The following is a 288,358-nucleotide window of genomic DNA, read 5'->3' as shown; positions in this document are numbered from 1 at the left end:
AGACATTTTTCTACACACTCTAATGGTTCTTTCTCCCGAAACAGACTTAATTTTTTTTTCCAGCTAATTTCGCGATTGGACAACTGTGCATGGTAAACAGGCCCATTAAGTATCCTGCATTTTCAATTGGATTCTACTCGGAGGACGAGGATGAACAAGAACATCAACTTTTCGCAACTGGAGCCAATTCTTATTACGTAGCTACATCTTGATGGATGCGAATAGAAGCATAATTCACACACACAGTTGAAACTTGGCGATTTCCGCTTCCACTGTAAGCACTCAGTCAGTTTTCTAACAGTGTGATATAATTTATGAAGTCCGATTTCTAGTGAATGGAAAGATTACCTTTCTGACACCACTACGTACTGAGCCTCAATATGCTCACTAGCTCTCTATACCTTCGCGAGAAATGTTGAGTTAGTACCTCCCTTAAAAAAGCATTAAAATTAACAGGCATAGGTAGGTTGAAATATCATAAAAGTTTTTTTTGACATTATAAATTAGCTATAGAGAAAAACTCACTAGAGATCTCAGTCTGGGGGGGGGGGGAACCTTGCTCCAGGATAGTGGGGGGCACTATGAGCACCGAGATGCTCGCTGGGAAAGGAAAAATACTACTTCTACATAAAAATGTGGCCTCTAACTTTTGTTTTCTTTCAGATGGGATGGTGGGTACATTTTGTGTTTTACTTCACTTGACTTACTTCACTTACTGACTTGTTTCTCTGCGCACAGAATTTAGATATCTGTGCACAATGACAAAAATAACATGCCCTAATACAATGTAGAGAATTTTTTTTCTGTGCAGCAAAAAACTTAATGTAGATGGAAATATTCTCAGTCATTCTCAAACTCTAAACGTGTAATTTGTAAACTTATTACCACGAAAAAATGGTTTCTTAGTTACTTATGTTCATAACTAACAGATTGAGCGCAAACAAAATTTTATCAGCCAAAACATGTCTTAAACATGCATGTCCAAACATGTATACACAAAACACTATACAGGATGTGTTATATTCACAAACATCATTAAACAGTAGAACCTCTTCTGCCACCTATCGAATTAAAAGCACAATTGTTATGATTGGAATTGGTGACTGGTTTTTGATTAGTGTGCTGCATGAGAAAAACAATAATATTAGTAAACAATTTTTTCTTAACAATATTAATTGAATTATTAATTTTTCTGCAAAACTACAACAGTTGTTGTTTGTAGTAAGTTAACATTAGTAACACTTGCAAAATGCAACTCTAAATATATTTGATGAATGTTATAAATATTATTTTACTTATCACAAAAAATGAGTAACTTTACCTGGTTTTAATTTATACAAAAATTGCCACGTTTTTAAGACAAATAAATTTATTTGTCTTAAAAACGTGGCAATTTTTGTATATATTATTTTACTGTTTACAAACATCAATTTTTAGAATTTTGCAGCAAATTTAATAATTCAATTAATGTTATTAAGAAAAAATATTTATTAATATCATACTGCATTGCTTTTTTTATGAGGCAGACTAGTCAAAAACCAATCGCCAATTTCAATCATAACAGTTGTGTTTTTTATTCGATAGGTGTCAGAAGGGATTCTAGTTTAATGATGTTTTTCAATACAATGGATCCTGTATTGCAGGGTTGGCCAACTTCTCACTGTTCAAAGGGCAACATAATGGTCAGCTGCAGCGTCGCGGCCGCACCAGGGACAACACTTCGATGTATAAGCTGCACCAGTAAAATGACCCAGAAGATTCGCAGATCTGCCATAAGTACAGTCGAATCCCGTTATAACGAACTCGAAGAGACCAGAGAAATCATTTCGCTATAAAGGAATTTTAGGTTCTTGCATTGTTCTTATGTAAACTTATCTGTGGGATTAGATAAATGTTCGTTAAAACGAGGTTTTCGCTATAACGATATTCGTTAAAACGGGATTCGACTGTATAATGGTGAAAACCAAGGAATTTGTCATTAGAATTTAATCCTGTGGCTCCACTTCCTCATAAACTAATACATATCCATTGGATCCCAGCATCATCTGTGGATCCCCTATTCAGCTAGTAAATGCAATGCATAAAAAGTTACTGTTTGTTTTGCAAATTAGTCCATTCAATTGAACCCAAAAATAAAATCCAACCGTAAAAGCTCAAGAATTCCAACAAGCAACTATAATCTATAGCGATAGCCTTTCAAGTATATATGCAATACAGAACCCGATGACCATCCATGCAATGGCTAGGGATATTCGGCAGGTCCTCCACAAGAACCCACAAATTCGCATATCTTGGATCAAAGCGCACATGGGTGAGTGGTGGAACGAAGAAGCAGACGCAATAGCCAAAGCAGCGACAATCAATGGAACACATTCAATTAAAATATTATTACCATCATCTACAGCAAAACAAAAGGCAAGGAAAGAAATATTCTATGGTAAACCCGATGGAATGATGCCAAAACTGGAAGAAGTGTCCACAAAATAGTGCCAAAAGTTTCATACAACGCAAAAAATTGGAGCAGAGAAGTTGTATTTCTTACAACCAATCACGGACATTTTCCAAATTACCTTCACCGCTTCAAAAAACGAGGAACAGAGATCATTGCCTTTGTGGGGAAATCGGCACTCCCATCCATTACTTGACAACATGTGCATTAACTGCACATCTAAAGCACATGGCTGTGCCCGCTGCTAAAAATGCCACACTCTGGATCAGAGAGATTTTTGAAAACAAAAGTAGAATAAATAAAGTCAAGAAAATAATTATATGGATTGAGGACAAAGTGATCCCATAGACACCATATCAGCCAATAGCACAAGTACAAACTGCACCACCTCGCCGTTCACAAAGAAAAAAGAAAGCGATCAGCTATAAAGAAGACTGACTGATGGCATAAGAACAGTATAATGCCTTGGAAATCGAACGATTTAAATTGAAGATGAAATCGGTTATGAATTTTATCTGATATATTATTGACTAGCCATAATACCTCCGGCGCTTCCCGCGTTTTCTTCAATTACTGGGAGGATTGGAAAAGTGGCAAACCATTATAAAGGAATAAACTATTATAATGGCAGCATTAAAGATGTGACAAACCATTGTAAAGGCATATACACGTCTGAAACGTATTGTTGGGAACCAGGGTAGCCAAAGTAAACGTTCCGAAAGTGATTGTTGAGGCTCAAAATCATTGTTGCCCGACAGTTTTTTTGGACATTTCAGGCATCTGGCCAGCTCTGACGAACTTTTAAAGTAGCCTACGGTTCAATCCCGGTCCTGTTTGGTATATATATGTAAAATCTGGCGGCGATCGGTCTAAAACTGTAGATTTGTATAAAGAATATACATACATACATACTTTCACATTTATATATAAGACTAGCTGATACCCGGCGACGTTGCCCGCCCCGTAAAAATGTATATACGTATAGCTTATTAATTATTTCTTAGTCAAAAAAATTTCTGCATCAAGTAAGAAAAAATTACTTTTATTTTTAAATATTTTAATTAAAATCTTCAAGCAATCGCTTGTGAATACACAATATTTTTTTGTTTTTCCATCTTGTGTGTAGATGTACAAATTTTTGGGATTACCAACACGCGAACAGGCGACGAAAAGCTGTCCGTGAGAAATACTGGGCTCAAGTAGGTTGATACCTGCCACTGCTAACGACTGGCCTTGCGCTTTGTTGATTGTCATGGCAAAAGCTAAACGAATCGGTAACTGTAATAGCTTGAAAGTGAATGGCATTTCTTCAGTGATAATTGGGATACGTGGAATGAAGACGTCTTCTCCTCCGGCACATCCAGTTAGAATCGGTGCTTCAATGATGTAATTGTGCCATTTCTTCGCGCAGAGTCTGGTGCCATTGCAGAGTATCAGTGTCTCCAAATTTCTTAAAAGCATTATAGGTGCTCCGACTTTGAGGGTCAAATTGTGTGGTGGCACACCCGGAATATCCTAAGAGTTAAGAAATTCTGCAGAATACAGAACTGCCTGCTCTGTAGCTGTGACAGTGTCAACCGATTTGTAAGATGTGGAGTAATTTTTAGGATTTTCTCGTTGATCTTGTTCACATTGTCATTTTTCGGTGCCAGAATCGCTCTCTCACAAAGCCACTCATGGTTTCGGTGATTTTGTTGAATGTTTGGGAAGACTTTGCAAGTTCTTGAACTGAGTTTAAGAACTAGCAAAATCCATTTGGGAACGTAATCAGTCCAGTGCTTGGGTCTACGGGAATTCTTCCATTACCAAGTTTGATCAACTGATGTGAAAATGACCGCAGTATTGAGTCATTTTTCAGTTGAACTCGCATGTTGGTGGATAATGATAATTTTTTAACTTTGTGCCAGAGTGTTGATCATTTGAGGCAAGTATTGAGTTCATCAGCTGGCGTTGAACATTTTTATTCCCAGTTTTATTGTCGTAGTTGTTGTTCTCTGTTGTTAGTGTCGTCATACGTCTAGCTTGTGCAGCGAATATTATTCAAACGCCTTTAAGCATTTTTTAAATTCAAACTATACCTCTAAGATAGGCGGTTGATGAGATAAAGGCCGCATTATCACTTACAGGACACCCTGTATATAGGTTAGCAAAAATACCCGGCGCTTCCCGGGTATTTTACTGGGACGATTGGAAAAGCGACAAACCGTTATAAAGGAATAAACTGTTATATTATCAGAATTAAAGGTGTGACAAACCATTGTGTGTGTGTGTGCGTGCGTGTGCGCGTGTGTGTGTAAAGGCATATATTCACGTCTGAAACGCATTGTTGGAAACCACGGTAACCAAAGTAAACGTTCCGAAAGTGATTGTTGAGGCCCCAATACCATTGTTGCCCGACAGTTTTTCGCCCATTTCGGGCATTTTCCCAGCTCTGACGAAGTTTTAAAGTAGCCTACGGTTCAATCCCGGACCTGTTTGGTATATATGCAAAATCTGGCGACGATCGGTCTAAAACTGTAGATTTGTATAAAGAACATACATACTTTCACATTTATATATGTCACGAGTGCACCTTACACACACACTCTCCCCCTCTCGCCTTCTCATAGCGAAACCACACATCATACATACATCAATACATGGGATGCAACACGTGTGCTCTCCTTTCCCTCACCAGGTATTTCTAAGATGCACTTGAGCACCGAATAAGTACGTATTACATAACACAATCACAACTCTGCAGACAGACATTGTGCCTCTAGGCCAATGAAACCCCTTACAGAAATCAGGCGATTGCCTTCGACCAATAGCAGAGGTCTTCACCAACTTGGTTTGGGAACACACGAGGCTTTTTGCCAGAGAGAGTATTGCTGGAGGTTGGACGACCAACATGTCGCGCTTGAAGAGTCGTTAATTTTACTCTCTCTCTCCCCTAACCCCGGGTCGGGATCCATCAATGTAGGGGACGCAAGAAACCTTGCCCCGAGATGACGGTGAGTGATTCAAATTATGTATATAATTATTGTGTGTTTAATTTGGTGGAGTGAGAGTGTCCATGTTGAATGTAAATTGTATCGAGTTTAGTGTAATTCACCGTGCCGAAGTATTTTCAATGAATGAATAAAGTTAAATTGTAATTCGCTGATTGAAAAGGTTATTATTATTTTCGCAATGTCATGTTCATAGTTTCCCAGTAATATATAATATGTCGTGCTACGAAACTAGTTCGTTTACATCTCCGGCCGCGTCCGGCGAACCTCTTCAACATATATAAGATTTCAATATGCGATATAGGATTTTATATTTGAATTAAGATTGAATATTGAATATAGGATTATATTGATTGCTTGATTTCCGATTGTATACGTAGATTGTGATCTCGCAACTGATTTTATACGTAGATTGTGATCTCGCAACTGATTTTATACGTAGATTGTGATCTCGCAACTGATTTTATACGTAGATTGTGATCTCGCAACTGATTTTATACGTAGATTGTGATCTCGCAACTGATTTTATACGTAGATTATGATTTTATACTTAAATGGATTATGATTTTATACTTAAATGGATTATGATTTTATACTTAAATGGATTATGATTTTATACTTAAATGGATTATGATTTTATACTTAAATGGATTATGATTTTATACTTAAATGGATTATGATTTTATACTTAAATAGATTGTGATTTTATAGTTGTTATGATTGTAATGTATATTTTGTAAAGTATGTTTTTTTATGAATAAATTGCCAGAGGTATCCAGTCCGTGAGGACAATGAGCCGATATTGCCATATAGCGATGTGGCCTGGGTATCTTTCGGTTTGACGGTACTTCTGTATGTCCATGGGATTATACGGAACCAGATTTGCAATGCACGTAAGTTGAACATAGATTATACAAGTACAGATCAGCCGAAACATCGGTTAACCGAAAGCGTTCTAGTCGGCAAATTCACTGCCTTGGGACGGCTATGATGTGGTTAGAATAAGAAGAAGAACGTGATGCTGTCAAGAGATGTGTGTCGTGATGAGTTCAAGCTCTGAAGCAAAAGAAAATTTTGGACTTCTTTTTCCTAAACTGTAGGCCTACTTTAATGGTGATTTTAACTTGGCAAACTAGCCTAGTCAGTTCTCTGTTATTTGTAAGACGTGAGACTCGAAATGTATACAATTTTGTGTTTAATATCACTGTTTCTTTGTTTCAGGGCGCACAAAATCACAGCCAAGGACCGCACGTGACCCGCGGGCCAACTGTTGGCCAGCCCCTGCTGTATTGTATAGTATTTTCTAAAAGCCATGTTTTGGCTGATTAAAATTTTGTTTTCATCCGTTTGCTAGTTATGAAGAAAAGTAACTAAGAAATAATTTTCTCACTGTTAATAAGCTTACAAATTACACGTTTGGGGGGTATCAGAATGACTGAGAATGCTTCCGTGTACATGAGATTTTTGCTGCGTAGGAAAATATGTATGAGTTAGCATGATATTTTTTCAAACCGCACAGATAACGAAATCCTGTGCACAAAGCAGCAGCAGATATGTGCAGGTGAAATTGAAGAGAACGCGCCCACTATCTGGAAAATAAAGATATTTGGTACCACCGAAAAAAAAAATTGTTCAGCTGAGCAGGATGACGGCTTGAAAAGCCTCCAGGGGCTCCAATGTGTGGTGACACTATTTATTGTTCACGTAGTCTATATGCGAGAGAAAGCGGTTGGATCAGAGTTACAAGAATTTCCTAAATTTTGACATGAAGACGTATAAGCGCGCATCTTTGTCCAAGTTTCTTACATATGTTTGCAAGAGATGGCACCACTACACACACCAACAATTTAACAAAACAGAACCTCACCACCAGTACTTTTCACAACGGAGGGTATTTATTAATTATCGAGCACCGAGTGTTTTTTCACTCATTTTATTTGTCTCTGAATTGTAGAAGGACGATTTTGCTGATTCTTTAATAAACTACCCCAGGACTGTCTTAACGGTATGGGAGCGCCAACACGGCCGGAGGGCTTTCTCTGATGCATAGGGGCACTCCACGATAATGGGATCTATGATGTTATGATAAATCGCAGCTGCTGCTTGGGCAAAAATGCCTAATTTTTCCACGGAAAATTCGAACAATCGACAAGAACCACATAATTTTGTTTGTTTTTAATAATGTTTCGTAACTGTGTTTCTCAAAATTTTAAATAAAGGAAATATCTATCTCAACAAAAAAAAAATTAAGGCCCTCCAATGAAATATTTTTTGGGGCCCCTCTCCAGAGGTGGATTGTGGCCTGTGAACTATACAAATTTTGCCGCCATTCACCCATTTCTAGCCTAGTTTTCTTTTCCAAATTAGCCGCCCTTAGCTCTCCCCACTCCACACCCTAAATATCTAAGTCACTCTTTTGTGGTCGAGCTTTCATTTCACACCCTCTAGGTCACTGTTTTCGTCCCTCGCTCACCACGTCATTCTTTTGTTCACTCGTACAATGTTTTGGTCACTCAAATGCTTGCACACTCTCTAGGTTAGTCCTCCAAGCGATCTGGTTTTTTTTTTTAAACGTCAGTACCTCGTTAAAATTCAAAAGAAAAAACAGCCTGGCGAATATCAGTAACAAGAAAGTTTTCTTCTTTGAAAGCCCTCTCCGGAATTCGTTACTTTCAAGAGTTCCGTGGGGTTTGATCAAGCGGATCCCCCCCAAAAAAGCTGTCACAGAACACCAGTTGGAAACCCGTTGTCTATACACTATGCTGTAGGCATTGCTTTAAGACATCTTTATGCCGTTTCCATCATTAGCATGGGATGGTTTAAGATAATTTCCATCAACTACCTGACTGACCACACGTCCTCCGGGAGCTTTTTTGCGTACTGCTATGATGTCCACGTCAAATAGCAAAACAAAAAGTATTATCATGCCTGTCATTGAAGAGTAGACACCTACTTACATTCGCTTCATTCCATCAAGTCTGTGGGAGGTCTTCCATAGACATCCTGGAGCTGACGTCACGTTTTTGCTGCCCGTGTCCCGGCGCCCCCCGGGAGAATGACGACGACTGAAATTTGAATAAAAACGTAAATAAGACAATGAAGAATGAGAGATGATAATATAAATGATATAAAAGGCCCATAAAGCATACTGTAATTTGTAAACAGCACGGAGCATCTTGAACGACAAGAACACGTCCATAAAGATCGAATGTGACGTCTGCTTTCGTGAAAACGTCCCCGAACAGTCTCTTTTTACCTATCTTTTTTTTATCTTTTTATCTTTTTGAGGGAAAGTAATTTCACTTGATGTCCCTTCTTCAACCAATCTTGTTCGCAGATATTTCAAGAAAACGAAATCCCCAAATATGTTCGTATCATACAATTTCTCGTAGTTGCATAAAGTTGGATAATGGATGTGTTGTTGAGAGAGACAAAAAAGCGTATTCTTCGGCATGGCTCGCGTAATTATGTGTAATTCATCCAAGATACGAGCATCTCTTTATGATGTAAAGTGTCCTCTGCATTATATATGCGTTTGTCTGAAAATAAGTCTTGTTTACTTCCATTCATTTTTTGTACAGTTGTTATCGGAATGTGTATGATGTAAAGTTATAATCGTCCAATGGTAAAATGTCTAATTCTTGTTGTTGGGAGAAACTTTCCTGTGGAATCCCGTCATGAAGTACGTTGTACTGATTACTGTAGTGCAGGGTTGGCTAAGGGGTATTCTTCTCTGTAATCGAGGGCTAACGGTAATGGTAATCGTCAGCGTCGCGGGTCTCGTCAGCGGTGATGCTCCGGTGCATAAGCCGCACCAATGAAATGACCCGAAAAACTTACAGATTTGTCTACGTCGTAAATAACATGGTGAAACACAACAGGCAATTTAGTAGTTAAGCTTTTACCGTGGAATTTATATTCTTCCACTTCTTCATAAACTGATACATATTCATTGTTTATCTGGCTGTGTTCCCAGCTAGGTGAAATCCATCAAAAATTATAGAATTCGGTAATAATTACCGAAATGGGTAAACACATGATGGTACCAAGATAAGATGGACCAGCTTCGATCAGTAAGGCAGACTACATGCAGACGTGTGAGGATGCACGCGTGCATAGTTACCTGGTGCTCCTGTACGTCCATACGATTACATTGAAGTATATTTGCGATGCATGCATTCTTATTACATAAGCTACACTCTTTAACCAGAATATCGGTATTTCTGTTTGGAGAAGTGCCAGTCAGCTTCCACTTGGAATGTCACCAGCCTACCACATCGAAATTCAGATATGAATGCTTATATGTTTTCAGCACAAACGATCATCGTGTCTAAGTATGGAAAAACACCCTTGGTCAAGGGCATTGCATCAACCCCCCCCCCTCCCCCACTTTTAAATATGACACATTTCTGCCCTTTAGAATCATTAGGGAATGCGCATCCTAGTCGGTTGAAGTTTCGTCACAGTGAGCAGAACCCAAAATATACATTCAGCTAGAAATAGAGGCTACAACAGGTAATTTGCCCAACTAGGTGGCTGAAAAAATATTACAAAGAGTGCCCATAACAAAATTTAGGAGCAGTTTGAAAAGGCAATGTAGTGAGAACCGGGGCGAACGAAGGATCGACGTTTGGGAGGGGGCACAAAAATTTTCTTGAAATCAACAGCTCAAATATTCACTTAATTCACAGTATTTTTGCCTAGTCGGAGGACTACTTTTGGGGTTCGGCTTGCAATCGTGTATAGAAATTGCAAAACCGCAGAAACCAACTACAGCCGATCACCAATATGTCTCTAACGGGTTCGAACCTGGATCCTCAAGACGGGTGAGCGGCTGCATTCACAACTTTCTTTTTCTTTCAAACCGAGCACAACTCAGGTCTATCGCTATCCATGGCCGATTTACTACCTAGTGAGTTGTGCCAGTGTACCCAACAGTCTGAGTGCGTATGTACTGCTGTGTTTGATTTTTCAGTGCTGCCATCTATATTTCAGAAGGGAAGTGAAATGACTGAATACTTGTACTGTTTGTAGGCCTGTTACTCTCTGTGGCGAGACTTTTTAGCGGGGATATCTGCTCGCATTTGCACCTTGAAGTTGGGAACCACAAAAAACCAACTTTAGTAGTCAACCACCACTGTGGTGACGGTGGGGCTCGAACCCGGCGTCCGTCACCATGACCACTCGACCACCACAGCAGCTTAAATTCACGACTGAAAAGATAAAGGCGATTCAATGGTCATCTCTGGAACACCCTTCCTTTAGTCCGGATTTATTCTACTATTTTGGATCGCTCGAAGAGTCATTGGCAGGACCGTGATTCGACGCAGCAAACACATTCCCCCTTTTTTGTAAGAAGGGATTAGAAAACTGCGAATTGGTTTGCCAAAATCTGGAGATAAGGTGCAAAAGTAATGGGATATATTTTGGTTATTCCTTTGAAAAATTTTCATAAAATTATTCGAATTTATATTCGATTCATTCTCGTACAAAATATCGGTTTTTTAAATTAGTAGAAATCTTATAATGAAAAATAATCGACTTTGTGGACCACAGAGATCGATATCATTCACGGCTGATGAAATAATCGAGAAAGAATTTTGAAATAGATGAAAGACGTGTGTGTTCATTAAAGTATTACGTCGGCATCGATTGGGGAGGGGGGGGGGGTTTCAGATTTAATGATTTTTGATGGCAACAGGGAGGGGGAGGGGGGTTGAATGATGCTTACGTCATCACCCACCCTTTATAAAAATATGAGATATTCTTAATGACATCTTACTGGGTGTATCAAAACGAAAACCATCCGCTAGTTTGCATGCACCTGAATTAATATTCTTTCTATTGATAAGGGGCCGTTCAAGTATTACGTAAGCTAATTTTTAGCACCTTTTGAACCCCCCCCCCTCCCCCCTTGTCAGCAAAATTTCGTCATCAGCTCTGCCCCTCTGAATCCTAACGCATATTGGTGGGATCAGAGACGTACACGGGGGAGGATCCCACGATCAAAAATTTATTTTTTTAAATTGAAATTTCTGAAGAAAATACCTTTATATGTTATTATAATCAGTTTCGGTTAATTTCAATGCTATTTGAAGGCTAGGAACTCGAAATATATCTTTAATAAATTCATTGCGACCCACCCTCTGAGCCATATAATGATAAATCGCATAAAGGCCCTTGGCCCGCGGACCAAATATGGCCCCGGGGGTGATCTGATGCGGCCTGCCCTCCTCAAACCTAATTTTGGAAAAATGAACTAAGCGGCACATTTAGAGATCGCTTAAGTGTCCCGTGTTACAATTCCAGAACATTTAAGCGGACCATGGCACATTTTCAGACCACTTAAATGACCCGGGGGACAATTCCAGAACACTTAAGCGATCCGTGGCATATTTAGAGATCCCTTGTGTGACATGTGACGTAGTTTTAGAACACTTGAGTGGCCCTCTAGTGCGGTTCTACATCACAAGTTACCCGCGGCTAATTACGGATCACTTGAGTGATGCCCAGACCACTCAATCACTTGGATCCGCGAAAAATTTAGAGATCACTAAAGTGGCTCTGTAGGGTACTTATCAATAGTGAGGGGGGGGGGGAACGTTACTTCAAGTGCCCACGAACTATCGAAAGGTTTTTCTCGTTTTTGGCTCACCTAGTAATATGCCATTAAAAATATTTAATATTTTCATTAAGGTTGGTCGATGACGTAAGCATTACCCAACCACCCCCCCCCCTCCGCCCTTGTCATCAAAAGTCAGCAAATTGAAACCCCTTCCCATCGATGATGACGTAATACTTGAACGGCCCCTAAGTCCTCTATAGAATCACTTTGGTGATCTCTAAATGTCCCGCTGATCCTTCAAATGAGCAGGAAAGGTGCCGCGCGTCACTCAAATGAACTATAACTATGCCTTTGATCACTTAAATAATCTGGAATTGTCCTGCAGGTAACATGAGTGATGTATAACTTCACTGCGGGCCACTTAGGTGCTCCAAAACTGTGCCACATGTTGCTCAAGGGATCTCTAAATATGCCACAGACAGCTTAAGTGTTCTAGAACTGTCCCGTGGGCCACGGTTCCACGGTCATACTTGAGAGAGCTGAAAAATGTGTCACGGGCCGCTTAAATACTCTAGAATTGTGCCACGAGTCACACGCGATCTGTAAATGTGCCACTTAGTTCATTTTCACAAAATTAGGTTTGAGGTGGCGGGCTACATCATATAAACCCGTGGGCCACATTTGACGCATCGGCCATAAATTTAGCATTTGTGGCTTAGAGGGTGGGTCGCAATGAATTCCTTGAAGATAAATTTTGTGTTCTTAACCCCTTCAAATATATAGCATTGGAATTAACTGAAATTTATTGTAATAACGTATGAAGGTATTTGCTTCCGAAATTTTAATTTGTTTTTAAATACTTTTTGTATCAAGAAAAAATTATCGTGGGGGGGGGGCATAGCGCGGGGGCTCGTACAACCCCCCCCCCCATCCTCCCCCTGCGTGCGTCTCTGATCCCAATATGCGTTAGGCGGTGGGAACTGCTGACAAAGAGGAGGGGATTCCGAGTCTTTCTGACTTTTGCTGACGAGGAGGGGGTGGGGGTGTCAAAAATTGCTAAAAATCTGCTGACGTAATACTTGAACGTCCCTTATGCACATAGATATAGAGGAAAAGAATTCTGCTTTATTACCTGAAGACCAAGAAATTCGCCTTTTGTTAGTTAAAGGACAAAAAGGCTATACATCATCATTGCCGAGCGGAATCCTTTGAGAGCACCCTGAAGAAATATAAAAAAAAAAAGGAAAAAAAAAGACATTTTTTATTTCTTTTTTTTTCCTTATCCGTATACAATATTTTCTAGATCCACAAACACTGCTTTTTCATAGTAATTTTTTTTTTTTCCTGTGTTCGGGGCCCCCCCCCATCTCTTATATGTATGTCTACGAGAGAGAGAACAAACGTTTCTCCCATTCATTGAGTGCTCATTCCGTAATCGCGGCAATTTGTATACGCGATTTACCTTTGCTTTTTTTCTTTTACGCTCACAGCCATACCACACAATGAAAGACTCGAATTACTTATTCCGAGCGAAAGAGAAATGACCAGCTGTTTGGAAACGTTTTCTTGTTGCGCGTCTACAATGTTATTTGAATATAGTGACTATATTAGTCCCATCAATGTCATATATACGTAGCGTGGATGGATTCAATGCACTTTGTTTGATGTCTATTTCTAAGTTTCATGAGTTTTCTTCCCTTTCAAAATGAAATAAATTCCCTTTTTGTTCTGTAAACTAGTAAATTTGAAGCGAAATTTCCGAATTACATGTATTTTGTATCTTTTATTTACGGGTCCGAATACTCAACGTGGGAGTTCAGGGTCAGTTGGGCATGCCGCGAGATATTTCGTAGAAAACAAATTACGCTATAGTATGAAAATTACCCGTCTTTTAACGTGTGCCAGAATCTCTTTTTTGCCAAAAACTGAATCCCAAAAATAGGGGGGGGGGGTACTTATACATGTATAGATACCAACAAATTGGATCAAGATGGTATGAAGATTTGGAGCAAAAGACCTGGGAACCTTTCTAAGAAGCCACCTATGCTCGTGCTACTACTTCACCGCCCACCAACTTCGGTCATATCGCAGTACGCAATTTACTGCCGTTAACGAGTTGGGTTGGAAACGGAGGTGCCATCTATCGATGGTCGCCTCCAGCTCATTAAGTGAAAAGATATTTCTATATTTTTCTCCCGGATCGAATCTGGGACTTGACAGTAACCTTCACGGTTTTAGACCAGTATCTTACCACCACGCTACTCGTGTGCTCTCTACGCACGCTGTGCTAGTGCTAGATCAGTTCAGGATGGGCACACTTTATAGAGGAAACAAAGAAGTTATAGATGAAACAAAAAATCAGAAACCCAATTTACAGTTATCCCCTGGATCCCTGGTGGCCTTAAAACGCTAATTTCAACCTCGGACGTCAATATCAACAAACCTTTCAAAACACTAATGATGGAGGAACGAAGCAAATGGATGCAAGATCCATTGGTTGACTCCAACCCAACAATAACAGGAAAAGTCAGGAAGCCAATTAGTGAAGTTTATAGCTGAGTGAAGAAGTCGTGGAAAGGTGTGAAGAAAGAAATGATTGTAAAAAAAGGCCTCTAAAAATGCGGCCTAAGCAACAACATGGATGGTACTAAGAGAATGATGCAATTTTCGATGAGAGTGACGCTGACGATTATAACCAACTAGTTGATGTAGCTGTTTGTGACGTATGAAATGAGAGTAATGAGGAATTCAATGGTTTCAATGATGAATATATAAAACTGATTTTCTGTCTGTCTGTATGTATGTGTGTATATTCTCTATACAAATCTACAATTTTAGATCGATCGTCGCCAAATTTTGCATATATACCAAATGGGACCCGACTTGAACGATAGGCTACTTTAAAATTTCGTCAGAGCAGGGCAAATGCACCCAATGGGCAAAAAGAACTGTCGGGTAACAATGGTTTTTGACCTCAACAATCACTTTCCGAACGTTTACTTTGGTTACCGTGGTTCCCTAGCAATGCGTTTCAGACGTGTATATATATCTTTACAATGGTTTGTCACTTCTTCAACGGTGCCAGAATATGAATAATAGTTTGTGCCTTTATAATGGTTTGCCACATTTTCAATATTCTCGGTAATGAGACTTTTGAATAGACATCATAATCATCATCGCTTTGAGGGTCAGGTAAAGGGTGATCCTCACAGAAATCAGTGTTAAAATTGCCGATTTTAGCGTAGAAATGCGGAAATTTAGTGGGGTTTTCTGTCATATAAATAATTTTGAAAATTGTATTGAACTCTTGATTTTTGAAATACTGAGTTCGCTTAGAGACGTACAAAGCCCAAAAAATTAAATATGAAGTAATTAGCCGGACCTACTTTTGAGTTGGATATTCATACGAAATAACATTAATTTCAACTTTTTATTTATATCTTATCAAGCTCGAAAATGAAAATGTGTCTGTATTGTCTTTTAATATTCAACTGCATAAATTCATATAGTTTAGGATGTTTTTTAAAATTAATTATGGACCCGTAAAACACATCGAAGGAATTCCACAGCTTTAATTAAGCATTTCTGGAAGCTGTAATAGGTAGAGATGGATAACTTGAAGTTCATGGGAGGGAAGGTAATCGAAATACTTAGCGTCCTTAAAAAAATGAGAAAAAATATGTATTTCTACGTTTCTTTAAATCTAAATTAATTTCTTTCACGAATCGCGCTAGAAGTTGCCATATTGGTTAACTTTGACACGGTTTGCATGTCCGTCAAAGAAAAAGGGAGATATCGCATGATCCAAAAAGCCTCATTGAAGAAAACCCGGGCAACGCCGGGTATTATAGCTAGGGATGAATAAAAATTATATATTTTTTTATATGTTAAAATTAAAATTATCTTCGATGAAATCTTTTTTTCCAAATTTTAAACCCAAAAGATCGAGGGGGCAGTTCCTTATACACGTTAAAAAGTCGTAATTGAAGCAAGGCTGTTTATAGATACAGACCTCAACGGTTGCAAAAAATGTTAAATGGCATAAAAAAATTTTTTTAGCATTTTTTATTTTTTCCCCCACAGCAGATGATACTCGGACTCATCTCTGGTACTCTCGATGAGTTTATCAAAGTTCATAGAGATTTTGAAACCTAGGATTGTGTACTTCTGATACTTTTACATGGAAATTTTTAAATGAATGACTCTAGGCCACAATAAGAAATTAGACCAAAACAAACCCCATCGGATTAAACAAATTAATAATTCAAATAAAATTAAGTCTAGAATAGGGATGACCAAACTTTTTCTACTATACCAACTGTTGTAATTTTTATATAACTCGGCTATGTGTCTTGTCGTTTTTGCAAAAATGCTAATTTTGTCTCTTTTTGGGATAAAAAAAAAAAGTAAAACTAATGTTTGAGCTGTTAATCCGATTACATAATGCGAATCGTGTATGTGCATTAGTAAAGTTAACAACCCTATATCTTTTCCATCCCTCAAATATTATCTTCACATCGACCTCTGCTTGCATGTTTCCAACGTGGAAACGGAAATAACATATATAAAGTAAGAGTGTGTTTATGCACTCACACTGAATGGTTTGCTGAGGTTTCCTCTCATGTGTGTGTACGGCTTTCACGGAATATTTCATCGCAAGCGAAGCAACGTGCTCTAGACGAACGTCAAACTTGTGAGAACCCGCCGACTACGGGTTCATCAAAGAAGCTAACGTTGCGTCTTTTCGAGTGATATTTTCTAGATCTAGTGAAACATGTTTCATAAAAATGACCATGTAGCAATCCGAATGTTCTAATTCTTTGAAACAAAAGAGAAATAGTATTTGACATTTAAATACACCTTTATGTAAATTTTTCACTGTTGATATGCAAAGAAGAGCTACTCAGAACATGAAAATGCAAATTATAGCTGCACTGTAAACTTCAGTTTGCCGACTTGAGCATTTCACGTAATTCACTCGCAAGTTTCTGGGTGCTCTAATTTTTTAAAACACGTGTTGGCATGAGATAACTGAAAATAAAAGTTCACGTACTTTTCCCCATTTAATTAACATTAATAGCATTCAAAATACGAATCAGGACCACGTTCCCCAAATTGATATTTAGGGTGGTGCGCGAAATCTGAAATTTTAATCTCAGCCTTAAGGGTGCCGCAAACAATTAATATATAACATATAATAGATCACATATTTCTCTAAAATTTCAGAAAAATTCCATAACATGTAACTGAATAAGTTTGAGTCAGTAGAAATCATTTCTTAAGCTTATTCTAACAGTGAAAGATAATCGCTTTTGTAAATATGCTCTGATAACGTCAAATGAATATCTCTGAAGTCATCCAAATACGACGTCACAACTTGTAAGTAAGAACAAGGAAATTTTTATTTTCCTTTGCTACTGTCTTGAAAATTTTCTTTTCTCGAGCAGATAGAAACCGCAGTCACTGAAATATGGCACAATCGAGCCCCACTTGACCTGTCGAGATTTCATATTGACGTTGCTTTTTTTCCACATCTAAAGAAATTATGATAAAACTTGCAGGTAAATGTTACGCGACAAAAACAATGCTGTCGGGCGAATATCGATAAAGCTTCCTATTTTCTTGTTTTACGATTAAGGAATCTTATCTGTCTTTTTTGTAGGACATGAATACACGCATGTTTGTTTCGGAAGTGAAATGGAAATTATTGCTTTTTGAAATTTCATATGAAATGTGAGGAAAATCTTTTAAAGGACGTAATCAAGTCACGGATGTTGTTGCCATGAAAAATTCTGAAAAAATGGTCTAAAATTCGAAAAATGCCCTATAAATAAATTATAAATTTCCTAAAAATAAATAAAAATTTCCTAAAAATAAATAAAAATTGTTTAGAAATAAATTAAAAATATCTTCGAAATAAGTTAAGAATGTCTAAAACATAAATGAGAAAAATGCTTTAAAAATAATTTAAAAAGGCCCAAAAAATAAATGAAAAACGCACCAAAAATAAATTAAGAATGTGCCCTAAAAATAACAAAAAATGTTATTAAAGTAACAAAGCAAAGTTCTTGAAAACCAGATGAGTTCAAAAATCGAATGGAAACGTTATTAGTATCAAAATTTAATGTGAATTTTTTCTCATTGAATTTAATAAATAATTACCGATGTTCACCAATAATTACCATCCTTTTTTTTATTTTCCAAGAATTTTAAGCATTAGTTTTTCATAAGTGCTCAGAGCAATTATTAGCATTCACATAATTTTTTCAATCATCTTTATTTATAAAGTATTTAAAAAGGGGAAAATATGTCCCGAAAATTTGAAAAAAAATTTCAAAAACATTGAAGATAAATTCATAAAAATTGTAAAACAATGCAAATTTCATCAATCACCAACATTCGGGGTCTGGCCATAATATCGCAAAGTTTCACATTTGAAGCAACACATTCTCAGCATATTTATCTTAATCAATAATTGCAATTTCTATCTTTCACTAATACAAAATTAGAAACCACAGTAGGTACATTGCTCGAAAGGGTGGGGCTGGAAAGAAGAAAAAGGGGTAAATAAGAATATATTTTAAAAAAATAGTATTAGAAAAAATCCCTTGAAATTATGTTTGTCGTGGTCGAAATAAATACAGCTAACCCAAAAATTATAAGCCACAAAAAGTAACTAAACAACTAAAATATCTGCCCATAGAAATATGTTGTCATTCTTTAAATATGGATGTATTTTCGATAGTTCCCGCCTATCTCATCACATTTACTCTCAAAGTCTATCGTGGGGAAATTCACGACTTCAGAAGGTAAGTTATTCCAGGCATTTGCAACCAGGCCCGTCATTTAGGTGGGGCAGGGGGGCCGTTGCCACCCCCCCCCCTGTCTTTTGAAAATACACTAAAAATGGTATATATATACAAATATATATATATATACATTGATATATATATATATGTATATATGCACATGTATATATATATATATACATGTGCTTTGCCCCCCCCCCCTGGAAAAAGTTGAAATGACGGCCCTGTTTGCAATCCTGCTGTAGAAAAACTCCCTGCGCCACAAAAATCTAGAACTATTCCCAATTAATGGAAACTGGTGCCCCTGAGTCGAAGCATTTGAGAGACGGCGTAACAATATTTCATGATCGATCGCCTTGAAAATCTTAAATTCTTCAATCATACGAAGGTTTTTTAACAGCTGGCTAATGCGAAGATACATTTAGGAAAGAGAGAACATTCTACTGCCCTTGAGGGGATCGAACCCAAGTCCTCTCACTTGCCGGGTGAACTCCCTAGAGTCTAAGGCCTAGACCACTAGACTAAGTCTAAGATAGCGAAGTCACATCAATCGTATCTCCACGATGCTGTTCCAAAGAAAACATAGGCCTATTCATTAATTCAAGTCTATCTCCATAGCTTAAACCTTGCATACCCGCTAGTGCTCTAGTGGCTTTTTACGCCCCTTCAACCATCATCCATCTGTGATGATAGGATCTCGAAACCGTATGGCGTACACTAATTTGTTAGTCACTTTTTTTTCTGGACAAAATAAATGCTCCCTCTGAGTTGAGTGAACATACGTCCCGTATTTCCCGGGACAGTCCCGGAATTTTCTGTTTTATTGGCCGTCCCGACTTCTTAGCTAAAGTGTCCCGGTTTTCCCGTATTTTACACGAAGCCTACTTGAATATTTGTTCTGTATTGAAATCAAAGATTGAAATTATTTTTCACCTCATAAATTATGTTATAATAATTACAACTATAAATGAGAATATAAATCTCCCACATTTGTCTTGGTGAACTTTTTTTTTTCGTGGAATTCATTTTAATCCACTGCAATTTGCAGTAATGCTTCATTTTCCGCCATTGTGACTTTTCCATATTTGGCAACTTTGTTCGATATTGGCGTCATTTTTGGCGATAATTGGCGATGTCCCGTATTATCCCGTATTTGGAATCGCATTTTCCCGTATTTCTCTCGAGTAAATATGGTCAGCCTACCTCTGAGGAGCCCCGAATGATGAATTACATTTGCTTGGGTTAGTATCTCAGTCACCTGTATTTCCGTCAATTGTTTTCATCATATCGATTTCTAATTGATAAATATCAGTTTCGATGCATCATGAATATGTACAGGTCATCAACCTCATTATCTTTTCCGTTTCAAGCGCTAAAAACGGAGACGCATGTGAAACATGAAATGATAACAAGTACTCTCTTTTCGTTTTGAATCGAGTGGGGTTGGAGAAGACAAAAGAATATACGCAGGGCTTGTCCGTCCAGACATACAGCGCGTGGTGGGCAGTGCTTCATGGCGTAACGTTGCGCCAAAGCAACGACTGTCGGTGTCAACATCAAGTTTCAATGTCGTATCTTCGTGTACGTCCGTTGAAAGTACCCTTCTAATAAATCTTAAAATACAACAAACCAATGGATGCCTAGGAGATGAGAATGTTTGGCCATGCGAAATTACGGCGAGGAGATGGTCGTGAACCTTTTGTTTCCCGTGGATAATCATATTCAATTTTACATCGTTAAAAAAAAAAGTCCGGCTGGACGTCATCGTGCATGCATTTTCTGTGCCTTCTCCACTGACATTTTACCCTCCTCCTCCTATTTCTTTTAAGGTATATGATTTTCAATGGCAAACGCTTTTTTTGTCTTCACGTTGATTACCCTTTTATTGTCTCTCTTTTTTCTGCTTCTTCACACACAGACGTGTATTTTTTTTTTTTTAATATATATAAAAATATTCATTCTTAAAGGTGGTTTCTGTACTGTACAATTTCCACGACTAGATAGATATTCAGACAAATGTAGTCTTTCGCGAACCTTGACGTATCGTGACCGTCCAAAAGACTGCCCTGTACTATGCATTGGACCTTTTTCCTGGTGTCTTGACAGCTTCCGGTATTGTATCCGGTATGAGATGAACGCTTCGATCGATCTTTCTCACGTGTGTCATCTGGATACGATTGATATTTTATGGTGCATCATAATCATAAACTTTAGAATTCGTCCTACCATTATTTGGGGGATTGCGAATCAAAGTGGTCTAAATCACTGGAGTGCGCTGGAGTGGGTAGGAATATAGCGCCCACTGGTTTTTCTGATTCTGCGAGTCATCGCCGTTACGGATTGGTTGAAAAACCTGAAATTTAGGTTTGCAACCAATCAGCAGTAGTGCCGACTCTCACAATCGGAAAGCAGTGTACCTCTCTCTCTCTCTCTCTCTCTCTCTCTCTCTCTCTCTCTCTCTCTCTCTATGTTTGTATCCTTACATAACAAAAGTATTTTATCCCAAAAGCTCCTAAAAAAATACGTTTTCCCTGAAATGACTTTTTTGTTTGTTAGACACGTTAGACTGAAGTGTCTTATAAGTAGGTCTCGGATTTTGATGGCCTAAAGATGGAACGTCGTTGCTGATCGATTGAAAAAAATTGAAATTCAGGTTTTTTAACCTATCAGCCACGACGTTTCAATCTAACGTGTCTCAGAACCGAAAAAAAAAAGAATTCAAGGAAAACTGATTTTTTGGAAGCTTTCTGGAAAGAACGCTTCGTTATGGAAAATTGAACTCGGTGACTTGGACCACTGTGATTCTCCACACCTCGTTTATCGGAGTATCAACACTTATTACGACAAACATACTTGCATTCGACAGATCCAATCTTACTTCTCAAGGGAAACCCGAGTTGACATTCATTCGACAAAAATTTAGGCTTCAATTTCCGACCTGAATAGTCATCTCCTATTGCGAGATCAGAACAAAGGTGCCCAAACTGTTGAGCGCCGAACCTAACGATGATTACTATTACTACTAAACCACACATGCACCTCGTCCACATTCCTCTGCGGAATTTCTAACGAATTGGTACATGTTGGAATGTGCGTACAAGTGCTGTGAACCGGACGGAAGCTTGTTTCTGTGTAATTCTTGTTATGTGTAGTGCCGCCCCATCTGTCATCAGTTTTTTTCTAACTATGAGTGAAGTGTAATGATTGAATCATTGTGTACTGTTGCACTCAGTCGCGAAAATTCTTAACGGAGAGATCGACCCGCATTTGAACCTCGAAGTTGGAAACCACAGAAAACCAACTTCAGCCGACCACCACACCACTGTGGTGACGATAGGGTTCGAACCCAGGTCCACGCAACGCGAGTCCGTCACTATGACCACTCGACCACCACAGCGGCTACCTAAGCGACTAGGAGTGTGCCTGTTTTTGTTATACTTCATGAAGTAACCATGATGTTTTTATGCAGGGCTGGACAAATCTATTGCCCCACATGACCTGTGTAGGGTTCGTTTTCAATGAATAATTGCCACACACAATCATAAGCACTCTCTGCCACTTTTATACATAATATTTGGTTTAATCATACTTTTTCACAATAACCATTATACTATTAACACGTCCTCCTCGCTTACAGCGAGCCTTTGAAATTACCTCCTGAGTCCACAGGAGCCACTCTCTAACTAACCGAAAACACACCAAGCTTCTTTTCTCTTCGTCGAGGGCCTTTCTCCCCCACCCACGCTTTCTACTCCCATCATGCTCCTTCCCAATGGGGGAAAACCTTACATTACCCCCTTCCTAAGCGTGAAATATGCATAACATATTTTACAAGACAATCTGATTACATGGATTGATACTGATAATAGAAACTAGGATATGATCAAATAACACGATACTGATAGCAATAAATATTTACATAATTTGCAATAAAACGCAAGTAACCATTAATGTTCATTATTTCAGTTCACACAATTCATTCTGTTCGGAAACGTGACATCACGTCTGCGCTTACGTTGTCTGTCCCTGGAGTGTCCGCTTCCAGGTGTTGTGATGATGGTCGGACAGTATGAGTTTTTGTTCTGCCCCTACTGATGGAGTAATTGAAGCTCTGTCTGAGACTTCGTTCTTTCCTCTCAACTGGCAAGCCTCACATGCACACACAAAATTCCTTCGTATCCTTGACAATCCCCTCCCAATAAAATGAGTGCTAGATTCTGTCATTTGTTTCTTAGCACTCTTGTACATGTCCCTCAAAAGGAGTTTTACGCAAGGTTTCTAGAATATATAATTCTATAATATAATATTTCTAGGTTTTACGGGCCCTTCGCAAAAAAACTTTTTTTTTTCCTTTGGTAAAACCAACCCCCAACCCCTTTGTTGAAGGGCGCAGCCCGCCGTATCCTCACTTACCCTTCGCTGCTGACTCCCATTCAGCAACCAGTGGGTCGCTTCTTCGAAATTCTTCTTGTGGGGTGAGGGTGTGCTCTGTTTATGTTTTTTCCTCTCATCCACTCCATCTCTCCCACCCTGCTTTGCCGGCATTTCGTTGTTCGTTATATGATTCTTGTTCACAGCTGCGATCTTTTGGACCTTCACTTCCCCTTTGAGTAAGTTGATAATTTGTGGATGTAATATGGCCTCCTCACTTATGTGGGGTGTAATAGCGCACAAGATGGCTCTGTGGTGGACTACACTTGTTTTGTCCGTTACGGGAATGGCCAGATTGATGTGTCTCAAACCTGCCAAAATAGGCTTTCCGAATGCAGGTTTCAAATATGTCTTTGCTTTAGACTCTGTCTTGTGGCGAGGGACCAAATCTTCTCTTAAGACAGAAATTTGGCAACCTGAATCAATCAATGCATTCACAATTTTTCCCTCAATGCTAACTTTCATTCTCTTCAATGCGGTGATAGATTGGATATATCCGGAATCCTGTCTGATATCGTCACTGATACCGATTCCTGTTACTGAAAACGCTTCTGTATCTTGTGGTACACTTTCCGTTTCTATCTGGTTGACTCTAGTATCCAAATTACCTGCTCTTCTATTACTCATGCTGACTCTGTTCTTATTTTCAGGACAGTTTCTTTTTACATGGAATCTTGACGAACAAATGAAACAACCTTCCTCTCGAAGTGGCTTCTGATCAGAATATTTCTTTCCATGGTCATGCTCACGAAAATATCTATTCTGTTGGTTATCATAACATCCTATGTCAGAAAAATTTTCTGAATGTGAACCGCTATTATTTGTCGCACTCGTGTAATTATCTACTTCTTTCGCGAGTTTGACTGCATCTAACCAACCGTCTGTTTCTTTCAACTGTATATAGATTCTGATGTTTGGGGACAGGCTTTCTTTAATTTTATCAACGATGACCAATTGTTTCAAATCCTCAAATGTGCTAACTTCCCTCGACTTGAGGTATAAATCTACAGCTGTTTCCACCCTGACCGCATACTGACTACACGTTTCCTTCGTTTTCCTTTTCATTGTATCTAGATTCTTTTTATGTTCAATGGGAGTGATTTGAAATTCCTTCAAAATCATCTCTTTGATTCTGTTGTAATCATCAAAATCGGGTTCTGCCTGCCTCATACTTATGCATCCAGCCTTCCCCTTCAAAATGCATAGTATAATTTTCCCATGGTATTCCTCCGGGACCTCATACAACTTGAATATAGTCTCTGCTTGATGAAAGAAAAAAGGCCAATCCTCTATGTTGTCCGTCACCTCTGGTATTACACCTTTCATTAAATTCAAATACCCAATAAAATCATTATTTCCACGTGTTCCACGTCTTTCATTATGTTTTATTCTCTCTACCTCTAATTCGTGGTTTCTTGCTTCTCGCTCTGTTCTTTCATCGATAATACTATTTAGTAATTCTTTCACAAATTCTGGTTCATAATGAGGGCTTTTCATGATTAGCTCTTTCAAATCCACAACCTTTGCGGCTTTGGGGACTTCCACCCGTAACTCATCTGCTAAAATCAGCAGGTCCTCTTTTCGTCCCCTGGCAAAGACGGCCATTTTTAATATTTTTCTTCTATTTTTTTAAAAATCAATATCGAATGAAATTACTGTACGAAATAGTTCGGTTTCGCCTGATAACAAAAATGTGACCGCTCACCTCGGTATAGGCGAAAGTCTTGATGCTCGTTCGTTTCTGCCGACGGTCGAGCTTTCACATGAATATTCCGATGTCTTGAGACACTGGTGACCACCCAATGTGTGATCAGCTACGCCAAGTGATCAGTCCTGATCCTTCTATTTCGTCAATCGCTTAACGATGATTTATTCCTGCGATCACCTTCGCACAAAATAGTCAGTTTCCATTCAGTATAGTTCTACTGATCGCACTGCTGACACCACTATGTAGGGTTCGTTTTCAATGAATAATTGCCACACACAATCATAAGCACTCTCTGCCACTTTTATACATAATATTTGGTTTAATCATACTTTTTCACAATAACCATTATACTATTAACACGTCCTCCTCGCTTACAGCGAGCCTTTGAAATTACCTCCTGAGTCCACAGGAGCCACTCTCTAACTAACCGAAAACACACCAAGCTTCTTTTCTCTTCGTCGAGGGCCTTTCTCCCCCACCCACGCTTTCTACTCCCATCATGCTCCTTCCCAATGGGGGAAAACCTTACAACCTGGTCATGTGAAAATTTTGGCTGGGAATGCATCTTTTTCGACTACATGCCCAACGCGGACGTTTTTTTAGATTTTTCATTGATGATGATACAAGTGGGGTTCCTACACACCGTGGAATTTCACAGAAATGTGTCAACTATGATGCAGTTATGTAGTCAACGTATATAGCCCGTAGCAGCCCATGGGCTTTCATATACTGTAACTGGGCTGTTGCGTAAAACGGAAAATCTCACTTGCAGTGAAATAGTACATCCTAATAGTATTCACACGGAAGAAGAAAAAAACTTCTTAGTTTGCATACAAAAAATATAAAAAAAACATTTTTTTCAAGAGTATATAAAAAAGTGTCCGGAAGGAATAAAAATTCCACGATTGCAATTTACAATTTTAGATCCAATCGTGGAATTTTTATAACATATTTTTATAACGAAAAATATTTAGACCGCATTTCCTCTTCAATACATAAATATCGGGGAAAAAATATCAAAGAAATGGGTTTCTTGCTGCCATCTAACGAGAAAAAAACTAAACTATCAGTTATAATTCATCTAAAAAGAGTTAGTTTTTAGTTTGAAACCGGTATGCAGCATGAAAACAAACAAAATATTTGATAATTTTGTATATTATTTATTTTTATGCTGCCTTCCAGTAAAAAAGAAAAAAAAGTGTTCCCAATAAAAAAAAATGTAAGTGCCGTGATTTCAATATTGAAATGCATATTAGCAAACCTGAGTTTAACCTAGCGTTGAAACAGAAAGCAAAATTACCCTCTCAACGCTGCGAGTGTTTCTCGAACATTAGACTCAGGGATCACACTAAAGTACTCTACCGAAACTTTTTATGCAATCTTTGCTTGCTAGTGTGAGTTCTACATCAGTCTTCACTATATTAGCAAAAAACGTTAGGTGATGCTGTGCTTTTAATAAGCCCTATTTAGTAAATCAGTAGCTCTCTGGAACTGTATGTAACCTGAAAAGTTGGTGTGAGGGTTGGACTTCGAAATGTATGCACTACACTCCTTTCTCACGCTACGGATTCGTCCTTACGGAGGATCAGACATACGAAAAATCCTCCGAATGGAGATAATTGCAAATTATCTACGCTACAACGTAGTGGCAGCGGACTTCAGCACGACGGCTACTTATCCGTACGACGACTTGTCCGTATCGTGTGAAAGCTACCATCCAATTGCTCATGCCACTAATGGAATGTCTCCGTACGGACGAATCCGTAGCGTGTGAAAGGAGCGTTACTCACAAAATTGCACGCAAGCTGCTTTCCTTGCTCGCAGTGACGACAATGTACATACTGAACCTGACACAACAGATATTGACACTCTCATTGAAAATTTTAGAGGAACTCGAAAAGAAAAGGATGAAGATGAAATAAATATCGTCATTTCGGAAGAACTGTGTAGGTCGAAGTCTTATGTAGACGCTGTCAAAATCTTAAAAGGACTGCAACATTACAGCATAATGACTCCGGCATGTTTAGTATGATTTCTGAAGCAAAACTGTTTACTGAAATTCATGTAGCAAAAGATGTGAACTGCATGCGGAAAACTGTAATTCACTGCTGGAAAAAATAAAATTCATTTATTCCCAAAGTACTGTTATTAATTTTTTACTCCCTATTCGGCGATGCGAACAGTTAATTTATGTAATGTCTTGCATACACACTGTAATGTTAATGTTCGCATATTTGTTTTTGTAAATAATGTAATGATAAATTTTAGTAAACATAATTATAAAGTAAATAATGTACATAATATTATCTATTATATTAATGTTTAAATTATTTATTTTATTTTCAATTAATTAATTTCATTTCAATTACTAACGAGATCGTTATATAATTTTACACGTTATTTCAATGGAGGAGCATGCAAATTTTAAAATTTCATGAAGAGTGCGAGCAGAATTTCCAAGAAAAAGGAAACTGTTACAACAAAAATTTCAGGAACTCATAATTTCTTAACTTACATGAAAAAAAAAAAAAAACCCCACTAATCTTAGTAATTTGGAGAAAAAAAAATTCTCATATTTATTAGGACGAAATTACAAATTATTTCAAATCCACGATGCTCAGGAATAATGAATCCGTCCATTTCGACTCAGTGGCGTGAATGCCACGTTCCATTAACAAGAGAGAAATATCTTGGAGAGTTTTCTCGACAGGGAGTCGAAGGGGAGTAAGAAACCTGATGAAACACAGAAAATAAAAGTGCTTCGTAAGGTAGTAGAGAGTGTTGAACACGATGTGCATCAAGGTATATTCTTAATTGGCCTAATTCTTTCCGACTGTGCGGATGAGGTATTACACACGAGAAAACAAGGCCAGGTCATAAATTTGTACTTTGCATCCGACACTGAGTCCTGCCTTTTCGCCTTTCGATTTCTTTCCTTACCTTTTTCTTCCTATTCTTCGACATGTCCTTGATTCTTTATACTGTTATAATGAGAAAGGGGGAAAAAATAGTCACTTCCATATGAATACCTGTATTTTTAGATGTAATTTATTGATTCCTAATTTACTTGCTGATATGAGTATTACAAATTGTTATTTATTCAGTAATGATATTTTTGGGAAATAAATATATTTATTTATCTGAGAAAATGAGATTTCAACATTTTTAAATGATTTCGAAAAGAAGAAAAACAAGCTTCTCAAGGCTGAATTTGATTTTATTGGTAAATTGATATTTTGACTGATACTACACAGTTCGTTTGTATTAATGTGGTCACTGGCTAATAAACAGAATAACAGTATATTGCGCAGTCCGGGCAGAAACTACTTATCCTCAAAGCGGCATAACAATATTCTGCAAAGACTGTAACAGGTATCTGAGACTAAGCGGACTATTACTGCTGCTTTTGCGCATCCCTTAACGTATGCATAAAGTTATTTTGTGTTCGAGAAGTGCTGCCATCTGTCTTTCATGGGGGAAGTGAAAGTGGCAGATCCTTGAACATTTTCGCCTGTATGTAATATGTAAGTATCGTGTTGAAGGTTTGACTGCTTTCTCTCTCTCTCTCTCTCTGTCTGTCTTTCCCTCTGTCTGTCTGTCTGTCTCTCTCTCTCTCTCTGAATCATTACGTCACTGGCAAGAAAGATGGGACACTGAATGTACAGGGCGTAAGATTCACGAAATTCTACCCAATGTCAGTATACACCACTTGCCATGGCCCAGAAACACATCGCCATCTTTTTCACCGAACACGGGCCGTTCCCGGCCTACCTGGCAAGTTTCAAGATTCAAAATAGTAGCCTCTGCCTCTGCGAAAAAGAGGGGGAAACAATTTTCATTTCATCTCAGAGTGTCCCAAGACCAAAGAGTTCCATTTTAAATTACCAGACCGGGACAAGCTGACACTCTGGAAACGACGCATCATCAGAAGTCCGATGAATTCAAATCGCATAATAAAACTTGTGAAACATCTTGAAACATGCAAAACTGAATTCAGACGTCCAATTAACCGGACTGACGACTCCGAATGAACCAAGTTCCCGTTAGTTCCCGTGAACAAACCCGTTTCAGAACCAAGACCAAAAATTCCTAGCCAGTATCCCAATAATCACAAGATTCAGGAGTAAAGAAAGATCAATCCAGGCAGTCCTTCCTCCCTCGGAGATGCCCTCTACATCCCAATTACAGCATTCAGATGTGAATGTGCATGGTCGGTCAGTGTAAATTAGCGTGTGCTTAATATTTTTTCTTTGGTGTATATGTTTCATTTTATTTTTTCATTTTTCTCTCTTGTTAATCCTGATTGTATCGTGCTCAATGTTCTCTGATTTATTCTTTCCACAGAATGTATAAGATAGTTCATGGCAAATCTGTGTAAATAAGCTTTTTGTCTTTATTCTTTGGTACATAATTTCATTATTTCATTTTTCTTTTATGTTAATCTTGATTGAATCGTGCTCAATGTTTTCTTATGGATTGTTTCCATAGAATGTATATAATAGTGCATAGCTAATTTGTGCAAATTGGCGTGTATTTGATCTTTTTCGATGGGGTTTATATATTTTATTTCATTTTTCTCTTAGTTAATCCTGATTGTATGTATCCTCAATGTCTTCTGATGGGTTAATTCCATAGAATGTATATAATTGTTTCATTCGTTGAATAAATAGAAGATGCTCTCCGACACGACCCAGCCTCCTAAGAGGTGAAGAGAGGAAGTTGTCTTGTACAACAGCTCTGGGCGTGAGTGGTTATCAATAAATCAATCAATCTTTCTGTCTCTCTCTCTCTGAAGAAATTATTCATTATTTCAACGCATTTGCATCCTCCCTTTTTAAATTACAGTTAGCGCGAATACCACCTTCACAAGATCTGTTCGTTCACGACCGTGTCTTAATTGCTTCACAAAGAGTGTTCTGAAGTACTTCGATGAACTCATCAATAACTATGGATCTACCCATCGAGTAACTCCCCACCTTATAACTGATCGCGGAACCTGCTTCACATCAAAAGAATTTGGAGATTACGTACTGTAGCATGCATGGAAGCAGACATACTGTAGTCAAAGGCCACAAGCAAGTGGTCAAGAGAGTATAAACATAGTTCTTATACCTATGATAACCTCGTCTGTTAAAACTGAGTCGCATATGGATTGGGATCGAAATTTGCCTGAAGTGCAAAGATCAATAAATTGGGCACTCAGTAAGTCCTCAGGAAAATCTTTTGAACTTCTGCATGGATAAAAAAACCAAAAGACCCGGTTTCTACTGGAATTATTGCTAAAGTCTTCTGAATACGAGTCACCAAAGAAGTTGCGTGATCAAGCTCGAGAAAGTACTCTGGACTCAAAAGAGAAAATGAGAGTGATGTGCGATGTTCACCACAGCGTTGCTTTTAAATATTCTACTGGCGTTGTGATAGTCATACGACGTTTACCAGAGCAGACCACAAAAAGTACCAAAACACAAGCGATGTATAGAGGTCCAGTGGTGATTGCTGGAATACTGCCATCAGACTCATAAGATCAATGACTTTCGTCCCAGTGGTCAAGGGCCAGGAAGACGACAAAATTAAAAAGCAACAGCCCATGCATCTCAGATGAAACTATTCCCTCTTGTTGACAATGGAGATCAAGTTACTCACACCCACTCAGATCTCAACGACGATATTGATGGTGAGGTGCTGAAAATTTTACGTTGTTTTCAACGAAGATAATTGGAAACAACCATTCAACATGTAGTGAAAATCAAACAATTTCAATATATTTTTATTACATTGACGTATTGGCTTGAAAACTCACTGAATTTGATAGATGTACGTAATACGATATAATTTGAAAGTATATGATTGATATATGACTGCTGAGTTCAAAAAGTTACGACATTTATTTTATTACGGAAGAATGAATACAAGTAGAACTTGTTAATCTCAAAGTAACTACCCTGTGCAATTATACATTTTTGTCATTGTTCACACAATGATGTGAATGGGGGAATGCAAGCTCTTTTTGCCTCATCATCCAATGCCTTCGTCGCTGCACTTCTTTGGAACCTTAAAATCGTTGCCCCTTATACAAATTATTTATCTGAGGAATAAGAAAAAGTCACATATATTGGGCAAGATCAGGGGAATTAAACTGATTGTAAAAGTTGTATCGGAATGTGATGCTTTAACAGGTAATCTTGTGCGATTAAGATTATTTGTGCAATTATGAGACTTGGCCACTCTTGGTATCGTAATTTGTGAGTCTATCGTGATCTTTGACACCCAGGTTCGGAAGGGCAGAAAAGGGAAGCGTTAAGTGACTCCAAAAAAAACTCAAACAGAATGAGAGGTAGAAATGGATATTTAATTAGGTTTCTCTTTAACCTCGTTGCTGTTGAAAAAACAAAATTACATTCCTTAATTTCTTTAAATAAAACTTCACATAGAAATGACATTATTAACATCCTTTTTTTTTTTGATTATGAGATCTCAGTATTACACGGGCAGGTGCACCTAATTAAAACAACACAATTAAATTCTCGATTGTCATTATTAATTCTCGGAAGTGGGGAGGATTCCAACCAAAAGGAACATCAAAGAATTACTACTTATCTAGATACCGTCACCCTTATTTCTTGACTGTTGACCACGAATTTACATTCCCTGATCTTGCCCCCATGTGACCCTTTCCTTTTTTCCCTCGGACAAAGAATTTGCTTAAAGGGACAACGATTTTTAGGTTCCGAAGAAGTGCATCGATGAAGGCACTGGAAAAGATGAGGCAAGAAAAGACTTGCATTCCCCCCCCCCCCACATTTACATCTTTGTGTGAACAATGGCAAAAATGTATAATGGCGCAGGGTGGTTACTTCGAAGGAAACACCAAATAAACAAGTTCTATCTGTATTTATTCTTCCGTAATAAAATAAGTGTCGTAACATTTTGAACGCGGTAGTAATTATTTTTTTGCTAACAAAAAATGCCTTTAAATTTCTTTTTGGAAAAAACGTAGGTAATAAAATATATATCGTCTCTCTCTCTCATGCTAGAGGCATGAAGGTGAAAGTTTCCACTTTTTTTTTATCCGCTGGTTGGCAACTTTATTTTGCTATCAAAGTTTGCTAAAAGACGAACATGTGTCCCAATTAAAACCCATGTTACAAAACATTTTTAGGAAAATAACTTCCATAGAGTAACAAGGGTAGAGTAAGCATTCAAACTTCATCTTCCACGTTCTTTTTTTTTCCAAGTAAATATCACATTCGTGCTTGTAGCATGAGGCGGGGGGACGATATAATACTTTCACATAAAGTCGATATAGTGACAATAGATAGACATCACGTAGAGTGATTCTCGAATAAAGCAACAAAGTAGTTATTATAATAGATATTTTGTATCAGAACGCCGTGACAATCAAATTTTGTCATCACCGATCACGTTTTAATGGCCAACGCGCTTCCCACGTGACGGCAAATTGATATATATATATATATATATATATATCCACGTCCAGCCACCAACTACTGTTTTACGGACATTTTGTCGTTGCGTAATGATCACGGACAATTACGGAAAAATTCACGCGTTACACGAATCGTTTTATGGTTCTCACGCGTTTGTGCAAACTTCATCCGACGCGTTTAAACCGATTCTCGCAGAGTATATACGCTTATAAACGCATACAGAGTACCTCTCCCAAAAGGAAGTCACGGTAAAAGTTTTCGAAAATAGGCTTACCATGCGAAAAAAGAAAGAAAGAAAAAGAGCAGCGCTTCTCTCAAGTTCATGAATTGCCGGATGAAAAAGGCAAAGTAAGAATAATGGCGGCAAGTGAAAAAAAAGCTACGGCTATTCCTCATTCCTTTGTCTTTAGGAATTACTCTATTTCCTACTCTTTTTACTTCACCTTGGTTTTCCTTTCCGAAAAGACAAAAAAAAATGCAAATACATATACATATTACATTATTATCTATTGTGTCAGAGATATTGCCTACTGTATGTATACTTTTACGTATTACGTTTCAAGAAAAAAAAATATGTCTAGTTATTTTCCACGTGCAAGTCATCGCGGTTATAATTGAATATTGGTTATCAATTAGCAGAATCAACATTGTCATTACGTTCCCCTTGAACTATATGAACCTTGTATTGTCAAGAACGGTTTCTTTGAGAAGGTTAATGAAAACTGCTTGTCATATTCCGTGTACAGCTTATACAGTCAAACCTCGTTAATGAGTTACTCTTGGGAGAGCAAAAATATGACTTAGTAAGCGGAGTGACTCGTTAAACGGAGTAAGCCATAGCTTGCCAATTCCTGCCTGAGGACAATTGGGACTTCCAAAAAAGTGATCCGGTAAGCGGAGTGATGTGTTAACCGGGTGACGCACTAACGAGGTTCGACTGTATTCCTTTTTTTTAGCGTAGGTTGATAACACATGTATGAAGTGTTTTTTTTCAAAAAAGCATCCCTCTAAACTCTGAAATAACATAACTTAGGAACCAGTGATAGACACAGACAGATGTGAAACAAGCAGTGTTTTAAACGGGTAGTAATATAATTTTTTTTAAGTACACCGATTTTTTAAATTAGTTGCAGTTTTGGATGATGGATGGCACCAGTTTCCCGTTCTAGTTATCGGTAGGTCTGGAATTCTAAACACACCGGCTTGGGAAGTTGGTCGCAGATTTTTTTTAACAGATGGTGCCACAGTCTCAGTCCTTTTAGCCAAGGAGTCTTCAACCTTTCAGACATTGCGTGCCGAATTGAAACGTTTCACGAAGCCCGCGGAGCCATCAATTAATATTTAGAATTCTAAGATAGAAGTTAAATTAAACAGGCAATGTGTCTTATAACAGAATGGGATGACGGCCTTCCCCGCGTTTAACAGAGGCACCAAATTATTGAAGAGATCTTCACCAATTTTTAAAATTTATATAACTTCTACAATGATGTCTCTCACTATACAAAGGTTTTGAACAACTGGCTGATGCGAAAATATATTTTGGAAAGAGAGAGAATTCAACTGTCCCTGCGGGGAATCGAACCCACTTCCTTCCACTTTCCAGGTGAACGCACTAGACTACAGGCAACGAATGTCTCAATCTTTCCTTGGAGCTCGTGTGCACTGAAAGGGACCGTACATAGACTGTCGGACCTAACTCAGTCCAAAGCTCACAATTCCTGACAATGAAACCAGATGGCGAAATTTCTAAAGTTCTAAATTTCTACCAGCTGTTGAAAGCCTTTGTATGGATAGCGGCGAGTGACATCATCCTCGGATTTCTCTCACTAATTCAGAAATTTTTCGATTATTTCTTTTATTAATTCTGAAACTACTTTGAATGTTTTTCTTATTATTTTTGTTTTTCCGGTAATTCTGTAATTATTTTTCCATTCATTCTGATATTGTTCTCTTTTAGTTCCTGAAATGATTTCATTCATTATAATCCTAAAAAAAATTTCATTACGGCGTTTTTCAGAATTTTTCTGCAGGTTATATAACATACATCTACTATGTGTCCAAAAGTCCGTGTCATTTTTGGAGTTAGGACATTTTCTAGAGTTTATAGAAAACTACTAAGCAAATCGTTCGGAAATTTCGGTCACGTAAACCCTATGCTTTTACTCACGATTTCCAGTGAAAATTTAATCACTAGTGCATTTAGGGGCCGACAAAAAATTGAATAAGAAGAAACTATTTTTGAACTCAATCCTGTATTAAAAAACTTAAAATAATTTGTTACTTTCATAAAATATTGTACTACATTTGAGCAATACTTGTGTGTATTTTCGTGGACATAGCACGTATATTCACGACGATAACATGAAATAATCGTAATGCAGATTTGAGGAAAATCCCTTCATAATCTCTCAGAAAGTAAATTAAGTCACTAACGTTATCACTCACATCTTTCTGACTTTTACGACATCAAATTGGAATTTTCATGCATCATATATATCTGGCAACCATTGTGAAAAAATAAAATCGATATTTTAAGCGCTTTCGTAATTAAAAATCGTTTACTGAAAATACAAGTAATTGAATAATAGAGACTAATAAAGAATAGTAGAGACTAAATAATAGAATAATAAAGACTGTCGCTCTCTTGTTTTCTAAATTTCTACATATGGTAGCCTATGCGAAGTGTCTGATTTTCTGGGAAAATTGGGTGAGAAATCCGCATGTTGTGAACTAAAAACATGCGACGAAAATTGGAAGTTTACATAGAAAACTGATAACTCTGATCGTTTTTGTCGCACCACTGTCATTTTCTGCATACGAAGGATAATTAGACCGGGACCTGCAATTTATTACCGATTCCAAACGGCAGGCTTATTTTTTATACTCATCGAGAGGTTGTTGCACTAACCCCTCGATGGGGCAACTCCCTGCGGTAGCAATTTCTTGCTGTTGTCAAGTCGCCGTTTATTGTTGTACCCGTGTGTCAGGATAGTTTTTTTTTCTGATAAGGACGAACCGGGTATCGAACTCGCGACACCTCTAAACATTCTTTGGTACTTTAGGCGAGTATCTTATCGACCGGGCTACCGCGCCCCTACGTAGAAAGCATTTATATCTTCGTGAATTTACGTGTTATTTCAACGTTAATGCTCAAAAGTATTGCGCAAGGTTAGTATAATATTTTATGAAAATTACAAATCATTTATACAATTTCTTTAGCATACACAGTGGATCAGAAACCTTTTTTTTTCCTTATTTAATTTCTTGTCGGTCCCCTAAATGCACCCTAAACTAAAGTTTCACTGGGATTTTTAACTACAAGCATAGGGATTACGTAATGAAAATTTTTAGAACGATTTGCCGAGTATGTTTTTAAACATTCGAAAAAAATGTCTAAACTCCCCAAAGAAGGACACAAACTTGGAAATATAGTGTACACTCATTGCCATAAAAATTTGCGCACCAAGAAATAATTGTGGGATCGAAACGAAAGTTAGCCTGAAGGTACATGTCGGGCAGATATGCAAATGATTAGAAATGCAGCGTGATTGCGCATTGCGTAATGCTACTAGAGGGCGTTGAACTTCGTTCTCCTTGGAGTATAAAACAGGTAAGCAGAGCTTGCTGGAGTGTATTTAATCGTTTGCAAAGGAAATGCTGAGGTAGACCATATGAGCAGTTGTCAGAGTTCGATAGGGGAAGAGTCATCGGGAAGCTGGGTGGATAGCTCGTCAACTAGGCCGTTCTGATTTTGCTGTGAGGAGGTGTTGGGACCAGTGGACAGAAGAGACGTCATTTACACGGCGACCAGGTTCAGGACGCCATCGACAGACCAGTCGTCGAGAAGACCGTCACATCATCCGAAACGCACGCGTAGAGCCAACTGCCTCTATTGGCCGCTATCCAGACACAGGCAGCAGCTTCACTACGGGCCTCTGTGTCTTCCCGAACCATCGCAAGGCGCCTGGCTGAAGGACGTCTGCCCATTACGTGTGCTGCCAATGACACCCACCTACCAACGCCTCCGTTTGGAGTGGTGTCGAGCACGACGGGATTGGACTGCAACGGAATGGAACCAGGTCGTCTTCAGCGACGATCGAGATTCAACTTGAACAGTGATGACAATCGTGTTCGTGTGTGGAGGCCCCGTGGTGAACGCTTCAATCCTGCCTTCGCTTTACAGCGACACACCGCTCCCACAGCTGGTGTCATGGTATGGGGTGCCATTGCTTACGACACACGGTCACCCCTAATATTGATCCATGGCACAATGACAGCCCAGCGGTACGTCCATAACATCCTTCAGCCACATGTGTTGCCACTCATGGCAGGGCTCCCAGGAGCCATTTTTAAACAAGACAATGCTAGGCCACACACAGCAAGGATGTCACAAGACTGCCTCCGCCACATTACCGCCCTTCCCTGGCCTGCTCTATCCCCAGATTTGTCACCAATCGAGCATATCTGGGATCATTTGGGACGGCAAGTTGGATACCCTACGAGGTTGGTCGAACTAGAGGCGCATTTACAGCAACTGTGGAACGAGATGTCTCAGGACATCATACGGAACTTGTATGCCTCAATGCCCGCTCGTATCGCATCGTGCATTCGCGCTAGAGGGGGTCCAACAGAGTACTAAAGCTTCTGTTCATCTGTACTTTTTTCTGAAAAATAAATGATCATTTTCTTGGATTTTCTAATCACTTACTTATATCAACGTAGTACTTACATGTGTAAAATTTCGTTTCATTTTGACGACTTCTTCTGGGTGCGCAAATTTTTATGGAAATGAGCGTATATCGTCTGTTGTATCGTTATCTTTACACACAACGTATAATATCACGATCGCTATGGAATCCACACGGGAAAAAAATCTAAAAATATATAGACGTCTCTTTTTTTTCTCTCTCCTATCATACCTTTCTGGTACTTCTCGTACATTACTGGAATCTTACCTTCTATTTTTGCCTAATTTCTGCCCAGAGGAACATAAACTGTATTTCGGCGAAAGAAGTTACCTTTCTGAAAACAAGGACCAGTAAAATGTCTGAAAAAATTTGACGGACTACTCGTGTCCCGTATTACGGGACAAACCTGTAATTTTCGTTGTTCAGATTATATTTCTACATTAGCTCACACACACACAATCAGGGCCGTCTTAAGAGTATCATGGGCCCCGGGCCAAGTGGTTTTCCGGAAACCCAACCTGGTAAATCCTGGAAAATTTAAACCGGCTTTTTTCCGCAATTTTAATTAAGATCGGTAATTTTGCCTCCTGACAATGTTTTTTGATGGCAATTGGTAATGTTCCGTATATTTAGGATCTCAGCTTACCGTATTTTTCTCAGTGAAGTATGGTCATGAGATCATTTAATATTTTTCGTGAGATACTACACATTTTTGTTGATGATAAGATTTGTGATAACTGAGATTTGTACCAGCCCTTTATATCCACACCCTTCAGCAATTTTAGAAGTAATTTGCAAATTGCAGTTAAGTCAATGAACTGCACTCCTTTTGCAAAATTTAGTCATATCTAGTAATCAAGATCGCAATTTCATGTATTCTCCTCGGTGATGTATGGTGAACCTAAGTTTGAAGGAATAATTTTATTCGAACCCATATGGATATTACAAATAGATAGATAGATTTATTAATTGTATTAATACTTAGATATTACTAATATCAATTACAAAGGGTGAATAATTTTATCAACTCTGCCTGCGGACCATAGGCGGAGATAGACTTGGAAGTCTTGGGGGGGGGGGGGGCACGATGATGATAATGTCAATTCATATATGCATATATACATTAGATTAGTCGACTTCACCTTTGACGCTGGAGCCCCACGCCCCCCCCCCGTATCCTCGCCCATGCTGCGGACCAACTATGCCATCGTTAAGAACCCCCTCTGGTCCGTGGACCATAGGTTGAAAAACGCTAATTTATACCATTGCAGGGGGTTAAACAGTGCCCTAAATAGTCTTTTTTCAAACGCGAGTCCAAATCACATCCATGTATTCGAAATTGTCACCTTGCGTGGAAATGACACGACACCGCAAATAAATAAGTTTATACCCACACACGAATAAAATGTAAAACGAGTTTAATGCACAACACCCCCCACAATTTTCTATGACATACCACCACCGCAGTCATGATCGGAGATGTGGATCACACACAACATTGAAGAATCACGCAAAAGGTGAATAATCACCGTGAGAAATCAGATATATTCAGAATAGTCGTAAACAGTGCACTTTTTGTCCATCTAGAAAATTCATTGAAAATAATCTCTATCTTCATTGGTTTCTTTTACGTGGTTTTTTTTTTTTTTTTTGTTATTTTGGTGACGCGTATCCTTTACATTGAAAAACAAAGTACAGATGTGAATCGGTTATATTCAAGATAGGGATATAAACCGCAATGTTTCATCTTAGGATTTTTTTTTTTTTTTTGCGGCGGCTAAATCACAAGACAATTCACGGAATGTGAATAAATCGTAGGTTTTTCTCTTCTCTTGCATTTTTTTTTTATTATTATTTATTTTTACCTGTTGTCTTTTTTTTCTTCCAAGCCGGTTGCTGAGTGGAATAATGATGATGATGGTTATGATCATATTATAATCCACTGACAGCAGCTTTCTCTCTCTCTTTCTTTCTTTCATTGCTTTGAGACAGTGATTTCCATTCTTCGATTATCTTTCTTTGTCCTCTACGATATATTCACGTCTTCTCTAGTCAACAGTACACAGAGTGGAAATACATCGAAGGAAGAGCGTTTTTGACGTAGAGGAAAGCCTTTTAACTACATGTTTTGGTTCCAATCACGTTCAAAAAAATATCCATCTCGTCATTAGCTGTTATTAACCCATAGGCTTTTTTTTTTTTATACCGAGCACAACTCAGGTCTATCGCCATAGGCAATTTACTACCTCGCGAGTTGTGCCGGAATTGTAAGTGTATGTACCTAACAGTCTGAGTGAGTATCTAGTGTTGTGTATGATTTTTCAGTGCTGCCATCTATATCTCAGAAGTGAAGTGAATGATGTGTAGTGACTGTATATTTGTACTGTTTGTAGGCCTGTTGCTCTCTGTGGCGAGACTTTTTAACGGGGAGATCGACTCACCCATAGGCTGCGGGAATAGTCGGAGAAAACTTGCTCTCAAAACGGCAGCGTAAAAAAAAAAATTCTTTTTCTTGCTATCTTTTGTGACAGATAGATGGCACTCAAACTTATACAAATACAAATACAACGCCACAACAGGCAAAATGCCCAACGAGGTGGCTGATAAAAAGATGCCCATAAAAATATGGTTGTCATATGTTTCAAAAATACAGCAACCCAATTAAAAATGCAATTAACACAAATTACAAACAATATATACACATGATAAAATATTATACGATGCCCATAAAGATTACTTATGGTTGTCTTATTCTAAGAATGGATAGCTTCTCGATTTACCCCAACATGTTTATCGTATTTCTTTTTAAACGTGTCAATTGTGTTACAATTTACTACCTCCGGGGGTAAGCTATTCCATTTATTAACAACCCTATTGGAGAAAAATTCCCTGCGACACCATAACCTTGCATTGTCCCTCACCAATCGATACTGGTGTCCCCTTGTAAAAGCAGTCGATTGGCGGTGTACTAAAAGTTCATGGTCCATCCTATCCATCCCATTGAAAATTTTGAACACTTCGATCATATCTCCTCGACACCTGCGTTCATCCAATGTAAACATATTCAAAAAATGAAGTCTTTCTTCATAACTCAAGCCCTGTGTGCCAATAAGGACACGCGTAGCTCTTCTCTGCACCCCTTCAACCAAGTCTATGTCCCTCTGTAGGTATGGTCTCCAAAACCTTACAGCATACTCCAGTCCAGGACGAACTAAGCCTCGAAAAAGAGGAAGAATGACTTTAGGAGAACGCGAAGAGACCTTTTTGAAAATGAGACCAAGCATTCTATTCGATTTTTTGACAACCGCTGAACAATGTTCAGAAAACTTAAGTCGCTCGTCAATGAGAATTCCCAAATCGGTGACTCTAGTTGCATCCGGGATAGTGACGCCATTCAACTCGTAAGAGAACCGTTGGTTGTTCGAACCAAAATGAGCGACCATGCACTTATCTACGCTAAACGTCATGCTCCATTCATTTGCCCATGCTGCAATCTTGTTTAAGTTGGTCTGGAGCAACTCCCTATCGCTTTCATTCCCGATTACCCCCATTAGCTTCACATCATCTGCGAATTTGCTAGTAATTCCATCGATACCCTGATCGAGTTTATCGATAAAAAGTGAAAAAAGTATGGGGCCAAGGACACTTCCCTGAGGAACTCCACTTGTGACGTCTGTCCAACCAGAGAATTCCCCGTTCACCATAACTCGTTGCGACCTATCTCTTAACCACGATTCTATCCAATTCAGCAAGTTGCCCCCTATTCCAATCTCGTGTAAACGCTTCAAGAGTTTGCCATGTTGGACCCGATCGAATGCCTTCTGGAAATCAAGGTAAACAACGTCGACATTTTTGCTCTTACCCAAAGCCTTAGTCACGTAATCATAGAAGCAAAGGAGGTTAGTTACACATGACTTCCCCTTCCTGAACCCATGCTGATTATCCGACAATACATTATTCTCGTCTATCCACTTCACAAACTGCCTTTTGATGATAATTTCCAAAATTTTCGAGAGGGAGCTCGTCAAACTCACTGGACGATAATTAGACACCACTTCTCTACTACCCTTCTTAAATATCGGAACAACGTTAGCCAGTTTCCAATCTCTCGGGACGATACCCTCAGCAACACTACTCCTGTATATCTGTGCGACTGGCCCCAACAATTCATTAGCACCTTCCCTGAGAACCCTGGGATAGATATCATCTGGTCCTGGTGCTTTGCTTGCACATACATTTCTTAGAAGATTTAGGACCTCCACGTCTTCCACTTGAATATCGTTGAGCGTTTTATTACCCCATGCAACACCCGTATATCGAATATCATTATCTCCATTAAAAACCGACGCGAAAAAGTCATTGAAAGCACTACACATGCCTACATTGCTCTCTACTTTTGAGCCTCCTATCGAGAGGGGGCCAACTGTCCCCTTACATCCATTATTGACGTATCGAAAAAATGATTTTGGGTCAGAGCCAATGTTATCTGCCAACCTAGATTCAACTTGCTTTTTACTATCCCTTATCGCTTTCTTCAACAGTCTTCTTTTATCAGTAAACAATGATAGGTCACCTCGTCCACTTTTATACTCTCTGAATGCTCTTTTCTTTTCAAGATAAAGGTTCCGCACGCTATCCGTGAACCATAGAGGGTGTGATGTACAAACACGCTTTTTTCGAACAAAGGGTATGACGTCGTGCAAAACAGAGGACAGCTTCGTACTAAATTCTTCCCATTGACTTACCACCCCTACTGATTCCAACCGGTCTTTGAAAACTTCCGCTAACCTTCTTCGCAAAACATCAAAGTTAGTTCTCCGAAAACAAGGAACCAATCTTTTGTTATCAACCTTACCCGAGGAAAAGTTACAGTGAAATCTGACGATACGATGATCACTGGATCAATATACATTGATAAAGTGGTAGCTAATGAATATAATTCGTTCCGAAATCAATCATTCATTAGCCGAAAACTTAATAAGCAGAGGTTTCACTGCACAGTGACATTTAAGACTGACACTGTCTTCGACGGAATCAAAAATAGCCCCTTCATTGATTAAAGTTTTATATGAGTGTTTGAACCTTTATAAAATGGAAACCTCTCTATAAAATGGAATATTATTTTATCCTCTTGACGTTCTGTTTTGTACAGGTATCATTGAGTTTCATACTATCGATAAAAAGTTGTGATACACAGATTCTGGGTTCGAACCCACAATCAACAACAAAATAGTGATTTAGGGCAGGCAGGAGCTTCGTTACAATTCAACAATGTGCAATCATCCCACATAGTACAAGCAAACCTGTTAGAAGATATAAAAATAATAAGAAGAAAGAATAGGGGCCATTCAAGCATTACGTAAGCAAATATTCAGCCATTTTTTACCCCCTTCCCCTCCTGTCAGCAAAATTTCGTCAGCAGCTTAGAATATTTCACATCTTCAAAAAGGGGTGGTTGATGACGTAAGCAACCTTCAAACTCCCCTCCCCCCAACTTGTCATCAAAAGTCAGCAAATCTGAAACCCCCCGTATTGCTGACGTAATACTTGAATGACCCCATATACAGTCGAATCCCGTCATAACGAACTCCAAAAGACCGGAGAAATCACTTCGCTATAACGAAATTTCGTTATAAAGAAATTCCAGGTTTATGCATTGTCCCTATGTAAGCTTATCTGGGGGATTAGAAAAGTGTTCGCTAAAACTAGATTTTCGCCATATCGGTATTCGTTGAAAACGGGATTCGACTGTATATGCGTGTGTCATCTACACGTCATTTTGAGAATTTCATAAAAGAAAAAATTTCTTTAAAAAAAAAATCGAGATCATCTCAGGATGATTATTACGTCATTACAAGTATATTTTCCCATTAAAAAAAGACCGTTCTCAATCTAACTAAAACTATGCAAATTCATTTAAGGATAGCCGTACAAAAGTATGCTAAACTAATGGCCTAAAGATAATCCTTTAGCCCCCCCCCCCCCTTCCTTCAAATCCGAGCATTGATTTTTTTTTTTTAAATTTCAAAATATTTTTGCATTTTTGAAACTCAAAAAATGCATTAAAAACAAAAATGCCAGCAAATCTTAAATTTTTTCAAATTTTCAATTTTTTGTGTGAACAACTAATTTACTTCATCTAAATTTTTTTCAACCAAGATGATACAGTGCATATTCATCGTCACGTGCAATTTTTTTCCAGAATTTTATTACTATATTTTATGTAATAAATCGCACTTTTCCCAGAGGCACTTTCTCCTGAAAGGCATCGTAAACTCCTCCTCCGACCTATGTAGTGCCCGTTGTGGTGGACGTATTTCATTGAAACAATATACACGTCTTTCTTGGTCCATGGGAAAAAGATGACTGCGATAAAAAAAGCTCCACTTTTTCACCTGGTGGTTAAAAATTGAACTATTTTTTTTATCGAAGCTTTATTTTCTCTTTATTCCATATATACCCTTTTTACTTACCAAGTCTCATCATAATACCTCCACCAGAATGGGCGCTACATACGTCTGAACTTTGTCAGTTTACTTATAACCACCCTGTATTTTTATTGTTGATATATATTTTTTATTTTGCTGACTTTTAGGCCACCCAACATGTGACTAGTAATGTGAAAAAATACTATGTTCTTGAGCTTGAAACAAGACTTGATTCGACTTGCTGAGCATATAAATACGCTCGTCATGAGCGGAAAGATCTTCGTCGCCAGTTTGAGAAAAGACTTTGTTGTGTTGTGAAGGTATGCAAATCTTCATATATTTCATGCAATGCATTCCTTACTTTGAAAAAAAAAAACGCCAACGAAATATGAAAGAAAAAGGAAAAATTCACATAATAAATATGACGGATATAAGAATAACGGATCTAAGCGATTTGCATAAATTCGCGGTTGAAGAATTCCTCGTTGGCGAAGACAACGTGGCTCGACGCGTGAACGACATTAGCGCAAATACCACAGAGACAAAGGCGGATTTATGATATTGCCGCTTGTGGGCTTCACAAATTTTGCAGCTTTTTACTCATTCCAGTCTAATTTTCTTGAACACCCACATCAAAAACTCGCTACCGTGGGTCACTCAGCACCCCCCCCCCCCACACACACACACACACACTAATACTCATCTAAGTCTCTTTATCAGTCACTCACATGATTACACTTGCTCCAGGCCATTCTTTTGATCACTCATTGACCTGAATCACTCTCTAGGTGACTGTTTTGGTCATTCATATGGTTGGGCACTGTTTCGGTCACTGACAGGTTCTTTTTCCTGATGGATATTTATTTATGTATTTGGTTTTTTTGGTGTATTTGCTCGGGATATATTTCGCATTTTTTCGGTGTATTTGCCTTTTCGTTGGTCTTCATTTCGTGGATTATATCAGACAAAGGATCATACAGAATGATTCAATAACTTCCGACTCCTTTTACTGATGAGCAGTTGATCCAAGCCTCACTTCGCTCCTGACATACAAGCCCAGTTCACATGTGCAATAAAACATCCCGGGAAGTTTTTGGTAACGGGGATTTTTGCTACAAACCATTCACATGACGTTTAGTTTATGCCGGTAATCCCCCTCTTCTTTCCGGAAGTTGTCACTGGTTACGTGGGTTGAACGGAAGTGGTTGATTCAAGATGGCTGACGAAGGACCTTACAGTAGTTTTCGCGGTGCAAAGGATTATGGGAGAGAAGGTCGGTGTCGACCACCAATCCACCCCAAGAAAGACGGGCTTTTTTTATATATGAGCTTCTCTCCCACCTTTTTTTTTCCCTACGAGGGGAAAAAAGTTGCCATGCCGGTAATTATTTATTTGTCCCCAGTCAATTACGATAAAACTATACAAATTAGAGTTTGCAATTAAATTACATATTTACAATATTTGAAAGAAAATGCAAAGAGAGGGAAAGAAAAATTATATTTGAATGGACGCGGTATAGAACATTTAATTCATAATGTGATGGAGAAAGCTAGGAGAGGGAAGAGATCACTAGCTAAAATCTAGTAAAATCTTCTCGACCACTGCAGATGCTTCCATTTTTCAGAATGTCTTGCGAACTCCCAGCCCAATGACGTGACTCAAACTCTGGGAATCACTGGCCTACTGGATTGACCAAGATCAGTGAGCGTCGAGGCTCCTAGGGGCGTCACGACGAGCTGGAAATATTGATGTGTGTGGCTACAGTCGAATCCCGTTTTAACGAATACCGATACAGCGAAAATCTCGTTTTAACGAACACTTTTCTAATCCCCCAGGTAAGCTAACATAGGAACAATGCATAAAGTTGGAATCCCTTTATAACGAAATTTCGTTGTAGCGAAGTGATTTCTCGGGTCTCTTGGAGTTCGTTATAACGGGATTCGACTGTATTTATGCTTTGAAATGGTTCATTTATGAATGCGCAATATCTACGAAACTATTCTGGGGAGCCGCAGACGAACCTTGAATAGGGCTATCGAGCCGGGAGTGACGAAAGTTTAAGAACCACTGACCTATCTATTCTTATTCGTTTTTGTTTTCATGAGCTGCTGCCATCTGTATTAGAAATTAGAGGTTAAAAAGGAAAAATCAATTCATGACTTCATTTTTAACTTTTAGGTCTGCTTTCTTGGTTTTTTCTTTATATTTGACGTTATTTGTAGAAGTATCATCAGTTTAAAAATTAGAAAATGTGTCAGCACTATAATCAAATTTTCAAAGGAATTGAAAACTGTCGGGATTACACGAGGAAACGATAATCGTTGTATTTATTGGTTTACGGAAACTTTGTTTCCGACATTCCGTCCCTAGTAGGTTTCGTCCCCGGTAGCATACCTTGACCACATGAGTGACCACGTGAGTGATCAAATGAGTTGGACATTTTACCCTAACATTTCACATGCCCTGATCGTATCAGTGACCGTTTGAATGATCACATCAGTGACCAAGCGAGTGGCAGTATGTGTGGCCAGTGAGCGAATAAGTGAGCTGGATATTCAGCCCTGGATACATCACACCCGACATTTCTCCCCTTGTTCAAATATTATGTGAGTGGTGTCACTAACTCGGCCATTCACATGGTTATTTACTCAACCATACAGTCACTCACATACTCATACGGTCACTCACTTGGTCATTCATACTGTCACTCACTTACTCATACGGCCAATCATGCCGTCATTCACTTACTTACACAGTCAATCGCGCACTCATTTGGTCACTCACGGTCATTCACCACCAGACCAACCTTTCATTCACCCAATAATATGGTCACTCGCATAATCACTTGGTCAGTCATTCATGCGTTGAATGTAGGCGAAATGTCAGGTGCAGAATTTCCGGGGACGAAATGTCAGAGGAGAAATTTCCGGCTCCTGTATATTTTTGCTATATCAAGTGCATTTGATAAGTAATGTAATGTAATATCAAGTATTTGAAATTACTTTAAAAAATGTTTTTTTTGTATAATTTAAGATTTCGATAAAAGCAAAAATTTCAATCAGACCCAAAACTGATTATTCGGGATACTTATCTTTCAAAAATAAAACTGAAATAACAATTTTTACTATTATTCGAAAGTATTTTTCTGATCACCATGGAGCGAATCGAGATAACGTCACAAGTCACGCATTTGGCTAGTGACTCTTTCTACAAAAATAGATATTAAGGCTCTTGAATTAGATTTCTTCTGTTTCTTAACCTTGATAAGGAGAAGCTATTATTTTATTGAAGTATTTATTATTCTTCCGAGAAATTGTGCATCGCCTTTGATTTTATCAACACTTGTTTTTGTATATAAAGAAATCTTCCTTTCAAGATATAGATACTTCTAGGAATAGGTAAAAATGACATTTATCTGAAAGTATTTTGGCTTCCTTTGACATGAATACGTCTTATACAGGGTGGTTGTAATTAAAGTTCCCATACTCTGAGTAGTTGTTTTTTTTTAAACTACTCATCCGAACACAGCGAAATTTTCAGAATATCTCAATGAGACCATGGGAAAAAGATTTATGCAATAAAAATAGTTCAATTTTTGAACAATATTTCTACAATAAATAGGTCAATTTTTGACAATCAGGTGAAAAAGTGGCGCATTTTTATCGGATTTTTTTTAGTCCATATGGTGTATATACCAAGTTTCGATGGAATACCTCCATCAGAATGGGCGCTTCATTCATAGGTCTGAGCAGTGTCAGTATACTGAAACTTCTCAGGCCTATATAGTGCCCGTTCTGGTGAATGTATTCCATTGGAACTTGGTATATACGTTGTATGGATAATGGGACGAAGCAGAATGCAATAAAAAGCACCGCTTATTCACCTGGTGGTCAAAAATCGAACTATTTTAATTGCATAAATCTCTCTATCGTGACCTCATTCAGATACCTTGAAAATTTCGCTGTGTTCGGAGTTTTCCGAGTAAAACTACCCAGAGTGCAATAACTTTAATTAAATACCCTAGAAAACAGGGCGAACTTTAAATCAAAATAACTCCTAGACAACACGTGCGAAGACAGTGTTCAGTATCCCGTTGCAATAAGAAACATTTATTTTATCTAATAACAAGAGCTATATCAATATAACGTTATCGAATGACACAACGAAAACGTGACGTACTGAAATTGTTTTACCACATCGTAAAAATTATTATAGTTTGGGATCACGGCGTGCGCTATCACATTATGCGAGGAAGTGTTCGGTTCATCTTAGCGAACTCTACAAATAAATATATACTTACTTAAAAAGAGAAGAATATGAGTATTTGAGAAAATTACAGCGCAAAGAAGTGCGAAAATTATTATTCTTTCTCAAAAAAAAAGAAAAAAATATGGCTAATAAATTGTTACGCAACAAAACCTGTACGAAACGGAACGTCAAGAGACTAAAATAATATTCCATAAAAGACCAACTTCCGTTTTATAAAGGTGCAAATCAAACTACTAATCACTGAACAGACTATATTTTGATTCCATCTAAGACAGGTTTTCGTCTCATACAGTGCCCTTGTTAGACAGGTTTCACTGTAATAACATAGAAAACGCATTTGAGAGGAGAGGGTCATTTTTTCGGATTTTATAGACATTTATAATCTTTTGAGCAGCACTGACTTTATTTTTAAAGGAAACAATATCAACCTTCGTGCATCGCATTTGGAGGTTTTTTGAAAATTTTGTAGTTCGACTGTTTCTATTTGATCAATTCAAATTAATTTTTAGCTTTTTGTTTTGATTGCGATGATGATGACAACAACAAGAAAGAAGCGTGTTGTGTGCTTCTATAAGAGAGTTCTATAAGAAGCGTGTTGTGTGCTGTAAAGCTGAAAAACCACAGACTAAAGATATAATATTATTCTAACTCTGTGTAAAAAACGGAAATAAACCAAATAATGTTGCCCTGATTGTGGTGCTGGATTGTGGCCCGCTTCGGGTTTTGGAATCAACTGAATACTAGAGTAAGACTTGGGAATTTTTTTTTTATATTTTCTATCTTGTAATTAGTAACATTCAAGGAAAAAATATTCTATTTATATGCCATTTTAAATTTCAATACATCATTTTTAACATGAATTACCGAGAAATATTTCCCTGCATTCATTGCGAACTTGAACAACCCCTGCTGTCATTGCATTTAATCAAGAATTCAATATTTTTATTTAGAAAACTATAATTACTTTTATTATTAATTTTTATGGCGATTTTAAATGTGCAGCAAAGAACGTGATAAACTCAGTTTTAATGTTTCCATAAAAAATTCAATCAAAAAAATATTTTAATAGCTTCAAACTTCAAAGAAAAGGGAAAAAGTGCGCATCTTCGAAAAAAAATGGGGCACCGCGGGTAGCACTAGAAGAAATTAATTGGCTAGTTGACTGATTAATTAACTGCAACTAAAGAAGAATGTTTCGATTTCTTTTAGTTTGTCTTTTGATATATGCTGTTCTTTCCTTCATTTTCAATGATTTTTTTCCCCCCAATTGTGATTGATTTTTGAAGTCACTTACCTCTGCCAATATTGTACCTAGAAACACGAAATGTGTTTGTTGGGCTCAGAAGAGACAGGACTAAAACTTGCCATTTTCAGTTATATATTTGAGCTCTTTTTTCCCTCGAAGATTGCTGAAAACGAGGAAAATAACTGCATATGTTGAGGGACAAACTCGAAAGAGAATTCGAAACATTCTTTTTTCTGTGCATTTTTGATTATCAAAAATAAATTTTCTAAATTCTGAGATGTTCCATTAACTTAATATTTCATTTCGAAGCATTTTTCTTTTCTTTTACCATAAAGAGTTAGCGTGACAACTTTCTTCTTTGTTGTTAGGGTGGGGGGCACGTAAAAAATTAATTTTTTTGTGTCAGTAAATATGCAGCCTAGAGTAAAATAAATGGCATATCTGAAATGCACACGTTATTTTCATAAATTTTCTAATTTAAAATACGTTAACATCAACGGGGATTCAAAAGATGAAGGATGTGTGAAGATAAGATTTGATAGTGTGAGATATTGAATCATTAGATACACATGAATAAATATTGCACTATATGAATAACTTTTAAAGATCACGCAAGTAAACTATAATTTACATTCAAAAACGAAAAAAATGTGTTATATAGTGCTGATAGGGAGAACGCGCAATGTAACGTATTTTTAGCAATGAAAGTAAATATACACACTGTGTGTATTTCCCAAGATTGGCAAAAATCAAACTTTTATGAAATAATTTTTAAGTATATTTTTCACTTCAGAGTACGCGCGCAACTTATACGACAACAGAATTATGTAAAATTTATTTTTCAAAATTAATTAACATTTTGCTGTAAATGTAAGGTAGACATATAAAAGAAAAAGTGGTAATGATATGATATTTTTACCATGTTATGTTCTTGGACGCTCACGAGGCTGCTCGAAGAGATTCTTCTGATTCACTAACTTCTACAGTGATAAGATGGCCTATACCTTCCCGGAGGTATCGTGAAATTCACATAAAAATCATGTTTGTTACATGGCATAAGCCTGGTATATATATATATAAATTCTGAGTTATTACAGTTGGATGCGAATGCTATTTGTTCGTTCATAACAGATTATTTCCGGTTGAAGTATTGCATCTATGGGATTAGGCAATGTCCCACCCACTTGATGGTGATGTCTTACCCGTTATAAAACATGTTTGCGAATCAGAATAGACAAAAAAAAATTTCCTAGCTTAGAAATAAGTGAAAGTCTAAAATATAATATGGGGATCAAGTTTTATCATTGTTCAGTATCTCATTTTTTAACCTTAGAATAGGATTTTTCAACCGGTGTGCCGTGAGAGGATCGTATGTGTGCCACAAAATATTTCGGCGAAAATTATATAAATTATTTTCTAACAAGAAAGCTCTAAGTTGAGTGTACAAACAGAAGTTGAGACCGAGTAATATGATGTAATGATAATAATGGAAATGAATTGAAGAATGTTTTTACACACAGTTTTCTACAAACTGAAAAACAAGTTTAATAGTCCTAGACTATTAAATTTGTTTGAGAGGAAGGGTTATACAATAGAAAATACACAGAAACGTTCGAATTACAGCATTGTAAAGTTATGAGATTGCTTATTGAATAAGATTTTTTTGTTTCAAAAGTTCGATTTATTAAAATTTTGGAGCCCACAAGAACTTACAAACCTCCACAGAGCCCTTGGGAATCCATGACCAACAAAATGAAGTAAATCAGTAAACTTAGTGATTAAATAGAAAAAGATGCCGAAGGGGGCTTCAACATAAAGTTTTATTTTTGAGAAAGATTGCTCGAGTCAAAAAGTCAGAGAACCGCTAGTTGGACGTCGGCGAGCGTCAGCGAATTGAAAAATTACAGAAAAAGCCAAAAAAAAAAAAGGTTACAGGAAAACATAAAATGTGCGAGAAATGACAGAGAATCGCATTTTAACCATCAAAAAATAAATATTAATTTGGTAAATATAGTGCATTTAAATTTGGGAACCGATTAATGGCACATTTTGAAATGTTACAAAAATTTAAAACAATAATTCTGTTCATAACATCACATGAAAAACCAGTTTTTCTGTAAGGGGCCATTCAAGTATTACGTAAGCAGATTTTCAGCCATTTTTGACCCTCCTCCCCCCCCCTTGTCAGCAAAAGTTAGCAAAACACTGACCCACCTCCCCCCTTGTCAGTAAAGTTTAGTCAGCAGCTTAGAATATTCCATATCTTCAAAAAGGGGTCGTTGATGACGTAAGCAACCTTCGAACCCCCACCCCTCCCCACCCCCGTCAGCAAAAGTCAGCAAATCCGAAACCCCCCCCCCCCTCCCCCGATGCTGATGTAATACTTGAATGACCCTTAATAAACATTATTAAAAATAAAAACCGATCGTAGAATCTTTGGAAGAAGCTCCTACCTTTAAGTAGGGTCTCCTACCTTTCAACATGGTAGAAAACTTTTTTATGCACACAAATATTATGAAAATAATATTTACACCAAAACTCAAGTATTTATCCATTGATTTTACCACATATATTTGATTGTCGATGCCAGCGGTTCTCAGCCTTTTTTGACTCGCGGAGCCCTTTCTGGTATATAATTTCTATGACGGAGCCCCAATGCTCTATTTTTTATTTATTCATCAGAGTTTCTGATTTATTTTTGTTATTTAAAAATATTTATAATTATTTTTTCCTTCAAATTAACTTTCTTTTTATTTTCCTCGAGCGGCAGCGGAGCCCCTGGGAAGTGTACACGTAGCCCCAAGGGCTCCGCGGAGCACCGGTTGAGAATCGCTTGTCTATGCTATACTATGTTCGTACGAAATTTTACATACATATTCTTCAATATTTAATTGTTCACAAACTTTAAAATCAAAGTGCATTAAAAACAGCTTGCGTGCATGATAAAATTACATGAAATCAATGTAACTGAATAAAAAAATGATTCAAGATAAAGGAAACTGTTCAGATCATAAAATGATGAAGATTGGCATTTTATCGGCTCAATCTTATTCAAAATTAAATTTTAAGTTTAAATTTTTTTTTAACTCAAGTATTTTTATAGGAAAAGGGATCTCAAATCTTTTCCGTCATTTTATGAACTGAACAGTTTCTTTTGTTTTGAATCAATTTTTATTCAATTTCATTAATGTCATGTTATTTTTTCATGCGTACACTCATTTTAATGCGTTTTTTTTTAATTTATAAAAAAATTAAGTATCAGAGATATGTAAAATTTTGTACTGACATAGAAATACCATGTACAGTCAAATACATGTGGTAAAAATTTGAAATAAATCAATAGGTAAATAATATTTTCAATACACTATTTCAACATAGTTTTTTATCATGTTAAAAGGTAGGAGATCCCTGAATGAAGAGTATTGCTGTAAAAAAAAAAAGAGAAAAGGTATAGTATACTACAAGTTTGTCAAGCTCAGGTATCTAAATAAGTTTCATTTGAGAAATTTCAATTAATATTCATTTAAAATAGCAATAAATAATTGTCTCTCTCGTCATTGTACATGCATTGATATTCAAAATTGAATACTGTGTTCGGAATGTTTCATTTAATCATTTATATGTATACAATATATCTACTCTTACAATACCCAATAGTTTCAGAGAAAATTTCAAATCAATAATATGTTTCAAATATTATCGGCATCTCTTATACGGGAATCGTAAATCAAAAAAAATTATTTCTTCAAAAGTTACAAAATTTTACATTTTCTTTTGTCTCTGATTCCTCAAGTCATATTTAGTAATAAAAAATCATGCACTGACACGTGAAACAGAAGAGAAAAAGAGTCCATAGTTTTGCTACCAAAACTGGCTGAGTTATAGCGAATTAGAGCTGAAGCACTTTATTGCTAATTTCTGCATTTCTGCACACCCTCTCCTCCGTAGTCAGTTTAGGTTTTCCAGCGTAGCCTGATCAAAACCGGTGAAAGATTTGTTGCTATAGCCACTACTAAAATGACATTTATTGATTACGAGGAGTTAATTTGCATAATTGAATATAGAAATTGCTTTCTCAATGGTTACCAGAAGTCCTCAGTCCTGTATACGCATGCATTTTAAAATTCCCCCCTTTGTCCTAATTTTTCAAGTTTTCGGAGAAAAAAATGCTACCAAAGAGTAGATATCTGTCCATATACGTGTGTGTATATATATATATATTTTTTATATATATGATATATTTTTTCTTTAATGCATACTTCATGCTTACGCTCAAGAGAACAAAAATAGAACCGACGTTGCCTTCACGCAAGGCATACAGATGCCATTATAGTCACGGCCGCACCTGCTACAGGCTGGTATATAAAAATACGCGGAGTCCAAAAAGCAATCCTGAAAGAAGGAAGCCTTAGCATCCGTTTGTGTGTGGAAGATACCATTCTTCACTCCACTGTCAACACCTTCTAAAGCAGAAGAAGCTTCTGCTTCAGAAGGTGTTGCCACTGCACAGTGTATCACTTTCAGATAGCACGAGATGTAAATTTAGAATTTAGTTCTTTGGAAAAATATGGATTTTGACCACATTCTTATTTTTATGATTAACAATTTCAACACTTGAGAGAGATCATAAGCGTACGCAGAATTTTCTCGAGGGGGGGTTTCAGAAATTTTTTCCTTCTCTGAGGGGGGGGGGGGGTTATACCTTCTTTTACTGCAAAATAACACTATAATCTGGGCTCGAGGGGGTGGATTAGAACCCCAACCCTCCATTGTGTACACCAATAAGAGAGATAGATGGCTTTTTCTGAACGAGATATCAAGGAAACATATCTTCTGGATATAATGTAGAAGTGAACTTGAGGAAAGAAAAGTCATCTAGTCGTTGCCGGGACTCGAACCCAGGCGTTATCGTAAACCGGGTCAACGTGCTACCATCTACACTACTGAACACACGACCCATTAAGAGAAGGCTTTTAATGCCTCTACTTCAGCGCCTCTCGTCACTGCGTAAAAATTAGAAAAGCAAGATCTTGTCTCCACGCACAGAGGTGTAGATGGTAGCATATGTGGCCGGTTTGCAGGAGGACCTAGGTTCCAGTCCCGGTGGAGACCAGATTACTTTTCTTCCAGAGTTCACCTCGGCATAATCTCCCGAAAATATATTCTCGGCATAATCGCGAGGTGTTTTGGTTGGAAACTAATCATTGTGCTCTGTCAGCACAGAAGCACCATCTGTTGGAAAAATATGTAAGCAAAGTTGTAATGAGTGCACTTTGTGGCCTCATTTCTAAGTTCCGGAAACTGGCTACCCTTGTTAACGCTAACAAAAATAGAAAATTTGAAAACTTTTAAGATTTTATTATGTATAAGTGGCGCCATCTGTTGTCAACAGAGATAAGTAAGTCGTTGCTACGGGGGCGTAAGTGCGCTTCCTCACTTTGTAGGAAACTTATGAGACCATGAAAGCATAAGCAATCACGTACCCTTACGTTTCTCAGTAAACTGTTGGTTTTTCGAAAAAAATCAGATATGAATTTTAACGGCGTAGTTCTATCTGACGATAAAATTTTAAACTAAACTTAAACAAGATGTGATAAAAATTTCAAATGTCATTTGTCGAAGCCACTTGAAACTAGATTTACGTAATTTATCCAGAATCAATGGTGATTCTGAATCAATGAAAATTTGAAACTTGAAAAAATATTTCGAGAATTTGAAATTACATGAAAATTCGGAAATGATGAAAGGAATTGTCGAAAATTGATGGGAAAAGGAAGTAATGAAAATTCGGATATATTATTGTTATACAAACTCAGGCAAAGTTTCTCATTTTTTGTGATAATATTATTATTATATATATATACTGTATTATATAAAAATCCGAAATTAATGAAAGAAATTTCCAGAATTTACGAAAATTTAGAATTGATTGAATTTATGAGAGAATTAATTTTCCAAACTTGAGACGCCACAGGATATGAAGGCAGGGCCGGAACTGGGGGGCAAAGGGTGCAACTGCCCGACGACAAATTTTTATTGAAGAACAAAAATACTGTTGTAAAATCAATCGAATTTCGCTGTGTGGGGAGCGGCAAAATCAGGTTTGCCTCCCACTCTCATATCCTATTTACAGCTAGCCCTGCGTGAAACAGAAAACTTTTATTTTTTTCACCAGGGCCAGAGTGGGGTGCAGTGTAAGTCTCCCACCATGAAGCTTACCATCAAGGTCCACGGGTTCGAATAGGGGGAAGAACACGAATGAAGCAAGTTCTTTACCCACCGAGAACTACGCGATCACCGATAGATGGCGCCTTCATTTCCCACCCAACTCCACGGGTTGGATAATTTCTGAATGGAGATATATGACCGGAGATTTTTAGTGTGCTTTGGTAAAGTTGGCCCCGCGTTATGCAAAAGCGGACCTTGGTACATTTATCCCTTTTCTTTAAGATACAATTGATATATTCAGAAATATGGTGCACAAAAAGAAGCAAGATTCAAAAATACAAAACAATGCTGGAAGAAAAATGAAATGTATTGTTCGAGGAAAATGATCACAAACCAGCCAATCCAAAATCTATAATAGCAACTAAATATACATGGAGTTCTATCTTGAATTAACAAACTTCCTTTCAGCTGGTGCTTATATATAATACTTGTTTGAATGTTGAATGTGTTTTTTATTTCAATGAATTATTTAAATATACGTATTTCTTGCATCAAAAAATGAATTGTGGGTTCAACTTTTTTCCAATGAGAGTCTACTAACATGTTGTTTCCTTCACAACAACTTCTGGACAGTTCAGTAGATGACTGACGTGATGACGCATGAAAGGTCCGCCGAGAACAGCATCTTCGGGTACGGGGTCCATGATGCTGCGGAACCTTGAAAACCTATTCAATCCGCTGCCTAATGCAGATCCGTGCGTTGCCGACGGCCATAGAGTATAAGGATTCAGTGTTGTGTTCCTCAGCGACTGCCTCAAGATGGCGACACTAGATCGTGAAGATGAATCCGGATGCTGCTGCTGCTGTTTATGAGGTCGCCGAAGTTCGACTCCAGTGAGATCAGGGTGAGTCGTGTCGCCATCTAGCGCGTGCGGCTGGAAACATCAAATATAAATCAGATTTTAAAATCGATCAAAAATAATTAAAATGCGGTAGAATCCTGAGTATCCGGCGGATCATTTGGTCATTTTTGTCGCACCACGGTCATTTTTTCTGCACACGAGGGCTAATTAGAACGGGACTTACAATTTTTTGCCGATTCGGAATGGCAAGCTTGTTTTTATACTCATCGAAATGTTGATGCGCTAACCCGTCGATGGGGGACTCCCTGCGGTAACAATTTTATAATGCGGCGGAAGGATGGGGCCGGATAACAGAAAAGTCGGATATGCGTAGGTCGGAGTTCTATAAATGCTGACTTCTTACCCCCACCATACCATCAAAGCATCATTTTTACACACTTTAACAAGTGGATTTTGAAAATCCACTCGTTTTTTATTTATAGTTATAGTTCCTATTTATAGTTTGTGACCTCTCGGTACAGGTCAGTACTATATACAGGGTGGGCAAAAAGTCCGCAGAAACTTTAAAAATTCATAAAATCCGGAAAAATAACCGAAACAAAAAACGATTTGCAGGAACGATTTTGCCGCTGTGGTGGTCGAGTGGTTATAGTGACGGACTCGCGATGCGAGGATCCGGGTTCGAACCCCACAGTGGTGGTCGGCTGAAGTTGGGTTTCTGTGGTTCCCAACTTCAAGGCGCAAATGCGAGCCGATCTCCCTGTTAAAAAGTCTCGCCACAGAGAGCAACAGTCCTACAACGATAAATCATTCAATCATAACACTTCACTCATAGTTAGAAGAAGAAGAAAAATTGGTGGCAGATGGCAGCACTACACATAACAAACATTACACAGAAACAAACTTTACGTCATGTTGCACTACACGTGCACGCACATTCCCGCATGTACCGATTCGTTGGGGGGTTCCGTGGGGGGGGGGTGCATTTGGGGTGTAGCAGTAGTAGGTAGGGCCTCCAAAAAATGGCTCGGGGATCCATGATGTTCTTAAGTCAGCCACCTCGTTGGGCAGTTTGCCTGTTGTGGCGTTGTATTTGTATTTGTGAAGAGAAGAAAAAATCTATACCGGCATCTATATAGACCCGGTCCATCCAATCTGAAGGACCGTGACCGTGAACAAGTGATACAGAGCGCCAGATCAAATAATATTTAAATTTTAGGTCTACATCTCCTTCATCATGGGTTTTCACTACTAAATCTTTCCAATCTGAAGGAACTGAAAGATGCGATACACCGAGAGGTGTCTGCACTCTGGACCTGCTGCACTCTGCCGTTGCTGGATTTGTGACTCGCCTGCAATGTGTTATCCCCTGTGGTGGTCATGTAGAGTACATACTGCTGTAATAAACGATTTAGAGGCATTCTGTTCGTTATTTGCATATCTTTCCTTTGACTTGTGTACGTTAGCGCCACCTATCCGCTGTTTTGTGAGTGATTTTTTTCCTGTCAAAAGAATTCCCGTGATCTAGCACTGCTAACTCTGCAAATGTTTTTTTTTTGTTTTGGTTATTTTTCAGGTTTTTAGGAATTTTTAAAGTTTCTGCAGGCTTTTGGACACCATTCACATAAAGGTAAAGTACTTTATATATAAATTTATACATTATGTAAAATATATTGTGTAAACAATCTATGATTTTTCTGTCTTCGTGGGCGTATCTAGGCCCGTCCGAATTCCCATAATCAGCCTCTTTGAGCTAGACATGAGGAAAGAAATCTGGTCCGGTCAGACGTTGTAAACGGTTACTACAGAAAATGGAGGTTCACGAATATTATGTATATAGTTCTTAAGTCTCATTCATTACGTGATTTTTCTCCTGCGAAAATAGTGATTATCATATGAAAAAATGAAAATTAACTCATTCCTCAGTGAATCTCCCCAAATTGGCAACAAACTTAGCGAAATTTGAGGTCAGCTCCCATGATTTGGTGACGTCATGGAGCCAAGAGACTGGGCCGGATAGTCGAGATTCTACTGTACCAGATAAAAAAGTAAATAACCTAAAGTGTTTCCTCTTGTTAATGATTTTACTGTTACATGATCTGGCCTTAAACCTAATTTTGTACATATTAATTTATAAAAATTAACTAAGCGGCACATTTTTTTCAACAAAAAAATTGCATAAAAATGAAATGATGAGAACGAAATACTATTTTAAAATTTTTTTATTAAACTATAATTATTAATTAATCAATATTTATTAAAATTTTAGAATATTTTCATTGGGTTTATAACGCTTATAGTTAATAGTTATTTATAGTTTGTTGAGTTTATAACGCTTAAGTTCGAAATTTCGGTTCAACAATCAAAACTAAAAATTGTAGAGTATTGCTTAGTTAGAAATAAAAAGATGTGTCCCAGAAAAGGGACAACGACAAATAATGGGTTAATAAGAGACCAGCGGTGCAGTTCCACATCATTTGAGTGACCTGTGGCACATTTGTAGAACACTCAAGCATCTCTCGGCACATTTCCAGAACGTTTGAGCGCCCGCCGCAAATCTACAGATCAGTTAAGTGGCCCAGGGCACATTTAAAGACCACTAAACAGACCTGCGGCGTATTCTCAGATCACTGAAGTTACCTCTCGACCACTTGAGTGTCCCGCGATTCAGCTTAAACTGATCAACGGCGCATTTACAGATAATTTCAGCGACCTGCGACACTTTTCCTGATCACTTAATTAAGTGGCTAGTGGCACGTTTTCAAACCAATGAAGTGGCCCGCACTCTCCTAAAGATTGAGCTCGCTTGTTTAAGTACCTGTTTTTTAGATCCAGCATCTCCAATAATGAGACTCCTTGTGGTTTCGGGAGACCTTCCGTACGTCGGTACGTCTAAATCACTGGGAATCCTCTGGGATGGACTAACCATGCTTATTCTCTCACTTAAAGGCTGGAAAAGGTTAAAAATATTATACATAAGGTAATGATCACCATAGATATATACATAAGGGGACATTCAAGTGTTACGTCAGCATCGTTGGGGGGGGGGGGGGTTAAGGTTGCGTACGAATACTTGAATGGCCCGTAAGCATTGTGAAAAAACGTAAACGCCACAAAGCTTTGAATCAAGGGTCTTCAACTCATGGCCCCCGAGGACAACATTTGACCACTAAATACTTTTTGCAATGAACCGCCGACCATGTTTGGAAAATATTTGAAAACACTGAAAAAGACGATTATAAATAAAACAAAATAATTCAGTGAAGCCCGAAGCCACAGTCTTATAGTATGGTATTTAGAATTGCGGGATGCTATCCTGATTCGCTAGTAGCGCTATGCATTTTTACAAATTACCAGGGCTATTTTAATGAGTCTAGGGCTGCGGAATGAGGTAGAAGGATCGTTTCATATACGATGAAAATTCATAATTGATGAAAAAAAGAAGTTGAATTACTGAGAGAAATAATTTCGGAATTATTGAAAGAAATAATTTGAGAATTATTGAAGAAATAATTTCAAAATTACACAGAAAGAAGTCATTTAAAACATTGGAAGAAGTAATTTCAAAATCATTAAAAATATAATTTTATAATTGAGATTCATAAATTCATTTTTTACCACAATTCATAATTGATGAAAGTTTTTTTCAGGATTCGTGATCGAAATTATTTCTGAATTAGTCAAAATTGATAATTAATGAAAGAAATAATTTCAGAATGAATGAAATTCTCCAATTAATTGAGGCCTCTATTCAACTCGGGGTGCCAATCTATTATGACGTTATTGTAGATTACACTTGCGTTGAATCTGGATTCTCTTCCAGTTCGAAATACCACAGTATGTTTTGGTGACCAGCGGGCAGGGCCGCAACTAGATACTTTGTCATCCGGGGCAAGCCGGCATTTTGACGCCCGTTGTAATGTAGAAGAAGCAAGTGGTTAAAGAGTGAATTCGGCGCCCGGGGCCTCAGACCCTCCTGTCCCCCCCCCCCTTATTTGCGGCCCGGGAACGAACTTCGGGGAAGTTCTAATTTGACGCAGAATGTGCAAAACGTTTAAAACGGCCCCTTTTGTAATTAAGCAATCACAAATTCAGTTTATTTACCCGAGTCTGTCCTTTGCTGGTTATGGAATGTGCGATGGTCTGATAAACTTCGTCTGCTTCCACGTCCTATTGTAAAATATGCATACAATGTTAGAATTAGTGTATATATAACCAACGATTATAATTATCATATACTTTCTAGTCATCGAAGCTTTCGATGGAGCAAATTTAAGCGTTACTTACTTGCATAATATCCTTGAGAGTTTCCATTCTCGTTATTCTGGCCTCGGTATCATCACTAAGGACTTCATCGGGCTCAAGACCGTTCAGGCTCTGCAATTTCAATTTCACTACATCACGATAAATATAACCGGAGATAAAAATGGTGGCCATAAATAAACTGACACTACTCAGATTTATGTAGCACCCATTATGTGATGGAGAAATTGTTATGAAACTTGGTACGTGGGATATATAAACCATAGCGGAAAAGATAGATTCAATAAAAAAAATGGTTCAATTTTAACCACCAGGTGAAAAAGTGACGCTTTTTTATCGCAGTTATCTTTTTTCCCATGGTCCAAATAACGTATATATTAAACGTACTAGTTTCACAATGAAGTACGTCCTCCATAACGGGTGCTACATAGATAGATTATAGTCAGCTTCAGGTTAATTTTGCAATGCAGAGAAAGGTAGAGAGTGTATTCCTTCGCCGCAAAATATATGTATTTCCATGTATCGGAGGCTTACGGTGATTATTTATGCAGAATATTTCAATTTTTTGAATGATTGCAAAAAATAATATATAAAATATTATTCTGAACCGATCTTTATTCGTTTAAAATTTTTAAATTAGGAAAAATATTGGTGACCACATTATGCGTAAAAAAAAGATTTTTCTCAGTGAGATTGGCGAGAATCAGCAGTGCTGGAATCAGACATACCTTACCGCGACCGCGCATCGATGCATTGGTTGGAAGGCTTTCGTTGTCATAGCAACGTGTGACGCGGTTCTCTCGTAGCTTCCCCTTTACTGCAAAGTTAACTTGAAACGAGCTATAAAGTAGTAGTGTCAGTTCAGTTATACTGACGCTATTCCGACCTATGTAGCGACCGTTGCGGTGGGTGTATTTCATTGAAACTTCGTTATTTAGACCATGAGGGGTGGGGGAAAGATAACTGTGACAACAAATAACCACTTTTTCACCTGGTGGTCAAAAATTGAACTTTCTTTTATATTATTGAATCTTTATTCTCCCCCATAGTTCATATATCCGTTTTTTCAAGTTTCATCGAAATACTTCCATCAGAATGGACCCTACACTCATCTGAGTAATGTCAGTTTATTTATAAACACCCCGTAGAGTAGCTATATATGTTAATCTCACGTATTTTTCATGCTTTTTCAAACCGAACACAACTCCGGTCTTATCACTATGGCAATTTTCTATTGAGTGAGTTGTGCCAGAAGTGTGAGTATATAACAGTCTGAGTGCGTATCCAGTGTGGTGACACATTTGTCAGTGCTACTACTACTACTTAACCGAACATGCACCTCGTACACATTCGTGTACGGAGTTTTTAAAGTATCGGCACATGCCGGAATGTGTGTCCTGAGTGCATGCTTGGCCCTAACGTATTTATGTTGTCGAGTTGCGCTTGTTTCGTGTTCATGCTACCACCTGACTTCAATTTTCTGAAGTAAAGACGGAAATGCTTGAATTTTCATGTTTTGTCAGTATCGTGTTGTAGGCCTGCCTGCTCTTTGCTGAGAGACTTTTTCAAACTGGACCGGGTCACATTGGTGCCTTGAAGCTGGAAAATCACAGAAATCCCACTTCAGCCGACCACCACTGTCTGTCAACGAGGTTTGAACCTGGATTCTCAGAATGATTTGTTATTGCTGCTATCTTTTTTTAAAATTGTGAGTGAAGTGTGATGTACCGTTGTAGACCTGTTGCTCTTTGTGTTGAGATCTTTAACTGGGATATCGGCTCGTATTCGTATCTCGAAGTTGGAAACCAAAGACAACCAACTTCAGTCGACCACCACTGTGTCGCAGGTGTGGTTCAAACCCTGGCCCTCGCGATGTGACTCCGTCATTATGACAAATCCACCACCACAGCTGCAATTTTTAATGCTCAGCTACATATCTGAGCAAGAGATAGTCTAAAAAACTTGTTAAAATCTTAAAAATTCATAATTCATAATTTTTGTAAGAAATAGTTTTTTTCATATTGAAAAAATCATCAAATTATCAGAAAGTCATTAAATTATTGTTTTGACATTTTAAATGGTTATTTAATAATTTTTGAGCTTCAAAAATTTATTTCTCTTTAAAACGAGAGAAGTTCAAAAATGAAAATTTTGAAAGAAATTCTTAAAACCCTCACAAAAATATTTGTTGAAAAAATAGAATCGATGAAATTTCATTCACATTTCCATAAAAAAAATTAATTTTTTCTTTAAATATTCATTAAATTTCAAAAATTCATTAAATTTCAAAAAATTCATTAAATTCCAAAAAAAATTATTAAATTCCAAAAAAAATTATTAAATTTCAAAAAATTCATTAAATTTCAAAAAATTCATTAAATTTCAAAAAATTCATTAAATTCCAAAAAAAATTATTAAATTCCAAAAAAAATTATTAAATTTCAAAAAATTATTAAATTTCAAAAAATTCATGAAAATTTATTTTTTTTAATGAAACGTCAAGAATTTATTATTATTATTATTACTTACCGCCCATTCGGCTATAAATTGATCTCCTAAATTTTCTGGTTCACTGGGAGCCATCGCGACATTGAAGTCCCGAGCAATCTGTAACAATTTAAATTAACATCAATTTTGGCTGATCATATTTTCTTACGTCATCGTACAATGCTTTGCTTCGAAAAATATGTATTTGAAAGTACAAGGTGTCCCATAGTTTACGAGCCCATTCGAAAAAATGAATTTGAAAAAAAAAGGACAGGCAGTGATAGAAATTCACCGTTTGTTGCGTCGGTTGCTTGAGAAAACATTAAATTTTGAGTCAGAATTTCAAGAACAGTTTCCAAATTTTTCCAACATACCACGCTGCAGTCTGGAAATACGAAATTTTTGAAATATCCACCCATTTGCGGTATTAACATGATGTAATCCGGAATGTGAAATTCTTGTAGAAACCCGTGCAAGCGTCTCTCTCATCAGGGATTTCGAAAATACCGTACAGCACATACATGCTCAACCCATGACCCGTGGGCCAAATGTGGGCGACACGTTTTCAAATCAATGAAGTGGCCAGCAATCTCTTAAAGCTGTGTTTCTCAAAGTGTGCGTCGTAGCTTCTAGGGTCGTCACGGTGAGTTGAAGACATTGATTTGTGCTATTTATGCTTGGAAATAGTTCTTTTATGCGGAAAATATCCACTAAATTATTCTGTGCAGCCGCTTATGAACTACAAATTTGGCAAGGGAACCGCGTGAAACAAAAGTTTCAGAAAAGCTGTCCTAGAGGTTGAGCATCCTTGCCACATCTAATCCCGTTATAACGAACTCCAAGAGACCAAAGAAATCATTTCGTTATAAAGGAATTCCAGGTATATGTATTGTTCCTATGTAAACTTAACTGGGTGCTTAGAAAAGTGTTCGTTCAAACAAGATTTTCGCTCTAACGGTATTCGTCATAACGGGATTCGACTGTATTTCAATTTTTCTGACTGCATTGCCATTTGTCAAGGAACTTTCCAACTCATTTCCGAATTCTGTCTAAACTCAGTTCAGGAAATCCCGGCTGCGACGTTCACGCGGGTTTTCTAGAATTTTGTTCTAAAACTACGCAATGATGTTGCTGCGATATTTTTAAATTATCGTATATTATTTTTTTCAGTTTTGCATAAATTTGAACAAATTTTGAAATTCTGCCTTACTAAAAATGTACTGTTTTCCCCAGCAGAATGCAACAAACGGTGCATTTCTTTTGGTTTTTGTTCTTTTTTTTATTCATATTGCATGTGGTAGGATAAATTTATGTACAGTCGAATCCCGTTTTAACGAATAGAGTTATTAAAAAATCTCGTTTTAACGAACACTTTTCCAATCCCCCAAATAAGTTTACGTAGGAACAATACTAGGTAGCCTGGGATTCCTAATAACGAAATTTCGTTTTAACGAAGTGATTCCTCCGGTCTCTTGATGTCCGTTATTACGGGATTCGACTGTATTAAGCATATTTATTGAAATGAATACTTATAATTTATAAGTCTCTAATACCATATCTACAGTATGCGCATATTCATGCGCCCTGTACTTTTTAAAAATTAAGTTTTTATCGATTTAAAAATATATTTCTCACATATCAGAAAAAAAAAAATTAATTGAAAATTTTATGCATTTTTTGCATTGAGAATTTTGTGTACTTTTTAAATTGAAATTTGTTATTGAACATTAAACATATAAATAGAAAATTTATATAGCATTAGAAATACAGAATATAATATCTTTAATATATGATCAAAAACACAGATATAAATGCAGTGATTTGAAATCAGTTATTGTCAAATGCATATTAAAAATATATAAATATAGTAAAATACATTTAAAATACATAAAAGAGCTGTTGCTGAAGGGAAAAAAATCAATAAAAATCATATAGGCCCGCTGGAAAGACCTCACCGTCCCTTTTGGCTGCGTAGTGCATGTAATATATGTGTGTACCTTGTGTAGTTGTCTTTGTCTATTTTATGTTTGTATTTGTATTACATTTTGTATCTTGTAATTTGTTGTTTGTTTTAAATTTAAAAACGAATTATGAATACTTTTCGAATACTTGTTCACTCTGTTCTTAGCTCCATAAATATTAATTTAAATATTATTATAAGTATGAAATTTTTATTGAAAAATAAGAATAGAAAACCTTGATGTCTTCTTTCCAAAATCTAGACGTTTTTGACAAACTGGTTTTTGGCGCCACTTCTTTTATCTGAAAGAAATGTATATATTACACGATTTATAAAGAAATAAATTATGGAAAAATAGTTAAATATTACGTTACATTTTTCAAAGAAGAGTATTTTTTGTAAATGGAGTCATGCTTTTTAATGGGTCTCCTACCGTTTTACATGGTTAACAGTTTGTACACAATTTTACATATCTCCAATATTTAATTTTTTTTTTAAATTTAAAAAAAAAAACTGCATTAAAAATAGCTTGCGTGCCTGATAAAATAACATGGCATGAATGAAATTGAATAAAAATTGATTCAAAATAAAGTAAACTTTATCCATTCATAAATACTTGGTTATAAAAAATTTTAAAATTTAAAATTAGATTGAGACGATATATATATGTATTATAATCTCAATCTTTTTCATAATTTTAGGAACTGTAGTTTTGTTTATTTTGAATAATTTTTTAGTCTATTACATTGATTTCATGCAATTTTTTCATACTTTGCAAGCTGTTTTTAAATGAAGTTAATCGTTATGAGTCGTTATTCGGTAATGAATAAAATTTGAAATTAATGAAAGAAAAGCATAGTTGAAGAATTGAAGAAAAATACTGAAATTAAAAACTGATGAGAGAAATGGTTCCATAATTTGTCAAAAGAAATAGTTTCAGAATTCCCCAAAGAAAATTTCTGAATTCGTCAAAGCAATAATTTCAGAATTCGTCAAAGCAATAATTTCAGAATTCGTCAAAGCAATAATTTCAGAATTAGTGAAAACTTTCAATAATTTGGGGGGGGGGGAACCTCCCGTTCGATTCGGGGCTCTTAGGTTCAGGCCGTGTTGTCCCATCTCTTAAAAAATCATAGACAGATTTCGAAAACTAAAAATTATGTTAATCAGAAATATTTAACCGTTTATATAGCTAATAAATTTTTGAATTAAAACTAGACAGAAAAGGGTCGCGAAATTTTCACTAGTTGTTAGTCTTGGATCGCAGCGGATAAGGTCTAGTACCCCCCTGTGTCAATTGCAAGCGAGGATTTCAAAGCGAAGATCCTGCTCTTTTGTTAATTCTGAAACTCGTCGAGCCTTCAATTTGAAATAAGTAAAAATGCAATCATACAAAATATGTGAATCTTTGAAAATAATCTTGGCTAACGTGAAAAAAAGAGTTGTGGAAGAGATTGTGATTTGAGTTTACATTATTTCCTATAGGGAACTTCACTTCGATAAACGAAAATTTTAGATCATGACAAAAAATGAAATTATGCTCTTAAACCGATGTTTCAGTTGACCGCGCTTAATCGGATAACGGATAAACGGTTACACCGCTAAAACGGATCAAATCCTCCTGTACCAAAATTTCTCCTATAGAGACGATGTTAAAATTCCCCGCGTAATCGAATATTACGCTTCACACGTCATCTGTTATACATCAACCGCTACGCACATAATGTTTTTATTGATGAAAAATTTGGAATTAATGAAAAATATTTAACTAAGTTATTTTGTTCTCTATTGAGCCAATAAAGGGAGCTAAATTTTTTAATTAAAAGTGAACGTCCTAGGCATTGAGATCATTTGGGCTCGGATTTTTTGCATATTTCGGTCTTTGCATATTTTTCTCTCTTTTTTTTTTTGCATATTTCGCTATTTTTACGTTATAGAGCATATTTTCACAATTTTAAGGCATATTTTTCCATAGTTCATAATTTCCGACAAAGGGTAAATTTTTTTCTCGTTATTCCAATCCCGCTTTAAACTAGTTTTTGCGGTTCCTGCCTCTGACAAGAGCTCCTACGGCTAGGACTTTTATGCACTAATAATGAAACATGGTTGCTGATTGGTAAAAAATCCTAAAATTCAGGTTTTTCTGCCAATCAGCAATGACATTGAATTTTTGGAGCATGAAAATACTAGCCCTTCAACGACACTGGTGTGTGGCTGTAAAGAGATTAATCATCTGAATCGGTGTCGGTGATGGTAGCTCGTGGGAAAAATTGGCTAAAATTGGTAAATGGGGGAATTTTTATCCCCCATTATGTTGATCCTTCATTCAATCCTTCAATCTATTATGTTGATCCTTTACCAGTTTTCAATACAAAAGCTATAATAACATTGTAAAATGGCAATCGGATATTGTGTGCTGGAATCGTTAATATCCGATAAAGCGGAGCTGACTGTTCATCGTATCCCATAAATTCGTAAATAGTTTGAAAATTCATAAAAATCCTTACGGATTGTACCGAAAAAAAAAATTGTTAAAATTCTTGTCCATAGAAGGCGCTGCGTAAAAGAATATCATAGGAAAAATGCAAATCAGAGTCCTGTATAAAATGAAGGGGTATACGATCAATAGTTTATTTCTGAATTTTCCTGTTACTGGCACTTTCATAAGGTTTTAATTGAAATGTTGACATTGGAGGATAAATTGCTTACTAGTGGTGAAGTTGTTTTACCTCAGCCATGAATCTCCGGCTGAAGCTTTATCAGCGCTTTAGATGCAGAGAAGATTGAAGAAAGTTTCAGCTCCAATCACTCCTGATTTACTTTTGTTCAGCACCCTGTATTGACAAAACTTCAAACTAATTTTTTTCCCCCTATACCAATAAAGCTCTCCCTTCGTGAGGATAATTTTTTCGCAAAAATTACATTCATATATACCGATTCCTTTAACATTAAGAATTCCATTTACGAATTTATGGGACACCTTGTATGTATCATTTTTACATTTTAAAAACCCACCTTGAGAACCAGCACAGCCGCAATGAATATACACGCTATATTAATAAGCGCCAGAGCAAGTGACATGAGACCAAGCATGGCGTATTCCCGATCCATCTCCGAATAATAAACGTAAGTATAACCTTCATTAGGAGCCAAAGAAGGTTTTGTCAAACGAGTCTGACCATTTACGAGCATCTGCATATGGAAAAAAATATATAACAATTAATATAAATGTATTAGAATGTAAAATAATTGGGATTTGTCCTTAAAACAATCAGTACATGTATGTTTTACACATTTAATACCTGGATTCATTTTCTCTCCAGTAATGATATGTTACACATCATTTAATAGACATGTCTGAAAGAGATATAACATTTCTAGGTATTCATTAGTCATCCTGTGAGAGTGGGTGTTTTTGTCCTTTATCCCCGTCAGAGCAATTGAGCGACACTTTCCTGAATGGGACAATGGGAAGCAGTCGAGTGACCATCAAAGGGAATCACTGGACTGCATCCATCGTCCTTTAATTCTTTTCCGACCACAATCCTATTCAAGGGAGCTGCCGTTTTACGTTTTCTGATTCATTTTCCGTGTTGAAATTAAACACTGTTTTTTCTCTCTGTACGTAATGACTGTGGCTATATTTGTGTATAATTTAGTAACTTCTTGCTTGCCAGCGAGGGGAAATGAATTAACGAAATATGAGTAATCCTTCCTGAATAACTGGAAACATGGCATTTTATACGACTACTGGTCAATTTTCTGCATACCTGTACCAACTAAAAAAGAGCTCTATAAGCCGGAATCGGACATGAGTCGTCTCTACTCTTTTGTCCTCCATGTAAGTAGGATGACCGAGTTAGGTCGGCCAAAATGACCTAAATATGGTCGAAAACTATAATACTGCATTGGTTATGTTTCGTGTGTCCAATGAGGTTAGGGGGTAGAAAAAAGTCACAACATAATTTGAAAATCACAATGATGTACTTACGAATCTCGGTATTTCATCTTGAGCCCTGATGTTCCTTATTGTAGCTAAACCCCAAAATAAACCCTATCAAATGAAATGAAAAAAAAAAGAATTATAATGTATACTTGTTAAATATGCTCTAGTTCAGTGTTCACACAATTGTTGTTATACAAAATATTTCACCCGATTTTATGTAGTACCGATTCATTTCAGTTTTGTATCATCATCACACTCTGTATCAGCATTAGACACTCTGGAAAAGACGCATCATCAGAAGTCCAATGAATGCTAGTCGCATATAAAAACTTGCTAAACATCTTGAAACATGCAAAACTGGACTCAGACGTCTAATTAACCGGACTGGCGATTTCAACGACTCCGAATATACCGCTTCAGAATCAAGACCAAAAATTCCTAGTCAGCATCCCATGATCACAAGACTCAGGAGTAAAGAAAGATCAATCCAGGCAGCCCTTCCTCCCTCGGAGATACCCTCTACATCCCAATTACAGCATCCAGGTTTATGTAAATGCACATAGTTAATCTGTGTGTAAATAAGCGTGTGTTTAATCTTTTTTTCTTTGGTATATATATTTTATTATTATTTAATTTTTCCCTTTTGTTAATCCTGATTGTATCGTGTTCAATGTTTTCTAATGGATTGTTTCCATAGTATGTATATAATTGTTTCATTCATTGAATAAATAGAATATGCTCTCTGACACGACCCAGCCTCCCAGGAGATGAAGAAAGGAAGTTGTCTTGCACAACAGCAATGGGCGTGAGCGGTCATCAATCAATCAATCTGTATTAGCATTTATCCAAAAGTTAAGCAAAACACGAAATGACCAGTGACTTACAGCGTCGACAGCTGGTGGTAACAGTGATGCCGAGATGGCCACTCCGACTAGAGACGCTGCATTGCCACCCAAAACGGAGAGCGCCACGCCGACACCAGATGGCAGTGCGATGAGAAGTCCGATCCAAAGACCTCGTTCGGTAGCTCTGGTATATAACCAAATGCAATACGGTAAGTATGATGACATATTATTCACAATCGTACAGAAAAAATATCTATCACAGCAAAATAATTTACTATAATTCACGTGCGGTGATACTTTGTTTGTTGCAATGTACTGTAAATGAAAATGATATAGAGTATTAAAGTGTTTATAATTTATTTGAAAATTTATAAGAATCAGATATATATATATATAATATACCTGCTCAGCATTTCATTATTTGGCCAATCTTGGCTACTCAGATAATTGTTCAGCAATCCTCCAAAAAGACCGAACACGTAACCTAGTTGATTAAAAGAATTAAATAGAATATGTCAATACCAAATTAACCGGAGTACGAAAATAACCGGAATAGAAATAGCGCATATTTAGACAACAGAAATTGTTAGCTTGGGGGTCTTCAACCACGATCTGCATATTTTCACCGGTTTGTGTTGAGTGGTTAATCCTCAGTAACCTCTTAGTGTGTGTGTACTCTCACTTACTCACAGCTTCCCCCGATTTCAAAGATGTGATCACAAAGGGTAAAAATATGTGTAGATTAACTAATCCAAATACTAAGATCAAATACTAGCAGAGGCCGTCGCTATGTTTCCACAAGCCATTAAAGGCGTGCTTTAAGTAAATCAATGGGGGTACGAGAGGGTTTTCTGTCTGCAGGATTGTTTTCTCTCAAGAGGTCACTTTCACGCACATTCCAATATGTACCAATTCGTTCCAACTTCCTGGGTGAGAAGTTCCGCAGAGGAATATAGACGAGGTGCATGTGTGGTTCAGTAGTAGTAGTATTAGCTTTTTTTAATTGCTTCCCCACCCGCAACTGCCACTGTGCGATCATATGAGCATCGTGGTTGACTCTCATCGTGAGGATCCAGGTTTGAAACTCGTTGGAGTCGTAGTAATGATCGGCTGAAGTTGGTTTTCTGCGGTTTTCCAACTTCGGGACACGAATTCGAGCACACATACACAGGTCTCCCATTTAAAAACTATCCGCAGAAAGCAGGTAGACCTTCAGCAGAACACTTACATAACATGAAAATTCATTCAAGTGTGTATGTACTATCGTAGCTTCACAATTTGGAAGACGGCAGATTATTTTTTCCATGAGATGAATAGCAGAACCTGCAGAACACGAAATGAGCACAACTCCGACAACACGAACACGTTAAGGCTACACGTACACTTAGAACTGATTCCGGCATATATCGATTCATTCGAGATTCCACACAGGAATGTTCAAGAGATGCATGTACGGTTGAGATTCCTCCCTTAACGTCAGCAAATGATCCACAGATAGCAGCAGCAGCCGAGAGAGAGTAAGATAATTTTTTCTCAGCCCAATACGTCAAGGAAAGAGACTTTTTGTGGATGTTATGCCGAAGTGAACTCGGCAAGAAAATCCCTTTCCTTGATGTATTGCGCCGAGAAAAAAAAATCAATCTTCCCACTCCCTCTACTGCAGCCACCTGGAGGTGCCCGGGAGAGATGGCAGACCTTTAACATGATACTTGCATAACATGAAAATACAAGTATATTTAACATCTTTACTTCAATATATAGGGCTCAGATGGCAGCACTAGCAAGAGCAGTAGTAGCAGAAGCACTAGCAAGAACACGAAACAAGCACAACTCTAACCACATTACTTTAGGGCCATGCATATACATACCCTCACACAACACGTTTCCGACGTGTACCGATTTGTTAGAAATTTCTCAGAGGAATTTGTGCGAGGAGCATAAAGGTTAAGTAGTAGTAGCCACCTGGGGAGGGAGGGAGTCATTTGCCAAATTTCTGAAAAGCTGCTAAGCATAGACTTCAGCACGTCACGCCGCCGTGCGTTCGTGTTATATAGTCGTGTCTCTCGTGGTGCATATGGATATCACGCTTGTCTGGTTTGAAAAAGGACTGTGATTCTCTATCCCCGGTGAAAACCAGTAGGCTATTCTTTCCGAGTCCACATCGGCATAACATCCAGGAAAAAGACCTTTTGCTAGGCCAGCAAAAAGATTACATGGAAATCGTCAAAAAGGCTAAAAAGTGTGAAGTTTCTGTCATTATGGCAGAGTCTTGACAAATACTAAGATGGCGTTAGCGGCCTCGTGGGATTTTGTTTACCCTAATACCCACGGACAAAGAAGGCAATCGAAGGAGGATGATTGAAGGCTGTGGATAAAATAAATGAAAATTTGGTTATGAACAGTATTCCTAGTCCCAAAACTCTTTCCAACAATGAAAAAAAAAAACCACTCGATAAATTCATTTATGTTTAGGAACAACGCTTCAAAATTTCATTGAAATGCGTATGGTAATGGAGTTCGATTCAACTTCTTGCGGTTGTGGGCATATTTTTTAGGTTCATACACAGAATCAAATCAAATTCAAAGGTGGAAACAATGTCAACAGAAATTACCTAATGCCAAGCAGAGAAACAGCCCAACAATTTCTGTTTGGATTCCTTGGTTCCTGAGAGATTTGTCCCTGATGACAGCCCCAAACGTTGCGGCTAGTATAGGTCCCTGAAATAGAGAAATTGTTAATTCTAAATTCGTATTCATAACTAAAGTGTAAAGTAAGAAGTGAAAGTGAAAGACAATAAATGGGCAAAGCGTTTCGAAAGAAAATTTTCACTTTCTTTAACCCCCAGAACGAAATGCCTAGGCTGACCATATGTCATCGAAGAAAATACGGAAAATTTAATTCCGAAATGTGAATGTCGCTGTTTCTCGTTAAACAAAGTTGCCCAATAGTTGCTAAAACTGCTTATTATTTACTGCTAAAATCGCTGAAATATTGTCGGTGGCAGAAAATAAAGGGCTACTGTAAAGCCCAGTGAGGCAAAATGTATTTCAAGGGGGGGGGGGGGCACACGTTAAATATGACAAATATGTGAGTGTATCTCAATACAGTGAAACCCCCTCTTAACGGTCAACCCTCTTTTGCGGATTAAATTTTTTTTGCCCCGCAAGGGTGGGGTTTTACTGTAAATTTGTAATTCCCAATTCTCATACTAGTGGAAAATATCGTAAAGTTTCAGAAATTGTTGTTCCCTCTTGTGCTTGTCAAACCATGTCCTCCCTATTTATTACTTCATATTGATTAGTAGTCTAGTGATTAATGCATAACCAGAACAAGTTTCTTATATTTCTATGAAATAAGAATATACAGGGTGCGTAGCAAACACGGGGTATGACTTTTTACTGCTGATGCTTATGACCGTTGATACTAGAGACATACTTCCAATTGGAAAAAGTATCCAAATAACATGTAGACCTCAGATACCTCATTGATATGGCAAGGGATTGTATAACTATCAAAATAAAAAAAAATTAACTTTTTACACAGACACACTGTCCGCAAAAACTGGATTATAAAGTTTCTGCCCCGTCTCTCCTGATGCCAACTAAAAAAAAAAATTAAATGTTTCTAACTGGGTTCCTTTTTTTACTCTGATATTCACAAAGATATTTTAATTCGAAAAATGGAAAAAATTAGGGGGGGAAAAAACAGCATTGAAGGTGTCGTGAGCGAACCCAACACTCTCCCCCCCCCCGAAACCACAAACCACACATAAACACATTGGAAGCAACACGTGTGGTCTCTTTTTCCTCGCCAGGGAATTCCACGATTCACTTGTGTACTGAAATACGTACAAGTTTCGCAACACAATCACAATTTTCTCTCTCGGAATGGAAATAGTACTCTCAGGTTTGCATCCTTTGCAAATCGGAACGTATATTGATGATATCATTGTGCCTAGTACTACTGTGTCTGAAAATTTAGAGAAATTAAAATTTGTTTTTGACCGTTTAAAAACTCACAATCTTAAATTGAAACTCTCTAAATGTAAATTTTTGGCAGAGAGAGTATTGTTTATGCGGTGGTCGTGTTTCGAACTCTCTCTCGGAATTGTAAAGGGCCAAGCTTCGATGGAGCAAAATGGGTGAGTGATCAAATTTATATTCTGTTTGCGAGAGTACCGGTATCTTGAAATATTTATCATGTTTAGTTATTAGTAGTGCATTAATCGAATTAGTATGTGATGATTGATGTAACATGATTGCTTAGATATCATTAATAAACTCCTCGAAGTGTGTGAAGGAATCTGCGTATCATGTCTGGCAATAACATTAAATTTGAATATTCGCTAAAAATGGCCCCCCACGAAAAAGCACCTGCGATAAATGTGCGAGTGAAACGGGATTGTATTAAAATATAATTTGTTTTTTATTTCACTAACTATACAACCCCTTGCAGCATGAATGACATATGTTTCCAATATTGTCAACTAACTGACCAAATGTTTTGGATTATTAAATTATCTGGATACTTTATCTGATGTATCCTCTAGTATCTAGTATCAAAGGTTCGCCAATAAAAATATCATACGCCCTATTACCTATGCACCCTATATATTTCAATTATATCAGTGTCAGAACTTTCAGTGTCCCTAACAGGTTTGGTGCGCCATTTTGTTTGGGTGCCATACTCACCATGTGTACTCACCATAATGGGTGAGATGAGCATCGAAGCCACAATCACTACGGAACTGTTTTCAAGGAGACCTAGAGCTGCCAACATGCTATTCCAAACGGAAAGATAAATAGTGAAAGCATAAATTGGTAATTTACTCTTTTACTAATTTTGTGAATAATATAATATCCAATAGAATAATAATGAAAACTGTTTTTTATCAAGAATCTAAAATTCAGTATTTTTGAAAATTGTATTAAAATTTACGTCAACCACAAAGTAAATTATGAAAATATGATGAAAATGTGTTAAACCTCTTTGAAAACTACGCGAATGTTACAAGAAATCATCATCACCTGAAGCATTGTTTAAAAGGCAGTGTTACCCAAAGTACTGTTCTATAACAATTGTTGTTTAAAGATCGTTGTTTTAAAAGCACTGTTTAAAGATCGTTGTTTTTAAAGCACTGTTTAAAGATCGTTGTTGTTAGAAGCACCATTTAATAAACATTGTTAGTCAAAGGATTATTGAAAAATAATTGTTAGATTACTTAAAAATCGGTAGATTATTTAAAAATTATCATTATTCAAATCACTGTTCAATGGCTAATACGTACTATGTCAAGGATTTCGTAAAAATCCTTTTTATTCAAGGCATTGCAGCTTGGTGCACGTAGCACTAAGCCCTGTGGTCAACGACTGTAGCTATAGCTGAAAACTACACGACGGCCATTAAGAGGGTTGGCTCCCGCTGGCTCTCAATTCAGGAATTATTTCCATCTCGCCCAGTCAGATCTGTACTGAGAAGTATGGCGGCGTCCGATTTACGATGTTACCTGAATACCCTCAGGAGTGGGACAGGGATGTGACTGATGCATTATACAAGGCATTGCTTGAGAATCATTGTCGCCCAAAGCATTAAACTAAAATCATTGTTGTCCAAAGCGTTTTTCTAACATCATTTTTACCCCCCAAACAGCACAATGTTTGAAAATATGCAAATATAATCTGAAGTAATGTTTGAAAATAATTGTAGAAAGCATTGATCGAAAATTATTGTTACCCAAAGCACTTTTGTCTAAAACGCTGTTTGAAATCTTCATTTACAAAAGCATTATTTAAGAATCAGAATTAGGTTTCCAAATCATTTTTCAATAATCATTGTTATCTAAATTATTGCAAGATTATCCTTGTTATCCAAAAAAAGCATTGCTTAAACATCTTCATCATAAAAACAAATCGAAAATCTTTGTTGTCCAAAGCCTCGTTTGAAAATAATTGTTACTCTAATCTAAAGCATTGTTTGAAAATCATTGTTACTCTAAAGCCTTGTTTGAAAATCATTGTTACTCTAAAGCATTGTTTGAAAATCATTGTTACTCTAAAGCATTGTTATCTATGTTATTGCCATGAAAAACATTGTTTGTTTTTGTTATCCTAACCATTTACCATTGTTTGTCTTTAATCCAAAGCATTTTGTAAAAACCTTTGTCATCCAAAGCATTTTGTAAAAACTTTTCTCATCCAAAGCATTTTGTAAAAACCTTTGTCATCCAAAGCATTATTCGAAAGTTAAGCATACCACAGAGAAATGCTTAGAAAATTTGTGGTTATGGACACTTAAAGTATTATCGAATGACATTGGGACTCACCTAGCGACGATTACGAACATGATGAAGTCAAAAGAAGGTTCAGCGCCAGCTCGAACTCCTTCAACAACCTGAAAATTCAAACGGATTAATATCCAATTTGGATGTATTTTCCACGCATCAACCAGATACAATTTCACCAGCATCAACCTCAAATCTCACTTATAGCCTGCCTACCTGTGCAACTGTGAGTCGGGCTGTAACAGTTTTCAGAAATTTTTTCTGCATCTCCTTGAAGCCTCTGAAAGCTTTCTTTATGTCGGACTTGGTTTTAGACAAAGTAGACGAATCGCTGTCGCTGTAAGAGGGGAATTCGTAAAGAGTGTAAAACATAAATATGCAAATGCCATGCGAACATCGTTTCGCGATCGAAGTCTAAAACAAAAAAAATTTAAGTCAGAATAACCTTCTCTTCTTTTGATCTTCCGACAGTAGCGTCATTGTTTCCATGTCATCTTTGAAACATCCCAGGCCAAGATCATCGTCTTGTAATAGGACCGAGCATGGAAGTATTCTGCAATTAAATCAGATATGAAATCATTTTCAGCACTCTTCTATAAATTCTGTACGCCAAGGGTTCTTAACCAATGGGTTCCCGTCCCAAAATTGATTTGCAGGTGCTCTTGAGATGGGTCATACAAATCCACGTACGGCCAGGGATTCTTGAGCTATGGGGACGGAACGAACTTGAATCGCAGAGACTTTCGGGATCGGTCTTACAAATTCACTTAGAGAAAGAGATTTTGAGATATGGGTAAAGACCCAAACACTTGATTCGCAGGGTCTTCATAGTTCTGTTGTGAATGTACTTATTACGCCACTGGTTTCACTAATTTAGAAAAACAGTCCCGTGGTTCGTGAAGCCGATCATTTTATTGATTTCGGGTCGCTGCTGACAAAAGGTTGAGAACCCCCTATCGCGCGCGTGCGTATGCTATTCACTTCATGCACCAAATGCGCTCCCCTCACGGTCGTAATTCCTCTATGACAAAACTGGTTTTGTCATAGAGGAAGTAGATAACCTAGTAGTACTAGTTATTTTAACCTAGTAGTACTAGGCAGACATCAATATACGTACGATTTGCAAAGGATGCAAACCTGAGAGAACTATTTCCATTCCGAGAGAGAAAATTGTGATTGTGTTGCGAAACTTGTACGTATTTCAGTACACAAGTGCGTCGTGGAATTCCCTGGCGAGGAAAAAAGAGACCACACGTGTTGCTTCCAATGTGTTTATGTGTGGTTTGTGGTTTCGGGGGGGGGGGAGTGTTGGGTGGTGAGTATCTAGCGTTGTGTCTGAATTTCAATGCTGTCATTTCAATTTATATTTCGGAAGTGAAGTGAGTGAAGTGTACTGATTGACTATTTGTACCGTTTGTAGGCCTGTTGCTCTCCGTAGCGAGACTTTTTAACGGAGAGATCGGCTCGCATTCGCACCTGGAAGTTGGGAACCACAAAAAACCAACTTCAGCTAACCACCACTGTGGCGAAGGTGGTGTTCGAATACGGGACCTCGCTATGTAAGTCCATCACGCCCCCTATCTGAAAACCTCAAAGTAATTTCGAAGACAAGCAGATTGTTTCTCATTTGGTGCGAAGTGACCATTGGTACGAGTGGATAATTCAGCGATTGGTGGGGGAACAAGAAACATTCACGGAATATTCCGCTTCTTGATGCATATGGGTTAGTCCAAACAAAAAAAATTGATTCATAAAAAAGCACCATATTTTTATTGTATGATCAGGTAATAACAGCGATGCACATACTTCCCTTACAGCGTTTCTGGGACACTTTCATGTCAAGAACTCATGTTGAAATTGTATATCATTCAAGTTATGATAGCTGGCAATGCGTGTGGTAATGCACTCAATCAATCATGGTATGGAACTCTTACCCAAGAGTAGATCCTTTACACATTCCTATGCCATTTGTCGTAAGAGTGGTAAGAACGAAGTCGCATCTCAGCCCAGGGTCACATGCGAAAGTTACCTATAAATTAAGAAACATATTTTTAACGTTATATTAAAATTCCATATTTCTGGTTAAACTTCAAGGTGTGTATAATTGTTCTGAACTGTCTACGGATCTGTCTTAATTACCCATGAGAAATCTATGAACCTTTGGGGAATAATTTAATGAAGGGATGGGAAAGAAATTGAGAGTGGGTGTAATTGAATAAGTTCCATTTCCCTACTAGAGGGCGTCTTCTATTCACATTCTAGTTCACCGTGTATGCCAATTTTTTTTCACAAATATTTCCCAAAACTTCTCATCTCTACCTCAGAATCCATACCCTGCCATTTCTTCACTGAAGAAAGATAGAGTTGAGAGTTTACAAGAACGTGCTTTGCTGTTGAAGTGCTTTTACATGCTTTGCTGTTGAAGTGCTTTTACATGCTTTGCTGTTGAAGTGCTTTTACATGCTTTGCTGTTGAAGTGCTTTTACATGCTTTGCTGTTGAAGTGCTTTTACATGCTTTGCTGTTGAAGTGCTTTTACATGCTTTGCTGTTGAAGTGCTTTTACATGCTTTGCTGTTGAAGTGCTTTTACATGCTTTGCTGTTGAAGTGCTTTTACATGCTTTGCTGTTGAAGTGCTTTTACATGCTTTGCTGTTGAAGTGCTTTTACATGCTTTGCTGTTGAAGTGCTTTTACATGCTTTTACAGTATTGTCCACACCCTGGAAGCTTTGCAAATATTTTTGGTCTTCGAAAAGGCTTCGCAAACACTCTTCGCTTCTCTTCATTAAAACATTCCGAAAGTTTTATGATTTTCTGATTAATAGTTACGGCTGTAGGCAATTCAGAACACGCCAATTGATATTTAACTATATACAGGATGATCCTGTTGTGAGTGCTAATGCGGTGTTTATCTCGTCGATCGCCTGTCGGAGAAGTATGATTCCAATTTAGAAAATGTTCAAAATGTGTTCAAAAATTACCCTGTACTACACTGCTCAAAACAAATAATGGAGCAGGCAAAAAAGTGAAGAAAACCGTGCGAGACAGCCACGTATTGGCATACAATAGATAGTACACGCGTATCAATGCACAATACAGAAAAACGACGTAAAAAAATTTGTAATTAAGCTTTAATTCTTTGAAAATATGGAAAAAAACATGAAAAGATGATTTAGGGCAACAATTTGGTTACAAAAAAAAGTACTGTTTAGACATGATGCATGAGTTTTAATAGGGCGTGTGGTCTCCTCGAACAGCTAAGACTGCTGCACACCTGTTTGCCCATGGATGCGATGAGGTTATCGATCAGACTTTGGGGAATACTGTTCCACTCCTCAAGAAGTGCAATCTGCAAGTCTCGGACAGTAACAGGCGTCCTTGGTCGCGCAGCAATGCGTCGTCCGAGGATTCAGGTCAGGAGAGCACGCTGGCCATTCCATACGCTGTATTGTTTCAGCTTCAAGCATGTTCTCCACCAGACGAGCTCTATGCGGTCGGGCATTATCATCCTGGAAAACAAAGGAATCTCCAATGGCTCCAGCGTAAGGGATGACATGAGGTCGCAGTATCTCGTCTGCGTACCTTCGGGCCGTCAAAGTGCCATTCCGAATGATATGCATGTCCGTACGTCCGCCTATTCTGATTCCACCCCATACCATCCAACCAGCTCGTCTGTATTGTGACCTTTCACGAACGAATGCGGGGTTATTTCGAGTGCCCCTGTCCCTCCATACCAGAACACGTCGGGTGTCACACTCCAGACTGAATCGGGACTCGTCTGTAAACAGCACTTGGCTCCAATCATGTTGCTCCTAATCTCGATGTTCAGCAGCCCATCTTCTTCGGGCCGCACGGTGGCGTAGGATCAACGGAATGCAGACCATTGGCCTACGTGCATAGCGCCCTCCCTCATGAAGCCGATTACGTACTGTTTGGCTGGACACCCTTCGTCCTGTTGCCAAGAGCAACCGTCTTTGCAGCTGCGTAGCATTCTCTGTTCTGTTTCGACGGGCTGTTAACCGTACATACCGGTCATCAGTTGCTGTAGTGGCGCGTGGCCGACTTTGCCCTGGTCGACGTCTAACATTTCCTGTTTCTTGGAATCGATTCCACAGCCTTGCAACAACACTTCTGGCGACTCCAACAGCGTCCGCGACACTACGTTGTGTTTGCCCGGATTCCAGTCTGCCTATAACACGCCTTGCCATGGATTCCGGTAAATCACGTTGTTGAGACATCCTCAAATCACCTTGTCTCAAAAAAAAAAATACTGCGCAATCGAATTTCACAGTTACGGCAGTAAAACAGACGTTTCTGCAACATCCCGATTTCTGCCCTTATCTCCTTTTTCTGGTTTTTGACGTCATGAACTTTGATTTGCATATGAAGTTTTCTTCTTCCGTTTCCTGCTAGGCTTTAAATTATGGATGATTCATTTTATGTTACTTATCGGTATACATCTTTGTGTAATTTTGTTAAAACCATGTGCTCCCCTAATTGTTTTGAGCAGTGTAGTTTTGAGAGGGAAAATACAGCGTGTCACGAAATAAAATATCTAAATTTTTATGTGGTTCCCTTGAGCTGTAACTTCAAATTAGAAAGTTGTTGTTCTGTCTTTCCTTCGCCCAAAAAAAACCCATGTTTTAATTAATCGCTGCGATATTTTAATTCAAAAATCGAAGAAATATTGGAAAATACAGTGAAACCCCGTTTTGCTTAACCCCCCGAATTCGCTTAACGAATATCGTTAAAGCGAAAAAATCCCGTTTTATCCCCCACTTTGCACTTTTCTAATCCCTCAGATAAGTTTATACAAGAACAATGCAAAAACCTGGAATTCAGTTATAACGAAATTTCATTATAACGGAATTATTTCTTCAGTCTCTTGGAGTTTCAGCGTATATTGCAATCAAGAAACATGGAATTCCTCTCTTTAGTTGGACTCAGAAAAGACAGGACAACAACTTTCTGTCTGGAGTTAGTGAGTTAGAGGACAGAGGAACAGCATAAAAAATTTAGATTGTTTATTTTGTGACATATATACACTGTATTTTCACTCTCAAAACTGGTGCAAAGTAAATTTTGAACACATTTTAAGCATTTTTTGTAAATTGAAACCATACCTCTACGACAAACTATTGATGAGATAAAGGCCGCATTAACACTTATAGGTCATCCTGTATACCTTATACTATAAAATAAGCATATTTGGAATACAATTAATGTAATTAATGATCTGAATCATATTTTGCACTGACTTGCGTAGTCCATTTCGCCACTTACTTTATGGAACTTCTCACTTTCATCCAGAACCCAAAGTGCGTCGTATATCCGCAATTCCTCGAGTGTCTTTCTGAGAACCTGGAGCAGTGAAAGCGAACCACCGTAAATATATGACTAATTTCGAAAAACTGATGGACATTTTTGATTTCTTCCAAAAATCTAAATTTAACCCAACCTGCTCTAAAGACTCTTGTTCAGCTGGCTGCGGGGTCTTGACCTCCGTGTCTTCCTGATGCTGGCCGTTGACATTGTTCTGGTGTAATGATATAGCGGTCTCGTAGCTTGGAACTATGACAAAAGTAAAACAGAAAAGGAACGTCAGGAAAATTACAAAATCAAATATGTATTACTGTTAATTAAATACAGGAGAACCTCCGATAACGCACACTTCCTGTCAGCCGACACTTTTCTGAATTAAGTCAAGGGGCTTCAATGTATTGCTACATATCAACGGTCACTCTCCGGTAACGAACAAAATATTCAATTCTAAGTTTCTACCCAACGTATATTATATATGGTTTACGGAAAATTCACCGACAACAATTCATCGCTAGGAAAGTTCACCGACCAACATTTCACCCCCGAATAATTCACCGAAAAAAATTCATCGCCGGAAAAATTCACCAACAACAGTTCGATGCTAGTCAGTTAGCGAGGGAGTGAGCGAGTGAGCTACACTGAGTGGGTGAGTGATCTAGTGAGTACGTGAGTGAGTGAGCTACTGAGTGGGTGAGTAATCTAGTGAGTACGTGAGTGAGTGAGCTACTGAGTGGGTGAGTGATCTAGTGAGTACGTGAGTGAGTGAGCTACTGAGTGGGTGAGTGATCTAGTGAGTACGTGAGTGAGTGAATGATCTAGTGAGTCATCCTAAAGATATGGCGGAAAGTTTTAATAATGACGTTCTGGCGGTGAATTGTTGGTCGGTGAATTTTCCGGACACGATATTATATTGGGTATAAAAATCGGAACCTCTGGAGGCTAAAGTCCCCTTGCCTTCCAATAAACTTTGGGAGGGGACTGAACCCCCCAGCACTCCATGAATATGCAATGCAATGCATGCCCCTTATGCAGAGAGAGAGAGAGAGAGATGCCCTTAAATCCCGTAACTAGTAACACACACACTGGAGCAGCGCCAGAGTGGTGCAGTTATAAAATGCTCGTCTTCCGCTATGAAGGTTATCGTCAAGGTCCATGAGTTTGAATCCGGCAGAACATCAGAATAAATTTATTTGCCTATTTGCCTACCGTGCCTGAGGCGATTTTCCGATAGGAGGTGCCTTCAGTTCCCACCCAACTCCACTGCTTGGAACTTGCCGAATAACGATATATGGCCGGAGTTGGTGTGGGGTAAAGCAGAAACACTAGGGCCTCCCACCTAGATGTTTTCTTCTCCTCGATTCTGGTTGAGTGTTTCCTAGATGAGAAACGAAACCAAAACACATTTGAACATTGTTGGTCTGTGGACTGGTGCCGGTTACAGGGAATTTCACGCCGGTTCTCGAAACATTTCGCGTTCTAGAGTAATTACATGATTAGAAAGTTTCATTGTTGAGGTTTGAGAAAGATGCTTTTTGAAATTTATATTCATATGAAACAAAATTGTACATCCGCATTCGTGATGAAAGCCAAACAGAGGAATTGAATGGAAGTTGTTGCATCGCTTCATCTTAGAAAGGGCCCTGTAAGTCCTAATTCGGCCTTTTCTCATCAACCGTTCGTCGTAGAGGTATGATTTCAGTTTCAAAAATGTATTCAGAAATCAGTCTGTGCAAGTTTTGAGAGTGAAAATACAGTGCGTCACAAAAGAAAAATCTAAATTTTTTTCACGGTCCCTTGTCCTCTTATCCCAATTAAAAAGTTGTTGCCCTGTCTTTTTTCGCAAAAAAATACCACATTTTTAACTGCAATACTCACTTGGTCACTCATACAGTCACTCCCTCACTCATACGGTAACTCACCCACTTATATGGTCACTTACCTAATCACTTGGTCACTCACACAGTCTGTCATCCGTACGGTCACTCATTCATTCAAGGCAGGCGAAATGTGAAGAGTGAAATTTCCGGGCGCGATATTTCCGGGGCGAAATGCAACGGGAACGAAACGTTCAAGGGCGAAATTTCCGGATCCTATTTCCACATGGGCAACATGGGCATTTTCCCGGGGCCCCATGAGGTCAAAGTCGGGCCCTGAATGCGAGTCCTATTCATTTCATTAATAATTCGCGACAGAAAAACCGTTGAGCTGGGACATCTGCTGACACCTATCAAATAAAAACAAAACTGTTATATTTCTTTCGAAGAAAATCGGCTTTTGGTTTTAAACTGATAAATGAATATGTGGTGAAAAATAAATAAAAATAGTTTTGTTTATATGATGCACACACACAGCGGACGCGGGAATAAGTAAATGCGTCAATACCGGATACGAATGTTATTGTATTCGCCTCAGAATTTCAGCAATTTATAAGCGTGCAGAGTAAGGGTGCGAACATAGTGCACGATGTTTTCCGATTCTGCAAGTCCGCGCCGTTACAGATTAGTTAAAAAAACCTGAAATTCAAGTTTTTTTAACCAATCCGTAATGGCGCAGATTCGCAGAATCAGAAACCAGTATGCGTTATGTTCGCACCCTTACAACTTCTTTTCGTAGTTAGACATCCACTTCGCTTCTCTTTCTCTCTCTCTCTTCCTCTCTATCTTCTCTCCTCACAATGTCGTATTCAATACCACCCTATAAATCAGTGTAATTTATTTATAACCTTTGTTTTACCACATTAACAATGGAACATTCTGGAACCGCGCGCGTTTTTTTGGAAGATATTGTGATTTCGTGACGTGATTGCGTAACGTTGGGAATTCATTCTCGGGGAATGGGATCAGGCCTGAAATGTAAGATATATTCGAAGTAAAAAGCCCTACTCAAAACTTAAGGACGCCTAATGCATATCATTCGTTTATGTTTTTTCAACGAAATCCTGCACTCTTCTCTTGATAGTAACTCGATCTTATCTAACTACATGTCTTCCAGATACTGTAATATATAGAGTTTAAAGGATCTCACACATACACCACAACGGCGGAAATGCTAACCTCTTATTATCCGTATCTTACGAATGCACCGACGAGGATTATCTTATCTTCATGAGAGCAGATAACAAAAAAATGGATTCCTTTAAACAAATATTCCTAAAGAAAAGATATTCTTCCCACGAAACTTCTATCTTCGGGGTGAGCCATAACTTACGTAATATATCACAAGATGGATTCCTGGCTAATAATAATAATAAGAAGAAGAAAATTGCGTAAACATTTACTCGACCAGGATGTTGTTTTCAATGATATCCATCCATATATTTAAATTATAATGTAATTTCTGTTAAGTTTTTACATACTGACGTACTACATCATTACTCGAAAAACATGTATACACAAAGCATGTGTTTACATTCAAAATCATGCATCATATACGGTAATGTAAATAAACTCGGGATAAACAGAGACAGAGTAGAGCAAATATTTATGAGAAATAGCACAGGGATGGCATTGATTCATGGATGCAGAATATCTCGGATTTAGAGATATGAACATTGAATGCTACATTGTGATACGTTCTAATTATTTAAATGTTTGTGCAACATTCGAGAATGGTGTGAAATTTTCTGAACATTCAGGGGAAAAGAAAATATATGCGCCTTTTTCGACAAACACTTGTACTCAACAGAACCGTATGTTGAGAGGGAGAGAAGAGCTTGTAATATAAACCCAGCTGGAGAAGAATAGCAATGTAGAAGTATGTACCTAACCTTCAGAGAGCGACGTGATACAAATTAGCACTAAATATGCGTGACTGACTGACTGACAATGAAACTATTCTAAGGAGATTCACAGACCTACTGATAATGTGCGGCCATAAGCATCGAATGCTACGAAGGATTTTAAATGTGGGATCGAGCACATAGAAAATGATCTCAATGTTCTAGTTTTCTTTTAAATACTAGTTCGATAACTGTTGGGATGAAATCGGATATCGTGTATGTTGTTTGAAATTATGTAATGAAGTTGGAAAGAAAATTATATATATGTACATGTGTAAGTTCTCCCATAGCATCCATTGGGAAACCATTTTTGTTTACTACTTTGTTTGGGGGGAACAGTATTTGTACACAACATTGTTTGGAAAACAATTTTTTGTATGCAGCGTTCACTGGAAAGCAGTTTTTTCATACTAATACACCGCATAAGAATACAATGCATTGTTTGGAAGACCGTCTTTGTTTACGGCATTATTCGGAAGATCGTTTTTGATTCTGGCATTCACTGCAAAACTGTTTTTGTTTACGGCAATATTCAGGAGATAATTTTTGTATAAACATTGTTCGGAAGACCGATGTTTTATTCCGCATTGTTCAGAAGACCATTTTTGTTTACATCTTTCACTGCAAATTCATTTTTTGTATACAAACGTTTGTTCATCAGATCATTTTTGTTTACAGCGTTCATTATTCGGAAAATCATTTTTTGCTCCCGGCATTCACTGCAAAACCTGCTTTGCATACAGCATTCACTGAAAAACCGTTTTGTATTCACAAAAGCGTTCGGAAGATCATTTTTATTTGAGACATTATTCAGAAGAGTGGTTTTTGACGGTATTCTCTGAGAAAAACGCTTTTTGTTTATTGCATTTGATATAAAACCATTTTTTGTTTGCACCTCATTATAACGGTATACGTTTGTGCACACCATTTATTCAAGGGGTAATTTTTGTTCACAACATTGGAAGACTAATACAAGATATACGGAAGACTGGATGTTGTGAAGATATTATTTCAGATGTTTATTTTTTAAGGAAGGAAAAAACTCATCTCTGCCTCCACCGGGAGTCGAACCCGGGTCCCTCGATTGCCGGACGAGTGCTCTGACCACTAAGCTACAGAGGAGATAGAGATTTTCCTTCGCTAGAGCGTATATACATGTTCACAACAGAGCGTATGTTCACAACATCCAGTCTTCCGTATATCTTGTATTAACAAGTGGAGAGCGACATTCATGTCATTGGAAGACTATTTTTGCTCAAAGCATTGTTAAGAAAACCAGTTTTGTTAAAACAATTTTACTGGGAAACGATTTTGTTTATATCATTTGCTGGAGAAAACCCTGTCTATTTACGCAAGGGATACTTGAACTTTTGCGTTTTCCAGACCTTTCGTGCCCCGTACAATTGAAATGATGTCCGTGGAACCCCATTCAGAACATTTTTCTGCTTAAAATAATGTATAATAATTTTGCTACAAAATATAACTTTTTTTCATCTCTCAAAGCTCACGAAACCTCTCCGAGGGCCCCTGCTTTAAGCCATTGATTGGGGGATCAAATTTTTTTGCAACATTTTTTTCTTTTTGAAAAACAATTTTGTTCTTAACATTCATTCAGTGGAAAATTATCAGAAGATGACTGTTTCTGTTCACAACAGCGAGAGCATTGTCAAATTATAACATTGTTTAGGGCCGTATTCACCGACATGGTTTAAACTGTAGTCACAATTTTCGGATGACAGATCAACATAGATTGGTTAGAAACCTGAATTTAACCAATCCGTGTCGATCTCTTATCAGAACATTGTGACTATAGTTTAAAACCATGTCGGTGAATACCGCCCCTTAGAGAAGACTATTATTGTTTAAAAAAAATCCTTCTTGGAAGATTTCTTTCTTTGAAAACATTAATTAAAAAAAGTTTTTGCACCAAAGAATGCACCAGTAAGCCGTTGCATCAACAAATAATTACTCAGAGAATAGTCATTATTGTGTGGAAAATTTGTTATAGAACACTTTTCGTAAACTATTTTCCTTCAAAGAGTTATTTTGAAACACATTGTTGAGCAGAGCAGTATTTGAGAACTATTGTTTTTAAAACCATTGAAGAGCAATATTTGACGTACGATTGGTTTTTGTTTTAAATATATTTTCTAAATTATTGACGGAAATTATTCCAAACGCACGCAAACGACGGATTTAGTTTCTATACTGAAAAATTCTTATATTGAACACCACCACATAATAATAGAAAAATAGCATCGCAAAAATTAAGTTTCAATGCCTCGAAAAAAAGCGGTTACTTTATAATATTATGTAATTGTTAACAATTTCGTTTCCTAAGAATAATGCATACACTTACAGTAATGAAATGTGAAAACAGGTGTTGCATACGGTGACAAGAAAGCTGTCTATTCATCAACATGAAGGACAAGGGGTAGGAAAAACAAGATGAAAGCTTCTATCAAGCAGAAAAGAAATCATACGGATAATAACGAAATCACAAGAGTCTCGTTCGTTTCTCGCAATAATGAAACGAGTAATAAATTTTCCGATATTGAAGTTCCCAAACAACAGCTTTAAGAAACAACAAGAGACAAAGAACTTAATTAAATATTAAAACATCTATGAAAAAGAAGTATGAAACAAATAATGAAAAACAGTTTTAATTGGACTATAGTAATTGAAGTCGAACCCCCCTTTTAGCGCCAGTCCCGCTAAGCGCAACAAATTTTCAGTGAATTAATCTCCCATATAGGGATTATAATGTAAAAAAAAACCGTTTTAGTACCAACTCGTTATAACGCCAACTGTTGCTTGGATTTACGCAAAGTCAATGGACCATTTCCCAAGAATTTCCACATTACTTCTCCCATCATTTTGCTTCTTTCTTTCCCCCGAAAGAAGTTGAGGATTTGTCCTTTTCATTCCAGCATAGAAATAGTTTAGAGCAGGGGGGTTCTCAATCTGTGCGCCGCGGCACCGTGGTTCACCGCCAACCTTTGTCAGGGAAAAGCGAACATCGTCCGACAAAGTTTTTCGAAGAGATTCTTTGTTAAACTGCTCTGGGGAGCAGCGAATAAGCGTTGATTAAAGTATGGGGGATACCGCGGGTGGAAAAAGTTTAAAAACCCTTTTGGTTTAGAGCAAATGGTTCGAAAATATATAGAATGGTGTGGTCACGGGGTCGTAGAAAGCGCATTGAATACCTGAACGGGTGTAGGGACCAAAACAACCACGTATTCAACGAAACATCAGACCAAAACAGCAACGTACTCAAACAGATTTATTGATAAGGGAGACATGCAATGAGCGTAGTGCACTAGTTCAAGGTTGCCACGAAAAAGTTTTTCAACAGTGCATATTTTCACTCGCTGAACGAGTGCTATCATCTCTCTCGATTTGCTCCATTCAAATCATGTCGAAAGGAACGGAAAAATTGTGATTATGAAAAACCAAGTAAGGACTAAAAAAGCAACCGCCATTATTTCCCTTTGTTTTTGTACTTATAAAATGCTAAATTTATGCACAATTAAAATAGGTACATTACGTTAGGACGCAACTCATTGAACGAGAGACACTTGGACTCGTGTTGTTTGGATGCCGCGGTTTCGACCCGTGCAACGCTTGTTCCAATGCGGGGGTTTCTAATGCAGAATTGCATTTTTCTGATTGTGTTTTTAATTGGGTTGCTGTATTTTTGAAATATATGACATCCATGTTTTTATGGGTATCTTTTTATCAGCCACCTCGTTGGGAATTTTGCCTGTTGTGGCGTTGTATTTGTATTTGTATAAACTGAAACCACCGTAGGGACACCTTTCCCCACCTCCTCGTGGCTTGGGCCGGACTACCTTCGGGTCGACTAACGGGAAGGATAGCGTAATAGTCGATTATTTTGACGACACTCGTGATATAGAATAGTAAGTTTAGAGGGCAAAAAGCCTAGAGTATCTATTGCGGCACAGAAAAGAGTGCAGAAAATGGAACGGGAAGTGCAAGAAATGAGTCATTTATCTATAAAACGACAAAATTAGAACTTAAGACAAAAATTAAAGAAATATTGAATGAGGCTATGAATATATAGCTAAAGTGTCAGATGATCAAGAAAAGAGGGTAGCTGAATTGCAACTGGTGAGAGGACACTTGGCAAGGCAAAATAGGCAAAACATTAGCAAATCTTCCTCGTAAAAACGTTGAGTGAGTGATTGATGACATTAAAATTGAGAGGATTAGGTAACGATCAGGAAAAACAAACCGTTTAGTCGAGCATAATAATCATATATAAACATTAATTATATGTATACAAATACAAATACAACGCCACAACAGGCAAAATGCCCAACGAGGTGGCTGAGAAAAAAATGCCCATAACAAATACGGATGTCATATATTTCAAAAATACAGCAACCCAATTAAAAACAAAACCACCAAAATTATAAACAATATATACACACGATACAATGCCCATAAAGAATACTTATGGTTGTCTCTTATTCTAAGAATGGATAGCTTCTCGATTTACCCCAACATGCTTATCGTATTTCTTTTTAAACGTGTCAATTGTGTTACAATGTACTACCTCCGGGGGTAAGCTATAATATATATATTAATTATAATAATATATTAAAATACACAAACTGTGTGTATTTTTTATACACACAAACTGTGTGTATTTTTTATACACACAGTATGTGTTGCCTTTCGTGTATGTCGAATTTTCCGTGCTACAGCGTCATCTATGAGTGAAATTTCGATTTGTTTTAATTTATAAAAAAAAAAAATCTCTGAACTATGATAAGTATTTTAATGTAAATAAATGTGTAATTTTTTGATAATTTTCTGTTGATATGTTGTTTTTAGAATGTGTTAGGGCTTTTCACCCGTGTTGAAAAAAAATTACGGTAATTTTGTATGTAAATATGATGATTTTTAAAATTGTATAGGGCTTAGTATTACAAAAAGTTAGTTGTTAACTTCTGCAGTTGGGCGCAGAGACGTATTCATAGGTTTGCCGCCTTCTAATTTTTTACGTCTCGGTCTCCAAGAGAGTCACTCCCGCACATGAACACTTTCTTAGCGTCTTTTTTTTCATCACTATTTGGTCGCACACTGACCTCTTTATTCACTCTCTACGTCATTCCCATGCACCCACACTCTTTAGGTCACTCCCATGCACCCACACTCTTTTGGGCGTTTTTTTTTTTATTAATCACATGCTTGCACTCTGTTTTGGTCATTCACATTCTTGCACACGCTCTAGGTCACTCTTTTCGACACTCACACGCTTGCACATTCTCAAGTCACTCTTTTGATCACCCCTATGCTTACACATTCTTCCCGTCACTCCTATACTTACACATTCTTCCCGTCACTTTTATGCTTACACATTCTTCCCGTCCCTCCTATGCTTACACATTCTTTCGAGCACTCACACACTCTCCAAGTCACGCTCTTGGTCTCTCACTGACGTGTTCTCCTCACTCTTGAGATCACTCTTTTGGTCACTCCCTCTGATCTGTTTCCTCACTCTCAAGATCACTCTTTTAGTCACTCACTGATCTAGCCCACCCTCGCTCCCTAGACAGAGGTGGATTTATGGTTTTTGCCACCTGTAACCGATAAAAATTTCACTGTCCTTCTATTCTACTAATTTTCTTGTCCACTCATCCTTCAAATTTGCCGTCACTACGAACTTGCGACCCTGGGCTGTAGTCCGCCAAGCCTCCCCTCTTCCCTCCTGTAAATACGCTCCTGGTCACATGTGTACAATAAAACACACTGTGCGGGACAACGACCTGCCAGTACGAGATAGAACCAGTTATATATTGTTTTTTTCCTCCGTCACGAAACACAATCAATAACAGCGATTGATCTCAATCACGTGTTTGAATCCAACAGATGGAGTGGATAAATATCAAACCAATTGTCTTCACACAGAAAATGTATTGCGTTGAATGTGAAGAGAATTCCGTTCAGTGCTGAAGAGCTAAGGGGCCATTTAAGTATTACATATGCAGATTTTCAGCCATTTTTGACCCCCCCCCCCCACCCTTTGTCAGCAAAAGTCAGCAAAACACTGACACCCCTCCCCCTGTCAGCAAAATTTCGTCAGCAGCTTAGAGTATTTCATATCTTCAAAAAGGGGCGGTTGATGACGTAACAACCTTCAAACCCCCCCCCGCCCCTTGTCATCAAAAGTCAGCAAATCTGAAACCCCTCCCCCTCGATGCTGACGTAATAATTGAATGACCCCTAAAGGATAGAAATGATTTCGGATCTAAACAAAAAAGAGGGGTCATTCAAGTACTACGTTAGCATCGATGGAGGTCCCCGATTTGCTGACTTTTGATGACGAGGGGGAGGGGGGGGGGTTTGGATGATGCTTACGTCATCAACCACCCTTTCTAAAAATATGAAATATTCTTAATGGCATCTTACTCGGTGCCCCAAAAATGGGAAAAAAACTTTCGCTAGTTTGTGGGCACCTGAACTAACAATCTCCCTATTGATAAGTCCTCTACAGAGCCACTTTAGTCATCTCTAAATGTTTCGCGGATCCAAGCGATCTGGAAATGTATCCGGGCCGCTTAACTGGTCTGGAACTGTGCCGCGCATCACTCGAATGATACATAATTATGCCGCCGATCACTTAAGTAATCTGGGAAGGTGCCGCGGGTAACTTGAGTAATGTAGAACCACACTGGGGGCCGCTGAGTTGCCTAAAACTGTGTTACATGTCACTCAAGGGATCGCTAAATGCTCCACGGGTCGCTTGAGTGTTCTGGAACTGTGTCGCGGGTCACTTAAGTAATCTCTGAATATTCCACGGGTCTACTTGAGTGATCTGACAATGTGCCACATACCGCTTAAATGCTGTGGAATAGTGCGCTTAGTTCATTTTTACAAAATTAGGTTTGGAGGGGGGGCAGGCCACATCAGATAACCCCAGGACCACATTTGGTCCGCGGGATAAGAGTTTAGAATATATGGGTTAGAGGGTGGGCCACAATGAATTTCTTAAAACTAAATTTTTTGAGTTCTTAGCCTTCTCTCGTATACCATTGATATTAACAGAAATTGATAATAATAGATATAGAGGTATTTTCTTTCGAAATTTTATATAATTATTTTTTAAAAAAATACAAAGTTTACATTAAAAAATTAAATTTTTGATCGTCTGGCGGGAGGGGCACGAGCCCCCCCCCCCCACCCCCAGATACATCTCTGATCTCACCAATATGTATTAGGAGGCGGGGGGGCAGAGGTGAAATTTTGCTCACAAGGAGCCCCGACTTTTGCTGACCTTTTGGGGGGGGGGTTAAAAATAGCTAAAAATTTGCTGGCATAATACTTGAACGGCCCCAAAGTAGAAATTGCAAACGCGATCATAATATCAAAGTGAGCTACAGTCAAGCTCGATTATAATAACACATCGAAAGATTCCACGAAATTTTGTCATTAAAACCAAGGATGACGTTTGTAAAAACATTTTCCACGAAAAATATAAGCAGAGAAGCAATCAAATGCTTTACAAGAACATTTTAGTTCTTTATGATTGGGATGACCATATTTAATGGAGAAAAATGCGGGAAATAAATCGAAAAATATTAAATAGAAATTGAAAAGACTGAAATAAAATAATAATGAAAAATGGTAAACTGTTTATGAGGGGGGGGGGGGAGACAATAAACATAAAAAACATATATATATGATTAGATACACTATATAGACACGTTGCTTATTAGAATCACGGGTAATGGATAATGATATCATTCGGGTATTGTTATGGCTTTCGGAATTGATTATTATCACTCGGTTCATTATTGTTTTACTACAGAACGGGAAAATATCACGACATGAGAAAAATTTGTTTTTTGTTATCAGGACTTCGGTTTATGTTATACATTTTTTTTTTCCGTTGAAAGTTGCTCTTTTTTTTTTTACACATTTTGAAGCTAAGGTTGAACCAGACTCATTATTTTTCCCTATAAGGTATCGTTATCAATCTGCAAGACTGTGTAGGAGGTTAGAAGGCTCCCTTATCGACAAAAATGTCGGTTCTCAGGTTCACAATGCCCTAATCTGACCGTAATAGCCGCCATGATCCAAGTACGTGTAGCGCTGCTTTGTCAATGGCTCTCCTGTAGTGAAGGCACGCGTAAAGTAAAAGGAAATAAAAATAAATTCTTCAGTTCTTGGTCAGTTTCTTTCAACTGGCCGTATTCACAACTCCTCGTCTGGAAAAGACTTTCACAAGAGAATCTATGGAACGAACCCCGTATAATATGAAAAGTATCGTAATTCATAATACACATTAGACCAGGAGGTGCACAACCTTTTCAGTCCACGGGCTAGATATGCGGTATTTATGCCGCTCGCAGGCTAAAAACGGGAATTTATATATTAATATATATATGGCACGTACTTTTGGCCGTCCCTACTTTCCTATAAAATGTCCCGTTTTTCTCGGAAAATTCAACTGATCTTATCCGAATTTAAGTCAAGGATTGAAACTACAAATTATATGACGATAACTATCATTATCATTAATTACAGTCAAATAAATGATTAATAATGTAATGATTAATGAATAAATAATTCACATATTTGTCAAACATATATGTTTCTTATGGTGAATTGCTTTTTATTCAACAGAGAGTTGTGCAGTAGACCTTCTTTTTCTCCCCCATTGGCAATTTTTCAGCAACTGTTAAGGATAGTTGGCAAGTTTGACGATTTTCCGGGCTATAATTGGCTATTTTGCTTACCTCTGACAATTGTTTCGACGATAATTAGTGATGGCTCGTATGGATCCCGATTTCGAGTATTTTCCATCAAGGAAATATGATCAGCCTTTAGTACTAATACTTTTTTACCAGATCACCTTTCCCGAGCCGGACAAAACCCCTAGGCGGGTCGCATTTGGTCAGAGGTTGCGCTCCGCTGCATTAGGCAATTCCATTATAACGCCTCACAATTTTCTGAATTAAAACAATAATTTTAGCTTAACCTCTTGACAGTGTCGTACGAATCCAGTTCGGGACTCGAAACAGAAAATTGTTCGATTAGTGTATTGATTGTATTTTGCGACAAGAAAAATTAGTGTGTTATTTTTCACGAAGCCCAACTTGAATTCGTTTGTCGTTTTTATCGACATCGCGCGCAACAATAAACACGGGAAAACGATTTCCATTTTTTGTGCATTTTTCGGAAACATGTGCCAAGGGGTTAAAGGAGAAAAAATTCTGCAAGAAAAAAAAAAAGCACGATTTTGCATTTTAAAGCCTGTTATGGGGGGAAAAAACCAACAGAGTTGTCTCTTTCGACCAAACGGGTTAATGGCGATCGTACTGGTAATTTTTTCTGGATATAGTTATCAATTGGTTATTGTTGTCAGAAACCTCTAGTCTCAATGTGATCACATTGAGCGACGTGCACTGTATATTGTGATATGGGGGAATAAAAAGAACGATAATTGTTTATAAAAGAAAACCTCACAATATATAGTATAAAATAAGGGATTTTATATAAAAACGCAAAAAATATGCACAAGAAAAATATTTCAATTCCGTGATTTCCGACTTCATTTCCTACGGAGTTCATAATCGTGATGGTGGATTCAGAATAAGAAAAAAATAACGAGGATTTTCCTTCTCTACACAAAATTGCCAAAAAAAAAAAAGGCAAATATTTTCATTATTTACAAGTAAAGAATGCAAATGAAAGCCTCAGAGAATGAAAGATATTTCAAATAAAACGCCTAAACATGTTCTGAGGTTGTGACTCGTGGATTACAAAGATGGATTATAAAAAAGAGGTCATATATGAAAAGTTTCCAAACTATATTTCCAAGAAATTTCTGTAAATTTTTCCAGGAAAATCATCATATTATAATTTATACGTGCAGGGTATTGCCTTGAACTGGTAACAAACTCAGAGGAGTGATATTAGGCATCAAGAGGAATGAAAATTGAAATAGGACATGGTATCGCAAACCATGTTTAGTCGGTGAAAATCGCAAAAATACTTATGAAGGGTGTGACGTAGAGTGGGACAAAATGGCTAATAATAAGTGGGATCAACATTTATTTGACAGCTGAAATTTCCTTTTTCTGACATTCAACTGTGCTGCACAGGCTGTATTGCAATCACGCTGTCATTAAATGGTTTTTGTACTTATTTATTCCCTTTTTTTGTACTTCATTTGCATTTTATTTTGTACACCACTAGCTGTGTTGTAATCATACTGCCAAAAAAATGTTTTTTCTACTTATTATTGGCCTTTTTTGTCCCACTCGACATCCCACCCTTCATAAATATTTTTGTGATTTTCACCGACTAAACGTGGTTCGCGATACCCTTTTCTATGACAATTTTTGTTCCTCCGATGCCCAATATTACCCTTCTGAGTTTGTCGACACTTCAATACAACGCCCTACATATAGTTTATAAAATATCATCTGAAATTTCAGTTTTTTTTTTTACAGTTCTTTGTAAGAACAAACCTCCTCCCCCTTGTTCGACGCAAAACGGACGTTATATTGGGAGGTCGTTATATCGAACGTTTCGGGAAAAAAATTAGCTGCTTATCATCAGAGTGATATATAGGCCTATATACAAAGGTCACAACAAGCAAATTGCCCAACGAGGTGGCTGAAAAAAAGGTGTCCATAAAAAATATGGATATACAGCAACCCAATATAAAAAGCATCTGTAACGAAAAAAAGTCTCATAATTAACACTATATAACACTATTAACACTGCCTATTAATAATTATAAAATAATTAATAACTTCTCGATTTATCCCAATATGTTTATCGTACTTCGTTTTGAACATGTCAATTGCATTAGAATTTACGACCCCCGGAGGTAAGCTCCTTTGTTGTCAAAAATGGAGGTATTCCATTGATCGACAACGTTATTAGATGCCAAAACCAGAGGTCGTGCTCAACCTGTCCAGCCAACACACCTACAGATAAAATGAGATGGTTTTTTCCCACCTTCTATATAGCTAACAAGAAGATTTGATACGGCATATGTTCCTCTTATTCATGGATAGGTGCAGACATGCCCCGTTTTTACACACCCTTAAATAGGGTGAAGAGATTTAAAAAATCACTCTGTCTAGTTCATTTTACGTATAATTGCTAAAAAAAATTAAAGGAAAACATGCTTTTTTCGAGTTTCCGTTGTCGTTATAGCGAATGTGTTCTGATTTGCGTTCATAAATAACTTGCTATAAGCGAATATTTTTTGTATCTTTAACATTAGCTCTTTGACAATCACTTGTAAATTACAGGTAATAGCGAGATTCCCGTTATAAGCCGTATTCGTTGCAACGGACTTTTACTGTATATATATGCAGGGTGCCCATTCTTATCGTTGTCCAATGACTATTTCCTGAAGTTACAAAATCTACATTTTTGTACGCCCCCCCGTTCTCTAATTTCTAATTAAAATGTTGTTGCTCTGTCTCTCCTGAGACCAACTCCAAAAATTTTCATGTTTCTAACTGCAATGTTCGCTGAGATATTTAAATACAAAATCAGAGGAAAAAGGGGAAATAACAGGATATGCAGGGTGTTCTGCTGAAATGGACCGACAAACTCAGAGGGTTGTCAGTAGGCATCAAGAGGAACAAAAATTGCAGTGGAATATGGTGTCACAAACCACGTTGAGAGGGTGAAAATCAATCGAACCATAGGAGATGCCGGCCACGCCTCTTTTTTCCGGCATTCCATTGAGCAAATACAACTGAGGGTAATTATCAAGCTGCAGTAGCTATACTCTCTGCTCATGGTATGGGTGCAATTGGTTTGAGTTGAGGATCCTCCAGACCATAGTTTCCCAACCTTTTTTGTTCCATCGCCCCCTTCTTAAGAATTTTTTTTTCTCCCGTCGCCCCCCAACGCAATCTAACCCATAGGATCCTATGTTATATCTGCAGCCTCTACCGCCCCACCCGTGGAACATTCCATCGCCCCCAGGGGGCGTTAACGCCAACGTTGGGAATCACTGCTCCAGACTATGGTTTTGGGGAAGACCGCAGCGATTAACGAACGATTGCTCGCGCAGTGTCACGTCGAATAGGCACAGCGCGAATTGAGCGCGTGCAGTGTTCGCGACACGACATGGCAGAACTCTGTTTTGCGGCCAACGGAAATAAAAAAACAGCGCAAATTGAGACACGAGGTGACACTACGCTAATAATCGCGTGTAAGCGCGCATGCGTTGGGGCTGCTGTTGGGCCGCAGATTTTCGTGTCCCGCGCGTGCACGAGTCTTCGTATTCGGTAGGGGTTTTTTTTAAAAAATAAACTAATTTTTTGATGGAGTTCACATTCTCTTTATGAAATATTGTTTAATACGTATCAGTGTTATTTACATAATACAAATACAACGCCACAACAGGCAAATTGCCCAACGAGGTGGCTGACTTAAGAACATCATGGATCCCCGAGCCATTTTTTGGAGGACCTACCTACTACTGCTACACCACACATGCACCCTCCCCCCGCGGAACCCCCCCCCCCCCCCAACGAATCAGTACATGCGGGAATGTGCGTGTACATGTAGTACAACCTGACGTAAAGTTTGTTTCTGCGTAATGTTTGTTATGTGTAGTGCTGCCATCTGCCACCAGTTTTTCTAACTATGAGTGAAGTGTTATGATTGAATGATTTATCGTTGTAGGACTGTTGCTCTCTGTGGCGAGACTTTTAACGGGGAGATCGGCTCGCATTTGCGCCTTGAAGTTGGGAACCACAGAAAACCAACTTCAGCCGACCACCACTGTGGGGTTCGAACCCGGATCCTCGCATCGCGAGTCCGTCACTATAACGTTTATTTCTTTCTGAATTTTTATTAAATACAGTCAAATCCCGTGATAACGAACTCCAAAAGACCGGAGAAATCACTTCGTCATAACGAAATTTCGTTATAAAAGAATTGCTGGTTTTTGCATTGCTCCTATATAAACTTAAAAGGGGATTAGAAAAGTGTCCGTTAAAACGAGATTTTCGCTGTAACGGTATTCATTAAAACGAGATTTTCGCTATAACGGTATTCGTTAAAACGGGATTCGACTGTATTATTGTTCTTTCATTAGTTTTGACTTTTCATTAGCTCTAAATTTTCATTTATTATGGAGTTATTTTTAATTTCGGAATTTATTATGGAATTCATTAATTTCGGAATTTTCATTCATTACAATTTCTATTAACTATATAATGATGTATAATAATCATTATTTAATTTTAATTATTATGTGATTCATTCTAAATTTTTAACTTTCGTAAATCCTAAATTTTCATTAACTTTTATCCATCTTCAATTTTCATTAATTTTTGTAAATCCACCTTTAGTTTTTCAATTACGGAATAATTTTCCTTTACTTCTGAATTTTCATTAATTATGATATTTCATCAATCAAGAAATAATTTATGAGTAAAATCTAAATTTTTTAATAGTTTTATTAATTATTCATTAATTTCGAATTATCACAATCCTGATTTTTCATTATTATTTTTGTGTTCACGTTTTTATACGCGGTATTTTAATAGATATTTTTCAGCATTCCTTTATATTTTAATGAATGTTATGTCTTCATTTTAATGCTAACTTTTTAATGACCAATATATAATATCAAGGTTCCGGGAGCCTCCTAAATACTAAGGTTCCGGGCCACACGAAATCGTTTCTTTCCGAAAACGCTCGTCCAGAGTCCGACATTCGTCGCCTCGTGAACGCTGCACGCGACTCAATTTGCACTTTGCCTTATCATCTAGGACCATCCTTCCCATTTCAGGGGTCCGTGTTGTTCTCGTCCCCGATTCGTGGGACTTCTATGGAAGGAGCACGTTTCGCATAATCTTTGATGTAGCCGTGAAAAAACCTGGTGGTTCGAAATACGCCTCATCGGGTAGCACTTCCAGTACAGGCGTACAGCGGCTTGAGCGTTTCTTACGCCACTGAGTGCACTAGCTCCATTTGCTAGCTAGATCACTGTTTCCCAATGTGGACATTCGGGTGGGTCGAAAAAAATAGCATTTTTATTTTCAAAACGCTATAGTGCGGAAAAGTTGCCTCCTTTAATAAGAAGAAAAACGACGTAAAAAATTTTAAAATCGGTTGATATCGTCCGGTCGCGCATCGAACTTGAAATTATGGAAATTGATAAAAATCGAACATTTTTCTTGAATTTTTTAATATTAGATAAAATTCTATGATCGACACGCAAAAGTTTGTTACGCTTATTTTATGGTTCAATAAAGTAAAATAAATTAGAACTTCATTAATATTTTAATGCTTATTGGTCGCGCAGCGTGTTCGAAAAACAGGAATTTACCAAATTTTTGCTAGTTTCATTGTGCAGCTTTACGACCGTTTTGTCAGAATAAAACGACCCAGAATTCATCACGAGGAGGGGGCTGCACGTCGAGGTCCACCCACACGCAACCCAATCAACCATCCAAACTAGGCGTATGCAATTCACACTATATTTGAAGTAATAAATAGTTATTATAATAGACAATAATTCAGTGTTCTGACCTTTGGAAGAAATCAAGCATGACTGATTTTGATAATAGCGTAGATCTGTGATGTAGCTATCTCTATCTCCACGTCACATCCTTTAGTTGAGGCCTCGGTAACAATTTAGGCAAATCCCTCAACTGTCTGAGTCTGACTGGATCACGTGTGAACTGCACTTGGAAAGACCACTACAGTGAATCGTGGATCTACTCCATTTCAACGAAATTCCTCTCCGTCATATTTTTTCCGCATATAGATGGTGCAATGAACGTCAGGACTCTGCCATCGAACTTATCCTGCTGCCGAGATCTCTTCCAGCCCAGCTTCGTTACGGAGTCTGGAACAAAATATGTGCACCTGACAATCTGAGCCGTATTTATTGTTGTGCGGGAATGTTTAATGCTGTCATCTGAATTTGAAATTATGAGTGAAGTGAAATGATTGAATATTTGTACCGGTGTAGGCCTGTTGCTCTCTATGGCAAGATTTTTTAACAGGCGAATCGGCTCGCATTCGCGCCTCGAAGTCGGGAACCACAGATATAGATGGTGCATCTACAGGGCCAAAATCTTTTTCTGAGCCCATCCAGCTTACTGGATGTGAAAGCTCTCTGTGTTGGAGTATGAATCTGTAGATTGTTGGTTTCTAGATGTAGACAGAAAGATGCTGAGAAAAGACGAGTAGTACTGTATTTATTAGGCATATCCAAAACAATAAAGCCAGGAAATTTTCCAGGGGATTTGTAAATTCGAGATCCTGGTCGTCTGTCACATTCTGGATGGCTAAATGCGGCCAATAGAGTGCTAAGGTTGTAGGACTACTTAAGTTAGCCAAATCCTTTTGAGAACCAGAAGTTCTCTTCATCTTGAAATCGTACGTGCCTCTGTGGTTCCACATGAAAAAGAACAAGTATTTCAATGATGAGCTAAACATGTTTCTCCAGCAGTTCAAAAATTGTGGTATTTATTTGATGAGAGAGACTTACTTGAAGGTGTTGATCCAGTAGTTGAACCCAATGCGTTCTTTGGACAGCCTGAAAATTTACTGTTGGCTATGATTGTTGATGGCATTCGAGAGAACTTGGATATAGAAGAACTTTAACCCTTTTTATACCCAGACGGTACTTTAAAGTACCAGGGTAAATAAATTTGTTTCGAATTAACTAATTGTTTCAAAAACATTGTTTATATGTTTTTTTTACTTTCTCTTTAATTAGAACTAAAATGACCTACCAAATAATTTACATGATGACTATTTGTTATTGCCATCACATTTATGCTTTTATTTTAATATATTATAATTTTCCTTTTATTTTTCTCAATGTCGGATATAAAGGGTAAGCAAGACAATCCGCCTCTAAAGGAAAAACCATTAGACACTTCGTGCTACGTAAGAAAAACTTTAAAGCTACCGAATACACTGGAATTATTAACCGAAATGCTTGCCTCTTGTATCCTTCTATCCTTCCCCCAATGCTAAGGGAAGTACGTGATGATATTATATCATTCATCGATTTTGACACTAACCACATCAGAGGCATCGAAAGGTTTATCCGACGGACTCAGACAGTCGAGAGATGCATCAAACTTGTTACCGAATCCCGAACTAAAGTATATAGGCATGAGAAGCTTAAGTGTACATCAGATCTACGCTATTATCAAGATCAGTTATGACTGATTTCTCCAAAAAGTCATATTTCGAACGTGTTAATTTCGATCACTAGTTTTGAGATATATAATATAAATTATACGCACACGCCTATTTTGGATGGTTGATTGGGTTGCGTGTGTGTGGACCTCGACGTGCAGCCCCCTCCTCGTGATGAATTCTGGGTCGTTTTATTCTGACAAAACGGTCGTAAAGCTGCACAATGAAACTAGCAAAAATTTGGTAAATTCCTGTTTTTCGAACACGCTGCGCGACCAATAAGCATTAAAATATTAATGAAGTTATAATTTATTTTACTTTATTGAACCATAATATAAGCGTAACAAACTTTTACGTGTCGATCATAATGTTATCTAATATTAAAAAATTCAAGAAAAATATTCGATTTCATCAATTTCCATAAACTTCAAGTTCGATGCGCGACCGGAAGATATCAACCGATTTTGAAATTTCTTAAGTCGTTTTTCTTCTTATTAAAGGGAGCAACTTTTCCGCACTATAGCGATTTGAAAATAAAAATTTCATTTTTTTCGACCCACCCTAGTGGACATCCTTGGAGGGATGGAATGGTGCAGTGGGTTGTAGAACCATAGGATCCAACGAGTTGGCTTGAGCTGGGAAGGGATGAAAAAAAAATTCTGAAGAAGGTGGCGATGGAACAAAAAGTTTGGGAAACTCTGTGCTTGATGGATATTAGTCAGCCTTCCCAAAAATTCAAATATCAGCTCCGCATTTTAGTGAAAACCTCCATCCTACTCCCTTTGCCGTTGGTTGTCAGTGATGTTTTGCCTGCGTGGATGTTCCACCGATTCTCTAATAGCGTCCTCTATCGCCCGAAGAATGCGCATCTGACAATGCAAAGCTATGTGATTTCGATTCATCTCTGAGTCACTTACTCTTTCCAGAATTTTGTATACGCTGTAGTAATTCATGTTGTATGTACCAAATTCTTTAATTTCGAAAAAATTTCATTTTAGCAACAGTTACTAACAGTATAAGCGTAAGACCTGTATTTTACGGGGCATTTCTTAAATATTGGGCGTTCGAGATTTCCATTGTCTTCCTTATTTTCAATCAAGTTTTCTTGAACGCTAGAAAACAATATTTAGGTTTTTTTCCATGGCTTATTCGTTATTATCATTTCAAATAAACATATTTGTCAACGTTTTGTTTGGTGAAATATAAATTTTCACCCACTGCGTCCTGTGGAAGTTGCGCACTTCCGATCATTGGTGATTTTTCTGAAAATTTAGCGATAGTTGACAACTTAACTTACAATTGGCAACTTTTATAACTGTAATTGGCAATTTTACTTGCCTTTGACAATTTTTTTAGCAATAATTCGTGGTATCCCGTATAGATCCCGATTTTCTGTTTCCCGCATTTTTCATGAAGGAAATATGGTCAACCTTGATATTTATCGCGTTGTGTGTGTTGATACTTTTCTACCAGAACACATTTCGCGGGCCGTAGTTTGTGCCCATAACTACACTAGATGAACACATTCAATATAATGCATTGCAATAAATAAGAGCTAGAACCTCATACTAGTTCGATGATTAGGTCAAGGTCTAACACAATTTCGCAAACGTAAAACACTGACTTCGTACATTTATTCAAAAAAGAGGCAGTGTAGATTTCATTACGGACGTTATATGGGATTGAATGGTCTTGTAGGTCGTTATATTGGATAAAAAATTACCTGATATGAATGGGAAAGAATTCAGAACTCATCGTGCCGGTTTTTATGAACATCACCCCTAAGATAACACAAGAAATAATCTAATAACCCTCGGGGAAGACAGAACAACAGCTTTGTAATTGGGTTTCTGAGAACAGGGTGTCCGTATAAAAAACTATTTTAATAACTACACAACCCATTGTGCAACATGAATGGCGTATCTCCGTTCTACACGCTATTTGAATCCTTTTTCTAATTGGAAGTATGCCTCTAAGATCAACGGTTCGCCAGTAAAATACCATGCATGGTGTTACCTATGCACCCTGTATCTATACAGTTGACGCTCGATTTTACGAATCTCCAATTTACGAACTAATCTTTTGGTCCCAAACAATATACTACTCCTTAGAACGACTTTCCAATTTATGAATTTTTGATTTTACGAACTGTTTTTCACGTCCGTATGGGTTCGTAATAACGAGCGTCGAATGTATGTTGGCATTTCTGAACGTACTTACGCACTTCTCTGTTAAGATGACGTGGAATCACGGCACGTCAGTGCAATGGGGATTTCTGATTTGTGGGAATCCTGTGATGTGGGCACGTCAGGTCAGAGTAATGTGTAGGCACCTTAATTCAAGGGTTTCATCATCCAGAACAATCTTGACCTTTCAGCTCTGTCCCCATAGAGGAAGGATTTCAACAGCTAACTGATGCGAAGATTAAATTAAAATCAACTAATCAATTTGAAAAAATTTTTAATACACTGGTGTAAGAAATTAAGGGAATTTGCAGACCTGGTCGATTATCTCTAGAACTACTGTACCGATTTTAATGAAATTTGATATGTACATATATTGATACTGTATTGATACTGATTGTGTATATATTGTTTATAATTTGTGTTAATTGCATTTTTAATTGGGTTGCTGTTTTCTTTTGAAATATATGACATCCATATTTTTATGGGCATATTTTTATCAGCCACCTCGTTGGGCATTTTGCCTGTTGTGGCGTTGTATTTGTATTTAATACAATACAAAACAAATAACCATCCAACAATTGTAATACACACGCATGATCGTGCGTAACACTCGTTGGAGTCGGAAGGTATGAAACAGCGGTTGCAGAATAAACAAAAAAAATTGGTTAATAGGGGGTATGGTCCCCTCTTACAGATATACAGGTCTCGCAGCGTGATTTCATACTTGAAATAAGGCAATTTATCATTTCCTGTGGCAATTGGTCCCACTCGTTCAGCAACGCTGCTTTCATTCCCTGGATGGTTCCCGGAGGGGGGTTGCGAGTTGCAATTGCCCTCCCCAGAGCGTCCCAGACATGCTCTATAGGGTAAAGGTCTGGAGATCTGGCTGGCCAATCCATCCGGCGAATATCCTCACTCTCTAGAAAATCGTCGAGCAGAAGAGCTCTATATGGCCTCGCGTTATCGTCCATTAAAATGAACTCAGGGCCAACTGCACCCCTGAAAAGACGAACATAGGGCTCCAAGACCTCATCCCTATACCTCACACCAGTCACAGTGCCTCTTTCAAAGACGTGGAGAGGTGTGCGGCCATCCAACATGATGCCTGCCCAGACCATTAAACCTCCTCCGCCATAATGGTCGATTTCGCGGACATTGGAGGGTAGGTAGCAGGTTAGCAGGTCCCTGGTTCTCTCCATATGAACGTACGGCGAGAATCGGTGCTTAGGATGAACCGGGACTCATCGGTGAAGAGAACGGTCACCCATTGATCCATACTCCAATCTCTATGCTCTCTGCACCATGACAAACGGATTCTCCTGTCCGTGAAGTGAGCGGGACGTAAACCGCAGGTCTTCTTGCAAACAACCCTCTCTCATGAAGTCTTTTGGAAACAGTCACCCTTGATACACGGGTTCCTGTGGCTGCATACAAGTCACGAGAGAGCTGAGAAGCTGTAGCACTCCTGTGTTACGCCTCGCTATAATCGACAAATGGCGATCTTCTCTGGCCGTCGTGGCTCTTGGGCGACCTTGCCCAGGCTTTCTCTCGATGGATCCGGTATCCTGGAACTGTTTCCATAAGTTACACACGACGCTGGGCGTTAAATTGAACTCTACAAATCTGGACTTGAGATTGGCCTGCTTCTAGCCTCCCCACAATTCGCCACCTCATTCCATCATCTAAACGTTGGTGGTTACTCATTTTTACTGTTACAATTTCAAATTAACCGATTGCTGCAAAATAACACCAAGAAATTCGCCGAGGTGCGCTAGCGAACGAAATGCGTCTTAACTTACGCGCGCTTATAAAGCCTGTTTCTCTACTGGCTCCGCCTACACACACGTGTACGCTTACGTATTTGACGTACAAGATTTGCATTTTTGTCTAGAAGCATTTGTTTTATATTCAGTTCAGTTCTTTTCATGAAATTCGATAAAATATGCAAATTCTCTTAATTTATTTCACCAGTGTAAATACTCAAAAGCACATTTTTTCGCGGTTATAACAGCGTCAATTTAGAAAAGATGCCAACAGCAGCATAAATTTGGTGGCAGATGGTGATAATTAGGGAGTATATATCGTTGTAGAGGGAATATATAAAACGATATTTTTTTTTTCTTGTTCCGAAAAATATTATTATAACAATCGTTATATCGAGATTTCACTGTATTCTAAACTATTTTCAATTTCCCGTGAGAGAGATCCCAATGACCTCGCATAAGAAATACCTGAAGCGAGAAAACTCCTCAAACACACGCACGTTGACCGTTTCAACGGAAACAACCGAAAACCGGAACCTAATCATTTTCGCACATGAATTCCGTAAAAGTACTATAGAACTTTTTTAATAATACTGATTGTTGATAGTTGCATAAAGAAATGCATATTTTGCAGGTACATAAAAGAATAACACACAGGATGCCGTTAGCTGTGGGCCATTAAACACGTCACACATTTCTCACAACTGGAGAAAAAAACACAAACACTATAGTAGTACCGTCAGCGTCAAGTCACGACACTACCAAGATTCTTGTGGTTTTTTTTTTTTTTTTCGTTTTTCAGCGCGTTACGGAAAGAAAAGACAAGAACACAAGTATTTCTTTACTGTGACTAACCCATTCTTTTCTTTGCTGGCGTACGAACCATCACTTTCGGTTATCTATGCGCATTGTATCGACTTGACAATACCGTTACGCGCACACAACCTTGGAATGTTATTTCTTTTTCTTCTGTCTCATACTTGATTATTTATCTCATTTCTGCGATGCTTTATCCTTCGTTGTTGAGAGAAGATGACTTGTAGTACTACAAGGTCACAAAAAATGACGAAAGGACCTGTTGAGGGTTCGGACTCATGGACCTGATATCGTGCCTTTCATGCCAGAAGCACGAATGTACAAATTTTAAATTTTTTTTTTTTATCAACTGGATGGATACCGTATTTTTTGCTATCTAAGTTTTGCCTGAAACGCGAATGTGTGTTCCTATTGAAACACATTTCAGAACAACAACTTCTGTAGGGTCATATGGGTAAAGTAAACATTCAAACGTCATTTCCCACGTTCTTTTTTTTTTCAAAGGCATTGCACATTCATACTTCTAGCATAAGGGGAGACGATATAAAGGGTGTAACTAAACTGATCGTCAGAACTGTAATGGGAGTGATAGAACTCGCCAAAACAAACAACTTTCACCATACAATGTGGGGTCGGAAAGCAAGCGGTGAGCCGCGAGAGGGCGCCTGCGTGGTAAAAATGGAGAGCAGAGAAAAGACGAATTTTAAGGACAAAAAATATTTATTATCGAAAGCTTTATAACAAATTCTCAAATTAGCTACCACTAGCGGGCGTTACATCGACGATGAAGTGAATCGCGTAAGCGCTGGGAGATTCCTAACATTTCACGAACGTCTGCAGCTTCGACCGTTTCTTCGGCATTGCCGTTTGCAATAAATGAGGTGTATATCGGCCTTCTCCGCATTCGCGAATATTGCTGCATCTCTGCTGACAAATAGCAGCCGATTTTGGAGAGAGGTTTAGGGATTTCTAATTGCCGCTTAAAGGGTTGAAATTGTAATGAATGCTTTTTTTTATTGTTAACAATTCATGGGTTTTTTTTCAAATTCATTAAACAAATAATAAATAGAGCCCATGAAGTTCAGGCAAAATGTCATAAATGCCTTTTTTTGCCTATTTTCAAACTTTTGAGAAAATGCCTTTTTTGAATTTTTTTTTCTGCCGTGAGTTCGTATTTCGATATTGTTTATGTTCGATTTTATGTTTATTCACGAATTTTAGAGGTCATGTTCTTTAGCACATACTTAGATGTGTTCAGCACATTGACAACTTCAAACTTTTTTTTCAACAATTAGTATTAACCTCTCGCGGTTCTGCCAAGAAGCCAAATTCACTGGGGTCTTCCTATTATCGTAAGGGCCGTCGTAACGATGAAATACCGTTGTTTCCTGATGCGATCTTATGTTGAGTCCACCTCGATATAGGACCGCAAAAGGTTAATTGACTCATTCGATTGCTCTCCAGATGGAAGGGTTTGAATTTTAAATGTCTTCCCGCCGCAAGTCCATTGCCCCAATCTGATTTTATTTACCCACACCTGTTATGGGCTAATATCCCGGAAGGGACAGAGCCCCGGCCTTGTCTGGTCTCACAGTCGGATTTTAGTCAATGGGGTCGGAGAGGGATTTCGGAACTTGTCAAACATGTTATTTAAAAACATGTTTTTGACCATTTTTCCTATGCTTCCGTGCTCTAACAATAACACATTTCTTAAACAACAGCAGGTTCATGAAACTATTAATCTGAGTAACCTGAGGAAATTATGAATACAGAATTATTTTCTCTTACTTATTGTAATTATTTTATTGCATTTCCAACATCTTATACACAAATTAATTCACGCAGTAATATTATTCTTCATTCATCTCCAACGCAAAGCAGACCGTATTCCATCGCTCTTAATTATTTTTGCACTTTTATTTTTATGCAGTATTAGCAAATTAGTGATGATTATGCAGATGAAAATATTTGAAACACTCTTTTAGGATGGAAGAAAAGTTTCAAGTAAAAGAAAAATCTATGAAATTGAATAAATAAAATTTAAATACTTTTAGTAATAAATAGAGTTTATTCATGAATCAGAAAAACTCTTGTGAATAATTTAAATATTAAATCAGAAAAAAAATATTTTGTTAAATGTTCTTCAATTGAATGAGTTTTCTTGAACAACAAAAAATCTTATCAAATTAATATTTCTGAAATTTAACTGAAAAAATAAAAAACATATTAATTGAAATAAATAAGATTATAATAAACATTAACCATTAAATGCAAGTTTTTGCGTGTTTTTACACCTTCTAACGTTCGTTACCGCAGCCAGTTTAAAATTCAGAATCACCTTTGGTCATGAGGTGAAGTCATATCGTTTCCATTTCATATTCTAAATTTGCAGATAGATGTCCCAATTAACAACAACGACTCTTTGTTGCAGAGCATGCATAGCAGTGATTTCGCTGATTTGTTAAAATGTTTTGTTTGCATTTTTTTTTACCTCAAAGTTTGCAATCGGAATTTTTTCTTACTATATTTGAATCATAAAGACGGTAGTTACATAATTGGAAAGTAATATCACTTCAATACATCTATTTTATGTGCGATTTTTGAGACTTTGTACGTTTTCGATAATTCCTTGCATAAGCAGTACATGTAAAATAGATTTTTCTTCATTTTTTCGATTTTCAATGCGTCGTTAATTACGAAAAAAATTATCAGCTTGAAAAAAAATCATGCATTTAAAGGTTGAGAAATATTTGTATCCAGTATATAAACAGTTTGTATAAATTAATTCACATAAGTAATATGCACTTTTAACGCAGATCTTTTTTACTTCACTGCTCTTTTTTTGTGTGTTCTCTTATTTCTATTTTCCTTGATTGACAAATTAGAGATAATTATGCAGATGAAAATAATTCAAATACAATATTATGATGGAAGAAGATTTTTAAGCGTTAGAAATATCGTTTTCCAGTGTCTGTGGGAAAAAATTAAATAAGAACTCAACGCTATACTAAAAAATAATTTTTTTTTTTCCAATTTTTAGTTATGAAAGGAAATTTGTTCAGTGTTCAGAAATATTCTTGTGAATAATTTGAATACTTCAGAAAAAAAAATCAAATATTCTCCAACAAAATGAATAATCTTAATGAAGAAACTATCCTATATCCTACTACTATCTAATATTTCTGAAAAATTGATTAAAAAATAAAGTATGTTAATTAGGGATTAAGAAATGTTTGTACAATGAAACCTCCTCTAACGGTAACCTCCGAACAACGGCCACTTTGGACATGGAGACGAAATCAAATACGCATATCGCTATGAGAAAAATAATTTTCAAGCTGATTTTCAAGGGATTTTTTTTTCACTTGAATGTCTCTGGGAGGAAAAAATTATGTATGGTTTCTTTTTCCTGGGTAAAAATGCTGGATAGGTATATTGAAGGCAGTGGAGAGGGGAAAAGGGCCCTTAAGCATAGGTAGAGATAGACTTGAAAGTCTGGAGGGGGCACGATGATGATGATGTCTATTCATCTATACATAAATGCATTAGATCAGTCGACTTCACCTTTGATGCTGGGGGGCAATGCCCCCCCCCCCGTATCTCCGCCCATGCCTTTAAGGGATCTACAGTTGTGCCACGAGCCAAGTGATCTTTAAATGCACCGCGGGTCACTTAAGTGATCTATAAGTGGGCTGAGGGTTACTGAAGTGACATGAAAAGATCTTAGTTCATTCTCACAAACTTAGGTTTGAGATTGCGCGTCGTAGGTTGAGCATGTATGGTCTAGTTAAACGTGGATGGGAATAAATAAGCATTTACGGGTTGCTGGTACACCGTCTTGGTCAATATCAGTTTTTCCTACCAAGTCGTTTCTGTTGTGTTCTACCTCAGCACTGTATACTAGCTTAGTAGATCGATCAACAGGGCTGCAACTAGATGTTTGGTCAGCCGTTCCCGCTCGCTTTTTGATGTCCCCCCCCCTTGTAATGGAGAAATTTGGGCCCCCTTGTGGTCCGGGACACCAGACCAGCCTGATTCCTTCTAGTTGAGGCTGTCAATTAATCAATTGTTATAATACAGTATCAATACACTCATACATTCTAGTATAATCAATTATATAATTTACGTAATCAATTGAAGAACGAATTATTATTTTATGCGTTATACGGGTTGCAAATTTTATATACAGTCGAATCCCGCTTTAACGAATACCGTTATATTGAAAATGTCGTTTTAACGAACACTTTTTAATCCCCTACATAAGTTTACATAGGTACAATGCAAAAATCTGGAATTCCTTTTCAACGAAATTTTGTTATAACGAAGCGATTTCCCCGGTCTCTTGGAGTTCGTTATAACGAGATCCGACTGTAGTTGCTATTTTTTTTTTCAGACACAAAATGGCCATTCCCAATAACGGCCTCATTTTCACGGTCCAGTTAGTGGCCGTTGTTGGGAGGTTTTACTGTATTTAGTAAATAGGATTGTGTAAATTTATTTACATAGTAATATTCATTTCTAAGGCAAGTATTACACATTGCTCTTTTTTTTTTCTTTTGCTTTTACATTTTTATATTTTTTTGGCGAATTATGAATAATTATGCAAATCAAAGTGTTTTAAATGCAGTTTTTTGATTAAAGATTTTTAAATGTTAAAAAAATCCTTCCAGCGTCTGTGGATAAAATTAAATAACTAAGAATTCAATGCTATATCAAAAAATAAAAATTGTTAGTGATAAAATTTCCAATTAACAGTTGTTTGAAACATTTATAATTAAAATATATTCAGTGAATAATTTGAAAATTAAATCAGAAAAAAATATATCCCAAACATCCTTCAATTAAATGAATTTTCTGAAGTAACAAACAATCATGTCAAAGTAATATTTTGAAAAAAAACTTAAATTAAAAAAATAAAATTTGTTGTGTGGAGTAAACAAGATTATATAATAATGGTTTAGAAATGTTAGTATTTAGTAAATAGTTCGCATAAATCAATTTTCACTGTAACATGCATTTTTAACGCAGGTTTCATTAAATTACTCTCTTACTTTTTTTTCACTTTCATTCTTATACAAATATTTCTCGGCAAATTATCAATAGTTACGGAAACCAAAGCATTTTGAATTAAATTTTATGAGAAGAACATCTTTGAATGTTGGGAAAATAATTTCAGTGTATAAGTAGATAAAAATAAGTAATTAAAAAAATCAATGCCACACTAAAAAATACAAATAAAATTTAATTTTAACTATTCTTATTAAAATATATTCTAAAATTAAATGTTATATGTTATAACATTGTTATAAATTTTTTATGCAATAAAATTTCGAGTATAAAAATAAAATTATCTATTTATATCTTTATCAGTAAAAAAAAATTTCTTGTGCAAAATTTGAATTTTTAATGATAAAAAATTTAATTTAATTTTAATTTTATCGATTTTATTAAAAGTAACAAACAATCATATCAAACTAATATTTCTAAAAAAATTAATTAAAAAATAAAATTTGGGGAAAACAAGATTGCAATAATGATTGAGAAATGTTTCCATGTATGTATTGACTGTTTCTATTCAGCCGAATGCCGTTGAAATTACAATATTATGAATTTTTCAAATATTTTTTTTAAATAAATTAAAATTTTCAAATTCGGAACATTAGAGATGTTTTCTTACCTGGTGTTAATGGTGGGTGTAGTCCATTGTTTCCATTATTTCGGAATTTTTCTATCTCGTATTCTTCGGTAGGAACACACACAACGAATAATAATCCACTACCACCAGACATTTCGAAAATTTTAAAATATACCCTAAAATATTTTCTGTGTTTAGGAATGGAGCTACGAGTTCAGCATGTTCGTACCTGGCGCTACTCTCTGTGTCAGTGAGTTGTTCAACTCCCAAAAGAAAAAAAATAATAACAATGCTTCCAGAAAAGGTAATCTTGGCTGAATTATTTTGGTTACAAGCGATATTTTCCATCGCCAAAGATACGCTTCGTGGAACAAATCTACGTTCCTTTATTACACAAACGAACAAAGCAATAAAAATGTCATGTTTCAGCGATTCACGAATCTCACAGGTATAATAAATTTCATTATGGGTTCAGAAATTTACCAATATACATAATATAACTTAAAAACAAACTATATAACAAAAAAATAATGACTAAATTTATTTCCCCATTGCAATTTATTACCATATGAGTCTGTTTACATGATGGAATTTTAAATAAAATATGAATTCATTAGAATAGTATACAAATAAATTTTTTCTCTCTTTTTTGAATATTCAATTACATTATAATTGCATATTTCTTAGCATTTATTATTATGAATTAGAATTATTTCCTAAACAAAAATGATTACATTCAGATTAATCGTTGATTTACGTGTAATAAATAACCAGATGAATTTTGTAAAATCACTACAAATTATTCTTATTTTTATAATATATATTCCATGCACTCATTTGAATTAAATTTTTTTTAATAATAAACATAACACATGTGACGTGTGTTATTCTATGTTCAGAATTGTAAAAAGCATTAAAAAAATGATCGAAATTTATTTATATATTAAATACATTTTTTTAAACATCTTTATACGGATACTTTTTTTTTAATCATGGTTAAAATTTCGTATTAAAATCCTATCAAATTTCTTAACATTTCAATTATCGCAAATAGGAATTTTTCCCAACACTCGAAAATTTATTATAAGCCGGATTATTTTAAATGAACAATCTCACAGACAAAATCTCTATATAACGAAGCATAAAACATTTCGCTGTATGGAAAATTTGTTGTACACGAATAATTTTCGATACAAAATACAGTCGTCGCTCCTTATAACGTCCCCACGTTATAGCGATGATTCCGTTAAAACTATCAGTGCACATAAGTCCTAAATTTTTCATTTAACGACCTATTTGTACGTTTTCCTTTCGATATAACGACCATGCGATATATAGGCCTATATAACTGCCAAAGCTCGAATTCGGTCACTTTGCGAACTAGTCGGCCCAGCTGATCCGACCAATGTCCGAATTTCGGGCTTTCGCTGGACTTTGGCCGCATATCGATCCCTATATATCCCTATAAATGGATCACCAACATATCGGTATTCAAATTCCAAATTCATTTGATCGTTAAGGTTGCCATACCTGACCATAATAATTATGGTTAGCTATATCTAATTATAAATGACCATAATTATCACAAATAAATACGCCAACGTATCGATATAAGGCCAAAGCCCGGCGAAAAGTAACATATACAATATATTGAAGAAATTGTGGCCTTTCAAATAAAAATCGTTATATAGAAAATTTTGTTACAGAAACTTGTTACTCAGAGACTACAATGGAATAAAACTGATGGTCACAATTTAGGTCTTCCAAAAAATTGGGGAATAAATTTTGCATTTTCCCGCCGTCATGCTTTAAAACGCGCGATAATCAGCCAAAAGCAGTAAACAAGACCATTTTCCGGAAGGTTTACACACACAAATCCGGCGACATCACCATCATTAGACAGCTATAATTTATTGCAAGCAGGTGGTATCGTGTAAACGTTATAGATGTTTGCAACTTGCACTATAATTCCCACTATATTTAAACAATTTATCAGAGTTATTTGAAGAATTCCCCCTTCTTATTTCAAAAATATTTTTCAAATATTCAATTTTTTTTTAACAAAAATTCCAAACATCAGAGAGGACTGAAAATTTCTCTTCCTGGAATTATATATCAGTGACCTTTATCCACGACAGAAACATAAATGTATCCAAGTTTAAATAAGGTCAAACTGACGCAACAAAGCGAATGCATGACCTTGTCGACGGGGTTTTTATATATGAAGCCATTTCCTCAAATGCTTACTTTGAGTTTAAGCAGCCGCCAGACCGCGAAAGGACAAACATTTACGTAAAAATGTGCTCATTTTCCCTCTCGTTAGCTTTTCTTTCAGTAACATATTCACTGAAATAGTAGCACAATAGGTTTAAAAAAGAGCTTCTCGACGTACTGTGACGGTTCTGACGAAAATTCGAGATATATTATTGTTATTATTTACAGTACAGTAATATATATACTTCTAATTACATAAATTAATTTAATCACTGTTTTTTTTTGGAGTTAGAGGTTTTAATGCTCTCAAGAATGTTCGCGATAAATTGCTATTTCCCGATTAAGAGCTCTAATACTCAATGCGTGAAAATTGCAATCAAAATTATTATGAGTATCTTCGAAATTAATTGATTATGGACACTGAAAAAAAAATTGAGAACTCAACTGATTAGAAAAGAGTTTTAAAATTCAAAAAAGTAATTTTTTGTAATTTATAAAAAAACAATAATGAATATGCCGAAAAATATAAATAATTGGTGACGCTACGCATTTGTCGCCAAGGGTTGTTTGTAAGTAATTTTTGGCAATTTTACCGACAATTAGCATCATTTTTTGGTGAGAATCGGCAATTCTCCGTATTTATATAATCCTAATTTCTCCCATATTTTTATCGATCAAATTTCTCACTCAAATGATGTCGAAAAAAACAGCTTCATGCACAGTATTTGAGAGAGATTGCATCTGAATATTATTATTACTTTTTTTTTTGTCAAAAAAATTATTGAAACCGTCAACCTCGATTATAACGACGAGATCCCGTGGAATCTTCGATGTCGTTATAACTGAGTAAGACTATACTTTCACCGATCCGCAGCTATGAAGAACGCTAGTTGCAACAAATCCATATCATCAAAATGAATCAAAACTGTGATTATGCACAAAAAGAGAGTAATAGCCTTGAAAAATATATCAAGTTCTTTGCTTCAAAAGTTGTGCAGGCTGTTGTTCAGTCTCGCACAGCTGTAATGGAAAAGAGCCACTCAAAAGCAAATTCCACTTCCTACGAATTGGTTCAATGTTACTATTGAAGAGAGCCTAGTATCAGTGAAATGACGAACAGAGCTCTTGCTGGTCAAGGATTGCTGTCTGACTTCAGTATGTGTATTGAAATCCAGCTTCAGACTGTTGAAGATGCTTGTTTGGTTCTCGAGACCTGGTGCCTGTCTTTGAAAGAACAATACGAGGCCAGCGCGAGAATATCATCTGTTTATCCGAGGATGTGTGTTCTCCTCAAGTCCACTGTTTGTGTGTCTCGTGTCAGTTCTGCCTATAAACTTGCCGTCCGTCAAAGTCCAGACTCATACAGGCTGCGTTACAAGATCTACTTCGGGCCACCTCAGGTTGATATTCTGGGAGAAGGACATCAAGAACATAAAATTGGTCAAGTAGTTACACCTTTCGTATCACTCAACATGTCTCTTGCATATCGTACAAAAATGACCATCACTCCACAGAAGATTGAGAAAGGCATTGCTTCCATGGTAAAAAATAACCATTTCAAACCAGACACGAGTCCCAAAAAAAGGACGATCTCCCATTGGAATGAACGGTTTTCATCCTAACAAAATTCATTTAGCGAAAGAAGCAAATATATTATGTCCTGCCAAAGATCCGATCAAGCCTCTTGTCAATGGGTGCGTCAATGAAGAACTCTGATCTATAGTATTATCGACATGGCGAAGTCAGTCGACCGTATTGTCGACAATTTGGCGTGGTAATAAAAATAGGCAGTAATTTATGAACGTATTTTCATTATCGCAGCCAAATTTTCGAGAATGAAGTCAGTGCGATCAGTTCGCTGAGGCGTCAAAAAATTTCCAAAAGAAATCAGTGTAATTTCTCGTCATAAAGCTGTTACCTATACAGGGTGTGCTCTAAGTCCTAATTCGCCGTTTATCTTATTTCGTTCGACCGTTCGTCGCAGAGATATGGTTCTAATTTGTAAAAATGCTCAGAATGTGTACAGAAATCAAACTGTACCAGCATCGAGAGTGGAAAAATGCAGTGCGTCATAAAATAAAACCAATTTCAATTTATATACCCATTCCTTTAACTTCCGATTAGAAAGTTGTTTTGCCCCGTCTTCCCTAAAGCCAACAAAAAACATCCCGTTTTTAAGTGCAATATTCATTGAGATATTTGAATTCCAAATTCTCCGAGAAAATTTAGGGGGGGGGGAGAGGAAACGTGGATTTTTTTATTTCGGTTGGCCTCAAGAGCGACAGGAACCATCTTTCTAATTGGATGTTAGAGGGTATGGGGTGGGGGGAGGGGAGTATAAAAATTTAGATGTTTTTTTTATGACACATTAATGTACCCTACTACTGCATTGTACTGTGAATTATACAAATACAAATACAACGCCACAACAGGCAAATTACCCAACGAGGTGGCTGACTTGAAGAACATCATTGCTCCCCGAGCCATTTTTTGGAGGCCCTACCTACCACTGCTCTGTGATTCCGTTCCCCCATATGCAAAGAAATTTAAACTGTAATTATAACTCTTGAATGTGTAACCAACTACGAATGGTTCTGAAATTAATGAAAAAACTAATAAATTTTTGTGGTGTGAAATTTTTCAGAAACTAATTTTTCTTTTATGCTTCAATCCTAGAGGAGAGATATATAAATTATATTATACCATTTTTTTGTATTCCTCTAAAGTAGGGTTACTAGATTTGAAGACTGAGAAAGGAGGACGCCTGCGCGTGTGCCCTTGATGTCATTTTCCCTAATTTCCCCCAACAGATGGCGCCACATTTCTCATAGTAAATCAACCACTAAAAAAATGTTTTCTTAAGTAAAATAGAACATAGGATAGCTTTATATGCTATGGAAATTTGATAAATCTCGTTATTATGCATAATCACCGGCTTTTGGCATGCATTTTTATTATGCGCATTTACCAACCATTGTACAGTCGCCCCCCCCCCCCCCCCCCCGTATTCGCGGTTTTTTTCCTTTATTGGAATTTTTTTTTTCAACTCTCAAAAATCGTCATTCATGTGTTTTGTTTACAAAATTTTAGTTGTGCATATTTAGAATGGCTCGCTAATGACATTACTGTCATCACCAGAGCCGTGGCAGCCCCCCAAGAGAGAAACAGTCCTCTTGGGTTGGATTAACCTTTTGCCACAATGAGCACTAAAGGATACAACCACTACTACAGAGCCAACTAAAGAGACTATAAAAGACATTGTCACGTTAGCGAAACAGGTTGGTGGAGAAGGGTTCAATGATATGGATATAGAGGAAGTCGAACAGCTAAATTAATATCAATTCAGAGGTGTTGACCGAGGAGGAATTAATGCAGGTTGACTGCTCCTGAAACTGAAGCGGTACCAGGTGAAGATCAAGATAAAGAAGTAGAAGACAGGTTCACCATGAGTAACATAGCGGAAAGGCTTCGCACGTTCAAATCAGCGATGGATTATTTCCATGGCACAGATCCCCATATGGTACGCTCTTCACATTTAGAAAAATTGGTAGAGGAAGCCTTGTCATCATATTACAACATACTTGATCATATGAAGAAGACACGACAAACAGAAATCACAATGTTCTTTCAGAAAACATCGCCAACAATCGCTGCACCCTCTTTTACATTTCGTGCTATTCTCTGAGTCATCCTGCTCTTTCCCATGATGTTCAATAAACGAGATATACACGAAGAAAAATATGGTTTCGGTTATTCGCGGATTTCCCGTATTCGCGGTCACCCCCGGAAATTAACCCCCGCGAATACGGGGGTGCCGACTGTAGTTTAATAAATTTTGCTTTACACGCTTAAGGTGATTATGTGTAATCCCCAGCTCCTATTGGTAAATATCATAAATCGTCAATAAATTATTTAAATTCACCGGAAATTGCACTCAAATTTCAGTCTAGATTTCGATCGGTAATTTCGCTTACATTAAAAAATTTTGATAAATTTACATTTTTTATTCTCGTAACACTTATCTTCATTTACCGTATTTTAATATGCATAAAGAACCACCTTTGGAAAGGAATTTTGTCCCAAAAACAGGAAGGTTCCTTATACATGGATAGTAATATAGATATGTCTTTTAAAAAAAGATTTCAAATTTTAAGCCCAAAATATCAGGGGGGGGGGCGGGCCTTAAAATATGGCAATTTAGTTCTTATGGCAAAATATGTGTAATGCACCAATCACGTACTGGCGAAGCTGATAATTGGTTGAATTTATACAAATACAAATACAACGCCACAACAGGCAAATTGCCCAACGAGGTGGCTGACTTAAGAACATCATGGATCCCCGAGCCATTTTTTGGAGGCCCTACCTACTACTACTACACCACACATGCACCCCCCTCCGCGGAACCCCCCACCGAATCGGTACATGCGGGAATGTGCGTGTACGTGTAGTGAAACCTGGCGTGAAGTTTTGTTGTTTCTCTGTAATGCTTGTTATGTGTAGTGCTGCCATCTGCCGCCAGTTTTTCTAAGTATGAGTGAAGTGTTATGATTGAATGATTTATCGTTGTAGGACTGTTGCTCTCTGTGGCGAGACTTTTTAACGGGGAGATCGGCTCGCATTTGCGCCTTGAAGTTGGGAACCACAGAAAACCAACTTCAGCCGACCACTTAAGTGATATTTCGCATGATTTCTTCATATATATAACACATATTACAGTGAAACCTGTATAAGACCGGGACCTTCGTGATTTTTCCCTTCTTTAGGTAAGAAGGGAGAAACGAACATCACGAAGGCCTCCGATAAGACGGACACTTTATGAGATGGAAATCTGTCTAAAACGGAATATTATTTCAGTCTCTTGGCGTCCCGTTTCGCACGTACAGGTTTCACGGTACTTCATACCTACCGATTTCAATCGGGAATTACGCACAGTTACCGGTAAACGTGACAAATGTATAAAAATGTACCAAACTTACCGAAACGATTGGTAGTTATGAATAATTGAGCATATTTAATGTTGCCACATATCCAATGGTTAATTTTTTTCCCTTCAGAATTTCAGACCAGGTGGAAATTCGAGGCGCAAATGCGAGCCGGTCTCCCCATTAAAAAGTCTCGCCACAGAGAGCAACAGGCCTACAACGATATAATTATTCAATCATTACACTTCATTCATAGTTATAGAAACTGGTGGCAGATGGCAGCACTACACATGACTATCATTACACAGAAACAAACTTCACGTCAGGTTTCACTACACCTACACGCACATTCCCGCATGTACCAATTCGTTAGAGGTTCCGCAGAGGAATATGGACGAGGTACATGTGTGGTTTAGTAGTAGTAGTAGACCAGGTGGAAAGGGGAGTAGGATGATGGCGTCTAAAATCTATACGTAGTCTTGGGACTTTAAACGTCTTCACATTTTGACATGTATGTCTATAACAGACATTATGAGTTGGAGTGAAAAAAAAACAATGTCTCCCCTGGTTTTTGGTGAATTGTGCCCATCCTCTCTGGTCAGTTTTATTACTTCGCCTGGAGCAAGGAAAAGGTTTTCTTTCTATACCCTCAGAAGTTTCCTTTTATCTTTGGGGAGTGCTTTTTTTTGCCAGAGGAATCAGCATTGAGTGTTGTTTGCATCCTATTTTTGTCCATTTCTGAATGAAATAGGTGACTCCCTATCCAGTACCCATATTCAGTAACACATATACTCACTATTCCCCCACCCCCCTTCCCATTTCAGTACAGAGCATCTGCTGTTGGTGAGTAAAAAATGGTATTCTCAAAATGGATATTGTGACTTTCTTCTTCCACAGCTGTTATCCTAGGACAATCTGGGCCATGGTTCGAATAGCATATCTGCCCTGCTTGGGGACAACTTGGATTCGTCTGGGAATTTCGAGGGCAGTGATCAAAGCGTGTAAAAATGTGGGGAGGGAAAAACACACTCACACGCAAACACTTGTGCCAATGAAGAGAGTGAAAAAAAAGAAGAAAAGAGAAGAAATGGAATGAGATTCCGGAAACCTGAAAAGGAGGACAAAAGGACGAATTTTCCAAAACGTAGGAGAGGACGCTTGAAATGACACCAAAAAAATAGGATGAATAGTAACCCTTTATGATTATACTGTGTTTTAGTGCTGCCATCTGTGAGAAGAAGTTTCAGTTGAAATGGAAGCACGTTTGTGATCAGGCTGACCATATTTGATAGAGGAAAAAAATATGGAATGCAAGTTTTCGTCAAATGTGACGAAAAAAATTTCGATCGTAATCAAATTGCAGAAATTTTGACTTTCCCCTGAAATAACGGCCGCTATAAATGAGGTTTTACGATTTAAGGTTCAAAACGATAAATCAGGGCCATCTCAGCAACCCCGTAGGTTCCGGGCAAAGTGTTTTGAGACAAATTAGTTCTAGAATTTCATTTTTGAAATGACACAAATTGTATATAGCATCCAGGATCGGTTCTTGGGCAGTGCCAACGTTCCACACGGGTTTTCTGATGTGAGAGGGGTGCTAAATCAAGGGTGAGAGGGAAAAAAATACAGTAACCACACACACACAGGGGGCGGTCTTAGACGTAGTGGCGCCCTATGCAAAAACAGTAATCGGCGCCCTCCTTCCCCCAGGAGCGGATCCAGAGTAATGCGCCGGATGAGTCAATTTTTGCGAGTCATTACTTTCCCGTAAAATACGGGACACATTCATTCTCTCATATTATCAGGCGCTTGGTGGGGTGATCGCCTGGCACCTGTCTCCTCTTGGTTGTATATAAAGGTACGAAGAAGTCGGGGGGGAAAAAAGAGCTTTTTTTCTCCTAGAATGAGATTACTGCTATTTAACTTGTAAACAAGCATAAAAACCCAACTTGTTTGATTTAATTAAGAGATTTGAAAACATTAAAAAAGCAAAACTTCACACATTTACCCAGGATACTCATCACAAAGGATCTATCTTCTTCACACTCATTCTATTTGAATTTTTATGATAAAATACGGGTAGTGCACGCATCACGTACGGGCTAAACTGGTAATGAAAGTGGTTGAATGAAATTGATATTTCCGTACGAGATTTCTTTCATATTTACAAGACTTACATAAACTTCATTCGAAATTATCATTTTCAGACCCAATACTACAAACGGAAAGGGTGGGGCCGTAACTAGAATTTTTGCCCCCCGGGGCAAAAATTGTTTTGCGTAACTTTAAAATTCGATAATTTTATAACGTCTTTGTTCCCCACCTAAAATTGCCGCCCAGTCAGTTGCCTCCTGCCCACCCTAGTCAGGCCATCCGGGCACCCGAGCCGAATGGGGGGGGGGGCATTATAACTCCTCCTTTTTCTGAGCATAACCATTTCAAGGAGGCCCTAAGAAAAGTCTGCCCCGAGAAAGCATGCTACGATGATAACGCACAATTCTTGAAATTTGGGCTGAACATCCCTTAGGTTAGAGAAAGAATATCTAATATGAAAAAAAGCAACTCCGCACGTTTGTGCATACAGGGTCTAAAGGATTATGCATAATCACCGGTAAAATAAATAAAGTTGCGAAATTTACCAAACTTACCGAGACGATTGGTGATTATATATTACAGTATGTTTTACCGATACAAAACATCTTGCGCAACATACCTTATATATTGAGTATTTTGGGCCTTCTTGAAAGTCGGTTGGCATATCTTGTCAAGCAATCTCGGCATTAATTTGTGATTACGACCTTCCTGCATCCTTCATTGGCTGACAGACCACTCCAAAGCGAGGCTGTCACCAAAATATCCCCTGGAAAGTGCTATACAGGGTGGTAACTATCGACCGAGCAATACCATTCAAATGATTGGTGTTGCTTTAGCAACATGAGCATATATGTTCCGGCGTCCCTGGAAAAAACCTTACCTTCCGAGAGTTTTAGAAAAAACATTTCAACACCGTGCACAGCATCACGGTCATCAGTATAGCCTGGGATGGAATCACCCTTAATTCTGTTGGAGAAAATTGTAGGCTTATTACATTATTGAACGTGACTTTAATTAGCTCAGGAACATTAAAGTGCCGAAGCGGTTGTGTTCTTGGGAAAGACCATGTAACTAGAAGTGAATGATTACGACATTCAAGAACTAGTGGACGAACAGAGCCAGGAGTTCACAACAGACGAACTGATATATCTCCAATGCGTGCAAGAGCTTATGGACAGGTTCTCGTCTGAAGAAGAGAGAAATAAAGAGTCCGTCCCTCCCTTCAAATGAAATTACAGAGATGAAGGAAGCCGAGCAAAATTTTGTAGAAAACAACCGCTGAAGTGAAGCTGCAGTAGTGTGTGAGTAATGAATTTGTCCACGAAATCCTCAAAAGTAGTAAAAGTAAGCGTTATTCCATTTGTTCCTTTCGAAATTCACATGAAGAGAAAAAGGTTGGTGAAGCAGAAGATTATACAATATTAGTCCTAAAAAATAGTTCTCCTCCCTCTGGTCGATGTAAAATTGTTGTATTGTATGTTTACTTATGGTGTATTGCATTATTAAATAAATTATTATTGTATTGTATTACTGATGAGAAGAGAGAGAGCGCTTTTATCAGTCATTTTTATGTGAATGAATAATTATGGAACGAATCATCCGAGTTTACATTATTTCCTATCGGGAAGTGTGATGCGATTAATAGTTTTGACTATCCGGAATACGTAAACCCGTGAGGGTACCTGAAAAGCTTCGCGCGAACCACGCAGCCAAAAGATGTGAAAGGATGAGCACACGCACCATCAATTGGTGCTTCTACCTGCATGTCCATGAGACTACACGGATCCAGATTTGTGATACGTGTATTCTTATTACTTCAGCTACTTTCTTTGAACAGGATACCGGTATTTTGGTTTGAAAAAGTATTAGTCTGCTTCAGCGTGGATTGCCACCAACCTGCTATGTCGAAATTTAGCGATAACTGTTTCTCTGCTTTCGACAAAAAAATAAATCACTATGAGTGGAAGTGGAACTCTGTTATTCAAATGCTCAATATGAACCCGACCATCCCATATGACACATTTTTGATCTTTGGAATTATTGGGGTCTGCATAGCTTACATATAGCCGGTTATTATTTCGAAATGTCATTGTGAATTGGCATCCACTTCGATAACGAATACCTTCCACTGTGAGCAGAATACCAAATACCCATTCACATACAAATACAAAGGCCACGAAAAAGGCAACTTGCCCAATAAGGTACCGGGAAAAAAAATGGAGTAAAAATTTCCATAACTAACTTATAAGAGCAATCCGTGTGTATAAAAGGCAGTGTGATGAAAACACATAGCGCTAATTACTACCATCACTAGAAATAATGAATGAAAGTAGTCTGTTAATCAGGTCCACACTGGAAAATGATGGCTTATATAATGATAAGAAAACCAAATTAATACACAGTAATATGTCTAGTTGCGGGCCGCACAAAATCGCCTCACGGGCCGCATACGGCCATCAGGCCAGCTGTTGGCCACCCCTGGTCTGGATAGTAATTCTAAACGATTATTTATCTCGAGGAACTTCGCACAATCTATCTTTTTTTTCAGATAAGCTTTTGCTGTATTTCGTCATTTTTTTTATTTAATTTTGCACATCAGCGTAAGTCATAAAAAATTGTGCTTCGTATCACATTTTAACAATGAATATATGAATGAAAAATAAGACATAGACCTTGAGCCATACTATTAATAGCTGTACAGAGAAATGACCGAGAAGATAATGTGTTTTATATTTTATAAATATTTTTTTTTTCGTTCCGAACAAAAAGATCTTGTTTTTTATAACTCATATAAGACGTGATATAACAATATATATAACACATAATCACGAGAAGAAAAAAAAGGGTCGCCGTATTACTTCACACCACGAAGGAGATGCGTGTCAGCATTTCGTTATGATGGATTGCCTTCGTGTTTTTATGAAATGCCTATCATCTCTATCTAGATTTGAAACTTTTTAAGCTGATGAACGATATGGCCACTAGGCAATGATTATTACCAAAACTGCACAGCCTGCATGATCGACTCATGGCCTGGCGGGTCAAATGTGGTCTTTAGTCTCATTTGGTACGGCTCGTACCTAAATTGTGTAAAAAAAAATTTAACCAAATTATTTTCAGTGCAAGAGTATTTTTTGGTTCAATCTCAAAAAGATGATCCTGATTATTTCCGTTTCAACATTTCCCGTAATGCTATACAGGGTATATAGCTAACACACACCTCAAACCGCAAATTACTGGTGAACCGTTGATGAGGGAGAAAACATTTTTCGTTAGTTCATGCTGCTTTTTCTCAATTTTTCTTCATTTTTTTTTGAATTCGAATATCTCAGCGGATATTGTACTTAGAGATGTGAATTTCTTTTGTTGGCTTCCCGAGAGAGACCTACGAATTGGGTTTTTGAGCACAGGGTGTCTGTCCACAACCACTTGCAATATGAATGACATGTCTGAGGTCCACACGTTATTTGGATATTTTTTCTAACTGGAAGTATGCCTCTAGGATCAACGGTTAACCAGTTATTTACGGTTCGAGATGTTAGCTATGCACCCTATATAAAAATTTATAAGAAATTATCATGAAACTTTTCATTCAGATTGCTACTTCACTTGGACATCGCCAATTCTCGCTGAAAATGTTGCCAATTATTCCCCATAAATAACTCTTGGCAAAAAACGTAGGGCTACAGCAAGATTGTAGTGATATTGATTTTTTTTTTTAATCTTCACGTATTCCCAAGCGATCCATAATATCTGTGCGGGGAATTTGTCAGTGTTATAGTAGACATCTACGCCCGAACCAGACCTGCAGAGTCAAAAGCTAGCTACCTAATCACCGGACTGCCAGTAGGCCGAAGTACATTTGGTGGTTTCGCACCAGAATGTATTTCACCTTGAAAACGCATGATAAATATATGAGCTTAATATTCATATTTATACTCATAACTACCATGATATAATTTAAAAATTATTCAAATTATCTTGATCCCCGATTATAGTACAGGATGCAAATTGAACTAAGCTTCATTGTAAAGGGGGGGGGGGGCAAATTAAAAAATTCGAGAAGGCAAAAATTACGGAATAGTGCTTATACTTTTCGTATTATCGTCCCAATTGTAATAAATAATCCATAGGTTTGACAAAAATGAGTTGTTAAATCCTAAGTCGTTGTGTATTTTCATTGACATTATAAGCAAGGTTCATTAACATAAATCTGTATGGGAATCGGCCGGACCACCAATTATTGACGTCATTACAGTAGTGTCGTTACAAATGACAAGCAAAGGATCCCAAGGTGTCATCCTCAAAAAATTATGAAACGGAATTACAAATAAATTAGCGGCCGCCGGCTGCAATATTAAAGCCGCAAAAAAATCTTCACTCATTCCTCTTGCGCTTTTCTTGGCGATTTATATATAAAAAACTTCTTTTCACTCTCTTTTCACACAACTTTTCTCTTCTTAAAAAAAACAAAGTTTTTTCCCCCTCCCTTCCTTTGTCTATGATGCACCTGATCTAGGACTACAAGAAACCCGGCTTACTTATCCGCCATTTTTGTGTAAAGTGTGACGTCAGTATTATAGCTACAACCAATCACTGTTCCCTATGTTGCTTTTTTTTAATGATTACACTCCACTTTTGAGCCAAAAAAAATGGTTTTGCTGTGCTAAGATGGAAGACGATGAATCTTCTCGGTATTCCAGTTGCCTTAATCAGATCGTGTGTTGTGTGAATGACGTCCCTCTAACACTCTAGGGTTACGGGATTTTTAAATTCATTCTTGGTTATATTGGCGTACAAAATATCAATATTTACAATTTTTTTAATAATATATCCACCGGAGTTTTGTTTTATATGTTTTGTGCCTATTTAAATGAGTAGAATAAATGGAAATTTTTTCAAACCTATTTGAAGACGTCACCTTTGGACCCTTTTCTTGAGAGTTCAACTGTTTATGATAAATATCATAATTCAATGGTTCTAAAATTTTTGTCACCCGCGGCTCTATTGCAGAATTTATGATTAATCCGCTGCTCTCCCAGAATAGATTAGTAGATACTTCCACTCTTACATAAAATGATTACTTAAAAACATAAGTAGGCATACAGACCGATTTCTTCAGCTCACCACGACGCCCCTAACAAAGGTTGGCGACGCCTTTACGAGCCGCGATGTACACTTTGAGAAACAGAGGCATAATTTGATATGCTTGCGTCCACACTTGTGCGTGTGTTTACATGAGATGTCCCACAGAATTTTTTTTTTTCCCCTTCGTAACTTTTTAAATGCTCTCATCATTCGTAATTCAGTCATTCGCGAAAGACGTTAATTCATCAGTTGTAAAAAAAAGTAAAAAATTCATATAGCTATTGTTTACTTTGATTTCCCCATGCTCCTCTAAAAAAAATACATTGGAGGAAAAAAAAACTTTCTCTTGTAAAATTTAGTTCTGAACCTGTATACAGTGTGTCCAGTAAGTACAAATGCGGCCTTTATCTCATTAATCGTCCGTTGTACAGTTATTATTCCAATTCTCAGCAGTTGTGAAAAAATTACCCTGTATCAGTTTTGAGAGCGAAAAATGCAGTGCATAAAATATAAAAAAAAAATCTAAATTTTGATAAGGTAGGGTCGCCCGTCCTTTAATTTCCAAACGAAAAGTTGTCTCCCTGTTTCTTCTGATGCCAACAAAAAAAATTCCAAATTTGTAAGTGCAACATTTGCAGAGATGATCGAATTCGAAAACCGAATAAAATTTCGCAAAGGACAGCATAAACGAGGATAAGGAGCGTGTTGTCCGTTAATTTTTGCTGTCCTTTCATAACTTTTCTCCGATTTTTTTAATTATAATGTCATTAGCGAATATTGTACTTTAAACATGGCCTTTTTTCTGTTGGAGAGACGGGGAAACAATTTTATAATTGGAAGTTAGGACAAGGGGACCGTATAAAAATACAGATTATTTTAACTTTGTGGCACTGTATCTCAACTCTCTAAACTGGTACAGGGTAATTTCTGAACGCCTTCCGAGCATTTTTTAAAAAAATTGGAATCATACCTATACGGCGGACGGTTGATCAGATAAAAGCCGCATTAGCACTTACGGGACACCCTGTACATTTTCATTTCCTTTCTAATTCGGCTATTATTTTGAGATAATGCGGGAGAAAAGAGAGAAATATAATTCCAATGAGAGAACGAAATCACGTGCGTAACCAACCAACCTGTCTATTAGTTGTGTGTGTCGCCGACTGGTTTCCCAACCCTCTCTTTCTTTCTTATAGTGTGGCAATATTTCTGTCACAACGTCACGAATACAATCACCGTGAAGTCAACTTTCTTCTCACCTTCTATTCTAAAAAAGAATACTCGTGCTTTATAATAGAAATGCAACCGGGAAGAACAAAATACGGCGACAAAGTGCAGTAAAATACAAAATTAGAAGGGAATCTTTACCGTCGGTCATGGGGCTTAGCCAAGAAAATGTAAGTAAATATTTTACATAGGAAAATTCTCTCTCAATTATAAATACTTCCACTATATACTTTTAAATATGAAACATGTTTAAAATTTAATTTCAAAAATTTGTATAGTGTTTCTCAAACTTTTTAGAATCTATGTGCAACGTATGAAACCATTTAACGGGCCACTTGTGTCCCGTATTTAGCGACATTCTTTTAATTTTGGTTGTTCGGATTTGTTTTTTTTACAAATTATATACAATAAATATTGAATTTGTAATATTTTCTGGAATACACAGGTTTTCATACTTGTAAATCACATTATGATAATTATGCAATAAATACTCATCTCACATATTTTTTTAGGTTCAACGTTTTTTTAGCAATTTTAATAAAAATTTGTTATTGTGCCTACTTCTGGCAACGTTTTTAATGACAACTGGCGATGTCCCGTATTTTACGCTAATTAAGATCCCAGTTTAACGTATTTTTTTCCATGAAATATGGTCATCTGATCAATTGAATATTTTTCCCCGGGGAAATACATTTTTCTCAACTGCGATTTATAGCAGTCCTTTATTTCCTCCACCCTTCAGCAATTTCAGCGGTGAGTAGTCTAAGGCCATAAATTGTATTTTTTAAATAAATTTGGTGATATACGCATATTTATAGGATACCGTAGGATCGCATTTCCCGACATTTTCCACGATGATGTATATTGAATCCAAGTATGAAGGTCTAGTTTTTATCTGAACCCATATGGAAAAAAACTAAAATCAATATTACGAAGGTTGAATAATTTTTTCCTTCCTTTAGAATTCACTTTTATTGGAGTTAATTTTATCAATTCTGCTTGCGGACCACCTCTGGTCAGTGATCCATAGGTTGAGAAACACCACTGATATAATACTTTCTCCCGTATACAGGCTGTCCCAAATTGTTTTATCAATGGATGTCTTTGAATTGTTAACTTCGGCATTACAATATAAAATTTTAGAAAATTTCTTTCATTAAACTTAAAAAATTTAACCAATAAGCGTATCAATTACATTCGAGCGAATACAAACAATAGGCTCATTGGTTGCATTTTTAACTTTTAGGAAAGAACTTTTCGAAAACTTTTGTAGTGTAATGCCTACCTTAGAACATATGTTTCTAAATAACATGCAGTTTCTTAGAATGACATAATTTTTTGAGGGGTCGTATACGTAAAATAATAATCTTTACCTATAGTGCCAATGTGTTGAACATTTAATTAGGCCCGGATGACACCATAAAAGTTTGATAAAAGATCTTCTACAAAGCTAGATATAATAAACTTATCGGTTACATTTCCACGAATGTATCCAATGCACTTACTGGTTGCACTTCTATATTGTATTGCTGGCCCCCCTTAAAAAGTCATTCGCAAAAAAATTCTATACTGTATTTTTAAATGCAATATTTAGGTAATATTTGACTTTGAAGTTTTTAGCATTTATAGCCAAAGATTAAAGATGTCCCTACAATACATGAGCGGATAATTTTTTCCATAATTAATAAAGCCGGGAAAAATATTTTAAAAAATCTATTCCGAATTGTACTCCTTATACAGGGTCTTAAAGAAGGAGTACAGAGGACGTAAAATAGCATATAAAATAGATGTATTGAAGTATTACTACTTTTCAAATACACAACTATCGTCTTTGAGATTCAAACTATAGAAAGAAAAAACATTTGGGTTGCAAACTTCATCGCAAAAAAGAAAAAAATGCAAATAAATCATTTCGACTCTACAGTGCACGATTTTCGGTTTTGACAGGTTACAGAATATTTACATTTCTTTTTATTGTTATTATTAAGGCGTTTTACTGACATCCATGAATGACTTTCGAAAGGAAATCAGAAATGGAAATAATGAATGTTTCAAACATAAAGTTGCCAATTGGTAACGGGAAAAGAAACATGTTTAAAGTAGCTGTTGCCGATCGACAACAGTATGCACTGTAGGGATATGGTTTACGGAATCGAAAATCGTAAGTTGGATTAAAAGTGTAAGGATCCCGTAAAAAAAAGAAATTATCATTGTGATCAAAATTAAAACAGTTTTACAATTCGATAATTCCAGTAATTAAGCCTTTCCAGTTAAGTTTGTTCTACAAAGAAAAAAACCATCTTTTCATTCACGTTTCTTATTGTTTCCAACACTTCTGCATTCTTCCATACTTAAGATTGAGACAACCATAAGTATTCTTTATGGCAATTGTATAATATTTTATCATATGTATATATTGTTTATAATTTTTGTTAATTGCATTTTTAATTGAGTTGCTGTATTTTTCAAATATATGACATCCATATTTGTTATGGGCATCTTTTTCTCAGCCACCTCGTTGGGTATTTTGCCTGTTGTGGCGTTGTATTTGTATTTGTATTTGATTCTATCTGCCGAATAGACATTTTAACAACATGTTGTGGTTTTTTTTTCAATCTCAATTCTTTGTTTTGCAAAGGTTAAATTAATATTTTTTATAATTCAAAATAATTTTTTTTCTCAAGAGGGATGAATACCTATCACACACAGTGAGAGATGAAATCATTCACATTTAAATTTAAAAAAAATCATCTAATAAAACAACCCTTAGTTGGAGTCATATCATTTGCTTACAGTTCCTAAAAATGCAATTTTCAAGTCAATAAAAACTTGCCAACACAATCGATAATTCGCCAGAACATAGTAAATTTTCATCTATGACATACATCTTGACTACTATCGCATTTTAAAATTTGAATTGTTTGCAAATGACTTTTCAGAGCAGGGTCTACGTTTCACCATTTGTAAGTCTTAACACAAGGGAACTGGAAAGAAGCTCATTTTATTATTTTTTTCCACGTATGAAACCCGTTAAAAATAATATGATTATCGGAAACCACATCTTATTTGAAAACCTTTTATAATTAAAAGTATACTTCTACAATCAATGGTTGCAGAGACATCCGCTGAACAAACAATTTGGGACACAGCCTGTATTTACATATTTGCTCTCCCCGAAAAACGAAACCTAAAAATATTGTCCATGATTATTATAGGATTTAATTATTAATAAAGAATTTATAAAAACATAAGGTATAAAAAAGTATGAGGTTAAGGTATCAAAAAGATCATTATACCATTATACGTCATTATTGAATTTTTTTGGATATATTTTTGCGAAAAAATGCTTCGAAGTAAATTTAAGAAATTTAAAAACTGGTGAAATAAAAGTTTATATTGATGTACTGTGAAGAAATAATTGAAAATGTGAGATGAATACATTAATTAAAAATTACCATACATATAATTAATATGTATGTAATCATATATTCACAGAAATGTGCGTTTGATGTACTTTTATGTACAATTTAAAATATTTAACCATAAGTTATTTTTTATTAAAATTAGCTTTAATTTTTTAATAATAAAGAAGAAAGCCAAATGATGAAAAAAATTGTCAATTGCGCATTTAAATTTACAATATTGAATAATATTTATGTATTACCATATTTGTTTCCAAACTTTTCTAAATACAATCAATAGCTATGTAAAACATAAATTTTTAAACACATCTTTATATTTTGTGATCATTTTTATGTAAATAATGTATTATCTCAAGTTAATGAAAAAGTAGGAATAAATTATATGATATAATGAGTAGGACTGTACGTAAAATAATTTATGTAGATTGATACGAAAATGGAAATGAAACTCTTTATGTCATTTTATGTCTTTTTTCCGGTATTCCTTCCGCCAATGAGTTTAATTTTCCTACTGAATTTCGAAGAAACAGAAACTCGTTCTTTCAAGTAGTTTCTTTTTTCCTCTTGTTCACGCATCGTTGTAATTTCTTCGGCCTCGTTCAAGACTCGTTTGTTTGTCCAACTTTCATTGGTCTACTTAATGTAAATACAGTGTTACGGACATGTAACCTGCCATTATACTCGGGCATTGAAAAAACACCGATAACTCGTATCTTAAAATATCATTGTAATATATAAATTCCCTGCCTATAAAGAAATGAATCCCTTTATGGAAAAAAAAATCTTCCGATAACTCGTTGTTTAAATGAATCGCCCTTGAAAATTAAAAAAATGTATATATTGTGAAATTTCTCTTTCATGAATGATTCTTCCATTTCAAAAATCAAGGTTGTCATATTTTCTCTGCTTGAGTAAATATCGCCATTCTTCCAGCGGGATGAGATTTTATAGGTTGAAAACAATGGGTTTGCTTTTTTGAGGAAATGCGCTATTTTGAAATAAAAATTCACTCATTTTTATTCATTTATAAGCTTCATTTGTTTCAAAGAATCACAGAATATTGTAATATTATGAAAAAATCTATCCAGATAAGAGAATATCATAAATTTCCAAGATCGGTTCAGTTCGTCACAAGTGAGTGTCTTACTTACTAACTAACTATACTATAAATACTAACTATAAAATGAAATGTTAGTGTAAAGTAACCCCACATTTTTATTAGAAATAGAGAAAAATCTTTTGAATGCTTGTGATTCATAAAATCGAAATTTACTAGAAAATAGTAAAAAGTTTTGATTATAGTAAAATAGTTGAAAATATAGTTGAAAATAGTAAAAAATAAATTGATTTTCGCTCTTTTTGAAGATTTTGAATTAATATCTGTTCATATGTAGAGAAATTTTGGTTAAATGTTACATTCGTTTTTTCTAGGAAATTTATAAGAGATGGGAAATGCTAGAATTTCCTAAATTAAGAAGAAAGCACAAGAATATTTAAGAACATATGTTTAAAAGAAAGTTTGAATGCAAAAGGTATCAAAATGCCAGGATTCTATGCGCAAATGCCAGGATTTTATGCGCAAATGCCAGGATTTTATGCGAAGATTTTTTTGCTGTTATTGTTGTTGTTCATAGGAGCGTATTTACAGGAGAGGGTGGTGCTGAGAGTCATAGGTAGAGATAGACTTGAAAGTCTATGGCACGGTCATTATTTCTGAGCAGGCATGATGATGATGATGATGTCAATTCATGTGTATAAACATATGCATTAGACCAGATGACTCCACCTTTGACTCGGGGGGGGGGGGCAATGCCCCCCATGCCCCCCCCCCCGTATCTCCGCCCATGCTGAGAGTGCTACAGCCTATTAAAGCAGCAATATAACAAGCATTGCACATAAACAAGCTTCACATTAGGTTCACAACACAGACACGCACATTCCAACACGTACCAATTCGTTAGAAGTTCCGCAGAGGAATATGGACGAGGTACATGTGCGGTTTAGTAGTAGTAGTAGTAGCCTTAGCCTATTGAGGCAAGTTCGGAAGGGCGGAAAATGGAAAATTTGGGTAACAGTTGGTGAAGAAAATCAGACTGCAATGACACAAAATTAACAAAATTGGAAAAGCCCAAGGGCGCCACAATCATAAAAATTCGCTAATTCGCTTTTGTTCATGGGACCTTCAAGAGTAACAACCCGAAAAAATTCAATTTTTTCCCCCAACCTTACGCAACATCCAGCTTTTAAAACCATATATTGCGATAGGAGAAAGACCCTTATCCTAAGGGGCCGTTCAAGTATTACGTAAGCAAATTTTCAAATTTTCAGTCATTTTTGACGCCCCCCCCCCTGTCAGCAAAAGTCAGCAAAACGCTGACCCCCCCCCCTCCACCCCTTGTCAGCAAAATGTCATCAGCTCTGTCCCTCTGAATCCTAACGCATATTCGTGGGATCAAAGACGTACACAGGGGCGGGGGCATAGGGGGGCTCGTGCCCCCTCCCACGATCAAAATTTTTTTTTTTATTAATTTAATAATAATACGCAAATATACATATGAAATTGAGCGCGCACACAAACAATAAAGACATCTGTGTGGCCCAAAGGGACAATTGTCCTTCCAGGAAGCCTATAAGATTTATGTCTTCTCTGTTTACACAATCAAAATAAGAGACAAAAAATAATTAAATAAGAAATAAAAAGAAAAAATAATAGTAAAAGTAATACAATGAGTGATACATACATATACATACACATATGTATACACACATGTATCAGAAGCCACTAGGGGTACTGCTATTTTGGATTTAGTTCTTACTAGTTCTGAGGATCTAGTTGAACATGTTTCGGTGGGGGAAGAGTTTTCTTCCAGTGATCATCGTATCGTCAGATTTCTCTGTAACTTTTCCTCGGGTAAGGTTGATAACAAAAGATTGGTTCCTTGTTTTCGGAGAACTAACTTTGATGTTTTGCGAAGAAGGTTAGCGGAAGTTTTCAAAGACCGGTTGGAATCAGTAGGGGTGGTAAGTCAATGGGAAGAATTTAGTACGAAGCTGTCCTCTGTTTTGCACGACGTCATACCCTTTGTTCGAAAAAAGCGTGTTTGTACATCACACCCTCTATGGTTCACGGATAGCGTGCGGAACCTTTATCTTGAAAAGAAAAGAGCATTCAGAGAGTATAAAAGTGGACGAGGTGACCTATCATTGTTTACTGATAAAAGAAGACTGTTGAAGAAAGCGATAAGGGATAGTAAAAAGCAAGTTGAATCTAGGTTGGCAGATAACATTGGCTCTGACCCAAAATCATTTTTTCGATACGTCAATAATGGATGTAAGGGGACAGTTGGCCCCCTCTCGATAGGAGGCTCAAAAGTAGAGAGCAATGTAGGCATGTGTAGTGCTTTCAATGACTTTTTCGCGTCGGTTTTTAATGGAGATAATGATATTCGATATACGGGTGTTGCATGGGGTAATAAAACGCTCAACGATATTCAAGTGGAAGACGTGGAGGTCCTAAATCTTCTAAGAAATGTATGTGCAAGCAAAGCACCAGGACCAGATGATATCTATCCCAGGGTTCTCAGGGAAGGTGCTAATGAATTGTTGGGGCCAGTCGCACAGATATACAGGAGTAGTGTTGCTGAGGGTATCGTCCCGAGAGATTGGAAACTGGCTAACGTTGTTCCTATATTTAAGAAGGGTAGTAGAGAAGTTGTGTCTAATTATCGTCCAGTGAGTTTGACGAGCTCCCTCTCGAAAATTTTGGAAATTATCATCAAAAGGCAGTTTGTGAAGTGGATAGACGAGAATAATGTATTGTCGGATAATCAGCATGGGTTCAGGAAGGGGAAGTCATGTGTAACTAACCTCCTTTGCTTCTATGATTACGTGACTAAGGCTTTGGGTAAGAGCAGAAATGTCGACGTGGTTTACCTTGATTTCCAGAAGGCATTCGATCGGGTCCAACATGGCAAACTCTTGAAGCGTTTACACGAGATTGGAATAGGGGGCAACTTGCTGAATTGGATAGAATCGTGGTTAAGAGATAGGTCGCAACGAGTTATGGTGAACGGGGAATTCTCTGGTTGGACAGACGTCACAAGTGGAGTTCCTCAGGGAAGTGTCCTTGGCCCCATACTTTTTTCACTTTTTATCGATAAACTCGATCAGGGTATCGATGGAATTACTAGCAAATTCGCAGATGATGTGAAAATAATGGGGGTAATCGGGAATGAAAGCGATAGGGAGTTGCTCCAGACAAACTTAAACAAGATTGCAGCATGGGCAAATGAATGGAGCATGACGTTTAGCGTAGATAAGTGCATGGTCGCTCATTTTGGTTCGAACAACCCACGGTTCTCTTACGAGTTGAATGGTGTCACTATCCCGGATGCAACTAGGGTCACCGATTTGGGAATTCTCATTGACGAGCGACTTAAGTTTTCTGAACATTGTTCAGCGGTTGTCAAAAAATCGAATAGAATGCTTGGTCTCATTTTCAAAAAGGTCTCTTCGCGTTCTCCTAAAGTCATTCTTCCGCTTTTTCGAGGCTTAGTTCGTCCTGGACTGGAGTATGCTGTAAGGTTTTGGAGACCATACCTACAGAGGGACATAGACTTGGTTGAAGGGGTGCAGAGAAGAGCTACGCGTGTCCTTACTGGCACACAGGGCTTGAGTTATGAAGAAAGACTTCATTTTTTGAATATGTTTACATTGGATGAACGCAGGTGTCGAGGAGATATGATCGAAGTGTTCAAAATTTTCAATGGGATGGATAGGATGGACCATGAACTTTTAGTACACCGCCAATCGACTGCTTTTACAAGGGGACACCAGTATCGATTGGTGAGGGACAATGCAAGGTTATGGTGTCGCAGGGAATTTTTCTCCAATAGGGTTGTTAATAAATGGAATAGCTTACCCCCGGAGGTAGTAAATTGTAACACAATTGACACGTTTAAAAAGAAATACGATGAACATGTTGGGGTAAATCGGGAAGCTATCCATTCTTAGAATAAGACAACCATAAGTATTCTTTATGGGCATTGTATAATATTTTATCATGTGTATATATTGTTTGTAATTTGTGTTAATTGCATTTTTAATTGGGTTGCTGTATTTTTGAAACATATGACAACCATATTTTTATGGGCATCTTTTTATCAGCCACCTCGTTGGGCATTTTGCCTGTTATGGTGTTGTATTTGTATTTGTATGTATATACATATATACACATACACACATATATACACATACACATACCCACATATATACATATATACACATACATATATACACATACATATACACACGTATATATTTTTTTTTTCTTCCCTTATCTCTCTTCCTTTGAATATTTCTATTTGTATAGCCACCAATTTGAACCAAAGTACATTACAATGTTATTAGGTTTTCTATTTGCATGAAGACATAAAGCAATGGGATAAAATTTATCAGAGAAAAAAAATATGAAATAGACGATTGTAATTTCACAATTGTGAAGGTTTCGCAAAAAATTCAAGAATTATACATATTGTAGGTGATTCAGTGTGCAAGACATAATTTATGTAATAGTGTCTGTATAGATATGCTATTGGCAGGACATGTCAAAATGAAATAGAGCAATCAAAACATTTCATAATGCTAGGAAAATATCATTTTCATTATTTCAGACGTTTTTACATATTGATATATTTCATACTTTTTGTTAGTGTTGTTAGTTGTTTGGTACTCCGATTAGAAAAAATTCCTTATTTTAGGTGCATTGAAAGAGAAACTTTTCTGGCAGAGATATTTTTTAGTTTTTGGTGTTTGATATTCGTTTTTATGTCTTACCGAGGTTCTATTTGTTTTTCTCTGTAACTATCCGTTGTTTCTTGTTAAGAAGTTAATCATTCTGTAAATATATAGCTTTCTGATGTTAAAAATATAGCTATTTATATTATTATTGTTTTCACGATATGTGTCCATTATCATACTTCTTATTTTATTATATATGTTGCTTAGCTTTTCAATGTTGGTTTGGTATGCACTTCCCCAAGCACATAAGCCATAGGTTATTATAGAGAACACCCAAGCATAGAAGATATCTTTTAGAAAGTCTGCATCTATTAGGTACTTCAATCTATATATCAGGACTGTGTGTAATCTAAGTTTTTTGACAAGTTTGTTGCAATGAGCACTCCATTTTAGGTCATCTTGAATGATTATTCCTAGATATTCATACTCGTAAACTCTTTCTATGAGTTCACAATTACAGTTATGTTGTTCCTGTGGGTGACAGCTATGGATTTTAACGTGAATTTCAGTGTCATGATGAATGCTTCGTGTTTTTATGCATTGATATTTTGTTTTACTAATGTTTAGTTTAAGTTTATTTTTTGTCATCCACTGATTGATATTTCTAAGGTCATTTTCAGTTTTCATTAAAAGATTTGTTATATCGTTATCTTCTATATATAATGCTGTATCGTCTGCATATGAGATTAGCTGTCCGTTCAGGTGCTTTATATAAATTAAGAATAATGTGGGACCCAACACTGATCCTTGGGGAACACCTTTTTTGGTTTCGTGGCAATCACTAATTTCCTTATTTATAGTAACAGCTTGGTGTCTATGTAAATAATAAGTTTTGAACCATTCAAGTACATGTCCCCTGACTCCAGCCTTATGTAATTTTATTTATTTTTTAATGCAAAAAAATAATTTTTTGTAATTGAAGTTGCGGAAGAAAATACGTTTATATGTTAATATAATCAATTTCTGTTAATTTCAGTGATATTTGAAGGCTATGAACTCAAAATTTATCTTTAATAAATTCATTGCGACCCACCCTCTAAGCCATATAATAATAAATCACATAAAGGCCCTTGGCCCGCGGACCAAATATGGTCCTGGGGGTTATCTGATGCGGCCTGCTCTCTTCAAAACTAATTTTGTAAAAATGAACTAAGTGGCACATTTACAGATCGCTTAAGTGTCCCGTGGTACAATCCCAAAACATTAAAGCGGCCCGTGGCATATTTTCAGATCACTTAAATGACCCGGGACACAGTTTCAGAACACTTAAGCGATCCGTGACACATTTAGAGATCCCTTGAGTGACATGTGACGTAGTTTTAGAACACTTAAGTGGCCCCCACTGCGGTTCTACATCACTCAAGTTACCCGCGACACATTCTCTCATTATTATTTAAGTGATGCGTTCCAGAGCACTTAAGCGGCCCGGACACATTTCCAAAGGACTTGGACCCGCGAAACATTTAGAGATCACTAAAGTGGCTCTTTAGGGCACCTATCAATATGGGGGGTGTCACTTCAAGTGCCCACAAACTATCGAAAGGGTTTTCTCGTTTTTGGCGCACCGAGTAAGATGCCATTAAAAATATTTCATATTTTCATAAAAGGGTGGTTGATGACGTAAGCATTATCCAAACCCCCCCCCTTGTCATTAAAAGTCAGCAAATCGGAAACCTCCCCCCACCCATCGATGTGTAGGCCTGTTGCTCTCTGTAGCGAGACTTTTTAAAGGGGAGATCAGAATGCATTCGCGCCTCGAATTTGAGAACCACAGAAAACCAACTTCAGCCGAACACCATTGTGGTGACGGTGGGGTTTGAACCCGGGTCGTCGGCTTTAGCAACAACAAATAAGCATGCTAATTAACAAAACAGCTTATTTTTGAATAGCAAATCATTAATCCATTACGCCAGGGGGGGTCTTCAACCATACAGACATTGCGAGCCAAATGAACTTTCCATGAAGCCCGCGGGTCACAAGTCGTACCGTGGTATTCTTGGTTATTTGAACAGGGTACCAAATTATGGAACACTTTTAGTTATGTACCCTCAATTTGTATATTTCTTTCATTAAATTTGAATTTTGATTTAGTTTCAAATGAATTCCTTTGCCCTTCCAAAATTATTACCCTTGACAATTCTGAAATTATTCTCAACGATTCTTCTTTTCTTTGGAATTTAGTCTTTTTCTATAAAAAAGTAGGTACTATTTTCCCAGTATGGATATTTTTACTAACTCTCTGTGGCCTTACAGCACCTAATGCGTTTTGTTTGTTTATACGTTGTTAAAAGAAGTTGAGAAGTATTTCTGGCGGGACGCAGCAAAAAGCTCGGAGCCCCTGCCTCCCTCCATTCCATCCACGGGGCCATCGGTCGAAGATCCCTGCATTACGCCATCTGTACTATTAATGCCACATTTGATGATTTAAATACATACACATTGGGTAATGTGTGTAATACCATATATTGAGTTTTCTTTATGATACAGAGCCAATTTTTTTGTGATATAATGAACGGAATTTTGATTTTTCTTTTTAAATTCATCAAAAAAAAAACCCACCACGATAAATGTTTTTATGCAAACCGTAATCTTTTTATGTCGTTTGGTTGATTTTTTTTCATTAATTTTCAAAACATGACATGGACTTTATCTTCAATGTATAATGATTTTCTTTGAAATAAGGCTCAAGCAGTGTTCGCCAATGCGCACCTATATGCGTGATTCACGAATCAAAATTCAATTTTACTCCCCAAAATTTCATTCTAGGAGTGGAAATACTCCTTCAAATTTTAAGTAATTTTTTGCAATAGAGTTGTTTTCTGCGTGTTTTTCATTTCAACCCTTAAAATTCTTGAGAGGAGTGAAATCACTCTTCAAAATTATTTTTTCGGATAACACTGGGCTCAAGAGATGTTCACAATAGTATTAAAAAAGTTTCGTTCTTAAAAAACAAAAATCCGTTTTAATCAAGTTTTATTAATACTTATTAAATTTTGAGGTTTTTTGTATGATTCAAATCTGTGTGGTCTTTATCTCCAACAGGGGAATTTGGAAAATGGAAAAGAATCAACTCACAAGCTAGGAAATGGAGCCGAAACCCACCAGAATGTCGAAGTTAAAGCTCGTGAACAATGGGGAAACAAGGCTGAGTTTCTGTTGTCGTGTATTGGTCTTGCAGTCGGCATTGGGAACGTTTGGAGGTTTCCGTACCTAGCTTACCAGAATGGCGGAGGTATCACTAAAACGGCTTCTTTTGTTAGAAATTTATTATCCGTGTATTTTGTTTCTACTGTCGCGCTCGTGCTTTTTTTATTGAAGATCGTAAAACACGGGCATCGATTGTTGGGAAGTCACAATTTTCTCACAATACCTGGATATTTTATTCCGTCTTCTTTCATGTGATACGCAACTTCTCCGTCTTCTTGTATCTGGCCATTGTCTGCATCATTGCGTGACTTATGGTGCAATGTTGAATACATTTCCGCACACATTCGCCATAGCGGAAATAAATGGTAATTCCAGATTTGGCTCGACCATGATAAATAATTCACAATGCTATTACATGCAAAATATAAATATTTTCGCGCTAACCGAATTTAAATATAGGCATCCCTCGCTTTAACTCATCTCGTTGTACACGTTTTCGCTATAACGCAATTTTGAGAAATCAATGCAAAAAACCACAACCTATGAAATTCCATTTCTATGAGTTTCGTTTTAATTCTGAAAATTGGCGTACAAATTAATACAAATACAAATACAACGCCACAACAGGCAAAATACCCAACGAGGTGGCTGAGAAAAAGATGCCCATAAAAAGATTCGACATGATCGAAATTCCGTTGTAATGACAAAATCTCTTGTATCCGAGGATCTACAGTAGGTGAGACAAGAGCGTGGATTAAATACAACTCATTGACTGTGCAATCAGAATTCTAAGAAAATGATCGAAATGATAGTCACATATTTGAGAAGGATATTGGGGATTCTCATGAACACATGATGTGCTTTCAATCTGAATCTCAACTATTTCATTAAAAAGTTATCGCCTGCCTTCCTGAACTCTTCAGAAGATAAAGGTCCTCACTCACTAGAACCAGTCCATCAAATATTTGTCTAATTACAGCGTTTTATAGACGAAATGTACGTGTACATTTTTGGAAATTTCTTCTACATCAATAGATTTGAGTGTAACTTATGAGTATATCATATAATTTTTTTTAAATTTATTTCACAACCTGCAACCATTACTAGCTGAATGTACTGTGAAAATAACAAAACATTCTATTCATAGAAATTTTTGCAATCGTGTTGGGAATATCACCAGAATTTTGCTTAAAATTTGACATAAAAATGACTTTTTCATAGAAAATGGCATTTAGGTAGTCATATTATTTTCATCATTTTTGGGACAGTTTTTACTATAAAATGCTATTAAAGTTCACTCCAGTACCATTTTAAAGAAAACTAACGACACAGAAGTAGTCGGATACCTAAAAACCAACAATAATTTTATTTTAAGAATCATAACTGATAGTTTCGTTTTTACTCAATAGGAGACAGCAGGTGTCCTAGCTAAACGCAGTTTTTCGTATTCATAATAGCCATGTATGAATATGAAATATGTACTCAAGTAAATCCAGTGACAATATTTTTAGGTCAAGTGAAATATTGATTCGGGTAACTATTATTTTAAGTTACATGCTCAACCGTATATGTAAATTTTCGGAGATTAGTCCAGCCTTTATAATAATATATATCGTCTACCACCGTGCAGGTTGCCATCACGGTCCCGGGTTCAAACCCAGGGGAGAATATAATTTTCCTAACGAGCTTGAGGCGACCACCGATAGATGGCGCCTTTATCTCCAAGGTAACTCATTAATGACAGTAAATTGCAATATAATATCGGCGTAGCTCAACCCTTCGAGGTAAATGGCTTATATCCCCTAAGGGACAGAGCCAGGGCCATGACTGGTCTTAAAGTAAATTGCAATACAGCGTAATTACCAGGGCTGGTGTTTGGTGGAATAGCCTTTATAATAATAATAAAATAGCATATCAGTTTCTGCAAAAGAAATTATGCACTGTAAAATAACACTACTACTGTAATGATTAGAGAGAAAATAAATGTTTCTTCTCATAACAAATCTTGTCTTTTTTTCTATGAAAGGTGCATTTTTGGTAGCGTACGCTGTTCTGCTAGTGCTCGTGGGCAAACCGCTATTTTTTATGGAATTAGCCATTGGACAGTTCGCTGGAGCTGGTCCATTGGGTGCAATGAAATGTTTTCCTCTGGCTAAAGGTGAGACAATCTTTGCTTTTTCATATACAAGGAGTCCTGTATGTGCTAATGCGGCCATTGTCTCATCAACCGTCTGTCGTAGAGTTATGATTCTAATTTAAAAAACACTCAAAGGGCTTTCAAAAATTACCCTGTACCAGTTTTCAGAATGAGAATACAGTGTGTCACAAAATAAAAAAATATAATTTTTTATACGGTCCCTTTGTCCTCTAACTTCCAATTAGAAAGTTATCGCCCTGTCTTTTCTGAGCTCAACAGAAAAAGTCCCATGTTTTCAACTGCAATATTCACTGAAATATTCAAAAAATCTGAGAAACGTTGTGAAATAACAGCAAAAAAAAATCTAGCGGGCAACGCTCCTTTCCCTCGTTTATACTGTCTTTTTTCGAACTTTTCTTCGGTTGTTGAATTCAAATATCTCGGCGTATATTGCACTTAAAACATCTCTTTGTTGTCTTGGATATCTTTTGTTGGACTCGGAAAAGACACGGCCATAACTTTCTAGTTGGAAACTCGAGGACAGGGAGACAGTATAAAAATATGTAGATCGTTTTATATTGTGACACGCTGTATTTTCACTCTCACAACCCGTACAGAGTTATTGTAGACACATTTTTGAGCATTTTTTTTTAACTAAAGCCATAACTCTACGACAAACCGCTGATGAGATAAAGGCCACCTTGGCACTTACAGGACACCCTGTATAAATATACAAGACAGACGAGAAGTCCTAGACGCATTTCAAGAATCAATTAAAAATCAACCAACTGGCATAAAAAGGTGCAGCTTGCACAAAAATACAAGGTTGGCAATAGCATAAATGAAAGACGAGTTTTTAAAATTTTATATTTTCGAAACTATTGCGCTTAATATAACCAATGATACGTGAAAATAAAGAAAAGCGTTACAAATTTTTTGTTAAGTTACGCATGTTCGATGTGTGAATCTTTCGTAATACGACAAACTTCTAATTGGAAATCTAGTTCATTCCCATACTTCGCAGTTTTACACTCTCAATGGTTCTTAATTCTTCAATTTCTCAACTGTTAACAGTTCTAATACGTTATTTAAGTTCATTCAGTGTTTTCAGCAATGGTGTTTTATAAACAATGAACTTGAAGAACGCATCAGTGCTGCATTAAGGGCCTTTGACAGTGTAAAACAGCAGTGTGTGGAATGAACTTGATTATAGATAAGATGATTGTCTTGTTACGAAAGGTTCACAGATCATCCCGTTATTTGGCAATTTTGCACTCAAACAACGTTGTTTTCTTATATTTTTTTCAAGCAAACGAATTTTATATTTTGAGATCGTTTCGACATAGGTGCTTCTAAGCAACTCCTAAACATTCGATTTTTACTCGTGTACGAAGTTTCTGTAATAACCAGAAGAATGGCTCAAAGGTACACGTCTCCTATTTCTTGACACGCCAAGCAAGGGCCCTTTTTTTTTTTTACCCTTTGAATTTTGGAGGGAAATACCATGTGTGGAGGAGACATATTGCTGTACATTCTTCAACAATAATAGTAAGTTGGCAAACAATAGATGACGATTTTATGCCATTCAAATATATGTAAATCATAAACACAGTGCGTTTCCTTGGAGAGGAACACCCCATATTTTTTTAATGTTGACAATAATTTATTTTTATCGTGTAATAGCATTCGCGGTACCTCATTTTATTAATATAATCCCTCAAAAATTTTAACCCCTGGATATTTTCTACTTAATGGTGATATAACATTGACGTAAAGTGGCAATATTTGAAGGGAAAAAAAGAGAAAATAAAAATCCATTTTGTTGCGGGAAATTGCCTTATCCACCAGTTCGTTACATATTTGATGTCTTCGTTCGTGAGACTGCCTAAAACATTGTCTTGAAAGATGAACTAATGAATAATAGAATATTTACAAAAATGTATATATATATGTGTATATGTGCACAAGCGCACACACACATTTTTCAAAATTTGGACGTATATTTTGTATGGAGTATGTGTTTTTAGGTCTTAGATGTCTCTCAGAAACTCGCGAGCATCATAATTGGAGATATCTCTCATATGTTGGTGACACGACCTTTCTTGTTTTCCGAAGTATTTCGAGCTAGTTTCTTGATATGTGGGAATACATCATAGACAATATAATATTATCCATAGATATATATATCATATCTATGGAATACATGGACGACGCCATCTCAAATATTTGCGCAGATCGGTGAGGTGGTACTCCAGTGAAGTGCCAGAGGACGCGATTCTGAAATCGTTGTAATTTGTACATGTTGCTCTTAGATGCGAAAGCCCAAGCTGGGGCACCATGTGTTAACACTGGGCGAATGATTTGTTCGTACATCAAAACTTTGTTCCTCAAACTGAGTTTGGACTTCGGATAGCAGAGTCTCAATGAAGATCCGAACCTCTTTGATTTTGTTCTTGGTATGCCTGAAGTTGAGTTTTCATCCAGGATTACACCCAGGTACTTACAGTAGTTTGAGTCGGTGGCTCGATATCTTGAAGCCCAATGGTCATCTTCGTGTGTGATGGGATATCTCGGCGTGTGAGCTATATCATCACACTTTTGTTCACATTCAACTTGGCATTATTGTATGCGTTCCATCTTTCGACATTTGTGATCAGCTCGTCGAGGTTACTTGGCGCCTTCAAGAGCTTCCTGTCGGTTGAAATTAAAATGACATCGTCAGCGTATAAGTTCAAGATGCCCTTTGGTACCATAGGATCGTCGGAACCTTCGTTAATTAATGCGATTATACATCTGTTTTTTCTGATATTGATACGTTAATCTAGAGCTGAAAGGTCCGTAAAGATTTGTATACAGCGAGATCTACATAAATATACAAACAAATACAACGCCACACGTGAAGTTTTGTTGTTTTTCTGTAATGCTTGTTATGTGTAGTGCTGCCATCTGTCACTAGTTTTTCTAACTATGAATGAAGTGTTATGATTGAGTGATTTATCGTTGTAGGACTGTTGCTCTCTGTGGCGAGACTTTTTAACGGGGAGATCGGCTCGCATTTGCGCCTTGAAGTTGGGAACCACAGAAAACCAACTTCAGCCGACCACCACTGTGGGGTTCGAACCCGGATCCTCGCATCGCGAGTCCGTCACTATAACCACTCGACAATATAATAACTGACAAAATACTAGTAACATTTCTCTTTAATTTCATGTTATGATGACTTTATTATATGTGAAATAATTTTTAACTTATTTCACACTAATATATTTTAACTTCATTAATATTTTAACTTATGAAAGCGGTGAATTTTTTTTAAAAATAAATAATAAAAAAAATTCAAAATTTCATTGCAGATGTCGCTGCATCGCGAAAAAAAACTCGACATACACGAAATGCTACACAAACATTGCACAATCAATATTTACTGACTCTTTTAGCGGCATTGACGAGATATCTCCATCTTCATAAAAGCATCTTATTTTATCACTGACAAACCCAGATATTTAGTAAAAAGTTGATTTCCCAAAGAAAAACTTTTTCCTCCACCCCTTAGCTTGAACCTGCTTAAAATCGGAAGAAATCCTACTTCATTAAAAAATATATGGCATTTTGAAAGGAGATTTATTGATCTCTAATTGCCGCCTTAAGGGTTAAGATTTGCGTTACACATAAAAAACACCTGTTTCAATATGGGCACCTTTTCACTCGTTTAGATGTAGCTTGAGTTAAAAAGGGAGCTCATAATGAATTCTGTTTATCATTCACAGTAAAACCTCTCTTTAGAGGACACCGATGGGACAAAAAAAATCATCCGCAAAAGAGGGGGTGACCGTTGTGATCAAGGTTTGTAATGCATACTTTTATTACACGCGGGGAAATTATTATGTCACCGCGAAATAGAAATGACCATATCTAAAGGGTGTCCGTTAAGAGAGGTTTTACTATATTTTAAATAAACACGACACCTTGATAATTATTTTGGTGCAAACCACACCACCTTCTTATGTCAATTGGTTGATTTGTTACTAGCTTTTAAAATGTGTCCAGGACGTCTCGCCCATCCTGTCTCCTGAAAAACTCGCATTGGGTACGATTAAGATGTTCTAGATTCTGCGTTTTCGATACAGGTGTGGGGATCTCTATGGTGGTCATGTGCGTGCTGGTGTGCATCTATTATAACGTAATCATGACGTATACCCTCTACTATATCGGCTTATCATTCCGGCGAGAGGTACCTTGGAAAGAGTGCCATGATTGGTGGGGAGCTGATGAGACATGCTACGTCAGCCATGGTCGACAGGTATGAGGAAACTTTGTCTACGATTTTGTAAAATTTCTATTTGGAATCATACATTAACATGACAGTCTAGAAATACGCAACAGTTATTCTTTTTTTGAAACTCAGCTGACCTTTAAAGCCACTATGCCGGGGTTCTTAACCGTTCCTAGCCACGACCCAAAATTAACAATATCATCTTCACGACCCATTGGACTGCTTGTTTTTCGAAATGAGTGAAACCAGTAACGCAACAAGTACATTTATAACAGGCTGTAAGCGGATTCGCGAATAGTTTAGCCAGTAAACCCCTGCGAATCAAATTTGTGTCGTCACCCATATAGCTCAAGAATTCCTGGCTAAAAGATTTTCACGACCCATTTTGGAATAAAAATTTTCATCGTGACCCATAGCTCAAGAATCCATGACTAAAAGATTTCCACGACCCATTTTAGAATAAAATTTTGATCGTGACCCATAGCTCAAGAATCCCTGACTAAAAGATTTTCACGACCCATTTTGGAATAAAATAATTTTCATCGTGACCAATGGCCGGAGAATACTCTGCTGTAGGTGGATTTATACGATCCATCTCGAGTGCCACTGCGAATCAATTTTCGGTGGTGACACATAGCTCAAGAATTCCTGGCCTTAAGAGAGTTTGTACGACCCGTTTCAGAAGCCCTTTCGAATCGAGTTTGAACGGTGACCCATAGCTCAAGCATATCTAGCTGAAAGTAGATTTGTACGATTCATTTTCGAAAGATTGCGATTAAAGTTTCCGTCATGACACAAAACTGAATAACACTCATATGTAAGTGGGTTTATACGACCCATCTCGGAAGCCCCTGCGACCCAAGTTTGGAAGTTAAGAACCCCTGCACTATGCGATAAGATCAGGGTAGTAAGGAAACTCGCTAAGCTGCATTTTAATAGAGAACCGTTGATCCTAGAGAAATACTTCCAATAAGAAAAAGTATCCAAATAAACTTGTGTAGACCTCAGATACGTCATTGCAAGGGGTTGTATAGTTATTAAAATATACAAAAATTAACTTTTTATACGTGCACTGTGTCCTCAAAAACCCAATCAGCAAGTTGTTGCGCTGTCTCGCCTGAGGCCAACGCAAAAAAATTCCACGTTTTTCAGTGCAATATCCGCTGAAATGTTTGAATTCAAAAATCGGAGTAGAGTTGGGAAAGAATGAAATAAACGAGAGAAAGAAGCGTTTTCAGTTAGTTCACATGCTGTCCTTTCCCAACTTTTCTCCAATTTTTGAATTCAAATATCTCCGTGAATATCGCACTTGGAAACGGGAAAATTTGTTTGTTGGCATCAGGAGAGACAGGGCAACAGTTTTTAAATTGGGTTTTCGAGGGACAGGGTACTTGTATAAAAAGTTAATTTCCATATTTATTTTAATAACTATACAACCCCCTTTCAACATGGATAGAGAGAGAGAGAGAGAGTTCAACCGTTATTTAGATACTTTTTTCCAATTTAAAATGTGCTTCTAGGATCAACGGTTTGGCAGTAAAATGTAGCTTAGCGTAACTTTCCTTACTACCTTGTATATGGTCATCTATGATATATGTTATCTCATCTATGATTATCTATTTATCATCTATGATTATCTATTTATCATCTATGATTATCTATTTATCATCTATGATTATCTATCATCTATGATTATCTATCATCTATGATTATCTATTTATCATCTGTGATTATCTATCATCTGTGATTATCTATCATTTGTGATTATCTATTTATCATCTATGATTATCTATTTTGTCATCTATGATTATCTATTTTGTCATCTATGATTATCTATTTATCATCTATGATTATCTATTTATCATCTATGATTATCTATTTTGTCATCTATGATTATCTATTTATCATCTATGATTATCTATTTATCATCTATGATTATCTATCATCTATGATTATCTATCTATCATCTATGATTATCTATTTATCATCTGTGATTATCTATCATCTGTGATTATCTATCATCTATGATTATCTATTTATGATCTATGATTATCTATTTATCATCTATGATTATCTATTTATCATCTATGATTATCTATTTATCATCTATGATTATCTATTTATCATCTATGATTATCTATTTATCATCTATGATTATCTATTTATCATCTATGATCACGAAGTTCATATTTTTAACCTATTCGCGCTCTGGTCCCTCTTCCTTTTTTTCTTCATTCTTGTTGAAGGCAGATTGCAATGGAAAGACGATGCTCTCGATTCCTGATGGAACTAACACTTCCGCATACACTAATTATGAAGAGTCCAATGGAAAAGACAATGTCTCTGCAGTATTCCCGAATTACACTTCAGCTGTTCTGCAGAAACTGTGTTTGTCCGTGGGAGGTAACACAACTATCAAATATCAGACTGCATCTGAACAGTTCTGGGAGTAAGTGTATATCCTGCGCTTTGAAAGTATTTTTAAATTCTGACTTCAGGGAACTATAATTTATTCTTATGAAGATATGTCCATGTACACGGTTGGCAAAAAGTAGAAACTATAAAAATTCATAGAAACCGGAAAAATAACCGAAATAAAAAACGGTTTGCGGGGTTTACCATCGCTAGCTCACGGGAATTTTTTTAAGACGGGGAAAAAATAACTCAAAACACAGCCGATAGGTAGCGCTGATGTACACAAGTCAAAGAAAAGATAAGCAAATAGCGAACAAAATGCCTCCAAATCGTTCCTTACAGCAGTATGTGCTCCACATCACCACCACCACAGAAAGATAACGCATTGCAGGTGAGTCACAAATCCTGCAACGGCTGAGTGCAGCAGTTCCACATACACAGTTTACAACAGTGAAGTGGTTGGGGATTAGGAGCGCAAGTTGTTATAACCGTCTCATTTGCATATTTCCACCGAAGTCGCTCGTACCAGGGCTACCTATCGGCTGTTTTTTGAGTCATTATTTTTCTTCCTGTCCAAAAAATTCCCGTGACCTAGCGATGCTATAAACGTTCTTTATTCATTTTTAATATCACCTTTAAATCTAGTTCAGTAGTTGGTTCCCTTGCGAGAACTACGGCTAATTCTAGACTTTCCAGTAAAAGCTAATGTTTTATTTTAAATAAATAAATATAATATACATTAATTACTTGAAATAAAAAATTTGAAATATAAATTTACCCGTAAAAGTGCCGTTGCATTGTTGATTGACTGTGGCAGTAATATCGTTATGATTTGATGAAAATTGTACTTACGATAATATATTTTGGATGGGAGTATGAAACGTTGTTTTAGTTCTTTTGCAGTCCAGTAGACGGCATTTCTATCGGATCATATTTACTACTGCTCGTTGGAATATCGTCCATTGTTCGATAGCATTCTCGCTGTAACATGGCTGTAGTTTCAAGCAGTTTAGTAGCATTTCTGCTGCTGCAAATGAAGATCCATGGCGGACACCAAGATTTCCGGAGGGCTCATATCAAACGCAAATAATTTCGATGGGGGAGTCTACGACTGAAATTATTCAGGAACCGCTGGTGTGTACTTGAAAAATCAAATTTTTACTCCAAATAAATACCTAATGTCAAGTTATAGGCTACCGGGTGTCGGAGCTGCATTGGAAGAACGCAGGTGGTGGGTTATGATCGAAGTGATAAAAATTTCCAAGATGGATGGATAGGATGGACCATGAGTCATTTATACACAGATAATAATCGACAGCTTCGAAGAGGGACACCGGTATCCATTGGTAAGGTTGTGGTGTCGGAGGGAGCTTTTCTCTAAAGCAGCGGTTCTTAACCTTTTCTGACTCGTGGAGCCCTTTTCAGTGCATAATTTCCATGGCAGAGCCCTGTTTGAATCGAGGAGCTCTTTTTAGTATATAATTTATATTGTGGAACCCTTTAGGTCCCTTTTTCTATTTATCAAATTTACTGGTTTATTTTATTTTCCACGAGCACCTGCGGAGCCCCTGGGAAGTGCACTCGGAGCCCCAAGGGCAACACCGGTTGAGAACCGCTGATTTAAAGGGTTATTAATAAATGTAATAGCTTCCCTCACAAAGAAAATTTAATTAAAGCACAATTTTTTAATTTCCTTTCATCAATGTTTTTATCTTTGGCTTTTGAATGAAAATGACCTTTGAACCAGATACACACACATGCGAAGCTATCCGTGTCCGGAAAATTCACCGCCAGCAATTCACCGCCGGAAAATTCACCGCCAGCAATTCACCGCCGGAAAATTCACTGCGCTTTGGCAACTTATCATTGTGTTGGCAAATCTCATTTCCTCAGAAGCTGTCAGGGACTGTACTCAAATGTAATGAACTGAACAATTTTCATCAAATGATGGCCGCGAAAACCTTATCAACTATGAACAATTTTAGTTATTTATTCACAATAAATAACAATTTAATTTCTCAAAAATTACGGTATTTTTCACCACTTTGAATTTAACTTACGTTTCACAATTTGTGAACCACACCCCTGAACCATTGGTGACAATACTGAAAACTTCGATGTCAATGTCCATCTTTTAACGCATTTCATTCAAAAATATGCCCTATTTTGTAAATGACTTCTCAGAGAAGCATTAACATTTTACTAATAGGAGAAATTTTATCATAAAGAACTACATTAAAAGTTAGTTTTTCCATTCTTTTAAATATAAACCCCTTGGAAAATTCAAAACATTTTGAGCAACCGCACATTATTTGAAAACTTTTCGTAACTGAAAGTATGTTTCTAACGTCGGTGGTTGCTGAGATACCTGCCAGGCAAACAGTTTGGGACAGCTCATATAGCTCTTCATATTGGAGAGCTTGTGATCCTGATCCTTTGCTGACATATCCTACTCTTTTGCCACATTTTGTCAAAATTGCATATTTACGGTTTATTAAAAAACGGATATTTTTTTAGTAAATTATGTATTTTTGGCTAATTAATTTTGAAATATATGACATCCATATTTTTATGGGCATTTTTTTTATCAGCCACCTCGTTGGGCATTTTGCCTGTTGTGGCGTTGTATTTGTATTTGGCTGAATTTATGAATTATTTTCAATTGTGGTTTATAAAAAATGAATTATTTTTGTACTTTTCTATTTATTAGACGATATGTGCTTCAACTAACGGATGGAATAGAAAACCCAGGTGTTTTGAAATGGGATCTCACTTTGACACTTTTTGTATGCTGGGTGATTGTATGCCTCGGTATGATCAAAGGGATCAAGTCTTCAGGAAAGGTATCATATGCATTCATAATGTATTTAAGAACAATAAATTAATCATTCAGGGACTATATAAAACACAGTCGCAACTCTTTTCTATTTAACAGGTAGTGTACTTTACTGCGACTTTCCCGTACGTGGTGCTTATAATTTTAGTTATCTATGGATGTACGCTCGAAGGTGCTGTCGAAGGCTTAAAATACTTCTTTATTCCAAAGTGGGAAAATCTTCTTGAAATTCGGGTAAGAGATTCGAATTCACTTTTCTGTAGTGAAAATGTTTCTTTAATTTATTTGGCAAATTTTGTGTAAAGCCACATATTTTAGAGATTTCAAAACAGTATTTTCATGCATACGCGCTAATTTATGGATTATACGTTAAAAATATTTGAATACATTTTTTTAAATGCGGGTAATTGACCGCTGCGTAATTTTTGCAGCTTTTTTTGAGAGAGTGAGTTTTCAATTGTGAATATAAATTATCGAAAATATTCCACAAACAAAACTATATTTTCAATTACAGATGGCGTATACAAGATGGATAGATACTATTGACCGTTCAGAAACTATACCACGTGATTCTTAGTCAAAAACTATGGAAAAGTGTTTCCCGTTTCAGGATCTTACAAATATTGAGAATTACGTTTTGAAGTTTTGTGTCGTATCAGTGACATTAGCCTAGTCACTTATGTGTCACCTAACAAAAGTAAATTTGTCCTACCCCCCCCCCCCCCCCACAGCGGGTTGCAGCTTTTTGAAATTGAACTAAACTATTTAATCCCATTAGAAGCCAAGCAAGTTCGGTCTTTCATGATTGGTGCTTTTTCTCTTCATGCAGAGTGATTTTATAACCTTGTTACCTTCGCCCACTATACTAGCAAATTTGCCACCAGATTTGTGAAGTTTTAACCAAATTTGATCTATTTGGAAAGTTTATTTAGCCGAAATCACAACACTTTTTTGCCGAAAGGTGATCGTTTTCTCTCCTTCACTGTTAAGTCAAATATTTGAGGGAAAGGGCAAAAGAAAAAAACTGGTTTGCACATCTTTAGCTTTCTTGATTTACTCTAAGAGTTAATAGCATAATTATGAGCTTCAAAAAAGCCAAGTTATACGTTTGGTGTACGTTCGGTGAGTTTTGCAGGATTTCGGAGTGGCGTAATCAATTTTTAAAGCGTTATAACTCAGAAATCATTGGTCAAATCAAAAACCTGAAATAACTTTCCGGTATTAGTTTTTAACAAGGAATCACGTGGTGTTGTTTTCGGGCTGTCTATAGTATTCATCCTGCATATGCAAGTTAAAAGATCGATATTTTATATATATACAACTTTACGAACGATCCGGTTATGATTTAATTCGTTTTATACAAATATCCAAATATCTATCAAAAATTGGCATGTGCGGATTATACGCCTCTAAAACTATAGACTGAGAACTATGGTGCATTGAAAATACGTATTACTTTGTAAACATTGTAAACAACGTTGGATGAAAATAATAAAGAAAATATTACATCAAATACATAAATTCTAATTTAATTTTTGCATTGTCCGTGTCATATAGCAATATAATTTATGCTACGTTTTTGAAATTTATTCATCACCAAATGAAGTATCCCGTGTTCAAATTAACCCAAGTGGATTTCTGGGAGTTGGACAGAGCATACATAAAACAAACTATCTCCTAACCAGAACATGGACAACCACTCTGTCTCAACGAAGAGATATTACAAACTATCTCAATGTAGTATGTATGTAACACAACGATATTCCGAACACACAACGCTTAGAGAAGAAAAATAAACAGCAATAAGTTCCGATCAAAAAAAATACAGTAAACCCCTTTTAACGGTCATCCCTGCTTTACGGCCTAATAAAAATTTCCCGGCAAAAAGCTTATTTAAATGTTGTATTTCGAACCCCTGCTTAACGGTCACCCTCAGGTACTACGTATTATTGACTCATTTTTCATTATTCGTTCCATATTAGAGTTCCCCCTGCACGAACACTAATAGTTGTAATTGTGGTTCAAATTATTCTCACTAGATAACAGCACAAGTTTCAGTATTTGGTCTATTTTTGAATGAAATTTTGACTTGAAGTTTGTTAATGTTTGGCAACTCTGACGTCAGTTTGGGATCTAAAATCACCTTTTGCCAGTTGTCCGTATATTTTACATATGATTCCACGCTACTTAATATAGCCAACTCTAGTCGTAGCTTTCTATCGCTCAGAGAAAAAAACTGATGTCATCAAATACGGTAATTTTTGACAGAATCGGCGGGATGTTATGGTCCTACAGATAGTAATGTGAGAGTATAGATCATATACCAGCGAAATTTCCGACATCGTTAAGATAAGAAAAGTCACACAGGGTAGCAGTGTCAAAACTATTCGGTTTTTGGAGTACTGTACTGGGCGGATTAAATGCATTTTCTTGTAAACACAATGACCGAAAGGCAGCAGATTTAGCCTGGCAACTTAAAATACTATTTGAAGAAGTTGGGATACTCAGCAAAACCCACCAAACATCGATTTATCAGTTCTTCCAAAAGATATAAATTCAGTATATATGCACTTTTTTTTAAATAACGTGATCTTCGCGTATTCCTAAGAGAGATATGTGTGATTTATTCCCAGGGAGTTTGTTAGTGTTAAACTTCTTTGTATAATACAGTGAATCTCCTGTTAACGGACACCTCCTCAGATGCGGTCACCCCCTCTATTACGGCCAAATAATAATATGCCCTGATATAATAAAAGTACGCATTTCAAACTCTTGACTAACGGTCACCCCTCTTTTACGGAAGAACTTATTGTCCCACCGGTGTCCGCTAAAGAGAGGTTTTACCGTATTTCTTTTGTAATTTTAAATTGGGCATCATTGCAATAATTATGCGCTTTCTTGCTTTAAATGCGTCTAATATTGCCAGTGCATTTTGTTTTCAAATAATAAACTTTCATTTATTGTTTATACTGTATTTTACAGTCTCAACAGGACCCTCTAAGTTACGGTTACCGCCCCCCCCACCTCTTTTACGGACAAATTTTTTCGTCCCGTGAGTGTCCTCAAAAGATGGGTTTCTTGCTGCAATACATTAATGAACATAAAGAGCTCCTGATGCTGTCGTCTATGACTGTGACAACTAGAAATAATTTCTAATTTTTGCATTCTTTCAATACTTTCAACAGATTTTACATTCATAACTATCACACAAAAATTATGATCTACATTCTTTCCATTAAAATCTTGTTCTTCGAATTTGGAGTTCCAAATTATATAACTACAGTGAAAAAGATTGTCTATATTTCTTGTGTAAACAAATAAATAAATATGAGTAGACAACATGGGCGTAGATACGGGGGGCATGGGGGCACCCCCGAGCCTCAAAAGTGGAGTCGACTGATCTAATGTACACGTGTATATATGAATTAACCATCATCATCGTGCCCCCCCCCCAGCAATAATGACCGTGGCCCCCAAGACTTTCAAGTCTATCTCCGCCTATGGTAGACAAAAAGGAAAAATTAAATTATTTGTTTTTGGTCGATTCAAAATTATTGGTATAAGTATGAACAATGTTCTTGTAAAATGAGCAATTACGTACGTATATAATCATATAATTAGGTCTGGAGGGCTGCAGCGGAACAGATGGTGTATACAATGAGCTTAGGATTCGGATGTCTGATAATGATGAGCAGCTACAATGATTTCCGCAACACAATATACAAGTATGAATGGTGCAACGGAAATAATATTAAGTGATATTCAATAACATATTTTTGTAACGAATGACGATTATTAATTGTGTTTTATGCTTGTTATGTGTGAAAACCGGCTCGTATTAAAACATCACCTATAATACACGCTGTATATAAAGTATATAAGGTGATTACTTAATTCCTCTTGCTGCATTTTACTGGTGAACCGTCGATCCTATCAGCGTACTTGCAATTACAAAAATATCCAAATAACGTGTGGAACTCAGAAACGTCATTCGTGTTGCAAGGGGTCGTATAGTTATTGAGATAACAAATAGCTTTATTAGATCACGTCATCTTTCAATTTATCTGTTCTCAAGAACCCGAATAAATAGTTGTGGACCTGTCTCTCCTGAGGATATCAGAAAAAATCCATGTTTCTCAGTGCAATATTCACAGAGATATTTGAATTCAAAAATCTGAGGATAATTATGAAAGAAAAACATAAACTAACAAAAACAATGTTTTTACCCCGATTTACTCTGTTCTTTCCTAACTTTCCGGCTATTTTGAAATTGAAATATCTCTGTGAACATTGCACTTAAAAACGTGGAATTTTTTATTGGCCTTGAGGGAAACAGGGTAACAACTTTCTAATTGGGTTTTTGAAGACAGGTCGTCCGTATGAAAAGTTATTTTTTTTTATTTCAACAGCTATATATACCCTTGCAATATGAATGATGTGTCTGAGTTCTATATACGTTATTTGGATAATTTTTCTAATTGGAAGTATGCCTGTAGGATCAACGGTTCGCCAGTAAAATGTGGCAAGTGGAATTAAGTAATCATTCTGTATATAGCAGTGTTCTTCATTTCCCACGGGCAAAAATTAGAGAAACTATTTGCGGACTAGTAAAAAAATATGTTTGATAAATTGGGTACCGGAAAGGAATAAATATGTTTGGAAATTTTGAGGGCCGGCAAAGAAATAAATGTTTGAAAATTTGCGGACCGGCAAAAATATATTTTTGATAGTTTGCGGACAGAAAAAAAATATGTTTGATAATTTTGCGGATCAGCGAAAAATAAGTACGCTTGAAAATTTGCGGACAGGCAAAAAATAAATATGTTTTATAATTTGCAGACCATCAATAAATAAATGTGTTTGAAAAAAATCTGCTAGCCGACAAAAAATAAAAAATAAAAAATTTCGTAATATATGTTTCATAATTTGTTGACCGGCAAAATTAAACAAATAGAAGAAAGATTTTCTGGATATCTCGGAAAAAAATAATTAAATGGTAAAATAATTTGCAGACTGGCAAGAGATAAATAAACATGAAGAATAATTTGCAGACCCGCTGATGACAAAGACAGAAATAATAACAAATTTGGAGACGATATTTCATTTTTTTGCATCTTTTTTAAATTATGCAGCGGCTACGTAGACTGGGAAGAAAAATTTTGCGGACCGGCACCGGCCCCCCCCCCCACCCCGGACCAGCGATTAAAAAACACTCACCTATATAATCATCTCCTGTTTTCGCGCGTGTGTTACCTATCATCATTAATATTATCATTTAATATTATTTCATTTTAATATCATTTAATTTCATGAGAGATCACGAGAATGTTATTTTTTTGTATTCCTATACAGTGTTATAAATTTTTTTAATGCAGTCGAATCCCGTTTTAACGAATACCGTTATAGCGAAAATCTCGTTTTAACGGAAACTTTTCCAATCCCCCCAGATAAGTTGACATAAGAACAATGTAAGAAAATCTGGAATTCCTTTGTAACAAAATTTCGTTATAACGAAGTGATTTCTATGGTCTCTTGGAGCACGTTATAACGGGATTCGACTGTATTCACTATAATTTTTTGTCGGGTTGAAACATCATAAAATAAATTTTTTACGAATGAATATTATAATTGTAATATTAATTTTTCTTTTCGTATTATCTTTATATCGTATTGATATCCGTACAATTCACTTGTTTAAATTTTAGGGATGCTGTTTTCATAAGTATTTTGGATTTCATGACTAGCATTATGGCTGGTGTGGTCATTATGAGCGTTCTCGGGAATCTCTCGCACCAAATGGGAGTGGATATTTCCAAAGTTACGAAAGGAGGTTAGTATTCAGATAATTTATAATAATTTTTTTTTATATATTAATTATTAATGCTCAATATTTTTCCCCACTATAGTAACTTTCATTTTGTTTCTTACTCTTACACGAAACCTTTTTGATTGACGTCTTCTTTGTACGTTTATGACTGATTTAGGCCAGGGTCTTGCGTTCGTCACTTATCCAGATGCATTAGCACGGTTACCGCTGTCATCACTTTGGTCAGCATTATTCTTCACCATGTTGTTTACGTTGGCAATTGACAGTCAGGTGATGATCTATGAATATATTTCATTTAGTCATTGTGATGAGGAGAAAATGGGAATCCTTATATGTATAGTACATATTCGGGTAATATGAAATACGACTTTTATTTTTTCGATTATTCCAATTTAAAGCATAGTAGTGATCCAATGCTTGTAGTGACGACATAAAACGTAATGAAAACTTAACGATTTAATATACGAAAGAAACATAACGAGGAGGATGACACGTGTATACAAATCGGTGGTATAATTCCAACTGGCATTTTTCTTTTTTTTTACAATCACCAGGAGCGTGAGGAGGGCGCGCCATCTATACAGATAAGAACGCACTACAGCACTCCCCCTCCAGTCGAAGACGAAACATTTAAGAGAAGACAATTTGAATAATAATCATACAAATAATAGAAAAAATTGCAATATATATATATATACACCATACATAATTACGAATCATATAGCTAATTTCGAAGGGTCAATACGAAATCGCACTCTTCGGCCAGACCTGGAAATGTACTGATTTTTGAACGTGTCACATAAATTATTATTTAACATAAAACATGGCTTAAGGCGATCTATGGATACATTTTTATGATTGCCATTAATGTTCAGCATAAAATACTTATCAGTTCTTGAAATAACTTCAAATGGTCCGGTGTATGGTTGTTGTAGAGGTTTGCGTACACAGTCTTGTCGAACGAATACTGATGGAGAAGTTAGCAAGTCTGTCGAGACGAAGGGCTTAGACGAATTGTGATGAGAGGTTGGTACTGGTCTCACACGGGAGAAATGGTCTCTCAGTCTCTGCAAGAAGTCATATCGAGGTAGGACGTCTCGCTCATTCGAGTGCCGAAAGAGTTCACCGGGAAGGCGTAGGGCTGTGCCGTATACCAACTCAGCGGTTGATACTTGGAGGTCTTCTTTGATGCTGGAACGTAACCCCAACAGGACTGTAGGTAGAACCTCTGTCCAGTGCTCGTTACCTTTGAGGACACACATCAGAGAGGCTTTGAGATCGCGGTGGAATCTCTCAACCTGGCCGTTACACTTTGGATTGTAGGCAGTGGTGCGGGATTTTTCGATGCCGCACAGCCGTGCAAGAGAGCGAAATAGATCACTCTCAAACTGGACGACCTTGATCTGTGGTCAACTTTTCAGGAACGCCAAACCGACACACCCAGGTAGAAAAGAATGTCTCAGCTGTAGTTTCAGCGGTTTGGTTAGACATTGGTACCGCTTCGGGCCACCGTGTGTACCGATCAACGCACGTCAAGAGATACGTGTATCCTTTAGAGGGAGGCAAGGGTCCGACAATGTCCAGATGAACGTGTGCAAAACGAGAATCAGGAACCTGGAAAGAGCCTAAAGGAGACTTGGTATGTTTGATAACCTTCGACTTCTGGCAAGCGATGCAAGTACGACACCAATCTTTGCAGTCTCTCGCAATCGATTTCCAAATAAATCGTTTGCGTACCATACCTAGAGTGGCTTTTATCCCAGGATGGGACAGATTATGCACAGAGTCGAACGCTAGACGTCGCATTGAAACGGGTACATACGGGCGTATATCGTCAGTAGACACATCGCAGTAGATATTAACACCTGAGATATCGAAGCGTTTTAGCTGAAGCCCAGTTTCACTTTGAAGCAAGGTATGCAATTCATCATCATCTGCCTGCGCCCGTGCCAATTCTGCATAATCGATTGTACAAGGAGTGTGGATTTCACAAATTCTTGAGAAAGCATCAGCTATGACGTTACTATCCCCAGGCAAATATCGTAAATCTGTCGAAAACTGACTAATATATTCAAGATGTCTAAGTTGCCGGGGAGAACATTTATCGTTACGTTGTTTGAAGGCTTTCGTCAGCTGTCGCCGAAACAGACGAGCCCACTAGTTTTCCTGAAACTGACATGGAGGAATACATTTATGAGCTTTTTCTCCAAACTGCTCATGGTACCAGCAAAGCCTTCCGTTTTTCAAAGCATCGCCGAATTTATTTCGGCTACGAGATTGAGATCGTTTGCGATAACCGCGAGATGGTCTAGGAGATCGCGAAAGCCTTTCAAATGATTGCCGTAGCGAAGCAATTTCGTTTTTCAAATCATCAAACTCTGAAGTGTGAGACACAGCTGAAGTATTAGATGACACATTAGAAACCTCACATATTTTGTCGGCTATTTTCGCTAACCCAATTAACGGTTCACTAGAAGCTTGTAATATTTGTTGGGAGTGCAAAGGTAATCTCTGCATCCAGAGATTTCTCAAAATGTCACTTTCCATTTTACCCTCAGCTAACGTTTGCATTTCGTGCAAAAGCTGGGACGGGCGTTTGTCGCCTAGTTGAAGCTCCTGGAGTAACATTCGCAATTTGGAAGATTCTGATTGTTGAAACTGCTCCAGCACGCGAGTTTTGAGAGTCTCGTACATGTGCTGTTGGGGAGGATTGCGAACGATATTAGAAACATAGTTCAAAACTTTGCAATCAAGAGCTCCTACAACGGCGTGAAATTTAGTTTCATCGGCGGTTATGCCTGCCGTTTTGAATTGTGACTCAATTTGAAGAAACCAAATCTCTGGATTTGCTTCCCAGAACGGAGGGGCTCGAAAGGCAACACGTGAAACTTCAGCTGATGCAATAGGTTGAGCCATGACAAATGCAAGTATGGAGACCGGCAAATCAAGAGTAGAAAGTTTATTCCTCACCTTGAATTTCCAGGAACGTCTCTATATTGGGTAGAAACGAGTAGACTTGGCTTGAAAAAAAAAAAAAATATATAGTATATCCAAAAGACTAGGAGATTAGACAAGTTTCATCTTTGAAGAGCGTACGAACGGAAAGCACAAGGCGCGAAAACGAAATTTAAACGATGGAGAAATTAACTTCAATGTCCAAAATCAGATGCGTCCTATAGGTCACCAGTGATCCAATGCTTGTAGTGACGACATAAAACGTAATGAAAACTTAACGATTTAATATACGAAAGAAACATAACGAGGAGGATGACACGTGTATACAAATCGGTGGTATAATTCCAACTGGCATTTTTCTTTTTTTTTACAATCACCAGGAGCGTGAGGAGGGCGCGCCATCTATACAGATAAGAACGCACTACAGTAGAGAGAAACCTAAAGCCTGTATTCCTGTAAAATTTGCCTTCTTGTCTGCATTTACAAGTGTGTATCATATTTAAAAATAAATTTTATAATTAAGACAATCATACCCCGATATAACAAAGTTCGATGTAATGAATATTTAAAAGTTCTGCTGCAAAAATTTAGTTCAATAACAACAACCCCTGTGTAACGATCTTTCTGGATTTAACGAATTAAAATTTTGGTTTATCTGATTGTGGTCCACCTACATTTGTATTAATCCATCCCGGATATAGCATTTTCCTTAGATTTATCGAATTGCACAATCACTGGTAAATGCGATAAATTTCAAGTATTTACCAAATTTACCATAGGAAATTATGTATAATGGCTATGATAATTTCTTCAGCATTCATAAAATCTACCAACGACACTTGAGTATTATGCATAATCGCCGATAAAAGAAATGAATTTATCAAACTTACCGGGACGATTACGACTTACCACCGATTTATCACCTTTACCGTAACATATACGGGGTGATTCAGAAAAAATCACAAACTGAAAGGACTATTCAAGCGATAATAATCAAAAATCACACAGGGGCATAAGTGCGCAAACGCCATCCGCAGCCGCTACAGGGAGTTGTTGCGTCACACTCTTTTAAAACAATCCTGAACCACGGCCGACTAGACATTCATAATTTAAACATTAATTGTTTAGTGGGCTATGCCTGAACCCAGCAAACATGAAGTTGCAATTCTGACAACAAAAAATGCGCCAATGGCGACACATACACTCAGAACACACATTCCTGCATGTATGGGTTCGTTAGAAAGTCCTCAGAGGAATGTGTGCTAAGTGCATGTACGGTTTCAAGTATTAAAGTAAGCATGCGGTCCATGCGGAATTTCTAACAAATATATACATACCGGAATGTGTGCTCTGCGTGTATGTGTGGCCCCTAACGTGTTTATGTCGTCAGAATTGCGACTTCATGCTTGCTGAGTTCAGGATTACAGTACTTTAAATGCGTGTGACGCAACAACTCCCTGTAGCGGCTCCAGAAGGCGTTTGCGCACTTATGGTCCTATGTGGTTTTGAATTGCTATCTTATGCCTGAAATCACCCTTTCAGTATGGCGACGTTTTTCTGAATCACCTTGTGTACCATATAACGACATGCATTTCTTGAAACGTTACAAGTTGTGTAGGCACGTGCCTAGAAGACACTCGTGACGAAGCACATTACTATTTTTTTTTTTAACTTTTTTATGTAAAAAAACCACCATAAGAGGAAAATTTTAAAAAAGTTGAACAACTTTAAAGTTCAACGAAATTTAAACAACTGAATATATGTTTTATTCGAAATGTGAAAAATTTTGCAAATATTCTTTCTTGATTTCACTTGGATTTTGATTACGAAACTCATCGCGTTTTATTAGGTCATCTTGGAATTTCTGAGCGCATTTGCCGCAAGTTTTTGAGCAAAGAGCAGACGTTGAAGGCTTCGCCTATATTCTTCGGAGTTTTGTTGTTTTTCTTCCCCCAAGACCTTGAACTATATTTGCGAACTTTCAAAATTCTGTCCTCGTAAAATTTCTCTAGTTTGGAGGTAAAAATGTCATTCAAATGACTTTCGTCATCATAGAGGATTTTAAATACATATACAAACACAAAGTTAATCATCACCCAATTAATCATTTTTAATTAGGTTGCTGTATTTTTGAAATATATGGCATCCATATTTGTTATGGGCAACTTTTTCTCAGCCACCTCGTTGGGCATTTTACCTGTTGTGACGTTGTATTTGTGTTTGTATAAAGGCCACAACACATAAAAATTAACCAACGAGGTAGCTGAAACGATTTCCATAAAAATATGGATGTCAAATATAATCAAAATTACAGCAGCCCAATATAAAAGCATATATCACGAAAGAAAAAAACTAATAATTAATACTTTATAATGCACTGACTGTAAAAAAGTTAAAGTTGTCTTATTTAAGTATGGATAGCTTCCCGATTTAAATCCCACTATGCTTATCTTATCGTACTTCTTTTTCTACGCGTGAATTGTCTTAGAATTCACGACCCCCGGAAGTAAGATATTCATTTATTAAAAACCCTATTAGAGGAAAAACACCTGGAACTGTCCCTTACTAAACGACACTGGTGTCTTCTTGTCGAAGCAGTCGATTGACGGTGAATTAATAACTTATAATCCACCCTACCCATCCCGTTACAAATTTTAAAAACATCGATTATATCCCCCGGCACCCGTGTTCCTCCAATATAAACATATTCAGGCAATCAAGTCTTTCTTCGTAGCTAAAGTCTTTAGTGCCAAAAAGAACACGCGTAGCTCTTCTCTGCACCCAGTTAACCAAGTGTATGTCCCTCTGTAAGTTTGGCCTCCAACACAAAATTAAAAACAAATGAGATGGTAAAATGTTTGGCGAGAATGGTGGAAAAAATAAAGCTTCGCATCTTACATGTAGATTCCGAATGTCATTTGTTTTGGGTGAACAATGGAAAAGTATTCGCCGTAAAATATAGAAGTACGAATGGTTCAACGTAAACAATGTTGGATGATGTTCAGTAACAAATTTTTGTCACGAGTAACAATAATTAATTGTGTATTATGAAAACCGACTCGAATTAAAACATCCCCTATACGCTACACGAGTGTTCTTAAACTCAGAACAGATGGCAGGGCATGCATCAATTCGTTAGGAATTCCGTAGAAGGAATGTGTTCGAGGTGCATATACGGATAAGTAGTAGTACGTAGTAGTATTGCTCTTCAACCATTTTACATCAACGGAAATGAGAGAAATAATTCGTGAATCACACAGAGCAAAAAATAAATAAAAGTAGAGATAATATCTGGATCGCAAAAACTAATTAAATGTGCAAAAATAATTGGCTGACGGGTTGAAGGATATAGAAATAGGAAGAATAATTTCCCCACCCCGCGCTGATAATAAAAACAGAAATAATAAAATGTATAAACAATTTTTTTTTTTTTTTTTTACATTTTCAATCTTACATTGTGTAGAGGTTCCATAAACTGGGTGAAAATTTTTTGCTGACTGACACACTGACCAGCGAAACAGCGGGTGAAAAACACTGACAAATTTTATTTTTTCGTGTTGCCTCATCTTTCCTTTTAATTATATTATTCAATTTTTATTAATGCATAAAGTAACAGATTTGGTGTATTTATAATTAATTAATCATTTAATTCAATATTATACTAACAAGTAAAGAAAGCATATCTGTTTCAGAAGCACGTCACACAAATACAAATACCACAACCGACAAAATGCCCAACGTCGTGTCTGAAAAAAGATGCCCATAAAAAATATTTATATGTTGAATATATATCTGGAAAAAGACATTCAATATCGATCCATACTTTTTGTCCCCATTAAGTTACATGTAATTTTCAGGGACAATTAAAAATACGATAGTTAGCATCTTTGCTTAGTTTCGAATGGTCACTTCGAATTTTTGTTCAATTTGCGCTTTTGAGGAAGACCGTCTTAGGCCGGTCGTCCGCTGGAAGCGACTTGAAGCAATGAACAACTCGCGTGTAGTTGTCTGTATTCCCACACGCGTCTTGCGTTATCTGCGCAAGCGCAGTATGGTTGTTTACCTTTTTTCGCTCCACTGACTCCGTTATTCTTCTCCATTGGTCCGTCTCTCTCTCTCGTTTTTCCCGCATAAACATGAAAGCTGGGATTTGATAATTACCGTTCATGGGCTGTTATAGTACGTCGTCATCGATAAAATATTATTATTTTTTTATTCACAACACGAACCCCTTCTCCGAGTTCCTGTAAGATGTTTCCTTAAGTGTGGACACGTTTGTCTCTCGCCATGCTCTACCCATTCTGGATTGTCAATACTATCCACGCGACTGACGTCCGACACGCAGTCCATCTTAACAGTGAAACTCTCAGGAAAACCTCGAGAGGAGTTTCTTGAGCGTCTATTCGATCTGTGCTGTTGCCCAATCAGGAGTAACGAAAAAAATAATTACAGATAAATTTGAAAGGAATGTTCTGTCATTAAAATTCAAACTATGGATGTATTTGGATGGAATGATTGAAAGAAGAAACAGTAATTATGCATTGCACTGGCAGGAAACATAACCAGATAAATGATGTATATGTACCACAGTTTATGAAGTGGGGAGCAGGGTAAAATTTTAATGACTAAATTGTGCCGGGATTTCACCATATTACTTATGGTGGAAACGAATCTTGGTGTTTTGTGGGTTATTTTACTGGTGCGGCTTATACACCGGAGTGTTGGCCCTTGACACTGCATCTGACCATTCTGTTGGCCCCGGAGCAGTAAGAAGATGGTCAACCCCTGCACTAGTGTAGTATCTGAAACATGCTCGAATCAAAAGCCCAGAACTTTTACAACGACCTAATATTTATACATTAATGTAATTGAAAATCTTTTGTAAGTATTCTTAGAAAAGTATCCTTATATGTTAACAATTCTATTAATTGCTTACAGTTTTCCTACCTGGAGACATATTTCACAACTATTTTCGATTTGTTTCCGCATCTCAGACCAAAGAAAGCGCTCATAACGGTAATAAGTTGCTCGGTATTTTTCTTGGCTGGACTCCCGTGTGTAACGCAGGTAAAAATTATTATACAAACTTGAAGTATTATCATAATGTTACTGGTTGTTCTTGCTCAGTATTTTACACGTCATGAGTTTTTGAAATATGGTAAAACTTATTAAAAAATTCCCATTAAAAAAAGCTAAACCAAACTAAAAAATCACCAGAGAATTTCGTAAACCCCAGCTGCATTCACGTTTAACACCATTATTGTTAATTCGAAAGGCAAACAGCAGCAGCACCGAAGACATACATACTCATGTGGGCTAAACAAGGGCTCCAGGAAATCCAGGATGACTCATCTACCATCTTTGTGAGAGGTGTGGCATCGGTATTATCTTGGGACAGAGTGGGAGCCATGTTCTGGTTTGGTGGTATTATCGCTACAGTCAATAGCTCTTCCCTATGCCGCTTTTTTAACGATCAGGTGTCACTTTCAGCTGTTTCTCCCGATCAAAGATGGAACACGATGAGTCAGCCCGGTTATCAATGCGTCTTAGGCTAAAACGGTGTTTCTGAATTATTTTTTCACCAGTGCCCTCCCTCTATTGAACCGTTTCTTTTTCTCCTACCTTGTCTTATCCAGGGGCCCTTACCACTACATCAAGGAACTAGACCCTTCCTTCTTATTGAATTTATTTATCGAGTAAATTGACATAAAACATATTGTGCTCAAGTTTCATCAAAATACCTCCATCAAAATGGGACCATATGTTGTATGGTCCATGGGGGAAGAAAAAGATTCAATTTGAAAAAGTTCAATTTTTGGCCACTAGGTGAAAAAATGGTGTTTTTTTTTATTGCAGTTATCTTTTGTCCATTGTTTGCACCAAATTTCAATGAAATTCATCCACCACAACGGGCGCTACATAGGTCTGAGTAGTGTCAGTATAATTAAGCTAATTAGTGTCACACTACTCTAACATATGTAGCGCCCGTGGTGGACGGCGCGATAACTGCGATAAAATAGCACCACTTGTTCACCTGGTGGTTAAAAATTAAACTTTTTTTTTTGTTGAACCTTTTTTCTCCACACGGATCATTTTTCCTATATACCAACGTCTGAGTCGTGTCAGTTTATTTATAACTACCCTGTATATCACTAAAGCTTCATTTCTTTGGATTTGAATTTTTTCCCCTTCATTTTAAACCCGTGACCCCCATTAGGATAACAGGGGGGGGGGGGTTGCGAAACAATGAGCTAAATTGAAATATCTTGACTGAAGATTTTGTTTGAAGGAAATACGCCGCGCGTTTTTACCATTGACACGGATTTAAGTCGGGTTTTCCTAGGAGTAGAATTTTTGCGCCGTGTGCAGCGTGAAAACGCTGATTTGTTTAAAAACTGAAATTCAGGTTTTTTTTTATGAATCATCGTTTTCACGCTGCACGTGACATAGAAACCTGCTCCTGGGAATGTATCACTCCCTCACTAATGTGTAAGCAAAAATGTCTATACTCTTTACTCCTTTTATTTTCTTCAAAAAAACCATAGCAATTTGGTTAATATACACTTAAAAACTTTGCCAGAATCTTTCTGTTCATGTGATGAGTGACTTATTCATGCAAATTGTCATTAATATGCAAATTATAGGGTGGACAATACGTCTTCAATCTGATGGATGTGTATGCTGGTGGATACGCATGTCTCTTTGTTGTGACGGCAGAAGTGATTGCTATCATGTGGGGATATGGTGAGAATCATCACTATCATTATTAACCTCTTAACCATCACAGACCAGATACCTCGTCCAAAATGGAAGAAATCCATTTAATCTCTCTATGGTTTTTTTACCTCTCTTCTCGTCATCGCGAAGCTTTATTGTTAACTCCTTTAACTCCTTTTTTTTTCCCACCATTGTCAATTATTTTTCCTATAGCCTTAAATAACCCGTCACGTACTCCTAGGACAGTGTTTCTCAAAGTGCGCATCGCGGCTTCTTCGCAATCTTCGTTGAGCTGGCGACAATAATGCACGCCTGTTCGGTGCTTTAAATTGGGTACTTTCATAGAACATTCTGGGTTCACGGTCACAGGCTCTCTCAATCGCTCATTCACTATGTCACTGACCCATTCACCTATTCACTCATATAGTCACTCATACGGTCACTCGAACACTCACAATTCACTCACAATTCACTCACTTGATCACTCACAATTCACTCACTTGATCACTCACAATTCACTCACTTGATCACTCACAATTCACTCACTTGATCACTCACAATTCACTCACTTGATCACTCACAATTCACTCACTTGATCACTCACAATTCACTCACTTGATCACTCACAATTCACTCACTTGATCACTCACAATTCACTCACTTGATCACTCACAATTCACTCACTCAGTTGGTAACTCACCCACTCGCTCGATCATTAATACGGTTATTCACTTTCTCGGTCCTTCACCGAACCATTTGATACGATAACTCACCAACTCGCTCGATAACTAATGCGGTTACTCTTTTTCTCGGTCCCTCACCAAATCACTTGATACGATAAATCACTCACTTGGTCATTCAAGCAACTAGTCACTCACTTACTCACTAGCTTTTTCACTTGTTCATTCACCAACTCATTCGGTCACACTCACTCATCTATTCGATCAGTTGCTCAATCACTCGGTCACTCACTGAATGGTGTCGGTGAATTTTCTTATCAGTATATTGCGTGGCAGTGAATTGTTGTCGGTGAATTTTCAGGAAATCCAAAATAACGGCATGAACGGGATCCACGGGACATACATATTCCTTTAAATTTTCTTTCTTCTTTCACACGATAAAATGTAAAATTTCGAAGGAATTCGGATTAATTGTTCAATTAATTTGCCTTCAGGTGCCGATAGGTTTGCCAACGACATCGAATTCATGCTGGGAATGAAACCAGGGTTATATTGGGTCATTTGCTGGAAATACATCTCTCCAGTTGTATTATTGGTAAGGATTTGCAGTATGAAAAATCTATTAATTAGTACATTTTATAGAAATTTTATTTTCCCTCTAGAAATGAATATAATCTGTTGAATGATGTGTGTGTGTGTCCTTCTCCCCACCCCTTCCCTATTATCTATTGCAGTTCGTTCTCATATATGGTATGGTCGTTTATAAGCCCGTGAAGTACGACGCGACCTCGTACCCGACATGGGCCGAGGTCGTAGGTTGGATCCTGATGCTGGCGTCAGTGATACAAATTCCCATTTGGGGATTAGCGCAGTTGTGGAGTCTGCATAAAGTGAGTTTTTTTTTTCTTAATTTCGCCTCTGCCTATCAACAACAAACTAATGCTTCACCAAGTTATCATCCGACCTACCCGTATGTCGTTTCAGCTTGTATACTTAATTCTCCTTGCCGCATTTTACTGGCGAACCGTTGATCCTAAAGACATACTTCCAATTAGAAAAATTATCCAAATAACGAGTAGAGCTCAGTGAGTATTGTTGAGGAATGTTATAATACTCCATACCAGCGGTTCCCAACCGGTGCTCCCGGGAGCCCCCCCCCCCCCCCATAGGGCTCCGTGTGAACTCCCAGGGGCTCCGCGGCAGCTTGAGGAAAATAAAAAAAATAACAGTAAATTTGAAAAAAAATAATTATTAATATTTTTGAATAATAAAAATAAGTCAGAAACTTTGATGAATAATTAAAAAATAGGCGTCCGGGGCTCCGCCATAGAAATTACACACCGGAAAGGGCTCCGTGAGTCAAAAAAGGTTGAGAACCGCTGCTCTATACAAACATAGAACAGGATCGGGACAGAGGAAAGGGAAGAGGAAGAAAAGCAAATGGAGCAGAATTTGTACTAGAGTAGCACCTGTGCTGAAACAGCACCTCCTAGAGATAGCAGGCCTCCTCACGGGTTGCCATAAACGTCATTCAGACTACCTAGAAAGTTTGCGACATTTTGAAACACAGCATCCTATTTCGTTTCTTGTTATTTTGGCGTAGAATCTTCCTGATTGGCTCACAAACACCGCATAATGATTGGATGTGGGGGCATAGAAATCGCCAATTCTGAGCCCGATCATTTCTTTTCCGTACAACGATGATACTGGCATGAGCAGAGAATTTTTTCCCCCTGAATATTCTGAGAGAAAACGGACTACATGCTGACTCATAAGCAGCGTGCGGAGGGGCTGAAAAAAGTCTACAAGGCTATAAGATGTATGAAAAAAGGCAAATGCCCAGGTGAAGATGGGATTTCAATAGACATTATTACAGAAGCAGGAGAAGAATTTGCCAGTATGCTTGCTGCTTTGTTCCCAAATTGTCTCACAAAATCGGATGTGCCTGAAGATTGGAATAACACAATGATGTTTCTTCTTTACGAAAAGGGTTAAAAAGAGGATATCGACAACTATTGACTAATCAATCTCCTATCAGTAATTTATAAAATCTTCACCAAAGTTCTGGCATATAAGCTTGAATCCAAATTGGACGAAGATCAACCAAAAGAACAGGCAGGATTTCGAAGTGGATTCAGTACAATGGATCGCATCCAAGCAATCAGGGAACTTATAGAGAGACACAAGGAATACGAATTGCCATTGTGTATGAAGACCGGACAACAGATTGACCACAATATATTCTAGATTGGTACCCCCGTAGTGTTAAACGTCCGAGAAGGCGTCCCCCCACTCAAGATGAATTGACGAGATCAGGAAAGTGGCAGGAGTCAACTGGATGGCTAAAGCATCAGAGACCTTCATCCAAAGCTGCATTTGGAGTTCTTTCAAGCGGCTTTGCCTTCATCCGGCAGTGGATTGCAAATGGTTATTGATGATGATGTTGATTTCAAAAAACAGAGAAAATTTGGGAAAAAACTGAACAAACGAGGGAAAAAGAGGAGCGTTGTCCTTTAGTTCATGCTGTTCTTTCCTAACTTTCCTTCAATTTTTAATTCAATTATTTCAGCGAATATTGCACTTAGAAACGTGGAGTTTGGTTTTTTTTTTCTTCCTCAGGAGATAAAGAGTAACAACAACTTTCCAATTAGAAGTCAGAGGACAGGATGTCCGTATAAAAAAGTTAATTTATGTATTCTAATAAGTTAATAACTATACAACCCTTTTCAATATGGATGACGGTCCATACGTTATTTGGAAAATTTCTCCTAATTCAAAGTATGTTTGTAGGATCAACGGTTCGCCAGTAAAGTGTGGCAAGGGGAATTAAGTAATCACCCTGCATATGCCAAAACCATATTAGAAAACTTATATCCAGCCCACATAAGCCCGATAACCCCTGCTTCTCACCAGTACGGTATTTTGCAGTTGCAGATGTGGTAGTCTCCTTGGATCTGGATTCCGTATTTGCCCGCAGTAGCCAGAATGCCGGGAAACATCGGAGTAGACCATCCTGCCGAGAAATGCGAATCACAGATTCAGGAAAATTATTAAATATCTTTATTATAAAAATCCATCGAATTAACTGAATGCATACTGTGATCTACATAAAGCCTTCATTTTTCCTCCATGCCGTAAACAGACCTCACAGAGATCACAACATTCAAAATTCTGATGTCCCTCGGGTTTGGCAGCATGCCGGCTAATGCGGAGGCAATGCGGTATATCCTTATTCTAGGGCTAGGATTACCATGAACTAAAAACCGACTGAATATGCTTCATGAAAAATGCATTTATGCTCTTAAAAAACTGAAAATATGCTGTAAAGACCTAAAAATATACCTTTATAAATAGGCTATCCTGACGCTGATTGTAGTCAGAATATAAAACATATCAAAAACATAATTTATTATGTATTATTAGCTAGGAGTACAACGACGTGCTTTCGTATCAGCAGCAGAAGTTATCTTGTAAACAAAATACGCACAAGAAAACGCTTGAGGAGGGTACGACATATATTGTCCAAAGTGAAGCTAAAGGCACACGAATAAAATTGCCAATTATTGCTAAAATTATCAATTGAGGAAATGAAGCTAGAGGGAGCTTTTGGGGGGGGGGGTCTCTTCATTGTTCGGCTGAAATATGAAAAATACTACTCAAAAATATGGAAATATTTCTTATACTCTGAAAATCCAGGAAAAAAATTCCTCAAAATTACTAAAAAATCATGGGGAAAATGTCCTGAAATCACCGAAAATCATGAACACTATCATCACCGTGAACATCATCTCTATCGCGTAAAAATAGTAAAATATGCAAAATCATAAAAAGAATATCGTTTCTTTTTTATTTGTTGATTTTTCTCATTAAATAAAGTTTCCCGATGTTTTGCAGAGTGGCCAATCATTTCTCCAACCCCACCCAGATTGGGGTCCGACGAACCCAGAAATCCGTGCCAAGTATCATCTCGAATATTCGAAGTGCAATGGTGACGAAGAATACGATTCAGTGAAGAATGGGGTTGTTAACATAGCAATGGATCCATTACAGGACGAAGAAGGACATAGATAGTATTATATAGGAGTATTATGTGGCGAAATATGTAAGCTTGTACATAAATATCGAGAGTGGGAGGGGGGGGGGTAGTGTATGAAAGATTCGTCGAGTGATGAGATTGACAATTTGTATTCAACGTGAATTATCTACATCGATTAATCGATTATAACTTTCATAAATTCACATTATATTAGTATTACTCAAATTTTGCACGGCCACGAAACACTTTTCTTAACCCTTACAGCGGCATTCCCGAGATATCTCGTCAAACTTTATCTGCGAGATTTTCAGTCACCTCTTAATATCTCGGGTTCTTAACACGTTTTTACTCCCTATATGCGGATCAGGAAAGTTTTAAATACCGCATAAAGGGTAAAATAATATAGGACGCGGAACAGCCATTGGTGTATTTTTCAACATGTGGGGGGGGTTTCAGGAAGGAATCCGTATTTTTGAAAAATAGAGCGATAGAAAAATGAAACAAGTGGTAGGCTTATTGGCCACCTCTGGAATTTTAAATGCACCGGTTTGCATAATTAGTTGCAATTCCAAGTAGTAGATGGCACCACGGTTGATTTCATTCTGCGCAAAGGAGGGCATTTGAAGGTCATCTTTCACAGTAAGGGTCCTTAAAAGTTGTGCCGAGTTGATACCGTTCACCTGCGAGCCATACGTAGGTCGAACTTATTTCTCCGAAAAAAAAATACAGGATATTTGGATTTTGAATACATGAAAATACGAGACATTGTGAATTATCGCCAAAAAATGATGCCAAAAGCAACCTAAGTTGCTAACTATTGATAAAATAACTGAAAAATTGCCCATGACGAGAAATAAAACACGGCTACAAATTTCAGTGCATTGAAATGAATTCAACGAAATAAAGCGTTTGTAACGTGGCTAAACTGTGAGATGAATATTTTTATTTACAGTCGTAATAATGGCCGCTGTGGTGGTCGAGTGGTCATAGTGACGGACTCGCATCGGATTTTTTGCCGGGTCCCCCAGGTCACTTTTTTCTGGGCTAATTTACAGTGAAGTTATATAAAAGAAAAATTTAAAAATGGTTAAAATTACACCGGGCACCCAGGCTGGGTCCCTGTCAGCCCTAGGGGCGGATGGTCATTCATAGAGATACCGTTGCCCCCCCCCCTCCCCTCCCCTTACATGGCAATCAAAACCATTTTTTCAACAAAAAGATTTAAATATTGAAGTGAAATATGCATGTTGGTTTAATGTATTCCTATTGGAAATTTTTTGAAAGAATTTTAAAAAATTTTTCGGGAAAGATTACCTATGCACTCTCTCTAAACCACCAGTGTGCATCCCCTTCCCCTCCCCCTCAATTTCCGCCGACTACAATGTAGTCACTACATGTCAATTTTGACCCTTTCAGTGATTAACGTTTTAACTCTGTCAGAAAACGTGGAATATGGTGGACGAGATAACACTAAAAAGAAGCCAAAACAGGGCTGAAGACGCCAAACGAGAAAGAATTCTTACGCTTTATATTGAAAATTGAATTGGGAGGAAAATTTGAAGACCGCTGTAGAATACCTGCACACACACACCTCATGGGTCATTAGTGATATCGGAGAACACAGTTTGAGAAACACTACTCTATAGACAAACGGTGTAGTTTCTGGATATTAGGCCGAGAGGGGAAAATTTTTGTCTCTCTCTCCACCGGGAATCGAACGCAAGACCTCGTGCATACCGGGCAAACGCACTTTCCATTTTACCACGGAGAGACAATCCTTTTTTCCTTAAAACACGCACAGTAGCGTGATTTTTGCTGAATAGAGACACTGCAGCCTCTTTATAACTTCAGCCAATGGCCTCCAGGTGGCGGCAGTAGAGATGGATGATGTTTTTTTTTGTTTCTTTTTGCTCGGATAAGATATATGAAATTTTAAGGAAAAAAGGATTGTCTCTCTGTGGTATAATGGAATATGCGTGAATTTTTCTTTTTTCCAAATCTCAAAAAAAAGTTAAAAAGTAGTTTTCAGTTTCGTCTTAGGGTTCCTTCTCGGGTATCCTGAAGTTCTGGAAAAATCTATTGCCCGGCATAGCCGGCCCAAATGAAAATGGAAGAGATCCTGGGTTCGATTCCCGGTGGAGAGAAGCAACAATTTTGTTTTTTTTGTTCACCCCGGCATAACATCCAGAAAACTTATTTATTTCATGTATCTTATTCGAGCGAAAAATCATCATTCATCTCTAGTGTAGTTTCGTTTCTTTAATGGGGAAATGAAAAATTGGCTCATTTCTTAATGTTTTTATGTTATTTATAAGGTGCGACATGTATTCTGAAGATATATTTGTATTGTCCTTATTTCGAATTTTTATTAAATTACGTGAACTTGGTTTTTGAGTTTCTGCGTGGGTTTTGTACAAAATATATATACAGGAGGATTCAAAACTCAACGTACAAACTTTTAGGGGAAGTAGAAAAGACAAAAACGAAACAGAATCACACAGGAATGTATCACAATTCTTTTCTTTTTTCTAATTTTGTTTTGTGCATAACTGTGGATGGTAAGAACTTTGAGTACTTGTTTGTGAAACTTAACGTGTGCGTGTACTGTCGTCGTGTAAAGTATCGCTGAATAAAGAGGTTATTTTTTGTTTTCCAACCCATTGTTGGCTTGTTATTTCTGCATTTCTTCGTTTATCCTCCAGCTCAGTGGTTCCCAACCAGTGGTGCGGGAGAGCATTTTCGGGGGGGACTACTGCTGAGTTGCCAGGTCCTTAAAAAATTTCCAGCCAAAATACTCCTCCGAAGTAGCCCAAAATATTTGAACCTGTGCTGCCATCTATGAAGCAACAAGCGAGGTCCAGTTTGACGATATTCTAACCTACAAAGGTGTGTACAAGATTCATCGAAAGACTGGTTATTTGTGGAGATGAAGATTACAAGGAAGGAAATTCACCACTGCCCCCACGGGGACTCGAACCCCGGTCTCTCGCTTGCCGGACGAGTGCTCTACTGCTATGGAAGCAGATGGAACATTTCAACCTTGGAGCGTATATATATGTTGAAAGGCACCGTACATGAACGGCGTCAACAATCAACTAATAGCTCGTGAATGACAAAGGCCAACCAGATGGCCATATGCATATAGAAACGTCCTCTCCACTTGTCAATACAAGATTCATCGAAAGACTGGTTATTTGTGGAGATGAAGATTACGAGGAAGAAAATTTTCATGTATTGACAAGTGGAGAGGACGTTTCTATATACAAAGGTGTGGCTTATAGTTTTTCTTGTGATAGTAACTCCTTCCCCCCCCCCCATTTTTCATTTTTTTCGAAAAAAATGAGGTTTTTCTTTACCATGTAAATTGATTTCTTTGAAAAGTTGAGAAAGTCAGGGATACACGTTCTCTCTCCTGAAAAAACGGCCTGGAGTCGAGGCCGTCTTAAAAGTATCATAGGCCCCCGGGCAAATTGATTTTGCTCGGCCCTCTATCCAGACTGCAAATGCCTACTTACCAATTCACATGCTTAATTTCGCTAATCTTAACCATGTCTCATTATCCCTCCCCCGCTCTTCATTCAAGACCTCCGTGACGTGCACGGGTTGGCCCGTGCACGTCAAGACGGCACTGCCTCAAGTGTTTAGGTGCTTACGAAATTTGGTACAATGATTTTAAAAATTAGGTATGGATCCCAGACCAGATTTTTCACAGTCTGTAAACAAAAAAATTTAAGAACTCTTCCGGGTTCCAGGCAGGGCCGTTGTAAGAGCATCATGGGCCCCGGGTCAAGTGATTTTTCTGATTCCCTACATGGAAAATCCCCGAAAAATGCAACTAACTCTCGTTTTTCCGAGGCCCCCCGGGTCATGCCCGGGTGGGCCCATGCGTTAAGACGGCACTGGTTGCTGGGCTTGAGCCCTGCCAGCTCCACACTTGTGGAAGCTACGATTTCTTTCATAGGCTTCTGTGGTCTAGATACTGTGTTTCCCAACCGTCGGGCGGAGCAACACCTTCTATAGCAGAAAACCTCCGCGCGAAGCTCGTGACGTCGCTGAAGTCGCCCATTTCCGTAATATAGTCATTGGATATACTGCAAAAGAAGGTAAAGATTTCGCATACGTCGGACTACTATATCCCATGGCTACAGGTGAAATGGGAGACTTCAGTGACGTCAAAGCTTCGCGCGGAAGCTTTCTGGGACCGGGGCCAGGTATCGACATGACATCAATCCTACCACTGGTGTCGTCTAACGCATGGGCCATATCCCGGGAGCCTTATGTGAGGAGCCTCATGACACTAAGATCTGGTCAAAATTTTCGCGAGCGCGTGGGCATGTAAATTGTAAGAAGAAAAAATTTCTAGCCAGAACAGGGCCTAAAAAAATTACTCATTATACCGGGAGATAATGATTCTCTTATATGACGGCCCTGCAGACCGCATGATAATCATTCATACCAAATAAATCTTGAAGACTAAGATCTCTGTGATACTTGACCATTTTTAATTGGTTAATTTATGCAATATTAGGTAATTACAAATAATGTGTAATTAATGTCTTATTTTTATTAACCGACCGGCCGCGGTATCATAAAGGTTGAAAACCACTGATCTAGAACCTAACACAGTTTCCCAAGTTATTTTATGACATGAATGTCGCTCTCCACATGTTAATACAAGATATGCAGAAGACTGGATGTTGTGAAGATATTTATTATTTGAGATGTTAATTTTTTAAGGAAGGAAAAAACTCATCTCTGCCTCTACCGGGAGTCGAACCCGGGTCCCTGGATTGCCGGACGAGTGCTCTGACCACTAAGCTACAGAGGAGATAGAGATTTTCCTTCGCTAGAGCGTATATATGACGAACGGAACCGTGCAATGGACGGTGAAACCGATTAGCTAATAGCTCATGAACGACGAGCCACCAGAGGGCTATATATATGACAATCTTGTATTAACAAGTGGAGAGCGACATTCATGTCATATATATAGCCCTCTGGTGGCTCGTCGTTCATGAGCTATTAGCTGATCGGTTTCACCGTCCATTGCACGGTTCCGTTCGGCATATATACGCTCTAGCGAAGGAAAATCTCTATCTCCTCTGTAGCTTAGTGGTCAGAGCACTCGTCCGGCAATCGAGGGACCCGGGTTCGACTCCCGGTAGAGGCAGAGATGAGTTTTTTCCTTCCTTAAAAAATTAACATCTCAAATAATAAATATCTTCACAACATCCAGTCTTCTGCATATCTTGTACCAAGTTATTTTGTTTTACCGCTCCTTCAATCATTGGGTGGCAAAGGCATTGTGGTTGAAAGTTCTGGCTTTCCATAGTTGGGTGAGATGCCCCCTCCCCACCCTTTCTACCTTGTCAGGAAGAAAACACAACATGAGGTGGGGACTGAAGTGAAAAAGAAAAACCTCTTTGCCCGCAAGCAAAGAAAAAGGAAGAAAAATAGGGAGAAATTCGCCATAAACACGAGTTTGGAAAAACCTCCACCCGCCAAAGCCAAAAATTTCCCTCCGAACCGCTTTCAAACCAGCCCAATTTGGCGGGAAAACCGCCAATCTGGCAACTCTGGACTACTGCTACCACCACTACTGAACCAGATATGCACCTCGTCCATATTCCTCTGCAGAATTTCAAACGAATTGGTACATGTTGGAATTGTAATGTGTATGTACAGCAAACTTTCCGTGAAGCTTGTTATGTGTAGTGCTGCCATCTGCAAGCAGTTTCTTCAACTATGAGTTTTTCCTTAATTCATAGTACGTGAAGAGTAATGAATGCAGGGGCGTAGCCAGAAATTTCGTTCGGGGGGGGGGCCACTTTCATTTCGGAGGGGGACCAAAGTGACAGAACAATGGATTTGGCCATCTTTTTCCCTTTTTTCGGTCATTTTCTCACATTTCGGGAGAGACCAGACCCCCAAGTCCTCCCCCCCTCGCTACGCCCTTAAATGAATGGATAATTCTGTGGTGTTTGGTCAGAACGTGACAGCTCCAAAAAATGACATTTTGATCTAGTAGCAAGTCTTGCTAATTATAACTAATTATTAGAAGTGAGGTAAATGCACAAATACGTGCGTACGGCTGAACAACATTCTGGTGTATGATATTTTCATTTGTATTTGTGTGTAATATGCTTTATTTTTGATTTTTAAATGACAATGAAAATGCTTATAACTCAGAAAACGTGATTTTGGAGTTATCATGTTCTGACCAAACACCACAGAATTATACCGTTGTAGGCCTGTTGCTCCCTTTTAAAGGGGAGATTGGAGGGCTCGCATTTGCACCTCGAAGTTTGGAACCGCAGAAAACCAACTTCAGCCGACCGCCACTGCTGCGGCGACGGTGGGGTTTGAACCCGGATCCTCGCGATGCGAGTCCGTCACTAAGACACGTTCACATGGGCAAATATTGCGGTAGCATTGGGAGTTCTAGCACACACTTGACGACTTTTTTTCCTTCGTAAGGAAAGAAGTGGAGAGCAGTCATTGGTGAAAATTCTTGAAGTGGGCTTTAGAAAGGAGCTTTTTCTACTTCCCATGTGAACGGGGCTTATGACCCGTTCTCATGGAAATCTCGAAAAAATGTTTAAAAATAGTGAGTTTTTTTCTTTCTGTTTCGTTCCATCTTCATCGTCTTAGGCTTTCTTTTCGGGTATCCTGCAGAGCTGGAAAAATCCATTGCCCGACGTAGCTGGGGCATATAAAACTTCCGCTCGGGCATGTATCATTTTCGACCACATGCCCGACGCGGACATGTAAAAAATTCAAAAAATAGTTGGAAATTTTTCAGGGTTCATGGGAAATTTTGAGAGTTCAAAAACAACTGAAAAATTCAAATATATTCATATTGTTGCCATTTGCTTTGAATGTGTGGGGAAAATATTATGTAAAGGGCAATTTTTCGTTATATATGCCACACTATTGAAAGCTTTATGGATTTTTTTTTTTACAAAACTTGTAATACGCAACCAATGAGCTTATCGGCTGTATTGTAATCGCTCGAGTGTAACCGATATGCTCATTGGTTACATTCGTGAAGGTTAGTGTACCAGCTTTAGACTACGTGGCCATCGCTGATCAAAACTCGGGGGGATTGTCCAAAATCGGTCCGAGTTAGAAATTTTAGTGTTGTAGAGAATTTTAAAATATTTCATCAAAAGCTAAGGAGAATAATTTGATTTTTTTTCTTTCTTTTTTAATGTAATGCAATGCTCTTAATATTCTATATTATCTGCATATTTTCATCAATAGATAGCAGCACATTCATTTTGAATGCGTGGGAAAAATTTTCTCCAAAGGGAAAACCAACTAATGTTTCTCGGAAATGTAAAATATTGTGTGCGTGATGACTGATCACGTATGTAAATTTTGTTAGGTTCGTCCAGCCTGGTACCCTAGTGTTCTTGTTGATTAGAGGTTCTACCTCATGTAAATAATTGTAATGCAGTATATTGTAAATAAAATTATTCGAACATAATATGTAATCCCTCATTATTGCATTATATTATGTAATCCTTACATATTTAATCATAGACATAAGATTAACTGATTATATTGTATCTAACAGCTTATATCTTATATTTTACTTATAGCCACTATATAGGGTACTCCTTATAATTCCTTATGCAGTCGCCTTGATATTATTGGAGAGAGAGTATGACGTCAGCGGTCTCTGCCTTGGCAGTGCTGAGAACAATGTCCCTCAACATCTTTCGTCGGAACATCACGTGACTCGGTGAAAACAAACACAATCCCCCCCCCCCCGTTATTTTCGTGTTTTTTTTTTTTTGGCATGGAATTTAAAACAGTTAATGAAAGAGATAATTTCACCATTGATAACATTGATAATTTCAGCATTGATAGAAGTGATAATTCCAAAATTAATGAAAGACATAATTCCAAAATTAATGAAAAAGAGATAATTCCAAAATTAATGAAAAAGAGATAATTCCAAAATTAATAAAAAAGATATAATTTCAAAATTAATGAAAGAGACAATTCCAGAATTAATGAGATATAATTTCTAAATCAATGAAAGAGATAATTTCAGCATTAATGAAAGAGATAATAATAAAATAATAAAGATAAATCCAGAATGAGAGAAGGAAAGACATAATTCCAAAATTAATGAAAAAGATAATTCCAAAATTAATGAAAGAGACAATTCCAGAATTAATGAGATATAATTTCAAAATCAATGAAAGAAATAATTTCAGCATTAATGAAAGAAATAAATCCAGAATTGATGAAAGCAATTATTCCAGAAGTAATGAACGAAATAATAATTAATAAAGGAAATAATTCCAGAATTAAAGAAAGGAAATTCCAGAAATAATGAAAGAAAATTAATGATTCCAGTATATTAATGAAATAAACAATTTAATCTTTTTTCACCTTTAGATGAGTTTTCTCTCTATCCTTTCTTTAATCTTTAAAACCCAATATTTAGAGACCGAACTGTACATTTCTATGGACAAATTGCCAGGCGGGAACTTTGTTTTCACATGATTTGCTTGCATTTGATGTCGCTGCAGTCGCGGTGGCTGGATGCTCCCTCCTGTAATATATAATCTCTGTCGTCTGCTTCTCTCCAGGTTACTTGTTTTGGGCGTCTCCTTGTGTCCGGAAAAAATGACTGAACTGGCAGTTCGAACTTCCAGTTGTGTTTGTGAGCTTAGCTTGTAGGGAACCGAACAAACCGACTTCTTCTCTGTCGTCTGCTCATTAAGAGGCTCCTTGTTTTGGGCGTCTTCTTATGCTCGAATAAAACAGCCGAGCTTTCAGTTTAAATTTCCAGTTCAGTTTATGAGCTTTGTTTATAAGGAACTGAGTGGAATAAACAATATAATTTTTTTTTTAGTTTAAACTTCGTCATCACCGTATGAGTCACTTTTAAATTTGACATTAGATGGCAGCACCTACTATAAGGAGAAGTGTGGAAAATTTCACTTTCCACACCGTTCACTTATTACGTAAGCAAATTTTTAGCCATTTTTGTGACAAATCTGACCCCCCCTTCCCCCCCCCCCACTTGTCAACTAAATTTCGTCATCAGCTCTGCCCCTCTGAATCCTAACGCATATTGGTGGGATCAGAGACGTACACGTTGGGAGGCATGGAGGGGACAAGCCCCCCCCCCCCCCCCAACGATCAAAAAGTGCAAAAAGTGTTTTTTTTAATGCAAAAAAATATTTTATTTATTGCAATTTCGGAAGAAAATACCTTTATATGTTGTAATCGCCTGGCAGTCGAGTGGTTAGGGAACTAGCTTCTCACTGTGCAGGTCAGGGTTCGGGCATGGATGTCTACTAACACTAACAAATACCCTGGACGGATCATGCTGATCCCTTGGGAATACGTGAAGATCACGTTATTATTATAATCATTTTCTGTTAATTCCAGTGCTATTTGAAGGCTATGAACTCAAAATTTATCTTTAATAAATTCATTGCGACCGACCCTTTAAGCGATAAATCGCATAAACGCCCTTGGTCCACGTACCAAATATGGCTCTGGGGGTTATCTGATGCTGCCTGCCCTCCTCATACTTAATTTTGTGACAATGAACTAAGCGGCACATTTACAGATCGCTTAAGTGTCCCGTGGTACAATTCCAGAGCATTTAAGTGGCCCGTTACACATTTAGAGATCCCTTGAGTGACATGTGACGTAGTTTAAGTGGCGCCCAGTGCGGTTCTACATCAAATCAAGTTACCCGCGTCGCATTCTCAGATTATTTAAGTGATCCGCGGCATATAATTTTGTGTCACTTGAGTGATGCGTGGCACAGTTCCAGAACAATTGGATCCGCGAAACATTTAGAGATCACTAAAGTGGTTCTGTAGGGTACTTATCAATAGTGGGGGGAATGTTAGTTCTAGTGCCCACAAACTGTCGAAAGTTTTTTCTCGTTTCTGGCGCACTGAGTAAGATGCCATTAAGAATATTTCATATTTTCATAAAGGGTGGTTGATGACGAACCCCCCCCCCCCCTTGTCATCAAAAGTCAGTGAATCGGAAACCCCTCCCGCCCCTCCCCCATCGATGCTGCCCCAAAGGGCGTGGGCACTCCAGAGGACAATCGAAGTTGCCTCGCTCCGGGGCAGTCATCATCTAGAGCAGCGGTTCCCAACCGGGGGTACGCGTACTCCAGGGGGTACACGAGAAGCCGTTAGGGGGTACGCGAAAAGAAAATGGTAATGGTGGCCATCCATCTAAAAAAGAACAAAATAATTAAAAAACATTAAAAAGAAATTTTAAAAGTAGGTAGATGTTTTTACTAATATTGTGAGTTGTAATATATTGGCCTTCCCTATCAATAAAATCTTCTATAACAGAGGGGTTTTGCCCGCTGGAAGATTCGGCCTTCCCTCCTCCCGCCCAAACTATGATCGGGATTCGTGAACTCCTGCCTCTCGACTCACTTTTCTTCGGTGTTTTAGATTTGATTGTTGACACATGTCTGGCTGTGCATAAAAGAGTAGAATTAATTCGTTTTGTGTTTAACTTTTGTTGTGGACGTTTGTATTAAGGCGTTTGTATTAAATTGTGCGTGTTATTCCCACAATTTTCCGCTTCAACTTTTCTACCAAGCACCTACTACTCATGCGATTTGCGCTATGGATCAGTGGCTAAAAACTAGATCTGCGCGGAAGTTCACCGGAACACCAAAATGAAATACCGAGCACCTGTAAACGAGAAAACATTTTGAATCTTCCAAAAGTGATTCTACCAAAGCTACCGAAACTTCCTACTACATTAGCTATCGTATTGCGAGACGGGGGAAAAAATCACACTATTTGTAAAAATATGATGTCAGATGCATGTTTGCAGAGGAAAGTGCTCTTATAATGAGTTTGATACCTCTGTCAAATAATACGGTGTCTCGGAGAATACAGGACATGTCAGACGATGTTAAGAGCACAGTCATAAGTCACGTCATACGTTGTGATTTTTTTCTTTTCGTCGTTCCAAGTCGACGAAAGTATCGGCGTTTTGCGCAATATTCTGTGCTACTTGTAATTGCTAAGCACTTGAAAGAGAATTCGAAGTAAATATTTTTATTTGTCACCCATTGAAGGGGTCGTACGACTGTTAAAGACTTATTTGAAGCAATTAATCATTATTTCATTGAAAAAGAATTCAATGGTCAAAATGCATTGGGCTCACAACAGATGGAGGAAAATCCACGGAAGGTTGCTACTCAGGCTGTCGTGCACGTTTGGCAGAAGTCACCCCCAAAACGAAATGGACTCACTGATATATTCACGGCCCTGCAACGAAACCGTTGCCTCCAAATTTGCGAAACGTTCTTGATGAAGCGATCAAGGTTTTCAACTTCGTCAAGGTGAATCCTATCAACTTCAGGTTGTTTAAATTGTGGTGGGCAGTCCCGTCTTAACGCACGGCCCGGGGGGGCCTCAAGAGAAGAGGGTCCTCACAGAAATAAGATCTGGTTGAAATTTTCCAGAATGTACCTGGTAGGGCCTCAAAAAAACCACTTGGCCCGGGGACCCATGATGCTCTCAAGACGGCCCTGGTTGTGGGAAGACATGGACATCCTTCACAACGCTTTGCTTTTTGTACACGGAAGTTACGTGGCTGTCCCGGGGTTAAGTCCTGATGTTGCTGTTCGAACTTCGGAACGAGGTAGCCCTTTTTTTAGGAAGTGTTTAAAACACTTCACGATTTCTTGTCACAAGCCGAGCTAAATTTAACAGTCGGCCACTTGAACGGATTAAAATCCTCGTTTGAAAAATATTTTTCAGAGCCGGAAATGGGTGATCGGTGGAAATCTAATCCTTTCAAAGTATTTTGAATCGGCTTTATTGGCGATTCCAGAAAAGGAGAAATTGCTAGAGCTCGCATCAGATACCTCTCTGAAGATCCTCTTCAATGGCGGAATGGGCAAACTAGTCAGTTTTTGGGCTTGCCGCGGTGACGAATACGTTGAACTTTCTAGAAAAGCCGTAATGTTTTTGCTGCCGTTTGTTAGCACGGAGCTTGTTGAACGGGCGTTTTCTTCGTATAACTTTTACATGAAAAATAGAAGCAAATTGAACGCAGCTCCGGCTTTGTGTTTGTATTTATCCTCTTTTGAGCTTAATTTTTCAAAACTTTGTAATTCAATACAGTCCCAAAAATCACATTAATTTCTTTCCCAATCTTTGTGTTAATTTGTTTGCTTACTTGAAAAATAAAAAAAGCTAAATAATGAAAAATATACCATTTAATTTAGTTCAACATGTACTTTTTTTTTTACGTTTTCCGAAAACTGTAATGAGTGAAACAGATTGGGGGATGGGGGGGGAGGGTCCGGAGGATTCGGGGTTGGGGGTACGCGGACTAACTACTACTACTAAACCCAGACATGCACCTCGTCCATATTCCTTTGCGGAACCTCTAACGAATTGGTACATGCGGGAATGTACGTGTAGTGAAACCTGATGTGAAGTTTGTTTCTGTGTAATGCTTGTTATATGTAGTGCTGCCATCTTCCACCAGTTTTTCGAACTATGAATGAATTGTAATGATTGAATAATTAATCCCTGTTGCTCTCTGTGGAGGGGTACGCGGACTGAAAAAGGTTGGGAACCACTGATCTAGAGATATCCATGGTACAGTCTACTATGGAGCATCAATATTGGAAGCATCGCCGAATGAAACTACAAACATTCACCTTGTGCGCACGATTGGTACCTGCAGACCAGATGGTAACTCCAACGAAAGGGGAGGTTTTCAAGGGGGAAAAAATTGCTAGATATATTTCCTAGTTTCCATTTTCGTTTAATGCTCTAAGCATGGTTTTTTTTGGTTAATATAGCCCTGTTATTCATTAACGGCAGAAAGAAAGGCCAGACTTTTTTAAGGGATAAAGAATGCGACCACCTGCATAACATACACTCGTTTTTCTTTTAGAAATAAGCTACTGCCATACCTAATAACGCTAAAAATAATATTGTTGGGACTGTAAACTGAAAACCTCCTTTCACAATCAATAATAGTTTAATGGGAAAAAAATTAAATTTTAATCAAAAATTTCCAAAGCATCTGCCGAGAAAGGAAAAGGTTTCTTTTGAAAAAACTGCGGCCCCTGAAATATTCTGGCCCAGTGCGACCGCACCTTTCGCATCCCCCCCCCCCAAGTCCGGTCCTGATCAGAGACAAGTTGGGAAAGAACAGCATAAATGAAGGAAAGAGGCTTGTCCTTTAGTTTAAATGTTCTTTCCAAACTTTTCGCAGATTTTTGTATTTGCAACAACTTTCTAATTGTGTTTTTTAGGACAGGGTGCCCATGTAAAATCTTTTTTTATTTTTATTTTGTGACACACTGTAGCTTCATTCTCAAAACTGAAACAGAGTGGTTTCTGGACACATTTTTAGCATTTTTCAAATTGGAACTATACCTCTACGGCAAATAGTTGATGAGATGAAGGGCGAATTAACAAAGGCCACCCTATAAATTACAGTCAAACCTCGTTAATGAGTTACTCTTGGGAGAGCAAAAATATTACTTAGTGGACGGAGTGACTCGTTAAACGGAGTAAGCCATAGCTGTGCCAATTCCTGCCTGAGGACAATCGGGACTTCCAAAAAGTGACCCGGTAAGCGGAGTGACGTGTCAACCGGGTGACGCACTAACGAGGTTTGACTGTAAATCCATCTTCTATCTAAAAAATGAAAAGAAAAGTTCAATAACGGGCATTTTGGCAATTCAAAAAAAGGATAAAATTGCCATGCATGTCTCTATCTTGCATAATTTTAAAAGTTAATCTTTTAACAACTTTTTCATAAGAATTTTTAATCAAGAAAAGTATAGAGATCAAGCCTAATTTGGGGATGGAAAAACCAATAAAATTTAACATTGTAATTTCAAAGCCAGAACCAAAACACTGAAAGGAAAATTTGAGATGTGTTGAGTTAAGAATCAGTTAATGTTGTAAAAAACCTTTTTGAGTGAGGGTCCATTTCCTTGGTCAAAGTATGTAAAAATATATGATAGCTCATCTCTACTAAGAATAGACACAAATGTGTTAAGTAGCATTATTTTTAAAGATGTTATCAAAGATTTTGAGCTACATAAAAGTAGGAGAAAGCTTTTAGATGAATAAAGTGAGTGATCAGAAATATCCAGATCATATATTCAACCTTAGACACAGTCACGGATCCACAGCGATGAGTCAGGAGGGGTGGCTAATTGTGTAAGATTGTCCCGTATTTTACGGGACAGGGCTAGTTTTACCATATTATCCGGATTTTGGGAGGGGTGATTACTCCCCACCCTACTTCTGCTGGTAGATTAGTTACTTCTGAAATACAAAGTTTCGTTCAATGTTTTTTTTCCCATTGATAGATTCAACATTGTGTAAAATATACGTATGGGGGGGGGGGGGGGGGGTTACCAAAATCATTTAAGTGCTTAGGGCCTTCAAACATCTTAATCCGGCCCTGTGTGTGTGTAAATCCTATGTACAGCAGATTTGTTCACTAAAAATATCTGGCGATGAGCGTGGGGTTGGCTCTAAATCGGAGGAGGGTTTTTTTTTATCGGCACTGAAGTCTAGTCCAGGGGTCTAGTGCAGGAGTGAAGAGTAAGAAAAAAGTGAGAAGCGCGGCGTTATGACAGCGTAGCCAATTAGGTGCTATCACTGTGACGTCACAAAAGATAGAGTAGCTTGCTCCGCGCATGCAGTTTAGGATATCTGTGGCCCGATCCATAGCCTTTACTACTCCCCCCCCCCCTCCAACTTTATTTTCTCACACGGCAGAAATGTATATTGGCATCCTCCCCCCCCCCCCACCACAACCCATTTGCTTCACAACAAAATGTTATTTTTGAGTACGCTGACCATATTTGTTCGAGAAAAATGGTGAAATTGGCTTTGAAACACTGCAAAATACGGGGAATTGCTGAAAATCGCCAAAAATGATCGCAAAGGTAAACAAAGTCGCTAACTCGTTCCAGAATCACAGAAAAGTTGCTAATCGAGGAAAATGAAACACCACTTCAAATTGCAGTGAATTAAAAAAAAAACATGACAAATATATGAAATAAATATTCTTATTTGTAGTCGTAATTACCGTAATGTAATTTTTGAGTTAAGAAGGTAATTTTATTTGGTGATTTGAAGAATAAAAGTCAAGTTGGCTTCGTTGAAAACACGAGAAAACCGAGACATTTTTCCAAAAAATTCGGGACAGCTCGAAAAACAGAAAAAACCGGGACTGTCCCGGCAGATACGAGACGTATGGCCTCCCTAGTTTTGAGGAAAAAGAAAGCTCATTGAGTGTCACTCATTGAGAATAAATACAGTCAAACCTCGTTAGTGTGTCACCCGGTTAACACGTCACTCCGCTTACCGAGTCGCTTTTTTGGAAGTCCCAATTGTCCTCGGGCAGGAACTAGCACAGCTATGGCTTACTCCGTTTAACGAGTCACTCCGCTTACTAAATCATATTTTTGCTCTCTCAAGAGTTACTCATTAACGAGGTTTGACTGTATAAGGTGCTTCTCCTCTAAGGTGCCATTCAGTGATGGTAACTCGTGGGAAATTTTCCATATTCGTGAGAAAAATTTACCGAAATTTGCACAATTGGGAAATTTCTTAACATTTCTGGAGAATTTTGAGTTCATTAAACATAAGAATTGTTTGAAAAAAAAATCAAAATGCAGCGCAATACTTTTCTGTTGTAAACTACTTGATTACGTACTTTCCTCACTAGATTGCAGCACATATTTTCGAAATTCATGAGAAAAATTTAGAAAAAAGGGAAATTTTGCTGGGAGAGGTTACCATGGGGTCATTCAAGTATTACGTCGGCATCGAGTGGGGGGAGGGGGTTTCGGATTTGCTGACTTTTGATGACAAGGGGGGATTGAAGGTCGCTTACCTCATCAACCACCTCTTTTTGAAGATATGAAATATTCTAAGCTGCTGACGGGGGGAGGGGGGTCAAAAAATATAATTAGACCCACTGCAAAATATCAAATTTTGTAGATAATATATACTTAATCAAATAATCATAATTAACTGCATTTAATAACATATAATCGCATTTATTAATATGATATATGGTTGACGCTAAATATAAAAATTAGAGTAGGTAATACATGCATTATGATGAATGATTAGTGTTAAAAGAATAGCATTAATTATAACTTAATGACGTCCTAACCGGCTGATGAAGTGACATTCTGTCACTGCCCTGTTGAGTGACACTTTCTGCTTTTTATTTCCCCTCCAGCCTGCTTAAGCTTTCTTTTCCCCCTAGATCAATAACCCAATATGGGTAATATTAAACTCCAAGTAGTCTAAAAATAATAACATATACAACCATGGCGAAAATCGCACTACTAGTCCAGGATGGCTAAGAAATGACTCACGGGTATGCACTGTTTGCCAATTTCAGTCGGAACCCACGGGCCACTATGTCATATTTAGGATTAGGGGGTCAAAAATGGCTGAAAATCTGCTTACGTAATACTTGAATGGGCCCCATCAACTGGTGTCAGGTTTGTGTAATTAATTTTCTACGTCACAGAAATTCACTGTTATGTTGCTTTCATTGTTATGTCGCTAAAGAAGTTTCACTTCAATAGTTCCCCAGACCTGATGAAAATTCAGAATCAACAGAACAAATGAAAGAAACGTTTCCACAATCGATTAAATTTCGGAATCGATGAAAATTCAGAATTCCAGCATTCACCGAAAATTCAGAATTTACGAAAGAATTTATCATTACCGTAAGGGCGGGGCCTAGTGCGACCGCACGTATCGCACCCCCCCCCCTCCCCAAGGGCGGCTCTGATGCCAACCACTGGTGTTGGTGAAACGTTAAGTACACACTCAAATAGCAGACGGTCTTCGAACTCGAATAGCCAATTTTCATCAGGTATAATTTTTGTAGAGCCGGGACCATCGGGCTTATATTACTGAAGAGAGTATGACGTCAGCGGTCTCCGCCTTGGCAGTGCTGAGAACGGTGTTCTCCCAACATTTTTCGTCGGAACATCACGTGACTCGGTGAAAACAAGCACAATCCCTCGTAATTTTCTTAATGGCATCCACATGAATTTAAAACAATAAATGAAAGAAATCATTTCAGCATCGATGTTATTCTTCCAGAATTAATGAATGAAAATATTCTAGCATTAATGTAAGAGATGTGTGTGTGTGTAATTTCAGCTTCGATAAAAAAGTGATAATTCCAAAATTAATGAAAGCAAGAATTCCAGAATTAAGGAAAGAGATAATTCCAGAATTAAAGAAAGATAATTTCAGCATTGATAAAAGAAAACAGTCTAGAATAAATGAAAAAGATAATCCCAGAATGAAGGAAAAAAAACAGATGATTCCAAAATTAATGAAAAAAAAACGAAAATTTCAGCATTAATGAAAAATAATTCCAGAATGATGAAAAAGTGATAAGTCCAAAATTAATGAACGAAAAATTCTAGAATTTAATTAAAGATGTAATTTCAGAATTAAGGTAAGGGATAATTAAAAAATTAATGAGATGTTATTTCAGAATAAATAAAAGAAATAATTCCAGCATTAATAAAGGAAATAATTTTTCAGCGTTAATAAAAGAAATAATTCCAAAATTAATGAAAGAAATAATTCCAAAATTAATGAAAGAAATAATTCCAAAATTAATGAAAGAAATAATTCCAAAATTAATGAAAGAGATAATTCCAAAATTAATGAATTAGATAATTCCAGAATCAATGAAAGAAATAATAATTAATAAAGGAAATAATTCAAGAATTAATGAAGGAAAATTCAAGAATTGATGAAAGAAATGATTCTAGTATTAATGAAATAAATAATTTAATATCTTTTTCCATCTTTAGATGGAAATCCTTTTTTCTAATCTCTAAAACCCAATATTTAGATACTGAACTGTACATTTCTATGGGCAAATTCCCAGGCACGAACTTTGTTTTATCGAGTCACGTGATTTCCGTGCATTTGATGTCGCTGCCGTCGCGTCGGCTGGACACTGCCCTCCGCTAATGTAAGCTCGATGGCCGGGAGGAAGGAAAATGAGTGATAGCCGTTGCAAAGGCTAAAAACCAAGCATTAAATTTGGTGGGGAAACGAATGTTTACGAATTTGATATCTCAAACGAGATGGTCGGATCGTTTTAGTGAGTTATAGCAGTAGCAGCAGACGATAGCCGGTAAACACATCCACTGTCAACATGTTCGCCAACAAGTCCTTGTACAAGATCATCGTCCTGGGCGACAGCGCCGTCGGCAAGACGTCGCTGATAAACCAATTCACGCTGAGGCGCTTCTCGGACACCTACCACGCGAGCATCGGGGCCGACTTCATGAACAAGAACCTGTCCATCCACGGCAAGTCCGTGACGCTCCAGATCTGGGACACGGCCGGCCAGGAGCGCTTCCAGTCGCTCGGCACGGCCTACTACAGGGGCACCGACTGCTGCGTGCTCGTCTACGACCTCACTAGACCGAGCACGCTCAAGAACCTGGAGCAGTGGAAGGACGAGTTCCTGATCCAGTGCAGCCCCAGGAACGCCGAGAGGTTTCCTTTCATCATCGTCGGCAACAAGACCGACCTCATGAACGACGACGACAGCCACGAAGACGACCAGCAGCTGGTGGAGAAGACCAAGCAATGGTTCGGCGGGATGCAGAACGTCACTCACATCGTGACCAGCGCCAAGAACGGCTTCCACATCAGCGAGGTGTTCCGCGAGGCAGCCGTCAAGGCCATGAAGTGGGAAGCCGAGAACGACAACATGGTCGAGCTGGAGCTCCCGGACGTCCTCAGACTGGATAGAGAAAAGAACTATTGGTGCGTGTGTTGAGAACATCGCCCCCCCCCACCCCCACTCCGAATACTCACTGGTGTCATCAGCGTCGCAACATAACGACGTCATCGAGTTGGCTTCTGTGATGGCGTCATGAGCCGATTGACCAAGGACGTTCCAGTTGGAGCTTTGTAAGTTATTTAATTACGTGCGGAACCAATTTTTCTCATTAAAATGCTGTGTATTTCTAATCGCTATTGCATTTTATATGTGTCTGAACTCTCACGTCTCGTCGCGGGGAGGTGGGGGAGGCTTAGCAGGATAATCGCCCAGGGCGGCAAATTTGTGGAATGAGTGGTCAAGTACATTAGTAGAATGGGATTAGGGCGGAAAAATTTGTGTAGCCCACAGGCATAGTCGGAGATAGACATGGAAGTCTGGGGGGGCGGCAATGCCCTCCCCACGCCCCTCCCCCCCGTATCTCCGCCCATACCCACAGGCGGTCGGTGAAACCATAATTACGCCTCTGCCGAGGGACTGGGTCAGTGAGTATGACGAAACGATTGACCTAGAGAATTCGCAAGCATGTAAGAGTATCCTAAAGAGTTTGCAAACATATGAGTGACCTTTCGAGTTTGCAAACATGTGAGTGACCTTTCGAGTTTGCAAACATGTGAGTGACCTTTCGAGTTTGCAAACATGTGAGTGACCGAGAGAGTGCCTAGAGAGTTTACATGCATGTGAGCGACCATAGAAGTAGCCTATAGTTTGCAAGCTTGTGAATGGCCTAGTGTTTTCAAGCATGTGAATAAGCTAGTGTTAACAAACAAGTCAGTGACTAAAAGAGTAACCTCGAGTCTGCAAACATCCGAGTGATCTAGAGAGTTTGTAAGCACGTGAGTGACCTAAAGGGTGAAGGAACAGGTCGGTGACTGGCCAAGAGAGCGACCAAGGAAATGTGCAGGGCGTGTGAGTGACCAAAAGAAAATCCTAGAGAGAGAGAGTTTTTGAGCATGAGTCGACCTAGAAAGTGAGGGACCAGGCTAATAAGTGGCCAAAGGAGTGACAAAGAAAGTGTGCAATCATGTGCATGCCCTATATATATATATATATATGTGTGTGTGTGTGTGTTTTGTACTTATTGCCCAGAGCAGTGAGTTCGGAGGAGCGGAAAATTTGAAAAATGAGTGGTCAAGGAAATTAGTACGTAATGGGAGAAGAGCGGCAAAATTTATATAACGCCCACCAGGCGGTAAAATCATAAATCCGTATCTGTTGAGACAGCGAAAGACCATATCAGTAAGCCACTAGACTAGTGTTTCCCAACCGGTGTGCCCCGGCATCCTAGGGTACCGCAATATCGGCTAAGGGGTGCTGCGAGATAATATGGACATAAATAAAAAAACATATGACTGTCCACTTATGGTCTTAAAAAGTTTTCAAGTCGAATTAATTGCTCTCATGCATGGCAGACTCATCGGATAAGTCGCCATCTGGCGGCAGTGTCAGCAATGTGAACTTTGGCCTGAGTTAAATCTGACTGTCCATATATGACCCCGTTCAGCCAACACCATCTATATCAGAAAGCCTCCGCGCGAAGCTCGTGACGTCACTGAAGAAGTCTATTTCACCTTTGGATCATTGGATATACTGCAAAAAAAAGGTTAAGATATCGCATGCGTCGGCGTGCTATATCCAATGGGTACAGTTGAAATGGACTTCTTCAGTGACGTCCAAGCTTCGAGCGGAAGCCTTCTGTTATAGATGGTGTTGGTTCAGCTCACACGAGCTTGAGGAAAGAGCATTCGTTGGCTTTGCAGTTTAATGGTGCTCAACCGGCTAGTAAGAGGACGCGGGTCCGATTCCCCGCAAAACTAGTTGAATTTAGGCGTTTCGTTGTCAACTATAAGGGGCCATTCAAGTATTACGTAAGCAGATTTATTTTACCCCCTCCTCCCCCCCCCCCTTTGTCAGCAAAACGCCGACTTCCCCCTTCCCTTGTCAGCAAAATTTCGTCAGCAGCTTAGAATATTTCATAGGGTGGTTGATGACGCGTAAGCAACCTTAAAACCCCCCTCGTCAGCAAATCCTGAAACCCTCCCCCCCCCCCGATGCTGACGTAATACTTAAATGACCCCTAATATAAAGTCTGATTTCAAGTATTTGTGCTCTAAGTATCAATCAAAAGTTTCATTACATATTCATATTAATGATTAATCGAACAAAACTTTATTGATGTATTTTTGTTGTAAACTGCATTCTCAAGGAAAGGCGCCCCCAAGTTTTTAATGTTATTCCCGTGGGTGCCGCTAACTTCAAAAGGTTGGGAAACGCTGCACTAGACAGTTGACATGAAGAGCTTACGAGCTTGTTGGTGACCAAAAGGAAAATCTGGAGAGCGAGGATCCAGATCATTGTGTGGCGTAAAGAGCAAGGGACAATGTCAATGTGTGACCTACAGAGCAAAGAGCAATGTCAGTGGGTGACCTAGGGAGCAAGAGAGCAGGACGGTGAGTAATCAAAGAGTGGCCTAGAGCGTTTGAAAGCACGTGGGTGACCAAATCAGTGTGCAAGCATGTGAATAATAAAAACAGTGATCTAGAAAACATGGACCAGGTCAGTGAGTGGCCTATACAGTGAGGGACTATGTCAATGAGTGACCTGAAGAGCAAGGGATCAGGTCATTGAGTCACTAAAAGAATGACCTAGAGAATGTGTAAGGATCGCCGTGACAAAAAGAATGACCTCGAGAGCAATTTACCAGGTCAATGAGTGACCCTAAGAGAGAGAGAGACCAAATCAATAAGTGATGAAACCAATTGGTGACCTAGACAATGTATATGCATTGAAGGACGAAGAGAGTGACTCACAGAGAGAGGAACCAGGCCAGTTAGAGACCAATTAAGTGGACAGGCATGTGAGTGACCTAAAGAGACCTAGTGACTAGAGGGACCAGATCGATGACGACTAAAAGACTGACCTGGATAGCAAGGGATCAGATAGGTGAGGGACCAAAGTGACTTTGAGACAGAAACGTATTTACAGCAGCGGGAGGCTGAGCTATAGCTCAAGGCGGAAAATTTGAGGAATGAGTGGTCAAGAAAATTAGGCCTGAATGCGAGAAGAGCGGTGAAACCTCTGCCGGAGCTGGTATGAACTTGAAATTTAAAACATGGCTTTTAATTGCACACGTTACAACACGAACTAGGCTTGGAAACGTCGCAGCGGTAACTTCAGGAAGCTGAGCGGGCTACAGCTCAGGTCGGCAAGCTTGAAGAATGAGAAATCAAGAAAATTAGTATAACGGGAAGAAGGGTAGCAAAACCTTTACAGCCCAGAGGCAGTGCCGTCGTAACGCATCGGCACGGTCTGTGGGCCACGAGAGAAGGGGAGGCCTCATATAAGTGAGAACTGATTGAAGTTTTTGAGAATTTGCTAAATAGCGCCTCAGAAAAATAACTTGGCCTGGGGGCCCCATGATGCTCTTAAGACTGCCCTGGCGAAAAACTCATGAGCTAGAGAGAGAGAGAGAGAAAAGATAAGAATATTAGGGAACTAAAACTATGAAACCATGCTATTAAAAGAGCGACCTCCTAGAAAGTTTGTAAGCATATGAGTGACCTCCTAGAAAGTTTGCAAGCATATGAGTGACCAAGAAAGTGAGTGACCGAAAGAGTGACCTACATAGTGTGTGAGCATACGAGTGATAAAAAGAGCTTCTCTTCGTGACCTCTCTCTCTCTCTTGGTTGCAAGGGTGTTCAACTTATAGAAGAGTGCGGATCACTTCATTGATTTGAAAACGTATCGTAGGTGTCACTTAATTAAGTGATCTGTAAATGTGCCGTGAGTCACTCAAATGATTTGTAGATATACGCCGTGAGTCACTCAAATGATTTGTAGATATACGCCGTGAGTCACTCAAATGATTTGTAGATATACGCCGTGAGTCACTCAAATGTTTTGTAGATATACGCCGTGAGTCACTCAAGTATTCCGCTAATATGTCGTGAGTCACTCAAGTGATGAAAGCAAATATGCTGTGGGACGTGTGGGTCACTTAAGTGGTCTGGAGCTATGCCGTAGTGATCTAGAGCTGTGTCACAAGTCAATTAAGAGAACTGAAATGTGCCGCTTAGCGCATTTTTACAAAATTAGGTTAGAATTCGAGGACCATGGGGTGGGCAATGCTCACTGAGCATGTCTGATCTAGAGCAGGGGTTCTCAAATTGTGCTCCTCTAACCTTTGTGGTGAACGTTTATCCTTGCTCTTGGAGACAACGGATAAGCGTTGGTATTTGAAAGAGGAAACCCCCGACCTCGAGTATGTACAAGCATGTGAATGACCAAAATAGTGACTTTGAGCATGTGCCGCATATGAATGATTAAAATAATAATAAGGTAAAGAGTGAGTGACCTGGTCAATGAGTGACCTAGAGGGTATACAAGCATAGGAATGGCCAAAAGATCCTTTTCAAAGAAAAGGGTTGCGCTTAACTATAGGCACTGGAACCTGGGGGCAGAGGCTGTTTGAGGCCCCTCAGCCAATAATAAATTTTAGGAAGGGGGCTGAGCCCCTCTCCCTAATAATTAATGAACACACGATGCAAAGAGACCTTCCCCCACTCCCTTCCATCCTGCGTGCGAGATTGAATACCGTACATACGGGACGATCGGCTATTTTTTAGTTATGTCGGTGCCTCTTCCCTTAACAGATAGATGAGGGAGGAGCCGAGGCCTAATCAGATCATGGCCCGCTGCACTGAATGGATATTAGCTGGTGGTCGAAGACCTGGAAAAAGTGCGTGTATGTGTTGTGAACGTTGCGTAAAGTTCGTTCCTGTGTAGTGCTGCCATCGATTTCTCTACTCTGAATGAAGTTTAAGGCTCGAATAATTCTACAGTGATAATTGTTTGCCCCTTGAAGGTGGGAACCACAGAAAACCAACTTCAGCCGACGGTGGGGTTCGAACCCGGGTCCCCGTGATGCGAGTCCGTCAGCAAGACCACTCGACCACCACAGCGGCGATCGTTAAGTATGCATAATAACCGATTATTATGTATAGTATCCGATTTATTACATACCATAACAGCTACATCCCCGCCATTCTTTTATTCATTTGGCGCCATTCATTCATTGCCAAATGAATGGCGAAAACGTTCGTTCAACGCCACTGTTCAATTTTTTAGGCTATTGCCCGTGTTTTCCTGTATTTGAGATCCCGTATTTCCGTATGTTTCCCGGACGAAAAAATGTCGGCCTGGTACTGATGAAATTTGAAGTCCGTCAGCGCTTTTGTAGCCATCTATCGAGAAATTTGAGAACTTCATTAATGAATCACAAACTGGAAAAAAAAACCCTGCTGCTGTCTATTACAGTATTTAGAAAACAAACGAAAGGCTATCTATCAACTAGAACTATTTCTAAACCATAGTTGGCAGAAAATTCATCATAATTTTTTTTACCGCTGGTCAAAGCCGTCCAAATGTTCATACGACAGCAAACATGGTGGCTGGTAGCCCGCATTCTGAATTCCCAGCCAGGCCAGCATCAGACCGACATCAGGTGGGGTGCGGTGCCACGAGATGCTAAAATTCCCAAGGATACCACCAACGTACAAAGAACCATATAATTATATGAACCGTATATATGAACTGACATCATCGTAATTCTTGCTCCCCCCCCCCAGCAATCATCATCGTACCCTCCCCCAGACTGTCAAGTCTATCTCCGCCATATGAGAAGAACACCTTCCCCCCCCCCTTCCCGCTCTCGGTTGACCCCTTGACGGCCCATGCCACTTTGGTAACATGCCAGACAAGGGCGTAGCGGGGGGGGGGGGGACTTGGGGCTGGTCCCCCACCACACCCCCCGAAATGTGAGAGAATGACCAAAGAAAGGGAAAAAGATGGCCAAATCTATTGCTCTATCACTTTGGTCCCCCCCCCCCCGAACGAAATTTCTGGCTACGCCCCTGAGTCTCATACCTTACCCTGGAAAATATGGACCCTTGGTAGTCCTATGAACTTCTACCGCCTGATAAGTCTTGTCTGGTTCCTGGAGCAGAACTTGCATCAGCTGCACAACAAGGCTAGGGGAGCACGGAAGCCAAGAGGAGGCATTGACCCCACGTGACCATACGTCCTGTACAAACCCGTTTTTTTTTGTTTTTTTTTTCTGTTTTTCTAGCTGGCTTGACTTTTCAGCAAAAATATCCCGGTTTTTCTCGTATTTTCTATGAAGACAACTTAGCATTTTTATTCCACTTTTTATTCTTCAGGTCAACAATTAAAATTATTTTCCCAACTCAGAAATTATATTACGATAATTACGACTACAAATGAATTCCATAGTATAACACAACCATAAGTATTCTTTATGGGCATTGTATAGTATTTTATTGTGTGTATATCTTGTTTATAATTTTTGTTAATTGCATTTTTAATTGGGTTGCTGTTTTTTTGAAACATATGACATCCATATTTTTATGGGCATCTTTTTATCAGCCACCTCGTTGGGGATTTTGCCTGTTGTGGCGTTGTATTTGTATTTGTAAAAGAATATTCATCTCACATATTTGTGTTAGTTTTAATTCACTGCAATTTGAAGTGGTGCTTCATTTCCCGTGATTCAGTGGCGTTGCCAGGATTTGGTCAATGGGGAAGGGGGGGGGGGAGCAAAATTCGGAAAGGCGCCATTTTTTGTTCCTCCTTTTTCTAGGAGCAAACTTAAAATTATGCATTAGTAGAAGAATTTTAAAAAATTAAATTTACTTTGTTTTCAGTTAATGTTATTTTTCAAGTAAAATTAATTACTTTTCAATTGATTAATTTATTTTAATCTTTTAATTAATTTAAAAAGTGTAAACTCTATTTTATGTTTTGTCTACTCGTGGGCCGTTCAAGCATTACGTCAGCAAATTTGTAGCCATTTTTGACCCCCCCCCCCCCCATTGACATGGGGCACAATTTTAGAGCACTTAAGCACCCCCCCATCCCCCAGTGCGGTTGTACATCACTCAAGTTACGGAACATTCCCAGATTACTTAAGTAGATCCGTGGCATGATTACGGATCACTTGAGTGATGCGTTGCACAGTTCAAGAGCACTTAAGCTGCCCGGAAACATTTCCGTAGTACTTGAAGGATCCGTGAAACATGAAATGGCTCTGTAAGGGATTTATCATTAGGGAGAATGTTAGTTCAGGTGCCCACAAAACTAGCGAAATATTTTTATCGTTTTTTGGCGCACCGAGTAACATGCCATTAAGAATATTTCATATCTTCATAAAGGGTGGTTAATGACGTAAGTATCATCCAAACCCCCTCCCCCCTCCCACAAAACTCAGCAAATCAGAAACCCCCTCCCCATCGATGCGGATGTAATACTTCAATGACCCCTAAAGGCGGGAACAGGGGTTAATCTGAACAGGCTTTCAGATGAAGAACTTGAGAGTAATTTTCAAAAATGGTAATGAAAACCTCCACTTTCTCTTTTTTTTTGTTTTCCTCTTCTATCAAATGACTAGTACAAACCCAATCACTGTGAAACTGCAAGAGGCTCGTATATAAATGGAGATTTTTTTTTTAGTTTTCTCACTCATCACTTTTGTCAAGTAAGGAAGGAAATGAAAAATTCAATTTTTCTTTTTCATCAAGTTTTTATAAACATCATAGATCATTTAGGGGAATAGGTGCCAATGCAGGCAAAATTTTGATTGGGAGAGCGATTTCCTCGGCTACGCCACTGCCGCGATTGCCAACTTATCTGCGAATTTAGCATTAGTTGGCAATTTTGCTTACTTTTGGCGATAATTAACATTGTCTCGTATTTCGAAGCCCAACTTCCCGTATTTTTCTCGAGCAAATATGGTCAGCCCATGCATAGTCAATGTGTCTAATTTTCCTTGCGAAGCTTTCACTTTCTACAGTCCTTCAGAAAGTGGTCGGCTGAAGTTGATTTTCTGTGGTTCCCAACTTCAAGGCGCGAATGCAAGCCGATCTTCTCGTTAAAAAGTCTCGCCACAGAGAGCAACAGACCTACAAACAGCACAAATTCAATCATAACGCAATACTCACTTCACTTCTGAAATGTAGATGGCGGCACTGAAAAATCAAACACAACACTACATACGCATTCAGACTGTTAGGTACACACACACTTACACTTCTGGCACAATTCACTAGGTAGTAAATCTCCCATAGATGGCGATAGACCTGAGTTGTGCTCGGTTTGAAAAAAAAAAAAGAACGTCTTTCAGAAAAATTTCCAGAAGCACTTGAAAAACCTGGGAGACAAGTCATCGTTGAGACACGTACAATTCATATTTTGTTCCGATACCAAAAAAGAAAAACACAGGGACAGTATTTCTCATAAACAGGGTTACCAGACATCATCTTTTTTGATGTCATTTCAAGCGTCCTCCGACGTTTCAAAAAATTCACTCTTTCTTCCTCTTTTTCGGGTTTCCGAAATCATTTTTTTCTTTTTTTTCCAAACCATATTGGTCAATGAGGCTTTCGAATAGATGTCAAAATCATCATAAGCATCACTCTGAGGGACAAACACTAGATGATACCCATAGAGATCAATGTTAAAATTGCCGATTTTAGCATAGAAATGCGGAAATTTAGTGGGGTTTTCCGCTGCATCAATAATTTTAAAAATTGAATTGAACTTTTGATTTTCGAAATATTGAGTTCACTTAGAGATACGAAACACAGAAAATTAAATATAAAATAATGAGCCAGACCCACTTTTGAGGTGGATGTCCATGCATTAACACATTGATTTAAACTTTTTATTTCTATCTTCTCAAGCGCGAAAATGAGAATTAATGTCTCCGTATTATCTTATATTATCCAATTGCATCAATCCATATAGTTTAGGATGTTTTGAAATTAATTATGGGCCCATATAAATTACATTGAAGAAATTCCGCAGCTTTCATCAAGCATTTTTTGAAGGGAAAATAGGCAGATCGATAACTTGAAGTTAGAAAAATATTTCGAAATTTCTAGCTCCCATTAAAAAAGTGAAAAAAACAATTCATTTCTATGTTTCTTCAATTTAGATTTGTTTCTTTCATGAGTCGCCGTATTGGTTACCTTGTATGTCCCTCAAGAAAAAGGGAAATATCACGTGATCCAAAACAAGTCTCATAGCCGGTCGAATTCAAAGTCTTCTTGGTCTTCTTTCAAATTCTTGGTCGAAATTCAAAGAATTTTTTCCGTCTTTGCCTAAGAATAGGAGATATGTCTCCTAGAAATAGGAGATATATTTCTTCTCAGTGGTGTCTTTGCTTTTTTAGGCGGTTAGTTTTTGGGTAGGATGACCATACGTCCCGTATTTCCTGGAACACTCCTGGTTTTTTTTCTTTTTTTGGCCTTCCCGACTTTTTTTTATAAAAATGTCTCGGTTTATCACGTGTTTTCAACGAAGGCAACTTGACTCTTTATTCTTCAAATCAACGATTAAAATTATCTTCCAAGCATTATGATAATAACGACTTTCAATAAAAATATTCATCTCACATATTTGTCTTTCTTTTTGAGATTCACTGCAATTTGTTTTAGCGCTTCATTTTCAGCGATTGGCGACTTTCCTTTGATTCTGGCGGCTTTGTTTACTTATGGCATAATTTTTGGCGACAATTGGCCATGTCCCGTATTTTCCCGCATTTGGAAGAGCAATTACTCGTATTTTTCTCAAGTAAATATGGTCAGCTTAGTTGGAAGAAATGATTGCTGTGGACGGTTTTATTGATCAGAGCAGTGGTGCCATCTGTTGTGAAAGTTTGAAAAAGTGACGGAATTAAAGGTGCGTGCACAAGCGTTCTCCTCTTTTTTTCTCAGTTTTCAAACCTGGTAATCCCACTCATAAACAGGAAGACCACGAAAACCGTGAATACGAGAATACAGCGAATACCGAGAGCCGACTGTAATTATAAAACTAATCAGCAGTTTCATGTAAAAACTTTTTTTTAGAATAACCACACCCTGCTAGTTTTATGAAATTTTAAAAATTTCTGATCGAATGTGTGGAAATTTCTGCAAAAAATTAGAAAAAAAAAATCGGAAGTACTACATTAAAATATCGTTCTGTGTCAGTTCCATAGGCGGCAGCACTATTGGCAAATATCTACTTTTTCCCGTGTTTTTTCACATGGGGAAAAAAACTTTCTTTCTCCCATATGTAGGCTGACCATATTTCTTCGACGTAAATACGGGAATTTGGGATTTCAAATACTGGGCATCGCCAATTATTGCCAAAAATGATGCAAAAGTAAACAAAGTTGTTAAATACTGCTAAAATCACAGAAAGGTCACCAATGGCGGGAAATACGTATTTAATATGAGTGATAAATATTCTTATTGATATTTGTAATGATGAAATATAATTTATTTAGTTTAAAAATAAATTATTATTATTATAATTATTAGTTTAAAAATGATTTCAATCTCTGATTTTAATAAAAAATAAAAACTCAAGTAAGTTTCGTTTAAAAAACCGGGACATTTTTGCAAAAAAGTTGGGACGGTCGCAAAAGCAGAAAAAAAACCAGGACTGTCCCGGTACGTAGGGTCAACCTACCCATATATCATTATGATTGTCTCACTTCTAGTAGGGTTACCAGACATCCTCTACTTTTCGATGTCATTTCAAACGTCTTACTATGTATCGGAAAATTTTTCCTTTTTTTCAGGTTTCCGGAATTATATTTATTTGGAAAAATCTTTTTCCCACTTTAAAGCACATTTATCTCTTTATTGATCTATGTCATATTGACACTCATATGAGTGTTTTTGTGGTTTCTTCCCATTGACCAATAGCCATCGAAATTTCCAGAATTTTTCTCTGTTGTTGTTGCTATTTTTTTAGGCGGTTCTGTTTAGTGGCGAACAATTATTATGATGCAGTGGCGTCGTAGCCGGGGGTGCTGTGGGTGCTCAAGCACCCATAGTAATTAACTGATTAAATAAAATCGTCTTATCTTAAAATTAAGTAATTAATTAATAATAAATTAATTAATGCATTAAATTAATTGGGTATTATATAAGAACTAACCAAGAATTATATAAAATGCGAGAAATACTATTGAACTGGAATCTCCGCTACCACCTGTTAAATGAAAAGCGCAAATGTTATAATTCTTCTATTAAAATTAGTGGCCGGTTTTTCATTGATGTGCCACATAAAAAAAAACCACAATACGATATAAGATTACTAAATATTTTATAAGCAGTATTATTTGTTAAATTATTATATTTGCCTCCAAATTTCAACAGTTGTTGTTTGGGTGTCGTAAAATGCGGTTGTTGGCAAAAATTTGCATGGAGTCCAAGATGTCTTTGGTTCTTTTTGTAATTATCAGAGAGGAAGATTCAGAGGAAAAAAGTTTGATCCAGGGCTGTATCACAGTTACTAAAAGCCAAGGAGGATTTGGACTTCGCAAATTTTTAATAACGTTTTTTTTACGACACCTGTTGAAATTTCGAGACAAAGATAAAAAAATTAACAAACATTATGGCTTATAAAATATGTAGTAATATCATATCAAATTGTATTTTTTAACACTGCGCATCAACGAAAAACCGGTGACTAATTTCAATAAAAGAATTATAATAGTTGCCCTTTTCATTTGATAGAGGGCAGCATATATTCCAGCATTAGTGTTTCTTACATTTAATGTAATACTGTACTAAATGAATGGACGTCAGAACTTTTCCACTTATCCCGTTGCCGAGATCATCTCATACATCGCCTCATACATCTGTTTAAAGAAAAGGAGGAGGAGCCCACACAGACTAGTCGAGAATATATATGATCCACGCGGGCTTACCGAGAAGCTGAACACAATTAGCAATTGCTGACGAAGGTCTTTGGACCGAATCAAGCCACGCGGTGCAGTGATTAGATCTATCCAGCTACAGATTGACAGTTTTCATTGATTGATAGCAATTGATTCAATGAAAATCCCTGAAGAGAAGCAGATCAAATTTGATCAAGAACTATTTTCGATTTTGTGATTCATAACCTGTGATTTATAATTGTGATTATTTACCTCAATCACCATTTCCCGATCATAAACTTTTATACTTTATACTCGTTTATACTTGTTTACTGGCGATGTACAGTACGCACAACTTTTAACCGAACGATGACGATATCTTGGGTCCTATTTATTATATATAAAAAAAGAAAGGTAGCATTCCTCTTCGTTTAAAATCTTCCATAAGTGTATTAAGTTCATTTTTTCTCAAGGGGCCATCTAGATGTTAAAACTAGATATAACTTTCGAAAGTTCAATGGTAACCCTATTTTTTCTTCCATATTTGGATTCAGAATCTCAAGAAATACCGAAATACCGAATTTCATCAATTTTGAACGAACAATTAGTGAAATATAAATTATTGAAAAATGAGTGTCGTAATGTTAAACAGAAACATCTTCTTTCTGAGCATAATTGCTGAAATAATAGAGGTATAGCATTACTTTTTATTTTACATGATAGATTCTAACGGGCCAATCATAATTTTGTTACTCATTTTGAATTTGGCTTTTTCTAAAATATGAGTTATGAATTATTAAAACATATTTTAAAAATTTGCGAAAAAATAGACATTAATGTTTGCTTCATTCGAATCGGCATTGTCGAAAACCCAAAAGAATAAATTTTCATTCCAATCTGACCTCTATTTCGCGAGATATGAGCGATTATATGAAAATGACCACCTTTAGGGACCATGTACTAGATATAAATTTGAAACGCATTGAAAAATTTCTCATGACAAATTATGCGAAAATGTTTAAATATGCAGCTCATAACTTCATTGAAATGAGCAATTATTGTTGTAAGTTTACGGTTATACGATAAATAAGTCATCCATCCAGTTTTCAAACATTTTTTCAAGTATTCGAGTAAACAAATAAGCAACGAAATTTTGCACTTTTTCACTGTTTCAGAAATTCGTTTCATTCCTTAGACAATATTCATGAGCTGGAATGGTAAACATAATGATGTGCAAAGAATTCACAAATTAATACCACACAATTACATTGATGTTAATATTTATGGAGATAATAATCAGTAAATAACGGTTCTCCCAATAGTGTAAATCATCTTTGTGTGCGCCAAGTTTAGGGTAGTGGCTATTGGTGGAGTCGTCTCTGCTGAAACCACATCCGTATTTTTTTTTAGCATTATTGAAATTATTAATATTATATCTGTAAATAATATTAAATTGTCGTCACAAACAATTGCTTTGCGATACATCGTTTGAAATAATTATGGTATAAATGTTCGTTCAATCAGGGATATAAAGTCACTAAAATGAAAAGTAACAAAAAAAAGTTTGTTTTTCATTTCTATAAAATAAAAACTATTTATTTTTTAACAGCACAAAATCCAAACACTCGCGTAGCATATGGAGTATATTTATCGTTCAAAATTTGTTTGGTGTGTGTTTCCCCCAGCAATCAACCTTCAAATTAAGTTTTTCAATATGTTGAGAGTGTCCCCAAACACATTTTCACTCTCTCATATCTCTCTCATTTTTATACTTACAGCGATGAAATTTTATTTTTAGGTTAAACGAAATGCGATAAATCATATGAGATGGAAAAAAAATAAGTATTTACACTGAAAATTTTGAAGTTTGAGCAATAATAAATATATAGATGACCCTTCATCACGACGAATTGGACATAGTCGGGTAGAAAATTACAAACCATAGTTTTTGGTGAAAACCGCTTTATTCTAAAACTTTTAGAACCCAAGATATCGCCATCGTTCGGTCAAAAGCTGTGCGTACTGTACATAATGGCACCTGCCCATGTATATATAAATCTTTTTCACGCTGAATAAATGGTTAGGTTCTCCGGTGGCCCCCGAATCCCCATCATTGATCATTTTTGTCGCACCACGGTCATTTTCTGCACACGAGGGCTAATTAGACCGGAATCTACAATTTATTGCCGATTCCGAACGGCACGCTTGTTTTTCTTTTTTCTCGTCGAGAGGTTTGTGCGCTAACCCCTCGATGAGGGACTCCCTGCGGTAGCAATTTTTTCTGCGGTCATGTCGTTTTTTCTGTTGTTCGTTGTGCCGCTATGGTGGTCGAGTGGTTATAGTGACGGACTAGCGATGCGAGGATCCGGGTTCGAACCCCACAGTGGTGGTCGGCTAAAGTTGGTTTTCTGTGGTTCCCAACTTCAAGGCGCAAATGCGAGCCGATCTCCCCGTTAAAAAGTCTCGCCACAGAGAGCAACAGTCCTACAACGATAAATCATTCAATCATAACACTTCACTCATAGTTAGAAAAACTGGTGGCAGATGGCAGCACTACACAGAACAAGCATTACAGAGAAACAAAAAACTTCACGTCAGGTTTCACTACATGTACACGCACATTCCCTCATGTACCGATTCGTTGGGGGTTCCGCGGGGGGGTGCATGTGTGGTGTAGCAGTAGCAGGTAGGGCCTCCAAAAAATGGCTCGGGGATCCATGATGTTCTTAAGTCAGCCACCTCGTTGGGCAATTTGCCTGTTGTGGTATTTGTATTTGTACCCTTTTGTCAAGAAAGTTTTCTGACAAGGACGAACCGGGTATCGAACTCGCGACACCTCTAAACATTCTTTGATACTTTTAGGTGAGTATCTTATCGACCTGAGCTACCGCGCCCCGAATCCCCTCAGGGACAATGTGTTTATATCACAATGTGCTTATAACAGAGCCTGGGTGTCTCTCGGTTTCTATCACTATCGTTGCAGAGATCTCTTCCATGACAGAATCCGGAACACTTTATTTTGAGTTATAATACTGTATAGCTGTTTTCAATATTTTCTAGAAGGCATATTCTTGCCGATGAGATTTTATTTTTATCGCTCATCGGTTATGGACAAAAGTAATTAAGAAAAGTACCATTTTTCATGCTGAATATGGAGTTCATGAAATAGGGTTGTTTGGAGTCTGAGAATGGGCTTCCGTTTTTTACTGCGTAAAAAAACGTTTCCCATATTGTATAAGTTATAGTATGTTATTTCGTCATTCCGCCCAGATATCGGAATTATGTGAGGAGAGAAACAAATACAGGTGAAATAAAAGACAATGTGTGCCAACTATTGTGGAAAAGAAAAAAGGATCCTTGGCACCACCAAAATAAATACAGCTCGGGTTCCAATGTAACGGTATTATTTATTACTAGCTACAATACCCGGCGTTGCCCGGGTTTTCTTCAATGAGGCTTTTTGGATCACGTGATATCTCCCTCTTTGTTTGAGGAACATAAAAACCGTGTCTAACTTAACCAATATGGCGACTCATGAAATAAACAAATCTAGATTTAAAGTAACGTAGAAATGAAAAAATATTTTTTTTCCCTTTTTTAAGGACGCTAAGTATTTCGATCCTCCCCCCCCCGCAAACTTCAAGTTAATTATCTGCCTGTTTCAGCTTCCAAAAATTCTTAATTAAAGTTGTAGAATTTCTTCGATGTACTTTATGGGCCCATAATTTATTTCAAAACATACTAATTTATATGAATTTATGCAGTTGAATATCAAAAGACAATACGGAGACATTAATTTTGATTCTTGAGAAGATATAAATAAAAAGTTGAAATCAATGTTATTGTGCACGAATATCCAACACAAAAGTAAGTCCTACTAATTACTTTATATTTAATTTTCTGGGCTTAAGCGAATTCAATATTTCAAATATCGAGAATTCAATACAATTTTTAAAATTCTTGAAGTGACAGAAAACCCCACAAAAAAAAAAAAAAAAAAAAAAATCCGCATTTCTACAATAAAATCGGCAGTTTTAACACTGATTTCTATGAGGATCACCCTTTTCCTGACCCTCAAAGCGATGATGATTATGACGTCTATTCAAAAAGCCTCATTACTGAGAATATTTAAAATGCGACAAACCTAATAAAGGCATAAATTATTATACATATACTAACAGGATTAGAGAAGTGACAAACTAATTGTAAAGGCATATACACGTCTGAAACGCATTGCTAGGGAACCACAGTAACCAAAGTAAACGTTCGGAAAATGATTGTTGAGGCCCAAAAACGATTGTTGCCCGACAGTTTTTTGCCCATTTGGGGCATTTGCCACTGTTGCATGCTAAACTAGTGGGTCCTTTAAATCTTCAAAGTGGCCCAAGAGTTTGAATATCTTACAAAATGACATGAACAGTAACATCACATTTCTTTCACATCGAATTTTCAAACCACCAGTTCATGAATGTCATTTTCCGTTTCATCAGGAAAATTTAAGTTGTAAAAACGATACTCTTTTTGGAAATATGCTTTCTAGAAAATGTTGAAAATAACTAGGTAGTAGAGTATTTAACTATAATGATCATGACGGCTATAGTCCAGGGTGCATAGGTAGCAGCAAGCACGGCATTTTACTGGTGAACCATTGACACTCGCAGGAGTGGCTTAAGCGAGGGTGCAAGGGATGGGGCACACCCGGGCGGCAGGTTGTAAGGGGCGGCAGCGTAGACTTCAGTTGAGAACTCAAACTTAAACACAGTAAAAATTCACATGACCTCACGCTTTTGAGTCATACCTCGACAACGGAAACTTTAAGAAAATAGACACAGGACCTTTGACCGCATAATACGAGAAACAATAATTTAAGCTATCGGCACGGCTCGAGACAAAATCTGTACCGTGCGGGACTTATTTTTTGCGCCTCCTGCCTATCTACCCACTCCCATAGCTCCTACATCCATCGTCAGGGCCCCAAGGCAGGAATCTTTTACAAGACCCAAGCCAGTTTTCTATGGGGGTCCTTCTACAGTTAATTTATAGTGTGAAAAAAAGAAAAATTACGAGGATTTAATCCCAGGTTCCCAAGCTGGAGCCCTGTCAGTCCTATCCTTGGGGATCATGCCCCTCCCTCACAACTCATTCAAACCAATTCCTAAAAAAGAAATCCGCCCTTTCACTCACTTTTGCGCTCCTCTTGAGCGGCGCCCCATGCGGCCGCAATGAGTAGCATGGCCAAACGCAGCCTCTATACTCGATCACAAGGGGCAAGTGTGAATTTTGGTTCCGTCACCCAGAATTACTCAAAGAAAGCTCCAGAATTACTCCAGAATACTCAAATGAAAGCAAAGGAAAAATTTGGCTTCTCACTTGTCCGGTCCCTGGAGTACCAGAAACACCTTTGAAATAAATTTCTTAACTAGATCATCTTTACAGGATAAGTGATGATGGATCACAAAAATAAGTGCTGTTTCAAGGATTAAGTTATCTGGCAGTATTAAGAATGGCAAAATAATTCCGGAACATAAAAAAAACCAGAAAAATCTAGTTCAAAAGCGGGACGTATGGTCACGCGCATTTTTCACGGTAAACAATTGTGTGCAGCTTTATCTCGAGATCCCCTTCACTGAAGCCCTGTCAGCCTCCTGCCAGGGTCGCCATTAGTGGTGGCATATGAGGCTTCGCACCAGGGCGGCAGGTAAGCTCGAGCCGCCCCTGGACACTAGAGACATACATACTTCCAATCGGAGGGGGCGCTCGGAGTGGTCCGTCTCGTTCCTCCAAACCGACCAAAAAATGAAAAAATAAATATTTCGGTGAAAATTGAAATATGGAAAGAAAATACCCTTTATATATGCTATATTAACCAATTTTTGGTAATTTAAATGCTTTTTGAAGGGTGGCAATTCAAAACTTTTCATAAAAAAACATTTTGCGCCCCCTCTAAAGGTCGATTCTGCGTGCGCCCCTGCTTCCAATTAAAAAAAGTATCCAAATAACGTGTAGAGCTGAGACGCATCATTCATGTTGCAAGAGGTTGTATAAAATGTTAACTTTTTATACTAATATCCTGTGGCCAAAAACCCAGTTAGAAAGTTGTTGCCCGGTCTCTTCTGATGCCAAAAAAAAAACAAAAAAACACGTTTTCAAGTGCAATACTCACTGAGATATTCAAATTCGAAAAATAGAGGAAAGTTGGCGGGGGAAAAAAGCGTTAAATGCGAATAAAACGGTTTATCCGCACAGTTTTTTAATGCTATTTTATCCCAACTTTCCTCATTTTTCGAATTTGAATATCTCAGTAGTATCGCACTTGAAAACGTGGAATTCTTTTCGTTTGCATCAGAAAAGAGAGGGCAACAACTTTCTAACTGTGAGTTTTTTAGCGCAGTGTGTCCGTATAAAAATGTTAATTTTTTTGATAACTATACAATCCCATGCTATATTAATGACTTATCTCAGCTCCACTCGTTATTTGGATACTTTTCCTAATTGGGGCCATTCAAGTATTGCGTAAGCAGATTTTTTAGCCATTTTTGACCCCCTCCTTCCCCCCCCCCCCGTCAGCAAAATTTCGTCAGCAGCTTAGAATATTTCATATCTTCAAAAAGTTTGGTTGATGACGTAAGCAACCTTCAACCCCCCCCCCCCCCGTCATCAAAAGTCAGCAAATTTGATTTGAAACCCCCTTCTCCCCTCGATACTGACGTAATACTTGAATGACCCCATTGGAGGTGCTAGGATCACCTGTTCACCAGTAAAATGTCATGCTTGCTGTTACCTATGCACAGCAAGAAAAATTGAACAAGAAACCACGGCTGTCACCTATCAAGTGAAACATACAATTGCTGTGTGATTCTTTAATTGATGACCGGTTTCCGATTAATGTACTGCATAGAAAAAGTTAGTATTATATAATACTAATAAATATTTTGTATGCAATAATATATTTATTATATTTTCAAGTTTACTTTAACAGTTGTTGTCGGAGTAAGGTAAATTGATATTATTAAAATGCGCAGAATGCTACAAAAACTACCCTAACACTGCTAAGGAATCCACCCGAGATGCTCCCACTAATAATCCGCTGGGTATTCCCCGCTGGATTAAGGAACGCATCAAATTAAAAAACAAATTTAGGAGGAAATGGCAAAGAACGTTAAATCCGTACTACCAAGATAGATACAGATCTATAAAAAGAGAAGTATCTAGAGAAATCAAAGAATTTATGAGTGAGCGTTACTTCAGCTTTTTACGTGAGGCAAATTGTGCTGATGGCACGTTATACAAAGTGTATAAAACATGTAAGCCCACTTATTCGAGGATTCCTCCGATTGTGGGCACAAGCGGTACAGTATATAGTGACAGTGATAAAGCGGAAATATTTGCTGACACATATGAGAGACAGTTCTCTCCATGTGATAACACTCCTCCTCAGCTTATTGCCAGTGTTGACAGAGAAGTCCAAGTATTCTTTAGGGATATTCCCCCAGAACAACCCTCGGCTTTATTTCCTACGAACACTGAAGAAGTAACAAACATTATCAAAAACCTCAAAAAGAAAAAAGCACCTGGTCAGGACACCATCACCAACAACACTATCAAGAATCTCCCCGAAAATATGGTTCGCCAGCTGGTCAACATATTCAACGAATTACTCCGTACAAACCACTTTCCGGCAGAATGGAAACTCGCTAAAGTTAAGGTCATCCCCAAAGCTGGACATGACCTACACTATCCACAGAATTGGCGCCCAATCTCACTTCTCAGTTCATTAGGGAAACTTTTTGAGAGAGTGGTAGCCATCAGACTACACAAATTTGTAGAGGACAATAACATTATCGGTCCAGAGCAGCACGGTTTCCGCAGCAAGCACTCGACCACCACTCAATTATTGCGGTTCGTAGAACGAATTCAAGGAGCCAAAATTTATAAAGACACTGCAGCAGTAGCCTTTTTCGATTTAAAGAAATCTTTTGATAAAGTTTTGCACAATGGGCTGCTGTTTAAGATGATTCGCATGGGAATGCCGTATAACATCATCAAATTTGTGAGCAATTATCTCGACTCGCGCTCTTTCCGAGTACAGATAAATGACTCAATATCTAATTCTAGACAGATTCGTTCATCAATAGCTCAGGGAAGTGTGTTAGGTCCCATCCTACACAATTTTCATGTGAATGACTTCCCAGTTGCCCCTAAGGGTTTCACCGCTCTTTATGCCGACGATAGTGCCCTTTGTTGCACAGATAAGGACCCTGGCAAGGCCCTTTCAAACTTGCAAGAAATGGTAAGATTGGTCGAGCGCTGGTGTGTGCGAACCCGTGTTGAACTGAATGCAGATAAAACCACATTCATGTGGTTCACTAACAAGTCCTCATTACCACAACAAGCACACATAGAGGTACAAGGAGTTATAATCAACCCAGTCATTCACAATAAATATTTGGGGGTGATAATGGACAAGAGATTCAGTTTCTCCCGGCAGTGTGTTGATGCCATCCGTAGGGCGACCGTGGCCTCGGTCATGCTCAACAGACTAAGCCACAGGCACTCAAGTCTTTCAATTCAAAATAAAATTATTCTGTATAAGATGGCAATTAGACCGATTCTTCTGTATGCTGCGCCTGTCTGGTTGTTCTCGAAGAAAATGAATATCATCGCTCTGGAGAGATTTCAGAACAAGACTCTGAGGGGATACACCGGACTACCTTGGTACGTTAGAAATGTTAATATCAGACGTGATTCCGGAGTAGCTGATGTAAAGTCATATGCAAAGAACTTATTTGATAAATTGAACGATTCTGAATTTCCACACCTTGCGGAGATTTCATCATACGACAGTAGACACAAACCACGATTAAAAAGACCAAAAAATTTTCTACGCATGCCTCGACCTGTGTTGCCAGGTCTATGAAGATTTGAAAACTTTTGAAAGAAAAAAAAACCCCTTGGGTCTCAGGTGAACCTACGTCTTCACCCACCTTATTAGAATCTAACTATCATTGCAAAGCGCACTACTGCACAGGAATTGGCAGAGTCATGATGAAGGGGGTTTGATGGATTATAACTATCCATTGGAACCCCGTTTCACCAATTACGGTTTTCGGTGCAAAAACTACCCTCCTCGATCGAAATTGCAGAAAGTTAAGGGGCATTGCCTCTTGCGAATTTTATTAACGTTAGTTTATCTTAAACAAACAACAACTGTTAAGATTTTGAAGCAAATTGGACCATTTAATGAATATTATTGTTTATAATATATTTATTAATATCATGCTGTATTGACTTTTTCTATGCTGCGCATCAGTCAAAAAGTGATCACCAATTTCAATCAAACAGTTATGTATTTTATTTGATAGGTGTGACAGCAATAGTTCTAGTGCAAAGATGTTTTTACATGTAATATAATACTGCACATTCACTCTCTTTCTGTCTGTATAGTAATTTCCAATTATTTTCTGGAAAGTATATTTTTACGGGTAAAATTTAATTTTTTCCCGTTTATGAGTTACGGACAAGAGTCTTTAATTCAGAAAGACAATTTTTTTTTACGGTGAATAAAGTTTGCAAAAAATGGATGTTTAGGTAATGGAGAATACTTCCGTGTACAAAGATTTTTTTTGCTCCTATATTTCATAAGGTAGCAGCATGTCAGTACGCACAGATATTGAGATATCAAAATTCTGTGTGAAGAAAAACAGAGTGTGCCCTGCACTTTGTCTGTTGCAGGTGAAATAAAAGAGAATGTGCACACTAATTTTTTCCGAATTCATTTAAATAAAATAATTCCGAAATAATTATTTCTTTCATTAATACTAGAATATTAATCGTTTTTGATGTGTTAAACCGTTTTCAGACAATAGGCGACGGGCCACAACAAAAAAGCTCCGAGTGCCAAATATGGCCAGTAGGCCATGCGGTGAAGACCCCTGCTCTAGAGCATAGATTTCCAACTGGTGTTCCGCTGCTCTGGGGTTCCACAAGAGACTTTTCAGGATATTCAGGGGTTCCGCGATATAAAGATTTCATTCTCATTGGTTTTAAAAGTTTTACATTTCAAATATCTTGGATACCACTATAAATATATTGGAGATATACTGTATTCATGTTTTTATTTTGAGTTCCGCAGAGCAGTCTCGTAAGAACCAAGCGTTCCGTAGAACAGTCTCGTAAGAACCAAGCGTTCCGTAGAACAGTCTCGTAAGAACCAAGCGTTCCGTAGAACAGTCACATAACATTCAAAGGTTTTGTGGCAACAGTCCCGTAACGGTCTAGGATTCCGTAGAGCAGTATCGCCAAACTGTCTCGCAACAATCTACCGTTCCGTGGAACAATATCACCAAGGGCTATGTTGAACAGTCTCGTAATCATCTAGGGTTCCGTGAAACAGTATGACTAAGGGTTCTGTGGAAAGGTCTCGTAACCATCAAAGGTTCCGTGAAACAGTATGACTAAGGGTTCTGTGGAAAGGTCTCGTAACCATCAAAGGTTCCGTGAAACAGTATCACCAAGGGTTCTGTGGAACAGTGTGCCTCGTACCCATCAAGAGTTCCGTGGAACAGTATGACTAAGGGTTCTGTGGAACAGTCTGATAAAGGGTTCCGCGTAAACTAAAACCTTGGAAACCCTACTCTAGAGAAGAGATCTTCAACCTTTTTCCAGTCGCGAGCACTGGAAAATATACTGCTTGTACCCATCATCAAAGAAGAGCACCCTTACGGCAGGTTTAACATACGAATGTATGAAATAACGATGATATCAGTCCTTGAATGCAATTCCTCTAAGGCAGCGGTTCTCAACCTTTTCTGACTCGCGGAGCCCTTTTCAGTGTCTAATTTACATGGCGAACCCTTTAAATCTCTTTTTTTAATCAAATTTATTTATTTATTTTCCTCGAGGGGTTACGGAGCCTCTGGGAAGTGCACACGGAGCACTGGTTGAGAACCGCTGTTCTAAGGTGTTTAATTGGAACGTTGATCAAGAGTGCTCGCGAGCACTCTTGATCCTTAAGTCTTAAGCACCGTGGTGCTCGCAAGCAACGGGTTGAAGATGCCTGCTCTAGAGTAATCCATATAGCGGCGTTTTAATTTTTTTTTTTATTAGGGAGTAGGAGGATGAACAGGAAGATGAGGAGTAGAAGGAGGAGGAGGATCACGATGAAATGACCTTGGGCCAGAGGGCGCTCGCGGCGCTCCCAAAGAGAGAGAGGGAGAGATTATGCTTGGCGTTTTACAAAGATGGCAGCTTCCTCCTTTTATTGTGATGGAGTAAATTATGGGTTGACATATTCAGATTCAAGCGAGAGTGAGAGAGAGAGTGTGTGTGTGTTGTCTCCCCAATAAACTAAGTAATGGAGGAGCTGGAAACCCGGTGGAAAGCGAGAGAAAAAACACAGGCGCAGCCAGTAACAAGAACAGCATCAAGGGCTGTTTGAAATCATTTTTATACCGGTAAGCGAAAGTTTTCAAAAAAAAGATAAAAATTTTAAAGATGAAACCAACAAAAATTCTAAAAAATCAAGGTCGGAGTTGTCAGCAACATGGGCGACCCTTGAAGCAAAATGTCCGACATTTTGAATATCATCAGCATATATGCAATTATTGTAATATTTTCAAACGCCGATTTTTCGCATTAAAAAAACTTTGATTCTAAAACGAGGGGGGAATTAAATGGACGGCTCCGTTTAAAGGGGTTTAATGGCAACTATTGGCGTTCATTGCTTGTCTCTCTTCTCTTTTTTGTATGTGTGTGTATGTTTTTTTTTTTTAATACAAAGAGAAATATGGCGCTTGATGGGTTTTTAACATTCATCAGTGTTTATGATGGATGTTTATGAATTCATGTTGTTAAAGATATTTCTGAACATCACAACATGGGAAAACGCTGTAATGTCTTTACGAGAGAGGAAGTTTTTTGAGATTTTTTTTTTCATGTATATTTACAATTATCACGATATGAAAATTGATATTTATTATTATTATTACCAACTTGTAATTGATTCTTTTTTTAATCTTTTTCTATAAAAAGAAGAATAGAGTTTACTTATATAACTTATTTTCTTTTTTCTTAGTATATTAGAACTTAATTATATATTTAAAAAAAAACTGATAGAGATAAATTTCATGGGTTTATTTTTTTAATTCGCATGTGTATTAAAGTGTCAAATAATGAAAAACATATTAATACAATTATATAAATATTCATAATTATACAGAAATAAAATATTATTTGCATGCTATATATAAGAATAAGTTACATTTGTAATGGTCCAGGCTGTTGTAGGTTTTTCATAATTTATGAAGCATTTTTATGTACGAGTTTTTTTGTTCAAAAATAAAAAGAGATAAATTAGATTCATTGTTTTATCCGAAGTTTTGAATATCATCAGCATGTGCAATTATTATCATATTCTATACGCTGATTTTTATATTAAAAACATTGATTCTGGAGCAGGAAGAATTAAATTGACTGCTCCATTTTTAAAAGGGTCCTATAATCGCAACTATTTTCATCCATCGCTTGTGGCTACTTTTTTTTTTTTTTCTGAGTGTGTGTTTTTAATACGGAGAGAAATATTTTGCTTGATGGGTTTTTAATATCCGTCAATGTTTTGTGATGTATGTTGTTACAAACGAAACTGAACAGGATAACATGGAAAGCATGGAAATTTTTTTCGTGTGTGTTTACAATTATCTCATGGTATATTTATTATTATACATTGCGAACTTGTTACTGATTCTTTTTTAATCTTTTTCTATAAAGAAAAAAGAATATTATCTGTATAACTTACTCTCTTTTTTTCCAACAACGAACTTAAAGGATATCATAAAAAAGCTGTTAGATAAATTTCATGGTGTATTTTTTAATTATTGTGTTAAATGATGAAAATTTGAAAAACATAGAATTAAGTTCATATATATTCATAATTCTACAGAAATAGAATTTTTTTTTTGTCATGTAGTATAGGCCTATAGGAATAGTTTACATTACTAAACTGTTGCATGTTTTTTCTGTTCAAAATCTGAAAGAAAAATTTCATTCACTGTCTTGAATATCATTAGCATATATAATATTATAATATTTTCAAATGCTGATTTTTATATTAAAAAGGTTGATTCTGAAACAGAGAGAAATTAAATGGATGACGATGTTTAAAGGGTTTAATAGGAAACTATTTGCATTCATTGCTTATCTCTACTTCTTTTTGTGTGTATGTTTTCAATACAAAAAAGAAATATATATATATAGCACTTGATGACTTTTAATATTCATCAATGTTTGATTCATGTTTATAAATTTGTGTTACTTCAGACAAAACTGACAATCACGACATGGATAGCCTAATGTCTAGAATTTTTTTCTTTCAGGTTCTTTTTTCATGTAGCCTATATTTACAATAACGATATGAAAATTGATTTTTGTTATTATTATTATTATTATCATCATCAACTTGTGATTAATTCTTCTTTTTCTATTAAAAGAAGAATTACCTATACATAAATTACTTTCTTTTTTTTTTTTCTTCATTTATTAGAGCTTGTAAGATATAAAAAAGGCTGATACAGATAAATTACACGATATATTTTTTAATACACCTGTATAGAAAAGTGTTAGAATGATGAAAAATATAAAATTATATATTCAAAGTTTTACAGAAATAGACTATTTTTTGCATGCTATATACAGTCCATCCAAAAAAAAAGTTTAGACACTATAGACTTTTAGCTGCACCATGAATACTGTTTCAAATTTTGATTTCTTTTTCTTTTGCTTGTGATCAGAATGCAAACCTATTTTACACTTCATCATTGTCAAAGAAATAAGTTTTGGATTTTTTAAACTCAAAATATGTCATATCATAAAAATTTGTGTAATTACAAAAAACGTAAAGAAAGAATGTGATACTTGTAGAAAAATATATTTGTTATTTTCTGCAATTACATCTTTACCATTTAAAACAGGGGCTGTGAAACTTTTTCCACCTGAGCCACCCCTATTCATAATTAATGATTATCTGTGGCTCCCCAGAGCAGTTTAACAAAGAATCTCTTCGACAAACCTTTGTCCGGACAACTGCTCCACAGCACTCGAGACAAAGGTTGGAGGCACAACAGGAGGACTGCAGTTTCAGTTTGAGAACCCCCTTATGTTGAAGTATGAGCACTCCACATTATTTTGTGATTTCTCTCCAGTGCGGTCAGTATTCTGGGAAGTCTTGGGAACGAGAAAATGATCAGTGAAAATTTATGTGGGGGGGGGGGGGGTGAGAACTGAAGCTTGAAAAACATTTGGAAAGTTAAGATTTTTGAATTATATTTCTTTTTTTCAGGAATTTTGGTCAGAGAAAATCAGGAAAATTTTTGAGTTTTGGTTAGAGAAATGCTCGAGCAAATCTTGCTCACAGAACCGTACTTTCTCTCTACAAGGAAAAAATAACATCATGATTATGACATAATTTTTATATGAATTAAAGCAAAGATATTACAGAATGCTTTCATCCATCAATATAAATCGCAGCTGATCGAAAGCTTGCCATAGATAATGTCCTAAATAATCATTTTCCATTTCGTCACACAATGCAGACTGAGCATTTCACAAGAGTGAAAAACTGCTCTTATTTATCCTCAAACATATGCACTAAAACTAGACTATTGATTGTTTATGGCAGGGCCTTACAAATTTCAGGTGCTAGGTTGCCATGGCAACTATGAAACTGGTATCTGTGCCTAAAATTTTCTTTCTTATGATGGCTAAAAAAAATCCAGAAACGTATTTATGGTTTTATCGCCAGCGGGCAGGGTTGGGTTTCTTCTGGAAGAAACCTATTTCTTCCCGGACAGTGGACAAAACTGGAAGAAACTGAAAAAAAATTTACACTAATTACCGTTTATTTGAAGTACACGTAATTAATGCTTGTTATTTCACCTCATTGGTTGTGAAATAATATCAAATACATTTTTAAAACAATATTTTTTTTAACATTTAATTAGAAATATCTCACCAAGATGTATAATATTTAATTTTCCAATGAAGCACACATATTAAAACAAATTATTTCAATTACCGCTCAAAATGTTAATCTCAGTATAAAAAATATTATACAATTCAAAGTATAATTAATACATGTTTGTAGAAAATAATTAGTTTCAAATCAGCACACATTTATCTAATTACTTGGCAATATATAACTATAAGGAGTAATATGTCATGTTTAACAAAAATGTAAAAGTAATTTAGGAATTATCGTAGGAATTTGTGTATGATCGACAGGCATTCCCTGTACAATAAGATCAAAGCTGCTGGGAGACATCAGATATAACAGATAATTGAAATGCTTAGAAACATCTTTAATCGTAATGTTTCTTCATCATTGTGTCTCCATGAGAAGAATAGAAGCATACTTGACATAATTTTAAATTTTTAATTGCACTCAATATATCAGCAACAGAGAGATTGTGCAAGTAGTGCTGATTATTATAACGAATGAATGGGGCTTTTTACAAAATGCTGACTTGATGCCTTATTTGTTCTCATGTTTTATCAATACTGAATATTAGGATGAAAGATTGAATTCTGAACAGGAAGTGTGGCAAAGTATAATAACTTCTGGTGTTTTTTTAACTGCAAGTGCAACACTTCAGTCATACCATCAAATTTTAATATAGTATTATGGTAAAGAAAGATATAAAAAAGAAGTAATGTGTTAAATATCAGAAATTCTCAAAAAGCTGTGATTGTGTTGAATTGCATCTAAGTTGTTTTGCAAATTCAGCAGGTTTAAAAAGAATATGTGTTTCTGGATTCCCCCACTCAACTTTGGAACAACCAAATGGCTGTCATAACAAAAAAGGTTTTGTTACACCAGCGGTTCTCAGCCGGGGCTCCGCAGTCACTCGAGGAAAAAAAACAGTAAAATTTGAAAAAATAATTATAAATATTTTTAAATAGTAAAAATAACTCAGTAACTTTAATGAATAATTATAAAATTGGCGTACGGGGCTCCGCCATAGAATTTTTTTGCTAAAAAGGGCTCCGTGAGTCAAAAAATGTTGAGAACTGCTGTGTTACACCATGTTACACTGGACTGATGAAAGAACAATTTATTTTAAAATGGTTATATTTCTTGTCCATAAAAGTAATTTTGAATTTCACAAATAAATAAAGGACTTTTTATTCGAATGTACAAGTAATAAAACCTTTCAAAATTGATACTATATTAACATAACAGTTGATAAATCCTCCTGTAACAGCAGTAAATTAAGCTTATAATTGCATGATTATGAAAGGAAGTAATTTTTTAGAAATGAGTTTCTTCCGTTTCTACTGATATACAGGGGTTGGACAAAATGATATGAATACCTGTGAAATGAGACAATATTCGAGGGAACCTACCGTATACTCCAACCCTCTAGTGTGGAAGAATGCCACCTAGCAGGCAAGAATGTGCACACATCAGTCTAGTCCTAGCAGTGATAGCATTCAGATGCGAAATAGTATATTGGGGCGTTAAAACTTAGTTGTTACAGCTTTCCTCACAGATTTCAAAAGAGGCATGATTGTTGGAGCCCGTCTTGTCATGGCCACAGTAACAGAAATGGCCACCCTTGTTGGTGTCGGGAGAAGTACTGTGTCAACGGTAATGACAGCCTATAGCGAATGGCCTATTAATAAAGATTTTGTCTCATTTCACAGGTGTTCATATTATTTTGTCCAACCCATTCAATATATATTCAATATTCCATCCCACTAAATCTGGAAGAAATCTTATTTCTTCCTGCTTTTTTTCCCAACTCGGAAGGAGCTTTTTAATCTTGGCAGCAACATACCTATAGGTCAAAATGCTTTTAAGCACCCTTTCGAGTTCTGCAGAACTCAAAAACCTAGTCTTTTGCATTCACTCATTCTAAGCTGAGAAATTAATTGCAGCGTACCGCTAAAAACACTTTTGTTTTTCAATGTTGAATTGCAGTGCAGCCAATGAGAATTTTTATAATATTTTTTTGATATTTTGTAATTATTAATAATTTTGAAGATCATTAGAAAACAGAGAGATTATTACCACAAATAATTATTAGATTTGATTATTAAAATCACAGATAGAGACAACAAAATTTATATTAACCTTGACAAACTTCAAAATTATTGAAACTTTCCTTTCAGGTGTATCGATCGTTGTCTAGCCGACTTGATGCCGAACAGAGTTGATAACGTATCGACAAAAATGGCAAGTGCTTTGTTCACGATTGAGCAGATTGAACTCATACGAAGGTTACGGAACAGTGGTATTACGAAAGAGCAGGTCATGATGGCCTTTGACCAAATGGACCGCTTGGATATAGAGCTTGGAAAGCCATCATCATCCTCATCTACGAGACCACATATACCTCATTATCCTCCAATTACCTCTTCCCTGCAAGCTATGGAAAGAATAGAACTAGAATGCAGCTCAAGTACGAATGGAGTCGCTACCTCAAAAGCAGTGTCCAGCTCTCACTTGACGAACGGTGTTCAAAATTCTTCGTCGAAGAACGAAGGCCCACTGAACCTGCAGAGCTTCTTGAAACAGAGTGGGGAAGCTCAATCTTCGTCGCGTCCTCAGAGTAGCAGCAACTCGTCCACAGACGGAGCCGCAGATGTCGCCAGCTCCCAGAATGGAGACATGTCACCGAATGCCAGTGCCACCTCGCCTACCTCAAAATTGCCAAGCGATTTGATGATTATTCCTCTTTCATCTGCCTCATCAGTTCCTCATCCATTTTCATTGACAGATAGCGCAGCTATCATGAATCACATGTACAATAGTAGGCACGACGGATCCTCATCTAATAGCATACCCATACAATGTTTAGTCAATCCTCTCGACCTCCTGCAAGACGAATGCTTCGAACTAGATGAGCTAAAAAAGTAAGATGATGCTTTTCCTTACATAAAGTCTATGATCAGTTGTATATGTGGTAATTTTGTAGATGGCTGAAAACTTATATGTTGCGGTAAATGTGATAACTCGGTTACTATGCATAATTGCCAATCGTCTTGGTAAGTTTGATAAATTTATCACCTTTTTTAGATGATTATGCATAATACCCGAGTGTTATTGGTAAATTGGATAGGGCCTAATTGCTAAAAAAATTATCAATTTTACTGGTGATTATATATAATATTGAAGTATATCTTGTTAATTTGATAAATACTTGAAATTTATCACTTTCACCAGTGATTATGCATAATACCCTTATGTAATTTGTGATTTTGATAAATGTGAAAAAAATTCCCAAATGAATCTAGTATGTTTGGGCAGAGTGGTAATTGGTTGAAGTAGGTTTTTTGCAGTTTTCCTACTTTAAGAGGAAAATGTGAGCCGGCCTATCATTTGAAGGAGTGTCTCTGCAGAGGGCCAACAGACCTTACACACAATACTTCCATGACATAAAATTTCACACATTTTCCATTTTCGCTTCAAAATATATAAGACAGATGGCAGCACAACCGGGATGCAAAACATGCAGGACCTGTTTCTGGCACAGGCAAACATGTGCCTTAGATGTCAAAATTGACATCTTCTTTTGATATTTGAATTTCGTTACAAAAATATTGACAAATATTTTTCATATGTGATCATCTTGGGGGGTCACAGGCCCTCTACTTTACTCCCTCATACGACTCTGCTTCAAAGAAGGCTATATACCAGGGCTGGACAAATCGCAAAACAATCTAGGCTCCAGGACAATGTTTTAGGTGCCGAAAAAAATTTTACCCAAAGAAAAAGTTCCAAAAGAATGTGTCTTTTAACTTTTTCAGGGCATGGTGACCCCATTTCATGTTGGCAGATAAGCAGCTATAAATTCCAAACATTTTGTGCTGCTCTCAGCCTGCAGTTTATTGAATGCACAAAGAAAGAGAGCGAAAAGTTTTGGTGCCAATACAAATTTTTTGGTCACCATGGCGACCTGGCGCTTGGAATTTGTTCAGCTCTGCTATACAAAGGTCCCCAAAAAGTTGTATTTTTTTCCAGGGCCCCAAACTTATGAGGAACAGGCCCTGGAAACATGCATAACGCTGCATGTACAGTTGAGTAGGTGCATGTACAGTTTAGCAGGAGTATCGAGCATCTTTGGTAGTGATGCACATTAAAGAATGGATTGCAAACATACTTATGTTTCATGCTGGTTTGGACAATAGTGCTTTTTTTATTCAGTGATCTTGTTGATATAATTGGATTGACTGTTAGGCATAAAATTGGTCTCTCTTTCTCTATTGAACCTCATCATACACACAATAACAGAATTCAAATAACACAGAAGAAATCTTCCTATCACAGATGAGCAGAGTCTAATTTGCAAAATAACACTAATGAAATAAAAAATAAATATTGTAAGCTGAACTGGTGCAACACTGATATGGGCTTCGTCCTCAACTTTGCATCACTCCTGAAGATACTCTCACTTGCGTGAGTGGAATGTTGACTTGAAACTCTAATCCACAACAGCCAATTATTACTCAAAAAAGAATTCTGATAACCTTATGTTGTTGTTAGGAATCATCGAGTCGATTACGACTCTTGTGACTCTATAGATCATGGCTCTCCAAACTGGTCTGTCATTCACAGCATGTCTCAGTTGTGCTAGCTTCATTCTAGTGCTTTGCAACACCTCTTCTATCCATCTGGTGCTTGGTCTGCCTCTCCCTCTCATTCCCTCCATTCTTCCAAGCATTACCATTTTTTCTAGTGAGCCTTCTGTGTGCATTACATGGCCAAAGTAACAGAGTTTCTGTTTTATGACTGTTGCTTCTAGGGAATAGTCAACCTTGACTTCTTCGATAACCGATTTGTTAGTTCTTTTAGCTGTCCATGGAATTCTCAGCATCCTCCTTTTACACTTATAAGCATAATCTTATACACTTATCAGAATAAAGTTTTTCAAGTTTTTAGGGGCAAACGATCATCATCAACATTCCTTGTAGTTCTAAACAAATCTTCTTATTCAGTATCCACTAATGCAATTTATACACCTCGTGATGATGCCAAACACTGGCATTGGAAAAGCATTGAGAAGAGAATGAATGTTTACTGATGACAGCCCTTTGTCCTTCCTCTAAGCAGATGTGGTGGTTGTGGGGAGTCATAGTGACGGATTCACATCACACAAAGACCCGGGTTCGAACCCTACTGGCACCACAGTGTTGTCGACTGAATTTTGTTTTCCATGGTTCTCAACTTAGAGGCACGAACGTGAGCCATTCTTCCTGTTGAAAAGTCTTGCCATAAAGAACAACAGGCCTACAACAATACAAATATTCAATCATTGCACTTCACTCACAATTTGAAACACAGCGCTGAAAAATCAGACACAACACTAGATATGCACTCAAGACTATTATGTACACATACTTTGTTCCAGACTGCCACAAAGATGGACTGAAAGAGATCTCAGCTATGGGATAAGTCTGGTGGCAGAGTCCTGGACTTCATTCATTCATGCCCTTTCCCTAAGAAACTCTCAATTGACAATGCGGTGACACAGTGTATCTATTGCTCATATGTTTGTGTTTTTCATAGTTGTTTTACCCAATTGAAGAATGTATTTTAACATAATTATGCTTTTCTCTCAAATTTTTAGGAAGGGTGAGATGGTCATTTTGTCAGAGATTCGCAAGTTTGTCATGCGGTATAACATCAAACAGACGATGATAGCTGAGATGACTAAAATGAGCCAAGCCTATGTAAGCAGGTTTTTTCGAGGAGACATCCAAGATATGTCAGATCGCACTAAAAATGCATTTTACATGTGGTATCTCACGTGCAAGAATAACCCGTGGAAATTAAGTAAGTAGGAGGTCACCATCATCATTCATTTATATGTGCATATTATTATTGTAATCATTCTTTCTGAAACCTCTGTAAGACCCTCACTCGGATGTCCACTTTATAGAAGTGACCACCAAAAAGAGGTAGCTTGCGTGATTGTCATCAAGTTTTGTTACTGTATCTATTATAGGCTTTTTGTGAGCACCGCAAGAAATGCAAAAATCCAGAGAACAGTGAAAAGGGTAAGGAATGGGGGGGGGGAGAATTTAGAAAAGAGCAGGGGGACCTTTAGAACGAGACAAAAGAAGAGAAATTCAGAAAAGGGAATGACATGAGCACCACAATTCGCCCTACGGACTTATCCTGTTCCTCAGATTTGTTTCAGCCTGGTTTTGTAGCACAAACAAAGTTTAAATTTTTGGGGTGATTACTGTCGAGATGGGATTGGGAGTTGGAGAAAAGTTTTTGGGTTTCGTTGAGACGAATGAATGTACACATATTAGGATGGAGGTATATTTTAAAAGCAATGGGAAGGGGGGGGGCATGCCATCTCATCTGTTATCCTACACTTGTCATATTATATACACAGGATACAAAAAAAAAATGAAATGAGAATCTTATTGTGAAATATAAAATATCCATCAGAGTGAGTCATTTCTCGCTTAACACCTTATTGGTAAGCAAATGGGTTTGATAACTTGCAAATTAGAAGCCAGTGTCAGTTTTATTGGAGAAACCGCAAGACACCCAGGCTCTGTCGCAAGAAGCAACGTAAGCTCTTTGCCCCCCCCCCCCCCCCCATTCCTGAAAGTGGGAGGTCCAGGGCATCTCCGGCAAAACCAATATTTATGAAGTCAGTTTTATTGGGTTAAGTTCACTCGCTCTGGTGGATTTGGTGAAAATATACGAAATATAAATATTGTGTGGGGGAATATATACTAGAGATCACCCATGCCATCTCACTTAGCACCTTATTCGGTGAGCAATATGAATACAACAATATGAGTACACACGTGTGTTGTGGACATGAAATGCATGAAGAACTTGAATAGAGGAAAGAGAAATGCACTTACATTTATGTACATATACATAACTGCCAGGCAGAGTTGTCTCGCTTTGAACATATTTTGGTGAGCAATGTGGGATTAGCTTAAATGAGGAATCATCTGGAGAGGTCCTTAGCTAAGGATTAGCTTCTGTCTTGTTGTTTTGGTTGACTCGCTCTGACTGGTTATATTTATTGAAGAAAAAAAATGAATACATATAAAATAAAAACTGCATGTAGTGGTTATTATGAAACCATTCGTGTCCTCCCGCCTAGCTCCTCCGCTAGAATAGCGGAATGAAGGACACTTGTGGTTATCACATTTGCATCATTGTTACGGGAATACCGTTAGTACATGCTACTTATATATCTTGTATATGTAATAGTTATGTATTAGTAGTGGCAGTCATGTAGATGTGATTGTTGTTTTTATCTTTCTGTGTTTTGCTCCTTATTTTCGTAAAACTTGAAACATTATTTTATAAATCTGGTGGACAAATATTTTGTTTTTCGTTGGCGTGTATATATCTGACAAGGCTTGTAATCCTTGCTGCTGAGTTTTTGTTTTTGATTATTTGGGTGAACCATTGTTTTCTATTGTTTTCGGAATATTTGTACATGTGTAGATGTTTTGTAAATTTGCACTCTGTGGCATAGTGAACTGGAGTACCCACCATACCGCAGGCACATTTGTCTGTTCAGCGGCGTTTCCATTCATGTAGATATATAGGGAATGGGCTTTGTACTGTTATGAAGACAGTCACCTCCCATTCTAGTATAGTATACCACCAACTTTCTAAAGAGGTAAAATTATCGTTTACAGACAGGTGCATCTAAAATGTGAATATCACTTTAGGTAGGTTTGTGGTTATAGACAATATTGCTATACACAGGTTTCACTAAAAATATTTAGTTTCGGGACCTATCCCTCAATATTTTTGAGCCCTCCTGATATTGTAACGTTCTTGATCGTTACCTCCCGGTTCTTTAATATTTTTTCCCCCAGTAAACATTGAGTGGATGATAACAATGGAATAGACAAAGTTTAGATAGAACTATAACATTTATTCAATTATATTGTTAAACCATTAATCAGCGTAATCACAATTATCACAGGCCCTTTATATGTTAAACTATTAATTAACGTTTTATCACAGGCTTTTTCTCTCATTGTCACAATGGAACAAAAATATGAATCGATCTCACCGCCGTTGTCCAGGTTTTCACGTCTTATCACATCGTCCGGTAGATACTCCCAGGTGTCTGCCACACAGCCAAAGACTCGTCGCCACCAGCTTCAGACGATTTTGGTGTAAACACACACGTTGAGATGAAAGCTCAGCCACTGCACATGGAACTGGAGATGAAAGTCCACGGGTGGCCGGTCTGGCCACTAACCGATCACTGGATCACGACGACATTGAAACCTTACGTGCGATGAGACGGGATAAGTGCCAAGGCACACTTCTACTATTGTAACTTCATCGTTATTTATGAGACGATCTAGCTCACACCATGACAGGGCGTGACGCCTTACTGATTAAGTCGGTCGTAAGTCGTAGGTAAGGAAGTCGAGAGGAAGTAGGTAGTCGTTGAGAATCAGCACATCTCTAGCTGGCTTTTATATAGCAGCATTCCCACAATGCCTCACTGAAGAACCAATCACAACATTGAAGGTGCGGTATTAGCTTGTATCTGATTTACATAACTTCATGAGAAAAGGAAATATTGTAAACATTATAATATTGAATCTGGCAACCAAACATAAACAAATTGGAGACCGATCGGCGGACACACGATCCTACCGGTCGATCCCGGAGACAAAATATATAAACAATGACTAGAATAAGGACGATTTCCACGGGAGCCCAATTGGTAACGTTACAATATTTCCAATAACTTTACGCTTATGGTGAATACAGCTTAAATTTGAGGTTGACAATCTTGTACAGTAACAAGGTGCCAAGATTTATTCATGCTAAAACTTGTGACCATGTTTTCATGCAATGTTAAGCACATGAAATTTAAGAAGGATGCATAAAAAATTTAGCTCATGCCTCCCATGCTACACTTTTACTTTATAAGGAATTGGATTTTTCCAAAAATTGTGTTGCAGGGGTCTAGGCATATTAGAATAGTGACCTCTGATTATATTGAAGCATAATATTCTCTGAAAATTTCTATTGTCCGCCAAAGGGTTTGTACACTGAGCTTCAGATATACAGATCTTTATTCTAATCTGTTGACACATGGAAGCAATGGCATTAATAATCTGCCAACTGAGAACAGTCTTAATTTTCTGCACACAGCAAAACATATTCAAAACAGAATTGCAAGGGACTGAATATTTTTTCCTACTTTGGCCAAGTTTATCAAATTATACAAAATCTATATTAGAATATATTAGAAAAATAAAATAAAAATCCATAGATAAATTTGTTTCCATTCTGTCACTGAATAATGAAACTCAGCTTCACCGAAATTTATGCGAAGGAAAAATGGAACCTTCCAAATATTTAATTTTATTGTGTCATAATGCCATTTTTTCTTGTTTTTAGCTCAGCTTTGTCCGAATTCTGGAGTCAAACGTATGGTGTCTGAAAGTGGTGACCTCATACCTTTGAAGAGAGAACGATTTACTTTTAAGGCAGCTCATCTTGCAGTTCTTGAAAGGTATTACGAGAAAGATCCTTATCCTGATTCACAGACTAGAGAGCAGATTGTTGAGGAGTGTAACAAAGCTGTCGAGAGAGCAGGTAATTGGGCTGTTTTGTTGAAGGCTTCAGCTAAGACATATCACAGAAATGTGTATACAAAGTCAAACATAATAATTTAAACTTCTTAATTTTTGAAGGATTTTAATTACAAACAATTCTTTAGTTGAAAAAGGGTTTCTTGGGGCAAAGTCCTGTCATTTGTAGGAGTTAATTTTCCTCTTAACTTTTCAAATACAAAGGCCATAACAGACAAAATCTCAAGGAGGTGCCTGAAACAAAGATGTCCATAAAAATATGGATGTCCAATACATGTCTAAACTTTATCAGAAATACAGCAACCCAATAAGAGCAATAAAATCCAATAATTATGATAAAATATAAATATACTGCCCATAAAAAATTATGATTGCCTCATCTATGTATGGATAGCTTCTCGATTTAATCCCAATATGTTTATGGTATTTCTTTTCACATGCACCAATTTTGTTAGAATTCACAACCCCTGGAGAGAGAGAGGTAAGCTATTCCATTTATTCACAACCCTATTTGAGAAAAAGTCCCTGAGACTCCTAGAATTGTCCCTTACCAATCTATACTGGTGTCCCCTTGTCGAAGCAGTTGATTGACAGTGTATTTATCCCCCCCCCCATAACACCTGCAGTCTTCCAGTGTAAAATATTTAAAAAATAAAGGTTCTCTTCATGAGTCCCATATATCACCAAGAGACTCTTCTCTGCACCCAGTCAATGTCTTTCTGTAAGTATGGTCTCCGAAACTGAATGGCATACTCCAATCCAGGGTGAACTAAGCCCTGGAAAAGTGGAAGAATCACTTTAAGAGAACACAAAGAGACCTTTTGAAGAATGACACTGAGCATTCTTTTTTTTTTCCTTACCATTGCTGAAAACAGTGTTCAGAAAACCTACGTCATTCGTCAATAACAGTATCCAGATTGGTGATCCTAGTCGATTTCCCCAACAGTGGTTGGCATTATCAACAAGAGTTGTCTAAGTTGCATTTTTGGACACTGAATCAGTAGATTCATTGCTAGCTACAAAAAAAAGGAAAAAAAAGGAGTTCATACTCATGATGGCCTGAGAAACTCAATTTCAAGCATAAACTTATCTCTTGTTTTGTTAATTAATGTATGTTTTTTTTTATGACAAAAATGTGATGAATCTTGATATCCAAACTTGTGACTTGCACTAAAAAACAAAATACAGTAAACTTTTCACTCTGATAAAGGCTATTGTTTATTCCCTGAAAAACCCAGCCTTTCACACAGGTTTTCTTCTTTTCTATGGTTTGACTTAGAGATGTAAAATTCTCGAGAATAATCTTTTGGAGAATATTCTCATCTGCTAAGACTACTACTATAAATAACTTCAGAATATTCTTATAAATTCTTGATGAGAATATTCTCCTTTTATTTATAATATAGTTACACACATATAATATCCTTGAGAATATTCCCTGGAAGGACTACTTTCATAAATTACTGGGGAATATTCTTATAGAAAATAATAAGAATTATTCTGAAGTTATTAATAATAGTCCTTCCAGAGAATATTCTTCAGTTAATGAAATGTTTCCAGAGAGGATTATCAAGAATATATGTGATATAACATGTATTATAATAAATAATCTCGATAAATAACTTGAGAATAATAATTATTATTTTTGTATAATAATTATTATTTTTGATAAGAATATTCTCTAGTAATTTATAATAGTAGTCGTTTGAGAGAATATTCTCTTCCCATCAAGAAGATGGGAATAATGAAGTTTGTAGACCACAATATTAAAGTTTGAAAGCAAGAAAATTAAACCAACAGGGCTGATTTTTGCACAACTTTTAAAGAAATGTGAGTGATACAGAATTTAATTGTATGTGCATTGAAGAAAACAACAGTTCTGTATCTTACAATGAAGGTGATTGTATAATAATTGCTTCCTTTATCAATCAACTTTAATTTCTTTTGTTGTGAACTTATTTCTAAAAATGTATCTAATTTTAAAATAATTTTTTAAGGTTTTAATCTAATGCTTTCTAAAATCTTTATAACCAAACTTTTAAAACCTCTCATCATGACCTGGAGAATGGAGAATATTAAAAACCAAAGTTGTCATTGGGGGGGGGGGGGGTGATTATACCAAAAATTGTTTTGTTGTAAATGTTTCAGGCAATGAAAACTGATTTATATTTCACAATATAAACAAAATTAGTTAAAAAATTTAAATTATTTAAAAGAAAAATGAATATTCTCGATTATTCTCCAATTTTTACATCCAGGAGAATATTCTCAGAATATTCTTGTTCTCCGAGTTCACCTTACATCTCTAGTTTGACTTACAGACAGGTTTTGATACAGACATCCCTCGATTCACACAATTTTGAAAACTGGTTATAAGTTTAAAAAGTTATAACCTGTAAAATTTAGCCTGGTGTTAGCATTCAAACCTTAAATTTAGCTTGCAAGTCAAGAATTTAAAATGAGGATGACGATGTGATCAAACATGGATGAAACACTGAAATCCAACTTACCAGAACTCATTAACCCCTTAACAGTTTCTTTTTTTTTTCCCCTCAAATTTGATCAAAAAAAATGTCACACCATTTTTGTTAATTTTACATTTGTAAGTAGGTAAATGTTATTAAAATTAGCATGTCCAATGTTTTAAGCATTTAGAACAACTTTTAAACTGTAAATAAACAGAATACCGGGATTTACTATTATCCGCTAGGGAGGGGGGTCCAGATGTGGCAGTGATTCCAGTGCTGCCAAGGGGTAGTAGGGGATATAGGAGTAGGATCCACCAATTCAATATAGGCCTGAAGGACATTTGCTCCTCACTTGGGGTCACGTTCTTGGAGCTTCCCGCATTTACCGATAGGTGGCTTCGTTCGGATGGGATCCATCTAAATAAGAGAGGGGTCTGGGAGGTTTACGATAGTCTTAGGTCAGGTTTTTTACTCCCAGACCACGTAGTCGGGAATGCGGGTTAGTTAATGATAATCACAACAGTACTGACGGAAAATTACCCACCTCTGACTTGGATGGCTTCTCGATTGACACTAAATCACCGGGCAAATTAAAATGTGTGTTAATAAATGCCAGGAGCTTGGGTAATAAGAAAGATTTTTTAGAAACTATGATAGTTGTGGAGGGCTTGGATCTTATAGCCATTACAGAATCTTGGGCAAGCGATGGGGATGAATCTTTCTTACACATCTCAGGATACGATACTTTTTTGAGAAATAGATCTGATAGGAAAGGGGGTGCAGTGTTGATATACGTGAAATCCTGTTTGAAGGCTAGAGAGTGTAACGTGCAGAGGAGTGATATTGAAACCATATGGGTTGAACTTGAGAGCAAAAGACGTCATAAGCTTATTGTTGGGGTTTGTTACAATCCACCGAATAGGGATCAAAACTACATTGCCAAAATGCATGATGAAATTTCCTACATGTGTAAGCGAAAGAGGGTTCTCATACTAGGGGATTTCAATTACCCGGGTATTGATTGGGAGAACCTTTCATCTGGAAATCAGTATGAAAGAGACTTTCTTAAGTTGGTGCTCGAAAATTTTTTGTATCAGCATGTATCAGAAGCCACTAGGGGTACTGCTATTTTGGATTTAGTTCTTACTAGTTCTGAGGATCTAGTTGAACATGTTTCGGTGGGGGAAGAGTTTTCTTCCAGTGATCATCGTATCGTCAGATTTCACTGTAACTTTTCCTCGGGTAAGGTTGATAACAAAAGACTGGTTCCTTGTTTTCGGAGAACTAACTTTGATGTTTTGAGAAGAAGGTTAGCGGAAGTTTTCAAAGACCGGTTGGAATCAGTAGGGGTGGTAAGTCAATGGGAAGAATTTAGTACGAAGCTGTCCTCTGTTTTGCACGACGTCATACCCTTTGTTCGAAAAAAGCGTGTTTGTACATCACACCCTCTATGGTTCACGGATAGCGTGCGGAACCTTTATCTTGAAAAGAAAAGAGCATTCAGAGAGTATAAAAGTGGACGTGGTGACCTATCATTGTTTACTGATAAAAGAAGACTGTTGAAGAAAGCGATAAGGGATAGTAAAAAGGAAGTTGAATCTAGGTTGGCAGATAACATTGGCTCTGACCCAAAATCATTTTTTCGATACGTCAATAATGGATGCAAGGGGACAGTTGGCCCCCTCTCGATAGGAGGCTCTAAGGTAGAGAGCAATGTAGGCATGTGTAGTGCTTTCAATGACTTTTTCGCGTCGGTTTTTAATGGAGATAATGATATTCGATATACGGGTGTTGCATGGGGTAATAAAACCCTCAACGATATTCAAGTAGAAGACGTGGAGGTCCTAAATCTTCTAAGAAATGTATGTGCAAGCAAAGCACCAGGACCAGATGATATCTATCCCAGGGTTCTCAGGGAAGGTGCTAATGAATTGTTGGGGCCAGTCGCACAGATATTCAGGAGTAGTGTTGCTGAGGGTATCGTCCCGAGAAATTGGAAACTGGCTAACGTTGTTCCGATATTTAAGAAGGGTAGTAGAGAGGTGGTGTCTAATTATCGTCCAGTGAGTTTGACGAGCTCCCTCTTGAAAATTTTGGAAATTATCATCAAAAGGCAGTTTGTGAAGTGGATAGACGAGAATAATGTATTGTCGGATAATCAGCATGGGTTCAGGAAGGGGAAGTCATGTGTAACTAACCTCCTTTGCTTCTATGATTACGTGACTAAGGCTTTGGGTAAGAGCAAAAATGTAGACGTTGTTTACCTTGATTTCCAGAAGGCATTCGATCGGGTCCAACATGGCAAACTCTTGAAGCGTTTACACGAGATTGGAATAGGGGGCAACTTGCTGAATTGGATAGAATCGTGGTTAAGAGATAGGTCGCAACGAGTTATGGTGAACGGGGAATTCTCTGGTTGGACAGACGTCACAAGTGGAGTTCCTCAGGGAAGTGTCCTTGGCCCCATACTTTTTTCACTTTTTATCGACAAACTCGATCAGGGTATCGATGGAATTACTAGCAAATTCGCAGATGATGTGAAGCTAATGGGGGTAATCGGTAATGAAAGCGATAGGGAGTTGCTCCAGACCAACTTAAACAAGATTGCAGCATGGGCAAATGAATGGGGCATGACGTTTAGCGTAGATAAGTGCATGGTCGCTCATTTTGGTTCGAACAACCCATGGTTATCTTACGAGTTGAATGGTGTCACTATCCCGGATGCAACTAGAGTCACCGATTTGGGAATTCTCATTGACGAGCGACTTAAGTTTTCTGAACATTGTTCAGCGGTTGTCAAAAAAGCGAATAGAATGCTTGGTCTTATTTTCAAAAAGGTCTCTTCGCGTTCTCCTAAAGTCATTCTTCCGCTTTTTCGAGGCTTAGTTCGTCCTGGACTGGAGTATGCTGTAAGGTTTTGGAGACCATACCTACAGAGGGACATAGACTTGATTGAAGGGGTGCAGAGAAAAGCTACTCGTGTCCTTATTGGCACACAGGCCTTGAGTTATGAAGAGAGACTTCATTTTTTGAATATGTTTACATTGGATGAACGCAGGAGTCGAGGAGATATGATCGAAGTGTTCAAAATTTTCAATGGGATGGATAGGATGGACCATGAACTTTTAGTACACCGCCAATCAACTGCTTTTACAAGGGGACACCAGTATCGATTGGTGAGGGACAATGCAAGGTTATGGTGTCGCAGGGAATTTTTCTCTAATAGGGTTGTTAATAAATGGAATAGCTTACCCCCGGAGGTAGTAAATTGTAACACAATTGACACGTTTAAAAAGAAATACGATAAACATGTTGGGGTAAATCGAGAAGCTATCCATTCTTAGAATAAGACAACCATAAGTATTCTTTATGGGCATTGTATAATATTTTATCATGTGTATATATTGTTTATAATTTTTATTAATTGCATTTTTAATGGGGTTGCTGTATTTTTGAAACATATGACATCCATATTTTTATGGGCATCTTTTTATCAGCCACCTCGTTGGGCATTTTGCCTGTTGTGGCGTTGTATTTGTATTTGTATTTGTATTTGAATGTTTTCCCTGGAAGTCGTCTGATTTTCCAATGTGAGCACCTAACAGAAAAGTTACATTTGCGGTTGTCCATATAAAAAAAAATACAATTGCATTGATAACTACTATTTAGTGGACAACTACCACCATCTATATGACCAATTTGATATTAAAATAGAGGAAATATATATATACGGGCAAAACAGTAAAAGCATCAGAGAAATGCGTCATATGAGTGAATCAGTGAAGGCCCAAAAACAGTGCTTGTACGGTGCACAGGCACTAACAACATCTTTTGATAGCACATTGGCAGTGCCATCAGAATTTTAATCAAAGAATAATATCCTAATGACAACCAGAATCGTCATATTTGTAAGGGATATTTTGAATTCTCTGGCTTTGCTACCAAGGTTCTTATAAAGGGACGAAGAATGCCATTAGTAGTAGCTGTTACATCCTGTTTCAGGCAATAATGTACAAAAATAAAAGATTTCCACCATTTTCTGTTTGATGCAGCTTAAAAAATTGATCTATAATGTATCGCTTAGCATAATTTAAATTGAGGAGTCAGAAACATGAGATCTGAATTTGATTGAACTTTCAGCAAGAATACAGGTTTTGAGTTGCCACCCATGAATCACATACATATTCCAAAAGAAGTTTTCAAAATGTATTCTAGAGTTTTTATCGATCAATATTAACTGGATAACAGTGGTAAATTTTCTAAAAGAACTTGCAATGTATGCCAGCCAAATTTATAGTCAAGGATTTGATGGACTGAGATGTTTTAAAGGAGTTTGCTGAAAATGTGATCTCAAGACCTTAGCTGCATAGGTGGAGATAAATTTGAAAGGCTGAGGGGAGGGGGCATAGTGATGATGATGTCAATTCATGTATATGAATATGCAATTATATCAGTTGGCTCCACCATTAAGGCTGGTGCCCCCCATCCTCTGTCCCGTATCTCTGCCCATGCTTCCTTGTGTCAGCAGGGTCAAAACATGTGCTTCATACGCTAGTCTGAAAATCTGTAAATACATTCTCTTGTTTTTATCAATAATTTACTAATAACTTTCAGCTTTTACAGTGACGTAATATAATATATTACCCTTGTGCAAATAAAAAATCATTTGCATTTATTTTACTCTTTTGTCAACAAATTTGAACAATATATAGTTAACATACCAGCGATAAATCTCAAAATTTTATCTTTGTTAACATTCAGGAAATAAAAGGGGAGGGGGTTAATTGAGCAAGTTTTCATTTCTCACTTAATTTCATTTGCAATGAATTCATTTCAGCAACTAATTTCATGCATGCAGTCATATCAGGATGTTTTGCTAATGCATTTCTTGATTTTTTTTCCAGATCGTCCATTGGCTGATCGTGAGCGTGTGACACTTCCTGTTGTGAACAATTGGTTCAACAACAGGCGAAAAGAGGCCAAAAAACAGCTCAGGCAGCAACATGGTAATTTGAAAATTTGCTAATTTGAATTTTTTACGCATGTTTGCGCTCATATGATAAAATAGGACTTCAACAATAAATATATATTTATTTATTTAGGAAGAACATTTTTTCATATATTATATATTATATATATATATATATATAGCAAGAATTATAAAAGAGCAACTGACAAAAAATCTGATTTATTTGAAAAATTTCAAAAGTCAGAGTGCAGCACCAAAAAGGCAACTTTATACACATAACTCGAAATTATAAAATTAGATTTAAAATGAATAGACGTAAAATAAATTAAAACAGATTGTTTATCACAAAAATGTCGGGGAAAATTGATTATAAATTTTTGCCTATTAGGCCTACTATCATTAGAAACATTTCTACAGTTTGGACTTTGGATCAATGTGGGGGTTCCCCCTTGAGAACGACCTCCTCATTGATCCATATTTTTCAATCTCTTCTAATTTATTTTTATTTTCTAATTTTCGTCTACTCATTTTAGCTCTAATTATATACATATATAACATAAGCTTTGGAGTTCAAAAATAATGAAATGCATTAAATGCTAAATGTTAGTTATCAGTCAGGAATGGCAAGTTTTTTGCCATAGTAGAAAAAATCATGAGAAAAAAGTGCTCCAGCAAAAATAAATAGTTTTGCCATATTTTTGCCAGTGGCAAAAATTGAAAGAATTCAAAATTTAAACTTACTTCTATGACTCAAGTTCAGAGAATCTAACCTTACAAAGGTGAAATATTTAAAACTGGATAATTTTTCCCATCTCTGGAATCAGCTGTTTCCTTTCAATCAAATAAGAGTTCGAGATAAATATAAAAACCATTTCTGTGTGTCAAGCAGGTTGCTGGTAAACAAGTTCTTAATAAAACACATGTTGTTTCTTAATAAATCCCAACAATGATAATAATGGAGTGCAGTGAATGTACTAGCAGTGTTTTCTATCCAGCATTTACCCAAGTATCCCCTTAGTCAAACCAAAAATCCAGACTCTATGTCACAATAAGGGTCAGTGAAGTTAGTGCTTGTTGCATTCAAAAGTATTGATCACCTTCATTGACTAAGCTCCCAATATTGTAAAAATTTTGACATTGTGTCAAGATTTTTGTTGCTTTTTTAATATTTTTTGTAATTACTTAGGCAGAGTGCACATTGGAGCAATAAGACAAGCGATACAACTGCAACATGTGACACAGATTGAATAAAATACCTGAATCTCAGTCTTTTTAACCAATCCATGTCATTATCCCAAATCATATTATTGTAGTATTAGTCCAGTGTGAATCCAGAGCCTTAAATCCAAAACAAACATAAGAATAGCTTGTATATAATAAGCTTGTTATTCAAATATTTGATAATATAAGAACTATGTCCAAGTATTATAAGAAAGAGATGGAAAAATGTGGGGAAATTTGGCCATGTGCAAGGTAACAAAGTTGAGAGAGAGCCAGGATGAAAGCATGTAATAGAAAAATGCAATTATATAAACTTTTTATTCTGTTGTTGTTGTTGTTTTTTTTTTTTTTTTTTTAGTATGCATTATAATTTTTTCCATGTTGCTCAAGTTGATAATTACTACAAAAAAAATTTAAACTTACCTCATAAGAAATGTTATGTTGTTCAACAAAGTTAGTGATTATGTTGAAAAACACAAAAAAGGGGATAATGTCATAACTTTCACGAGTTTCTCTTATTGACTTCAAAATTTACAATTTGTATTTATTAGTTCCTTCAACATCTTTCCACCTCATCCCTTTCTATTTGTGGTGAGAGTAATTTGAGTTTATAGATTGAAGAGAAAATCTTTTTTCTCTCATAGTTTGTTTATCCTTATTTCAGCTGCTGCAATGGCAGCCGTGTCAGCAAGTATGTCACCAATGAGTCACGCATCACTCAGCCATGCAGCAATGTCATCCATGTCGGCTCTGGGATGGCATCAGTCACAAGCCTTGTCCAATTCTCTGAGCAGTGCTTCAGCCTACTCTTCTCATCCTGCTGCCTTCCCATCAAGCTCTCATCTAGATACCAGTAGCGAAGCCATGGACAGTGACAGCTCTCACGACGGCTCCCACCTAGAATACGGAAATGGTGATCTTGTCACCTTGAACATGGATGAGGAAGATGATGACAAGACAAGTGTCAAACAGGAGGCATGAATGTATCGGTACCTTTGGAAAATTCTGATTAAGGGAATGTCATTTTCTTTTTTCCTGCAGCGGACTTTTCGCCTAGTGATCAAGAGTATGGTAGATTGTTTTGTTTCATTTGCAATACATATTTTGCTGCGACATTTCTTACTGTTTGAAAGAGCCTGTGAACATAAATCTATTTAAATCCATGTTCTAATCTTGAGAAGAATTTAACAAAGTGGTCCCTCACAATCTGACACTAATTCATCACCAAACTGATGTCAAATTTCAGTATGACCTTCCTCATAAGAGTCCATATAAAACAGATTAATTCCTTGTCTGATCCCAATCTCATTCCTAATTGGGAAAAATACATATATATCATTTGCTTTATTTTACTTCACATTAAATTCATAAAAATATGTATCCATCCATCCTCTCATCCAAGGAATTATCAACTTTTTCATCTCTCTTAATTTATCAAATAACCATCCTTATCAGAAATATTCATTGCTTCACAAACATCCTAGCATCCATAATCTTTCTAACCATTGCAATAGTTGATCTAATAATGTGTGCTTATTCTTTCTACAACTTTATGTTGATAAAAGTCCAAAATTATCCGCACCCTACTTTTTTCAATTAATTTACACGAGTATACGGGTTGAAAAAGTATGTCCCTTTCTACATGGTCCACTTCCTCTTTATACAATTGGTCTAGAAGTCCAGAAGCTTGTGTAATTCCTCTCAAAAAAGAATTTTGGCTGCTTGACCATTCATGTACCGCTTTTCATTATCACTTGACAGTCAATAATCATCTCAATGATGCTTTACACTAGCTAACATTAACAAAAGCCAACATAACCCTTGCTCAGTCTCGATATGTGGTAATATATATGTAATACTCGATATATGTAATTTTGGACCACTTTGACAAAGATATGATACAAAGAGGGTTTTTTTTTTTCTTAGCTTACAGCACATCTGCAAAAAAGGTCTTCTGGATATTGTGGCAAGGCAAACATTGAAAAGAAAAGTTAGTTATCTTCTCCTGGAAGCACTTTCCCTGATGGCAAATTACCATGCACTTATACATATGTGGTACCATCCCCATGTGTATTTTGTATCTTGGCTTATCCTCCTACCAGAGAAAATCAGATTAATACTGTTTATTGTATTTAGTGGACTATGGTGATATTTACCTCAACACAGATCGAGGAAAATGATACTATCAAGGTCAAACATTGATAGCATGACTACAGTAGCATCACCTTTGAGAACACGTGTAGACAGCTGTAGAGAAAACTTGAAGATGTAACCTAAATGTAAGCCTAAAAATGCAGATAATTTTTGACTGATATACAATTTAATTCTTCGTGCCTGGGATCAAATACATTCCAAGAATTCAACAGAAAAATTATCATAATAACTGAAAGCACGCAACACATTAGGAATTCCTGAGGGATGTTGAGTATAAAATTAAATCCAGTAAAAATTCAAGTCCATTTTCTGAATTCTTCAATAAATTCTGAATCTGAAAAAAAGGGACCCACACACACACACTAAATATAAATCAATGAAACCATGAATTTGAAATTTCACTTCTTTTGTACAAAATTTTAACAAGACTGTTTTACTTCAAACAACAGCCACAAAATTGATGATAATTTTGACAAAAATAGGACCCTATAAAAAAAATTGTCTAGACAGGCCCCCCGAGAAGATTCACAGATATAACTCAAGAGCAACGCATTCTTAAACCAACTATGGCAATGGAAGAAGATGCACCCATTTCCGTATAATTTGAATTTTGAACTGTGAGGCACCACTGTAATTCTAATTCAATCATATCATTTAAGGTTGCTATAGCTTTCTTGTCTATATTTTATTATCAATGTTTCATAAAACATCAAATGATCAATTTGATGATTTTGCTTGAAAAATTCATTTTTGTGTGTACATATACATCATAAATGATTTTCTTAATTTTATATGATTCTAAATTAACTTTTACTTAAGATGTGCAATGTTTGCAGGCTCTAAATCGACCATAGTAACACTTTAATTCTAGACCCAAATTCTCTTAGCAAGAGACCCTCTGTATTCTTTCACCTCTGTGTTGATCCGCGTAATTTCATTTCTTTGATACTTTGATTCATCTCTTGGAAAAAAAAACAAGTTAATACGATAAAAGTGTACCTTTAATGAGGTAGTATAACAAACTATATTTTAGAAGGTGATGATTTTTACTGCATGTCCGGTGCCTTGTTGGATGTTGTATTTTGATGAAAGAATTTGGAAAGAAGTGCGCTTCTTGTACATATTTATATTGCGCTTTCTTCAAAAGAGAGAAAAAAAGGAAAAAACATTTTTCTTAGCAGCAGCTAAATTTTTTTTTTCATACTTTGTTGTTTTTGTTTCAGATTTTTAGTTGTCCGATCAATTTTATTCTTTTTCATTTTGTTCGCAATGTATCTACCATACTCTTTATACGTGTCGTTGCTTCTCGTTTCGGGAGCGCAAATATTTTTTATACTCTTGCCTAGCAAGAGAATTAGATTTTGTAAACTGGAAGTGTGGCCTGGCCAAGATGATTTAGCATTACAATGTGGTTTTTTTTTTGTGAAACGGTAAAATGAGAAAGTGAACGCATTTAGATTTTAAGTGTGATAGTCTGTTGGTAGTCAAGTGCATTTACTTTCATCTGGGGGTTTTTCATTTTATTAATTTGTAAAGAAAAAAAACGGTTGTCCATTTTTAAAATGCTTGCAGGGATGCTAAGTATTTTGTTGTAGTCATTTCTCGATGAGATATGAAATCATGCATATTATACGTGCTGGCCATATTATTTGAGAGAAGAAATCATCTGTAACTGAAAGAAAAAGAAAATAATGATAGCAATAGAATCTGAATAATTGTGCATATTTGGTTCGAAAGAAAGGTGTTACGCTGAGAAAAGAAAAGGGCTCTCATTTTCATGAAAAAATTACTGAACCTCTGACACCTATTGGTCTCAAGGATGGTAAATTTTTTCATGTTGAATTTTACCTCACATGCTTTTACTTTTGTTTTCTTGCTGTGTATTGCATTTTTGAAAAAAACAAATTCAAAACCAAAGTTAGCGATGAAATGATTTGACTCCATTTTCACCCCTCCTCATCAAAATAAAGAACGCCGGTTATGTTTCGATGTCAGTGGCAATTTTAGTACAAAATATATGCACAATTTTATTATTTTTTTTTCATTGCAACAAATTCAACTCAGGTTTAATCAGTTGTTAAATATTATATTTTATTTATGTATGTTTTTTTTCCGTAGTTCACAGGCTTTACTCTGTGAAGGAAAAAAAACAGGTTCATATTACATACCTCATTTGTCTCCTCTAATATAGCAGAGTTTTCTTCTTTTTTTTTCCCTTTGTTCATTATGTATAAAAAAAAGCCATTTATAGTATATATATTACGTGTAACATGTTTTTTTTATTTTTTCATGTATGTGAGTAGTTATAGTTCAAATCAAAGTCATTTGAGCCAATCTTATTATATTATTTTATGGATCTGTCGCAAAATCTTTTATTAGTGTCGTAATTTTCATACTTAAGATAGATTACACAAACATTTAAAAAAATTATTGATATAATTTGTCATTTTTGCAATGTTTTTTTTTCTTCGAATACATAGTGGATAAAATCTAACCCCGGGAACGAATCAAGGACTCTGACAACAGCTTTTATGAAGGTTATGTGGGGGATGTCTAAATTAAATGAAAGTCAAAATTAGGATGTTTATTGGATCAAAAAAAAGGCCACTGCAACCATCTTGGTTAGTCTTGTTGGTCTTTAAAGTTGTGAAGACAAAATCTATAAATATTAAAAGGCTATGAAGTCATTTCAGGAAAAAATTCGCAAAATAAAATAGGAACTGGAAAAAATGTTAGTGCATTATAAAGAAAATGGAATAGAGAATCTAAATGTGTCTTTTTACATTTTTGAGAAATGTCGGTTTTCTTTTTATTAAAAATTCTGGCTTAAATAAAGTTTCTAGATAAATAGGATGAAAGCAATATAGAATAAGTGGTAAAACAGTGGGTTAAATTAAGTATTCTCTCCTATTCCATCACAAGAGTGTTTCTTGGTCTTGTATATTGAAGAAATTCTTCTAGAGGATATGTGATAAGACCCCCAAAGATGGGCATAGCTGGAGTTTTCCAAAGCCTTGTAGAAATATTCCTGACCAATTAGTCAATAGTCTGATCAAATCCAAGTTGTCTGCATATATATCCTTATTTCTAACAAACCACAGAGATCTAGTGAAACTCCTGAGTGATAGGCTTTTGAGCATATATCTTGCAAATTTATAAGATGCCCAAAATGGGGGCTGCATAGGTCAGAATTGGGCGAATAATGGTTTTGTAGAGAAGTAATTTGTTTTTCATGGACAGTTTGGCAGAGAAAAAGGTAATTCTGCTCATTCATATAAGGACTCTCGTGTGCTTTCATTTTTGCTGAATCTGCATTTTTTCCCTCTGTTTCTAATCTATGTCTGGAGCAGGCTCTCCTTTTGCGGTCCACTGATTTTTCGGGCCACTTAGATCTTAGATAGAAGGCAGAAATTCCCTTAGCCTATGAGATGAAGCTATGGAACATAAGTAAAAAAAAATTTTAACAATGAATTTTTAAACTATATATAAGTATATATATATATATATAAGCTGGTTTCAACTCCATACCATTTTATCTGCGAATTGTTAGGACATGTATTTCAAAGGTTATTTCAAAAAAATCGTAAAACCTTTTCTTTTTCCTTTATTCGCTGAGAGTGGGGTTTCTTGAACCTCAGAACTTGTGTTTATTTGAAGCTACTACTTGAAGCTCTGTACATTAGAGAAATAATGAAAATTTAAATGTAGAAATGTCGTCTCCACTTGTTAAGACAAGATTCATCAAAAGACTGGTTATTTGTGGAGATGATGATTACAAGAAAGAAAATTTATCTCTGCCCCCATGGGGACTCCAACCCCGGTCTCTCGTTTGCCGGACAAGTGCTCTACCAACTAAGCTATGGAAACAGATAGAATATTTCAACCTTGGAGTGTATATATCTATATGTTGAAAGACTCTGTACATGGATGCGGCAGCAATCAACTAATAGCTCATGAAATAACTTCATAACCATAGAGGGTTTTGTGAAAACTTTTACGTTGGAAATTTCTGGACTAAACCATAACAGGTCTTTTTTCCCCTGCCCAATAAAAATATTTACAGTAACAAACTTATACAGCCCTATACTGGTACAAATATTCAATCATTACACTCTACTCATAATTCGAAAAATAGATGACAAGTAGCAGCACTATAACAAGCATTACACAGAAACAAACATCACGTTAGGTTCACAATACATACACGCACATTCCAACGTGTACCAATTCGTTAGAAGTCCCCCCAGAGGAATATGAACGAGGTGCATGTGTGGTTTAGTAGTAGTAACAAACTTACCGTTTACCAAATCTTTATTTTCTCTTCGGTTATAAAATTTTGATTTAATTTACCTTGCATTTTAAACAATTAGGCTGGTTGCCATCATTTACTGGAATATATTAGGATGTCTTTCTTTGGCGTGGAAATTACGGCACTTGGGAAAGAGAAAAGCCATGAAAATATATACTTTTTTTTTTCTGAGGCTCGTGGACTTTAAAATGCTTGTTTTACATTTTAGCTTTGTTTTGTTTGTTGTATTATTATCTTTTTGTTTTATTTTGTTAAAAAATTAATGTTTCATTTTATGAGTTGTTAAAAATGCTTTGTTTCTAGTTACTTAGTTCTTCCCCTCGCGTCTTTTTTTATTTTCCCCTCCCCAAATGTGCGAGTGAATAGCGCTGATATTATAAACTAGCATTTGTGCTTTAAGATTTATTTTACCCTTCAACCCCAAAATTCAACAGCTTTTTTTTGTTGTATTCGTTGTTATGTGAGATTATTATCTAGTCTTCCTGCATTTTTTTTTCTATGTTTAAAAAAAAAATTTGTTAATATTTCGATCGAAAATTTGAACAAGAATAAGAGAGAAAAGAAATGCTTAATTTTTTTGTTTTTCTTCTTTGTCATAATGATTGTTATTCGTTGTATTGTTTTTTTGTTTTTTTTTGTAATTTTGAATCAATCTGAGTACGGTGAAAACAAAATCTTTATTTCATTTATTGAATCATTGAAACTTTTTTTTCCCCATCACATTTCTGTGCATCTGGCTTTCTACGCCTGGAATGATCATGCGATTTATAGTTGTACGGGTATTTATTGATTTTTTTCCCTTTTGGTTTTGTGTATGTTCTTTTTTTTTAATATAAATTTCTCATCAATTTATGTTATAAAATTTTAATTGTTATAAACTTTTACCGAATAGTTTTCTTAAGCACTCATGCAGAGCCATTTTTGTACTAGATTCTCTAAGGTATATTTCGACTAGCACAATTCTTTGAAGATGTACACCTTAAAGTTCAAAGACTCTCATCTCGAGACAATCTGTTAATACTCATTGTCATCAATTCAAGCAATCAGTTGACGGTAGAATTACATCTAAGCGATTTTAAACAAAAAAAAAATGATGCCTAAATATGCCAAAACAAAGTACCTGGTCATGAAAGAAGCCTTATTTACTTTAGAGTACAAACTCTGCAGATTTTTTAGATACTTTTTATACATAACGCTGCAATATGTTTTTAGATAACGAAAATGTTTTTTTGTTTTTTTTTTCTATGTGTCGACACGCCACACACTAGATCATCATCTCTCATCATGTAATATTCGTGTTGTATGTATAATTACCTATTTACCTCTTTAAGACTTATCGGGGGAATAAAAAAAATTTTATGTTCATAAAACTATTCTGTCCCAACGGGGCCTAATAATGTTCTCGATAGTTGACAAATTTTCTCCACGATTGTTTTTAAACGTGTATGTGTGTGTGAGTGTATGTGTTCTCATTTTTATTCAAATGTGACTTGAACGACAAGCATAACGCTCAATTTCCTTATCCCTATGGCAGATTCAAAGATTTGGAGTTTTTTGTCATTAGTGGCACTTTTTGAAAAATGAAAAAATCTGAAGAGTGGAAAAAAATTATCCTCATACCTCATCCTCATAGTCATATTCTCATTTGCCTAAACTTTACCTAAGTTCAACCGAATTCAAAATATTCACGATTGCTTTGTACTAGTCCTCATCTTTTATGTTATTGCTTTTTTTTAAAAATAATAATTTTACATTTGTGTTTTTGTTTTGTTATGTACATTTTAAATGCATATAAACCTTAGTTAAAGTATCCTGGCATATGATGATTGAATTTATTCCCACGTTTACTGCATATACTAGTGTATAAGCAAAGTGTATGAACCTTAGGAAGAAAGGTTAAATGTCTCTTCTTGGAATCAAACCCAAGTTCTCTCACATACGGACAAGTTTACGCTTACTTGCTTTGTATGCAAGAGTACCCGGTTAAATTTCTGGAGGAGACAACTCATTTTTTTTTCCTAAAGGTTTGTATTAGCATAATAACTAGAAAATTCTTTCCCAATGTATTATGGGCCGAGAAAATATCATCTCTCTCTCTCAATAGGTTTTTTTTTAAATTTAAAAACTTGTTTCTGTATTGTGGGGGGGAGGGAGAGGATCGCTATATACATGGGCCAGGTTTTGAGGAAAAGAAAATTCAATCATGGAGTTCTAACAATAGCAAAATTGTACCCCTACCAGCGAAGCGGGTTCCACCCAGCCCATGAAAACAGAACTATCTTTGCAGCATCATTGGAGGGGGGGGGGGGCTCACGTTTCCACAGTGGTGGTCGGCTGAAATTGGTTCTCTGTTGTTCTGAACCTTGAGGCGTGCATGCAAAAAACGATTTCCCCATTAAAAAGTCTCACCACAGAGAACAACAGGCATACAACAGTACAAATCTTCAATCATTAATTACACTTCACTCATAGTTAAAAAAATAAGATATCAGCACATTATACGTTAGAAGTTCCGCAAAAGAATATAGACAAGGTGCATGTGGGGTTTAGTAGCTCACATATCTAGCCAGCAGACAGCGCATACTGTTCACTCACAAAGTAGTCATTGATAAGATAGAAAAATCTATTATTGCTGTTATTTAATGTACTGTACTGGCTTAATAAATGGGAGGACGAAAAGGATTTTGAAGGTTTCAATTATTTTCCATTGTAACTTTTATATCTTGGAAATGTACAGTTTCTGTCTGGAATATGTCTAATCTCGGTAGATCAGCTTATACACAGGCTTTAAATTTTTCGTGGTTTTGGTGGTCTTCAAGTGGGGGATGTTGTTCGGCCACATATGCAAACAGCCTTATGCACAAGTATATGCATTAGTAGAAATTTTACTTAAAAAAGAAACGTGCGGAGGGATTTCAAGTGAAAGGTGATTTCATCCATGGAGCTATTACATATGAATATATCACTTAAGATCATCAACGTACTACCTCGAAGAAACCATTTTAATATAATATCGTATTTACAATGTGGTTTTTTTTCTCTTTTATCAAAAATAGTCGAGAATAATTTATGGACTGCCATAGGGAACTACTACTATTAATATTATTGGAATACTATTGCCTGTGCTATTCATAAATTGCCGTTTGAGCCACATAATGTATATATGCATGTCTGTGAAAGAGTAAATATATAAAAAAAAAATATATATATATATAAATATATCTATATACATACGAGAAAACCTCATGTGAAATTGGCAGTCTTTTTCTTTTTGTCTCTCGAAAAAAAAAACTGCTAAGACGATAACGAAAAGACCATGAATTTTCTAAATCTACAACTGCATGGTTCACATTATTATTTTTGTGTCGTGAAATTTTAGTGAATTTTGGAAGAAAATAATGTTTAATTAAAATTTTAAAAAATACCTGCTAAAATGTATAGCGGGTACAACAATTATAGTACAAATCGTAGACGAGCCTAGAGAAGGAATAATCGATTATACTCCAGAAAACAAATTTCTGATAAGCAATTATGTATTACAAGTTATAATGGTGTTTGCTTCGTGGAAATGTTTTTTGTGGCCTGAGTGTTGTGATGCATATTATTATACATATTATATATAAATATAAACATCGATATATATTAATTATTATTATTATTATAACATGAAACATCTATATTCAATGTGCCCTTACATGCCGATTTGTGCTGAAATTCTGTTTTGGTATTTTGAAAGTATTTCTTATATACATATTTTCTTTCATGGGAGAAAAAAAAAATGAAATCGTATTTGAATGGCGATATGTTTCACTAAACCTTTTGATTTTAATGCCAGATACGTATAAGGTTTCAGGGGCATAAAATTGGTGTATAGTAGGATCCAAATATTTATGCTGATCTTGTAACATTACACAATTATAGAGACTTGAGGCCATTGAACATTAATTACAGAAATGTGATTGATTTTATTTACCGAGATGAAGAAACAGAGATGTTGTTAGAAAAGACGTGATTGTCATTGTTAAGTTAGGGAGTCTTGAAATATAATATAAATATAATACGAAAAGATCAACTCTATTTTCTACCACAGGGGTTTTCAAACATATCGCTGTAGTTGCTCCAAGGAGCTTTCAAAACCTGTACGTCTCACAGTGTTTGTATCAAAACGGTACTCCAAAAAATTGCTTGTTATTGAGTAGTTCTGTAGATGTATAGGGTTTCATATCTTCTGTCCCATAATTCTTAGCACTTTGTGAATGGGGGAGAACTGTGATTCCACGTAAATGGGTTTTAGCAATTTTTCCCTATTGCTGATAAAATATCATTACACTTCACTCACAATTTGAGATATAGATGGCTGTACTGAAAAATCAAACACAACACTAGATACGCATTCATACTGTTGGTGCACAAACTTTATTCCACACTCTGCATGGGCTGGAAGAGATCTCGGAAATGGGGTAAGTCTGTTGGCAGAATCCTGCCATTCATTCATTTATGCTGGTAAAATATCAAGTTTTTTTTCATTCCCCATGTGAATGCTTCTACATTTTGACAACCTCTGCTCATCCTGCCTAAAACAGTGATTCTCAAAATTTTGCCACCACAACCGCTTTCCTTAATTATAAGCCCCATTCACATGTGCAATAAAACATTCTGGGAAGTTCCCGGTAACTGGGATTTTCGCTACAAACCATTCACATGACGTTTATTTTAGTATCAGTATTGACAACTTAAAAACTTTCTGAACGTGATTGCTGAATTCCCGTCTGTTGGGTGATGCAAAACTTTCTGGTTTCATTACAATGTGTATCATTTAACTTGAAATTATAAAGTCTCGATCAACTATAGAGCCTCAGAAAAGTTGAGGGGGTGGTGGGAAATAACATCATTCAGGATCGTTTTCCTTGAAAAAAACCATACTCAGCTCACATGAAATATTTTTTCGGTGTCAAACCCCGGACAAGGTATTTTTGTTACTCAAAATAGAATCCCACCATTGCGTGAGATCAGTGTCGGGGGTTCCTGAAGATATTTTAGAGATATAAAATAGGGCTGTTATTCTGAGTTAAAGGTCACAGAAAACAGAAATTTAGGGTGCTGCAGAAGTGCTTTAAGATTATAAATGGGTTGTCAAAAAATATACATAAAAACTGCAAGGGTGCTGCACATGTTGGAAGTGTGAGAATCCCTGGTCTTTAGGCAGTCCCATGGACTTGTTACATTAGTAACTTAAGAAAATACTGTCAAACCCTGATTTACCACCATTTATTTCACAGAATTCCAGCACTATAACGAGTTTGGTGTAGCATAGAATCACAGTTTAACACATGTAAGGGCTAGAAATGGAAGATTGGATTTGTTTATTAAAAATTTCTGGCACGACATTGGGGTGGGGGGGGGGACTATAACAGGGGCCGGCTGTACCTTTATTTTTTTTATCAGTCTTCCAATCTGTCATTAATAAACCGATTTGCCAGCGAACTTTTAACTTTGTCTTCTTTATATCAAGACAAAATTATTCTGTATCATACAGACTAATAATTATATCTGTTTTAGGAAATTGGTGTATTTATTTTGAAGGTTCGAATCATATCGCCATTCAACCACAATGTTTTTAAACCAGAAAAAAAAAAAGTTTTTTGTACAAAGGATTTCAAACGACCATTTTTTGAACTTCTGAGGGAGATGGAAAAAGAAATTCAGAAAAGAAAAAAAACGATCCACGATATTTTTTTGAATAGAATGTCTGTAAAACTTCATAATGAAGCAGTTCGTCCAAAATTCTGTGATGTGTCCGATTTGTATTGCTTTGCTTTTACTTTTTGGAATACACAGTCCTAGTTCAGAGCGAGGGAATTCCTATCTCACACGTCTATTTTTCGCTAATTGTCATCATCATTAACTATTTTTATGGAATGTCAAGTTGATCCATTTGTGAATGGGAATAATGAGAAAACAAATTATTATAATGTGGAAAAAAACAAACTTCCATCGATAGATTAATTAAATAGATTGACTGTAGCAAGAAGTTCCTAATGTATTTGTAGGATTATTCATAGCCTTTAAATTTTACGTTAGTGCTTTTTGGAGAAAGAAAAAAAAGAGCTATTGGAAGTCGTATCTCCCTTTTTTAAAGAAAAGTATATATAGATATATGTGTGTGTATGAACTCTGCATGAAGTTTTTGCCTTTGGATTCGATGATGTGCTGGCTTCCTAATGTGATGGTATTGCCCTTTGCTTCAAATGTTACATTGGATATTTGAAAGACCGAACACACCTACTTCACATCTCAGAGAGATGTCAAAGCGTTCTCGCAAAGGATGGGTGGAAATTTATTTATTTTTTCTTAAAATATGCACATCAATACGTCAGCACCAATGGATAATCAACAAACTTCACATCAATACGTCAGCACCAATGGATAATCAACAAACTTCAAATACCCCGCCAACGGGCAGTATATGATATTGAGTAATAGCATTCATTGTGTGTGTGTCCATCATATAAAAGTTTTCTATCGATTGAACTGTTAATAATATGATTATCAATAAGATTTGGATATGAAATCATAATTACAAAATTACTGATCATAAAATCACATTGTCCACTTTTTTCCATAATCTTCCCGCATGTCGTTGCTCTTACTTGATTTGGAAGGGATGCTTTGTTAAGGATCAGATTCCTATTTGCAACTCTTCCTTGCAAGTATGGTCGAAATAAATAAGGCTGTATGACATTACTCCCATTCCTTTGTGAGTGTGTGTGATCATCATCTTCTAGTATGTTGTTGCTTTTACTCAACTTGGAAGGGACACTTCTGTTGAGAATTGAATGCCTAGTCACAGCAGCTCTCCCTTGCGTGCATGGACAAAGATTGTAAGTCAGCACAAAATTACGTTTCTTTGCATGGATATAATCATCTTCTTGCATGGCCCTGCCCTTACTAGACTGGGTAAGGGCAATTTTGTTATGAAGCACATGCAGATTACGTTCTTGGAAAACTATCAGGTGCTTCAATCTCAAGCAGTGTTTGAAGTTTTTGGCACTTTCAGCACTAACAATTTTCACTGCCATGCAATTCACGAACAAGGTGGTGACATAGTGAGTGAGTCGATAAACAGGTGAGTGATTGATCAAGCGAGTCAGAGAATTAGTGATTGAACAGATGAACTAGTTACTCATATGGTCACTCGTTAACTAGCTTATTTGCTTGCTCATTCACCAACTCATTTGGTTACACACTTGCTCATTAACTCACTGGTGACAAAATGTTGTTGGTAGATTTCCCATAAATCATTTAAAATAAATACACCTACACTATACCTTTGAAAAGAATGGTGGCTGGTGAGTGAGGAAATGGTTGTGGAATGAATCGTTTGAGTTTACGTTATTTCTCACAGGGAAGTTTGTTTTGATATACATGCGTTTTTGAGTTACAAACAATTTTAAGGAACATATGTTTGCAAACCAAGTTCAGGTGCAGATCCAAGTCACAGGAAAGATGTTTCATTTCCAAGAAATGGTATGTGGTATTCATAGTATGGGAAAATGATTTAGCATCATCCGGAGGTGTCTAAAATGCCTTGAGAGATAAAAGTTTACAATTGTTGGAGCATGAGTGTCCGATTTAAAAGATACTCGCTCCAGAGAACAGGCAGACTATTCAACACAGTACTTACAAAGCACAAAAATTCAGACAGGTTCTACGGTTAGTTAAATTTGAACAGCATTTGTAACAGAAGACACAAAATATCATAGAGAAGCTTATGTTGATGAGCATTATGCTATAAAAAATTATATCTTACTCGACCTGAGCAAAATGTTAAGACGTGCTAACTACAAAAGCTAATCTTTAAAAGCAAAGAAATGATACACAATCTAAAAAGAAGTTGCAGCACATCATCATCATCCATTTTAAGCAAGAATATACCTTTCCCATTGGTCGAATAATATTAAAGATCAGTCTACATTATGATGACTGAATTTAATAGAAAAAAAATTAATCGGAACTGAATTCATCCTTGTCTTGGAGAAGGTAAGAAAAAATGTCCCTTTTGTAGCTCTCATCTGATGTCTCGAACCTTCCCAATTATACATATAGTTGACTGTATCATAACCTATTCTGAAATCGATCATTTTTTAAACATGCAGTTTGACCACCTAGAGAGGGAGGATACATGTTCTCTGATGTATTATTTGCATGAAATATACCTCAATTGAATATTGAAATTCATTAACACCAATTTTTTTGTCATGTTCAATGTTATTTAATTCGAACAAAAAACCTAAAATATATTTTACATATGTAAGCATATACCTACTCCCTCTCGTGGCTGTATTTAGACTTTTTTTCATCCTCTAAATTAGACCATACGCGAAAGAAACAAAAGAAAACAAGTTCCTGTCACAAGACGCTGTACCTCCATGTGTCTCGCCATGATTAACTATATAAATGTAATGTGTCTTGTGTATATCGTAAAACAGGAGTTTAAACTGCATACCATGTTCAGTGTATGAGAGATGTATGAATGAACATGATTTTGTACATTGGACTTTGTACAAGCTCTTGCAATAAAAAAAAATGTTTGTAGTATACTTTTTTGTTTGCATTTATTTACAGCAGACATGCATAACCTCTTTGGCCCATGGGCCAAATGTTGCCCACCAAGAGGTTCCATCCGCACCTTGAAAAGTGTTACTGGTAGAAACATATCAATATACACAACATGATTAATGCCTAGGCTGTCCATATTGCTATCATAAAATTACAGGAAATCTGGATCCATGTGGAATATTGGCAATTACCACAAAAAAATGCCAATTGCAAGTAGAGTTACCAATCATAACCAAAATTGTCAAAAGCAAGTAAAGTCACCATATATAGCCCCAAAAATTGTCAAAAAAGCAAGTAAATTTACCATTTTTAGCCCAAAAAAATTGTTAAAGGCGAATTAAGTGCCTAAACACTGCCACGAAAGATTGTCAAAGGCATGTAAAGTTGCTAATTATAACCAAAAAAAAAATATATTGAAGGCCAAGAAAGTTGCAAATTACAGCCAAAAATAACTGCCAAAGGCAAAAATCATAAAAATAATCTTAATTCTTGATCTCAAAAATTCAAGTAATCCTCCTTGAAAATAGGGGGGGGGGGAAATGGGAATATCATGAAAAAGTTGGGATGAACAAAATTATACGGTTATGTCTAGTAGTTAAAGTCACCTTACATATATACAGTGGTACTCGGCTAAGATGATTCATTCCAGAATCATGTTCGCTAGCCGAAACATGATTTTCCACAGGTTTCTATGAAAAAATCATTTGATTCATTCCAGGTTCTGACCAAAATTTAAAGATAAATAAGTTTTTAAAACACCAAGGAATACTATAGAAAAGACAAAAACTGGCTGAAGGCTAAAATGAACACCTTCGAAATTGGATAAGTGAGAATCTACAGGAAGATGAGAGATATTGAAGATCGTTTCTCTTTACACTAATGTAGGCGCACATGCAACCAACATCAGCTTTAGTAAACTAAACTGGATGTTGACACAACCCAGCTGAGTTCATAGGTGCCCTCATCCATTTGTGATTTGGTCAGCTTATTTCTGCATCTGATACATGCAGATGGAAAAGATAAGATTCTAGAATATCCAGACTGTTCAGTTTAATGCTAATAGTATAGCAGTGAAGTGCCTCTGAAAACATAGGCTCTTTTGTTTTAACGCATTTCATATTAGCTGAATTTAGAGGAAATGGTTCAAAAACTTTCATAAAGAGAAGTGAGCAACATATGTGGAAAAAGATTCTGAGGTGGACATGAGTTAATCAGACTCAAGTGAGAGTAATTCTGATGATGGTGGTGCCGAAATTCAGCTCACAATGTGGCTGTTTCAAAAAAAATCTTCGTTGGGCAAAAAATTTTTGTTAGCCGAGATATGACTGTACAAGTTTCTGGTCCTTAAGTGGGTAGAATTACCATATATCTGGCCCGCAGACTGAAAAGATTATTCACTCCTAATTTACAATGTATTAACTTTTTTTTCCCCCGAAGGAAAACATTTCTGTGAAAAATTATATGCGCATTTACAGTAAAACCTCTCTTAGCATTATATATAGGCCTATAACCTTCTTTTACAGCCAAATACTCTCTCCTTGTATAAAAAAAAGTGTTCATTTCAAACCCCTGATCCAATGATCACTCCTTCCTACAGATAAGATTTTTGTCTCATTGGTATATGCACAAGAGGGGGTTTTACAGCTAATTTATGGAATTTCCAAGTGCACAGGCGGAATCACTCCATCTTGTTCAAGAACAGATTCAGGGTGGTATGTCAAGAGAAGCAACTAATAGTGCATGTTTACCACGGGCTGGAGCCTAGTCATTCTACCCTTGCGCCATGCTTGGGAAGGGGCAATCCCACCCCCTTCCAGATCTGTTTCTGATCTTATTTCAGCAGTAGTACAGGGTGTCCCACAAATTTGTAAATAGTTTAAAAATTCATGAAAATTGGTATATATTTGTGCAGTTTGCGAGAAAGTTATTCTCACAAAGGGGGATTTTCTTTGTACAGAAGAAAAAAATTAGTTCAAATTTTTGTCAACAGAGGGCACTACATGAAAGCAAATCACTGGAAAATGCAAATCAGAGTTATATAAATTGAAGGTGTACGATTAACAGCTCACATTTCTGAATTTTCCTGTTACAGGTGCTCACATGAGGTTTTCATTGTGACATTGCTGGATAAATCATTATTGGTGAATTTGTTTTACCTTTGCAAATGAATCGTCGGCTGAATTTATAGTTTCGGTAAATCTCCCTGTCTCAAAGTATTTTCTACCTGCCTACTTAGCATGATATCATGATTTAACAATGGTTTACGCCAGGGATTCTTAAACTTTTCCCACCCATGGTGTCCCTTTCCCTAACCAACACTTACCTGTGGCTCCCCACAGCAATTTAACAAAAAATCTCTATGAAACCTTTGTCAGTGCTGTCAATCTTCGCGTCTATGACAAAAGTTGGAGATGCACTAGAATGCACAATTTGATAACCCCTGGTTTATGCAATGCTGAGGGCACAAAATAAATAAAAAATACAGTCAATAGAACCATGATTTTGGAAAAAGCCATAGAAATTTTGCTATAGTGACGTGATTTTGAGCATACCATAAAAATATGTTTTAGGGGGAAAAAATGTTTCCATAAAAATATATTTTTATTTTTTATCAATTAGAATTTAAGCAATACCAAAATCGAAGTAAAAATGAAATGATTTTAATTACAACACGCTTTATGAAGTACAGTCCAAATGATGTATACAAGATCTCTTCCAAAAATCAGACACTTTCAGATGAGTTCTCCACAGTTACTGATAGTAATTTTCTTTGTAGGCTTGCCATTTTTTGCTCCGTACCTCTGAGAAATATAAAAGGATTGCATTTTAAGCAATATTTTTTAAATGAAATCAAATGCATAATCATTGAAACTGAAATTTTCGAAAGAAAAACGGGGAAAAAATCAATATTAAGAATTTTATGATAAGCCAGCAAAATAATGTGCTACAACAAAAGTGCAAATAAAATTTACATAATTGAGGGTGCAATTTTGCGTACAAATATTTCAAATACACTGAAGAGCCAAAAAAACTGGTCACCTGCCTAATATCGTGTAGGGCCCCCCGCGAGCACACAGAAGTGCCGCAACACGACATGGCATGGACTCGACTAATGTCTGAAGTAGTGCTGGAGGTAATTGACACCATGAATCCTGCAGGGCTGTCCATAAATCCGTAGGAGTAAGAGGGGGTGGAGATCTCTTCTGAACAGCACGTTGCAAGGCATCCCAGATATGTTCAATAATGTTCATGTCTGGGGACCTTGGTAGCCAGCGGAAGTGTCTAAAGTCAGAAGAGTGTTCCTGGAGCCACTTTGTAGCAATTCTGGATGTGTGGGGTGTCGCATTGTCTTGCTGAAATTGTCCAAGTCCGTCGGAATGCACAATGGACATGAATGGGTGCAGGTGATCAGACAGGATGCTTACGTACCTGTCACCTATCAGAGTCGTATCTAGACATATCAGGGGTCCCAAACTGCACACGCCCCATACCATCACAGAGCCTCCACCAGCTTGAACAGTCCCCGGTTGACATGTAGGGTCCATGGATTCATGAGGTTGTCTCCATACCCGTACACGTCCATCAGCTCGAAGCAATTGGAACCGAGACTTGTCAGACCAGGCAACGTGTTTCCATTCCTCAACAGTCCAATGTCGGTGTTGTCAGGCCCAGGCGAGGCGTAAAGCTTTGTGTCGTGCAGTCATCAAGGGTACACGAGTGGGCCTTCAGCTCCAAAAGCCCATATCGATGATCTTTCATTGAATGGTTCGCACGCTGACACTTGTTGATGATCCAGCATTGAAATCTGCTGTAATTTGCGGAAGGGTTGCACGTCTGTCACGTTTAATGATTCTCGTCAATCCCGTTCTTGCGTGATCTTTTTTCGGCCGCAGCGATGCCGTAGATTTAATTTTTTACAGGATTCCCGATATTCACGGTACACTCGTGAAATGGTCATATGTGAAAATCCAAATTTCATCGCTACCTCGGAGATGCTATGTCCCATCTCTCGTGCGCCGACTATAACACCACGTTCAAACTCACTTAAATCTCGATAACCTGCCATTGTAGCAGCAGTAACTGATCTAACAACTATACCAGACACTTGTTGTGTTATATAGGCGTTGCCGACCACAGCGCCGTACTCTGATTGGTTCCATATCTCTTTATTTGCATAAGCATGCCTGTACCAGTTTTTTTGGCTCTTCAGTTTATTAGTTAACTGGGACCAATATTGTACTAGATTTACTAAATCCTTGAGAGACTTGTATGACAGTGCAATGTTATTTGCATACAATTACTTCGTAGTGAGGCGACATTTTTAGCTTCTTGCTATGGCTGTGATCCTGTTTTCATTAGAAGCAAAATGGCAGGAATGACTTGGGAAGAAAAACAACTTTGGGCCAAAATATTGTACTGGCATCCACAAATAATTCTTGTCCGTCTCTCCTTGCAATATACGATTATAGTATATTACATTCTTTTTTCAAGGAGTCTTCTAAAGTCCAGTCTGCCAACTCTCTTCCTTGATACACAGCAAATTATGAAGACATGCATAATTCAAGAATAACGCTCATTTCAAATGCACAGTGCAAAATGTGCAACTTACAAGGTTTAATGTAAATACATCAAGGTGAACCGGGTGGTTTTACTGCACTGTCCATTCTTTTTTAAAGGGTTTGCATTTTGTTTACATTTTACTGTTCAATGCCAGTGTCATTGTCATTTTTAACAAATTAAGAATTTTCATTTCTAGCACTTTGCAGAGCTTTATAAAGGTTGTTCGTGCCTCTGCATGTCCTAAAAAAATTGAATGCTATTGAATAACCACATAATCACAAAACCTAAAATAGGCCTATGTACCCAACTGCTTTGTTATGCAAACTGTTATTTCACCTATACACAAAATGTGCATAATAATTTTGAAGGATGAATGTTAGTTACTGTACAGTGAATAGTCCAAGACCATAAGGTAGTAAATACAAAAAAAATCCCATTCAGACAAAAGTTTTTAATGAATATACCCTACTGTTGAACTCTCCAAACTAAGCAAAAGAAAAATTAACAAACCAAAAGGTCTAAATACACCCCTAAATAACCTAAAAATAATACAATTTCTGCTTTGGCAGAATCATTAATTGTAATCTACTACATTTGTATTATTTGGCAATATATTTATGATTCCCTCAATTAAAAACAATTACATGAATTTGGTTGACAGGATTTGGTAGGAAAAGTAGGACAAGTGGGAGCCCTTTATGCGCTGCAACAAGTTTTACCCATGACCTCTGAATCTCCTTGTATATCAGTGTTGCCTAAAGTGGGAGATGGAATTGTCTGGAGGGGGGGGGGGATAGAAGCTACTGGTATGACATAGTATCCTATGGGTATGCTTGAGTTTTGGGGGGGGGGTGATAAGGGAAAAACATTTCTAAAGAAGGGGGAATGAAACAAAAAGTTTGGAAAAACTGAATCAAAATAACCATGTGACAGTGTCCGGACCACATGACATCACATAAGCTTGTTGTGCTCTGAAATAAAAGATTGTAAATGCAAATAAAACATTAAATTTTTTTTACATTCTTGTTTTGATGTATGACAATAGCACTTTATTGCAGCACAGACAACTACAATGCACTTTCATATACTTTACACCTTTTATTAAAATAATCATAAAAAAATTTAACCAACGTCTGGTTATATTGCAGTTTCATGCATCATACGTTTCCTAAATCCGCAACATGTGCAATACAAGACATGAAGGGTTACTGTCTATCCTAATGGAAAGTTTGTATCAAGAAATAGGGATGAAAAAACAAGTTATCATATGACATACTTCCATTTTCTTCACAACTTCCATTCCCTGAATAACTTGACCAAACACAACATGAAAACCATCGAGCCTGAGAAAGGGGGAAAAAAGTATCATTAGGAAGGTGCCACAAATTAACAAGTCATTTTACTCAAAACAGTAAAATTATGATGTTGATTACGATAAAAGTCTAATAGAAGATAGTTCATTATGTGAGTTTGATAGATTCATTTGTGAGTTTGAATGGATAATTGCAGAAATTATCCACCTTGGTTCAGTTGCATTAAAAAAAATTAATGGATTTAATTTCATTAGAAATATATACTGCATTTACCTCACATTAACCAGCATGCTGGGGAAAATTAGAGTCACAGATTTTGTATAATTCCCAAACATGAGTATCTAGACTCTAAGAATCGATGGCTGATTTAAAGTTTGATCCTTTTCTAGATTTTAAGATTCTTTCGATTTGCAAGCTAGTCCATTCTGATAGTTCTTGCTTTATGTTTGGTTTCTTTACTGAAAATCTTAATTTATTCAAAATGTCAGATAGTAAGCATATTAGTTCAGATCCATTAAAAGAGAGAGTTAAATGGAAACATTAGGTTCTCAACATTTTTTGACTCATGGAGCCCTTTTTGGTAAAAAAATTCTTTGTAGGAGCCCAGTAGGCATATTTTTTATTCATTCATCAAAATTACTGATTTATTTTTATTATTTATAATATTTGTAATTACTTTTTTTTTTTTAATTTACTGTTGTTTTTTATTTTCCTAGAGCAGCTACAGAGCCCCTGGAAAGTGCACACAGAGCACCGGTTGAAAACTGCTGTTTTAAGGATAAATAATAATTTCCCCTTGTACAATAAAAGTATGCATTTCAAACCCCTCTGTCACCCCTCTTTTATGGAAAATTTTTTCTTTGTTCCACCAGTGTCCACAAAAGAGAGGTTTTACTGTTAATCAACATCTGTCGTTTGAATATATTCTGCGATCATTATCGGAACTTGCTTTTCCCCAGCATACTGGGAATGCAATAGTAAAAAAGCTGGTATCCTCAGAGTTTTACAACATGCAGGCTGATGAACAGTTGTACTATAAATTTATTCAGTCCCTTACAGTACTTCTTCCACTCTTTTGTAATTCAATTTAATACCAATTCTTTAACACGATGTTCAGTTCTAGAAGCCATATTCATAGCAAGGATAACAAATTCGTACAGGTTTTTAACAGATGGTTATTAAGAATGTTGAGTATTGTTATGGAATTTGTGTAAATAGTCATTATTTATAATTAAATAATTAATTATGCCATTTTTCACTCGCGAATAGTGTAAGTAGCCTTTATTATATGTGAAACCGATAAAAATATACATTTTTCATGTAAATCACACTAATTGGAGGCCAAACTTAATGACTCTGCTGATTTTTTTATGACTCATGATGTAGGAAGAAGAATGTCGAAAGAAAATGAGCATACAGGATCCAGTGAGAATGACAGAGAAACTTCTGTTACTTTAATATACAGGTGCTCCTCAAAAGAGAAATGGTGAACAAGGAAATAATCTTCACGCAAGCTCTTTGTATCCACGTGTGTATTTGAAGGAGCGCTGCTATAATTAAATACAAATTGTTCCAAAAGTAAATCTGACTTCCTGCACTTTATTTTCATATTTTTACTCATCTCAAGGACTGGTGAAGACATAATCTGGAATAGTATATAGCAGGAAGTGTCCAACAGAGTTCATTTCTAATAGAACGTTTGAATTGACTTATTACCGGAAATAGTTGGGGAACTCTTGCGACATTCAAGAAACACTGTGATAATTACTGTGGAAAAAAGTTATTTTTTATGGCCGCCCCATACAATATCCACACTCATATTGATGTACAGAAGCAAATGAAGATATCATTTTACAATTGAAAACAAGTACGTTTAAAAAAGAGTAAACCTAAAAAAATTCATAACAATTAAAAAAAATGTTGCTTACCATTCTGTTTTTGCTGTAGAGATAAAAAACTGTGAGCTATTTGTGTTTGAACCAGAGTTAGCCATGGATAAAACACCTTCGGAGGAAAAAGATGAGCATTCATGGAAAAAGAGCCATGTAACATTTGAAAATATACAAAAATAACATTTGCCGCAGAGAAAAAATCAACAGTGAAAGCAAACAATGGCAAAAAATTTCTGACCACAGCGTCGTGACTTCTTGAGACAAATTTTCTCTACTGAGTAACAAGGAGTTAAGATTGATTTCATAACCAGCCCAATTGGTCTTCCCTGCCATAGTGCAATTATATATATATATATATAACAGTAAATGATAAACCTGGTGATTATGCATATATATTATGCATAATCTTCAGCCATTTTAAAGTTTGATAAATTTTTATGTGATTTATAGGACAGTGAAGTGGAATGATTTATAATGTCATACACATCTTCCTTACTTTGATATTTGATTTTTGTTAATTACTGTATATTTTTATATAATGTATATTTTTATTAAATACCAATGCATTTTCTCAATGAGCAGTGATGTTGAGGATTCTTGCTATATTGTTGGCACTCTAAGCTGGACGATGATATATAATATATATATAATTTCTATAATTTATAATTCCTATTACTGATTACTTCTACATTGTTATATTCTCAATTGCTTTTCTATTCATTCCATATTGCATATTTGATGCGAATAGTGAAGTTTATAAGATTTTCATTACAATACACACAAATCCCGTTTTAAAGAATACCGTTAGAGTGAAAATCTAATCTTACCGAACACTTTTCTAATCTCCCAAATAAGTTTACATAGAAACAATGCTAGGTAACCTGGAATTCTTTTACAACAAAATTTCGTTTTAACCAAGTGATTCGACTGTATTATGTTTCAACTGTGCAATAGACAGTGATGTTCTTTAGATTCTCATTGCATTATCATTCATAGTTGGCACCTTCTTATCAATTTTTTGTATCATGCATTTGAATTTTGCATCTGTGTTTTCAAAATTTTTCATTCAGATTTTCCCATTTACTTTAGTTCCTTGAGTCGTGCTGTGGTTGCCTGCGGGAATTCCTGGCCGGACTGATGCTGAAAAATTCTCCCGCAGCATGGTCTATCCAACTGCTCAAGTCCCCTGGAGGGGGGGGGGGACATGCTGGCCAGACCATGTTCTGGTCTGGTGGTGATCATGTATAATCCCCAGCTCATATTAGCAAATATGATCAATTGTCAATGAATTGCTTAAATTTACTGGACATTTTTCTCAAGCTTCAGTCTAGGACAGGGGTCTTCAACCTTTCACGAGTCGCGAGCACTGCTTATGCCCATTATCAAATGAAGAGCACCCTTACGGCAACTTTGACATACGTATGCCTGAAATCTACATTTGATAGTAATCCTTGAATGCAATTTTTACAGGGTACTTAATTGAAGCAGTGACCAAGTGCTCGTGAGCAATAAATCAGGCATGAGAATTGAGCACTCTTGGTGCTTCTGGGAGCACCGTGGGGCTTGCGAGCAACAGGTTGAAGATGACTGTGCTAGGGTGATGGATTCATTCAATTATTATGTTTAAAAATATCCATTAAGTGTGAAGAAAGCTAAAAAAATTACAAGCAATAATAATTTATACATTTTTATCTTTATAACGCTTATTTTCATTCAATTTTTATGACAAATTATGTGTAGTGCACCCGTATTGTACGGGACAAGTTGAAAATGGTTGAATTAGTGATATTTCCACATTATTTTTGCTATATTTATCATACCCACCAACTTCAATTGGGAATTATGTATAATCACCGTTAAAAGTGATAAATGTAAGAAAATTTATCCAACCTACCAAGATGATTTTTAATTACACATAATTGTCAATTTATCTCATTTATTGTAACATAGTCATAATGTTCATTCTATACTATACAAATATGAAAAATCAAATTTAGGCCCCACGGCACAACACACTCATAAGAATTAAATTCTGAAACTGATGTGTAATGTAGACTCATAAATTTTTTTATGTGATTTGTAAGCAACAAGACAGAAATCAAACATTGTGAAGAGGCGTGGAGATTTTTCATTGTTTTTGTTGCACTACTATTTTCTGAGCATAATTTTTAGACTGGGACTTAGTTTCGTAGTCGATATAGACAGCTACGCTTTTATGTCTCTTGCCTGATCTGTTGACAGGAAGGGAAGTGGGTTGTACTATAAAAGCTCTGCAACCAAACCACTGTACACTTTCAAGAAATAGATTTGGAATATTTCAACTATTAATAGAGTGCAGATTGACTTAGTAACATCCTATTGCAATGTACAAATACATTATAATTAATGGGAAGTTGACCAATGCACCAAATAACAATAAAAAAATGTGACTCTATAATTTACCTGGACCAGTATGCTTCAGAACAAAATTCTCATCGTCAAATTTTCGGCCATATATGGATCTGCCTCCTGTACCATTATGGTTAGTTATATCTCCTCCCTGGCACATCTATTAAGACTCAGTTAATGAAAAATACTTAAAATTTTATCCTTTTTTGCAAATCAGAACATAAATTCACTGCAAGAAATTGAAATATATTCCACCCCTAAAAATGTATAGAAAAATTTTAATGCTGTAATATTGCACTAAAGGGTTTCCAGCAAAATATGCTTGATCATTTCTCCGACTTTCATTGATAAAAGTTCAAAAAAATTCCCCTGATCTAAACTCCTGAAGAAAGAAACATAATTTGAGATCTCAACCTTCCAAATATTTTGAGTTTTCCCCTGATTTTTACCAAATATCTGTATATTTCCCAGACTTTTTTGCCAAATATATTATGTTTTCTCTGACTTTTTTGCCAAATATATTATGTTTTCTCTGACTTTTTTGCCAAATATATTATGTTTTCCCTGACTAATTTTTATTTCCCTGATTTTCCAGGTCACTGAGAACCTGGCACTATTTTGAACGAAAGGGTATCTAAAAATAGCTGAAATGGCAGCACTGTATCTGAATGTTGTAGTCGATTGCTAGGCATTGGTAGCTTCAGGTTCTCATTCAAGTGAACAGGGTGTCATTAATTGACATGAAATGCTCTTTTGTCTATAGTGTATAGGATGTTTAATACAACTTCTTAAAAAAATAACTGGTTATTTTTGGATCAACCTTTATGTACAGCAAAACCTAGCTACAATGATACTGGATATAATGATGTCTACAACAATATTTTTTCCAGTCTCATTTGGAAATGTCTTCTATACTCTAATGTTAAACTGATGCCTCTTGATGTAATGATAATCCCTCCCTAACAATTTTTTTTTGGTCTTCAGAGTATCTCTATACCACAGTTCCACTGTATATAACATACCAAGAGTGTCGTTTGCAACTTTTCTTTTCACTTCCTCACTTAGCTCCAGTATACATTGTTCATGTACACTGTCCTTTTTTTTGAAAGTGTGCCAATTTCTGTATTCCCATGAACATAAAAAATAGTTGTAAAAAGCCCCAACTCTCGTACAAACAAATGAAATACAATGTGCTCTTTTCTGTGCAAACAGAAATGACTTGTACTACCATGAGTTACATGATTTATTGTGAAAAATAGATTTCTCAAATTCAAGCATAATCGCAGGATAATTGCTGAACCAGTGTGTATGGATTATTGTTATAATCAAGTAAAAATTATTTGAACAATCAAAATAGTGTATATACTGAAATACCAATTTTTGAAAGGCTACAATATAAGCTAGGGAAGTTGTTAAACCTAAAATCTTTGCTGTGATTTTTTTGAAATGTTATTACAAGGCTTGGTGAGGCATTTCTAAACTGGTTACAATTTCATACCTAAGTCCAACGTTATTGCCAGCCTTAAAAAAAAAATTGTTTAATGCAAGGTTCATCAACTCAAAGGTAATTCACAGAGTCCTCAACTCCTAAATAATTCCAATCCATGAATAAAAGTTTGGTTATTGCCACTAAAGCCAGGCATTTATAAAAATACATGATGCTAGTTTGCACAGATTTCAAGGAATGGGGACTTTTTTTAAGACCCTGATTGTGGCCAAGAGGCACCTTAATTTTATGATGATTATCATTATAAAAATAACTTTTTACACGTCATTTAATATGCTGTGTGGGAATAACAGCATTTTTTATTCAAAGATAGGTGTCGTTCCTAAATTTTGGTCTCAAATAACTTACATTTATCTTTGTATTCACAATTATACCTCGACTTATATTGTTATAATCAGTTTTACCTATTATGTAACTTCAGTAGTATTTACCTTATTTCCATCAAACACTTGTGTACGCACTAATCTGGGTTTTGCACAATTAAAACACAATCAAAGGATACAAATTGAGGTATCACTCTGTGGAATACACTTCCTTTATAGCCATAACCTTTCTCATGCGTACACAAACAGCGGAAGTTTTCTGAAATAGAAAGCAGAGACAAAAAGAAATCAATAAATATTTCAATAAACCAGAAAATATATAATTTTAATTTAAAATCTCTCAAGGGGTTTTTTATCAAGGTTTCAAATTAATGTACCCAAAAGACTAATACATCGCTGAAATTTTTTTTTACCTGCTGTCAAAGGAACAACATCAGCCTTCAGAAGGATTTGTACTCGGCCGATTTCTTCACCATCGATATTGATATCCAAGTAAACAGTGGGATTTGACTTCTTCTTTGCTTGTTCATTATCCTAAGAAACATATATCGTCAATAGATATACAAGGTGCACAGTTAACAGCACGCACAGAATTTTACTGGCAAACCATTGATCCTAGAGGCATACTTCCAGTTAGAGAAAGTATCCAAATAATGTAAAGTACTCAAATATGTCATTCATGTTGCAAGGAGTTGTATAGTTATTAAAATAAGAAAAAATAACTTTTTAAACAGTTTCAGTATGCCTCAAAACCCAATTAGAAAATTGCTGCCCTATCTCTCTCTATGCCAACAAAAATAAAAAATAAATAAAAATTCTATGTTTCTAAGTACAATATTGCTAAGATATTCAAATTTGAAAAATGGAGGAAAGTTGAGAAAAAACAGCATTAAGTATGGGTAAACCGTTTTATCTGCATTTAATACTGTTTTTTTTTTAACTTTCCTGCCGACGTAATTTTAAAAAATGTGCCTGTTAAGGGGAGATGTCCTCTAACATGGAGTATCTGTAATGGGAGGTTCCACTTTAGTACTGTTAGGGTCCACAGGGTCCAAAAATATGAAGAGTCAAAGTTCATTCATTTCAAATAGTGGTCGTTTCCATTAAAAATGGTGTCTCAGTAAACTAGAATTGCTTTGAAAGTAAAAAACATACTCACTAATGTGATATCTTTTTGAAAAGAGGGATAATCCCTGTTCATGGATTTGTATGTCACATGGATTCATGTACCAGCAGGAGCCACACCATTCACTAGCATCAAAACTAACTATTCAGTGTTTGATTTTATTTATTGAACACTTTTTCATTCCTTACAGTGAATTCTTCACCTTAATGGGATGGGTCTGGCAATAGCCAGAAATTTATTTTGGAGGAGGACCAAAGTGATAGAACAACCGATTTAAGGATTTCATTCCATATATCAGTTATTAATAAGTCACATAATTAAATAAGACAATTGAAGGTATAATATAGACACAAGTACTTGTTCATCTTCATTAGGTTTGCTTGAGGACTCTGTTTCATCATCTTCCTTTAGCGTTTCGCCAGCATGTTCCTTCAACCAGTTATCATCTGACCAAACTTTATGGGGGAGAAGTAGTATTATTATTATCCATACATTCTGCTAAATAATGATGCTAAAGAATTGCTAAATATCACTATGTAAGATTAATTTTTCTAGATGGAATATACATTCAGACCTTTTTTGATATAGCAAACTCTGATTCAACAAATACTTTAATTTAATGAATTTTTTTTGTTAGTCAAACCGCTAATTAATGAATATAAACAAAATTATAAAATAAATATAATTTTTGTGTGTTTAGTTGATTATTTTTAAAGTCCAGGGTGATCTCATATTTTCGCAGAAAGTCCACTCCAATAAGACTGCATTCATCTCTTGGGAGAGTTCTTTCTTCACTGCGCAGACCATTCCGTCAATCCTGATTTCAACAGTGGCGGCATCAACAATGAATAAGTTGGCAGCAGTGATGTGATATCCTCCTTGACGGCAGCAATGGACGTGTTGAACATAGCAATGGAGGTGGTGACATCATTTTTCACAGCAACAATGAAATTTGTGACATCTTTAATGGCTGAGCTTGTTCACTGGATCCTGTCCTTTATCCCTGATTTTATCTGACCCATCACAGACATCAACTGCTTCAGTTGTTCATGCATCTTGTCCATGTCCATTCCTCTGGTCATTACTATTCAAGTTTTTGAACTATCCTGCTTCCAAAACCAAATTGTTCCAGATAATGTTTCTCAGAAGCACTCTAGATGGCAAAGCATGAAGCAATTTGAAGGACAAAACAGATTAATTTTACAAAACAGCCACGTACATGTATTCACAAGCAGCAATTTGACAATACATTATGAACAGAGAGCTCCTGGCATATAGCTTCTCACACATACAAGAGATCTCGTATTCAACAACCCAACAAACTGCACCTTAGTTCCACTTTGGTGGCGCTTTTGTGCAGACAAAGGAAATTTCAAGAAAATTCTTGTGAGATCCCATTATTTCTCTGGTGCAAAAACGTTGCCAAATCATTGGAGTTGTCGCCAAACTTTGCTGAGTTGCTGATTCGGCGAGATTTACAGAGAATTGCACTAATTTTTATTTATATCTAAGATAATAACTATTTGCAGGCAGAAAATAGCATAACGTATGATAAAAAAAGGACTATTTACATAATTTTCATAGCAATATGCTTAAAAGATAAATATATCATACCGGCACGTGATGACCCTTCTTTTATCTTCATGGGTTTTGCTAGATTGACCCTCACTGTGCGACCAAAAAGCTCAGAATCATTCTGAAAAAAGAAAAAAAACATGAGGTGGGCTTATACTTTATTTTTCTCATTGACACTCTGTGCCATCACAACTCATGGGCCACCTGGGCACGGTCTGAGGGTCTCATAAAAATTCACCATGCAGATCGGTGGCTTTCTAGCCAGATAAAGGACCTCAGAAATATTACTTTGCATGATGCTCTTAAGACAGCTCTGTTGACATAAAAAAATAAAAAGGATTTTCTATAACAGAAAATGTGACAGTAGGGTTTCCCAACCTGGAACCCATCTTGTGGTACTGGGATATTCTAAGGGGGACACCGGAAAAAATGAAGTGGAAGAGACTTGCATAGAGTAGTTTGATTCATATCACATGTACAAAGCATCACCCAAATATATGCATGGTCAAAAGGTATATTATTTATGTGCTGCATCGGTGTAAGAGCTACACTTTTCAGGGAAATGTTAAATTTTCATACAATCACTTTTTTTTTATAATACAAACACTATGTTTTGAAAAAAATGGTTGCTAAATGCTCAGAACAGTTTCTAATTAGTTAAAATGCAATTAAAATGGTTATTGATATTTCAATATCAAAGTAAATTTCTTGACGATTGGGTTTTACTGAAACAAAACAAGGTGCAGCAGCAGAGTATGTGCTGCAGGAATACAAAACTTGTTCTAAAAACAAAAATTTCTGTGGATCACCAGAGAAATATGGTATACATCATTGATTCCCAATGTGGGCGTTAACGTCTCCTTGGGGGCGATGGAAAGTTCCAGGGGGTGGTAGAAGCTACAAGTATAACATAAGATCCTATGGGTTAGATTGCGTTGGGAGGGCGGGGGCGATTGGAGAAAAAATTTCTGAAGGGGGCGATGGGACAAAAAAGGTTGGGAAACTATGGTATACACTCAAGCAGTGTTTGCCAATACACATCCAGACACATGATTCACGCACAAAATTCAATTTTACCCCTCCAAATTTTGTTGAGTAGTGACATTACTCCTTTAAATTTTAAATAATTTTTTAATACAGTTATTTCTCACCGATAAAAAAAATATTTCTTTTTTCAAAAATATCCCTTAAAACTTTGGAGAGGAGTGAAATTACTTTTCCAAATGATATTATCCAACAACACTGCACGGATGAGAGTGATGAAAGCAGTTACAAAAAATTCTGGAACAGTTAATGTCTGTCTAGCCAAAATTTGGGTCAGTTTTCCGGACCCTTCACAAAATTCTGGACCTGAAAAATGGACCCTTCACAAAATAAAAATTAATGAAACCATAAATTTGGAATTTCATTTTGTGATAGATTAACTAGATTACTTTGCTTCTCACAAAATTACTCATTTTTCACAAAATAAATTATCCTTTTCACAAAATAAGGAAAAATGTTCACAAAAACAGGAACCAACAAAAAAGTCTGGACAGACCCCAGTTATGTAAGGACTTTTCAAATAATAAAAAAAATAGTTTTCTAGATTTTCATGTCATTAAATTAGAAGCAATGGGATCTTTAGTGACATGAATGAAATATGAAAATCATTTAAATTGTTCTCGATTTTAGGAATTTTGTTCAGAAATATTAAAATTAAAATAGTTCTATATCAGTGCATAACTGGTAAAAAAAATAACATAAAATTTACCATATTATCAATAGCAGCTGCAGCATCCTAAATCAAGAGAAAAATAAAATATGTAAGACATTTCACATTAATTAACAGCAACTGATAGTGTTAGAAACTATAATGTATCAATTTTTTCTGTACTTTTATTACTGTAAAGCAGGGTCTGACAACCAAACCTGACGCTGGTGAAGTGTGGCTTTTTCCGCTTATCAAAGCTCTACTCCTATGTATAGTGTGAGCACATTAGGCACAGATTCAGAACCGCCTCCCTCCCTTTTCCCACAACCAAGAGCCCAGGAGAATAACATAGAAACATGGTGCTGTCTCATAAAAATACAGGATGCACAGTCACAACATGACCTTTTCTTCTTAAATTGTGTCCTCCCAATTTTCCTGAAACATAGCCCTGACTCCACAACTGGGGGGAATCCCTGATGTTTCGTCTTTCTAAATATGAGTACTAAATTCACTCAATAATCATTTTGGATTTCAAATTTGACTTGATTATAATCAACTCTTCAAGTACTAATATTATGTTTATACGTCAATGTCAAGTATTCAACATTTTTGGCCTCATGGAAGGATGATTGTCCCTTGGGTTCACATAATGTATATGCTCAATGTTCTTTTCTTTGTTGGTTTTTGTTCTTTTTTTTTCATTGTTCGTTTAATTGCCATGTTCTATGTGAATTTCCATATCAAATTTTAAAAAAAAAATGTTAACCTCTACGATCCATTAATTCATGATTATCGAAGAAATCTCCCAATAAAAATTTTCGCACAATTGACCGGCAGCATATATTGGTAGATTGTAATTAACAAGTTGTCGATCGCTGCTACAGAGAATAACAATAAAAATGTATTAAAGGATTATAATAATAATTAGAAACTTGGCTCTCACCTCTGCAGATTCAAATTCAATAAATGCAAAACCTCTATGTTTTTCTAAAAATAATGAGTCAAAGATCAAACCATATTTTTTCTTGAGACACACAATTGAATCAAAATCATTAGAGATTCATAAAATATATCAACTGAGGCGAAAACGTAAATTTCCGAATGAACCATATCTCAAGGGTACATCCACATTTGGGCTTCAATTCCCTCTGTGTATGAGCAAGAGCTTTATGCCATGCACAGGTGGATTTATGGTTTTGTTGCCTGTTGGCTCAACAAATTTGGCTGCCCTCCTACCATTATCAGGGGTCTGTCCATGCATTTTTTTTAGAGGGTCTTGTTGTGTGAAAACAATCTATAATTTTGTGTAAAATGAAAAAAAAATGTCTAGTTAATTTTAAACTAAAGAAATAAGATTTCAAATTTATGATTTCATTAATTTATATTTCGTGAAAGGTTAGGAAAATGGACCTGAATTTCAGCTGAACGAACTCCTAATTATGTCTTATCTTTTTCTGATGTCAGAAAACATAAAAAAAATCCCTCCTCCCACCAACCAAACTATCGAGCTCGAAGAAAAGCCTAATTGAAGGTTCCTGATAGTATCACTGTTAGCCCTATCATCAGAGATTAACAAATCACAAAAATATCCAAGCGACAGAAAATTTTTTTAGTAGCCAAACAATTTTTTTAGGGGAAAAACAGGTCAAAATGTACTACTTCTTTCAACTTTTTCAGGGCAAAGCAATCCTCACCTTCCTTTCATACTGATATGAATTTGGAGTTGTCCTGACTGTGATTTAGTAACCAAATATATAGAAAATTTTTTTTTAGATGCCAATTCCCAATTTTTTTGTCACGATGGTCACCTGGCACTTCTCAAGCCCTGCTATCGTCTTTGGTTATCATTCCACCAGCTATAACACCCAGCGCTGCCCAGGTTTTCTCCTCATACTTTCTTTTTTTTTCTTACAAGCCGAGCACAACTCAGGTCCATCACCATTTATGGGCGATTTACTACTTAGTGAGTTGTGCCAGAGGTGTAACTGTGTGTGTACCTACAGAATTAATTTTATCAAGTATGTTTCTATAAACTTGAGACATGCAGAAAGCATAGACAAGAGTAAGAGTTACAAAACTATAATGAAATAATTTTGAAAAAGGATACGAGTTTCATAATCTAATGGTATCTGTATATCGATTATCTCCCCAAATGGTATAAACGCTGCATGGATGACTTTCTCGTCAACTTCCTCTGCAAGACCTCCTATGAAAAGAAAAATAATAAGCAAAACGCATAAAATTCTCACACTATATTTATTGGCTATATGTGCATCAGTGAGATGAATGTAGAATTGCTGATGCCAAAGTTTTTAATTGTGGTTTAGTTGTTGCAAATTGTGCTTAGCAAAGTTGCAAACATATTGTTTAACAATTTTCATAGTATTTTCTATGAAACCTTTTATTTCATAAAAACCAAAATGTTATTTTTTGAAATACTGAAAAGATATTAAATTGGCAGCAAAACGACATAAAAAAATTATACAGTCAACGCTCGTTATAACAACCGTACTCCCTCGTTCCATCAAAAAAGAATGTTATATGGTTGTTAATCAAAAGTAAAACATACAGGACTCTTGCTATAAAGTAAAACCCCATCTTGACAGACACCCTCCTCAGATGCAGACGCCCCTCTTTTACGGCCAGATTATAATTTCTCCTGTATAATAAATTTATGAATTTCAAAACTGATTAACGATCCCTCTTTTTTTACTGACAAATTTTTTGTCCCACCGGTGTCTGCAAAATAAAGGTTTTACTGTACAAAGCATTTGGACTTATCCGACCAGTCGTTATAATGGAATGGTTGTTTTAACATGGGATCTTTATAACAAACATTGACTACTACTACTAAACCACACATGCACCTCCTCCATATTTCTCTGAGGAACTTCTAACGAATTGGTACATGTGGGAATGTGTATGTACGTGTTGTAAAAATAATGCAAAGTTCATTACTGTGTAATGCTTGTTATAGTGCTGCTGCCATCTATTTTTTGAAAGTAAGTGAAGTGTAGGGGGAAAGTAAGACAATTTTCATCAAATGTGGAATTATTAATTTCATTTATTTCTTAATTTTCATCAAATAATTTTGGAAATTATTTCTTCCGTTAATTCAGAATTTTCATTGGTACTGGAATTATTTCTTTCAATTACTTTTTGATCGATCAATTCTGAATTTTTCATTAGTTTCGGAAACGGCTTCTTTCATTAGTTCAAAATTCATTTCACCCCAGACGTGTTGCCTGCTCAGACTGTATGAGTGATGAAGTGATTGAGTGAGTGGCCATATGAGTGACCAAGTGAGTATGTGATTTGCTGTATGAGCAACCAAGTGATTGTTTGATTGACTATACGTGTGACTATGTGAGTATTCGAGTGAGTGACAATATGAGTGACTGTGTGAGTATTCAAGTGAGTGACCATATGAGTGGCTGTGTGAGTATTCAAGTGAGTGACCATATGAGTGACAGAGTGATCATATGAGTAAGTTTGAATGATTGTATGGTAAAATGAATGATTAAGGGAGTGAGTATGAGTGGCCATATAATTTATGAAGTTAGTGGCCATGTAAGTGACCAATTGAGTGAACATTTGCATGATCAAGTAAGTGATGAAACAGCTTTGGTATAAGGGGCCATGCCAAGTTGGCGACTTTTTTCAATGATAAGTTGAAACAGTGACATAATTTTGCTCTCTGGGTTGTCATTGTTCTAGATCAGCAGTTCTCAACCTTTTTGACTCGTGGAGTCCTTTTTAGTAAAAAAATTATATGGTGGAGCCCCGTAGGCCCATTTCTTAATTATTAATCAAAGTTAGATTTATTTTTACTATTTGAATATATTTATAATTATTTTTTTAATTTAGTGGTTTCTCCCCCCCTCAAGTGGCCACGGAGCCCCTGGAGAGTGCATAAGGAGCCCCAAGGGCTCTGCGGAGCAGCGGTTGAGAACCGCTGTTCTAGATAGTTCTCATCCACATGCCGCTAGTTGTTTTTTCTATGCTTTCTACTGTCACTCTCATATGGTCACCTACTGACTGCTCATAGTCAGTCATCCACTCACTTGTTCACAGATAAGGTCACACGACCCTTTCGTTGGTCGCTCATACAATCACTCACCCCTTCACTTGGTCACTCACTCTATTATATAGATATATATAGAATATTTAGAATGATTATTATTACATTATTTACACTAGTATCAAAGCCAATTCGCTAATGCTAAATTTGCTGAACATTTTGATTGCACCGAACCGGCTGTGTTAATATCTTGAAGCAGATGGCACATTTCAGTTGAACCAGCATACAGCAACAACACAGGCAACACAAGGGGAAGAGTCATGTCCAACTAACAACCGAGCTACGATCCTGGCCAGGTGTGGAAATGTGTGTCTAGACCTTAACAGCGTGAACTATGAATTCCTCTGGAGATTGTTCATGAGCTGCATGTATGGTTATGGTCGTCATTGAACATTTTTGGAAAAGCGGAACAGCTTCGGTATAAGGGGACACGGCAACACAGCGCATCGGCACTGGTGACTTATTGTCGGAAAAAAAGTCGCCAACGCCGATGCGCTGTGTTCTGCATTGCCGTTGTTCTGCTGGGTTGTCATTCTAGAATGTTCTTTCTGTTAAAAAAGGTGGTGCTGGTTGTTCTTTTTCCGTTTTTCTAGAGCGTCTTTTGAAATTTTCAAACGGGTCTTCTCCCTTTCCATTCTATTTTTTTCTTCTAAATGATGTCACCTTAAAGCTGCAGCATTTTGAATGATTTGATAAACCATTGGGAGATTATATATACGGAAGGAAGAGAAAATGATCTAATGTAGTGTGTGGCTCGGATTAATATATATCTCTCAGGTTGTACCTTTAATATTTTCCAATATTCATTCTTTTTCTGCATACAGGATGCCCCTGTATCCTTTTTATTTATTTTATTAAAAGAATCTGGATTCCCGGAAAGAGAGTCCTGGTTTTATAATACATAGAATATATTTATTTATACAACATGCAGGACCGTTGTTTATTTAAGAGTGGATACCTTATATTGTTTAGATCACAGGTTCCCAAACTTTTCATTCCATCGCCCCCTTCTCCAGAATTTTTTTTCTCTCATCGCCCCCCAACTCAAGTAAACCCATAGGATCCTATGTTAAATCTGTAGCTTCTATCGCCCCCCTGGACCATTCCATCGCCCACCAGGGGGGCGATATTGCCCACTTTGGGAAACACTGGTTTAGATGTTTAGTCTTAGTGATATTTTTATTATAATTATGCTTGTTGGTTTTAGCATTTTTATGCTTGCTTGAGCGTCCCACAGCCTCATATCATATTTATAATCCAGATCTTATTTATGTTTCCATTTCTCTTGTGTTTCATGATATTTTTCATATTGTTTTCTATGCTGGCGATTTCTTTTTTCGGCGCCCGTAATGCGTCTAACGGCCTTGGCGACTTTTGATGGAGTCGTCGGACATGTTTGGCGGCGAAAAAAAGTCAGAAAATCGCCAAGCTGCCCTTTATACAGAAGCTGTTCCTGAAATGGCATTAAATAGTTCGACGTTAATATAATTTATTTACAGTTCTGTCGGTTCCGTAAGCGAGGTTTGGTGAGTTCGATGATTTTTTTTTTTTTTTTTGTCGCCAACAGATTACTTTGGCGCTTTGCCATTTAATGGCTCGACATCAGCAATCTTTTGATTTTTTAAATGCTCTTCAATATTGTTTGGAGACGGACGGACGTGTGAAATTCTGCGTTCGACAAAAGATATTTTGGCATGATTTAAAGTCGCCAGATTGGCGTAAACCTCACTTTTTGAATCATAGCTTATTTAACGCAGTATTTATGAGACTTTACGAGGTTTTGTGAAACCAATAGAAACATTATAGATATGTGTAAGTTTCTTGATATTGTTCCAGCAAAGCATAAATTTCTATGAATAAAATATGTATCGAAATGTGTGGGACGGATTACAATTTCTTTTCATCACGCCACGTGAAAGAGATTCAAAAGTGAATGACGGATTTTAACTCACCAACATACAACGTCCGTTTAGACGTCGCTGCCATGATGCCGAATTGTAAACAACTGATAATCAAAATAAAGACAGACCATTCGTAGTTGTTGTTCAAAATGTTGACATTACTGACCATATTTTCTTCCAAACAAAATATGAGACACCAGGAATCCAAAGGAGAATATTCCAGATACCACCAATTATCAGAAAAAATTATACCAAAAATAAGCAAAGTTACCTACTAGTATTGCTTAAGAAAACTGAAAAATGTCAATGGGGGGGGGGGGGGGAGGTGGAGGGTTAAGAAATACAGTCAACCCTCGGTTTACGAACTTAGTTCGTTCCACGTAGCCCGTTCGTGACCACCCAAAAAAATATTTTACAGTAAGAGGCCATTCAAGTGTCTCAAGTGACCCCCTTCCCCCCCACCCTTGTCACCAAAAGTTCGCCATCTCTGCCCCCCTACCTCCTATGACATATTAATGTGTTCAGAGACTGTACGCGGGGAGGGAGGCACATAGGGGGGCTCCTGCGTCTTCCCCAAACGATCAAAAAAAATTTTTTTTTTAATCAAAATTTCGAATGAAAATACCTTTAATATGTTACTATAATCAATTTCTGTTAGTTTCAATGCTATTCGAAGGCTAAGAACTCAAAATTTCCTTTTAAGAAATTCATTGTGACCCACCATCTATCATTATATAATAGTAAATCGTTGGCCCTTGAACCAAATGTGGTCCGGGGGGGGGGGGTTATCTGATGTGGCCTGCTCCCTCAAACCTAATTTTGTAAAAATGAACCAAGCGGCAGATTTACAGATCTCTTAGGTGACCCATGGCACATTTTCAGATCACTCAAGTAGGTCAGGGCACATTCACAGATCACTTAATTGACCCACGACACAGTTCCAGAAACACTCAGGGCGGTATTCACCGACATGGTTTAAGCTATAGTCCCAATTTTTCGATGAGATCGACACGGATATTGGTTAAATTCAGATTTTTAACCAATCTACGTTGACCTCTTATCTAAAAATTGTGACTACAGTTTAAACCATGTTGGTGAATACGGCCCTTAAGTGTTCATATATTCATATATTCAGTGTTCAAATATTGCAATGAATTCAGTGCAATATTTGAGCTATGTTCAAATGGTGATAATTGATATGATTAGTATTGCTTTAGCAACACGAGCAGATATGTTCCGGCATCACTAAGTAGTAGATGAAGGAACCAAATCAGAGTACGAAAATTATTACAATAACCTAATAAATGTAATAACGGCACTTGAAACTAATTTATCATTTCTTTAAAAAAACAATTCGTTGGAAAAAGGAAGAAATGTCGTCAAATAGACTGGAAAAAAAATTGCAATTCATTGTATACAATTAATACATCTCTTTTTTTAGAGCGATGATGGAGGAAGACGACGCAGGAAACGAGGGATAGGGTTGGTTTGCGTTAGACGCACGATTTTGAGTTCGCGATTGAACGCTGGTATGACCAGTTCCAGCGTTCACTCCTGATGGATGTCGAACCTTTGTAGAACCAAGTATATCCATTATATTAAACATCGCCAGGAAATATGTTGGCACCTACCAACAGTCACCAGAAAAGCACGCGCATGGGCGTTCTGACAATGACAATGCTTCACTTGCACAGCACTACAAATGTGTACGAGTTGCATCATTTCTTCGCTTTTTTCATTCGTGATATTGGTGCTGCCATTTATTATCGAAATTAAAAGTGACAGTGATGACGAATTTCCTGCCAATACAAAAGTGATTGAGTGATGATGACGAATTCCTACCAATAAAACAAAAGTGTTCCTGTATTCTTTCAGTCCAGCTCCCAATAAGCAAAATTGATAAACTGAATTGGATAATGTCCAGTTTTTTCCACATAAGAGACACCCGAACGAAAGGATCCCCAGAAAAGCAGGGAGACAGATAGTAATAGTTTTTCAGCTTTTTAATCTATAATGTTTGTGCTCTGCTATCTTTTCACGAAATTGGAAGTGATTAATACGGTGATTTATAAATGGTTCCCCCTCAGAAAGTTTCATTCAATTCAGATCACAACAAGTAAACCCACAAACTGAACTGGTTGAAGCAAAAGGTTCAGTCCTCTCCATGGTACATAAAGAGATGCCCAAAACAAAGTACCTCCAGAAAAGCAGATGATGAATAGAATAGTTTTTCCCCTACTTTACATACGTTATAAGTGCTGCCATTTAATATCAATATTAAAAATTACTAATGTGGTGATGATCAAATCCGTATTCCAGTGAAACTAAGGCTTGATTTTCAATGTTAGGAAATTATTTATATTTCTCAATATCAGTATAGAATGAAAAATTAAGTAGACGCTCTTCGTGTAAAATAATAAAAGGAAAGAGAACATTTTTTTGTTGTTGAAAATTCAATTGCATAGAATAACGGGAAGTGCGGGTCATATGGCCATCAAAATTCAGATATGTGAATACTACGTGATAGTCATATTAAAAATTTTCAAGGAAGATTTATCATTTAATTCAGATTTTAAATATTTATTGTTTTTCTGATTTTATGTACAGTGTTGCCAGGTGAAAACCTGAAACATCACAGTATTCAGATGTATAAAAGATATTCTCTCATTGGCTATTACAACACATGACGCAATAGTTGGACTACCAGGTTATGTGACTGATCAATCAAAAAAGTTTTCTTATTCCCAATAAAAAGAACAACATTTTTAAGCTTCAGTTTGATTCGTCGATGTCAGATAGACTTATTGTGATGTCCCCAAGCACCGTCACTCCCATCCCCTAGCGGAGCATACCTGAAATTCCATAAAGTGCACACAGTCCTGTTTTTTTTGTTGTTTTTATTTATTTCGCCCCCCCCCTCCATCTATCGCTTCATTGCGTTGGTATTTGATGATGGCTGTTGACTTGTTGTGACGCGTGTTATATTGGCGTGTATTTAATAGATCTTATTTACATTTTATCTTCATCAATGAGGCTCCATTATATGGATCCAGAGGTTATTTGCCTCATCTTGTCTACGAGACAAACTCTTTGTCCGTTGGAAATTAAGTAAGAAAATGACATTTTTAAATATATACAAACCCTCTCTAGAGTTTAAATTTACCTCTATTAATATTCATTTGTGATTGTTTATATTCAACGAAGTATTGAAGTACCACTGTTTGTTATCACCCATACTAAGATGGTAATCACTTTTGTTTTGTGTAATGTATAATTGCCAGTGAGTTGAACAACTTGGTTCATTGTTAATTAGTGAAATTAAAAGGATTTGCAAAGTTCAGCTGAAGTCTTTCACAAGATATGTCTACTGAGATGATATCGCTCTTCATTGTTCCTACAAAGTATCGACATCTGGATGTAATGCAGTGGTGAGTTTTTGAAAGGGGAATTCTTCGAAATTCCTCTGTGGGGAATTGAACAAACGCCGCCCCTCCTAATGTTGATGAAGACACTAGACCAGGGGTTTTCAAACTGTGCATGCAGTGCCCTGCCAACATTTGTCAAGACCGCCATGGAGCGGCGGTTCCGACAAAGGTTTTTTTTTTTCGAAGTGATTCTGTGGATAGGAATCGATAAGAGGAAGGGGCGCAGCTGGCGAAGGAAGTTTTGAGAACCCCCTTCACTGTATTATTACACCACAGACACTGATCTTTTTCCTCTTTGAGTAAAATTGTCTATGCTTGTTATAATGACTCTCCATTGTTCCGTCCAAAAAACAGCGGTTATATTGAGTAGTTGCTATACTGGAAGGAAAACATGTAGGATAGTTATATGAAAAAATATGAAAATTTTTGAACTTATCCTACCCATTGTTATTATGGAATGGTTGCTATAATATGGCGTTGTTATAACGAGTGTCGACTGTGTGTATGGTATATGCTGAACGCGCTTGTTCAGCATATATATATAGTGGAAATCCTATATAATGGTAATTGCCAGTGGTATTACTCCTCAATTCTGAGCACTTTTTCATAGTGTTAATATATTCCATCTACAACAATGACACTTTCATAATGATACGTTTCACCGTCCCCTCAAGTATTGTTATATAGGTGTCTCACTGTGAATACTCTGAGGCAACATTTCTCAACCTATTGTCCGTAAACCATGCAATGGCACAGGAGACGGACTTGATAATTTAATTCTAAGTGAATGAAAAATTCACTTAAAAGCCCGGAAGTCGGTAGAATTACTTTGAGTGGAAGTCCCAGTCGTGAACCCGTAACCTTTCGTAAATTTTTTTGCTTGCTGTCATGGTCCCGGGTTAGAATTCAAGGCAGAATATAGTTAAGATATTTTCCTTAATGAGCCTGAGGCAACCATCGATAGAAAGCGCCTTCATTTCCAACCCACCTCATTAATGGCAGTAAATTGCAATATTGTGATATGGCCAGAGTTGGTGAAGTTTGTTTGAAATGTGTTTGGTGAAGTAGTCGTAAACTTGTTTTGCAGGAAATGAATGAGGGAAATTCAAATGATGAATCAGTCACGGCCCAGTAAGACTCATCTTGACTGTCGTGACCCAGCAGTTGAGAAACGCTGTGCTAGTGTAATGTAATCCGATTAATTTTTTTAGTTAGCAGTAATGAAATAAATGGGTGCAGCACTTATCCTGCATAAAAATATATATGATAAAAAAATGGGAGAAATTCACTATTTTTAAGTAATTATAGATTTTTGTCAACACATTTGTATAAACCTTCACTGTGAAGGCTTGACATGCAATTGATTTCCTTGTTCAGAGAGCCTGTATTCGTTTATGACAGCAATTCTCAATCCCTTAGGTCTTCGTATCCACTCTCCCAGGGGCTCTGCGGCTGCTCAATGAAAAGAAAAACACAGTAAATGTGAAACCAAATAGGACCCAGTTGTAAATTTTTTTAAATAATAAAAATATAAATCAGTACGAGATAAATAAAAGCGAGAAGGAAGACACATGTTTATATAAATTGGTGGTACAATTCCAACTGACTTTTGTTTTTGCAATCACCAGGAGCGTGAGGAGGGTGTGCCATTTATACAGATAAGAACACACTACAGATAAGTAAAAAATAGTCCTATGGGACTCTGAATCAAAAAAGGTTGAGAACCGCTGGCTTATGATATCCATGCAGGAATGAAATGAAGCAAGCTATAGACCTATATACACTTATACAAAATGAACTCTAAAGTGTTTGGTAAAAAAACTAGTTCATTTTCTCGTGCTACGAGCTGTATATTCTCCAACTGTCATTTCTGTGATTGATGCTGCTTATTATTTGTTCTTTGTTTCTTTTGTCCAGGTAAAATATTATTTATTTTAGTCTTAGCTTTTATATTTGTATCACCTCATAACATTTACATTTTAAATTTTAGCTGATCTGACATAAAGGAAGAATCACGGTTTGCTCAATATACATCTTGATCTCAGTTATGAACATTCCATCAATGTCATTTGTTCTGCATCATGCTGAAATTCATCTTTTGTCACCCGTGAGTATGCATTCATAATTTTTTTAAAACGACAATAGACTCTCGATAATCCGGCCATGCTCTAGTCCAATCCGTTTAGTAATCCAGTGTTTTCCCACTGGTTTTCTTGGAGTATTGAAAAGAAAATGACACTGAATATGTGTGCACAGAAGTTTATATTGCAGTATACAAATGGGATCACTTTGGGACGCAAGGCTTCTGAACAGTAATGGTTAAGACAACGGACATGATTCCTGAGCCTAGTGTCTTTTTGAAAGTCGTGGATTCGAATCTGCATTCGGTTCCCTATTGATAACGAAATGATTTTGGTAGTCTGGCACCCCCCAGTCTGTGATATGTGCAGGATTAGTGAGAGTCTATTGTAATTTATTCAATTTGAACCTTTTTCTTTTCAAATTAATCAAAAAGAAATACTTGAAGTTCTGATTTTTTTTGTGCACATATCATAACACAAAAAAAATTGACTATGGATGGTACGAATATATATAGTGACTTGGCAGAATACTGAATATTCTGCTAATGTTATGACCGAATTCTAATCATCTTAAAATTCATCATAATTATAAATAAAATTGATGTTTTTAATTGAAAATGAAATTATTGGTAATTGCAAATGATTGATAATGAATTTTAATTATGCAGTTTGTTTAATGAATAAACTGCATATTACATATATCATATTTAAAACACTGATAATTCAAGGATTTTTATTATGATTTACTGATAATCAAATTCATCTGTGACACAATGTATTCTAATATTACTTACACAATCTTTTTTTTCAACACTAAGTGAGAAAATGTCAATTATTTATTCTGAACTAGTTGTTCTTTGCCTCATTTGACTCTTTCAGTAGATCAATATGTATCATTATCTTGTCAGGGCAGATCCTTCAGTTACGGCCGTATTCACAGACAGTTTAACTACAATCGCAGGTTCAAGGATTAGAGATTGGCATAACCAGTTCGTTTCAATCTCCAATCCTTTCACCTGCGATTTTAGTTTAAACTCTGTCTGTGAATACGGCTGTTAGTGAACTTGTGTAATTCATGTTCACTTCCACCTTATTGCAGCGAGATTCTACTTTTAGTTTCATGTTCTTATCTTAAAAATCCATCCTGGCATAACCTTTCACAGAAAGGGATATACACCACACAATAAAATATAATCAGTAAATTTTAAATTTATGCGAAAAAATTCCAATTATAATTTTTTTTAAAAATTAGTTTGTTGTGCTTGGATTTACAGATATTATTCCGAATACCTAAGCATTAGTCTGCCGAACCGAATATTCGGCAAAAGGGTCAAATACAGAATAACACCCGAATATTTGTCCCAAACTCTAATTATGACCTACTTGGCACTTTATTGCTTAAAAAAAACTATCAGTCTGACCTAAGGTGGCCATACATCCCAGTTCTTAGGGACGGTCCCCGTTTGCAACTTGGTTCTCCCCTCCCATTTCAATGAGGATAAGAGCAGACTATTGTGACTTTATATCAAAAGTTGTAAAGTCACTGCATTTTAATATACAGCGTGTTCTATTAATGGACCGACAAACTCAGAGGGTTGTTGGTAGACATCAAGAGGAACAAAAATTACAATGAAACACATGGTGTCACAAACCATGTTGAGAGGGTAAAAATCACAGGAAAACGCATGCAGGTTTTGACGTCATGCTTGAAAGACAAAAAGTACAATAAAAACTAAAAAAAAATTTATTTCATAAATTATTACAAGAGTTGTTGGAAGTGGTGGCCACTGACATCATTGCACAGTCTATAATGACGTAAAAACGATTCCTGGACGCTCTCAAAGATACCAGGTATGCTTTTGATGTCTGTTTCATTGTCCACAGTGCTTGATCCTACCCCAGCGCATGCGTTTTGCAATGCTGCTTACTTCAGATTTGGTGAGCGAACACATTCAGCGATCAACTGATATCCACCTTTTGTCTCCTCTGGACTCAGAGCCTGCATGCGTTTCTGCGATTTTCACTCTCTCTATGTGTAATAGTAATGCATTCTGCTTTAGGTAGCACAGGGTGTCTGTATAAAAAGTTAATTTTTTTCACTTTAATAAATATACCAATCTCTTACAACATGAAAGACATATCTGAGTACTTTTTCTAATTGGAAGTATGCCTTTAGGATCAGTGGTTCGCCGATAAGTATATATAGGTCTCGAGGAGTTTGCTATGAACCATGTATATATATATTTTTTGTGGTTTTTTTTTTTACCCTTGAGTGGGGGGGGGGGGGTGTTCGTACATGCAGTAATTTTTATTCCTGAGTTATTTTTTTCAAATGGATATTTTTACCTTTACGTAGCTTACTTGTATTGCTGTGGTAACATCTTTTTTTTCCTTTTGCAGATGCTTGGTTCATGTCATAATTGACATTTTGTACAGAAGTCTGCCAATAAACATTGCTTGTAGCTCCAGAGGAATGTGACATGTCGCACATGCAGGATGCTGGATAAGTACTGTGTGAAGCTGGCATGGCTCAAGAATTTCTCCCGTTTTGTGACGTCTTGTTCAACATCATCTCTCTTGCCTCCTACTTCTGTGATATTGTGTTCGATGTCATTACTGTATACACCCTATACATAAGTGACCAGTTCTCATGGTTTGTTCTTTCCCTGTCTTTTATTATGTTATCACTGCTCATCAGTCAGCTGATGTCCCTGAAATGGTATTTCAGCCAGACTCAAAGCAAAGACTTCAGACTCTCTGTCATTGCTGTTATTCACCTGATGCAGTTTGGTGTTCTGTGGCGCTATTTCAAGCTTTTCCTACCTGTTGATCTGGGTTTTGTGAAAAATGAAGTTAGAGACTTGTGCATGCTCAGGCTTGTTCATGCATTTTGTGAAGCTGCACCCATGCTTCTGATTCAGCTGCATTTAATTTGGCTGAAGTCATCGTCGAATGAGGTTACTGATCTTAATGTTGTGTCCACCGTCTTCTCCCTCTTCAGTGTCTGCTGGGCACTCGCTTCGTTCAGCAAGAATGTCCGTCATCGTAACATTCACAAGCTGGTTTTGACGTGGCTGGGTGTCATATTTCAGTTTTGTTGGAGGTTTGGTACCGTTTCTTCCCGTGTGGTTGCCCTTACAGTATATGCAACTTTGTACCATTACTGGGTTTTTCTAGTGATATTCTTGCATTGGCTGAGCATGCTTTTGTGGCTCGTGTCACCGAAAAATGTGTTCCATGGAGAAACAATGAATATGAGTAAAAGAATGTCTTATTCAGTGCTGATTGCTTTCGTTTACATATTTTGTTACATAAATCTGCAAGAAATCAATGCTCGCCAGAAGATGATGGCTTTTTATATCACAATGTTTTTGGAGAATTCTCTTCTTATGGCAGTCTTCCTCAGTCTTCGTGCCCAACCAGCATGGTTTCATGGTTTCTCTGTGGCTGTTGTGTGGGGTGGTTTTTCTTTGGGTATCACTTTCATGGTACTTTATTATCGTTTCTTTCATATCCAGCGACTAAAGCATAGTTTTTCGACCGGGGGTGACATGGAGTCGCAATGTCCAGAATGTGCTGCAGGGAACGGCTGCAATGGGCATCTTGAAAAAGGAGAAATATGCAGTGAAGAGAAAGCTCTTACAAGTACAGATAACTCTATCAAGAAGCCTTCGTCTGAAAAATGCAAGAGTTCTGCCATGTTTTGTTCTTCAAACAATCATTTCCAGAATGGCATGGCATCTAGCATACCAGGTGTCTTCAACTGCCGTTTGAATCCAGCTTTCAAGCGGAAGAAGAAAAAACCATCAACATTTGTGCCTCCACCACCACCAGTACCAGCTCTCAGTAACAATGGTAAAGCATCCAGTCCATTCTGGAAGAAACCAGCTGTTAAATCTTGCAGCAGTGAACCTGACAGCAGTGTTGGCTCTCGTGTCAACATACAGCAGAAGTTGCAAGAGAAAAAGCAGCAACAGCTATTGGAACTAAAAGAAATTGAGGAAGAAATCAAACAAGGCAAACTTAAAAGACCACATCCATTGGATATAGGTGAGCAAGATACTCTGCGGCAGCCGATACCACCATCTAAAAAGCAGCCATCTGTTAAACCAGAATCCCAAAGCTCTAGGCCACTTCTGTATCATTCGTTGGTTGGTCCGCACATTCCAAATGGTATGCGGCCCAAAACAAAACAGCGTTCGCAGACCCCAGAGATTTTGTTAGTTCCAGAGAACTTGGATAAGTCAGGTCTTTATTATGATTATCAAGAATCTCTTTCATCATATCAAGTTTCATCACCTCGTGTTGGTTTTCCGAGAACTTATGATGCTTGTGTGAACAATAACCCGGCCGCATTAATCAATAGCAAACTTTGTCCTCGTGTTAGAAACACTTGTGCTATCAACAACGATTACTTACGCGAGTGTGCTATGCGAGAGACACCTGGTCACACCCAAAACTGTTATCACGTGCCTTCGGATTTGGACAGCCAAATATCGCTACCTAGGTCATACACTTTGCCGAGAGAGTTTCGGTACTACCGCCGTCCTAGGCCCAGGAAGCCTATTCGCACGGAACATTTTGTGCCGTCTAATAATTCCAGTGACGGAGATGTAGACTCTGCAGATGATAATGACGTTTATGTGCCTTTTACTAGTAGCCGTGTAATAAACCATATCAAATTCAGGCCTTATCAGCATCCGTACAGGGTTTGTGGAGGCGTTGTTGCTGGACAGTTGCATGAGACAAAGCTCTAAGTGTACAAATTTTTTTTATAGGTACTTTAAATCTAATTATTATGCACAATATACAAAAATATATTATATAAATGTATGTTGAATTTTTGAGATTGTGAAAAATGTGATGTTTATATTTTGATACCCGTATTTGTAAATAATTTAAGAAAAGAAAATATAAGCTTTTTTACTTTTTTTAATATGAGTAATTATTGTCTACGTTATGTTGTTGATAACATAATCATATACGACTTCTGTAATTGTTATACTGTCTAAGCTTATCATAACAATCATGCATTATGATAAGTCAGTTTTTCCTTATTCATCTTGTGCAGTTTTTCATCCAATAAACCATCTGCAAAGACCGTTCAATTCAATATCCGCACTTTTCCACTCTTTTTCTGCAAAGAAATTTGCGAAAAGGGTGTTCGACCTTGATTTTTGATCAGGGGTGGGTCAAACACTTCCCCCTAAAGACTGCAGTGGTAGCATGGGCAGAGATACGGGGGTGCCCAGTGTCGAAGGTAGAGTCAAATGATCTAATGTATATCATAGCTGCCAAGTCTCCCGAATTTTTCGGGAATCTCCCGAATTTTAGCTTCATCGCTCGACCTCCCGAAAAGTTCTTAAATCTCCCGAATTTTTACGAAAATCACAAAAATCCCTAATTGTCCCTAAAAATTCCCTACTTCATTAAAAAAAAATCCCCGCTTATGAAAACAATCCCTAAGGAATTTCTTGTGGGGCATGAAGCCTCTTTTTTTTCCCTTTCGAAATGACGTCACACGTCGTAAATGGGGAAATTCCCTTTTTAAGGAAGTTTTACAAACCCTCTGATGGTAACAAGAAAGTTGTTTGTCTTATCGTGCAGGGAAATGGCTTAGCAGCCAATAGTCCTGGATAATAATTGAAGATTATAGTCACGCGCATATGGTCAAAATTTCTTTTGTTGAAGTTACGTACGTGCGATATAACAAAGCATGAATAATGATAAGCAAAAACATATTTAATCAATTTTAAAGATACTTATTCCGATGAATTTCCTTTCATCAAACATTCCAGAAGAGGGCCTACTTTTCCTTTTTGTACAAGTTGTGTTACGGACATAAACATCGGGCATGGAAAGACTGCCATCATCACTCATGTGAAATTAAAAAAAAAGCATCGAGCAAGTGTCACAAAAAGTCAGTGTTCTTCAAAAATTGACGGTGTTTTCCTTCATCTTCCGATGATTTTGGGGTCATTCGCGCAGAATGTTTGTTCACAGCGTTTCTGATTGAACACAATATTTATATTTACATCATTGAAGTTTTGGCCTCCAATTTCACTTGTTTTTTGCGTAGAAATTTTATTCCCAAGGGTTTAACTTCCATGTGTGTAAAATCCCTATTTTAATTTGACCAGTAGGGATTTTATTCCCTACGCTTTAAGTTTTATGTTTGGAAAATCCCTATTTTATTTGGAAAAATCCCTATTGTATTTATTAGGGAGTGGTTTTAGCATAAAATACGGGTTTGCGTGAAAATCTCCAGAATTTTCATTTTCAAAAGTTGGCAGCTATGGTATATATGAATTGACATCATCGTGCCCCCCAGCAATAATGACCGTGCCCCCTAGACCTCCAAGTCTATCTCTGACTATGCGTGGTAGGAGGCTAAAAGAGCTTTCGCCAAGGGGATTCTGGGATTTTTTCACCCATCCAAAGCTGCACACCATTGTTTAACCAACAATATTTACTTGAGGATTCATCCCATTTTAAAACTGCCTGTATTTATGGTCCGGATTTATTTCACTTTTTTCAAATTATGCCAGATAATTTTTTCCACATTACAGCTCTTATTGGTGAGCCATCGTCTTTTTCTTATTTTTAGGATTGAATCGTTTAACACAGTTGAACCTTGTTAACACCAAAATACCCGCTCCAAGGTTGCCAGGGCAGAAACTAAAGGGGGTGCGAGGGATTTATGGTGCCCTGGCTAAGTGAGAACACAAATTCTTTCTTCGCCTTTGACTACTGAAAAATTACTAGGTGGGAAACTGAAATGCATACTTGCCCCGTGTGATGAGAGTCCATTCTTGTTTCTGGTATTACTGTCCCAGGCCTTGTCTGCCCCTCAAGTTTTCTCAACATTTTCATTGCCAAGGTATGGTCCAAAAGAGTGACAGCTTGGGGTGTCGTGCGAATTTTTATTATTTCAAAAAACTAATGTGTTATTTCAAAAAACTAAACTACACAAAAGCTTAGGCTGCACCCTCATTTAAGCCGCCCCGTCTTTGATATTGGGGAGCATGGTATAATCTTCTAGTAATCACGAGAAACATGATGGGATGTTTTATATCAGTGTTTCCTATCTTCTTTGATGTTTTGGATCCCCTGTGGCCTCAGAAGGTCAATCACAACACCACCCTTCCATAAAATAAGTTTTTTTTGTTTTATAATTTACGCATCATAAAAATTGAATAAATTATGATTTCACTGTACAAAATACGTCATTCATTGTAATGGTAGTAAATGAGTGATCCTGCAGACCTCCCCCAGGTGTTCGCATAATACAGGTTTCTAAACATTGCCTTATATAAAGCCAATATGGAATTCTCTCGAGACATTTTTTTTATAATGACCCGATTTAATGTCCATCCTCAGTGGATCAATGAGGGTTGTTACAATGAGTGTCAGCTGTATAATCATTATGTTAAGGGATTTGTACTTGTGATTTAAAGGTGATTTACAAGGTGCCACTCTCTAAAACTAGGCGGGCGATAGTACACGTCAAGACAAAAAATTTTTGAGATGCAACTCAGTGTTACATCACATTTATTTGGGAGATAAGTGTATTACTTTACTCAAAAGTAGGCACAAAAGTATGGCAACCTTGTTTTCGCAGGCTGCGTAGCAACAGGAAAATTTCATACTTGGTTGATGGTGGGGAAAATTTCTTCCAGTCACATGCAATTATGGAGGGGGAAAAATCCCCTTTTCTCTCTTAACGACGTGTTGCATAAAAAAAAATATTTTTCCCTTTAAAATTTTCTCTTTTTTTTTTTGGTGCTGGTTGCTTAAATTGCGTGTTAACCCTGTAGTAGCAATCACTAGGTATCTCGTCTAACTTGATTCAATTTATTTTGGCAATCACAAAATATCTTGGGTGCCTTAAACTCTTTAATTTTTGGAATTCCAAGCCCAGCTACTGTTTTAAAGTTGCTTTTAGTCAAACGTGCTTTCCATTCTCCTCCACTCCCCTACCTTCAACCTGTCAATCAACTGCAAGTGGATGGAGTCAGCTTTTGTTCAATCTGAAGGATTATTACGTACAACAGAAAATTATAGTTTTATCTTCCATGTTTTTAGTATTTGGGGGAGGGGAGAGCATTTATATATCGGCTCAGGCCTATTGGGAAAAAAAATGATTATTCTTGAAAATAGGTGGCAATTTTTAGAAGATAGTGATTTCCATTGTGGCAGTAATGTGGATCAAATAAATTTTTTAAAAAAGGGTCAACATTCATTGACCAGAATTTTTTTTTACCTCAAAATATAGATGGCAATACCACCAAAACATGCAAGATTCAAACTACATAAATACATTAGGGCTGCACCTACACTCAACATATATTCCAGCACATGCACCAGTTCTTTAGAAACTCCCCTGAGGAATATTTATGAGGTGTACATATGCTTAAGTAGTGGTAGTAGCTAGGTTCCCTCCCACCTGTAACACATTACTCAGGATCTGTGCTTTATAGTTTTAATAAGACAGGTCTGTGTGGTTTGAATATGCTCAGAACTTACACCCCCTCTGTGTGCATAAAAATGCCAGTGGTGTGATGCCACCATAAAATGATACATCTGAACTTTTGAAAATGTAAATTAGAATTTTATCAGCTGACATTTGTATTATAATGGAACAGCTAAAATGTTAGCTGATAAGTCAGTTTCTGGAGATGGCAATACTCGAATGGTTACACTTCTTTTTTTGGGTCAGCACTTGTTTTTCGTTTCGGTTGAAGAAAAGTACCCAAATTATTTTGCGGTTTACATTCGTACCTCATGTTATTAGCATGCTGCACTTGGATTTGATTCTGTCGTGAGCATGTCTCGGGGAAAAACGTCCAAAAATGTAATCAAGTGCCAAAACAACATGTATATTGTTGTTTGGCTGGAATTAATAAGCGGAGAACAATTTCGTGAATTTTTTTTTCTCTCAAATTTTGAAAAATCTTAAATTTCTTTCAGTTTATTTTCTGAATTAAAAAAAAGCCGAAACTCACTCTCTACCAATTAACGATAGAAAAAATAGAGTTTAATAATATGGAAAAGGATTTATAAAAATTGAGTTTTCTAAAAAAACATGTTATCTAAGTGGGTGCGGGAAGGTATATCGTATTGCATTGGGGATGCCCAATGAAAAATAGGTAAGAACCACTGGACTAGAAATATGATTATACAGGGTGTCTTGTAAGTGCGAATGTGGCATTTATCGCATCAATCGTCTGTCGTAGAGGTATTGAAAACATATTCAAAAATAACCCTGTACCAATTTTGAGAGTGAAAATACAGTGTAAAAAAATTAAATTTTTATATGATCCCTTTGTCTTCTAACTTCCAATTAGGAAATTGTTGCCCTGTCCAGGACCGTCTTAAGAACATCATGGGGCCAAGTATTTTTTCTGAGGGCCTACCAGACTAGTTTGCTTGCTTATTCTAGGAAATTTCAACAAGATCTCATTTTTGTGAGGCTCCTCTTCTCTTGAGGTGCCCGGATGGATCCACGCGTTAAGACGGCACTGGCTCTGTCTCTCCTGAGGCCAACAAAAAAAATTTTCAAGTTTCTAAGCAGAGATATTTGAATCCAAAAATCGGTGGAAAGGAGCGTTGTCCGTTATTAGTTTTTGCTATTCTTTCATAACTTTTCTCTCCAGTTTTTGAATTCAAATATCTTAGCGAATATTGCACTTAGAAACACGGAATTTTTCCTGTTGGATTCAAGAGATCTAGTTAGAAAGTTGTTACCGTGTAAGTTAGGAGGACAGGGGGGACCGTAAAAAAAATTGAGATTTTGTGACGCACTGTAATTTTTACTCTCAAAACTGGTACAGGGTTATTTTTGAATGCCTTTTGAGCGTTTTTTAAATTGGAATCATACCTCTATGATGGACGGTCGATGAGATGAAGGCCGCATTAGCACTTACTGAACATCCTGTATATACAACATTTTAGCAATTCTCATAGTAGTTGGTGCTCAAAAGCAATAAAAATGTATAAATAGCATTTGATGATTATTATGCCATTGAGTGACTAACTCTAGCCATATAAAAAACTCAATTTTTTTGGATCTCTCTCCTACAAGCTCGCGATCCACTGTCACTTAGGGCTGTTGTCATCAGGGCTTGACAAATCAAAAAAACAAATTTAGTTGCCGTCGCACTCCCTCAAAATCGGTCTAAAATAGTGTACTTTTCATGCTAGGTGGCACAATTTCGAATAATTTTGTGCTGTTTCAGACTTCAGTGTTCAT

General features: G+C 37.1%; 5 protein-coding genes and 1 pseudogene across 5 annotated transcripts; 4 read left to right on the top strand and 2 right to left on the bottom strand.

The window, feature by feature from the left end:
- Positions 1 to 55,548: 55,548 nt before the first annotated feature.
- On the bottom strand, positions 55,549 to 111,783 carry LOC149089413 (uncharacterized). Its single transcript, XM_089238323.1, has 19 exons — positions 111,565 to 111,783; positions 81,302 to 81,414; positions 81,127 to 81,204; positions 77,779 to 77,873; positions 76,290 to 76,397; positions 76,061 to 76,181; positions 75,887 to 75,954; positions 74,269 to 74,344; positions 72,176 to 72,281; positions 69,966 to 70,047; positions 69,603 to 69,747; positions 68,764 to 68,826; positions 67,788 to 67,964; positions 65,009 to 65,074; positions 62,855 to 62,932; positions 60,350 to 60,439; positions 60,167 to 60,232; positions 58,881 to 59,012; positions 55,549 to 56,134 (listed from the first exon to the last, which is right to left on the bottom strand). The coding sequence occupies exons 1-19, from the start codon at positions 111,674 to 111,676 to the stop codon at positions 55,796 to 55,798; spliced, it is 2,115 nt and encodes a 704-aa protein (XP_089094449.1). The 5' UTR covers positions 111,677 to 111,783; the 3' UTR covers positions 55,549 to 55,795.
- Positions 111,784 to 127,118: 15,335 nt separating this feature from the next.
- LOC149089412 (sodium- and chloride-dependent glycine transporter 2-like) lies at positions 127,119 to 173,967 on the top strand. Its single transcript, XM_089238315.1, has 15 exons — positions 127,119 to 127,240; positions 139,334 to 139,523; positions 141,465 to 141,596; positions 145,703 to 145,875; positions 148,095 to 148,297; positions 150,974 to 151,106; positions 151,199 to 151,333; positions 154,721 to 154,824; positions 156,805 to 156,929; positions 157,084 to 157,196; positions 164,820 to 164,948; positions 166,526 to 166,625; positions 167,773 to 167,873; positions 168,013 to 168,168; positions 171,173 to 173,967. Exons 1-15 carry the CDS (start codon positions 127,220 to 127,222, stop codon positions 171,347 to 171,349), a joined length of 1,992 nt encoding a protein of 663 aa, XP_089094441.1. The 5' UTR covers positions 127,119 to 127,219; the 3' UTR covers positions 171,350 to 173,967.
- Positions 173,968 to 189,530: 15,563 nt separating this feature from the next.
- On the top strand, positions 189,531 to 190,163 carry LOC149089411 (ras-related protein rab7 pseudogene; annotated as a pseudogene).
- Positions 190,164 to 213,101: 22,938 nt separating this feature from the next.
- On the top strand, positions 213,102 to 238,455 carry LOC149089410 (homeobox-containing protein 1-like). Its single transcript, XM_089238311.1, has 6 exons — positions 213,102 to 213,348; positions 219,059 to 219,802; positions 222,517 to 222,722; positions 226,308 to 226,505; positions 233,874 to 233,975; positions 235,824 to 238,455. The coding sequence occupies exons 2-6, from the start codon at positions 219,087 to 219,089 to the stop codon at positions 236,138 to 236,140; spliced, it is 1,539 nt and encodes a 512-aa protein (XP_089094437.1). The 5' UTR covers positions 213,102 to 213,348; positions 219,059 to 219,086; the 3' UTR covers positions 236,141 to 238,455.
- Positions 238,456 to 252,881: 14,426 nt separating this feature from the next.
- On the bottom strand, positions 252,882 to 272,768 carry cyp33 (peptidylprolyl isomerase cyclophilin-33). Its single transcript, XM_089238307.1, has 12 exons — positions 272,652 to 272,768; positions 268,726 to 268,824; positions 267,562 to 267,605; positions 266,679 to 266,705; positions 264,965 to 265,046; positions 263,708 to 263,805; positions 262,638 to 262,758; positions 262,404 to 262,483; positions 260,449 to 260,554; positions 258,043 to 258,118; positions 256,078 to 256,144; positions 252,882 to 253,042 (listed from the first exon to the last, which is right to left on the bottom strand). The coding sequence occupies exons 1-12, from the start codon at positions 272,683 to 272,685 to the stop codon at positions 252,974 to 252,976; spliced, it is 903 nt and encodes a 300-aa protein (XP_089094433.1). The 5' UTR covers positions 272,686 to 272,768; the 3' UTR covers positions 252,882 to 252,973.
- A 2,677-nt stretch (positions 272,769 to 275,445) lies between these two features.
- Positions 275,446 to 283,037, top strand: LOC149089408 (uncharacterized). The gene is made up of 3 exons (XM_089238301.1): positions 275,446 to 275,708; positions 278,016 to 278,132; positions 280,507 to 283,037. The coding sequence occupies exon 3, from the start codon at positions 280,632 to 280,634 to the stop codon at positions 282,861 to 282,863; it is 2,232 nt and encodes a 743-aa protein (XP_089094427.1). The 5' UTR covers positions 275,446 to 275,708; positions 278,016 to 278,132; positions 280,507 to 280,631; the 3' UTR covers positions 282,864 to 283,037.
- The last annotated feature ends 5,321 nt before the right edge of the window (positions 283,038 to 288,358 follow it).

Source organism: Pholcus phalangioides, unplaced genomic scaffold (genome assembly GCF_987345545.1).
Source record: "Pholcus phalangioides strain wild (caught in Gottingen) unplaced genomic scaffold, Ppha-v1.0 ptg000002l_1, whole genome shotgun sequence".
Lineage (NCBI taxonomy): Eukaryota > Metazoa > Arthropoda > Arachnida > Araneae > Pholcidae > Pholcus > Pholcus phalangioides.
This window is presented reverse-complemented; position numbering and strand designations above follow the sequence as displayed.

What these genes read in the sequence shown, in the direction of transcription:
- LOC149089408 (XM_089238301.1), top strand. Translation starts at nt 280,632, where the DNA reads ATGGCTCAAGAATTTCTCCCGTTTTGTGACGTCTTGTTCAACATCATC.
- LOC149089413 (XM_089238323.1), bottom strand. Translation starts at nt 111,676, where the DNA reads ATGTCTGGTGGTAGTGGATTATTATTCGTTGTGTGTGTTCCTACCGAA. An exon ending in AACAAGAGTCTTTAGAGCAG is followed by an intron (nt 81,205 to 81,301) that starts GTTGGGTTAAAT and finishes TCACTGCTCCAG; the next exon opens with GTTCTCAGAAAGACACTCGA. An exon ending in TACCACCAGCTGTCGACGCT is followed by an intron (nt 68,827 to 69,602) that starts GTAAGTCACTGG and finishes TTCATTTGATAG; the next exon opens with GGTTTATTTTGGGGTTTAGC.
- cyp33 (XM_089238307.1), bottom strand. Translation starts at nt 272,685, where the DNA reads ATGGCAGCGACGTCTAAACGGACGTTGTATGTTG. An exon ending in TTGAATTTGAATCTGCAGAG is followed by an intron (nt 266,706 to 267,561) that starts GTGAGAGCCAAG and finishes CTCTTGATTTAG; the next exon opens with GATGCTGCAGCTGCTATTGA. An exon ending in AACCTAATGAAGATGAACAA is followed by an intron (nt 262,759 to 263,707) that starts GTACTTGTGTCT and finishes TATGTTTCTTAG; the next exon opens with GATAATGAACAAGCAAAGAA.
- LOC149089410 (XM_089238311.1), top strand. Translation starts at nt 219,087, where the DNA reads ATGCCGAACAGAGTTGATAACGTATCGACAAAAATGGCAAGTGCTTTG. An exon ending in GAATAACCCGTGGAAATTAA is followed by an intron (nt 222,723 to 226,307) that starts GTAAGTAGGAGG and finishes TCTTGTTTTTAG; the next exon opens with CTCAGCTTTGTCCGAATTCT. An exon ending in ACAGCTCAGGCAGCAACATG is followed by an intron (nt 233,976 to 235,823) that starts GTAATTTGAAAA and finishes TCCTTATTTCAG; the next exon opens with CTGCTGCAATGGCAGCCGTG.
- LOC149089412 (XM_089238315.1), top strand. Translation starts at nt 127,220, where the DNA reads ATGGGGCTTAGCCAAGAAAAT. An exon ending in TTCCAAAGTTACGAAAGGAG is followed by an intron (nt 156,930 to 157,083) that starts GTTAGTATTCAG and finishes TGACTGATTTAG; the next exon opens with GCCAGGGTCTTGCGTTCGTC. An exon ending in AGTTGTGGAGTCTGCATAAA is followed by an intron (nt 168,169 to 171,172) that starts GTGAGTTTTTTT and finishes GATGTTTTGCAG; the next exon opens with AGTGGCCAATCATTTCTCCA.